Genomic DNA, 261,977 nt, shown 5'->3' with positions numbered 1-261,977 from the left:
TTGCTTTAAATGTGCGTTTTGTGAATAAGTGTGTTTATGTGCAAACTCACTCATTCCCGTTTTCCTTTTCTCCTCCTCTGGTTTTCTCAAGCCGTGACCCCGGCCTCCTCACTTCTAATCGACCATGCCAACTCCTCTGATTCTTGTGTTCTCTTCAGTCCATCAGCTGTAACTTCATCCGCTGTCAGCCATTGGCCCAGTTTACAATCTGCATGTCCCCTCATGCCAATGTTCTTGCACTGCTTTTGCATTTCATCTCCTCCTTTACAGTCTCCCTGCTGTTTTTTTATGGAGGGCGGATTCTGCTCATGTCCCACACTTTGCGCTTGTGCTCAGCTTGGAACTTCATGGTCCCCTCTGAGGGACTGATGAGCGTAGATCTCTGCCCGTCAGCATGCTGTTTGGTTCTGGATGCCAGTGGAGATAGTTTCTGGCTGCAGTCTTGTTGTTGTCGTTTCAGCTTGGTTCTCTGTCTGTTCGATGGAGAAGGAGGAGTTTCCTATTGGGTTAGGTCTTTTGTCTGCTTGGAGGGTCGGGATCGAAGCCTTTCTAACTCAGAGGGGGAGTCCAGGTCTCGGGACGCATTACCTATAAAAAATCTAGCACACTGAGGTTAAATAAATCCAACCCTTTCCACTCTGACTCTTTGTATCATACTATCTTAATTGTTAAATGCCATCTAAACAACCTAATTGATGTCTACAAATGATATTACAAAAACTCACTCTAAAAATTGTTTCATCCATTGCTACATTGTACCCAACATAACTCTTTCAGGAAACCATTTTCTCCTATACATTGAAAAAACATATTTTTCCAGCATCACATATTCCACACCCACGAAAGAACATCTACATATTTTCTCCAATATTTTAAGCTAGTTTCTTATAACAAGATTATCATGTGTGACATAATAATCAGATGTCTGTTTGCTAACCAAGAATATTAAACTTTAAAATGTCTTTTGGCCAGTTGAAGTCCTGCTTACTTCATCCTTAAACTCTACTTTAATTTGAAACCAAAAAAGGTCTTCCTTCTCCACCATGATCCTATCTCTATATCAAAGTCCAGACAAACTGATGATTTATCTTTATAAACCATGAGGAATGACTCATAAAACTATTTTCCCTTACTTCAGTTCTAAATCAAATGAGCCAGACAGGAAACCCCCTTTAACCACTTGCCTTATCCTATTATTTTGATCAAAGTGGTGTTACAAGCAGGTTAGATCTGTAATGAATTAAAATCAATATTTAAAGACGCAATATGTTAATATATTGTGTAAGGTAATTACTGTTTATTGTGAAGGCCTCTCTGGCGAACAGCGGCCTTTGGCTTTTATTTTGAAAGGCCGTTCCGGAAGCCGTGTTCCTAGAAACACGGCAACTTGACAATCGTTCTAATGCATTAACTATAGTCGTGAAAGAGACAAAGAGGGGGAAGCGTGTGGAAGCAAGCAATGAACTGAAAATGCCACCAATCCTGTTTTAACGTGATGGGCACATTGAAACCTAAACGCCTTGTCATAACTGACAAGCGTTCAAAAACCTTTCTGCTTATCCCTTAGGCCACTATTTTTTGTCTATATTCATAACCTAAAAATACAATTGTGATGAATAGCTTGCTTTTGTATCATTACATTTACCAACATAAAACAAGGTCTGTACTAATCAACAATGACAACCCACAGACAGCTCATTTAGTTAATATACGCAATATATGACTTCGCTTTTATTTATCTGACTTAATTAACGTGCTTCCCCCCCTTTCAGCCACTAGATGGCAGCAGCAGAGCACAAATGAGCTTCACTCTTCTGACTCAATGTCTGATATCCATAGACAATGCTCATACAGGTTATTTAGGTAAAAATCACACAGATTTATTCCCCTTACATTTTGTCCGGCTTTGATAACGTGCTTCATATGTCGTCACGCAGGACTCCTGCCTACCTTGCGATCAACGTTATGTTTACATCAGCCTTTCAAATTAATTTTTACAGACAAGGGAAACGGGAGCCGGTCTCGTCACAACGTTAGCGCTCTCTCCCAAGGATTTAACAGATAAAAGTCCGCTGACACTTTCGCTTATTTGGTCTTGGACTCTTATTTTACCCCAGTTATAAACGGCGGACCGATCTTAAATATCGATCATCCAGGTTACGTCGTGTGGGACTCACACCCGCACATCCCACGAACTGCACCGCTCCTACGCCACTTCAGGACTAAACTACCTGAAGATCCACGCTAAACTGCTCTAATTTTGTTACGCAGGACTCTCTATACCTGGCGATCAACGTTCACGTGTTATATATAACTTTCCTAACATGGTAAAAAGATGCATTGTATACTCCATTCAAACTTCAAAAACACTCTGAAACGCCTACAGACAATCATACATGGCCCTGCTATTGTCCGAGGCGTCTAAAAGTGCTTGTTCCCGACCCAGTGTGGTCCTCTGAATCCTTCCACAGCTCATGTTCATTCAGCGTCGAGTCACCATTTATTAGGAGATATAAATGTTAATTAGGCCGCATTCCAAATCTCCTCGCATCCCTACACGAGCCATTATCTTACAGGAAGGAAACCCAGAACCTACAAGTAACCGTTTAACAATAATCCACTTTAATGGTAATATACAATGCAATACAATCAAGTACAATCAATACAGTACAAATTACATACAGTTCTGTGGGATCCCACATTTACCTGATACTCACGTGAGCCAGCCAGCCAGCCCAGTCAGAGAAGAAAGAGACCGAACAGCGGGGTTTCTGTCTATATCCCTCGCTGACCCAAGGAGGAGTTATCTGCGCCTCCCTTCCAGACCAGTGATTGGCTGCCCAAATTATCATCAACACCCCACATCTTAAGTCCCCAATCCAGTGGCTCAGCTTCCTTATCACAGGGATCTGAGATGACTGTATGTCAACTCCACACCTTCCCCCTCTTCCTTTGTCCTCACAAAACCAAATGTTCCCAGGCTCCAAACACAGTTCACAGTTTCTCACCCAAATCATTTTCCCTTTTTAAGCATCTTGATAGTTTACTAACCTGAATACATACAAATATTTCTTTACAGAGCGCCTTGGGATCCCTCAGTCAGAGCTGGTTGATGTCGCCAGGGAAAAGAAAGTTTCTTTTTAAAGATAGCTGCAGATTTTATTGCTCCACCTCTTACTTCTCTTTTTAACCTCTCCCTCAGCACAAAATGCAATTCCAAAGTATGGAAGTCTGCTTAGTCTTGCCTTTACTGAAAGGAGGGGAGGCAACTATTTTAAATAACTATAGGCCAATCTCTAAATTGTCAGTTCTGGCTAAGGTGCTCGAACGCCTAGTGAGTGAACAGGTAATGGAGTTTTTATCTATAAATGATATCCTGTCTAAACATCAGTCAGGATTCAGAAAGAAACACAGCACCATCACTGCCACGATGAAAGTGGTAAATGACATTACTAGTATTTTAGATAATAAGCAGAGTTGTGCAGCTCTGTTTATTGACCTGTCCAAAGCGTTTGACACGTCGATCATCTCATCTTAAAGCAGAGGCTACTCAGTATCAGCATGTCCAGCCATGCAGTGGGTGGTTTGTGAACTACCTCTCTGAAAGGTCCCCATGTTTCACTTTGATGGGCTGTCTTCTGAGTGGTTGAACATCACTAATGGTGTTCCTCAAGGTTCTGTTTAGGACCACTTTATTCTCCATATATATTAACAGCATAGGTGATAATGTGGATGAAGCTACTTTACATTTGTATGCGGATGATACCGTGATGTACTGTGCAGGTCCCTCCATTCAGGAGGCTGGTGTTAAATTACAGGCTGTTTTTAACACTATTCAGACTCAGCTCTCTGAATTAAAGCTTCTTTTAAATGTGGATAAAACCAAGGTAATGCTCTTTCAAAAGCATAAAAGACACCAGAGCCTGCTTTAGATATTGTAACTACGCAAGGAACAAAACTTGAAGTTGTTGCCTGTTACAAATACCTTGGTATCTGGCTTGATGATTGTCTCTCTTTTAAACTTCATGTCATGTCATGTCACCTGCATAAAAAACTGAGGGTTAGGCTAGGGTTCTTTTTCAGAAACAGTCCTGTTTCTCGCTGGAGGCCAGGAAGAGGCTCTGTGACCTTTTTACCTGTGCTGGACTATGAGGATCTGGTCTATATGAATGCACCTGCCCATTGCCTGGTCAAGTTAGATACTGCGTATCACAGCGCACTGAGATTTGTGACAAACTGTAAAGCATTAACCCATCACTGTACCCTGTATGCAAGGGCTGGTTTGCTTTCACTAACTGTACGGAGGCTCAGTCACTGGTACTTTTATATACAAAGCCATGTTAGGGAAACTTCCATCTTATATCTGCTCCCTGATCTCTCGGAGAATTGTAAGTGGCTACTGCCTGAGATCGAATGCTGTGGTTTTATTAAATGTGCCAACTGCTAGGACTGTCATAGGGAACAGCTTCTAGATGCAGCTCCTCTGTCTTGGAATAGTCTGCCAATTAAATGGAAACTCAACAATCTGGTGCTACTAAATGTTTTTAAAGCTCGGTTGGATGCTACTCAATCGGAAGCTATTGGTACCTGCTTATGTGGATAATTATGTAAATGATGCTGTATGATGTCCTTTTGTTGTTCTGTTTATGTTTTTATTAGGGCCGGGACTTTAACGCGTTAATTAAGATTAATTAATTACACAAAAATTAACGCGTTAAAAAAATTAACGCATTTTAATCGCACTTTAATCGCACTTATTTTTGCACAGCGGAACGTTTCTCACTGGATGAGTTTCAGGCGGACCGATTATACTGGAGCACCAACTAACGTTCATGACTTCAGCATGGGACTTCAAACAACAACAAACCACGGTGAACAATAGTCAAACATGAACGAACAAGCTGATGAGACCGCTTTGGTCGGCCCCGTGGATGGGAAATTTTGTTTTAAAAAGCGTCGACAAGAGCACGGTTTGTGCAAATTATGCAAAAAATAATTTGCATATCACCGCAGCACATCAAGCCTAAAGTATCACCTAAATGCAAAGCATGTAGCAGCTAGCGTGGACGTTAGCCCGACTCCGAGTGCAAGGAACCACACCGACCCAACCCACACTCAACCAGATGACTGGTTTCAGGGCCAGGATGAGTCAGTCCACGTCTGAGAGAATAACCAACTCCCTGGATTTCACTCGGCTCGACATTAAGGACTGCCCGGGGCCATCTAGTATTTAGCTCGGGCAATGAAGCCTCACCTGCTGGTTGCCCGATCGGGCAATCTATTATGCCAGTATGATGCAGCTCGCGGATCCAGTAATGAGTGACCCGACAGTAAAACTAAACATATCTATAACTAGTTTAGGTAGTTTGAGAGGTAATTGAAATAGCTACGTGTGATATTCTAACCTGAAGTGTGTGTTTTGTTCCGCTCACCGCTGCATGTGATCATGCAGAGCTGCGTGTCGAGTCTCGACTCGTCAGCAGCAGCTGATCTCTCTCTCCCGTCAGATTAGACTTCACTCGCGTTTATGTCCATATCGATCAGATGCAGCTAGTTCTAGCTAATGATATGACTACCTGCTTATTAAAAGACACCTAAACAATAAGTGTCGCTATGCAACTGGATGAGGCCACAAAGTATAGCGCAGCATTATGCATTTGTTTACATGCCCACCGGAACCCCGAGGCATTACCAACAGATCAACGCACAATCAACCCATACAGGACATCTCTTTCTCCACATTAAGTGTTAGACATTAGAATGGACTATTCTTGTCTGTCACATTCTCTTCTTGTCTGTCACATAAGTGGCGCAACTGAAGCGGTATTGCTAAAGGGAAATTATTTTGACCGAAGATATTTAGATTTGCCGGCTAACGGGAACTCTGACGTGTGCTTGGCGGATGCACTCAGCTCCTCTCGACTGCTGCTCGGTCAGCTTCCGGATGATGGGGCATTCGTTCGACCAACTTACAGTAGTTAACATTACAAACATTTTTAACAGGGGCCATAATAGTGTAAATAATGTTTGTTTTGGCAGTTATAACTGAATGTAATGTTTTCTACTTTTTTCCATCTGGGAAGGCATTTGGCTTCATCAGATGGAAAGTGTCTTGACCAACAACTTAAGTATTTCTTAAAGCTATGCAGGGCATGCAAGCGAGCAAACACAAACAAGACCAAACAAACAAGTGAAATGAAGAATACAATTGAAATTGTACAATATAATATTGTGGTGGTTCATCTTATAATTCAGTCTAGAGAATGCACCAGACAGCATCTAAGACCTGCAAAAATCAAAAATGTCTAGGGGGATGGAGGCCCCCCAAACCCTTCGTGCCATTTCGTCCGAGTGCATTTTTCAGGGCAATCTCTATTGGGCTCAGGGACATCTAAGCAAAATCCTTAATGTCATGCACTTGGACTGTAGACCACTTGGAGTAAAATCCATGTGAAAATTGCTTCTCACTGTTCTCAGGTCAAATATGTATATTTGATTAAAAATGCGATTAATTTCGATTAATTAATTACAAAGCCTCTAATTAATTAAATTAATTTTTTTAATTGAGTCCCGGCTCTAGTTTTTGTTGGAACTACTTGAGCAGGTCTCCCTTGAAAAAGAGATCAATGATCTCAATGGGATTTATCTGTATAAATAAATGTTTGAAATGAAATGAAATGAACATCAGCAGGAGAGGACTCTTTAAAGTAGATACACTACAGACTGATATACACCTGAACATCAGCAGGAGAGGACTCTTTAAAGTAGAGACACTACATACTGATATATACCTGAACATCAGCAGGAGAGGACTCTTTAAAGTAGAGACACTACATACTGATATACACCTGAACATCAGCAGGAGAGGACTCTTTAAAGTAGAGACACTACATACTGATATACACCTGGACATCAGCAGGAGAGGACTCTTTAAAGTAGAGACACTATACTGATATACACCTGAACATCAGCAGGAGAGGACTCTTTAAAGTAGAGACACTACATACTGATATACACCTGAACATCAGCAGGAGAGGACTCTTTAAAGTAGAGACACTACATACTGATATACACCTGCACATCAGCAGGAGAGGACTCTTTAAAGTAGAGACACTACATACTGATATACACCTGAACATCAGCAGGAGAGGACTCTTTAAAGTAGAGACTCTACATACTGATATACACCTGAACATCAGCAGGAGAGGACTCTTTAAAGTAGAGACACTACATACTGATATACACCTGAACATCAGCAGGAGAGGACTCTTTAAAGTAGAGACACTACATACTGATATACACCTGAACATCAGCAGGAGAGGACTCTTTAAAGTAGAGACACTACATACTGATATACACCTGAACATCAGCAGGAGAGGACTCTTTAAAGTAGAGACACTACATACTGATATACACCTGAACATCAGCAGGAGAGGACTCTTTAAAGTAGAGACACTACATACTGATATACACCTGAACATCAGCAGGAGAGGACTCTTTAAAGTAGAGACACTACGTACTGAATTATTGCATCTTTTATTTTTGTTCTCACGTTTGTGTGTGTCTGTCAGGTCATGGATGGTTTGAGATTGTTATCCTCCGTCATTTTTCAAGTGCAAATCTCTTCGCTCTGGAGACGGAGGTCAAGTCATCGGATCAGCAGGAGGTGGAGCAGGAGTGTCAATCTCTCTCTCACCACACACACACACACACACACACACACACACACACACACACACACACACACACACCACACACACACACACACACACACACACACACACACACACACACCACACACACAACCACACACACCACACACACACACACACACACACCACACACACACACACACACACACACCACACACACACACACACACACACACACACACACACACACACACACACACACACACACACACACACATGTTCATTTTACTTATGTTCTTATTCCCCCTGGTTTTAAAACACTGCGCTGTATTTCATCATCGATGAAAGCTGCCATACAAACATGTTTATTTATGTAATTATGAATCAGTGTGTTTGGCGCTCAGATGTGATGATCGTTGATGAACGTTGCTCTGGGTTCAGACTCTCAGCTGGACGCTGTTTGCAGATCTCCGAGGAGACGGCGGGGAATGAGGATCTCTGACACACATTCAATAAGTGGACACACAACACCAGGACAGGGAAGACCTGCTCATCCTTTAATCATGTAGTTTCAGGACAGCAGCAGCTCGTGCTTTCAGTTGCTAGGTAAATATTAGAGATGGGGTTGCTGTGTTCTATAAAGTAAATTACTTTAAACCCTGATCATGAATGAAAGGGTTGAAAGTGCCACAGGCCATCTTTATCTACAAAATGTTACTCAAAGAGACACTCACCCTAAAGAGACACTGTAATGACTATAAGACACAACACACTCTGAACAACACAGAGGCACACGATGATTACAAATAGACAATAAATGACTACAAAGAGACACAAAACCACCAAAAAAGACACAAAACTACCGATAAGGAGACACAAAATGACTTCAAGATGACCAAAGAGACACCAAATGACCAAAGTGGGACTGTTACGGATGCTGTGAGATCAGGTTGGTCCGGTCACTCATTACTGGATCCGCGAGCTGCATGATACTGGCATATGGATTGCCCGATCGGGCAACCAGCAGGTGAGGCTTCATTGCCCGAGCTAAATACTAGATGGCCCCGGGCCATCGGGCAGTCCTTAATGTTGAGCCCTTAAATGACTACAAACACACAAAACTAACAAAATGAGACACAAAATGACCTCAAAGATACAGCAAAGGACTAAAGAGGGACACTAAATGACCCAAAGACACAGAAAACTACCAAAAGGAGACATTAAATGACCAAAAACAGACACAAAAGGACTACAAAGACACACACACATGACCACAGTTGTGTGTTACATCTTGTCTACTACTTGTGTCATGCTACAGTTTATCAGTTGTTCTCTCTGTTAATGTTATGTATTGAATATAATATAAAACCTCAATAGATTGTGTCTCTAAGTCTGTTTCACAACCTGATCCAGTGGTTTGTTGGTGTGTCTAATTCACGGCTCTGTGACGCCATCTAGTGTCAGCATGGTGCAAAGATAGATAGATAGAGAGAGAGAGATATATAGATAGATTACATTACATTACATTACATTGCATTTAACTGACGCTTTTATCCAAAGCGACTTACAATAAGTGCGTTCGACCAGGAAGACACAACCTTGAAGAAAACAGAATCATATAAGAACATCAGGTTTCATAGAGCCAAGTATTTCAAGTGCTACTCAACTGGCTTTAGAGGAGCCAGTCCTTTATTATATAAGTGCTCTGTTAGCAGTTCTTTGTTAGTCATTCTATCGCTCGAAGTGGAGTCGAGAGAGATGAGTCTTCAGTCTGGAAGGTGTGTAAGCTATCTGCTGTCCTGATGTCAATGGGAGCTTATTCCACTATTTTGGAGCCAGGATAGCAAACCCACGTGTTTTTTCTGATGGGAACTTGGGTCCCCCTCGCAGCGAGGGTGCAGCGAGTCGTTTGGCTGATGCAGAGCGTAGAGCACGTGCTGGGGTGTACGGTTTAACCATGTCCTGGATGTAGGAAGGGCCCGATCCATTCGCCGCATGATAGATAGATAGATGGATGGATAGATAGATGGATGATGGATGGATGGATAGATTTATAGATGGATAGAGAGATAGATGGATAGAGAGATAGAGCTAGATAGATAGATAGATGGATGGATGGAAAAAAAGTGGACACGACTAATTAACAATTAAAAATAAAATGAGTCATGACCAAAAGAGCGAGATCGCGGATACAAGCGGCCGAGATGGGTTTTCTCCGCAGGGTGGCTGGTGTCTCCCTTAGGGATAAGGTGAGAAGTTCGGTCATCAGGAGGGACTCGGAGTTGAGCCGCTCTCCTTCGCGTCGAAAGGAGCCAGTTGGGAAGAGACCAAGGGGTAGACATAGGACCAGGTGGAGGGATTATATCTCTTCGCTGGCCTGGGAGCGCCTTGGGATCCCCCAGTCAGAGCTGGTTGATGAGGGGAAAGGAACGTTTGGGGCTCTCTGCTGGAACGAGACCCCCCGAGACCCGACCACGGATAAGCGGGAGAAGATGGATTGATGGAAATAAAATGAAAAAATTAAATATATTATCTCAAATATAAACAGAACATACAAAATATTCTGGATATTTAAAATATTTAAACCCGTAACCCGAGAGACCCCGGTAACCAGGGCCCTCCCCGCAACATCTGCAGGAAACAGTGTCTGAGGGCATGTTCATGTAATAAACTATGAATGTTTTTATATCATGTAACGGGAAGAAACTCATCTAACTGATATTTTAATTAATAAAAACAAAAAACAAAAACAATGCTAACGCTGAGCCTCTGAATTGCAACGAGCGAAAAATGCTAACAATGACTGCACCGAGATTTACTCACAACACCTTATTATGTATCTTTGCTGCGGATTAGGATGATCGGTAGTGAGAGCCGCTGCATTTTCCTCCGGTCGGATGTGATATAAAAACAAAGCGATTATTGTTGTTGTTGTAAACTCACGTGGATTAAATGTAGTGCATTCATTTCAACTCGCGAACATATGATACATTAAATGAATGCGAGGATGACGATCGAACATCGTTTGTTTGACCCTGGATGCATTTCCTGATCTAAAAACATAGCGATGGTTTTGTACTTACGCGGCGTAAATTACGCCAACGTGAATTAAACATTATTTTGTTAAATAAAAACATGGTGATGTTTAGTAAATGATTACATGTCTCTTATTTAGCACAGAATATGATCCTATCCGTGACATATGGATCTTAACAAATATCCGCTATATCAGATACCTCTAGATCAGCTGTTTATTTCACATGAGTTCCAGTGTGGCAGCTTTTCACGGCTCCCCCTGGTGGATTCATGATCCATTGCAGCTGGTTTCATTATAATTAAATGTATTTATCAAGGGGGCGTTTCAAGTCCTGCGGGGGGTTTTCCTTTTCAGCAGGGGCCCACCCCGTGCCGATCACGGACCCGCACGGGTAGGCGTCTGAAACGAAGCGCTACATCTGTAGGTGAGGGTAGGAACAAAAATGGCCCGGTAGACAGAGAGCTTTGCCTTCTGGCTCAGCTCCCTTTTCGTCACAACGGTGCGGTAAAGCGACTGCAGTACCGCTCCCGCTGCTCCGATTCTCCGGCCCATCTCACGCTCCATAGTTCCCTCACTCGAGTCGAGATCAAGACCCCGAGATACTTGAACTCCTTCACTTGGGGTAAGGACTCATTCCCTACTTGGAGTGGACAGTCCATCGGTTTCCTGCTGAGAACGGTAAGTCTGTAATATGAATATCTTTGCATATGTATATGAAATGTTTGTTCAATGTTTAACCAGGAGATGTCATAATTATTAGGATTAGTCCATTTGTTAATGTATTGTAGTTGCCTATGGAGGGGGGCTGCGTCAGTGAAGAGTTGGATATCCTCTGGTTTGGTAATGAAGCCATCATAAAAGAAAGAGATGCCGTTCCACGAGGACAAGAAGTCCTGCCAAAGGTGCATTTCCATTTTGCATGCATCGTCGAGAAGTAGTCGATCGTGGATGAATCGTGATGCCGCTCTGTTCAGCAGGTTGGACAAGAAGGGTTTTGCTTGAGGTATTATGCGGATGGCGTAATTTAGGTGGCCGTGGAGGGCTAACAGCTGCCATTTGTCTGCCTGTAAGTAGTTTGACAAGAGGAGAGTGATGCGCTGTAATTTCTCTGAGGGTAGAGAAGCCTGGAAAGACATTGAGTCCAGGGTGATGCCTAGAAATTCAATGGAGGTTTTAGGCCCTGAGGTTTTCTCTTCAGACAGAGGGATGCCAAGGTCTGAAAATGCTTGTATGAGTGTGCTCAGCCCGTGGCAGGGAGGTGAGGATGGTGGCGATGAGAAAGTCGTCAAGAAGATGGAGCACATAGGGGAGTCTGTGGTTGTTTGTCAAGATCCAGCACAGAGCTTCTGAAAGGCGAATGTGAGGCGTACTGAGAAGTAATAGGCTCCCTTTCATTACACTCCGAAGAAACGCCAGAATTATGAGTGAATAGGCAGGATCTTGAATGCACTGGTGATGTCTGCCTTAGAGAGCCATGCTCCGCGGCCTGCTGAGCGGATGAGAGTGATGGCGTGGTCGATGTTTGCGTATTGCATCGAAAAGTCTGGGCTTGGAATGACGCTGTTAATGCTCGGGATGGCTGAGCCGTGTGGAGAAGACAGGTCTATTATGAGCCTCTTTTTCCCGGAGTATTTCCGAGTAGCTATGCCTATTGGACTGATGCGGAACACTGGAAAGGGGGGGCTATCAAATGGGCCTATCGTGAATCCTTCTTTGACTTCCTTGGCCAGTAAGGTGTCGACGGTGTGAGGTTCTGTTAAAGCGGACTGAAGGTTGTGGCAGATGTGTGATGTGTGTTGTGGCAGTATTGCTATTCCTGGGTGGAAACCTGGGAGAAGGCATTGGTGAGAAAGTAAACAAACTGTCTATCTGGATGATTTACTAAGGCTGTAGCAAACGGGTGTGCTGAGGTTCCTTGCTAGTCAATCTGTTGGTGTATTTGGGTTGTGAGGGCAGGTGCTCCTGGCATGAGCGCCGCAACAGAAAGTGCAGATGTGCATGAGGCGGCAGCTAGAAAGAGAGTAGCCTAGGTCATTGAAATTGTTACACACCATCCTGCCTCCCTGTTAGAGTATTAGCCTTCCGCGTCTGTCGAAGCCCTTTGAAACGGGGGCGTGGGCTGATGAACGTTTGTTTGTGGGCCTGGGGATGATGGGAGGTGGGGGTGCGGCAGGTGATAGGCGGTTGAAGGTTGAGGCGTTGCCTCTTTATGGAAAGGGGAGTGAGCGGGGTAGCTCGGGTGGTGGGGCGCTGATTGAGCATGCTGATGCCGGGTGGGAGGGGGCTCCGCATAATTTGCAAGAGAGGGATGCGCGTGCTGCAAAGATGCGGCAGTAAAGCTCGGAGTCCAGAGCGCCCCAGTATGTTCCCTGGTTGAACTGCTTGATGCGGCCGGCGGCTTGGCTAGCGATGTGGACATGGTAGGTGTAAAAACCTGAGCCTCCGAAGCGTAAGGCCATGTCGAGCTCTATGAGGAGGTACTCGTCTAACTCGGTTCTGCGTGTGGGATAGACTGAGCAGATGACGTCGCGGTAAAGGGAAAAAGCTAGGGCGAACTCTGCGGGGGTTAAGTCCTTAGAACTCAGAGGTGATGGATTTCGCAGCTGGACTAAACCGAAGTTGGGCTGCATCTCCCTGGGCTGGCTAGTGTCGATGATTGATGGCTGTAGTAGCTGAGCTAAGTCTACGTAGTTACCTAGGAGAATCTGCTGGCGCAAGACGGGGACACGGGGGAAGGGTGATGGACTGAGGAGGCTGGCTGGATGGGTGGTGTTGCTGTGGCTAGAGTGTAGCTGGTTGCGCAGGGAGGAAAAACATTTGGGTGTTGGGGAAGGGATGGGGTAGGGATAGGGGGAGGGGGAGGAGGAAAGGATAGACCAGTTGGAAAAGAAGGTACTGGGTAAAAGTCGGCTAATGGGTTAGCATGTAGCATGGCCCCTTGGGTTACTGGGTGAGGCGCTGTTGCTACGGGGTTAGCTGCTAAAGGAGGAAGGTAAGCAGAAGCCGGGTTGCTATGGACTGCTGAAGGTAGAGAAGAAGAAGGGATGGAGGCATGAAGGGATGTATGTGCAAGTGGATTTTGTGAAGCCTGTGAGCACAGGGATGAGAGAAAGGTTGACATGAGCTGCAACATGTCAGACACAGAGAGATTAGGCACAGAGGGCAATACGACCTGGCCCCCACCAGGGGGTGCTGGTGAGTCGGGCCGTGTCCGTGGAGGAGGACGGCGGCCTGTGACGGCACGACCCGTGGTGCCCGCGCGCCGCGCGGTGGTTGGCTCTGGAGCAGGAAGAGCTGTGTGTGTCATTGTTCTTGCCGTTGTGCTGCTGTAGGCTTTGTAGAGGTTGAACAGTCTAGCCTTGTTGTCATTTCGGTGAAAGTGGATGCCATTTTCTTTCAGGAAACGTTGGAGTTGAATGACTGTCCACCTCCGTAGTTCGGGCTCCGTAGTTCGGGCTCCGTAGTTTGGGCTCCGTAGTTTGGGCTCCGTTTCGGAGCGTGGCTCCGTCCGAGAGGCGTGTCGAGTGCGCTGCTGCGAGTGGCCGGGGGCTGCCGGTGGTGGGGCCGGTGGTGGGAGATTGGAGCTGGCTGTGCCTGTTGTGGCCCCGGTTGTTTGCCCTCGCTGGCGGAGTAGACAAAGCCTGGAACCTGTCTGGAGTTGGAGGTATCTCGTAGGGGGAGCTTGAGTTGGAGTGGTGGTGGCTGGTGTGTGAGACACCGATTGCAGAGCACACGCGGCTCCGTTCGGATGCTTGGCTTAGATCTGACTGCTGACCCGAGGATGGCGGGTAGCCGATGTCGAAGAGATCTTCATCTGACTCCGGCGAGTTGATCAGCAGTTCGGGATCCATGGTGAGTTGAATGTTCTCGTGGTAGCGTTTAGCTTGTTTGAACCGTGACGACGCGCGGCGTGAATCACGTTCTGCCTGTCGGTCCTTGAAAGGATGGAGACAAGCAGTGGCCGGAAGTTTTGCCAGGTATAAATAGGGGTGGCTGTGGTTTGAGGCAGAGTTTTAGGCGTGGCCATGCTCCTGAACCTATGTTAACAATGTAACCTCATAAATGGGATTACTGTTTCAATGCCACTTGCTAATGCTTTACTGATAATTTTTGTATCTGTATTGATCATAGATAGGGGGCGATAGCTTGATGGGGAGGTGGGATCTTTATCAGGTTTCAATAATAAAGAGATAGTACCAGTTTTCATGGTATCAGGAAGTTTAGAATTTTGTTTGATTTCTACTGTTAATCTGTTGAAAACTGGGACCAAAATATTCCAGAAGTGTTTATAGAACTCAGCAGGGAAGCCATCAGGACCTGGTGATTTTGTGTTGGGCAGGAGTGCATTATATAATTCGGTGATTGTAAATGGTTGTTCAAGTGTTTTTTTTTGGTCATCCTTAAGGCTGGCGGCACACTGACCCGAAATTGACACCAGATGGACACACGAATATGGAATTGTGAATTTTGCACGAAGATGGCCCCGAACTTGGTCAACAGCCAAGCAACAGCCAAAGCAAGTACGATGCCTACAGAAAGCCACACGATGGCACCCAAACCGCTCTGTCATGTTGTTTCCATAGCAACAACAACAACTTCCTGTCAACAGCGTAAACTCGCCTTCAAAATAAAAGCATCTAAATAAAACAGGAAGTTAACCTAAATTACATTTAAGACATACAACTGCAACGAAAGTAACAAAAACAATGTAATATCCTTTTCAGTTTCACAGAACACAAATTGTACTATAATACGATGGCTACACGACGGCATTGCGAGGGCTTCACGTAGTCGTGTTGCTTTCCTAAGACAATCGGGCAGCTTCTTGTTTCCTTCGTATTGTCTTCGTAAGTCGAAAAAGGCCTGGTTCTCCGAAAACAAACACTCTTCTGCTGTGGGAACCCCGCCTCTAATTGGCTAGTGCTCGTTGGTCAAGGTCTGGTTTTTCTCTGCATTGTATTGTTTGTCTTGATTTTCTATGCTCCTTCTCTGTTTATCTATATGAAAAATAAGGGTATACTTTTTTTTATATACTTTTAAACAACTCTATTTCAGTCAGTAGAAGTTTTGTTCCTAGGCTGTGACCAACGTGTTTCCTTGTACGATGTGAGGGTCTAAGGATAGAGGGTGTCGTTTTTCTCATACTGATATTCTGAGCAATCTGTGCTGTTGTCCATCCATCCATCCATCTTCTCCCGCTTATCCGTGTTCGGGTCGCGGGGGTAGCAGTTCCAGCAGAGAGCCCCAAACTTTCTTTTCCCTGGCGACATCAACCAGCTCTGACTGGGGGATCCCAAGGCGCTCCCAGGCCAGCGAAGAGATATAATCCCTCCACCTGGTCCTAGGTCTACCCCTTGGTCTCTTCCCAGCTGGACGTGCCTGGAACACCTCCCTAGGGAGGCGCCCAGGTGGCATCCTAACTAGGTGCCCGAACCACCTCAACTGGCTCCTTTCGACGCGAAGGAGGAGCGGCTCAACTCCGAGTCCCTCCCTGATGACCGAACTTCTCACCTTATCCCTAAGGGAGACACCAGCCACCCTGCGGAGAAAACCCATCTCGGCCGCTTGTATCCGCGATCTCGTTCTTTCGGTCATGACCCATCCTTCATGACCATAGGTGAGGGTAGGAACGAAAATGGCCCGGTAGACAGAGAGCTTTGCCTTCTGCCTCAGCACCCTTTTCGTCACAACGGTGCGGTAAAGCGACTGCAGTACCGCTCCGATTCTCCGGCCCATCTCACACTCCATTGTTCCCTCACTCGAGAACAAGACCCGAGATACTTGAACTCCTTCACTTGGGGTAAGGACTCATTCCCTACTTGGAGTGGACAGTCCATCGGTTTCCTGCTGAGAACCATGGCCTCAGATTTGGAGGTGCTGATCCTCATCCCAGCCGCTTCACACTCGGTTGCGAACCGATCCAGTGAGTGCTGAAGGTCGCAGACCGATGAAGCCATTAGAATCACATAATCTGCTAAAAGCAGTGGTGCAATCCTTAGTCCACCGAACTGCAGACCCCCTCCCCCACGACTACGCCTCGAAATCCGATCCATGTATATTACAAACAGGATTGGTGACAAAGCGCAGCCCTGGCAGAGGCCAACCCTCACCGGAAATGGGTCCGACTTACTGCAGAGGACCCGGACACAGCTCTCGCTTTGGGAGTACAGAGATTGGATGGCCCTGAGTCAGAGATGTTCACAAGTCTTTTTTTGCAAGTCCAAGTCAAGTCTCAAGTCTTTGGTCACGAGTCCAAGTCAAGTCTCAAGTCTTTGTGGGGTGAGACTTGATCAAGTCTCAAGTCTTTGGTCACGAGTCCAAGTCAAGTCTCAAGTCTCTAAAAAAATAAAAGTCTCATGTCTCTTCTGGTTGTAATAAGCCTTCTATTGTCTGCTGCTATCCAGTCTGTTAAGAATACTGCACAGCTATATCTAAGAAATTCAAAGCATTTACTGTGTTATTATACACTGGGTCTCTAATGACATCTTTTAAGTCTACTATTAATAAACATATTCCTCTATCCTCTCACTCAAAGCCAGTGTCATGGTAACCTGATAAACCTGTAACATTAACGTTACGTGGTCAACAATAAACCTGTAACCTGCCTATAAATCCACAGATGTATACTATTTATGTATGTAACTATGTATTTTCTACGTTTAACGCAGCGGAACGTAATGATTAATGTTACCGACCTTTTTTATGTCATGTCAAGAGTTGGATGTCAACGCCACTCAACTCAAACAAGTGTGACAAGCAAACATTCACTCATATTTTCAAATATTCAGTTACAAAGCTAGTAGCAAGCTAAGTTAACATTACATAGCTGATGCTGAGCTAAACATGTTTGCTAACCGTCCATATGCGTTAATGTGACTGACCTCTCCGGGTGACTTTTCAAGTGCCTGATGAAATCCGACGTTGTTGCGCCAGCATCCTTGATTTTGATATTGCAGACTTTGCAGTGTGCGCTCCTTTTGTTGGTGCCGCCGGCGTTTTGTTCGAAGTTTTTGTAGTTGAACCTAATTACAAGCGGTGCAGGTGTGCCGCCGGTCGCCATGGTGTTACTACGAGGTAGTAACAGAGGCGCGCACGTCTGCGTAATGAGCCCGGCTAAAGTAAATAGATGGCCTACCTGCCTGTCAGCCTTCCATCTGGGCACAAACTTATCTCGTGCCCTCATTGGTCATGTGCGCGTTCGTGTGTGTTGGAGGAGGCGGGCTCTATAAGGAAGTAGCAGCCTCTAGCAGATTATCTCCGGTTGTGTATTTTCAAATTCTAGCGATCTCGAGCCGGTTTCTCTCAAATGTACCTACCCCACCTTTAATACGTCAAAAAAAGAAAACACAATGATTGTTCACGAGTCCCAACACACGAGTCCAAGTCGAGTCTGAAGTCTTTTGGTCACGAGTCCAAGTCAAGTCTCAAGTCTCTGTGTGCGCGACTTAAGTGCGACTCGAGTCCGAGTCGCAGACTCGAGTCCCCATCTCTGCCCTGAGTAGAGACCCCCTCACCCCATACTCCCGCAGCACCTCCCACAGTAACTCCCTGGGAACTCGGGCATACGCCTTCTCCAAGTCTACAAAACACATGTAGACCGGATAAGCGTTCTCCCAGACCCCCTCCAGGATCCTTGCGAGAGTAAACAGCTGATCCGTCGTTCCACGACCAGGACGGAATCCGCATTGTTCCTCCTCAATCTGAGGTTCGACAATCGGCCTGACCCTCCTTTCGAGTACCTTGGAGTAAACTTTCCCGGGGAGGCTGAGTAGTGTGATGCCTCTGTAATTGGCACACACCCTCTGATCCCCCTTTTTAAAAAGGGGAACCACCACCCCGGTCTGCCACTCCTTCGGTACTGTTTACGACTTCCACGCAACGTTGATGAGACGTGTCAACCATGACAGTCCCTCAACACCCAGAGCCTTCAGCATTTCCGGGCGGATCTCATCCACCCCCGGGGCTTTGCCACTGTGGAGTTGTTTGACGACCTCAGTGACCTCCCCCCGGGAGTTTGGTGTTGATCCCCCGTCATACTCCAGCTCTGCCTCTAACATAGAGGGCGGAGTTGTCGGGTTCAGGAGTTCCTCAAAGTGTTCCTTCCAACGCCCCAACACTCCATCAGTTGAGGTCAACAACGTCCCATCCTTACTGTACACAGCTTGGATGGTTCCCTGCTTCCCCCTCCTGAGGTGTCGGACAGTTTTCCAGAACAACTTTGGTGCCGCCCGAAAGTCCTTCTCCATGTCTTCTCCGAACTTCTCCCACACCCGCTGCTTTGCCTCGGCCACGGATGAGGCTGCTGCCCTTCGGTCCTGTCGGTACCTTGCAACTGCCTCGGGAGTCCCCCGGGATAACAAATCCCTGAAGGCCTCCTTCTTCAGTCGGACGGCTTCCCTGACCACCGGTGTCCACCAGGAGGTTCGAGGGTTACCGCCCCTTGAGGCACCTAGGACCTTGAGACCACAGCTCCCCGCCGCGGCTTCGGCAATAGAGGCTTTGAACACCGACCACTCTGGTTCAATGTCCCCAACCTCCACAGGAATGCCCGAAAAGCTCCGCCAGAGGTGCGAGTTGAAGGCCTCCTGAACTTGGGCCTCCTCCAGACGTTCCCAGTTCACCCGAACTACACGTTTGGGCTTACCAGGTCTATCCAGAGGCTTCCCCCGCCACTCGACCCAACTCACCACCAGATGGTGATCAGTTGACAACTCCGCCCCTCTCTTTACCCGAGTGTCCAAAACATACGGCCTCGGGTCCGATGATACGATAACGAAATCGATCATGGACCTTCTGCCTAGGGTGCTCTGGTACCACGTACACTTATGAGCATCCTTATGTTCGAACATGGTGTTTGTTATGGCCAATCCATGACTAGCACAGAAGTCCAGTAACAAACCACCACTCCGGTTCAGATCAGGGGGGCCGTTCCTCCCAATCACGCCCCTCCAAGTGTCTTCATCATTGCCCACATGTGCGTTGAAGTCTCCCAGCAAGATTAAAGAGTCCCCTTCAGGAGCCCCATACAGGACTCTTTCCAGGGTCTCCAAGAAGGCTGTATACTCTGAACTGCTGTTGGGTGCATAAGCACACACAACAGTCAGAGTTTCCCCCCCCATAACCCGCAGGCGTAGGGAGGCGACCCTCTCGTCCACTGGGGTAAACTCCAACAACGAAGCACCCAACCGGGGACTTGTGAGTATCCCCACACCCGCCCGGCGCCTCACACCTTGAGCAACTCCGGAGAAGAATAGAGTCCAACCCCTATCCAGAAGTAAGGTTCCAGAGCCGACGCTGTGCGTAGAGGTGAGCCCAACCAGATCCAACTGGTAACGCTCCACCTCCCGCACAAGCTCCGGCTCCTTCCCCCACAGAGAGGTGACGTTCCCAAAGCCAGCTTCTGTCGCCCGGGTCTGGTCCGTCGAGACCCTCCGCTTTCACTGCCACCCTTCTGGCAGTGCACCCGACCCCATCGTTGTTTCCCGTAGGTGGTGGGCCCGCGGGACGGAGAAGCGGAGGTGTTGCCCACGTTGCCTTTTCGGGCTGGGCCCGGCCGGGCTCCGTGGCAAGCCCGGCCACTGTTGTGTGTGCTGTTGTATTTGTTGTAAAGTGTCTCTACTGTAGGCTATTTTTATTATATGTACAGCACTTTGGCTCATCCAAAAATCTTTATAAATGTGCTATATAAATAAAACTTGATTTGATTTGACCTTGATAAGAATGCAGTTCTTAGCTCCATTAATAATGAAAATAAATCAGCTTTTGGGATGTTTTGCCATGCTCAGCATGCGAGTCAGGCCTCACTGCTACTGTAAAGCTAAAAGCATGCAAACAAAGTCATCACATTCCCAACACAACTCACACAAGAAATGATTCCTGGATCCATTTATTCTGACAGGTAGCTCAAGTCTGCTGCCTATTAACGCTGACATTTAGATACACAGTGAGGAATCTGCTGCTGAATCATGGTATGAGAACAGATAGAGGAAAGTGATTTGAACATGCTTCACTTTTGCTTTCAAATGTTATGAGAATCAGAAACAGGTTTATTACCACATACGAGGAATTTGACTTGATGATGATATTCAGTGCCTTCAAAGTCAAGGTCACATTCATTTTATGTGAATGACTCACAAAGCACCTAATTTAATCCTCACACAAGTTGTAATTATAAAACAAAAGTAATTAGTAATGGACTGGTGAAACACATTGTTGAATCACTTTATACCAGGCTTGTACTCTTGCATTAAGAAGCCCAGGGCTATTTTTTTCTCTCCTGTCTGTCAGTGTGTAACAGCCCCTTTCACTCTGTTGGAACTTGTCGGCTGAAGCTATGAGTCAGACAAAGCTAATACATAAAGTCTCGAGGCACATGCAAAGTCCCTGGCACTGCACGATACACTGTTATGTGGTGAAGAACATACAACTGATAAGTGTTTTTCTGTAGGGGCACATACAGAAAAGAGGAGGGGGGATATTTCCGAACAAATTATCTAAAGGTAAGCGATGCTAACTGTCTCTTTATCCAGGATAGATGTGTTTGGTGAAATCACTACAAATGCAATAGCTATAGCTGTTAACCATGGTACTATTAAGGCAAGGTATGTATATGGCACATTACAACAAAAAGTTAATTCAAAGTGCTTTACAGTAAAAGTAAACTGTAAAAGTATTCAGACAAAAACACATTCTGAAAAATACATTTAAATAAGTCTAAAAACATTCATTAGAAAGTCAGGAAAATCCAATTTCTGACACGATAAAATGCAATAAGGCAGGTATAAAATACAAAACTAATAGTTACAGTGCAGTTTAAAGTAATATAATAAAGTAATATAATAATATTTGATTTAATAAAAGGCAGCAACAACAACATTCTCACTACATTTGTATATGTAGTGAGAGTTGCAGCACACCTGCAGTTGCTAACTATGGTTGTTGCTGAAAAGAATAACATAAATCACGTTGCTTGCATAAATGTAGCATGAATAATGGAAACAAAGATTGTCTGTAGTGTAAAAGAATGTAACTTTGACAAAATGGCTTATGTCTTTTCAGATTTAGAGCAACTTTTATACACACAATATGATGATAAAAAATCATGCAACTGGAGGAATGCAAGTGGGTTATGTGTAAAATGTTTGTAGACCGCAGTGTCAGCTGCATGAAATACTGTTATTGCGTTTGCAGCAAATATTAGATCATCTTTTCACACTACTGTCTCCTCGGTCCAGATGTGTTGATCAAATGTGTTTTAGCTTTATGAACTTTGTGAGTGTTTGGGTCACAACATTTAAATAACTCAATGTATAGTATGGAACATATTCCTTTTAACAGCAGTAAATATTAAAAATAGGAATACACAATTTCTTACCATTTTAATGGCATAAACAATTCTTAAAACTGAAAAATAAATATTAGATCAGATTACAAACATATAGAAAGTAACCGAAAGTAAAAGTAGTCATTGTGAAGAATAATATATATGATATGTTTTATAATAATTGATCATTGAAGTGTTATCAAAGCTGGTAAAGGTGCAGCTAGTTTTAATGACTTTGTATACTGCAGGGTAGCTTGTGAATTTACTTCAGGTGGAACTAAAGTCTGATTTAACACTTGATTAGATTTCACAACATTCATCCAGATCTGTAAAGTAACTAAAGGTATTAAATAAATGTAGTGGAGTAAAAGTACATGATTTACCAATGAATTTTAGTGGAGTAACAGTACAAAGTAGCAACACATATAAATACTCAAGTAAAGTACAAGTAACTCAAAATTGTACTTAATTACAGTACTTGAGTAAATGTACTTACAGTAGTGACTTTACACCACTAGATGTAGTGGTACACTGTGTACAATATACCTACTCTTAATGTTCATTCTGCCATAGTACTGTAAAATTGAACACAGATATTCATTGGAATTGACAATAACTACCAACTAGTTAGTTAGTAAGCTCCAGTTCCTAGTTCTAAACACAACTTTCTGACTGTCATAAATGCACTGCATTGTGCCTGAGTTTTCTGTTGAATAATGTTTTTTTAATCAGAACAAAGTAACGGTAAAGACATTAACCAAGGAACAGTGCCATTTTTTAAACAGCCCCTACTGTGGCCAATGAACCATTATGGGATCCTGCTAAATGCTCACATGTATTGTAAAGTAGCACAAGTGAAGAAAAGGTATACATTCAGTGGAATATTTTCCTAAAATTTCTTTAGCTCACATTAGCCACCATCATTTACGGGTCGACCAGTTAGGCTGCAGTAGCAATATCCCTGGATGTAATCAACTGAAAAACTGTGCCTGTTGTTGCTTATAAAAAGGTACAAGTTTTTCTTTTGTGATTATGTTATATGAAAAGTGTATAAAATGTATAAGCATTTTTGACGTTTCATGACTTCCTTTTCTCGACCATTGTAGTTTTTTAGCAGAAATGTAAAGCCATCATGTGTAAAATGTTGAGATCTTGAGGAAATACGGTGTCCTCTAGTCTAGAAGCTGTATGAGTAATTACACTGTAGCCCACTGCTGTGCACCCTAGCCCCAGCCATACACAAACATGGGGGACACTGAGATACATTCAACCCAAAACACGTTAAAACATTATTATCAAATGTTTCATTTTTTTTTCCTGTTATCAGACTATACTTGTGAACTCTTTTATATACAATTATTTATTTCTGTTGATCAAAGATTTAAGTTCCATTTCCTGCAGCTACAACTGAAACCACATACCATTTTAGCTAAGGTTCTGTAGTAATCTTCCTTTTTACTGTAGGTCCTTTCTGTTCAAAGGAAAGCCACATTCATCAAGTGAGCACCAACCTACGCCCTTTCTATACAGCACCTGGTGAACCCTTTAAATCAATGGCATGTTGGGTTCTAAAGAGCCCTTTCCACAGGGGACATCGATACAAAGGAAAGAAATATGACCGCATTCATGAAATGACATGACTTATGGAAGGACTGTGTGTGCATATACTGCCTCAGGGTATGGTTTAATGTCATATAAAACCACCTTTTCATGCTCATAGTCTTTGATATTAAACACAGCATAACATTCAGTCAAAAAACGTTGTATATAGTGTAAACTATCTTGTTTTTGGTTGTCTTTTTTGCAACAGATAGCGTTGGATGGACAATCGAAAAACATCCACGTCTGTCGGCTCTGGTGGAGGTGGGGTTGGCGGAGGTGTTGGAGGAAGTAGCAAAGGTAAAATCTGAGAGGTGTACATGCCTTCTATGCTGCATAAACTTTCTTTATTTGTATTCTCAACAAATGTATTATAACCTAACACAGGCTTAAATTAGCTGTAGAATGTCTTGCTGTATGTTATTACAAATGGAGGACCAATAATTACATGCAATGAGGTATGTGTCTCAGAATTTTGGGTAGAGAAATATCTTATAACATGTTGTAGTTTCTCAAAAAAGACTAGTTCCAATGAGAACTGTTCTCAGTGAACACTTGAAATGCCAAATCAAAAACATAACTTTTCGTAAGTATTTATAATTAGCCATTATTTTTATTTTTTTACAGTGGTCACAAAATCAGTGACGACTACTAGACTGACATCGCAAAGTAAGCTGTGCCTTTCTTCACATCTATCAAACACATCATGATTTATACACATATTGAACATTTTAGATTATACACTGAATTGATTATTCATTGTAATGAAAGATAGATTGTACAGTTATAGCTACACTCAACACTTTCTTATATTACGAATTGACCAAAATTACTGTTTCTTTGTTATGTGAAAGGGGGGAAACCAAAAGAAAACGATCACTAAGCAGTGCATCCCAATTAGCTTTATTAGGATTTTAAGTGCCTTTAGCCTGAAATATTTATTTGTGGTAAATATAAACTAAATCTGAGCTAAAGGTAGATTACATTTAATACATTTGGTAGCCAAAATCAAAATGTTGAATCTGCAGGATGTGTAAATAACCAATGTATTGCTTCAAGCTATAGGCCTACAGGTTGATCATAATGAAGCTATGTTTACAGATTGTTTTGCTGGCTCCTTCTGGCCAAAACACTATAACATGTATGCAGCTTTAAAGTACCCTGTGGTTTGCCACTAGAGAGAGCTAGAGGCCGCCAAGCCTCTTAGCAAACAGCTTTTTCTTTTTATTAGACATTAAATGTCATTACCTGCGGCAGCAGAAAGGATGTTTTATGTGCGTGTCAATCAATCTTATATAAGAGTGGAAGGATGTCATGGTTGAGAGCAATAGGGCATGTTCAGTCATGTAAAGAGTAAAGAGGCTTACTTTAGGAATGTTCTTTTATGAAACCACCAAAAAAAGTAGAATAGTAGAATTTTCAAATATGGGCTTTGCCTGTGCAGTCTTGTATTTTGAACTGGATTGAGATAAATGATAAATTAACCATCCTTAGCCCCTGCAGACTTCTGAGTGCTTGATGATGCATTTGATAAGATCTAACCTTTTAGAGCTGAGATGAAAACCCAATGCACTATTTATGATGAAGTGGCAAATCATCTCCTCCTATTTTTTGATTTCCTGTCTTCTCCTAGAGGATCTCTCTATGAGCGCAGGAGAGTCAGGTGAGAAAGCTGCATCAGGAAGCTCCGGAGGAATCCTGATCGCATCCAGCAGCTACGACGACGCTGGCTCAGGTGGATACGGCTCTAGTGGAACAAGCCGCTCAGGCCAGATCACATCCAACAGCTCCAATACCACCAGTTCAGGTGGATACAACGCTAGTGGAACAAGCAGCTCAGGCCGGATCACATCCAGCAGCTCCAATGCCACCAGCTCAGGTGGGTACGGCTCGGGCGGAACAAGCAGCTCAGGCTTGACCACCTCTGCCAGCTCCAATGCCACCAGCTCCGGTGGATACGGAACCAGCAAGGCCGCAGGAGGCATCAGTGTCACTACTCTTGGGGCATCCTGTGCTGTATCCTCAGGGGTTGGAAGTTCAGCAACTTCAGGGGGCTCAGGGGCAGCAACAAAGGGAGCTGCTGGAGCGGTGGGGTTCAGGGCCACTGGAAAGGGATCCTCTGGCATGTCTTCTGGTTTTGTGAGTGGGGGCAGAGATGGAAAAAGAGACGGGGATCTGGGAGCAGTCACAGTTTCAACAGTGACGAAGAACAGTTACAGTTCAGGAGGGTCTGGGGAGGCAAAGAGAGGATCGTCATCAGCAGTCACTTATTCACCTGTTCCAAAAGAGAAGAAGGGCACTACCACCATGGCAGCAGCTGTCTCAGATGTCTTCTACGGTTAGTCAAAAGTCAAGGGTCAACAAATGAATGCTGCTTTACTGAACTGTTGGGTTGTTTTCACATTATTTGCTGTTTGAAACAAGGCCCTCACATAACTACTTCTGGAAGAAGGATAATATCGTAAATTCTTTCTCATTATGTTTCAGAAAGTTCAAGCACGAACTCCTCTCCAGAGTACAAAAGGAAGGAGTACGGTAAGGTTCACTTAATTAAGCCCGAGCCTGTATTTCAGGCCTCAGGCTCGAAAATGACATTCCCAGAACGAATGACTATAACTTCACTTCTAAAAGGGGTAAATTAATAATCTTTGTTCTCAAAGCAATGATAAACCTGTGAGTTGGATGTAGAAAAGTCAGAATCAATACAGTATAGAATTTTTTTATTTTAAAGTAAATTCAGATTGAACATAGTAAAAAAAATGTAAATAATAGTGTCCGTCCAAAAAGAAAACATTACTTATAGTTAAAACCACCCTTGAATGATGGGATGGTAGACTAAAAGCTTTAGGAATCCAAACTATAACATATAATAAGTACCCTGTATCAAGATTGATGCAAAACAAGTGACATTTGACCTTTTTAGAGAGGTTTAAAAAAAAAAAACACTTCTGGGGTCATTTGGGTGTATTTCCATAATCTCTGGCCCCCTAGGTCGATTTTGACGATTGACATCTCTTTTTAACTGTTAGAGCCAATAGAATGGAGGGGAAGTTCCTAAAATCCATCTAAACATTACCCATTGGTGAATGAGTGATGCGTAGCCAGAATGCCCAAACCCGGAAGCTATCATACACTCTGGTAGCTATCATAGCAGCTATATATGAAAACTCCGCTATTGACATAAATATGAAGATGGATTATCAGTAATCATTTCAGACACATTGGATTAACCTATACCGATATCTTGTTTGTGCAGATATGATAAGTAATAAGGGTATTTTACCGTGAGTTCTGTGCTAAGTACGTTAGCATTTTTTCGCTCAGGGCTAATTCAGAGCCTTTGTTATTACCCTGGTGTTTCGTTTAGCTAAAACATATTAATATTATCTGATAGCTGAGTTTCTTCCCATTAAGTGGGTATGACACATTCATAGTTTGTTAAATGTTAAGAAGCTCTTAGACGCCGTTTCTTGCAAGATGTTGCGTTTTGGGCCACTGGAAAGTAGCCCATGGGGCTTAACTGGTACCTCAGGAACTTGGGAATGTGAAGATTACATTACATTGCATTTAGCTGACGCTTTTATCCAAAGCGACTTACATTAAGTGAATTCGACCAACAAGAAACAAACTTGAAGAAAACAGAATCATATAAATCAGGTTTCATAGAGCTATAACATTTCAACTGCTACTCAACTGGCTTTAGATAAGCCAGTCCTTTATTAATATATAAGTGCTTTGTTAATAGTTCTATCGCTCGAAGTGCAGTCGAAAGAGATGAGTTTTCAGTCTGCGCCGGAAGATGTGTAAGCTATCTGCTGTCCTGATGTCAATGGGGAGCTCATTCCACCATTTTGGAGCCAGGATAGCAAACCCACGTGTTTTTGCTGATGCGAACTTGGGTCCCCCTCGCAGCGAGGGTGCAGCGAGCCGTTTGGCTGATGCAGAGCGGAGTGCACGTGCTGGGGTGTACGGATGTATTCAAAATGTCAATCACTCTGTTTGTTTTTCTTTCAGGCACTTCAAGTCTAGCTTCTAGCTCTGCCACCAGAGGGAGAACTCAGAGCAGAGGTACGCTGGCTGCTCTGGCACATTAGTTCATAAAACATGCATAAAAATACACAATACAATTTCGTCCTCTAATTTACAAATTATGAAATTACATTAAAGTGCCAATGATTTTAGATCTACAACTGTTCTCTTTGTCTAGAGAGTGAAATCAGAGCAAGACTTCAGAGTGCTTCTCCTCCAGCAAGTTGTGAGTATGACTCTTTACTGTCATGCATATCCAATTTCTGATTCTAGAGAATGTCTTTATGACGGAACAATGTACTCGAGAAATATATATTAAATTGTGTGTATAATGAAACTAGGCACAGGGTGGTTGTCTGTTTGAGGCTCACTGTTAGCTCGGCTGTACAGGGACGGAGTTGGATGACGTGAAGCGCCTGCTGAGAGGAAACCACTCCACCAGCACCAGCCCCACCCGCTCTCCCAACAACACGCTGCCTATCCCCAAGAAGGCCAGCGTTGAAACTAGGACCATGTCTGACAGTGCCGCCACAGGTTCAGCCAATCAGATGCCAGGTTTGTTATCTTTGAAGGGCTATTGAGGGGTCATCTAGTGGTCAGGCTGCACGTTGCAACCAAATGAATACCATATTTCTGAAGAGGACCCACTTACTATGGAGATAGAGAGGCTCCTTCTCAGTTAACAATAATAATGTCAGTTATTTTCAGGTGATTCATTTCTGACAATATATCCCTCTTAATCCGTCACAGTAGACCTTGAACAATTCTAATATAATTTGTGAAAATTTATTTAGCTAGGTTTGAGAATTGCCTAAAGTGCTTCTGCCTTGGACCAGAGATGAGAGCCGTTTATTTCCTTCACAAGTGTTGTTGACTGTCACAAGATGATTTCAAGGCTAGGATATAAACACAATAATAGCAATCAGGGAAAGCAGAACACTAAGGTTCAATCAAAAGAAATGTTGCTTTAACATAGTAAGCATAAACAAAGCCATCAATAACTATAAACCATGTTAACGACTTACTCAAAGAATGCATCAAACTGTCCATGGATGAGGTGAGCACATGTGAGGAGAGCACATGTGACGCAGCATGCTGCTTCAGACATAGGAAGGAGGCTGAACAGGGCTGATGAACGCCTTAAATTAGTTCAGGTGTGGCCCGGTAGGTGGAAGCTAAGCCCCGCCTCCCTCAAGAGTCAAGACCATAGACAGGGGGGTTTTCAACACAATTCATACAAATTATCTTTTTTTATATTCATGTTTAGTACATGTTCTACATTCCTCTTTTTTCTTTTTCCTACCAGAGGACTATGGCAGCATTTGGTCCGGAGGTGGGAGCAGTGGCTACGGTTACAACACTAACCCCAATAACCTGTCGGCTACCTCCACCCTTTACTCATCAGGTCAGTCTAATAACATCAGCCACCTGTTGCTAGATGTACCACTTTTGCATATCACCATTCACTTTAGCAGAGGTAAACTATGTGATTTATTACATAAATAGACTTGACCTGATGTCCATCATTGGTCTATGTAAGATGGTAGTTATAGGTGAATAAGGCATGAATTTATGCTTTAGGTTTTAGCCAACTGTGATATGTGTGTGATGTTTTCTGTCTGTGCAGGAGTTCAGAACAACCTGACCCTCAGCTCCCCATCGATGAATGGTGGATTCTCTGCTGGCAGCACTGGTAATTCTCTTCCTGTCATGTCAAAGCCCACTGTGGTTTCACATCCTGAGTTGGGCACTGACAGTAGATGTTGTTTCTCTCTCTATCTCAGTTCCTATGTATGGTCTTCAGAATAACCTGGGCACTACCAGCCCCATGGCCTTCTCTGCCACTGGAGCCAACACACAAACAGGTAAAGTAGGGATTTCCTTCTAATTGTCATAACCAGATAATATTGTACTGCCATGGATGGATTACTGAGCAGGCCTACCACCCACAGGCCCAGGGGCCTTCATCTACAAAAATAAACCCCAAATAGCCATGTCAATATTGAATCTTTTAATTACATCATGTGAGTTTCATGAAAAAACTGTTGTATAAGCAAACAAAATAATTTCACAAAATACCACTCTCATAAGGAAACATATCAGAGAGTCTCAGAGAAAAACAATGTGTTCTATATGTTTTATTATTAGAACATTTTTGAGCAAACCCGTTTTACTTTCTACCGTGCCTGTTTGTCTCCTCACAGTTTATGGTGTCCAGAAAAATGTGTCTGGTCCTGTAATCGGCACAACCACAGGTGAGGGATAGATATTAGTTTTTAAAAATTGCTTTGTCTTTATGAAACAGAGTTTACCCCCTTTTGTTTGACCAAACACCCCCTTAACATAATTATACTGTACATTACATTCATTAAGAGTATAGTAAATACAATGATTTAGTATTAGGCATAGGAAAGTGACTATAATTGTTTTTTGTTTTTTTTCTAAATCACATGTAATTCAAAAATGTCTGCACTCAATAGGCCATCATATGAGTTTTAATGGTTGTTTCTTTGTTAATCCCAGTGAGACCCAGCAGTCCCATTAATGATGAGAGCCCAGGCAAAGACTTTAAGTTTGTGCTGATAGAGAAGGAGAATGCTCCCGTGAAGAAGGAGACGGAGCGGCTGGTCATGACCAAAGACACAGGGAAGCAGTTCATGTCTACTGCACATGCTACTACTTCTGGTAATACTAAAAACGTAGTACTGATATATAAAAAAATCACCAAGGATGATAATTCTTCCTCTGTATTAAAACTGATAATGTACTGTTGTCTTTTAGCGTTCTTCTCTGGGGACTCCCTACAGAGAGAGAAACAGAAGTTATCATCCAGCACAATGGAGGAAGGAACAGATACTAAATGTAGACAACAAGACTTATTGTCCTCATGATTCATCACATACATTACATCTGTTGCTCGGCATGTAATTGTTTCCAATGTTTTTCATTTGTTTTCTTTTTAAAGCTGCAACCCTAAAAGTGGCAACAAAAGACAAAGCCACCTACGCAGGTACTGTAAAAAGTCACACTTTAACTTTCTTTCTATATGTATTTTTTAAAGATCAAACATGATGTAGGTTGAATGTTTAGATATGGAAATGGTACATTGTAGAAAATACAAGTTGATGAGAAGATACAACTCTGACATCTGTACATTACATTACATTACATTGCATTTAGCTGACGCTTTTACCCAAAGCGACTTACAATAAGTGCGTTCGACCAACAAAATACAAACTTGAAGAAAACAGAATCATATAAGTACATCAGGTTTCATAGAGCAACAACATTTCAAGTGCTACTCAACTGGCTTTAGATAAGCCAGTCCTTTATTAGTATATAAGTGCTTTGTTAATAGTTCTATCGCTCGAAGTGGAGTCGAACGAGATGAGTTTTCAGTCTGCGCCGGAAGGTGTGTAAGCTATCTGCTGTCCTGATGTCAATGGGGAGCTCATTCCACCATTTTGGAGCCAGGATAGCAAACCCACGTGTTTTTGCTGATGGGAACTTGGGTCCCCTTCGCAGCGAGGGTGCAGCGAGCTGTTTGGCTGATGCAGAGCAGAGTGCACGTGCTGGGGTGTACGGTTTAACCATGTCCTGGATGTAGGAAGGGCCAGATCCATTCGCAGCATGGTACGCAAGTACCATTGTCTTGAAGTGGATTCTAGCAGTTACCGGAAGCCAGTGAAGGGAGCGGAGGAGCGGCGTGGTGTGGGAGAATTTAGGAAGGTTGAAGACCAGGCGAGCAGCTGCATTCTGGATGAGCTGCAGAGGTCGGATGGCACATGCAGGTAGACCAGCCAGGAGGGAGTTGCAGTAGTCTAGGCGTGAGGTGACGAAAGCCTGGACCAGAACCTGCGTCGCTTTCTGGGTCAGCTGGGGACGTATCCTCCGGATGTTGTAAAGCGTGTATCTGCAGCAGCGGGTGTAGCAGCTATGTTTGCAGTGAAGGACAGTTTGTTATCTAGGATCACACCCAGATTCCTTGCAGTCTGAGTCGGGGAAACAACAGAGGTGCCGATGTTGATTGTTAGGTCAAGAGTGGGACAATCTTTTCCTGGAAGGAAAAGCAGTTCAGTCTTGTCAAGGTTGAGCTTGAGGTGGTGAGCAGACATCCACTGAGAGATGTCAGCTAGACAAGCAGAGATGCGTGCGACGACCTGGGTCTCTGAGCGGGGAAAGGACAGAATTAATTGGGTGTCGTTAGCGTAGCAGTGGTATGAAAAACCATGTGGGCTAATGACTGATCCGAGCGAGTTTGTGTACAAGGAGAAGAGGAGGGGACCAAGAACAGAGCCCTGAGGGACCCCTGTAGTTAATTGACAAGGGTCGGACTCAGACCCTCTCCAAGTTACCCTGTAGGTGCGGTCTTTGAGGTATGAGGTGAGGAGGGAAAGTGCAGAGCCTGAAACTCCAAGTTTTTGGAGAGTGCGAAGGAGGATCTGATGATTCACCGTGTCGAATGCAGCAGACAGGTCCAACAGGATGATGACAGAGAAGAGGGAGGCTGCTTTGGCAGTGTGCAGTTCCTCAGTGACAGCAATGAGAGCAGTTTCTGTGGAGTGACCTGCCTTGAAACCAGACTGGTGCGGATCCAGAAGGTTGTTCTGATGGAGATAACAGGAGAGTTGTTTAAAGACAGCGCGTTCAAGTGTTTTAGACAGGAACGGGAGGAGAGAGACAGGCCTGTAGTTTATAACATCAGACGGGTTGAGAGTGGGTTTCTTTAGGAGAGGGTTTACTCTTGCCTCCTTGAGACTGTTTGGAAAGTGACCAGAAGTTAGAGAAGTGTTGATGAAATGGGAGAGAAACGGTAGAATATCAGGAGCGATAGTCTGAAGGAGGTTTGAAGGGATAGGGTCCAGAGGACAGGTGGTAGGAGAGGTGCAATCGACAATTACAAAGGGTGAAACACTTTAACAAAGCTTGAGACAAATTTACATTTTCTAAAACAAATTTAAATTTTATAAAAACACAATTACATTTTATAAACAAAAATTACATTAGCGAAACACTTTTACCAAAGAAAAAACAATTTAACAAGATGAGAAACACTTTTACAAAGCTAGAGACAAATTAACATTTTATAAAACAAAATTACATATTATAAAACAAAATTACATTAGCGAAACACTTTTACAAGAACTGAGACAAATGTACAAGTCTCGAAACACTTTAACATTTGCCGAAACAAACTTTTACAAACTAGAGAATCAAACCGGAAAGGGAATGCCTATCATACCAGAAGTGACGTGCAAGTGATTGACACAAACTTCAGTTTGTTTTAGCTGATAGACCGCCGGTACCTATGTACGGCACGAGTGTGTTTATGGTCGTTAAACATGTTTTGTCCATTCTGTGGAAACCACCTGGGCCAAGTGACATGGTTTTGCTCATCACGATGTACTATTTCGTGCGCACGAGATACGTTTCTGTTTACCTTCATTAGACAGCTAAAGAGTGACTGCAGGCTGCTTCGTTATAGCCACACACACTTCTACAAACTCACACGCACACACACTCATATACACACACACACACACACACACACACACACACACACACACACACACACACACATCGCACTGCCCGATTATTACACCTTATTATTCTATTTATGAAGGAGATGTCCGGTCACCAGTGTGTGTGTGTGTGTGTGTGTGTGTGTGTGTGTGTGTGTGTGTGTGTGTGTGTGTGTGTGTGTGTGTGTGTGTGTGTGTGTGTGTGTGTGTGTGTGTGTGTGTGTGTGTGTGTGTGTGTGTGTGTGTGTGTGTGTGTGTGTGTGTGTGTGTGTGTGTGTGACACTGGCATTTGTTTTCAGAATATATTAAGATAGTGTCGTCCGTTCCGGTGTTGTGTCAAATTATGCACCCCCGTCGTGAAATGCACCCCTTGACACGGGAACGCGCATTTGAATGTATAGTCCGCTATTCTATGGTGTCTTTTTGATGGTTGGGTTGTCGAATCCTGGATTTTGCATTCATTCGTCACTTATTTTTCAGTTCATTTTTTATTTAATATATGTTTTTATTTAATTGTGACGTCCTGTCTGTATACTTTTGCTTGTACTTGTGCTTTACAATGTATTTTTTTTACATAAAGTGCATAAAGTGCTTGAGGGTGGGATTAATATAATTGTTTTTATTTTGGGTGGTGCTTTTTATGAACAGCCTGGTTGCCACGATATGCACCCCTTGCTATCTCTGAATGTCATGTCACATACATGAAACTTGCTCCATTTATTGGTACTAGTCCTACAACTATACCCTCCAAAGTGCTTGAGGGTGGGATTAATAGAAGCATCTTTTTTGGGGGGGGGCGCTTTTAACGGCAGGCCAGGGGGTGCATTTCACGACGGGGGTGCATAATTTGACACAACACCTGTTCTGTGATCAACTCAGCCGTCTCTCGCAATTGCTTGGTCAAATCAGCAGCTCTTCATTTTTGAGTGCGCAATGTTTTTTCTGCTTTATTTGCGATATAAATAATTTGCACCATAAGTTCTTAATAAAACTGACACTGTTTGACTCAGTCCTAGTTTGACTGCTACCAACAATAAAATGAAGTACTTTTACTGTGTACTTTTTGGGTAATACTCTCTAAAAGTCCCCTCCTGAGAACAAAATCATGCCACTTCTGCTATATTTGATGAGAGATTAAATGATTTTTAGCCATAAGTTCTTAATAATATTGGTACTGTTGGACTCAGTACTTGTTAGACTACTACCACAAATACAATGAGCTACTTTTACTGTGTACTTTTTGAGTAATACTCTGTCAAACTCCCGTCCTGAGTACAATAATTCATGTATTCTGCTATATTTGATGAGGGATACAATTATTTTTTGCAAAACAATCTACATGAAATTGATGTTGGACTCAGCACTACTTGGACTACTAGCACAAGTACAATCAACTACTTTTACTGTGTTCTTTTTGATTAATACTCGGTCAAACTCCCGTCCTGAGTACAATAATTCCTGTATTGTATATGAACTATGAATTATTGTACTCAGGACAGGAGTTTAACCAGGTATTACCCAAAAAGTACACAGTAAAAGTACTTAATTGTATGTTGGTAGCAGTCAAACTAGTACTGAGTCCAACAGTGTCAGTTTTATTAAGAACTTATGGTAAAACATATTTTTATCGTAAATATAGCATAAAAACATGCATTATTTTACTCTTGTAGCGTCAGTGCCGCTTCTCGGTCGATTAACGTAAAGGCGGGATTAGTCGCGCATTCACAAATGAAGAGCTGCTGATTTGACCAAGCAAACGCGAGAGACGGCTGAGTTGACCGCAGTGTTCCCCTGCACTCCGACAGCACTGAGCACTACATCGAGATTAAGATTAAACACATTTATTTCATTTGGGAACACACTTATACCTATGGAGTTGGTCAGAAGTGTGTAAATTACTGCTCATGGTAATTTGAAAACAAATGCTGGTGTCAGATATACACAAACACACTGAACACACACACACAGAGCGGAGCTGAGCAGAGCACAAACACACACGTCATGCGCCTTGTCGACCGGACATCTCTTTCATAAAACGAGTAATAGGGGGAATAATCGGACAGTTCGATGTGCGTAGAGGTGTGTGTGTGTGTGTGTGTGTGTGTGTGTGTGTGTGTGTGTGTGTGTGTGTGTGTGTGTGTGTGTGTGTGTGTGTGTGTGTGTGTGTGTGTGTGTGTGTGTGTGTGTGTGTGTGTGTGTGTGTGTGTGTGTGTGTGTGTGTGTGTGTGTGTGTGTGTGTGTGTGTGTGTGTGTGTGTGTGTAAAGGTGTGTGGCTATACCGAAGCAGCCTGCAGTCGCTATTTAGCTGTCTAATGAAGGTAAACACAGCAAAAGGCTCAGCTCCACTTCCTACTTGGCGAACATGTAACATGCATGTATATTGTGATGAGCAAAAACCATGTCACTTGGCCCAGGTGGTTTACACAGAACGGACAAAACATGTTTAACGACCATAAACACACTCGTACCGTCCATAGGTACCGGCGGTCTATCCACCAAAACAAACGGAAGTTTGTGTCAATCACTTGCACGTCACTTCTGGTATGATGGGCATTCCCTTTCCGGTTCGATTCTCTAGTTTGTTAAAGTGTTTCGGGAAATGTCAAAGTGTTTCGACACTTGTAAATTTGTCTCAGCTTTTGTAAAAGTGTTTCGCTAATGTAATTTTGTTATTATAAAATGTAATTTTGTTTTATAAAATGTAAATTTGCTTTGTAAAAGTGTTTCACACTTTGTAATTGTCGATTGCACTTCTCAGCCACCGCAGTAGGCTAAGTATGAAGCTACAGCCAGGAGAGATGTAGCTTAGCCTAACTGGAAACAAATGGGGGAACATCTAGTCTGACTCTGTCCAAAGCTAACCAGCACCTCAACAAACTCAATAATTAACATCTTATTTGTATAATATGTGCAGAAACTGAAAGTGTAAATACAACTATGTCTTGGCTAATGTCTAGCTAATCTGTTCCTGGCTTAGTTTTGCATTTAAATTAATATAAGAGTGTTATCGATAATCTCATTTTACTCTCGCAATAAAGCAGAAATTATTTTATGCAAATATAAGATACAATAAGGGACCTACTGTATAAGCTTAGAAAATGTTGATAACTAATCATTACATATTTTACTAAAGGGTCCTGTCTTCCAGAAACAATACAAAGAGGACAGAAAATGTGAACCTATGTGTCTGTTTCTCAGAGATCAGTGAGAGTGACTCGGTCTTCAGCTTCTGCTCCTGCTGCAGCTGGTGGAAGTGGCTGCTGGGCCTCCTGCTCAGCCTGCTCCTCCTCCTCGGCCTCCTCTTTGGACTCATAGCTTTGGGTAAGACGTGCATTCTCTCTTTGCATGACCTCCATGCGTGTCAGTCAAATACATTTACATATCTGTATATGGAAGCCATTTGGAAAGGGCAGGCACTTTCAAAAATACTTTGATTGGATCAATCTGTCTATCACCTTCTATCATGGGCCACTTCTGATTGGTTAACAATGGCTGGTACATGTGGAGCACAGCAATTCTGATTGGTGTGGATGACTGACACACAAGAAGAAGAAAAAGTCGCATCATTTAAAATCGCGATTTCGATTTAAAATCGATTAATCGTTCAGCCCTACAAGCCACTAGACGCCTTAAACAGACATGTTTTACTCGTTTTCTTTCCTTTATATTTGTGTTACTTACAGTTGATGAGTTGCTTGGCCTCCAATGGTGGGATGATATTATACAATGGTATATGTAAATATATATGGTAATGCTCAAAATAAAATAACAAACTTTTACACATTCAACAAAGAAAAGAGGCCTTTACAATAGTCAAAACAAAGAGGCAAAACTCAAATAAAATAAAAAACAACTTCTTTCTTTGTTAATGCTTAATAACTTGATAACTGAAAGGATAATTGAAAAACGGTGTCTCGACAGCGTCTTTCTAACAGGGTGCCAATCACTGTCACTTTAGAGGAGGCGTCGTGGGAATTGTAGTCTTTTATACTAACGTTGACTACAGACGTGACGATTAGGTGGCCTTTCTTATAAAAAGAAAATACTGGCTCTAACAATATCAATAATCATCTCTCTGGCCTCACAGGTGAACAAGTGAAACGCCTGCAGAACCGCGTCGAAGCTCTGGAAGCCATGACTGGCACGGCCTCAGTCAGGTCCAGTCGCCTATCGGCCGCCTCTGGCATCAACATCATCGACCCGCTGGACTCCACGTACATCGAGAGGAGTTCTGCTGGGTCTACCCTGACCCGCTCTGACAATGGCATCAATCTGGGGGCAGCTGGGCCTGCAGTAGGTGCTGGGAGTGGGCCAGGACAGGACAGTGACGCCCTGCAGAGAACCGTGCAGCATCTGGTCAGGACTGAACTCCGCTCTGATGCTCTGAGAGGTACAGAAATATAACACACTAATCAGTTATATTACCAACAAATCAACCCCCGTGTCAGTGAAACAACTTCTTGTTCATATACTGTATATTGATTCACATTAAAAAATATGTTTCTATTTTCAGATTCACTTGCATACTCACTAAAAGGGGAGAGAGGAGACCCAGGACCTAAAGGCATGTTTGCACAAATTATTAAGTCATTTGGAAATGTATATTTTGTTGATATCCATCATAAAGGCTGGCTGTTTCTTCACAGGTGATCCAGGGATGCTTGGACAAAAAGGTAAGCTACTGAGAAAATGTCATGAATTCTTAACTTCAGCAATAGGTGATATTCATTAAGCTGTATACTGGCTTTAACTCCGGCTTTTGCAGGTGACGGTGGCTTTCCTGGCCTGCCAGGTGAGACTGAAAACAAATGTGTTATAGCTATTTCCTTGTGACAAACTCACTGCTTGATCCTGTCTACTCATATATCTTGTTCTATTCATATATCTTGTCTCTATAGGCCCTCCTGGGCAGTTAGGGCACCCCGGACAGGATGGACCGAGGGGATCAAAGGGAAGTGCAGGTAGCGTTCATTTTAGATCGTTGACTTGGTTATTTGAGAACAAAAAACACTGACAATAAGAACACATGGGCTGAGTCTCTACACATTTATGACCAGGTGAACAAGGTTCTGAGGGTCCACCAGGCCAGAGGGGCCGGGATGGACCAATGGGCTCCCGCGGAGAGGCTGGACCACCAGGTTTGGGAGAGAAAGGAGACAGAGGTAGGTCATTTTTAGTTGAATTATCGCAAGTTACTCTTTGGGTTCAATCTTTGATAATAACAAGACCTGGGTTTTGGCAGGAACTCAAGGCGAGGCGGGACGTCCCGGTCTTGCTGGTCCTCCTGGTCCTGTGGGGCCAAAAGGTAAGGTCATAAGTCATAGAGGGATCACATTTAAAGACAATAGCACTGTTATTGCATATGTACAAATCACTTCAACATGAATGTCTTTGTTTGATTTAGGTTCTACAGGAGAGCAGGGTACCCATGGAATTCCAGGTAAAAACTCTAGTTCCACATGGATATTTGATTTTATCAGTTAAATCCTAAGAGTGGCAGTCATGTGTTGAATCTGTAATCATTTGTGTGCAGGTGCCCCTGGTCCAAAGGGTTTCCAGGGTGAAGCAGGAGCCCCAGGAGCGCCTGGTACCTTTTAGAGTTACATACAATGATGAAGTGATGGTGTCTTTGCATGAAACTAATAGATAATGTAACTGCAGTATTAATCAATATTATACTGTATGTAATAATTTAGTTCAGACCGACTTTTTTAGAGCGCCTTTGACACGTATTGTTTTTAATGCAGGTGATCGAGGAACACCGGGTATATCAGGAATCAAAGGTGACCCAGGAGAGAGGGGAGCACGTGGAATATCAGGTGTGTTAATGAATATTCACAATCACGAATAAAGATTCGAACAGCAGCTTTTTAGAGAGCCCTCATAACTTCGTTTTCTGATGTTCTATTTAAACCCAAACACAATTGGTTCAAAAGCAATGGATGTGCTTTTTGCACAGAATATAAATGTTATTTCAAATTTGTTTAGCTTTAAAGTTTATTAGTATGTTCCGATTAAAAAAATGTATCTTGTGTCAACATAATTTGAAACCTATTAATTACTGTATCTTACAAAGGAAATGTTCATTTAAAACGCAATATAATTAAATCTTCCTTAATACCATGCTACGGTCTAAATCTTGTTATCAATGACACCTAATAAATGGTGGCTAATAAACTGTAGACAGCATCCAGTTGCTCACGAAAGCTTGCACTCTGTAGGCCCAATCCAACCCAGTCTCACGGCATTTCGTGTTATAGTCACAAAATGTATCTATTGATTCGTATTAACCAACACGATTTCCCCATTGTTTTCGTGTCACACAGCACGATTTTAAAAGCAATGTAAATAATAACAAATTAGAAGGAAAAAAATATTTTAAAAAATATAGATTTCAGTATTCTGACACAGAACGATTTTAGAAGCAATGTATTTCTATTGGTAGTATGTTTCGAGCCTGCATCAAATAATAACAATTTAGAGGGAAAAAAGAATTAGAAAATACAGATTTCAGTATTCTGAGGCTCTGAGCCCCATTTCTTTTCCTCACGGACGGCAAGAAAAGTCCGACATTATACGATTTAAAATAAAAACAATAATCGTGGCTTGATATTGAGTAAGAACATGTTTTGATGAACCACACAGCTTCTGGTCTTCCAAGACCCGAACGGACAAAAATACGTGGTGCAGACAGAAACACACTACCAATAGAAATACATTGCTTTTAAAATCGTTCTGTGTGACACGAAAAAAAAAGGGGAAAATCGTGTTGGTGAACACGAATCAATAGATTAAATGTCGTGACTATAACACGAAATGCCGTGAGACTGGGTTGTAATAGTTACATAAAGTAGGCCTACATTTAACCAACATTCTGTATTTGATGTTTTTACATTTATTGTTAAAGGTGAACCAGGACAACCTGGACCACAAGGCCCTGGAGGACCAAAGGGATCTAAAGGAAGTGGAGGTGAGAAGAGGGATTTTCAAAAACATTAATGAGATGACAAGATTGGAGGGAAATATATTGTATTATCCTCACCAGCTGAGTTATTCTGTATTCACCAACTACTATGACATTCTATCATAGCTGCCAGAAAAAAGTCCAAGAATATCTAGAGTTGTTCTTGAGGTAGATATTGAGATGTAATCAAGACTCTCCCTATGCAGGTGAAGCAGGCTTAAATGGACTTCCTGGTGCTAGAGGACCACCTGGAATTCCTGGAGATGTTGGTCCCAGAGGTACGAGCACACATTTTTATGCACAATTCAACTGAGATCAGAAGGTAAATTGCTAATTTATGATGCACCGGTTTTTATTGGGGTTCAAATGACACCTGTTTATGAGAGTCAAGATAAACACTTAAACCAGCACACGCGCAGGCACACATTCACAGTCTGTTTTTTAATCACCACAAGCATAAAAAAGAAATGGCTGCAAAATGTCCTTCCCAACACTCCCGGGAACTAAGAACCTCATCAAACATCCAACTATTAACACTGTATCTATAAAAGGAAGTTTCATCATGTGATGGAATATAACACTGTCTTTCAGGTGAACCAGGAGCACCTGGTAAAATCATTGCTTCAGGTAAGAACAGCGGCAAAGCAATACTTACTAATTAGACATTAGATTTAAACCTTAGGAAAACTCAAAGTCTTGTAAATTGTAACTGGTCTCTTGCATTTTGTTTCTAGCTGGCTCTAATGCTGTTGCCATCCCAGGACCACCTGGACCGTCCGGGCCTCCAGGTCCTGCTGGAACCCATGGTCTGTCTGGTCCCATCGGCCCCGCTGGTCTCCCAGGACGACCCGGTAAATCCAAACTCTCTGCCGATGTTAAGAGTCAAAATGTTTTTCGATGGGTCAAAAGCTGACAGATGGATGGCAGATACATAAAACATGTTGACATTTTTTTTGTGACGGTACATTGATATCATAATTTAGGAACTAAGGGAGATCAAGGAGATGAAGGAGATAAAGGACATAAGGGAGATAAGGGAGAGCAAGGGAAACCTGGCGAGCCTGGGACTGTCACACGTTCAGAAACCCCCAGAACCGACAGTGAGTATATACGTCTTTCATTTTTTACCTTGGCACTATTTAGTGGGATTATCAAAAATAACAGTGGGATTGGCAGTAATATGTGCACCTTCACCATCTATGTTTTCGTTTCTAACAGACCCTTCCTCAGCTGCTAGCCTGCCTGGCCCACCAGGTCCTCCTGGGCATGCTGGAGCTACTGGTCCTCCAGGTCCTTCTGGTAAGTGAAAGGCTATTTGTAAGATATGAGGGCCTTTCCAAATGATCAGGATTGGTGCTTAGTTGAAATGAATGATTATTCAAATAATGTAACTCTTGTTTAGGTGAGGGTAAACAGGGTCCCCCTGGACGCAGGGGTCCTGCAGGAGAGCCAGGTAAAAAGTGTCTTTCATTATGCAGACAAGCAAATAGATTACTAGATCTTCAGCATAAAGTACAATTTAAACAGTGTCAACATAAAACGTTTTTTTTTGCTTTCTTCCCAGGAGTTGGTCTTCCTGGAGCTCCAGGACATAAAGGAGAGCCGGGCAGTTTTGTTCCTACCTCAGGTTGGTGGAAGAAATCTAATTTCAGATGCTTTATACATCCTAAGATATGGACATGTGTTATGTTTAGCCCCTACTTTACTAGCTTAGCCTGTTTGATGTGTTCTTTTGTTTGTCTTAGGAACCTTTTTTGCTGGACCACCAGGACCCCCGGGCCCACTGGGTCCATCAGGTATGTTGGGTAAATGAAATGCTTTTGAACACAGAAGTCCCTTACAAACGTGTTGATAGGAAGTCATGTATAATGGATTCACACATATGAAAATGTACAAAACTAATTGGAGAATGAGGCAGGTCTGATATTCTGATTCACAGCAATGTTCTGTTATCGTATCGTTTCTGACTCTAGGTGATCGAGGACCAGAAGAAAAAAAGATTGCATGCATAGTCTCTATAAAGTATAGACTTTTAAAACAAACATATCCTAATGTACTGGTGATTGTTTCAGGAGAACCAGGTCAACCAGGACTTCCAGGGAGTCCAGGAAGTGCAGGGAAACCAGGTCATGGTATGTGAACAACTTTTGGATCATAGGCTTGTTGAAAAGAAGATAACCAAGAAAGGGTTTGCAAAATAGATGGCAAGCTATAATTCATGCAAAAATGTCCACCTACCATGCATTTTCCAGCTTTATCAGATACATGTTGTGGCTTTCAACAACCAGGTGGCGTTCAAACGTTATGAAAATATTCCGTCAGTCAACATTCATTGTCAAAAATAGTGTTTCGGTTTTCCAGGTCAGCCTGGTCCACCAGGCCCCGAGGGGCCAGAGGGGATCGATGGAAATAAAGGTACACTAAGCCAAATATTTTGACTATTTTATACATCACACCTCAAATATATTGATCTATAGCATTACCTTTACATTTTCATACATCATGCAGTCATTTGACCTGGGGTTGCAGTTTTTTTTTTCGATTGCAATTTTTTTCTTGACTTTTTATTGTGGACTGGTGTTGTCATCCCAGGCCCACCTGGACCACCTGGACTATCTGGACCACCTGGACGATCTGGTTCGCCTGGAAGAGATGGAAGCGGACCAACAGATGTGGGTCCGTACCTTGCAGAGTACCTTCAGAGTAAGTTGTCTTCTTGTAAAATAATTGCATTTACTTATCATCTTCATATTGGATGCTTAACTTTTTCACCCCAACTTATCTTGGATGAACTGCATTTTAAAGTTCTTTGAAAGCTACTTTGAATAATTAAACCGTATTAATGTTAATTTTTTTTTTCTTCTTCTTTTTTAGTCTGACATTTTATTTGAGTGATCCTGTTGTCTTTCAGGTAGCTCATTCAGTTCAGGCGCCCCAGGGCCACCCGGACCACCAGGTGCTCCTGGAAGAGATGGAACTGGATCTGGATCACCTGATGTGGGCCAGTACATTGCAGAGTACATTCAGAGTAAGATATGTATTCATGTTACACTAAGATTGTATGAAACAGAGTGCAACGTCCATTGATCTACATGTGAAACCTTGTGTTGACATGCAGGTGATGGGATCAGACAGTACCTGGCAGGACCCCCTGGGCCTCCTGGGCCTCCTGGGCCTCCTGGTGGTCCAGGGTCTACAGGGGACGGGCTGGTGGATGATGTGGCAAACAGAGTGATCGCCTACGTCCAGAGTATGTCCAATTACATTAAAATGTGACCTGTATTGTGTGTTAATCCGCAGTATTTCTAACAGTAGTGAAAACGTATGTAACATGGTTCTCCTTTCTAGGCCAAGGTAGAGGATATGACAGTAGTCCTGGCCCTCCTGGTCCTCCAGGTCCTCCTGGCTCCATCTCTATCAATGATGTCATTGAAGTGTTACAAAGTAAGTCTCATTTGAGGGTGGTTTAAATCCCCAATTGTATTGCAGATGGCAGAAATTATTATTTAAATGGCATTCAAGAGGTGTATTACACTGCTTATGTGAAGTGGACGTAGTCACAGTGACTTGAGCTATTAGTTATAAGCCATAAACAGGGAGAACACTAGAGACTTATCAATAATAAGGTAGTCCTGATCTAGTGCAGAAGCCTTTTATCGTATATTTTAATCTGGGACCATTATTGACAAATAAACATGCTCTACAAAAACATCCGTAAAATGTCACCTATTACGCAAAATGCATAATCCGCTCACGGCCCTATCGTCCCCTATCAGAAACGTTGCTATCAGAAACAATTTGCGACGTGTTTTCAGTAATATGGTCTGTTTTTACATAAGCAAGCATCGTTAACACTCAGAGCTAATGCTGTACTGGAGAGAATATGTGTAAAGAAGCAGGATATAAAAAAGGTACTCACCTTGTGGTAAACCGGCAAGAGAAAAAGCATTTGAGCCCCATACTGTTTCAGAAATAATCCTTGATGTGGTTTGGAACATAATACGGCGTTTAATCACGGCAGCGTTTAGCTGAGTTTCAGCCATGGATGTATAATAAGAACTGGATACAGCGTCAGAGGCAGGGTCTCGTTCTTTCCTATGAGAGCTGCCCAACTTTTGAGAGAACGAAACGTCACAGATTACCCGTCATGCCTGGCTGTCAGAGCAGAAGAACCCGTATGTGCGCTCACAGAGCATGCGCCCCTTAAGCCCCGCCCCCTGAGATCCCACTCTCGGCTCACTAGAATGAATGGAGAGAGAAAATAAATCTAGATTGGGCTTTTATTCCTTTTTCAACTTTAAAGATCCCATGTCATGGCCATTTTTACTGATCATAATTCCATTGTTGAGGTATACTAAAATAGATTTATACTGTGCAATGTTCCAAACTCACATTGGTTTCTCATACAGCATCTCTGTAAAGTATGTGTATTCACCAGTATTCACTCTCTGTCCTAAATGGTTTGTCGCTGCTCAGTGAGCTGGCTTACTGGTGTGGTTTCCGGGTCGGCGATACATGCGTGAAACTCATCCTGAGCACACACAAACACTCACAGCCGAAGTAAAAACAATAAGTGTGGCTTGATATTGAGTAAGAAAAAGGTTGATAAACGCTGTGAGAATGGGTCTGCGGAGAGAATTTCTCCGCGATCCCAACTCGTCTATTACCAACCAGGAAGCTCTATGCAAGTCAATGGACGTGCATGACGTCACGCGGTTCCCGGAAGAAACAAATGGAAAAAGAGAAATGTCCAACGAGGCGTTCTGGGGCAGCATATAGACAGGTCTTTTCTGTGTTAGAGCTTTACTCACTACAGGGTGTACTTTGAGGGTTTTTGACTCTGCAGACCGTTTACATGCATAAAAACCTTCATAACACACAAGGGGATGGGTAATAACCAGAAAAGCATGACATGGGACCTTTAAGGACCTAATGATTCCAATAAGGGCTATACAATAGTTCATACTGGGTAGTTTATTTAGATTAAAATAAATTATCTGCTGATTTACAGACATCACATTTGCAGACTTTCCCCATGTTAGTCAATGGGAAAAAGTCTTTCTGGACCCAGTGACGTCACGGACTGATACGGAAATGTTAGTACCGCCGTTTGGACACAACACATTTTTTCCTGAGAGTCCGGAGCACTTCCTGGGGGCTTGATTTCAGCTGGTAGACAGCCTTCTCTTCACAGAGCTCACTGCTCGCAGGCGCGCTTCAAAGGGGCGTGGCCAGCAGCAGCTCAGTTCCATTTAAAGCTACAGACCCAGAATCAGCACTTTTGTAACAGGTCTGAAATAGAGGGGTATGAGGCATGGCTAGAATGGGTGATCTGTTTGGTATTTTGAGCAACACACTTCATAGACATGTTTTTTATATATCTGAGACCTGAAATATATGCCTAAAAATAGTTTAGTAGGAGACCTTTAAAACTAGAGATTGAGACCTTAAACTTTAGTTAAGTGTTAACTGAAATCATACATAAAGTGAGAAGTAGTGCCGTTTATTCATAGACTTCTATAAAATCCAACTTCTATTTTGAAACCTATGGAGTCCCTCCCTGCTGTATATTAGAGAGAATACAAGTTAAAGGCTACTCTGCCTTACCCATTCTCACTGAGGAACAATCAGCAGCTCTTTAGAGCGTAGCCTGGAAAATATTTGCCAAAATGTTATTTGTGTCCAGGAGAGGACGTGAGGAGATATGTTGCTGGTACCCCCGGTCCACCAGGACCCCCTGGTGCTCCGGGCCACGGCAGCTACGGAATCAACACCCAGGAGGTGGCTGAACGTGTTCTCACCCTACTGAATGGTGAGGGTTTGATGGAACTGCAGGTTTACATTTAAGAGGTGTTATGATGAAAGAACCTGACTTTGATTGAATGTGGATCCTGTCTGTCTCTAGATAGGCAGGTGTTAGGTGTCCCTGGACCCCCTGGAACCCCTGGGCTACCTGGAGACTCATACCCAGGTAAGAAACACAATAAGAACCCATAAGAGGCTTCTCAATACTCAAATTTCCCCTCCTCGACTCCCCTCCTCGACTCCCCTCCTCGACTCCCCTCCTCGAGACTTAGACCCGCCCACAGGAGATGCGAGCGGAGGACCGAGGAGGGGAACCGAGGAGAGAGGAGGGGAAGTAGCAGACGTTTAAAGAAATGAGAACTCCTCTCCTCTGAGCGGTCATATTAAAGCGACGTCCGTTCATTATGACGTGGCAACAGCTGCATCAGCTGTCGAGTGTTTTGTCATATTTTATAATCTCTGTTAGATCAGCTGAACATTGTTCCCCCACATATTTTATTTGAATTCATTGAGAGTGCGGTATAATGAGACAATAACAGGCTACAGATGCGGACACACACACACAAATATATTTATATAAATATATACAATTTAAAGTATGAGAGCACTCTCATAATAACGTAACACAGTCAGAGACTGGATATACCCCCCCTCTCTCTCTGGTCGCTGAAATGGGGAATTGAAATTACGGGCCAAAAGTTGTATTTGCAAGTATTAAAAGTAAGGACATCAAACCAACTGAGACCCGTCTGTCCGCGGCATCTGCGCACTGTACAACACACACCTACACACTGTACAACACACACACCTACACACTGTACAACACACGCACCTACACACTGTACAACACACTGTACAACACACGCACCTACACACTGTACAACACACACCTACACACTGTACAACACACACCTACACACTGTACAACACACACCTACACACTGTACAACACACACCTACATACTGTACCACACACACCTACAGCTGCTAAAGCATAATCAGGCTACAGCCGTTGTGTATTTTATTATGTGAAGCACTAAATGGTTTTAGAAAAATATGGACTCTTTGTAGATATCTACTAAACTAAAGCAAATAAAGAGAGTAGGCCTGTTATACTGAGTGATATATATTTTACACACTGCTCTGCTTTCTGCAGGACCTCACAGCTGTTCTCACTGTAAACATCGCGTTGCGATGAGAGCAGGTTCTCAAATAATATCCAGGGGATGCATGCAGAGCTGTCATTGGCTGAGATAAGTCCGGCCGTGCGTCACGCCTCCACCGTTCCCGGAAATGCATCCGCGGAGGAGCCGTGGAGGAACCATCAGTGTATCCTCGGTTATAGCTCCTCCAGAGAGCCTCCTCGATGCTCGATCCTCGGTCCTCGGTGTGCATTTAGAGAAATGAGACGTCCTTCAAAATGGCGCGCTGAAATTCATTTCCGGGTCACTACCGGAGGACCGAGGAGTCGAGGAGGGGAAATTTGAGTATTGAGAAGCCTCTATAGTCATTCAATTTACTAGTTCTCTGAAGCGAATGGATGTTCATTTTATTTTTCCAACTTCAATCAGTTGTGGGTCCTCAAGGGCCTCCAGGTGTCCCTGGTATCCCTGGTAGAGACGGTCCACCTGGACCACCAGGATTTAGCAACGACATTCGTGACTACCTGCACAGTAAGTCTGAGTAACAACATTAATTCAAACTATTTATTTGGGATGCATCTGAGTAATTCACATTTTTTCTGCCTCCACATATGTACCATTATACCAAAGGTGTGGAGTTTAGAGGTTTACCAGGTCCCCCCGGTCCCCCTGGACCAGAGGCTTCCCCTAGACTAGAGGCTCCCCCTAGTGGTCTCCACGGACTGGTTTCTTTTGCTGAGTATGCAAACAGAGAACCACCCACAGCAGAACAACAACAATACATCAACAGTGAGTTTAAAAGAAGACTCACTCAAAACATACATGGGATTAATTAAGAGTACAATCTTTACATAGACCTCAACATAAATGTTACTTCATTAAGCTGTCTTCATCAAAGTCACATATTGTGACCCAATGTTTGCTGAGTCATTGCTCCTTATGCAATCATGTTATACTGTATTGTCTACAGGTATGAGAGGAACTATGTTCGGACTTCCTGGTGCACCAGGCCCTCCTGGACCCCCAGGACACAAGGGAGAGCCAGGTGAATCTGGCACAAGGGACAGCATCCTGGATACTGGGGACTACTCCAGCATGGCTGTCAAAGTAACAGATTACATCAAATGTAGGTGATTTAGAGGAAGCTTAGTGTAAACCTCATCACTAAATGGTCAATACCTGAACCTTGCTTTTAATATAATACCATTTTAATAGTTACCTGAGCGCTACTGAACTTCACTGTCCCCTTCATGCAGCCCACAGTCTGCTCCGTGGTGTTGCTGGAAACTCTGAACGTTTTGTTCAAGGACCTCCAGGACCTCCTGGACTTCCTGGAATGCCTGGACAAAGCCAATTGGCTAGCTCCCGTGAAAATATCATGGATGTTGTGGAATACATCAAATGTAAGTCGATATGAGCTTTATGTGCTTTTGTTTTAAAAAGCCAGTAGCTTTTAAGAAATAATTGTACTGAGAAGTACCACAAAGGTAGCTGAATCTAGCAAGACAATGGCCAAGTTGGCAACACTGTCTTCCGCTGTCCACACGACTGTCACAGGAACATTTTAGGTCCCAAACACAGAACATAAGGAAAGCCGGTATATATAAAGGTGTGATTAAGAAGATGTAAAGCTGGGAGGCAAAAACACAAGGGCAGAAGGGTGATTACACACCAACCCAGTCTCATGGCATTTCGTGTTATAGTCACGACATTTAATCTATTGATTCGTGTTCACCAACACGATTTCCCCCTTTTTTTCGTGTCACACAGACCGATTTTAAAAGCAATATATTTCTACTGGTAGTATGTTTCGTGCCTGCACCACGTATTTTTGTCTGGTCGGGTCTTGGAATACCAGAAGCTGTGTGGTTCATAAAAACATGTTCTTACACAATATCAAGCCACGATTATTGTTTTTATTTTAAATCGTATAATGTCTGACTTTTTTTGCCGTCCGTAAGGAAAATAAATGGGGCTCAGAGCCTCAGAATACTGAAATCTGTATTTTTTAAATCTTTTTTTCCTTAATTTGTTATTCTTTTCTAAGTAACACACTGTTATTTACTCACCAATAACACACACTTATCCTTGTTTTTATTTATTTGTTTGATTCTATAATCTCTGGGTTTTTTGGCGTCTGTCAGGAACTGAATTTCAAAATAAAATAACCGGAAACATACACACCCACTGAACTGATTACCCAAGATCCACAGCTATGGTTTAAGCTCGGTGATTTGATAGTTTAGCCGCAATGCACGTTGGGATATGGTGTTTATGTGATATGAAATCCGAAAAACATAAAAAAATAATAATAATACTTTATTCTGAGTGTGCTTGCTTTTCTCTTTGAAAGTCATCACATAACGGCATTGTAATACACGGTTCGGCTGCATTAAATATTACACATCTGCCGTAGTTCTTTATTTATAGAGCCCTGATTAGAAGACTTCTGGACAAACTGGAAGAACTGCCGCCGAAACTGTATACGTGACGTGGATCATAAATATATCAGCAATTAAACAACATCTTCAATTTCTCTTCACATAATACGTCTCCTTGCAGTATCAACACTAATTCGGCTGACCTTTATATTTGATCGAATTGGTAGATAGGTTATATTTACACCATAAAGGTGCACAGCTGATAGAAAGGGACTTGTAGTTTTTAAAGATATTACTGATTTTCTTTGAATATAAGAATGTACATACTGAGTTGTGAGAATAGTCAGGGGTTTTGGGTGATGGGAGACACATCTATGGATTCATAATTTCAATAGCTTACCATTAAATGACGGATATACCTTTCTGTCTGTGATGTTTTACAAATCAGATATTAATGTGTAGAAGTAAAACATGTGAAATAATATAGCAATATCCTGTAAAATGATGTGAAAACATGAATAAAACTACATATCTTCAGATGTTATACATACATAAGTGTCCTACACTAATAATAAAAAGTATAATTTGTTGTGTTAACACTTTAAACTTGACAGTTTTTTAACCCGTACCGCCTAGTGGTTAAAGCACGTTATTGCATTTTTTTAATATGTTATATTTGATGAAACAAAAGGATCAAAAATACATACAAAATAGGGGGAAAGTAGAAGGTCAATGATAGAAATATAGAATATAAAAAATCAAGAAGATACTGTAAGTGATCTCTACAATAAGACAGTTTAGTGCCAGATGTACAAAGATATTAATGTGCAAAACAGAAAAACGAATTAACCTTTATTTAAACATTAAAGAATACTTAAGGTCTTCTTTTAAATAAGAAAAAAGGTTTGGCGGTATCTACAGATAAATATTAAGCCTGACAAAGTACTTAACGCCTAATATATTGCTGTCCTGCAATGTTAACTATGTTGAAGCACTTATTTTAACTGATTATGTATGTAGATAGTATAATAAATGTGCAGAATATGACAGTTTAATGGTGGAGGTATACACACATATTGATAGATGTCTTGTTGAGGAACCTGCGATCAAGTATATCATTCATTGCATAACTTCAACGTAGGTGTGTATACAGTATGATATGTCAATAAACCTTTGAAAATCTTGAAATCTTGAAAGGGATGTGCAAAATAGCCATTATATACAGTCTTTAATTAACTATTAGTAGAGAATAACAAGTAATGAATATACTTTATAGAGATCTGCAGATAAACGTTTAGTCTTCTCAAGCACCAACTATCAAATATCTCTCCTGATTGTTGGCACTTGACAATCACCGTCCCTGAATTTTTCTCAGGTGTAACTAAAGTCTGATTTAAGGGGTTGTTTATATTTCACATCATTAATCAGAATCTGCAAAGTATCTCAAATAAGTGTAGTGGAGTAAAAATACCAGGTTAACCTCTGAATTGTAGTGGAGTATAATTACAAAGTAACAATGAGCTGTCATGTGGGTATATATTAATGCTGCCCAATATGGACACAAGCAATTTTCACCCATGTATTAATTATATGTTTTACATTTGATAACATCAATGTGTTTAATACTGGCATCTTCTAATTGTGGGAAAAAATAAAACGTTCCCAGTAGAGACGTCCCATAGAACATTTTGTGAAACACAATAGCCAGCATGTGTATTTCTGTACTCGATTCCCGTTCGAGTCCAGTTTTGAATAGTCTGCCGTGGTTTCGTTCCATTTCAAAGAGCTGTTTGACGCTCGGCGTAACCTTGGCGCACTGCCACTCCAACATCCAATCCCAGAGCTTGAAGATTAATCACGGGGTTTGTCAAGCAACGGGACTGTAGTCCCAAATGATAGCTGAGGATTATGGGTAGTGTTGTGTCTTCGGCCATCCTAAACTCCGAAATGTTTTCCGGATTTCATATCGCATTAACACCATATCCCAACGTGCATTGCGGCTAAAACATCCAATCACCGAGCCTAAACCATAGCTAAGGATCTTGGCTAATCAGTTCAGTGAGTGTGTATCCAAATATTGCTCGAAATGTCCCATATAGGCCTACGTCTGTTTCTGGTTATTTTATTTTGAAATTCAGTTCCTGACGGACGCCAAAAAAGCCAGAGATTATAGAATTAAACAAATACATAAAAACAAGGATAATTGTGTGTTATTGTTGAGTAAATAACAGTGTGTTATTTAGAAAAGAATAACAAATTAGAAGGAAAAAAAGATTTAAAAAATACAGATTTCAGTATTCTGAGGCTCTGAGCCCCATTTATTTTCCTCGCAGACAGCAAAAAAAGACATTATACGATTTAAAATAAAAACAATAATTGTGGCTGGATATTTAGTAAGAACAAGTTTTTATGAACTACACAGCTTCCGGTCTTCCAAGACCCGACCGGACAAAAAGACGTGCTGCAGGCACGAAACACACTACCAATATCGTTCTGTGTGACACGAAAAAAATGGGAAAATCGTGTTGATGAACATGAATCAATAGATTAAATGTTGTGACTATAACACGAAATGCCGTGAGACTGGGTTGTACACACAGGTAGAAAGAAGGCGGAGCAGGCAATCACAAAGGCCGGAAACATGAAGACAAGAAGTATAACCGGACAAGACACAAGGAGAGTGTAATACAAAATAAAACAGGAAACACAAAGGACAATATCATGACAGCGATGTTAAAACGTCATACCGCACCTCTGTTTAACTTTTATTGAATATCCAATGTTACAAATCTACAATAAAACACAAGTAGTAAAATAAGTGGTTGAAATTATTCCTTACTTTGTCTCTTATCTTCCAGCTCAGAGTCTGCTACGTGACATAGATCAAAACCACAATGAACGTGGCATCCAAGGTCCACGAGGACCACCGGGCTCTCCAGGTCTACCTGGACACAGCCAGTTGTTTGGGTCCCAAGAAAATGTCATAGATTTAGTGGAATACATCAAAAGTAAAGAATTATCTACCTAAAAATGGTAACAATTAGAAAAGCTGCTTAAAGACATAGGTATCCTAACTGAGTTTTCCTCCTCAGAAAATGGAGCCATTGTCGGACCGCCTGGGAGACCAGGACAGAAAGGGAACAATGGGTTCCCGGGGCCCAAAGGAGAGAGAGGTAGGTCTGCTATATTTCACACAGGCTTCGCCTCCTGGCTGTCATCCTTTTCTGATCACCCCTCAGCACGACCTCCCCACTTCCGGACGGGAGCGATTATTCGGACCGCTGCGTGGGCCAGATGAATAATCTGGTCCACGATATGGCTACTGCAGCTGGACGTGTGATGTCCCTGGCCACAGTGGCGTCGTGTCACGTGGCCAGGAACATCACACGTCCGGGTCTGACCGCACTGTCCAAAAAGGACCGGGATGATCTCCTTGTGACCCCCGTATCCACGGAAGGGCTCTCCGGGTCGATCACCTCGGTCAAAGGGCGCTTCAGTTGCTTGGAGAGAGGGTACAGCTCAGCCGCATGCTGCCGCTGGCTCGTCCTCAGGCTCTTCCTCGGGGGAGTGCTCAACGGTGGTAAGACAGAGAGAGAGGCGCCGGTATAGAGCCCCCGTGGCACCCGTACTCCCTCTGCCTCCGGGGTTCGTCCCGGAGAACCGGCTCAATATCGGCACTCGCGGGGACAGGCTGACCGACCCCGACAGGCTCCCGCTCCGGCTCCGACTCAGCAAAGGGCTTCTGGGTGGGGTGCACCGTCCTCCAGAAGCTGACTGGCGGTGGGAGGAAGCGTCCCGGCGGAGAGAGTCACTTTCTCCACCCAGGACGCGAGGGCGAATACCGCCTCCTCCCTGTATGATGCATCTGTTGTTACACATTCTAATAAAAATGATTGCATGTATCCAAGTGTAATTTCTCTCCACAAATCCACACTTCCACATAATGTTAACCGTACAGATTCCCCACTCGCTGCCCCAGTTGTAACTCCAGTAAAGGAAGCAGCTAGTGGGCATGCACATGTGAGAGTGATAAACTGCGCTATGTGGGTACAGGGGCATTATGGATGGGTTAGGAGACACACAACGCAGTGTAAAAACTCACCGTCTGGGTGAATGCATCATGGCGGTGCGTTCAAGGGCCTCTTTCGGTGTCGACCCTCCCGCAGAACTTCCCTTCACGGGGAGTTTTGCGGCGGAACGGGTCACCAGGGTGTACCACAGCTTTATAGCTGGGGCCCCGCAGCTGAATGCACATCCCCTAATTTAGTGTTATGGGGAATGGGAGCGCAGCTGTGTATTAACGGAGTGGATGGACAGGACGCTGAGACTGGGTTATTCACTCCAGTTTTGCAGCATCCCTCCTCCGTTCACAGGCAGGCAAGAAGCAAATCTATCATCCCGAGGGGAGATCTTAGCAGCCTGAATCTCCACATTGCACGCAGAAAATTCCATATGTTAACTGTAAAACAGTTGCTGGGATTGGTGCAGCCAGGCGATTGGTTCACAACCATCGACCTGAAGGACGCTTACTTTCATGTCAAAATTGCTCCAAAGCACAGAAAGTATTTGCGTTTTGCCTTCCAGGGGGTAGCCTACGAGTACAACAGACTACCGTTTGGCTACTCCCTATCCCCACGCACGTTCAGCAAATGTGTGGCCACAGCGCTTCAGCCGCTGCACGACCGTGGCATGAGTGTGTTCTTTTATCTAGACGACCTCATAGTCATGGCCAGGTCCAGGGAATGGGCAATGTTTCACACATTCACACAGCCCAATTGATCCTACACCTAACCAAGTTCGGTTTCGCGGTCAATTGGAAGAAGAGCTCCCCCACCTCACCAGCAGGTGCATAATCTGGGGATGTTGCTCGATGCAGGCAGCCTACACGCCACCCTGTCAGAGAGCAGACAGGCATCCTTGCTTTGGACAGTTTGCAGACTGCGACAGGGGGTAACGGTGACAGCGCTGACCATTATGCAGACTCTGGGTCTCATGGCAGCTGCTCACTTCGTGGTACCGCTGGACTTGATGCATATGCGCCACCCGCAGTGGTGGTTTGCCAGCCTTCGTTTAGATCTCAAGAGGCACGAACGACGCCTGGTGACCATCCCCCCTTCAGTGGAGGGCAACCTCCATTACTGGGGGTGCCCAGAGCGCCTCCGGAGGGAAACTCCACTGGGGCGGGTAACCTCCTACGTCACGGTGTTCACAGATGCATCCGTGACAGGTTGCGGGGGACCTGCCTAGGGGGAGCTATAGGGGGTCACTGGTCTCTGACAGAGACACGGCACAGCAACCTTCTAGAACTGCGGGCAGTGGTGTCAGTCCGACAGCATTTCAAACCCTTAATACAGGGCAAACATGTACTGGTGAGCACCACAGTGGCGTACATCAACAGGCAGGGCGGAGTCCGCTCCGCCGCCTTGTTGACCACAGCAGAGAACCTGTGGTTGTGGGCTTCAGAGATTGTGTTGTCTCTGTGGGCCCTCCACACCCCAGGACTGGAGAACAGGGGGGCCGACCTCATGTCAAGAGGCGGGCCCCTGCTGGGCGAGTGGGTGCTTCACCCGGAGATGGTGAAGTAGATCTGGGCCCAGTTCGGGAGAACGGAGGTGGACCTGTTCCCCAGCCGGCACAACAGCCACTGTACCCTGTGCTTTTCCATGGCTCGGCGAGACAATCCGCCCAGACTGCCGCTTGGCGCCGTGGTTCGCAGAGGTGACACAGATGATGGTGGGCCAGCCCTGGGCGATTCCTCAGTTCTGGGGGGCCATGTCTCTGGAGGCAGGTGCAATAGGGGCGTTACCCACTCTGGGCCAACCTCTCCAGGCTTGGCTCCTGAGAGAGACATGCTGAGACAGGGGGGACTGTCTGACAAGGTTATTCAGACTATCCAAGCAGCAAGAGCAGGATCCACCACAGCCTGTTACAGACCAAAGTGGTTGGTATTCCAGCGATGGTGTGAGGAGTGGACTCTAGAACCCCTATCGTGTACGTTGGGCTCTATTCTGTCCTACTTGCAGTTACTGGTGGACAGGGGGCTTGCTCATTCCACAATTAAAGTGTATGCAGCAGCCATCTCGTCCTGCCATGAGGGATTTGGCGGTAGGTCAGCCTTCAGTCAGCGGCTTATGTTGCGGTTTTTGCAGGGGGTCAGGAGGCAGCGCCCAGTAGTGCACGCCTCCGCCCCGCAGTGGGACCTGCCGTTGGTTCTTGGGGCTCTGGTCACAGAACCATTTGAGCCTCTGGAGCTCTCCTCCCTGAAAGCACTGTCATGGAAGACAGCGTTGCTACTTGCCTTAACACCCTGTCGTCCAACAAAATTGAGTCACCACACTGCCCCTGACCGGCTTTTGGTTACCAGCCCCTGCACCGCAACCCCCTCTCCCCCCCTCTTGTGACCGTGGAGAAGTGGGGGCCGCAGTTTACCTGGCTGGTATGGCACACTCAGACACACTTACTTCGTGAATAGTGTGCCTGGAAAACAGTGAGGAGGGCTCACTAGCGTTGCTACTTTCCTTAACTTCGGCCAAGAGAGTGTCGGAGCTGACCCAAGTTGCTTAGTGATCCGGGTTGACCATAGTGGGGCGACACTCAGACCGAACCCCTCCTTCGTTCCCAAGAATCTAAGGAGCTCGTTTAGGTCAAGGGCTATTCAGTTAGGGGGCTTTAATCTTCCATCCCATAGTGGGGCCAGGGAGGCTAAATTGCACCTCCCCTGCCCGGTGAGTGCGCTAGCATGTTATGTGGAGCGCAAGGCTGCCACTAGGCGCACTCAACAACTGTTTGTGTGCTTTGGGGGCGGCGTTGCCGGTAAAGCTCTGTCCAATAAAAGCCTGGCAGGATGGCTCTGCGAGTGCATCTCACATGCCTTCAGACAGACGGGGAGAGCCTTCCCCACGGGGGTCCGTGCACACTCCACACGGAGTATGGCTGTGTCAACAGCCTTATTTAACGGAGTGAGTGTGGAGGACATGTGTGCGGCGTCTTGGTCCACGCCAGGCCCCTTCATAAGGTTTTATCTCTCGGACATGTCTGGCTCCTTCTCATCATCTGTGCTTGCTGAGGCAACACAGGGCTGGTGAGGGGGACATAGTGCACTTATGTTTTTTTTTAGAAGTGTAGGATGACAGCCAGGAGGCGAGGCCGCCTTATATACGGTGGGCTTGCGTGCACATTCAGGTAGGCCCGCTACGGTTATAGATATTTCAGTTGATGAATGCTCGCATAGTATGGTTGAGAGGTAGTACCCATAGAGTCCAGTAGAGGGCTCCGCCTGTGCTTATTTACCTAGGGTTACAATACGTAACCAGTGTTGGTACTGTAATGCAGTAACTAGTACTCTAACGCATTACTTTTTAAATGTAGTAACTCAGTTACCGTTACTACATGGTACATTACTCCGTTACTGCGTTAGTTTTTTTATATAGTCAACAGCCAGGCGAACAGAGATGAGAACTGTACTTAAGTACAGTACTTGAGTAAATGTACTTAAATACTTCCTGTGTCACATGTGGAGACGGGCTGTGGGCCTGTTTGTGTTGTTTAATAACAAGACTATCATGGCGGCGGCGGAGCTCAAGTCTAGTTTCTCCACCTGGAGATATTCTCACTATTTCACTTTTGTCGAGCACAAAGAAAAGAAAGTTTCTGTTAAATGTAAGTTGTGTCCTGGTGGGTCAAAGAGCCTATCTACTGCCCAAACCAGTCATTCAAATCTCTAAAAACATCTGCAAAAACAACATGCTGGGACGAAGCTAGTAACTAAGACCGGCACAGACCCAGACTCATCCAACGCCACTCCACCTCCACCAAAGCAACAGCGGCTGGATTTTAACCAAGGGACTGCTAGCCAGGGAAAAGTCGATAGAGCCATTGCACGGTATGTTGTAGAACACATGCAGGCTATTGCTACAGTGGAGTCACCCGCTTTCAGGGAGCTAGTTAGCACACGGCACACGGCATAGACCTATGGGACGGAAAACTTTTTCCAACTACCTGGAGAAAGAATATACAAAAATGGAAAGCCAGCTAATATCGATGCAATCCAGATTGCATATAATGCATGTCAAGTTGATCAACAGATTGTATTATTCTCCAATGCAATAACAGTACTGAAATGAAGGCTATAAGGGCATTAATGGGAGCCCTTTTTTTAAGTAACTAAAAAGTTACTTTTTACAGTAACGCATTACTTTTTGTAATCAGTAAAGTAACTGAGTTACTTTTGAAATGAAGTAACTAGTAATGGCAACTAGTTACTGGTTTTCAGTAACTAGCACAACACTGTACGTAACCCACCGTTCGTAGCCCATGGTTTAAAGGAGACCTATCATGCTGTATTTGAATAATATATTGTAGGGCCATACCTGTCTAAGGTATATTTATACTTTTTTTTTCAAAATACCAACCAGATCATGCATTTTAGCCATGCCTCATTTTGCTCTACTTTCCTCTCCTCCACCCTGTCTTTGCATGCGCTGCAGCTGACCACGCCCCCCTGCAAAGGAGGGGGCCGACTTACAAGTCATGTTACCATGCTGTTACCATGCCACTGCAACCTCTCATTCCCTTGATAGGTGTAGAGTTGGCCATATAGGCGGAGCTCCTCATCACTGACGTCAGACTATTTTCAAATCTGTATCAGTCTGTATCAGATCCGTTCCAGTCCCGTTTTTAGAGATTTGGGTATGGAGGAAAAGAGAGAGGGTTGTGTTTTCTGACACTTGGTGAGTTCCCTGACACACCGGGGACACATAATCATGTATAAAAAACGTATAAAAGTGCATTTTGCATGATAGGTCCCCTTTAAGTTAATGTGGGCACCGACCTGGCTAGTATTTAAGAAAATACAGAAAAACCGGTCCTTCAAGGTGTGCTGCTGTCTGTAGCCGTCGTGTTCAGCCAAGTAATCATAGCTACAGCTAGCTAACAAGATTTTAGCAAATGATTGAGTGCTTATCTTGTTTTTAATACTTTACATGCTGGCTTCATTTCCAGAAAACAAGTTATTCAAGATTATTTGACCTTCAATATGATAAACCAATAGACAGTGTGTGAAAAACAAAGCTAGCAAGGTTAGCATGAACAGGCTAATGTTAGCTTGCTAACATGCTTTTAGCCTGGATTAGTTTATTTGAAGCTTCAAATACTTTCTACGAATATTTTGGAATGTTTGGTTTGACTTGCTTGGACAGCTGGAAGGAGAATATTTAAAGCACGTCACATCAAGCAACACTTTAATCAAACTTTTGTTTCACAGGAGAATCCACACTGACTGTTAAAAGAAGGAAGAGGAACGTTCGAGTGTAACTGTCGACTTGGTTGGTAAACGTTTTATGTGGAGTCTGGTGTGTATAAAGATGGTGAATACTGACAGTTACAGTTGTTATGATAGTATTTTTGTATTTCTGAATGTCTTGTGTGTTGTGTGTAATCAAAGACTGTATAGCTTTGAATTAGCATGTTTGATACACTGTATTGAGGGGATATCTTATATTTGTGGGATTTCATGAAGTTGTCTTTCATCTGTTCATACTTTCTTATTCGACTTTTTTTGTATCAGTGCTTTCTTTTTTTAAATCTACAATTGTTTATAGAAGATTTTTCTCACTGTCAGATAATTACATACTTAATAGGCGGAAAGACTGGACAACTGTAGTACAGAGGAACATGTTTATTTACAGCAAAATGAAAATCTACATTACACAAGTATTCTAAAAACTATACATTTATTTAAAAAAATGCATAATGGTTTTGATATGGATAACATTGTTTCAGTCAACATTCAGAGTTTATTTTTATTATTTTTTGAAGAATAAAACAGACAACAGACCAACTGGTTATTTTGTAATGATATTGTTGTATTCTGCAAACCTCTTCTGGCTAATAAGCTACAGATGCTGCATTGTGGGGGTTGCCGTTTCACCAGAGAAAGATTCGTAAAAGGTGCACAGCACTTCGATGCAATTTTTTTACATAACAATTCAAATACCTTACCTCTCAATAACCAATCATAAGGAAATTAGATGCTAGAATGACCCAATTACAAGTTAGGATGGCCTAAACCAGTCAGGTCCATTTTTTTTGTTTTCACAACCGCATCGCATATTACATTGCTTTGACATCATTCATAATACATCTGCCTTAATAAAAATAAGAAATGCTAAGCGCACTGTTTGTTTCTTTGAATACAGATGCAATCAGTCCAATGTTTTTGCTTCAGAGCTGCACATTAAACCATAAGCCTTACCAAAATCTTTAAAGGCGATCACATCGGGTATACAGTGTATCTATACAGCTGTTTTAAAGTATTAAGGCTATTAGCTAGCACAACAATGAAAACAGTATTTCAATAAGAACAATCCGATATCAAGGACATGCTAGGCAGCAACACAATTATGATGAGCCATATGAACCAAAGGAAATACACAGGATTCGTCATCATCAGATTATCGTTTAACTGAACAGAAATATGTTGGATTTTGTAAGGCAGGACCTTTAGTTTAGAAACTCTTACAAATGTCTTCAAATTTTCTGAAGCGACATCAATGAAAAGTCCCTGAATTATGCTCCAATTTCTGCTCGACAACAATAAAGTGGTGTTACCTAAAAAACATAAAAACCAGAGCAATAAACAGGTACATACATGCGGCAGTCTTTGTTTCTGCCCCACAGTGGTTTCCTAACAATGACCCTTTGTGTATGGAAACACCATCTCTACTGTATGCAACGCTAACTTTCTGCTGGATGCTAAAATCTCTCACGCTCGAGACAGGAAGGCATTCTGATAAAAAAAAACCCTGTAAAGAAGGAATCATTTCTGCTGGAAAAGATTCCTAAAGCTTATTTGGAAGTCATGCATCATTTAACCTCAAATCAGCCTAGAAGAGATATGTAAGATACAAATATATCACCTTAAGAGAGTTAAATGGGTTTCCTATAGCAGAAGTACATCTATTTTATGATCAATTATAAATGATAAAGTTGCTATTTAGTATTTAGCCATATGAAATGTTAAATAAGTGGTATAAAAAGGCTATCCTTACTGAGAGCAAATGTCTACATGCGAGAAAAAGAGCAGCAAATATTTATTTGAAAATGCTTGGATTTAAAAGCCAAACAGATAACATTCTACAGGCACTGGATTATTTATTATAAAAACAGTTCAATCATGGAAAGAAGGTTGGGCAGAGAGATACGTCACTTTGAGGCGAGGATCGAAACACTGAATCTGAAAATCTCCTTCATATCTCCGGACATCCTCAAACTGTTTTCAGAGGATGAAGGCAAGGCAGCACGGGCTCTTTACTGTCGGTTTGTGTGTGTGTATGCTCATCACGTCCAGGAGTGTGTCTGTGCACGTGTGCCAAGGTTTCATCTAGAAACCCGTGGAGTGGACGGAGGGGATGGGGTAGAACTTGGAGATGCGGCTCTGGGAGGAGGGGTTAAGGCACTCGGACTCCCCGCTCATCTTGAAGAACACTTCCTGTTCCTGCAGCTTCCTGGCAAACTCCTCCTCCAGGGCCTACAGGACGCACACAGGAAAACCAAAACGGTTATTCAGCAGTAGCCCTCAATTATGGGTCATTTAAACACTTTTACGCTACCTGTCTTTTCAGTACTGAAATGTTAGAAAGCTCGAAGCTCGTGAACTGTCAACAGGAGGGTGGGAGGAGCCTTGCTGCAGGGAAGCAGTGTGTGGACCTCCAAGCGCAGTAGATTTAAATAATTGTAAACGGCATTATGATAAGGACGATCGTCCGTTCTGTGATTCTCCAGAACACACATGTTATGGTATTAGGGTCATGCAGAGTGAGATGAGATCGCTGTCCCTTTAAGAGAGAGAGAGAGAGGGGTGTGGCTTGTGCATGTGTGTGTGGATGGTAGAGCGAGCGTGTGCATGTTTCTGGAAGTGAAACGAGTGTGATGTATTTTGTGAAACAGAAGAACTACTAAATAAATGCAACGGCCTCCCAAGAAGAGCTCGCCTCTCTCCAGTCATTTAAGCTAAAGTGGGTTATCTATCTATCAATCAATCAATCAATCAATCAATCAATCAATCAATCAATCAATCAATCAATCAATCAATCAGTTTATTTATATAGCCCAATATCACAAAGGTTACATTTGTCTCAGTGGACTTCACAGTTTGTTCAGAATATCAGTATGAGAAAATGACACCCTCTGTCCTTAGACCCTCACATCGTACAAGGAAACACCTCCAGAGCAAACCCACAATTTAAAGGGGAACATGGGAGAAACCTCGGGGAGAGCAACAGAGGAGGGATCCCTCTCCCAGGACGGACAGACGTGCAATACAAATTGCAGTACCCATAAGGAGCTGTACAAATGCTGTGTCTTTAGTATATATATTCCGTTTGCATCAGTTTGTATTAGTAATGGAGTAACGTTGTGTGCGAGTCCACTGCAGGCTGAGGGAACAGATACTCTACCTTCTTCCTGGGTCTCAGCTTCTCCCTCCACTCCTTCAGCTCCATGCTGTGCTCCTCGTCCAGTTCCTTCAGCTTCTGGGTCTCATGTTCGATGAGCAGGTGGCACTTCTCGTTCTGAAACACACACAGGGAGGAAGTATATAAAACAACTTACTGTTCTCTTGGATTCTAAACTGAAACAGTACTGCATGTTAAATGTTGATACAAACATGAATGAATGATTAATACAAGTGTGAAGTGAGTGCACTCCTTTAAATGTCTACCTGCATCTGCTGCAGCTCCCGGATGTTGGCGTCACACTGCAGCTGCAGGTCTCTCATCTGGTTCTCATGCTTCTGATGCTGGTGGAGCCTCTCGTTCTTCTGCCTCTTCTCTTCCTGGGCTGCAAACTGGGAGACAGAGGCACATTTGGGGTTTTAAAGGCTACTATTCTTTCTGTTGTATACAAGACAAAAGCCTATGAAATGTGCTGCTCACCTGTTTGACCTTCTCCCTCTCCTGCTCGGGGGTGATGGCGGCGCCGGTGATTCGGAGGCTCTTCTTGAACATGGCCATGCGCGTCTTGGCCTCGCTGCGCTGGATCTTGGGCAGCCGGGTTCTCTCCTGCGTCTGCTTGTTCTTCATCTCCTCGATCAGACGCTGGTTGTAGCGCTGCATCTGCTCCATCTCCTGTACAGGGAAACACACAGGCACACACACACCATTGAAAGAGCTTCCAGAGCAACTTTTCAAACTTTCACTTTTGACAGAAACAAAACTGAGGGGTTGTTTTGGAGGTTGTATGAGTTGTGTAAAAGAGCTCCAATCACCCCTTCTCCACTGAGATGAGTTCTGTTCTAGTTCCGTGCTGGGGCTAGTTTGGTTTGCAGTGGAATTCACTTGCAAACCACTTAAGAACCAGTTTGCTTTTCCACGGACCAGAGCCTGAGAGGAACCACGTCAGGACGTCACCGTATACGTTGTGAATATCCCTCACAACGACAACAACAATGGCAGACTATGTTGCAGCTGTGCTCATGTTGTGATTTAAAACACAGCCATATTGAGTTGCAAGAGTGACTTCTCTTTTTCTCCAGAGTGAAATAGCTAATATTATGCCTCGAGGATTCAGCATTTGCCTTCACCAGCATATATCCTACCGTTTCCCTACTGCTCGGAAGAAGCAAGTCAGAGTGACTAACTAACCAGTAGATACCAGTAGTACCACTGATACCAGTAGCATCCACTGACGCACATTTCCACATAAATGGAACTTCTTTTCAGTTGTATTTGACAATGTTTGGCTCCATTGCTCCATAGTTAAAGGATTACATAATGTGAAGTGTCTCTCGTCTCACATGGATGATGGTCGCCCAGCCACGAAAGCCAGTCTGACAAATCAATAACAAGATTAAGAAACAACAATCAAAATATTTGCTTGTTTTTCTTCCATGTTTAATGGCAGAATGCGATCACACATTATATAAAACTCACTTTTGCAGAACATTAAACGCACAGATGTATGGCATATTATTTGTTCGCCATAAATGTTTTGAATTAGGATGTATTCCTTGCCACAACAATGATAGCAAACGGGTTGTAATTCAAAGTCTTGTGAATAATAGATAATATGTCACATGTACGCCTGGTTAATGTTGCGCGATGATTATATATAGGTATGTGGTGTTGTTCTAGACACTTTTCCATCTTCTGCAACAACTTTCTACTGTCGCCATGACGTGCTGTCGCCGGTTAAACCAGCTTTCAGGGCCCTGAAAGCGCCTCGGTGGGGAAAAGGTGAATACGGTACCTTCTCGTGTCTCTTCAGCAGCTGGTGCCTCTGCATGAAGTATTGGTCTTTGAGCTGCTGTTTGAACAGCTGGTGCTTCTCCTGCAGGTGGCGCTCCTCCAGCTCCCACATAGCAGCCTCACGAGCTGTACGCAGACACACAAGGGAACAAAAGACAAAGTGATCATCATTCACAAGCTTATTGGGGGGGATTTCTGTGCAACATGTTCAGAATGACTAGATGGTCTGCTGTGGAGAATAACAGGACGGAGCAGAACACACGACAGTGGGCTGAAGTTACCTCATTAGAACAGCTGAATGCTTAATCAACAAACTTAAATGACATTTCTATTTGTACTTTCTGTGAAACGTCGCTAAAGTAGCAGCCTCACGTTAGATTTCTGAGAAGTGTTGTTTGTGCAGCTCCTGGAATATTGCTAACAGGCTACAGTTGCCTGTGTGTTATGTATTTAATGTTATATTTACATATATTTCAAAATTAAATGAAAATGTTTTTTTCACAGTAAATTAAATGATAATTTGTTTTGTTATTTTGTAGATCATCTTAAAATCATTTTGTGAAGCCGAGAAAATATATATTATTATTATTATTAATCATAATATTTCATAAAAGTGCAACGACTTGTCAACTGATCGCTTGAACTGACGGCTACAGGTCGACTAACAGAGGATCTCTGGGTGAGAGCAGCCCTCGTCTGAACACAGCGACCCCTAGCGACCCCTAAGCGACACTAAATGTTTTACCTCGGAGGAGCTGCTGCTTGTGGTTGAGGCATTCTCTCTCGATGGTGGCCAGCTCGTGTTTGTGCTGCTGGATGATCTTCTTCAGATCGCTGTCCAGATCCTGCTGCTGCTTCTGAAGGAACTCTTGTTCCTGGAAAAAAGGGAGGCGAGATTACAAACACAGGTCCAGGTGATAATCCACCGGGTCTGCAACACACAAGGAACCTGAGGATCAGAAAACTCCTTAACCCCCACCCACAACGACCAATGACCTCAGCCCGATGAGCGATCGGCCTTCAGGCTCTCTGCCAACTTCACCTCGGCTTGAGCTGACAAACAAGACAGTTACAATGTGTCTCATCAATACGACTAATTGGGTTCAGCTTAAACTGCGGAAGCTGACATTTCAGAATCTGATGAACTACTTAATGTCATGCAGTATGTACTTTCATAAACGTTTATGAATGTCTACTTAAAGTAGGGCTGTACCGGATTTTTACATTTCAAGCTTCTATTGAGGCTTCCAAATGAAGCTTCAAATGTCATATCTGCTGTATTGCTCTCTGGACCATTGTTGACACGTGTCATCCCCTCTGTCTCCCCTTTCATCTCTGTCACTTCTATGAAGGCATTGGTGGATCCATAATCTTAACAAAATTAATTCTGTAATATTTTATAATGTTGTATCAAATATTTTGTGTTTGAAAAACTTAAACTAAATCTGAATATGAATTAAAGCTGCAAAATGTGATAAAATGATTTTGACTGATATTGCAATAGCGATATGTTCCACAATGTAGGAGGGATTGATCGTTTATTTTCTCCTTATCATCGAAAGATATGTTTGGAATGATCATGGTGTGAACATCTGTACCAAACAAAGTATTTAATTGTGTCCGTAGAATAGCTTGTAGGCGGGGACATCTCTGCAACACCACAATCTTTTATTCAGAATAATATAAACACAAATATTTCACTTCCTGCAATTTAATATATGGCACAAGTCAATTCTGCGATATTAGTTCAATTGCAAATAATTGTGGAGCCCTATGAATACGATAGTTTTTTTATAAATCAACTTAAATATATCTTCTCATAGCTTGCCTCTTTTTATGTGCAGCAAGTTGGAGAAAACGCCAACAAATATGGTTTGCAGCAAAATAAGTAATTATATAAAACATTGTTAATTTGGATATAATTACATCTATCTTTTTTCAAATAATGGTTCCTTTACAATGCTCTGAAGTTATTGGTAATGTTTGGATAACATAAGTGGGAACAATTTCTACACAGCTACCACTGAAATCTACAAATAGTATAATACTAATAATATGTACCTAGTTCTTACCAGCAGGTGGCAGACATGGCTTTTCACACAGTGGGTGGACAGGCAAAACATTCAAGATCCAAAGCATTTAAATGATGATTTAAAATGTAAATGTCATCGTTATTCCAGCAGGGGGGAGAAATGGTTGTTGTGTGACCAAAATGAAGCTTTGAGAGGGTCGAGCTGCACTTTACGCTTGCTGTTGGCATGCAACTCATATAGAGAGCCGAGCTCATTTCCAATTTCTCAAAGAATTGACTTCTAAATGCTACTATTAAATTGTAAATTGCTAAAGGTATAGATGTCTGACATGCTGCTCTGTTACGAATCGACCAGAACTCTCAGATCATCTGGAACAGGTTTACTCATTGTTCCCCGGGTCAGAACCAAACACACAGAGGTAGATTTTAATTTGTTTAGGCTCTGCAGATCTGGAACAAACTTCCTAACAGGTGATGACGGCTCCATGTTTTATTATTACACTTCTACACTTCTTGCAGCATTATCTGGATTCACAATGTCTATTATTAACTACTTTTTTTTTTGTTTGTGAGTTGCGCGTTAATGCCAATGTAAAGCACTTTACATTGCCTTTGTGTCTGACATAAACGTATCTAGCCGAGGGTAAAAAACGATAGCCTTTTCTAGTCTAAAGAGTGATGAGTCATGCTTCAAGAGACACAACAAAAGCGCCATATCTGAGGAGGTATCCAGTGACGCACCCACACACAAAAGGACTACATCAGAAAAAGGGCTAGTGCCTGAGGATCCCAGTACAAAACCCTGCTAGAGATCACACACACACACACACACACACACACACACACACACACACACACACACACACACACACACACACACACACACACACACACACACACACACACACACACACACACACACACACACACACACACACACACACACACACACACACACACACACACACACACACACACACACACACACACACACACACACACACACACACACACACACACACACACACACACACACACACACACACACACACACACACACACACACACACACACACACACACACACACACACACACACACACACACACGTAGGTGGAAGGTTAAAAAAGGGGGAAAAAGTCCTGACACTGCATCAAAACACTAAGTGAAAAGCTGTTGGATGATACCCTCACAGTCAGAAGGGAACGAGCTGACAGTGTGTGTCAAAGTTCAAAATCCACAGCAATCTGATCCCTCATTACCTCCTCAGGCGGGGTTTGGATAATATCCTCTTTAATACGTTTCATGAGAGCGTTTGTCACATGCCTTTGAGAAAGTCCACATTCCTGTTTGTGTCAGCCATGAGAAGAACATAAAATGAGCTGTGGACAGATAGCACTGCGTCACAAAATGAATGAGAGGTGGCAGCACTGACTGATTTAGCAGCTGGTTATGTAAACACTTATAGGAAAGATCAGAGAGGCGTGGGTGTGTCAAAGTATTAAAACAACTATAAAAAGAACTGTAGAAGCTATGCCACCCTCATAAGAGAGGTGAAGGGGATTCAAAGAGGACGTGGTTCACACACTGACCTCTTTCTTGCGGTTCTTCAGCATGTTCTGGTACTTGGACAGTTCTTTGTCCTGCTCGGCTTTGATGCGTTTGGCCTCGTCCCGGAGCCGGTTGGTGTGCTCCTGCTCCAGCCGCTCGATGGTCTGCTTCTGCTGCCGCTCCAGGTTCTCCACCTCCTGGTCGTACTGACGCTTCTTACTCTGCAGGACACACAGCGTCATGTCAGTGAGAGGAATCAAGAAGAGGATTCTGTTCTATTAGTGTGTCAAATCGGAGAGGCAATACCCTTTGTTATGTACGCTTTCAAAAATAACGCAATTTTATATAATGCCAAGGCCTCCTTCATTTGTTTCCTCAAGCCACTTCAGAATCAGAACACCTTTACTCGTTCCACAGAGGGGAAATGTACGTTTGTTACATTAGAAAATAGCCAAAGACAGCTTAATGTTAACTACGAAGCATACATAAAACAAATATTAAAGATAAACCAAATATTACACAATTTACAAAATGTACAAAAGATACATTTCTAACACTTTAGCTTTACATATATGAGTTCTAGTCATAGTTGTGAGGACTTCTCTGGCCTCTGATGATTGCTTGATGTTATGCAGCTCGTGGTCAATCAAATACAAATGCTGATTCATTGCTGGGTTTTAGGTCCTGCAGAATTCTATAGAAGGCACCAAACAGCTAAAGGCCTATTAAACCCTGCATGAGGAAATAATAAAGTCATCCTTCACACTGCAACATTAGTCATTCACAAACTGTCTGCATTCAGGCTAACTCATAATGGCTCAAAACTCAGTAGGACCACCACCCGCAGATCTCTGTGCAGGTGGAGGAAGTATTGTATTGTTTTCTGTGTGTGTCTGGATCTCGAGTCGTGGCTGTCCCTGTCGCTGTGGTCCTGCCTGACGCTCACCTTACTGCTTCTTTGATGGCACCCAGAGGATTGTTGACATCCACCTGGACCCATCTTTAACGTCTACTTATTTATAGACACATACATTTACAACATAGGTAGTCCAAATGCTTGAAAATGCATTATCTTTTTAATTTACACACAACGTCTATTGCCGTCTGTCCGTCCTGGGAGAGGGATCCCTCCTCTGTGGCTCTCTCCATTAACTGGGGGGTTTCTTTGGACGTTTTTCATTGTCCAATGTGATGGTCTAAGGACAGAGGGTGTCCTATTCATATTCTGTACAAAGTCCCCTGAGACAATTGTAACATTTGTCATATTGGGCTATATAAATAAACTTCGATTGATTGATTCTCTTTTTCGTACATCTGGATGAGTTTATGTTTGTGGAGGATCATGGCAACCTTCCATTTAACCACCACATATTTGTCTTCTGCTTCCTAGTATCCAAATCTTAAAATGACAGTGTCCTGTTGCACATAATGCAACTTCCAGAACACTTGTGTGGATGTCGGTATGAAGGGAAAAGCGCCGAGTCATCTTAAAAGAAAATAAACGTCACTGACACTTTTTTTACCAACTGAAAAGTAAGTAAGCAAATGGGTAAGTATATGCAAGTTAGGAAGTACGCAAGTAATGAATTAAGTAAGGAAGTTAGAAACTAAGTAAGTAAATATGAAAGGATGTAAGTACATAAGTAAGTAAGCAAGTAAGTTACCAATTAATCAAATATTGCACATTTTTTACATACATTGCTTTATTTTTGTTCAGAAGGCGCGTTTTTGAACTGATCCTTCAAACCTTTTTTGGCTATGAATAAAAAGACTAAATCACAGCTACATTCATTGCCAGGGTAAATTGAGGCCAGTCCTGAAGCTGGCAGTTGTTCCTAAAGGGAATGCAGAGTCAAACTAAAGCTACATGCGTCCTTGCACATGAGTTTCCATAAAGAGACAAGGAGCCAGGAAGAGCCGCTGACGGAACAAATGGTACAATTGTCACCACAGTACAAAACACACGATACTTCCTGCTTTTGGTAAATACATAAACTAAATCTATGCAAAAGAAAAGTACTTCCTCCTGAAGGAAAAAATACCAATGGGCTTAGTAAGCAATACATAGCAGAATAATATTTTCACAAGATCCTTTTTTTTTTATAACTGCACAGCTAATTCTGGTTAACTGTACACATTTAATTTTTTATACTTGCTTTTTTGAATATATATATATTTTTTTTTAACTGCATTGTGGGAAGCAGAGCGGAGCTTTCCTGGCGTTTCAGGCTGCAAAAGTTGAGCAATGTTCAACTTTTGAAGTAGGCAGAAGCATCAACCAATCAAATCGCGTGTATGCAAATATGCCAGTACAAGCGCTAGCCAATCAAACCGTGTGTATGCTTGGGAGAGAGACATATTCCAAAAAATGGAGGAGAAATTAATCGTAGCGGTATGGAATCACCCGGTCTTGTACGATCAGTCACTGTTCACTTACCGGGATACAAACCGGAGGATCCAGGCATGGAGGGAAATGGCAGAGACAGTGGGTGGAACTGGTAGGTTTTCGCCTGTTTGGGGAGTTTATATCCAGTTTACTTCGTAAACTGTATGTCGGGGGCGGGAGATTCATGTGATTGGTTGTTGGTCGCGTTGCTCGCATCAACTCCCCCAAGCTTTAGACACGCCCACTTCCAAGCTTTTTCCAAAGCCGCTGTGTGGACGGGCCGTTGGTGTGTTTATGGATACCCGATTGGACACCAAGGAAAATGGCTTGTGTGTGAAACCCTGCTTGGCAGTAAACATGATTCTGATTAAGTTGTAAGGTTACGAGTGTGCTCTTGTACGTCTGTCTTTGTGGGGACTTGTTTTCCTATGAGGTCACTCCTCAGGTCTTTAAGATTTCAGTTAAGGTTAATGTTAATTAAGGGCTGGAGTTACACCATGGACGTATAAGGAGTACTGGATACAGCATTGAAGACGGGGACCTGTTCAATCCTATGAAAGCTGCTCAGTGGCACATGAAGCCAAAAAGGACTGTCTCGAGAGCAAATGTAGTGGTATCAGGGCCCACGGAGGAAGCGTTTTCCCTAAGCCCCGCCTTCTTTCCGCATGATGAGATGAGTTGAATTTCGCTTTCACAACATTTTCAACCTTCAGACTTTAGTCTTTAGTTGAAACATCTAGAAGAAAATATTCGCTGTTTTACACACGTCTCTTTCCCAATGTAAGTCGTTGGGGAAAATATGTTTTGGGCCCAATGAGGTCACGGATTGACACGGAAGTTGTAGTACCAACTTTTGGCCACTATGGAAATTAGCTTGAATGCCCGAGGCACTTTCTGGGGTCTTGGATTACACTTGTAGTGGTGAGGTAATGTGTAGGGGCGAGGTAATGCGTCATGTCAATGAGGGGTTTGACAACAATATGAATGCGTGTTGTGGGCCTCACCGTGGTCTCCTGCTCGAAGCGGCGGAAGATCTGCTCCTTCTGCTGCTGCAGCTTGTTGCTGAGCTGCTGCTGGGCCCTCTGCTCCTCCTTCTGCAGGAAACGCAGCTCCCTCAGCTCCTGGCGCCTGGAGAGGGGGAGGAAGAGAGAGAAAGGGTGTTGACTCTCTGTCTTTCTTCAGCATTTAGCAGGCCACAGTGGTGAGGAAGAGATCAGCTACACACAATCAGGTTGTACACTAGTTTCTGGGCAGAATTGATATTTATTTAAAACTGATGAATACCTGAGGAATCTCATCTCCTCGTTCTTCGTATCATTGTCAGTGATGATCTTGTATGTAGTAACGCTAACTTTTTCTCCGTCCACAATGAATTTGCGAGTCTTTTTCAGCGTCTTCTTATGACGCTTGTTGTCCTTGGAACAAAGACAGAACAAGTTTATATATACATATAAGACTTAATTAGAATCAGTATATTAATCAGTATTAATATAAACATAGGAAGACATTATGCGAATTAAATATGTAATAAGCAATAAAAAGACCAAATGAAATATTTATATACAAATAAAAAAGGTATATATATAAAAAGGAAATATAGAAAAGAAAAATGCTTGAATTAAATATAAGAAGTTAAATAATGAGCAATACAAAGTAATATATACATATTAGTACAATTACAACTATTTCTATAAACATAACAAACAAACAAACAAACAAATTCCTCGTATTTGTGAAACTACCTGGCAATAAACCCGTTTCTGATTCGGAGTTTAATAGTGTCAATAAAAATAATAAAGAAAAAAATATATACAAATATTTATAAAAACATAAAAAGTTTAAGTAAAAATGTGTACATTGTACTACAATGTATACAGTGGTGTCTTGGTAATAATAAGATATCAATGCTAAACAGCAACGTTTAAGTCTCTAAAAGCCTGTAATGCAGCGTGAGTTACCTGTACGGAGACAGATCCAGGCTCTTTAGTTTTGGACAGGAAGCTTGAGATGGACAGATTGAGGTCCCCGCTGCTGTTATCTGCGGCAGATCCAGTCCCAGAGTCTGAATCCCTCTCTTTGTCGTCCTTAGCTCTGTCTGGAACCGTCTTCTCGTCTTCTGCGTTCTCCTTTTCTGAGGGCTTCTCTCCATTCTGTTCTTTTGGGACCACGTTATCTTGCTCTGGTAGTGTCAATGTCACTTTGAGGTTTTTGTACCGCTCCTCGTCGTCCTCCTCCTCCTCTGCTGGTGTGATTGGTTCCTCCATGGTTTCCTCCTGAGGAGCCTCAGTGACCTCTGGACTTTGAGGAACCTCGGCTGTGTCCACTTCCTTCTCGTCCTCAGCGGCGATCTCCAGCTGCTGCATTTCCTTCGCAGGTGCCTCTGGTTCTGGCTCTGGTCCAGGGGAGGCAACATCTTCCTCCACTGCTTTCTCTTCCTCATCGTCAGCTGGAGTTTTTGGAGTCTCCTCCATGGGCTCCTCAGCTGCAGGGGCTGCAGGCTCCTCCACAAAGCTTGTGTCCACCACATGGTTGTCCACAGGGAGCTCAGTGGGCCTGGACAAGGGCACAACTGGCTCCACCTTTTCAGGGACGGATTCCAAGATGGAGAGAGAGAGGGGGATCTTCTCATCCTCCGAGCTGGCCATGCTCACATCAGAGGGGCCGCGTTTGTGGCCCTGAAGGAAGGGCACAAGTTAGATAGTTAATGCTAAAGCTAGAACATAGTGAGGGTGCACTGATGTAATGAGCAGTCCCTAGAGTCATTAGAGCTGAAACAATCGACTAATTAATAAAAATAATTATCAGCAATCTGTCTAAATAATAGATGGTCATCATTCTGAGCCTTTTTAGAGTAACAATGTCAATTTCCTTTTCTTTGTTTTCCATATGCTATATTGAGTATCGTTTGGTTTGGGATTAGCCACGAAAATGATTAGCAGTCTAAATCAATACAAAACTAATAGTTAGCTGAAGCTCCAATTAATATAAATAAAAGACTGAGATGGTAAAACAGCTGGGTCAACAATGCACTAGGGCTGCAGCTAATTCATTGATTAACAATGATGATAAGAACAATCTGACAATTATTTTCTCAGAGTATTATTATAAAAATAATATTATAAAAAAATATTGTTATCATAATTTGTATACATCACTTTTACCAACATTTAATCTCAATCTCAATCTTTATTTATTTATATAGCACATTTAAAACAACCTTTGGTTGACCAAAGTGCTGTACAGGGCAGGCAGTAACTACAATAGTGAATAACCCAATTGGAGTACGATAATAAAAACAATAATTAAAAACATAATAAAAAGCACAATAACTAGAAACATATACAAAAAATAAATAAATAAAAAACACATACAAATGTAAAAATGTAATGCTCAACTAGTATTAAAAGCCAGTGCAAAGAGGTGAGTTTTTAGCTGAGATTTAAAAAGTTCAATAGACTCAACAGTCCGGATATGTGCTGGGAGGCTGTTCCACAGTCTGGGAGCTGCAACACTGAAGGCCCTGTCACCTCTGGTTTTTTTCCTGCTCCGAGGAACCACCAACATATTCTGCTGAGCTGAGCGCAATGCTCTAGCAGGAGCATGGCGGTGCAACAACTCAGACGAGTAATGTGGTGCCAGTCCATGCAATGATTTAAAAACAACAAGTAAGTACTTGAACTGGATCCTGTAACTGACAGGAAGCCAATGAAGGTCTGCCAGAACGGGTGTGATGTGGTCATAACGTCTCTTCCCAGTAAGAAGGCGTGCAGCCGCATTTTGGACCAGCTGCAGGCGACGGATAAACACTTGTCAACACCAATATAGAGGGAGTTACAGTAGTCTAAACGAGACGTGATAAATAAGTGGATTAGCTGTTCAAATTCCTTACTAGGAAGATAGGCTTTTACCTTCCCCAGAAGCCGCAGCTGGAAGAAGCTTGTCTTGACAACTGAGCTTATCTGTTTGTCAAATTTAAAACAGTTGTCAAAGATGACTCCAAGATTTCTGACAGAGGGACGGCTGTAGGAGGCTAAGGGGCCGAGTACACTATTAAAGCCATCCAGGAGTTCAGACTGTCCAAATATTATAATCTCCGTCTTCTTTTCATTAATAGTCAAGAAGTTGATTTCCATCCATGATTTTATGTCTTTCAGACAGCTAAGCAAGGCAATCCTAGATTCCTTATTTGCTGTTATAGGCAGGTATACCTGCAGATCATCTGCCAAGCAATGGTAAGAAATGTTGTGCTTTTTAAAAATTGACCCCAGAGGTAGTAAATACAGACTGAACAAAATGGGGCCCAGGACAGAGCCTTGTGGGACCCCATATGCTAGTGGGGCTGCAGCTGAAGAATACTGGCCAAGATGCACAGAAAAGGTCCTTTCTGACAGATAGGATTTAAACCATTTTAGGACGTTACCTTTAATACCGACACACAGTTCACGGCGTGATAACAAAATGTGGTGGTCAATGGTGTCAAAAGCAGCAGACAAATCTAAAAGCACAAGCATTTACATTATCGTTATTGAAAAAAAAAGATATGAATGTAAATTGTTTATTTCTATCAGGTTAATATTACTGCTAAGTCTTAAAATGTTATTTTGATCTCTTTTAACATTTTATTTTGAAGATGAATTGTTCAAATGTTCAAACTTATTCTTAAATTATTTTAAAATATATTTTAACAGCTGTATAAGTGAGAATGCACTAATTTAAATGTCAGTTTGCTTGAATTGACTCAAATTGTTAATAAGTTAATAGTGGCTTAACTTACCATTTAATCTCCAGAATAAAGTAATAAGACGCACAAAGCCAAATTATAGCAGTTAGCGGGAACAAGTGTAGCCTATTGTGACTGCTAATTTCATTGGAATGTTGACACAGCATTCCAACTATCTGTTGTGCTACGCACAAAATTCTTTATTATTCCGCCGGGTTATTTTGCGCCTTTTCTTCTTCCACATTGAACATCACAGAAACTCCGTTCAAACATCAAAACGTTCAGCTCGGTCGGGAATCAATGGCTATTACTTTTATCATTCATAACTTTCATAATTCCAGAGATACATCCCATAATTCATCACATGTTTAACATGGAAGTCAATGGAGAAACTCTTCAGACTTCAACAATCTTCATGCGACTTCAACTGCTAACTGCTCCTTCTTCAACTGCTAACTGCTCCTTCATACTTTCACTCAGAAACCTCATTCCAACTTTAAAATGTTACACATCTTTCTGACATTATTCGTGTAACACAACTTTGAAATCTGATTCGTACTTTTAGAGATATTAAACATTGTTCAGACCTTGGTAAAGAGGCCTTCTTCAGATTTTAGAGTGCGTGATGTCACAGCTAGAGTGGAGGACAGATTTAATTTTGCCTTCATATTTTCTTTTAAACCTGCCATAATTCCCAAACCCTACATTCCTGAGACATAATCTTTCATGAGAAACGTAGGAAAACATCTCGTAGCTTGAAAAAAAAAAAATAATTAAGCAAAATAATTAAACAAAATGCCTCGAGGGCATGAAGTGACAACAACGTTCAACATGTCTCCATTAAACCCCATTGTAAATTCAGCCTCATCGATCCCCACCACAGCAGCCGCACACCTTTAGTTAATCTGCCAAAAAGGCCACATTATTAACCCGAAAGTACACAAAAAGCACACTTCAGATACTCAAGTTCCTTGACATGCTTCACGCTTTGAAATTTCACCGAGAACTGTTATCGGTTATTTGTTTTCTTCAACAAAACGTTTACATGTAAGAGGTTTATCTCTCATTCAGAACAATGATATATATGATTTATATTTAGCTCAAATATAAACACCTGTGTCATGGAACACGATGATGTCATCACTCCAACTGACATGCTCAGAGCAGCAGACTTCAAATAATGGTTAATAGTCCTGCCCTCAACAGCTCTATGTCAATTATATGCCGTTTCCATGGAAACGCATCCCTCACCATAAATGACGATGTCGCTATACATTAACTCCTATGAAAATGTGGTGTTACTTTGGCAACGCATCCCTCGCCATAAAATAGCAGCAGACTTCAGATAATGGTTAATGGTCCTGCCCTCAACAGCTCCACGTCAATTATGGGGTGTCATCATATGCCGTTTCCATGGAAACGCATCCCTCGCCATAAAACACAATGTCGCTGTAACTCCAATGGACACGGTCCGGTCGTCCCACAATCTTCACCTGTATATCAACTCTCCATGCCTCAACAGCTCTACGTCAAATCTGACATCTCACCATATGCCATTTCCCTCGCCATACAACACGATGTTGTCGTAACGCCTATGAAAAGGGTCAAAACAGCACCAGACTTCATCAGATAATGGTTAACGGTCCAGCCCTCAACAGCTCTATGTCAATTATGGGGTGTTATCATATGCCGTTTCCCTCACTATAACTCCTATGAAAATGTTCAAAAAGTGCTCAAACTTCACATGTGTGCTATCAGTCCAGCCGTGAAGAAATCTACGGGACAGTTTTGAGATTTCTTCAAATGCCGTTGCCATGGCAACACAATGCTCGCCATGAAACACGGTTTTCTCATAACTTCAGTGAAAATGCTCCAAACGGCCCAAAACTTCACAGGTTTGGTAACGATGCAGCCATCAACGCATCCAAGTGTATTATGGGATGTCATCAAATTCCGTTGGCATGGTGACAGATCATTCGCCATCAAGTTAGTTCAAAAGTTTGCAGTTCAAATATTCTGCTGCTTTTCCAAGCCTTTTTACTTTCTTTTCTTCTCTCATCACACACTCAAGCCCCCTGTGTTCATGTATGTTCACTTTCTTTTTACACATTACATTTCAGCATAGCAGTTTAGCGTCAGCTTTTCAGCATAAAGCATTCCCACTAGCAATTTCTTCAGGAATTGCATTCTCTAGTTGATTATGCTCCGCTAAAAACTACAGAAAAAAGTTTAGCACACTGCTATACACCAAACAGCATTTTTCCCTCAACAAAACAAATCTACGGAGCCCTGGAGGGTTCATAGAGAAAAAAATAAATAAAACAAGATCACGTTTTATTAATTAGTGCGCACAGGATGTAATTCGTGGCCTCAATTTAAAGAAAACGAGGCCACTCTTTAATAATTTGTGCGCACGATATACTTTCTCGTTCGCACAAGATACTTTCTTATGGATAGACACATCGAATTGCCAGATTATTACGCCATATTATTAGTTTTATGAAGAAGATGTCCGGTCGCCAGGGCGTGTGTGTGTATGTATTCGTCTGTGTCTGTATGTGTGGGCATTTGTTTTCAGAAGATATTATGATAGTGGCGTTCGTTCCGGTGCACTCCGACAGCATTTAGCACTAGCCTACATCGAGATTAAGATTAAACAAACTTCTTTCACTTGGGAATACACATATGGAGTTAGCCAGATGTGTGTAAATTATTGTTCATGGTCATTTGAAAACAAATGCCGGTGTCGAACACACACACATCATGTAGCATTTCACGTTTCCATAGCAACAACAACTTCCTGTCAACAGCGTAAACTCGCCTTCAAAATAAAAGCATCTAAATAAAACAGAAAGTTAACCTAAATTACATTTAAGACATATACAACTGCAACGGAAATAACAAAAACAATGTCATATCCTTTTCAGTTTCACAGAACACAAATTGGGTTATTCACACATCATGCGCCCTGGTGACCGGACATGTCCTTCATAAAACGAGTAATAGGGGAAATAATCGGGCAGTTCGATGTGTGTAGAGGTGTGCGTGTGGCTAAAACGTAGCAGCCTCGATCTCTATTCAGCTGTTCTGAAGGTAAACACAGTGAAGGCGCTGCGTAAAAGACACAGCTCTCTGCGCGCAGATAGCAGATACTGTGAGAGTCACGGACATGAATTCATAGATCAAGGCAGACTGGTTTACAGACTCTCCTGTTTTGCGAATCCGGTGCTTAAACAAATGGCTCTACACCTCTGGCCGAAATGTCCCTAAAATGAAGTCCGAGTTTGAAATATATCTCAAATATTGTATGCACTGTCATTTACCCACATAAACATAACAGTTTTCTCGTGCGCACGAAAAAGTATATCGTGCGCACTAATTAATAAAGCGTGGCCTCGTTTTATTTAAATTGAGGCCACGAATTACATCTCGTGCGCACAAATTAATAAAACGTAGGCTCGTTTTATTTATTTTTCTCTCTATGAACCCTCCAGGGCTCCGTACAAATCCCTTTTGCAAATATATCTTGCATATGGTCACCCACCAGGTGTGCCTCTGGGTATTCCTCCTCCTCTTCCTCCTTGTGGTCTTCGAACTCCTCTGTGACTTCAGCCTTGGCCTCAGCGATGAGCTCCCTCACAGGCCGGCTGTCCTTCACACTGGACACGAATGGATGCTGTGGAGAAGCAAACAGAAACAGCACAATTAGAAGCTTACAGGAATTCATTTGTGGTAGTAGTCTTTTTGCTCATAGGAGAAGTACCCTACTATATGTGATAAATGTCCCCAGCACATAGAAAACTGCCGGATGCTAATTTGCATATGTTAGGCAATTTGGACAATTAGCATACATTGTGTCAATCAGCAATAATTAGCATTATAGTCTATGTTGACAACAATTAAAACTGACCATTTTGGAGTGGTTTTGGGGGTTATTTAGGATGCCGAGTCAATTTCTGACATGTTCAGGATCCAAAATGGCAGTGATTGTGCTTGGCATGATTTTGAATAACTTTTGGTAGATTTGAAAGTTTAAGAGGACTCTGGATAATTTGGATTGGAGAGATTGCTTATCTATTTGAAAACATATTGTCCAAGTAGAGGTAATAATTTTCAACTTGTACTCTATATACTTCTACTACTCTCACTACTCATTGTAGTCAAATCAGCCTACCTAAAATACAAATATAGCCACTGCTGAACATGTCAGAAATGGTTTCAGCATCCTCATTAACCCCCAAAATTGTCCAAATCAGCCAAGCCATTTTTCTGAACTAGTATCTGCATAGGATGAAATGTATTTTATTAGTTATTGCTGATTTACACAACTTATGCTAATTGCTCAATTATGCAAGTTAGCATCCGGCAGTTTCAAGTGCTGGCAACTAGACTATAGTGCAAAGCATTATGTTGTAGAAAGATGTGACCTGTTGCAGTAAAAGTAAGTAGACACCCCACAAACGACTAGTCCCAGAAATTTTGATGTATAAACTGCTCACAGTATGACCATGTTGACAAAAAAGACACAATATAGTACTTTCCAAAAACTGTGAGATTATTTCAATTTTTTTCCCTGCATCATTCTTTTGTAACTATTCCCACAGTGAAGAAGTTGATCTTTAATACAAACAAAAGCACGAACACACTGCATCTTTTTACAACCTCACCTTCTTCGGGTTAGAAACCTGCTGAGCATATTCTATCGCTGGCCTCAGAATGTAAAGCTTCTTCCATATCAAAATGTTCATCGGTGACAGAGCGCTATTTAGTATTTTTAAGCCCATCGAGTCTTCTTACAAGGGGTTTATTTTATCTGTAAGTCCTGTGTTTGTGTATCAATGAGTCCTCACTGCTTCTCCGTAAACATGTGGCTCTGACTTAGACCTTATGCAAGACGTAAAGCCTGTTCTGCTGACGTCATGAGTGTCAGTCTGGCCAGGTTCACTACCTGTCGCCACAGCGATCAGGTACACAGATGTCTGCTGCTTACACTCTGAATGACAGCTGGCACATGGGACGAGGATTATCGCAGGCTTTAAGTGAGCAGATAGTGAAAGAGAAACGAACCTGCAGCAGCTGTGTCGGAGTCCATCGGTTGTCCACATGCTTGTCCAGACAGCGCTTTAAGAAATCACTGAACTCTGGGGACCTTTAAGGGTAGAAGTGGGACAGAAATACGCTTAGATATTGGACGTTCAGTTAAAAAACGTAATTGATCTTCTATGTCAAAGACGCCTTCAAGGTATTCGGAGAATACCCCGGAACACTCAGATAAAACAAACAAAAAATCGAATTAATTATATAAATAAAATGTATATAAAATGAATAAATGAGAATCGTATCTGTGTTGTTGATCTGTAATATTACAGTGTTACGTTGATTTGTTTGTCTTTCTCGGTCCATGCACTACGCATTTCAGTGGTTTTGTGTTAGAAAAGAAAGCAACCAATCAGATCTTGTTCTGGGTCTCTGGGTAGAATATCCTTCAACCACGGTATTCTACATCCTTGATAGAATGTCCTGGCCGTTGCACTGAATGAGAGCGTACGTCTGGACTGACAGTTTGATCAACCAATCAGATATTGATTTGTAGCCAATGGGCGTATTCTTTCAGAGTTTCCCTTGGTTCCAGGGTATTCTAGAAGGCCCGCTAGTTCACCGGCTCTGACAGAGGAACTAGATAATTGCAACGTAGCAATTGATTTGAAGTTTTATTATTTTTTTACGTCGAAATGGCAACAGGTGAAGATGATGTTGTTGCGGAATTGTTGTTAGTACACTTTTCAAGACGATCATTCAGTGAAAAGATGGATATTATAAAAAAAAGGCCCTCCAACGCAAAGTGACTGCCGCCGTGACGTCCGTCTGACTAGAACAACCGTATTTTAGAATCCGGGGGGGTGCCAATGGTACATTATTACTTTAACTTCTCATGTTTGTATACATATTTTATTCTATTTTGGTTTTTCTTATAATTAAAAGTATATTCATATTTACTTTGACTTATTTTGTTAACATAAATATATATATTATTTTTTTATTGTACATTTTAACTTTAACTTCTTAGATCTATATACATTTCTCAATTTTATTTATACTTTACTTTTTAACTCTAAAACAGAGCAACTGTCAAAAATCCAATTCCACTCTGGGATAAATAAAGTATTCTGAATCTGATGACCCCCGCTGAGCCTCACCAGCGGGACGGCTGCATCAGGGTTGGAGGATCGGCCTTGGCTATTTTCAGCAGCACTCTCATGGGGTTCATCTCGTGATTGGGCGGCTCGATCTGTGCCAGCTCGATCAGGGTGACCCCGAGGGACCAGATGTCCGCCTTGTAGTCGTACGGACGGTCCTTGGACGTCTCGCACATCACCACCTCTGGAGCCATCCTGGGAGGAAAGAAGGGAATTCAAAAAAAGGAAATTGTTATATTATTATATCAACATACAGCAGGGTTTGTGGTTGCCACGTCAATAAACAGTCTATATGAAATAACTACAAGATGAAGCCTATTTTTGCTCACGATAGTTTGACAAAACTAGTTTTCTCATTTAATAAAGAACTTTAGTGCAAAATGAACATTACAGTTTCAAGTGAAACTATATAGAAACTACAAATATTTACCATCCTTTGCTGACTATGTTTGCAAATAAATACCAAGTAATGATATTAAGACAATAGTTGTATTTAACTACACTGGGGTATTCCCACATACAGAATTAGGCAATGATATTCCCTCAATTGAATTGAATTGAAATTGAAAGATGTTATATTTAATTATTGCTCAGCCAAGGGATGGGATGATATAGATGTTTTATCGGCGATTACAACAAAAACAATTACAATAATACGATTACATTTTTTTTTAATAAAAAAACATAAATATTTTAAATTATAAATAGAGCCTTCTTCAAAAATACAGGAATTATCATTATATATTTATTTTTATGGTACTATAGCCATTTCGTACCATTTAAAGAAATGTTGAGCATGTTATGATGATTATTGGGAAGAATCTTGAATCATAATTATTATGGTAAGAACAATCGTCAAAATACATTTTCATATTTACCCATGGCTAAGATGGAGCATTTTTTACTTTCTTTTATTTATTTAATCAAATTAATTGGCAGGCTTTTTTTGTATTGGCCATGTCCATGCTTTGTTTTATACTCCACTCACCAGTAAGGCGTTCCAATGAAAGAGTCTCTCCTCTGGAAAGTTTTGGTGTTTTTGGCCGACACACCAAAGTCAGCTGGAAGACATGGGACAAGCCAGAAATTAACCAAAGGAAAACCACTGTCACCATTTATTTTTAAAACGCAAAAAAGTACAAAATAAAAATAACTGTCCCTATGTGCAGCACAAGCCCAACACTGCCTGAGAGACCATTTGCTGATGGAACATTCTTCCTACATTTGCATGCTGACATCATGCCTTATCTGTGTCATGTGTGGGTAACAACTCATCCGTGAACAGACACCTCTGTGTGTTATGTCACCAGACAAAATGCTTGTTGTGTGTTATTTCACTGAGCAGCAGTGACTCACACCCCTTAAGTAAACTACGTTACTGAAACTGCTGTGTACACGTTTGTTTACACACCGAGCAGCAGGTCCAAACACTTGCCATAGTGCACTAGAGTCATTCATTTACATTTTGATAATGACAGTAAGACTGTGCAGTATACGAAGCGGTGCATTTCCTTTTTACATATATATTTTTTAAAAGGCATTCCACTGATTTGACTCACCAAGTTTAGATTTCTACTCAGCCTGGGAAATAAGTTGTATGTTTGTTTTATCTTATCTTCTTTGGGATGAACTGAGAATGTCCCATTGTTCTTCACAGCAACACATTCTCATCACATCTAGCCGCTCAAATACAGATACAGTATGTGTTATTTACCAGTGGAGACTGGTCATTAGGGGCAGGTACAGCCCCACCTAATGTCAGCAGAAAGTATTAAAAATAATAATTACAAAAAAATACATCTTAAAATATATTTTACGATCATGCGGCCCCCGGGCCGCCATTTGCCTATCCCTGGTTACAGTGTGCCTATTGAGCCGTTTTGAGCGACGTGGGTCAAGCCCCGATCAAGCCCCGATCAAGCCCCTCTCTCTCACTGTCTAAGTGAATGGGTGCTGCAAAAAAATAATCACCATAGGGGCACTGTGCTGTAGGGCTGTGCATCTTCACTGGTCTCACGATTCGATTCGATTACGATTATCCTGTCAACGATTCGATTCAATTCGATATCCCGATGCATCACGATTCATACCAATGCGTTGCATCCTCAATTTTCTATATTACTGCACATGGCTTCTTTTTCATCAATGCATACATGCAGTAAATACATATGAACTCTCTTTTTATTATTTAGAAAGTGCTTCAGAAATCAATAACATAAATGTCTTGACATTAATTTATAAACCAAAATAAATGAATTGTATAGGTCTAGCCTCCGTGTGTGAAGTTGTTCCATCCTCAAAAACAAAAAGCTAATGCTTCTGCAGTCTAGCTGCAGCTTCTAGCAACGGTCTTCTGTTAAAAAAAAGGACACTGAATGTCCTGAATGTGGCATCACACACAGGACTTGAGTCTGAACACAGCAGACAACAGGAGTATTTACAACAGCATATACAAAAAAAAATAGTGCATGTGGGTGCACACTTCCTCTCTGTCTTACTGTTACATAAATCCCATGAATGTATGAGATTAAGTTAGCTTCATTATATCTCAGTGATTAAGTGAATAATAAAGTTTCTATCGGGTCACTATCAGCCTGTCACTCATTATTTTCAGGGAGGGGCGGGGTTTGGAGGAACGAAGAGGAGACGGTGATCGCGGAAGCTTTTTTCCTCCTGCCTTCACAAACTTCACACACGTATATATCGTCTGAAAATTGCTAGAGGGCATTCATACTCTGCAATCCAAGACTTCATTAAATCCACCAAAAACCTGCGAAAAAAAAACGCGATTATTTTTGAAAAACATAAATCTCTGTGTCTCTGAGCGACACGGAGTGATTCAGAGCGGGTCCTTCTGCTGTTGGTTCTGGACTGGTGTTCTTGTGTTGGTGGATAAAGCAGACTGCTCCGTGTTGCTGTGCCGCTGTCACGTCTGTTCCCTGATCTCTGCGTCACCGACCGATTTGATATTAAAGTGACAGAAAAAAAAACGTTATAGTAAAGCCGCGGCCGAAAAATCAGGAAGCAACGTTACTACGCTATAATCGATTATCTTCCGTCACTGCATCGATATCGAATCGTCCGCGTCGCAATGCATCGTAGAAACGATTATTTTCAACAGCCCTACTGTGCTGACATACCCACCAAACGTCAATCTCACATAATTCAGAGCTGATTGGCTGTAAGTACGTGTGCCGCAAAAAGTGTAGTGTGTGAAGAGGAGAGGAGAGAGCTACAGTGACGCGTCCTAAAACCCGGAAGTAAGCTGCGCATGGCTTCCCTCGACAAAAAAGCAATGAGATTTCTCCATAGGATTTTAGAAAATAGCTCGAAATAAGATCTGTGGGAAACGTACGTGTTAGATAAATGCACATTTGGTTCAGCCGGATAATATCCACATATCTACCCTACTTTTTTTCTAATCATAAATCTAGCGATTATAAATCTATCGCTTAGATTTATGATTCCACTTTTGAAACTACAAGAAGATAAGGAGGACTTTTACAAAAAAGTAATAGAGAATGTTGTCCAGAAGGATAGCATGGACTTCATCTTCAAGTCAAGGTAAGACCACAATTGTATTGAAAATGGGATCTTACTAAGAGAGAACAATTCAATATTTAAAGGATACAATTACATTTGTTGGGTATCCTTTTGTTGAACTGTCTGTTTAAAATTAATTGAAGCATCACTGAAGAGTCAGTGCCAGTGCGTCACCAGCTATGAACCTCACTGCAGAAGCTTATATATAGACATCTACGTTGTTTGTGCCCCACCACTTTTGTACATATACAATTCTTTACTAAAGAACCAATGGAGATATAGACATGAAAAAACCTCTTACAGATTACCGAGTTGCATTATGGGAAAAGGGTTGAGGGTCATCGGATCTGCTGTTTCAATTCTGTATACAAACTATTTTAAAACAATTTATTACATGTGTACCTAATTTTCTATAAGAAATTAGACAAACTAACGGCCACATTTACTTGAAATTATTTCCTCTGGTTATTTTGGAAATCTTATGCAATAGAAAACCACATTCATTCTTCTGACTGTTTAAAGAACAACTTGCAGGTTTTTTTTTTTTACTACATTTATGCTTAACCTTGCCTGAAAATTACAATTAAAAAAGTTAATGCAGGATTTCATATGTTTTACGAGACATAAGGGCAGGAATTCAGAGGGAAAAGTAGCCGTTTTGAGTTCTGCTTTTTTTTTAACGTCATATTACGTCACATGGGGGAGCAACTTTCTCGGACTCCTTCTCTGCCCAATTCACGGTAGTAGGTTTGAGCGGTTGTGATTTAGTGAGCTGGTATTTTTTACTTGGTAATTTTACATCGCATTTCACCATTTTTAATCATGGTGAGCTATTGTTTTTAAGCAGGTTGCACAAACTCCAGCCTGTCAGGACATCGAGTCCACAGGAAAAGGAGCTAGCTTTCGTTCCTGGGTGTGTTGTGCGAGGTGCATCCACCCCCCTGCAGCACATACTCTCTCCAGAGGCCATGGGCTTGCATTTCCCACACAAGCACCTTTCAAACAAAACGTTTATCAGGAAACCGTATACGGCTGATACTTGCGCATTAGTTTCTGTTATGGATTACTATCAACAGTCCTGCCTGTAACGTTACTATATTATCAATACTACTTTAGTTATAGCCTGATATATGATAGCTAACTTTACAATGTTGTGATGTGACCGACATTAGCTAACATTAACTGTAGCTAAAGCCGGTCACTCACCAACACAGCTGCCCAGTTCTCCACTGGTTCTCCTCACACCACAGCTCCATTTCTCTCCGATGGCCGTTATTTCTTCTAATCCTTGGCTGCTCCTGGTCTCTTATGGCGCTTTTCCACTGCAGGCCTCGCTCTGCCTCGCTCGGTTTGGTTAGGCCTTATTAGGCCCGGCTCACTTTAATGCTGCGCTTCCATTACAGTTTGGGAACTGGGGTAGTTACTATAGTAACACAGTGTAGGCGGAGCCGTGACGTCATCTTCAATGAGCGCCCCAGAAAAACAACACAGCCGTTAGCTCTTAGCACTCAGAGCTCTTCATATCTGTTCAGAAACTAGACAACAAGTACAAACCACAGACTGCCTGTGTCATGGAGAATACAGTCGCTGGTTTATTTATGTCTGTATAGGCCGTTGTTGTGAGTGTGGACGGTCGGAGCATATATAACGTTAGCTTAGCCAAGCTACATTTAGAAAACACGCATTTAAAAAAAGGGTTTTTCGCCTGCTGTCTGTCTGCAGACTTGTCAAAGCATTAATTCATGGTTTTTACTAACCGGTTTCAGTATATTGTTACTTCGGCATCATTTTGAAATGTGTATTTTAATTAAATCACGGTCAAATATGTTCATCTTGTTGTAGTTGTAGCCCCCTTGTCAGCGATTCTCTCTCTAGTTTAGCATACTCAGCCCGACTCAGCCTGGTTGTTCCTGGCCCTAGAACCACGATTTTATGGGGCCAGAACAACTGTGAATTAGGACCCGCTAGCCGGTACTAGGCCAAGTGGAAACGCAACCAAAAACAGGCCCCGCACGGCTCGGCACGCTTAAAGCGAGCTACCCGCTGCAGTGGAAACGCGCCATTAGCCGCCTAGCAGGCTCATAATTATAAGGTTGTGGTCCGTCATATGCATACAAATATACATTTTCAACCTCTTCTGTGTCAAAACTAGCATTGTGAACCATGTTTATTGATACGTTAGACCCGCCGCTCTCCCTGATGTGACGTCACACGCGGGTGGTCTTTTTTTATGCTGTAAAAAGTAAAAATGAAGTAAAAATGTCTTACAAAAACGACGCCAGATGTCACTGTAGTGTATATTTCTGTATATCTTTTTGAAAATCTAGTTTATACATTATTTTCCTACACATTTATTCACTGGGGTCTTTAACCTGCAAGTTACTCTTTAATATACAGGGTGTACTAACATTAAAAAAGTCATGTGGATGTGTAAGCTTGCATAAAAAGAGACTGAGGCAAATTATAGTTAGCATTGTAGAACTACCGGTTCCCTTATCTTGAATTCGACATTTTCTATAAACATGCTATAGTCTTATTTTTAGCCTGAAATAAGATTTGTGATCAACACAGCAAACCTTAGCCACCTTTAGCTTTGCGGTGGTTATGCGTAAACTGCAGCCATTCCACAGTTATGTTGTTCCTTCATAGCCTTCATAACGTTAGCTATTTACTTAAAGGGGACCTATCATGCAAAATGCACTTTTGTACGTCCCCGGTGTGTCAGGGAACTCACCAAGTGTCAGAAAACACAACCCTCTCTCTTTTCCTCCATACCCACATCTCTAAAAACGGGGCTGCAACGGATCTGAAACAGACTGATACAGATTTGAAAATTCTCCGCCTATATGGCCAACTCTCCACCTATCAGGGGAATGTGGGGTTGGGCCACGGCCGGCCATTGCCGCTCGAAAGTGCTGGAGACGTTGTAGTACATATGCCAGGCCTGTAAGTGGCGCTGTAGTCTGCCACAAAAGCTGCGAAGACTTCCCGCGCATGGTTGCCATTCTGTTTATTCTCCGCTGTGGCTCTTTTTCTCCCTCCCCGAGGCAAGCGTTTGCTCCTGCTGCTGTAATTCAATGCAATCCCTCCCCGTCGAGGCAAGCACTGTAATTCTCTCCGGGTTAGTCCACCAGCAGATGACAAACACCCACCTCTCCGCCTCTTCCAAGGAACGAGGGGACCGTGCGGCAGAGTTTCAGTTAGATTTGTTTTCGCCGGTCAACATGTCCGTTAAAGTTTAAATCTTCTGGACAAAATTAGAAAAGTGCCGGTCAAAGGTCTTCTTTGTTATTTATTGAGCTTTAAAATAAATGGATAATGACTCTATATCAGTGCTTCTCAAAGTGTGGTCCCCGGACCACTGGTGGTCCGTGAGCGCCCCCTAGTGGTCCGTGAGTATATTGGTAACATTTCACATTTTAAATAAATAAATACATTTAAGTTTTCCGCACTCTCGCGGGAATATCTCCGCAATGGAACGAGCTTAAGTTTCACTTTCTATTGCATGATATAGCCCAGGGCAACATCTTCGTCACACATGTCACTTGTTTGTACCATTTCCAGGCGATTTATAATCTGTTCTAGAAAAACGATGTATTTTGGGATATTTGTGGAGTTAGGTGGTCCGCGAGTGTTTTTTTATTGGTTAAGTGGTCCTTGGTATGAAAAAGTTTGAGAAACACTGCTCTATATAATCACATAAGAATAAAACACGGAGGACAGAGATCTCTTTTTCTCCCCCTCTTCTGAGAGCCCAGCAGCTGATCTCAAAGCATGCTCCCCTCTCCTGCAGGGGGGCGTGGTCAGCTACAGCTAATTTGCATTAAAGCTACATCACGGAATCAGCCCCTGCAAAAACAGGGCTGGAAAGAGCAAATAGAGCGAAATGAGGCATGGCTAAAATGCAGGATCTGTTTGGTATTTTGAAAAAAAACTATATTTATATACTTTATATAGGTATGGCCCTACAATATATTGTTCAAATATAGCATGATAGGTCACCTTTAATGTAAAAGTAGGGTAAAACAGTATGTGTATTTTATCCTCCTGAACAAATTGTGTAAATATCCAAAATGTGTGTTTTGCACATATCTTATTTCTTGCTACATTCTGAAATAACACTACACACAAGGGTGCGTTTCTAAATTCCGGGTTGGCTTAAAATAAAATAAATGTCATCACTGCACCACCCTATTCAGCCAAGTTTCCTCTACCCTGTCTGTTTTGCATTAATATGTTGTACTTTCCGGTGTTAGCAGCTGGATTTCACTTTGTCCTTACCCAGCTTGACGTCCCCGTCCAGTGTGAGGAGGATGTTGCCGGCTTTCAGGTCTCTGTGGATGATTTTGTTGTCGTGGAGATAGACGAGAGCCTCCAGAGTCTGCTTACACACTACCCGGATCTGCGGCTCTGTCAGGGGTCTCTCCAGCTCTACAGGGGATCACACAGGCTTAGACATTCTGACCGTGGAGTTCTCTACAACCTGTGTACACCTGGCATAACATGCGATCACAGGTGGACAGCTCTGAATACAAGTGCAAACAACCACCAAAAGGCATTGTCATCTGATCAGTTATATCCCTGGGAAGCATTCGACCACATCAAATCATTGTAGTGTAAACGCTAATTTAGTGGGAATGCTGATACAGCATTCCAACTACTTGTTCTTTGACGCACAAAATTCTTTATTATTCCGTTGGGTTATTTTGCGCCTCTTCTGCTCCAACATTCCACATCGCAGAAACTCCGTTCAAACATCAAAAGGTTCAGATCGGTCGGGAATCGATGGCTATTACTTTTCTCATTCATAACTTTCATAATTCCAGAGATATATCCCATAATTCATCACATTTTTAACATGGAAGTCAATGGAGAAACTCTTCAGACTTGAAAAATCTTCATTCGACTTCAACTGCTAACTGTTCCTTCATACTTTCACTCAGAAACCTCATTCCAACTTTAAAATGTTACACATCTTTCTGACATTATTCGTGTAACACAACTTTTAGTTGGTAAAGAGGCCTTCTTCAGATTTTAGAGTGCGTGATGTCACAGCTAGAGTGGAGGACAGGTTTATTGCCTTCATATTTTCTTTTAAACCTGCCATAATTCCCAAACCCTACATTCCTGAGAGATCATTTTTCATGACAAACGTAGGAAAACATCTCGTAGCTTGAAGAATTAAAAATAATTAAGCGAAATAATTAAACAAAATGCCTCTTGAGGGCATGAAGTGATAAAAACGTTCAACATGTCTCCATTAAACCCCATTGTAAGTTCAGCCTCATCAATCCCCACCACAGCAGCCGCACACCTTTAGTTAGTCTGCCAAAAAGGCCACATTATTAACCCGAAAGTACACAAAAAGTACACTTCAGATACTCAAGTTCCTTGACATGCTTCACGCTTTGAAATGTACGGTTCTTCAACAAAACGTTTACGTGTAAGAGGTTTATCTCTCATTCAGAACAATGAAAATGCTCTGCTCTCACTGATTACTGCACATCACAATGGAAACCTCTGATCTCTGGACACGTCGTTAGCTCAAATATAAACACCTGTGTAGGCCTGTCGCGATAATCGATAAATTGACTTATCGTACGATAAATAAAAATGGACTCGATAACTTTACTGAGCTCGATAAATTGCCGTTTACATAAGGATGTGACCAGCATTTTAGCTAGGAGCGCTGTGGCTGCCAGGAGCGCTGTGGCTACTAGGAGCGCTGTGGCTGCCGGCCACGCGCGCTGTGAGGGGCAGGGCTGACACACAGCCAGGTCAGGACACAAAAAAAAAAGAAGTTATGTTTGAAAGGATGTACTTATTATTATATATGATCATTATGTCAGTGGTCTAAAATGGTCCAACAATATAATCGTTTATCGCAATAATTTCCAGAAAAATGTATCGTCCAACAAAATTAATTATCGTGACAGGCCTACACCTGTGTCATGGAACACGATGATGTCATAACTCCAACTGACATGCTCAGAGCAGCAGACTTCAGATAATGGTTAACACAGCTCTACATCAAATCTGATGTTACGTAATGTGGTGTTACTTGAGGGATGCGTATCCCTCGCCATAAAACAGCAGCAGACTTCAGATAATGGTTAATGGTCCTGCCCTCAACAGCTCCACGTCAATTATGGGGTGTCATCATATGCCGTTTCCATGGAGGTGGCGAGGGATGCGTATCCCTCGCCATAAAACACAATGTCGCTGTAACTCCAATGGACACGGTCCGGTCGTCCCACAATCTTCACCTGTATATCAACTCTCCATGCCTCAACAGCTCTACGTCAAATCTGACATCTCACCATATGCCATTTCCCTCGCCATAAAACACGATGTTGTCGTAACGCCTATGAAAAGGGTCAAAACAGCACCAGACTTCATCAGATAATGGTTAACGGTCCAGCCCTCAACAGCTCTACGTCAATTATGGGGTGTTATCATATGCTGTTTCCCTCACTATAACTCCTATGAAAATGTTCAAAAAGTGCTCAAACTTCACATGTGTGCTAACAGTCCAGCCATGAAGACATCTACGGGACAGTTTTGAGATTTCTTCAATTGCCGTTGCCATGGCAACACAATTCTCACCATGAAACACGGTTTTCTCATAACTTCAGTGAAAATGCTCCAAACGGCCCAGAACTTCACAGGTTTGTAACGATGCAGCCATCAACACATCTAAGCGTATTATGGGATGTCATCAAATGTCGTTGGCATGGCGACAGATCATTCGCCATCAAGTTAGTTAAAAAGTTTGCAGTTCAAATATTCTGCTGCTTTTCCAAGCCTTTTTACTTTATTTTCCTCTCTCATCACACATTCAAGCCCCCAGTGTTCATGTATCATTTCAATCTAAATTCTTCACTTTCTTCTTACACATTACATTTCAGCATAGCAGTTTAGCGTCAGCTTTTCAGCATAAAGCATTCCCACTAGCAATTTCTTCAGGAATTGCATTCTCTAGTGTGTTCTGATATACCCTGACAAGGACACAACATGATAATAAGTCTTCAAATCAGCAGCTCTTGTTTTCTTCCTTCTTTTTCTTATCTCTAGTTGGCTCTAAAGTCTCTTATGTTATGGATGAGTTATTAATACAATCACACTTCCCAGAATCAGAAACGTCCCTTTAAATAGACGTTTTTCCATTCGGCTGTTTAATGCAGCTTTGCAGAGTTTCCTTTTTTAAACCTGTTTACAAATTGGACATGCTGACTCACCTAGCATGACTGCATCCACAGCCCCTCCTCCACAAAACTCAATGAGGATCTGCCAAAGAAGGGAAAAACGCAACAGAGTCAATGTGTTTTTCAACACTTGCAACAAGAATACGTACACGTACAAATCAAAGCATTTATTGACCTTTTTTTTAGATTGACCTATGCAACAAAATGTTTAAACAGAGGCGCATGGAGGCCATTCGGGAGGCCTTAATGCTCTGGCTGCACCCGGTGACCTGGCAGATGTGGAAGGTCTGGAAGGTTCTCAAAGTAAGGGAAAAATGCTCAGTACCATGTCTTTAGACTGCTGGACATGAATTGTATACATATGGGACAACAACTTCTCATTATGTAGCCTTACATCTACCCAGCTTGCGAGGATGAAACGCTCTGAGCCCTTAAAGGCATTTAGGAGCTTTCAGTACGGCTGTTGCTCTAAGAGGATTGGCCCAGTTGGGGCCACATTGTAAAGGAGGATTCACACAGCTGCTAGGTAGCTAGCTATATTGCCGGACCTCATGCTTATACCGTGAATAGGATTAAAGTTTGTATGGACTTCAGGCAGGGGGTGAGTATGATTAAGGTAAAGCATCTGGGGCAGAGGGTCTCCATAAAGCTTGAGGCTGTATATATAGAACGATGCTGACTAGCTCTATTGCACTGGGAAAATGTTGGCCAAAAGTCAAACTTTATGAAGAGGAAGTAAAGCCGCAATTGAGAAAGTGCTTATGGTTGACACGTTGCTTAAGGACCTAGCTTATGTTTCAGGGATCATTTAAATTGATAAATCATTTAAGACTGATTCCTAAAAATACATACTCCTCACTTTACACAGAGGTTCAATGGCATTCCATTATTTGAGTTGAGCTTTTCAAGACTGCTCTACTTACAAACACAAAGCCCTCACAAGACATACAATGGCTGGAGTCTTAGAACACAGTCTAGGCTATTCAACACGCACACCCTTCTAGTGTTCCTCAGTAGGCGTGCTGTTGTTTTAATGGCTCCGCTGTTGTACAATGGCTCTCACAGTGGTCTATCAGAGTGGCAGCAAGCGAAGAGGAACCAGGGGCCAGGGCTGTGGCTTCCTCTCCCACTTGTTTATTTGACACACACAAATACATGGAGAAGTGTGCACCCACATGCTTTCTAATCCATTCATGTGGCAGACAGAGGGAGGATGTGAGAGTGAATATAATCTAACCTGAAGGATTTAAGGCTTTATGGAAAGCGGCAAACTCTGGGGAACAGCCGCGACGCCAATACGGAAGTGCCACACACTGCAGTTCATACATGGGCCGCTAGGGACTGACTGCAGAAAGGAGCAATTTCCATAGACCCCCATGTTAAAATGCCCAACTTTACAGCAGAAAAAAACATGTTTCTACCCATGGATGCAATAAATATTATTATCAATATAGTTAGATTCCACCTTCATGATTATGAATCTGTAAGTGAATTGTTTTCTAACACGACCCTTTTATTTATATAAGGTCTTAACGTTTTTGCATAAATTAGGGCGTGGTCACGTTGATGGACACGTACGTGCCTCACTGTCAGCTAACAGCAACTTGTCCACTCTGCTAGGCTACAACCACAGAGGCTACAACGTTAGTTAGTCATAGTACTGTACTTGACCCTTTAGCTTTAGCCGTGTTCGTGGTGATTGTGCTTTTTAGGGAATATTGTTACAAATACCAGACAATTCAAATGTCGTGCTGTGCGCTTGAATGTACTAACAGAACTTCCAAGAAGTCTAAAATGATAATATTATACATGTTAACCCCGTTCGCAGGTGTTTGTGTGCTTGGTAGCTTAGCTTGTTACTTATTAGCCAGCTAAGGACGTAACCCTTTATACATACATATACATTTTAGTTTATGATTCAGCCTTGGGTAAGACTTTTATAGTCTATGGCTATGACGCCCATAATGCTAAACCGGAGCAAATGTTAATAGGGGACCCAATTATCCCAGTGGTTGCCGCCGGAGCTAACGGAGCCGCAGGGGGCTAGCTCCAGCCGGCGTCCCAGAGCTAGCTCACTGCGGCTCCGTTAGGTCCGGGCGGTGGAGTCCGTCGTTATAACTGGAGATCATGGAATGCACCGAAACGCAGACTTGGTTCGCCTGCTGTAGTATTAGCTACATCAATTATGTTGAATAAGGCTTATTAAGCTGAACATCGCCACAATTGTTCTGCTATGTATCGGTACTTATTTTCTTAACGTGTGAATGACAAGCATTAAGAATAACAAAATATAGCTAATTCTCTTGCAGAATGTCTCATTTGATTATGAATGTAACGTTTATATAGGGGAACTACACTGTTAGCAGTAACTTGGTATGCATGTATTTCATGTTGGCTTAGCTTCTTAGCCTGAGCTAGCTCGGTTTACTTCCAGTTCGGAGGCAGCAAGTCCCGCCTCGGCTCCGCCTCTTTGCCCTTATTTGGAGCAGGCTGGAGCAGGCAGGAGTTGAACTCTGACGTCGCTGTCAAGCCGTTAGTGGCCGACTCCGCCTACTAAGGGCTTCTCTGCAGAATCCTATGGGTGACGTCACGGACACTACATCCATTTATATATACAGTCTATGGTTTATGGGAGAAAATTAAACACCACAACCATATATTGGATATTGTAGCAAAAGGGAAATAAGGGTCAATAGGTGACACAATTTGGTGAAAGTAAGTCACCTCCCATGTTGTGGGATAATGTGGAATAGAGTCTTTCATCTCCAGGATGAAATGTCATGGACACTCTCCTCTTTGCACAAACAGGTGCCACACAGGCCCAGATCAAAATCAACAGACAGTTTCTAACAGGCTGAGGCCATTGTTCAGAGGACAATGGGGAGGAAAGGGGCTGAGCGCTCAATAAAATGCACTGACATTAAATACGTTTGACCTGACTGTCTTTTTATGTGATTATGTATAAAGTGGTTTTAAAAAGACCTTTTCTTTTGTTTTGTTTTTCGGGCCGACCGAGGAGTTAGCATATTTGGAATATTGCAGAAAATATAATAATATGATATTAACAGCAGGATTATCCACATATTAACACCACATATTAACACCACTTTTATATTAGTAGAAACGTAAACGCATGACAGGAGCTTCACATTACATCAACATCGCTAAGCTAAAGGTGGCTAATGTTCCGATTGATCACGTTTAGCATTCTCATTTAGCCACTTGTTAGCAACCGCCGCTATTAAGATAAGTAAAAGCTTTAGACCACCAACAGTGGGGTATTTACTGATATCCTAAACTTGGAAATAACTAATTTCCAAGTTTAGGACTCATACCTGAACCACTCTATTGACTCACACAAGCATTTACATTGTGTTATTTGGTTGCATCCTGTGATCCACATCACTCACTTTGTTCCTCACACACACAGTTCATCTATTCATAAACACTTCCCTTGTATTTAGGTTCTGCGTCATGAATATCTACTGACAAAGGGTGTATTAGTACTGTGTTGCAAGGAATAGACACATTTATTAAGGCCAAATATAGCTCATATAAAAAGTGGATGGGTTATGACCTGGTTTTGCTGTTTTGCTGCTCATGTGCACTTTGGCCTTATGACTATTTGATATGTCCCTCGATTAACGAGGCTGTTGTTAAATTATAGGCTGTTTTTAACATTATTCAGGCTCAGCTCTCTGAGCTTAAGCTTCTTTTAAATGTGGATAAAACCAAGGTAATGCTCTTTTCTAAAGCTAAAGCTAAAAATACACCAGAGACTGCTTTGGATATTGTAACTACGCAAGGAATACAACTTGAAGTGGTTACCTGTTACAAATACCTGGGTATCTGGCTTGATGATTGTCTCACTTTTAAATGTCATGTAAACAACCTGCTTAAAAAGCTGAGGGTTAGGCTAGGGTTCTTCTACAGAAATAAGTCCTGTTTCTCACTTGAGGCCAGGAAAAGGCTAGTCACTGTGACCTTTTTACCTGTGCTGGACTATGGTGATTTGTTATATATGAATGCACCTGCCCATTGCCTGAGCAAGTTAGATGCTGCGTATCACAGTGCACTGAGATTTTTGACAAATTGTAAAGCACTTACCCATCACTGTACCCTGTATGCCAAGGCGGTTTTGCCATCACTTACTGTACGGAGGCTCAGTCACTGGTACTTTTTCATTTACAAAGCCATGTTGGATAAACTACCATCTTATATCTGCTCCCTGATCTCTCTGCGAATTGAAAGTACTTATTGCTTGAGATCGCATGCTGTGGTTTTATTAAATGTGCCAAGTGCTAGGACTGTCTTAGGGAAGAAAGCTTTTAGATGTGCAGCTCCACTAACACGGAACAGTCTGCAAAAATAATGGAAAATTACCAAGCTGGTACCACTACCTGTTTTTAAAGCTCGGTTGGATGCTCCACAATCAGATGCTGTTGGTTCCTGTACATGTGGTTAGATATGTAAATTGTAATCCCTGTACATTTTGCTGTATGATGTCCTTTTGTTGTTCTGTTGTTTATGTGTTTATGTCTTCTTGTGGAACCTACTGCTGCAGGTCTCCTTTGAAAAAGAGATACTTGATCTCAATGGGATTTTACCTGGATAAATAAAGGTTTTGAATTGAATTGAATTGATAAGAATACTACAGTACGGAAGTTGCATTTACTTTAAATCTTACTATAGATACAAGTACAATTACGCAATGTAAAAGGCATTGATATAATTGAGAGGGCCCATTCTACGCACATGCCACGAAATGTACATAAAATCCTTAACAAAACAGTATTTCTTCCGTGATTTTCAGTATTAGAACTACATTTTGTACGAGTTTAGCGCACACTAAGCATCAGGGCTTATGCATTTTTCGGATACTCAATCATACATCAAGATTAGACTCATTTGTATCTCAGAAGGGAGCTTGGCTAAATCAAAATGCAGCATTAGGTCAACACATTCCCCTCCTTCAGTGGTGATTCAGGGGAAACACTGAGGACATTTTCCCTTCCTCTACTTACCCAGAGTTTGCTCTCAAAATAGAAAGCGTCGAGCAGTTGGACGATGTTTTCGTGATCGCAGGAGGCCAGGATGTCGATCTCAACCATGTAGTCCTCCAACTCCTCCTCCGTTTTTGTGTCAATAACTTTGGCTGCGGCGAGAATTCCCGTCTGTTTGTTCTGAGCCTGTTGGATGAGAATGTTATTAGACCGTTGTACGGACGGATGAGTCATGCAGTTATCCGAGTCACTGTCACAAAATGTGTGATTGTTCTCATTTCCTGCACACTCTATGTTAAAGTGTCATTAGGCCAAACTTACTTCATATTATTTGACTGCAAGCCGTCTAGAGCTCATTATTGCAACACACATCTCCCATAACCATTAAGTGGATGTAAAAACAACATTTAAAAAAGGTCCCATTATGTTTTCTCTTCCCTGTAGTCTGTTTTAGGTTTTTGTGCATGTAAATGGTCTGCAAAAGCTAAAATCACTCAGTTCCCTGCAGAGGGAGTTTCTCTCACACACACTCCCCCCGCCTGAAACACTTAGATGGAGTCCTTTGTTTACTTCCTAGCATCGTGACATCACTATGTAACATTCGCGCCGCTATTGGACAGTGCTCCAACCAGCGTTTCCGCTAGGGGGGCGTCTTGCCGTCATTTGACGCCCTTATTCAGCTCGGAACACCCTGAAGGCGAGCCTTGACGGTGGGTGCTAGTGGAGCATGCCCGTGAACTGCGAGCGACGGAGCCTCGCAGCGGCGAAACTGAGGCTCCGTGGTAAACTGTGGTAAAAGGAAGAGCCATTTAAGAGCCGGCTCTTCTTTGTGAGCCTTCCCTGCCCTGAAGAAGAAGTGACCCTTCGTTAGCGTGAACAGTCTGCTTTATGCGCTCCGCAGTAGCCCCGCTGCGAGGCTCAGGCGAATTCACAGTTCATGAGCGTGCTCCACTAGTCTAGCACCCAGCCCCCCCGCTCAACAACTTCAAAATGCTGGCTAAGCCCCGGATCTCATACAATCCTAAATCGCCTCTGGTAGGGGCGGGACATTTCAACACATCTCTAACGGCCCCTACACACAGCGGCGTGCGTTGCCGCTTCAACGCTTCTGCCCATTCACTTTGAATGGGGTGACGTCACGATTCGCCAAACTGCATTGTGGGAGCAAAGCGTAGCTTCTCTCGAGGTGCTCGCTGCAAAAGTAGAGCAATGTTCTACTTTTGCCGCCTCGACGGAGGCGTCAGCCAATCAAATCCCTCGTATGTAAATCTGACAGTACAAGCAGTAGCCAATCAAACCGGGTGTATGTTGGGAGAGCCAGACCGCAGTTATTTCCCATATGTCAACAAAAGGAGGAGAAAATGATCGTGGCGGTAGGGAACATACAGGGATACAAACCGGAGGAGCCAGGCATGGGGGGGGGTGGCAGAGACAGTGGGGGAAACTGGTAGGTTTTCGCCTGTTTGGGGAGTTTATATGCAGTGTACTTCGTTTGAATGGACAGCTAGCAAGCATAGACAGTATATTTATCCAGCATGGATGTAGCATGAATGCTTTGCTTTGTATGTCCGGGGCGGGACATTCATGTGGTTGGTTGTTGGTCGGGCTGCTCGCGTTGACTCCCCAAGCTCAAGACACGCCCACCGCCAAGCGGCAACGCACGCCGCCGTGTGTAGGGGCCGTAACGGCCCGTCCACACAGCGGCGTGCGCTGACGCTTGCTGGCGGGCGTGTCTGAAACTCGACAAACAACCAATCACATGAATCTCCCGCCCCTGACACACAAGCAGCGGTTTGATTGGCTAGAGCTTGTACTGGCATATGATTCGATTGGCTGACGCCTCGCCGAGGCGTCAAAAGTTGAACATTGCTCAACTTTTGCAGCGAGCCACGCCAGCTACGCTCCACGTCGCTTCCCATGATGCATTTCGGCTAAAAGTGACGTCACCCCATTCAAAGTGAATGGGGAAGCGTCAATGCACGCCGCTGTGTGGACGGGCTGTAAGAGGTTGACCAATCAAAACAGAGCTGGCGAGCTAACTAATCAGAGCAGACTGGGCTCTGGTTTCAGACAGAGGGTGAAAAGGGGTGCTGCAGCACAGGCAGTAGGAGAAAATAAGATCATTAAAGCATGTTAACATGTCAGAGTAGAGAGGCACTCAAAACAAATATGAACCTGAAATGTACATAATATATCTTCCTAGAAAACACTTATTTTTAGCTGTAGGTAATAGTTAGATTTGTCTTGTTAAAGTGGAAATGTCTCCAGTTTATTTTGGCTTCTCTGCAGGCAGGATGTGCTCAATGAAGTCGCCGCTGCGATATGGGATGCAGCCACTTCCTGATGACCTGCCTGTGTTCCGCCGTCAGTCAAACACCAGTGTGGACTATCCCAGTGAGGCATCAGTGCAGTGGGTCATTACAACTAGAATGGCCAAAAATCCCATTCATATAAACATAACACTGCAATTTACTATTTGTAGATCTCCATCAGCTTGACTCTGGAATGCCAGTGCCAATTGGGCAAACATGAACCGCTTTCATGGAATAACAATAATAAAGGGCGTTTTGATCCTTTTCCTTTAATAATAAGTCTAGTTTTGAGCCTCGCTATTGGAATGCCCTGTGACCAAATCATTGTGCACGAAGATTAGGCTTAATTTAACTATGATACAAGGTAATACCAGCTTGAAATCTTGGGAAACTATTTCAAGTCCAAAAATAACATTTGGCAACCAAGAACAACACATAACTGCGTTCATTAGCCACAGACTTGCTGGTATTAGACTTGGTACAGCCCTCCTGTGTGATAAGATTTACTGTCACTCATGCAAACCAAGGCCCAGCTATGCATTAGGGTCAAAGCACACAATGGCACTATTAAAAAGATGACAAGGGAGTGGCTTTGGCATTCTGACCATGTAAAGGGGGTTTAGATATTTGGCTGCCTTGTTGGAGCGTCTAAAAACAGCTGATAGGCTAAACAAACATCCACGAGCATCATAATAGTGCTGGTGCCAGCTATTGTTCTGTATCTGTATGGAATACGTATATATAACAAAGATAGTGTAACTTGGTAAATCAGCATTGCTTGCCATTGTGACAGGTTGGTAAAAAAGACAGTTTCCAGCAATGAAAGGATCTGATGAAATGTGGATATCTGTCACATGAACAACCTTCCAGTAAATTGGAGAACAGTGAAGAGCAGCAGTCCAATTTGACACTTTGCCCACAGTGCTGGTTCCTTGTTTAATACAAGGTGGGTGGGTCACGGAAATACACCGAGGTGCCACTGCTGGTACTTGTATTATGCTTTAAAAATAGGATTATTTGGTAAGGCGACTCAAGTGTCGTCTCACTTCATGACAACACAAGTCTGACACACACACTACAGCAAATAGAGGAAAGGCTACTCTCTACATAAAGCATCTCTTATTTCATACCTTGAACACTTTTCCAAAGGCTCCATCTCCCAATTCGCCGATAATGTCCCATATTTCCTCAGGATTTTCATCCCTGCGCACGTGTTCATACTGTTTCTTCTTCTTCTCTGATCCCAATTTAAAGATTTTACGGAAATTAAAAAATGACATATTGAATCCTCGGTCATTCAATTATGAAGATGACAAAGGAACTTTAACACGCCAAACTAGTGTCGGTTTCCTCGGAGAGTTTACTTTAGCATAAGTATTTGGAGTAGTGTCCCATCAGTTATAAATATCCGCTAGGTCAACACTGAGTAGCTTTCATAATAGTTGGGACCGAAAGCTAGCCTAGCCTTTGACACTGTTGTGGCCAGTCCGGAGAATAGCCCTTTCTCGTTGGGTCATTGTTAACCGCTAAATGAATAGCTAACGGGTAACGTTGACGTGTCCTAGCATTTAATATCCCACTGAACAATACTTTATTTTAATGCAAAGTAGTGAGGGAAACTCGTCGTTGTTCCAATTCCTAACGACCCACTGGCCCGACAACCCTGTGGGGCGGCTCAGTCTCAACAAAAAGAAAAAACAAGATGAGTAAGGCGTCCTCCCAAATAGTTGTATTCCACAGAATAGTTTAGTTTCCTTGAGACGAAAAGCGGGTATAATTGGTCCGTACAATAACATAAACTAAAACGGTTGAAACCTTCACCTTTCCCTTGGTGTGAGACGGATTTAGTAATCTAGCGGATTTAGTGTCTGAGCGCGTTCCCGTGTGCGCGCGTCTGCGGTTCTTTCTCTTCGTGCCCCTCGTGTTTGACAGTTGGCGCGGTAATTTCAGTCTTCTGCTGCCCTCGTCTGCATGGGAGACCAAACACAGAAAATGTGCTGGGTCCTCAAACCATCAACGAAGATACTGTAGCAGATTTTCATCCAGACACATAATCAATATGCTGTTTATTACATGTGTGTTGAAGTGTTTCTGTGCCAATCTGCCACCATCGCCTCTAAAAACAGTCGTGTTCCTTTGTGTGCCTGAAACTACATGTCCGGGCACCATTGCGAAACACGAACGCATCATAAAGACTGAAAAATGATTTGCTTCTGCTTTTAAGTGTGTTTTATTAATATTATGTAATTGAAACCTTCCTAACCTATCGTATGTGCATATTGCTGAACCACCGTAAATAAAGAATACTTATTTTTACTAAACTGAGCGTCACGTGACCAATATTTTTGGTTCCTGCCAAGACCAATGCAGGAAGCACGCAGTAGCTAGCTTATTCGCCGGTGTAGGTACCAGGAAGGCTTCTCAATACTCAAATGTCCCTTCCTCGACTCCTATTCTATCTATATGGCGCTGGTCCTGCCCACAGGAGATGCGAGCGGAGGAGTCGAGGAGGGGAACCGAGGAAAGAGGAGGGGAAGCAGCTATGGAAGCAGCAGGCGTTTAGAGAAATGAGAAATCCTCTCTGAGCGGTCTGAGACGTCCGTTAATGATGACAGGAGGCACAGCCTATTTACTTTTAATTCATTGACAGTGCGGCAACAGATGCGGACATATACGACAGTACACACGTTCAGAGGATGAAGCTGTTAACGTGCTGCTACCATAAACTGTCTGTAGCCCACAAACTGAAATAGAATGATCAAGTTATAGTAACAAAGAACAAACTCCAGTGTTATAATACCATATTCATAAATAAAATGACACAAGTTCTTACGTTGAGTCTGGCATTTCAATACATTATAAATCATCAGTAAAGTCTTCGACCATATTTCAGAGGGAAATGCTACATATTAACTTTCTATTTTATGCATTTCAGTTCTTCATACATTAACATTCCTTAATTAACACTTCACTTTCCTGACACAGTTCCACTAACATACATTCACTGTCGACTGTTATTTTTTTAATATTCTTTGCGGAATTTGGCCGTGTAAACGGTCCTCTTGGGTAGCCGTACAGCCAATGCATGACGTCATTGGTAAGCGTAACGGACCCCGAACAGATCTGGTAGGCCGAACACATACCTACACCGGTTCCACATATTAGGTAAGTAATCTGTTTTGTTTTCATAATGAAATGCAAGCCCCTACAATGGATCCAGCAGAAGAGCCCCCATCGATGTTATGGGGTTTGGACCCGATCTTTTCTGCTTTCGCCAGGCTGTATGTCAGAGACATCCTGCAGATGACAGAGTCCACACAGGTGCCAGGTAACAACAGCTAACTGTCTCTAACTTATAGAAACCCACTGTGTCCTGACTCCTTGGTCTATCTATACATTATAACTTTCACACGTAACATTACAGTTCTTAATACTTAACAACTTACAAACTAACGTCAGTTGCTATACATATGATATTAGCAAGTAAGCTAACTAATTATCGTTCTGTAAGTTCATAGCCAACTGTATTTATTATTTGTATCCTGTATGCACCCATGTCCCACAGGTATTTACTTCTACAACTCCCATCCAATTTACAAGGTTGATGTACTTGGGACAGTGGTTTACCAGAGAGAAAGAGAAGACTTCTTCTGTTATGGAGGTAATCTTGTTATTCCCCTCACCAAAATAAAAATAAAATATATATTCACTGATATTATTATATTTTATTAAACACTATACATTATGTGTGTGCTTGTGTATCATTGACATACATAATGTATGAAGTATTTCAGCAACATTCTTAAATATTGTATTTAGGGATGGGAATTTAAAAGCAAATGTATATTCGATTATTCGATTATTATTTATTCTAAAAATGTTGACAAAAAAAAAAAAAATGTTTTGGAAAAATAAATAAATACATGTTCAAATAAGTATAGAAACCAAGTCGAATGTGTTGTATGTATTAAACTGGTGATCACAGTTTGAGCAGTTAACAGCTATAGGCCTGCAGCGTCATGCTTAAAACATAACTTGGTTTTTAAATGAAAGAGGGATCATACACGAACAACATAACGGGTTAGGGTAACGTAACCCTATTACAACAGAGATCAACAACCGATAACCGGGCCTATGCACAGAATGCAGCTATCCAATACTCATTCTTGTTTAAGAATATGAGCATGTTTACTCAGGGGAGAGGTGGGTGCGGAGGCAATTTACAATCAGGCCAGCTGTAGAGAAGACCCTCTCAGCTGGGATTTGGGCATAAGATGAGGTTTGAGTATGCGTGATCTGCATGTAGGGAGGGGCAGCAGCCATATCATGATATGACTAGTTCTAGCTATATCATTAGCTAGAACTAGCTAATGATATAGCTTGTGTGTGTGTGTGTGTGTGTGTGTGTGTGTGTGTGTGTGTGTGTGTGTGTGTGTGTGTGTGTGTGTGTGTGTGTGTGTGTGTGTGTGTGTGTGTGTGTGTGTGTGTGTGTGTGTGTGTGTGTGTGTGTGTGTGTGTGTGTGTGTGTGTGTGTGTGTGTGTGTGTGGTACAGTGTGTGTGGTACAGTGTGTAGGTGTGTGTGTTGTACAGTGCGTAGATACAGCGGACAGACAGGTCTCAGTTGGTTTGGTGTCCTCTGATTACTTTTAATACTTGTAAATAAAACTTTTGGCCCGTAATTTATTTTCCTCATTGTAGCGACCAGAGAGGGGAGAGGGGATATATCCAGTCTCTGATAGTGTTACGTTATTATGAGAGTGCTCTGTTTGATTCTTAAATTGTATATATTTATATACACATATATATGTGTGTGTGTGTCCGCATCTGTAGCCTGTTATTGTCTCATTATACCGCACTGTGAATGAATCAAAGTAAATATATAAGTCATCATGAACACATCTGTCCATCAGACAGAGGGCTGCTGTGCCTCCTGTCATCATTAATGGACGTCTCTTTAAAATGACCGCTCAGAGCAGAGGAGTTCTCATTTCTCTAACCGCCTGCTGCTTCCCCTCCTCTCTCCTCGGTTCCCCTCCTCAGCTCCTCCGCTCGCATCTCCTGTGGGCAGAACTAAGTATCGAGGATAGGAGTCGAGGAGGGGAGTTAGAGAAATGAGAAAGGGCCCAGGACTCGAGTACTCCATCTCTGCCTAATTGTATTCCACTTTTATCAGTATTATAATTCATTGTCGTTATTTATACTTGGGACGATGTGGACTTGTCACAACCATCTTTTGGAAATGGCCATTTTTTCCCCACCCCTCATTGGGATCATTAGTTAAAAAGGTTCTGAAAATAGCGTGCACAAAGAATTGCATAGGGCCTGGCTCATTTTGTGGCATCTGCAGGCAGTGGCAAGTACTTCCAGCATCTGCCACAGATGCCACTACTTGCCGAGGCATCATGCAGCTGCTGAACGGGAGTTGCCACAAGATGCCAGAGTAAGAGAAGGTTTACGGTAGCTGCCACTCACCTTCCGTGGTAAATGCTGCTTTTTAAACCCGTATTTATCGTGTAAAATGTAATAAAATAAATTTCAATTATTTAAATGATAAAATCCATTACTAGCGGATACTCATCATTTTGTATTGGCTATACTCTTACAGTTTGGCTAATCTGCATCAAAAATAGAATTTTTTGGGAGGGGCAGTATAAGAACTGTGTGTGTTTTAAATCTGGGATTTTTCATCAGCCTTTATATTTATTTCAGATTTCAAATCCTAACTGTATGGCACAAACAACAATTTCAATTTATTTCCCTCAGGTTTGTCTCAAAATCATAAGTGTTTGACTATTTGAGAAAGACATTAAGAATGTCCAAATCCAAAAATAGTAGGCTATATGCACGGCAACATTTCTCAATGCTTCAGATGATTCTTATTTGATATTGATATCAGTAAATCTAAACAAACCAAAAAAAAGACCAAATAATTAACATTACGCAATATTAGCAAGCAAGTAGTGGCATCTGTGGCAGATGCCGGAAGTACCTGCCACAGATGCCACGGAGTAGTGGCATCTGCACATACGGGTTTAAACAGCAGCATTTGTCATGGAAGGCGAGTGGCAGCTACCGTAACCCTTCTCTTACCCCGGCATCTAGTGGCAACTCCCGTTCAGCAGCGGCAGATGCCTCGGCAAGTAGTGGCATCTGTGGCAGATGCCGGAAGTGCCTGCAAATGCCAAGGTACATGCCACGGCGAGTAGTGGCAAAACTCACTGTTAACCTTGTGTTCTAGTATGATAAATAAAATAACATTGTACCTTGAATATCAATGCATTCTAATAGCGGGTACATTTGACCCGTTGGCGGTTTTAGGTAGGCTATACAGCGACCCCTGGCGGTTCTAGTGTTAAGTAAAAGTAGAAGTAGCCTACCTAAATGTAGGAATACTCTGTTACAAGTAAAAGTCCTGCATTAAAATGTTACTCAAGTAAAAGCGCAAAAGTATTAGCATAAAAATATACTTAAAGTACATATTACATGTTTTCATTATAATTAGTGATCATTAAAGTGTTATCAAAGCTAGTAAAGGTGTAGCTAGTTTGAATGACTTTGTATACTGTAGGGTAGCTTGTGAATTTACTCCAGGAGTAACTAAAGTCTGATTTAAGACTTGATTATATTTCACATCATTAATCAGCATCTGTAGTAAGTAACTAAAGGTATTAAATAAATGTAGTGGAGTAAAAGTACACCATTTACTTCTGAATTGTAGTGGGGTAGAAGTACTAAGTAACATACAATTTAAATACTCAACTAAAGCACAAGTAGGCTATTTCTAAATCATAAGTACAGTACTTGAGTATATGTACTTATTTAGCCTATTTCCCACCTCTGGTCAATAATGATAGATCTTAATGTCAATAAGTTGTCTTTATTTACATATAATGTATCTTGAGTATTTTCATAAAAATATTTATTTTAACAAACCACATTCTCCAAGTAAAATCTTTTTAATCTTTTTGAAAAATAGAGATCGCACATCAGTCTTCAGTCCTGTGTACAGATCAGTTCGATAAAGTCATGCCTAAACAGTGACATTTTACACGATAAATACGGGTTTAAACAGCAGCATTTGCCACGGAAGGCGAGTGGCAGCTACCGTAAACTTTCTCTTACTCTGGCATCTTGTGGCAACTCCCATTCAGCAGCGGCAGATGCATCGGCAGGTAGTGGCATCAGTGGCAGATGCCGGAAGTACCTGCCACTGCCTGCAGATGCCACAAATGTGCTTGTTCTCTCTCAAGAATTGTACACTTTGAGGTGTGTGTGTGTGTGTGTGTGTGTGTGTGTGTGTGTGTGTGTGTGTGTGTGTGTGTGTGTGTGTGTGTGTGTGTGTGTGTGTGTGTGTGTGTGTGTGTGTGTGTGTGTGTGTGTGTGTGTGTGTGTGTGTGTGTGTGTGTGTGTGTGTGTGTGTGTGTGTGGTGTGTGTGTGTGTGTGTGTGTGTGTGTGTGTGTGTGTGTGTGTGTGTGTGTGGCCCATCTTAGCAATACAATGATGTTGCATATTTTGGATGAAATGTTGAGATCACTATTCTTTATTTACATCTCACAAACTGACACACACTCTCCTGTTGTACAATAGCCTACAGAGGAATTTGGCATCCTTAACGCTCACAAGCTACAACAGGTTTTGAGTGTCTCTTCTTCTGTTCACAGTGGATGATGGTACTGGCGTGATAAACTGCCTATGCTGGAAAAATGACGTGTTCAAAGAAGAGGAAAATTCTTCCAAATGTGAGTTTGATTTATGAATCTCAGTAATGCTTGTTTTGCTTTGTATTAGACTTCTAATTAAGCAGAAGTACACTAAAGTTGCCAAATCACTGTACATTGACTTCCAAAATAAAAGGATTAATGTACTGATTTTCATTTACATAACATCTGTAAATGTTGTCTCTATTTTGACCATGCTGCTTATCTCTCCATGAGAGTTAATTGCAGGTGTACCTAAATGTTGCAAATGACACACACAAAGTATATTGTCTGTAGCCCGTATACCTTTTTCTACTTCGTATTTTTGGTTTTGCCTACAGCTGTAGGGCACATCTTCCATTTAAAAGACAATATAAAAAGCAACACTATGAATATTACTTAACTATTGTCAGTATTAGTAAATGCAGTTTTATAACTGTATACGAGTTGTCTTAAAGGTACTCTTTAGAGCAGTGCTGTCCATTATAGTTCATGGGTCACAGTCATTGACCAAAGGCTGGACCAACAAAATCATAGCTTAAAAACATGTAAATATCCCCGACTCCAACTGTTTCCCTTTCTTTTAGTGTCAAGTACATTTGGAAAATGTACTCATTAAATAAATGTACAAAGCAGATCATTAACAGTTAGAGATTCATTGAAATGACCTATTTTACATTGCTACCTTTACTTTAACTACATTTCAACTATTCCTTTATAAATTACACTTATTTATTAACACAAACCACCGTGTAATATCCTAATATCCTATACTAATTTCCCCTCATCTCCAGCAGGGGTGAAACCCGGTGACGGGGGCTTTAACCCGGTGAGTGAGCTGAAGAAGCTGAGGCAGGCGCAGCAGAGCCGCTGCCGGCTGGAGATCGGAGAGCTGCTCCGGGTCAGAGGACCGGTGAAGACGTCCAGACAACAGAGAGAAATCATGGCCTCCTGCTTCTGTGAGTGCACAGGACTGCCATGTGCTATTTGTTATCAGAAATGTACTCACCAGCGATAATACTCAAACTTATTATGTTTATATAAATATTTGTATTAATTGGTTTTAATATTATTTTGTATTAGATATTTAACTTTAACTTTATATAAATATTTTTATTTTATTTCACATTCTTATTTTAATATATTTTGTTAAATATAAACATCTTCCTTTTTATGAACATATTTTATTCCAGGTTTTTTAAATAAAAACCTGGAATTAAACTTTTATGTTTTTATATATATATACATTTTATTATATTCCACATTCTTGCTTTAACTTGTTATGTTTATATAAGTATCCTATCTTATTTAATTTATTTTAATCAGAATCAGAATACCTTTATTCGGGGACATTTACAATAGTTACAGCAAAGAGCCAAAGACAGCTTAATATCTCTCAACAAGCATGTATAAGAAAGAAATATGAATATTAAAGAAAAAATTACACAATATACAAACATTCACATCCAGTAAAAGTTCAGCGATATAGCAGCCATGTGAAAGTATATACACATTCTGATTCTGATTAGAATAAGACTACTAATGGCCTTAAATACCAACATGTAACTGTTGTATCAGAAACTACACATGCTGAAACATGAACATGCATTCTCACAGTGACCCACACAGACTGAAAGTGCCTCGCAAGGACTTTCTTTATCCTATCACTGTGGTCTTGTTTAATGATGCCTTACATGTGTCTCTCTTTCTTACACAAGCACACACAGTGCACATTCTTTATTTGAGAGTACACACCATCTACTGTATATCCTCTGCCCATTCATCACCTGTGTATCTGTGTGTGTGTGTGTTCCCAGATAAAGTGAACGACCCAGTGATGGCGGTCCAGATAGCGTGGATGATGGAGGTTCCTCAGCTCTACAGGCAGTGTTATGACAAACCACTTGAGCTGCAACCTACAGCAACCGGGTACGAGCATCCATCCCTTATATCGCACCATCACAGCATATTACATCACTGGTGCCAGGATTCCATTCAGTTATTGAACATTTGACCACATTTCTAGAAAAATGTCAAAAGGAATGACTATTACCATGTTTCTATTCACATTAAATGAGAATTAGTTCTCGGTTCAGCAAGAAGGGAAGAAGGGGAGAGTACGATATCTGCTCCTTACACATCTACACACTAAATAAACCAACACATTGACAGAGAATCTGGTTTTAAAAATGAAGGTATTGGTTCTGCCAAAAAAACATTGGCTCTTCCGCTCGAACCAATGGCTGGAACTGCAACAACTGCAGCATAACTTAAATGATGGCAGCACTGATGGAGGTTTTCTGTAACTGTCCAAGTCTCTTCACCTTTTTTTAAACACTGACAGAGTCCACACCATGTTCCTGTAAGTGTTTACTTCCTGCCTCTCTTCTTCTGCTGTTCCTTTTAGTTTGTATTTCTCTGACATCACTCTACTATTGCGTTTAACAGAAAGCTGTTTTAGGTGATTTACTGTAAAAATCACAACACACTTGGGCTGTGCAATTAATTGAATTATATCAACGTTGCAATATGGACTAATGCAGCATTTAAATTGTAGGTATGTGTTAAAATATAATTTTTAAAATGGTGTTGTGTATATATACAGTATCCCAAATCTGTTTGGTTCATATCCTCTTAAAAAAATCCCTTCATACATGTTGTAATGAGAGACATAAGAAGAGACATTCTGTCTTTGTTCATGTCTCGAGAATGTCTCTCATAATGCCAATTATGATAACAAAATTTGCACCGGGGCCAATCACAACCTTGTTACGCCACTGGCTATACTACAATAAAAGTCAGAAGATACAGATGTACATGATGATACATCATTTGCCTGTCAGTGTTATGATGTTGTATATTAATATAATCTTGGATTATAATTACTGATGCATGGAATGTGGTAGCAGCAGTACTTTAAGGTTGCCAGCCACAATGCTTAAATAGTTTCTTTCTGCGCGTTAACTGAATATTTTCAGCAGTCCGTCATTTTGACAGATTAAAACAAACTCGGAACAGCGCCAAAGTTTCCGCGCAGTGAGGCTCCAGTGTTATGGCGTGTTATGCATGCCCGCCAAAAAGGAAATGATACCGTTTCCAAACCTAACTTTGCCGTATAAATCATTGAAATGTCTGTGAGTTTTGGATTTTTTACGCTGTGCGCGCTCCTGCAAGATGCAGTGGGCATGCATAAAGGCCCCTACACACCAAGCTGACACCAAAAGAATACGACTGTTGTGTCGCCTCACGTCTCCTGCATCTTGGCCAAGCGGCAAACTCTGGGCCAGAGCCCGGAGGCCAATAAGGAAGTGCCTCAAACTGCAGTTCATCTATTGGCTGATAGGCGATGACTGCAGAAAGGATGAATTTCCATAGAACCCCATGTTAAAATGCCCAACTTTACAGCAGAAATAAACATGTTTCTACCCCTGGATGCAATACAAAGTATTCGGGATATAGTTAGATTCCACCTTCCACCACGTGCCGTACGGCCCGTCCACACAGCGGCGTGCGTTGACGCTTGCCGGCGGGCGTGTTTGACACTCGACCAACAACCAATCACATGAATCTCCCGCCCCAGACACACAAGCATGCGGTTTGATTGGCTAGAGCTTGTACTGGCATATGATTCGATTGGCTGACGCCTCCGTCGAGGCGTCAAAAGTTGAACATTGCTCAACTTTTGTAGCGAGCAAAGCCAGCAATGCCAGCAACGCCATCAACGCCAGCAACGCCAGCAACGCTCCACGTTAACAGCATTCCAACTATATGTTATGCTACGCACGAAAAGTTTATTATTATTCCGTCGGTATTTTGCCGCGCTTCTCCTCCCACATTCCACATCGCAGAAATTCCGTTCAAACATCAAAACGTTCAGCTCGGTCGGGAATCGATGGCTATTACTTTTCTCATTCATAACTTTCATAATTTCTGAGATACATCCCATAATACATCACATTTTTAACATTGGAGTCAATGGAGAAAATCTTCAGACTTCAACAAATCTTCATGCAACTTCAACTGCTAACTGTTCATTCATACTTTCACTCAGAAACCTCAGTCCAACTTTAAAATGTTACACATCTTTCTGACATTATTCGTGTAAAACAACTTTTAAATATTATTTTTAGAGATATTAAACATTGTTCAGACCTTGTTATAGAGGTTTTCTTCAGATTTTAACATTAACTAGAGTGCGTGATGTCACAGCTAGAGTGGAGGAAATCTTGAAATTTGCCTTCATATATTTTTTTATATATATTTTTTTAAAACTGCCATAATTACCAAACCCTACATTCCTGAGACATAATTTATCATGACAAACGTAGGAAAACATCTCATAGCTTGAAAAATGATAAATAATTAGGCAAAAAATATTAAACAAAATGCCTCTTGAGGGCATGAAGTGACACAAACATTTAACATTCCTCCATTGAAGCCCATTGTAATTTCAGGCTGGTATTTCCTCACGGTAGCAGCCGCACACCTTTAGTTAAACTGCCAAAAAGGCCACATTATTAACCCGAAAGTACACAAAAATTACACATCAGATACTCAACTTCCTTGACATACTTCACGTTTTGAAATTTCACAGATATTTGTTACGGTTCTTCCACAAAACGTTCACATGTAAGAGGTTTATCTCTCAGAACAATGGAAACCTGTGATCTCTGCAGAGCTCGTTAGCTCAAATATAAACACGATGATGTCATCACTCCAACTGACATGCTCAGAGCAGCAGACTTCAGATAGCAGTGTGCTAACAGTCCAGCCGTGAAGACATCTACGGGACAGTTTTGAGATTTCTTCAAATGCCGTTGCCATGGCAACACAATGCTCGCCTTGACACACGGTTTTCTCATAACTTCAGTGAAAATACTCCAAACAGCCCAGAACTTCACAGGTTTGGTAACGATGCAGCCATCAACGCATCTAAGCATATTATGGGGTGTCATAAAAGGCCGTTGCCATGGCGACAGATCATTCGCCATGAAACATGATGTCGCTGTAAGTCCCATCAACACGGTCCAATCGTCCCCCAATCTTCACTTGTATATCACCGGTCCATGCCTCAACAGCTCTACGCCAAATCTGAGATCTCACCATATGCCGTTTCCATGGAAACATATCCCTCACCATAAAACATGATGCCGCTATAACTCCTATGAAAATGTTCAAAAAGTGCTCAAACTTCACATGTGTGCCAACAGTCCAGCCGTGAAGACATCTACAGGACAGTTTTGAGATTTCTTCAAATGCCGTTGCCATGGCAACACAATGCTCGCCATGAAACACGGCTTTCTCATAACTTCAGTGAAACTGCTCCAAACGCCCCAAAACTTCACAGGTTTGGTAACGATGCAGCCATCAACGCACCTAAGCGTATTATGCAGGGTTCGTACGGGTGCTTGAAATCCTTGAAAATGCTTGAAATTTGACGTGCTGTTTTCAAGGTTGGGAAAGTGCTTGAATTTTGGGAATGGTGCTTGAAATTGAGATAAAGTGCTTGAAAATGTAAATGCTTTACTTTTACAAAAAATTGCTGTCTGACTGAATAGTTCGCTTTTTAGATTAAAAGAAAAGAATTGCTTCGCTTCTACATAAAACAGCTCCGCTGCGGCCTTCCCGCGCTATGCGCGTGACCTGCAAGTGTCTGGGTTACGTGTGACCTGGGCATTCTGATGAGAGTGATAGATGTCTGTGTGCCAGGAGGTTGCCGTTTCAACGAGCGTTGGCTAGCAGAAGACAAATACAAGCCATGGCTAAGACGAGGGTCAAGCCCACGAGTAGCCTCCTGCAAAGTTTGCAACAAATAACGATGCGAGAGTCTGCGCTGACGAGCCACATGAAAGGTACGCCGTAGAAGAGCATTTTAGATTAGGCTAACGTTGCATGTTACATTTGTTTAAGCTAACGTTAGCTAGCTGAATAGCGAACTCGATTGAGGGATAATAATAATTGCAATCATTTCAGAGGAGCGTACCTATGTTAATATGTGCGTTACAGACGCCATCCTGTGGTGTTCAGAGGATGAAGCACTCACGGCATTTCGTGTTATAGTCATGAAATATAATCTATTGATTCGACTCAGAGCGATTTTGAAAGCAATGTATTTCTGCTGGTAGTATGTTTCGTGCCTAAACCAAATGTGACTTGCTCTATCGAAATCAGTCACATTGACCCGAAGACACATTTTCGTTTGTATTACTGGTCTGGGGGAAGCTCGCGAGTGTGTTTGTGTATGTTTGCGTTTGTGTACCGGGGAAACACTCACGAGAAACACCGGCTGTTGTTATGCTTGCTGTGACGTTACATTAGTCCGTTATCTGCTTGTAATTATGCCGAAGCTTCAAAGTTGTATTTAGCATCTGAATTTGCCGAAACAAGTTTAATATTTTGAAAGCCAAGACTTTGTTTATTTGAAAACAGATGAAAATAAACTGTCTTTTATATAAAATGTAAGTATTATACAAGTAAAACTACATGTTGCTTTAATCCCATGTAATTGTAGAATGAACACAGTCTTCCTTTGGAGATGTATAAGTCAGGAGTCTTGAGTAGTCAGAATTACCTACAAATCATTGGACACATTTGTAAATATTATTTTCCACTTGTTACCATTGTGAGTCTATTTTTATGCAGCTCTGCGTGATTATGTGGCTACAATTCAGGCTAATACACTACCAGAGGTGGAGAAGTACTCAGATATTGTACTTGAGTAAAAGTACAAGTACTCAGATATTGTACTTGAGTAAAAGTAGAAGTACTCAGATATTGTTTGAGTAAAAGTAGAAGTACTCAGATCTTGTAGTGAAATTATAAGTACTCAGATCTTGTATTTAGTAAAAGTAGAAGTACTCAGATCTTGTACTTGAGTAAAAGTAGAAGTACTCAGATCGTGTACTTGAGTAAAAGTAGAAGTACTCAGGTCTTGTACTTGTGTAAAAGTAGAAGTACTCAGATCTTGTTCTTGAGTAAAAGTAGAAGTACTCAGATCTTGTACTTGAGTAAAAGTAGAAGTACTCAGATCTTGTACTTAGTAAAAGTAGAAGTACCAGAGTGTAGGAATACTCTGTTACAGTAAAAGTCCTGCATTCAAAATGTTCCTCAAGTGAAAATAGAAAAGTATTCTCATCTAAATATAGTGAAAGTAGCGACACTAAAAGTAGTCGTTGTGCAGATTGGTCCATTTCAGAATAATATCTATGATATGTTTTATAATGATTGATCATGAAAGTGTTCTCAAAGCTGGTGAAGGTGCAGCTAGTCTGAAGTACTTTGTAGACTGCAGGGTAGCTGGTGGAGGTGCAGCTAGTCTGAAGTACTTTGTAGACTGCAGGGTAGCTGGTGGAGGTGCAGCTAGTCTGAAGTACTTTGTAGACTGCAGGGTAGCTGGTGGAGGTGCAGCTAGTCTGAAGTACTTTGTAGACTGCAGGGTAGCTGGTGGATTTACTCCAGGTGGAACTAAAGTCTGATTTAACACTTGATTATATTTCACATCATTCATCCACATCTGTGAAGTAACTAAAGGTGTTAAATACATGTAGTGCAGTAGAAGTACACCATATGTACCTCTGAACTGTAGAGGAGGAAAAGTACACCATGTACCTCTGAACTGTAGAGGAGTAGAAGTACACCATGAACCTCTGAACTGTAGAGGAGTAGAAGTACACCATGTACCTCTGAACTGTAGTGGAGTAGAAGTACACCATGTACCTCTGAACTGTAGAGGAGTAGAAGTACACCATGTACCTCTGAACTGTAGAGGAGTAGAAGTACACCATGTGCCTCTGAACTGTAGAGGAGTAGAAGTACACCATGTGCCTCTGAACTGTAGAGGAGTAGAAGTACACCATGTACCTCTGAACTGTAGAGAAGTAGAAGTACACCATGAACCTCTGAACTGCAGTGGAGTAGAAGTACACCATGTACCTCTGACTTGCGTTCACTACCAACCTAAAAGTACCTCAACAATTAATCAATAATGTATTGAAAAGTTATTTGGCTGATTGTTGTATATCGGCTCAGACAGGTTATATGGGAGGCCCAGTCTACGTACAGATCACTAATTTTGAAATATTAAACTTAGTTTTCTTTTCTTTAATTTTTCATCCTCGTGTAGAATGCTATCACGAAACACACATGTGGTTGTTTATAGCATAAAGAACATCTGATTTAATGTGAGGTAGGGAAATAATCATTTGAGTATGTGTATATAAATATGTAATTTACAACAGCTGTAAGATGCTGGAAAATGCACCTTGAAAATGCTTGAAAAGGGCTTGAATTTGACTTTGGAAAAGGTGTAAGAACCCTGATTATGGGATGTCACCAAATGCCGTTGGCATGGCGACAGATAATTCGCCATCAAGTTAGTTCAAAAGTTTGCAGTTCAAATATTCTTCTGCTTTTCCAAGCCTTTTTACTTTCTTTTCTTCTCTCATCGCACATTCAAGCCCCCAGTGTTCATGTATCATTTCAATCTAAATTCTTCACTTTCTTCTTCCACATTACATTTCAGCGTCAGCTTTTCAGCATAAAGCATTCCCACTAGCAATTTCTTCAGGAATTGCATTCTCTAGTTGTAGTTACTGTACTTGACCCTTTAGCCGTGTTCGTGGTGATTGTGCCTTTTAGGGAATTTTGTTACAAATACCAGACAATTAAAATGTCGTGCTGTGCGGTTGAATGTACTAACAGAACTTCAAAGAAGTCTAAAATGATAATATTATACATGTTAACCCCGTTCGCAGGTGTTTGTGTGCTTGTTAGCTTGTTATATAGCTTATTAGCCAGCTAAGGACGTAACCCTTTATACATGTATATATACAGTTTAGTTTATGATTCAGCCTTGGGTAAGACTTTTATAGTCTATGGATATGACGCCCATAATGCTAAACAGGAGCAAATATTAAAAGGGGACCGAATTATCCCAGTGGTGGCCGCCGGAGCTAACGGAGTCGCAGGGGGCTAGCTCCAGCCGGCGTCCCGGAGCTAGCCCCCTGCGGCTCCGTTAGCTCCGGGCGGCGGAGTCCGGGGTTATAACTGGAGATCAAGGAATGCAGCGAAACGCGGACTTGGTTCGCCTGCAGCCCGCTGTAGTATTAGCTAAATAAATTATGTTGAACAAGGCTTATTAAACTGAACATCGCCACAATTGTTCTGCTATGTATCGGTACTTATTTTATTTAATTAATGTGTGAATGACAAGCATTAAGAATTATTGTCTCGTTTGATTAGGAATGTAACGTTTATATAGGGGAACTACACTATTTTAACAAACGAAAGTGCCACGCAGTAACTTGGTATGCATGTATTTCATGTTAGCTTAGCTTTTTAGCTTGAGCTAGCTCTGGAACTTCCAGCCCGGTGGCAGCAGGTCCTGCCTCGGCTCCGCCTCTTTGCCCTTATTTGGATCAGGCTGGAGCAGGCGGGAGTTAGACTCTGACGTCACTGTCGAGACGTTAGTGGCCGATTCCGCCTATATTTATATATACAGTCTATGGTCTTGGCCAACAGTCGCACTGGAACACACCGCAAAGACTTCAGCCGACGGCCAAGTAGCACGTACAAGCGGCGCATGCGTGAGTGGCAATAACTCTCCTTAGGCGGCGGTAGTGTGTATTCGTCATTCAAAAGAGGCAACCGGAAGACAGACTGTGTGATACAAACAACAAATAGCGTGTGCGTTCCATTTTCACTCTCGTCCATCGAAAACATCTTTAGTGCAGTACTGGCTGTATCAGCCCTTGCTTGTGGAAGCAGATAGATGAAAATGAAAAATAATAGCCGTCTGTGTGTGCCTTCTTAATCGTTTGTTTGCATACCTCGCTTCTCATGCACTGATTCGCTAAGCTGAATAGCCAATCAGAGTGATTTATTTTTCCGACAGCTCAGCGGAAGGTGTCAGCACGGCCGAAAAGACACGACGGTGCGGGACACACCAATCTGAGTAGGGTGACAGGACGCTCATCGACAGCCAGACATCTATCGACGGCCGAAATCGGCTTGGTGTTTAGGGGCCTTAACACGGCGCGAACAGTTCACGAGCATGCGCCTCCCATCTTGGCGTTGTGTTCCAGCGTTGTGTTTTTGGCCAAGACGCAGGACACGTGAGGCGACACAACAGTCCATCGGGGCGTGTTCTTTGGTGTCAGTTTGGTTTGTCAGGGCCTTAAGTATGAAGTCTATAAAGGCCATTTTCTCTCTGTGTTGTTCAGTGAATCAGCTGTCAGTTCCATCGGCAAGGCAACCAATATCATCAAGGATTTCTTTAAGCAGAAGTCGGTGAGCAGGTTCAGGCCGTATGATGTCCAGGACCTCCTGCAGCCTCTGATCCTTAGACAGCCTCAAACTGCACCAGCAGACCAGGTACGCCCTATTATAATATTGGATCAGTTTATTTTTGAAGATGTGTGGAGGTGGGATGAAAGGAAAATCAAACGTCAGACTGTATTTGAAGTGTCCTTCAATATAATAAAGTATATCCTTCCAAAACATAGAAGAAAATGCCATTTGAAATGTAATTTCATTTTAGCACTGCTGTATTACCATGCTTCTCTGTTGCTACGAAGGAGCCCGTGGCGGGTCCATCTGCATGCCAGCAGCTCCGGCAGCTCCTCAAGGATGCCCTGAAAATTCTTCAGGATGAGGGTATTGTTTACCGCAAGGTCAAATCCCAGGATGAGCTTTATCATGTAAGAAACATCAGAGAGTCCTTAAATTATTCTTAACACCTCAGCAGGCTGTTAAAGTGAGGATGCCTTATGGACGTGTGTGTTCGATGTTGTTGTCCATCACCAGGTGACTGCACAGGACAAAGATCTACTCATAGCCGTCAAAGATATCATCAGGGAGGACTGCAAGAGAGAGAAGTGTAAGTACTCTTCAAGTATCAAGATTTTGATAATTCCTCTAATTCACCTTTGTGGCAATGTTTTGTGTAAAGCAGTTACTTTAGTTAATAGTTAAATAGGACATATTATGCTAATGTTCAGGTTGATATTAGTCTTTTGTGACTCTACTGGGATATGTCTCCATGCTTTAATGTTCAAAAAGCTCTTTATATTTCTCATACTGCCTGTGCTGCAGCACCTCTTTTCACCCTCTGTCTGAAACCAGAGCCCAGTCTGCTCTGATTGGTTAGCTGGCCGCCTCTGTTGCGGTTGGTCAAGCGCTTAGAGATGTCCCGTCCCTTAGCCTATCACTTACAATGTAATGGAGCGCTAACCAATAGAAGCGCCAGCGTTACATAGTGATGTCACTATGTAACTGAAGTAAACAAAGGTGTCGAATGGAGGTGTTTGAGGCAGTGCAGCAGAGTACCTACTTACTCATCTCTGCTTCAATACAGTGGTGTAAGAATGATTCTTTAACCCATATTGGTTGGCATGTTACCACTTCCGGGTTCACTCGTCTAAATGTGAACATTAGTTTTTGGTTAGATTCCTGAAATAAGGTCCATGGTAAATACAACTGACCAGATGTTCAAACTTTGTTTTATGACATACACCAGTGGTGTGTCAGTAAACACACCACTGGTGAATGTTTAAAAAGCTTTTAAAAACTGGTTGCTAACAAATGACTTAAACAGACTATTAAGCCTCATTATACTGATACAGTACTTGATGTAGTTTATTTATAGCCCAACTTTAGCTTTCTACTTCTGCCAATTGCATTTACGCATCAACTATTGAAAGTAATATGTGGAGATTATCCTTCTGAACATAACATGTAAGTATCATAAATGTGTTTGTTTTCCATAGATCTTGTTTTCTACAATATTCCAAATTCCATTGGAAACATTACGTTGTTTTTGTTGAGGGAGCCCTTGTGATGGGTTGCTGACAAAAATACTTAATTGCTGCACAACTTTATTAATGGCTTCATTTTCACTATAGAAAGGCTACTGTTGTGTGATACTCCTAGTAAAATTACATATTTCTGTAAGATTGTTGTAACATTAAGGCCAACAAAAATGCCTAAATAAAAAGTCTAAAGCCTCCATCTAACCTTGGTTTCCATGGCTACATGCCTGTGTGTTGACAGTGTCTTCCTCCTGTGCCTGCAGATGTAGACAAGGGTTGCCACATCCTGCACATCCTGTCTGCAGTCAGGCAGCGCTACAGCCTGAATGTGAGCAGAGCGGCACTGGAGCTGGTCCTCAAATCACTGGAGTGCAACAGTGACGTCGTCAGCACCAGCGACAGCCATTACACTGTGTTTTAACTTAGGCACAGTTTGGCTGTATATATAGATACTATATGTAGTATGGCCTGTTACTCCAAAATGTGAGCATCCAATTGAAATAAATCATGTCATTTGTATTCCTTTGTTTTTCGTGACTATTGTCAAGAACATCTATTTTGGGATCCATTTAAGTCAAGTTTGTAACCATGCTGATACAATTTTACAATCCACTGTTGTAATTAATAATGATAGTATACATTTTAAAATAAATAGAAAATATATAACTAAGTGGCTGTAAATGGCTGCATTAAAATGCAAGGCACCTCTTGGTCCCCATCCCTCTCAATTGATGTCCTCCCATCAAATATGTATATCGCATCCCTTTACAGTATATCCAGTCTGACTGGCAAGGCACACACAAACTACATAGGATACACCTGTAAGAAAAGCAGTGTTAAATAATAATACCAATTATCGGCAGTTATTACCATCTCTGTTATCATAATTTAAAAAAAGCAGTTGCAAGCACATCATAATGCCAAAATGCAACATGCACAAATATGTTGTATCTGCATGTGGTTATATACTGACATAAATATAATGCACTACTCATCCAACGTGCATTATGCATATCTAGGCTGAGAATCAAACTTCTGAAAGTTGGACTAAAAATATAACTCAATTACATTTGTATTAGACTTCCCCAGTCTGGACAATTCCCAAGTCTTTGAAACGACATGCCCGGTTTGTTTTACAGGCTTTCAGTTAAACACTTGCAGTCTCTGAGTCCATGTAGAAAAACATCAGAATCATGATGAGTAAATATCATGTGAAAATTGGTGGATTGTCAATTAAATAAAAAATGTTTGATTTGCAAGAAAGCCCTTTTAGATGTATACATTACATAACTACAAATTAGTTTTCCCTCTTTGACCCCTTGACAATCTTTGCCTTATTGGTAATCTATCCTTACATCTTCCCATACGTATATTAAATGACTTCACAACAAAGCAGTTCACACACAGTAGGCTTGGAGCTTTTGAATCCCCTGGGGCAGATGCCCAGTTGGAGTTCAAGCCTTAGCCTACTGCTTACAGTAAAGTCATTATAATAACAACAGAACGTCTTAAAATGTGATACTTATCTGATCTTCATGCCATGCAAACCTGTTAAGGGGCTTAATTCATTTTAGGTGTTACATTTATTGAACTAAAAAGGAGTAATAAGTCCAAGCTTTAGCACCATGCCCGTGTTGCCGTGTGCACAGGGGGGCAGTGTTCGGTCGTTAATTGGCTCTTTCATGTAGAGCAGGCTGCTTCTGATTGGTCGCCTGAGAAACATCTGTATCCATATCTCCAGCTGCTCGTGTCTCCGGCCAGAAAGCTGCTCGTGACTAGAGACCGGAGAGTGTGTGAACAAAGTGAGCACAGCTTCATTATCACACCGGTAGGAGTAGGAACATTTCAACGAATAACCTGCAGTTCGTGTCGAATTCAGGCCTGCATGTTGAGACACTACGTTACTTTATTTAATATGCTCTGAAGCGGGAAGGAAAAGTTCTGGGGCCCCGGGGGAAGATTAGTGAAATGATAGGCCGAGTGTCTCCGCTAGTAACAAACACATCATCATTACCCTTTCTCACAGTACGTTTCTTGTCGAAGAAGGCACAGGCACATCTTTTTGTATTGGATGCTTCATTCCAAATCGCCCAGAGGACGTGTGTGAAGCCCATCCCACCCCACTCCGTTCCCTAAATTAACTGCGCCTGCTGGAAGGCAGGAGGAGGTTAGGAGCTGGATCTGCCGGCTCCCTTCGCATTTAGACACACCGGTCGCCTCCAGGTATACAGATGCCCCTCCAGTAGGCACCGCCGCAGACACAAAGGAACTCGCATCACTTTTTTTCTAATTTTAAGGTGACCGCCTTAACCAGCGCGCCGTCCGCCACCGGCCAGACTGTGCTGCTGAAGCAACGTGAACCCCACTCTGTGCTCGGATATTCGGCTGTGTGTCACCGCCACCGGCCAGCAAAAGCTCACATGTACTATTGATAAGTTTCTGATCATATTTATGGTCGTTGCGTCAGTCTGCGCCGCCGAGGAGCTGCTGTCTTCATGGACCGCTGCATTTTTAAGTGACACAGCGATGAATGTGGTGATTTCTCTCCCGTGATACAAGATAGCTTATCCGGAGCCTCAGCAGCTGCCTGTCTGTCGCTTTTAATGCATAGCCTTTGCAGGGTCAAGATGCAGTTTCGGACTGTACTGGACGTGAAAGTCGTGGACGTGCAGAAGAGGCGCAATCCGTCTAAACACTACGTGAGTTGCCTGCCTGCATATCACCTTATTCCCACCTTGTCCCATTCAGAGGTGTCAGCGGTATCTCTGGCCTGTTCCCAGCCACAGCGTGACACCTAAACGCAGCATTTAGTCCATTAATGTAGCTAGCAGCTTCGTGGAGACCATCGCTTAGCTAACTCGTGTTCAGTAAGATACCTGCTTATAAATAATAAAGCAAACCGTTATTACTCAAGCTAATCCCCCTCAATATTTCAACAGACATGGTTCATTATCACAAGTGAGCTGTCATACATCTGGACTGTCAAACAAGCAGCCTGGGCACCTTCAACACTGTAACCTAATGCAGGCTATTACCTTCAATGTGTCAAGATTATCATGACTTCTTCACTACGCATTATTAGTTAGACTAGTCAGAGGTGTTTGGAGTCAAAACTAGTGTACATTCAGTTCTTTTTTAGGGTAAAGTGGTTATATATTTAATTAGTCACACCAAATGATTACATTCAGTAATGCCAGCTACCTGTGTACTTCTGACAAGTTGTAAGGTGGAAGTAGGGTTGGGCAAATCATGATATGTGACTAAATATCTTCTTTGAATCTTCTTAAGTTAATTGTCATGCAATATATATTTTTCTTAAGTGATCTATTATTTGCTTTACCTCTGTACATTTCTATCCACCTTACTGGTGAACAAGTATTGATTGAATTGAGTAAATACTTTGTGAAAGCACCAATAGTCAGAACTACATTATTGTTGCATTATCGAGTTATTTGATCAAAACTATTGTTATATTTTTGTATAACTATTGAATAATTGATTTGCTCCTCATGGTGTTTTAGTAAACATACTATAGTCATAGTCCTATAGTAGCCTACTACAGAAGTTCAGCAGTTCTGTAATATAGCAACATTTTCATTATTCAGACTTAACTCTTAATGTGTATCTGAATATTTCACACGCTCAATTAACCAATATTTTATATTATTCCTATCATTTTACCTGACAATTTGATATACCTTCTCAGTGTTCAGCAGTTCCTGTCTTCAAAACCTGTCAATGAACAGTTTCCAAAGTTATATAAGGATTATATTTCCATAAATGTTATCCCTCAGTTCAAAATTCAAGATAAGCCTGTCCGTATCCTAAAATGGTCTTGTTAAAAAAAAATTGAATTATCTGGTCAACATTTCCCAAAATAATGTCAACACAAGGTTAATGTAGTTCTTGTTCTGGAGTTATTGTTCAAATGACATGCACTTCATCAATAGATGGTATCTGCCTAGTGGAATTGAAGATGTTTAAATAAAAACAATGTTTGCACTCGAGGGGCTTTTAGTCAATGTCATAATGTGTCCTAAAAATTAAGATTGACCTTGAAAACAGCATTTGACAAACTAATATCACCACGTTCTGCAATAAGTAGCATATCTTTGAAAGATGTCAAACTAACTGTTTGAATGGACTTTTTGTTTTTATTTTAAGCTTGTCTGATCAATCCTTATTTTAAAGATGTTGGACACTTAATTCTCCCTATTTCAGTGACTATCATTCCCTTCCTGATCCTTCCCTCCTGTGGCCTTCTTCATCAACACCTCACTTGTTATAAGTGAGAGTCTGTCTTTGGGGCTCGGCTTTCCATGGCCCCAGTTAGATCCTATTTTGAGCTCATAAACAAGACATAATAAATGACTTGCTCATATGCAATTACAGACCTGCAGACCCTTGGGCCTAACGATATGGACACAATTAACACGCTTATTCTCCTTGGAAAGTAGGAATTCACAGGGCTCTCCCCACATGTGTACTTTCTTTAGACATACTGCTACTTCTTTACAAGACTTGGAAAAATGATATGAATGTTCCCACCCAGAACATAACAGCATCTGCGAAATTGACATAGTCGATAACAGCAAACACTGCCCGTATATATTTGTCACCTGGGGTGGCCCCTGTAAACTGATACCTCAACTCTTGACAGTGTAGAAGCATCACTGTACAGAACCAGGGGCCCGCAACAAGCTTTGGGCCCCAACTGACAGCCCCTTCACTCCTTCAACACTGTCGCCTTCAAGTACCCATAAAGTACAGTGCACGCAGCAGACTCCACATGGCAACTTAATTATAGTTTGCCTGGAGCTCTTGAAACCACCAGTACTTCCATACTGGAGAACTACCTGCCCCAGGTTCGCCGTGTGCCAATTAATTTAAGTTAATAATGGTCTTAAAACAAGATGTGGAAATGGATTTAAGATTAGTTAGCGATGTATACAAATATTCTTCTGTTCACATTGTGTTTCAGGCTAAATCACAAGAACACACTTTTTTTGGTTGAAAATGTAGCTTTTTAAAAATAAAAACATGTGTACCTTTTAGTTTTATAGAAAAACAAAAGCATTTTAGGTCATTGCAATTGCACCTCTTGTAAAACTCCTTCCAGGTTAAAGATTAACAAACATTTATTTTTGGTGTCGCCAATTTTGGACTAGATCCCCATATGTGTCTGTTTGTGTGTGGCCAAACTTAACTTAACAGCCTTTTGATTGTATTTTGGTAGGTTTCTTTATGGATATTTTTTATAAACTTTGCTTGTGTGGACAGGATTATTTTGGAAATGAACAAAGAAAATCCATGATTTTAAAAATAGCGGTGTACGCCTGGACAAGGCATGTTCTAAGTGCATATGCACGAACATATCTGTGTTTTCACGTGACAACAAGCTAAACATGTAATATGGTTTAACAACCTCTTATTGACTTTGGTCTTGAGAAAATGTATATTTTTAAACTGTATTTGCTTTTGTTTCAGACGGGCTTACAGGGTTGATTGGTTAGACTTGATGAATTCAGAAAATCTAACGATCAACATTTTATATTATAAGATCCAATTAGTCACTTTGGAAAGAAGCGTGTGCAATATAGGCCTACATATAATTTAAACAAATAATAGGAGGAATCTCTTTACAAAAACAATCTTGGTTGCCCTTGATGATCCTCAAAGTTATCTGTTTCAACTGGAACTCATTTCCATTGCAGAAATAGTCCCTATATAAATAGCTTAAAGTGTGTTACGGAGATAATACAGAGTAACCAGGCCAATGTTTCAGGAATGACACAGGGCTATTGCAGGTTTTAAACTCATGTTGCAATGCTGTGCGCAATAACAAGCAGCAACAATAGTTTGAAAAGGTGGAAAATGACTAGCTTAATATTAGAAATGGAAGCAAGGCAAATAAGCTAGTTCGGTCTAATGTTGAAAAATAGGCCAATAGGCGCTTTCACACCAAGTACTTTGCCGTACTTAGTTCCCAGTACTTAGTTCATCGGAACTCTTTAGTTCACGGAACTAAAGAGCAGATCGCGTTCACACCGGAATAAGTCCCTGAGGGAGGATTAGGCAAATGAAGCCGCTGACGTCACTTCTTCTTCTGCTTTGGGTTTACTGGCAGGCTGCAAACAACTTCACGGCGTATACTGCCACCCGAAGTCTCCGGCCGGAAGTTGGGGACTGGCTTCAGTAGAAGCTGCTGGGAGTCCCAGCAGCTTCTACTGAAGCCTTCCGAGTAAATCGCCAGAACGCCGACACCTCCTCATCTCCACCGCTCCCATGTTTTTTTTTGTGTTGCCATAAGTTAGTCTCTCTCCATTGGTGCGTTGGGCTAATGCTAATAATGCTAATGCCAGCAAATACAATGGCGGCATCACGAAACTTTTCCGAGTTTTACGGGGCGTGGTTTGCAATTCGCCCAGCCAATCAGAAATTGGAACCTTTTTTCTCCCCAGGAAAGTCCCTGCTCTCTAGCAGGGACGGAAAAGAGGTGAAAAGGTTCGCAAAAAAAGTTCTAGTTCCAGATATTTTTGGCGTGAACGCAAAATCCCAGGAACTATCGGAACTATTCCTGGGAAAAGTACTCCGGTGTGAAAGCGCCTAATATCTACTCTAAAGATCAATATTCTGAGACGGTGTGTTTGCAACATAAAAGCGTCCAGTAATAGTTCCACAACTTGTAATTTGGAGAGATTCAGGCTGGCTGTTTCTCCTTGCCTCCAATTTGTATTGCTAGTTAACATAAAAACCTAAGCCAAGCTAAGGCTAATGTATCAGGTAAACAGGAAGCATCCAGTTAGCTTATCTAAGTCACTTCGTCTGGCCAAGAAGTTATCCAGCAGATAGCCTCGTTTAAATCCAAAACTTGTCATTTTTACATTAAGGTTTTTTGGACAAATAGAGTGCCACAGTCCTAAAACCTGGAAGTGAATTAGCATTTTACCACTTCCGGTTCCTTCGCCAAAAAGCAATGCAATTTCTCCATAGGATTTTGGAAAATAGCTGGAAATAAGGTTGGTGGTTGACACAAATTGAAGAGACGGATCACATTTGTTCTACGACATTAAATACATCAGCAGTGACCCCACTGGTGATTTTTGAAGAGTTGACGTGTCTGAAAAACGATGGTTGTTAACATGTGGCTGAATAGGACTACAGAAGTTGTCGAGGCAATTGTACGTCATTACACCAAACACGTAAACACTCCCGCTAAGTTTGTTTGCCCTGTTCTGCTTGAAAGAAAGTACCTGCACTCTTGCAACGCTTCAACTTGTACAATTTTGAATCTGTATTTTTCAATAGGGATCTTAAGTTGGCGTGACGTTGAAGCAGCGACCCTGCTGTAGTTTGTGTATAGCATAACGTTAGCATTTTGCTTCTGGCGACTAGATTTATAATTAGAAAATTGTAAAAGTAGGGTAGACATGTGGATATTATCCGGCTGAACAAAACGTGATCTGTCTCATAAATGTGTGTCAATCATAGACCTTATTTCAAACTATTTTCCAAAATCCTATGGAGAAATTGCATTGCGTTTTTGTCAAGGAACCGGAAGGAGTTTACTTCCGGGTTTCAGGACGCGTCACTGTGGCATTCTATAAACAAACAATATACGAAGTGCATGCTTTCTGTAGCTGTTTCCACCTGTTTCCAAGCTTTATGCTAAGCTAAGCTAGGTGTGTCCTAGCTGTAGCTAAATATTTGTTTCTCCTCGTCTATCTTGGCCAGATGACCAACTATTCTTTTAAAACCCACACATTAAACCCACATTATATTTGCTTGGCAGGTTAATGTGACACTATCAGTGCTTAGAGACAGTGAATTAATGGTCTGCTGTTGATGATACATATAGTAATATATTTTCGATGCAACTTGGGCTTGAGCCTCCCAAATCAATCCAACTGTACGTTGGATAGTGTCTATAGTAGAGTTAAAATGTAACAGAAGCTTCTCAGAGCTGTAGTTTTTTTTTTTTCTGTCTCAGTGGGCCAGCCATGGCCTAGTTTCCATTGCTCCCCTGTCTCAGGAGACATGGAACAGTCACTGTGAGAAGAAAAAAGAGGGAAAGAGGGAAAGAGAGAAACAGAGAGAAAGACACAATCTGTGGCACCCATTGAATCTCATTTATAATGTTTGTGAAACCAGCTGGAAATGCTTATCTTGGGAGAAGAGAGGAGGGTGAGAATCAGGGCTTTGTGGATGGGAAGTGTTCGTTGGACCGTAGGGAAAGCCGGACCGCTAAGATGCGAACACACATCCTCTTCCGTGTTCGTGTTTGCTGGAAGACGTGATAACAGAGAAGGCGAGGTGAGGCACGGCCATGTTTACTTATAGCTTCTGTTTCAGTCTACAAGTCCCAGTCCCATAACATTTCATTTTCTCGAGACTCCTGTGTGCAAAGGCCCAACCTGGAAGACCGTGTTGTTATTTGGAACGATAAAACATGTCTTCAGAGAGCTGTTTCCCACTCAAATATGTATTGGCCTATCAAACACAGACTGATATCTCAGCGAAAAAGGTCCCAGTTCTCAAATGCTCACCCCTAACTGGGATGGTCGGAGAGGTTTACGAGGGCAGTTTTCTTTTTTGGATTGGCATTTGTTTGGGAGACAACTGGCTGGAAGTGCTCAAGGGCTTTTGTGTGAGTGAGAAAAGAGAAGAGGGTGAGTCAGGGGCTTTGCTGACGTCTGCTTGTAAAGTAAAAGATGTTGATGCTCAGTTTGCAGAGTACTGACACTGATACTGACAGGCGGGTGTTTCTGTGGCACGAGCACCGGCAAGAGCGGTTGACAGGAGATGCGGATGTTCTCGTCCTGTTATTACCGGGACCTCACATACACGCTGGGGATTGTTTTCATGTGTTCAGTACCAGATGTTGTTTGTGATTGTGGAACATTTTATTTGTCTCCTGTAGTAGAACTCTTTTAAAGCATGACAGCAAGACGTCACACACTCTTCTGTCTGTTTTCAGGGTAAAAGCACAATGTGTCCTCCAGCTCCCGGTGTTCTACTCAACATCTTGATTTAGGATTACGTCACCCAGAAATGTCTGTGGAGAGACATAGCATGTGTGGGCACCACATGTGCGCCGGTTCTGGTTTTGTGTTTATGGGAAATTGACTTAAAATGATCGTTCTCAACTCGTCGGGCCATTTTACTGTTGTCTAATATGTGTTTTTTGTGAGGAAGAAGACAGAAATGTGAAGAAACCACAAGATGTTGCTCACAGCTCTCTTTACGAGATTATTAGTTAGTCAGGGAAATTGGATAAAAGTTATTAAAATGGGACTGGCCTGATTAGCATGGTATTATTATTTATTTACAAAAGCACTCAAGGATGATTTATTAGAAAATGTAGATCCGGTTAATAATAAACCCACCAGAAAGTACAGCAGAAGTTACAACATCGTCAGAGATTCACACAAATACTTCAAGGGGCTCACTATAGACAGACTATCAAAAATAATGGTTTTAAAAAGAAGTTTACAATCTGTTTCATGTCGCATTTATCCAGAGACATGATAGACTTTCAGTCTGTTTATGAAGAATCATATATTTGTCTTGTTTCCAGGACCTGAGATTTCCATTGACTGACTTGACACTTGAACCAAATTGTCTCAAGTTACTTAAGACTTGACTTGGACTTGTACCAACAGACCTAAAAACAGCTCTGATATATTCTCTGCCGTCTGCCTGTGATATCCCTGTTATTTAGTCTCAATGTGTAACCACAGTAACTCTTCTGCTATGTATCTTTGTTGCACAGGTTATAGAATGGTGTAGTGATGACATCATTTTTGTAGGCCGACCCTGATGTTAGCATTGCAAAAGCTCCCTTCACAAAAAGCAATAGGGTCTTTCCATTGGATTTTGGAATATTGCAGGAAACAAGATCTGTGGCAGTCACACGTTGATGATACTTACACGTTTTGTTCAGCGGGATAATCTTCACATATTAACACCACTTTTATAATTGGTCAAAGCATAAAGGCAAAGGCTAGAAGTAAAAATCTAACATTAGGCTCTTGTTCTCTGTGATGACGTTTATTAGTCTCTTTTAGTCACTTGTTAACAACTTCTGCTTTTTAAACAAATAAACGCTTCACAAGTTGTTTATTTATTGATGTACTCTATGTCTTAGAAACAAATATGAAAATATATTTGTTCCAAAAAGGGTTGACTTTGAGATTTTAACTGGAAGTAGTGGTCAAATGCTAACTTATTTCTGGGTCTTGGGACTAATTTCTACACTAGTCAAAAAATTCAATCTTAATTGGGGACAGCTGGGGTCTTTTTGGAAGGCTTTAGTTGTCTCATGTTGCTTTGAGAATCACATTGTGCTTATAGCCAGACCAGGCCCGGCTCCAGGATGAAATGACTGAGGGGGCTGTTAAAAAATCAGAGGGTGTGATTTTTTTTCCCCCCAACAACAAAAAATACAGGCAATTGGGGCTGCACGATATTGAAAAAAACTGACATTGCGGTGTTTTTGTTCCCCTGCGATATATATTGCGTTTTTTTTAACCTGTTAAGCCCAAAGGTCCCGGTGGGTACTTTACTTTTTTTTTCACGACACTGTGTCTAAGGGGATCTTAATATTTAAGGACCTATTAATGTGTTATACCAGATTAACGGAAATAATCTCAGCTAACTGACAATACAAACCATTTTTACCAAAACATAACACAAGTCTCATAAGAAGCATCTAAATGACCCCTGAGCGAAAAATGCTAACGGACTTTGGCACAGAACTCAATATAAAAGTACCCTTATTACTTATCGTAGCTGCACATACAAGATATCCGATTAAAGCTGAGGTTCCACAGATTATTTAGGTATATAGTATCATCACTAAGTGATCCGAACTCGCGACAGGGGAAGCAAACAGACATCACAACACGTACCTTTACGGAGCTTCTAGGGGAGATCGTCTCACCGTAGCTGTCAATCTGATCAAAAGACGTGTTCAATGGCATTAAAACGAGAAAAAATGCAGCTGAATCGGTTGATCCATAGGTTTTTAACGTCTCTGTAAATTTTTTTTATTTAATTTATAATCCATAATTCCGGTCTTGGCTATGCGGCAGTCACACACATTACCAAATAAGGAGTGAGAGTGACGCGTAGCCAAAACCGGAATCTGCATACACTCTGGTGGCTACCATTAGCAGCTAACTTTTGTGCTCCGATTTTTACATAAAAATTGAATTATGGATTATAAACAATTGCTTCAAAGCCACAGATACATTATTAACCTATTGATCAACCGATTCAGCCGCGTTTTTTCTCATTTTAATGCCATTGAACACGTCTTTTGATCAGATTGACAGCTACGGTGAGACAATCTCCCGTAAAAGCTCCGTAAAAGTGTCCAATATTTCGCGGGCAGGTACATTGAATTAGAGGTAGAAGAAGAAGTAGTTGAAGAAGAAATATGCTAACACTACAAACAGGCACAACACTGTTATATGTTTTTACTGACATGTAACATTTTATTTCACTTTGCTCTATGTTTTTTAACGCACATTCAAAAACGGGAACATTTTCGGGAGTTTCAACCGGGTACCGGCGACCGAAAACAGGGACTTTGCGCGGAAAACGGATGATAACATTAATTAAGACTACAAGCTAACTTGGGATTGAGGCTTTTTTACACATTTCTTGACTGCCTGCCCACACATCTGATCTAAACATAGTAACGTTTATTGGGGAAGATAATTATTTAAAGTTATTATTTAATAATTGTGACATTTATTGTACTTTTTAATGGATGAATGATTCTCAAGGTGAGGGGGCAAATAATACAACTGAGGGCGCAATGCCCCCTTTTGCCCCCTCGTGGCGCCGGGCCCGAGCCAGACCTATACTTTTCTCATCTGGCTTTGTTGTTGTCTGATACAAAGTCACTTTAGTATTGTTCTCTTGGGAACAAATTGTGATGGTATCAAGAAGCCATGAAAGCACCTTCTGACCGGCACTTCCTTCAGCCACCACAACGGGACATGAGGCGTTATTCCATTACAAAATATAAGTGAGCGCATTTAAGGAAAGTGGAGGCGTCAGCCTGGTGTGTGGTTAATAAAGGGCACAGTTTTGGCAGCTTTAGGGTGTTTCCATAGACCCCCTGCCAGAGCTTATGAATGGAATTGTCCTACTATTTATTTCACTCTTGTGACCATGTTGTTGGCTTTGCTGAGAAACAGCTTAAGCATTTGTAGTCTCTTTTAGTAATTTGTTGGTGCTGTATTAGACATGTGAGTATATTTGGTTGTGGTTCCATGTGGAAAAAGTTAAGAGAATTTTTCCAACCTGACTTTTTGTAGTTAAAACGAGAGAACTTTAATGGTCTGAAAGTATGATGTGTGTCTGTTTTATACTTTAAATATAGTAGTTTAGGCGGGGTTCAGTGCATTTAGTGGTGAGGCCCACATTCTCTGCCCACCAAGCACTCACTCTTTGCCTTCTGCTCTTGAGAATTGTTGGACTAGTTCATGGCTTTCCTCCGAAACTGTAAGTAATTTTCTTCATTATACTTTCTACACTACCTCTTACGGCTGTTGAACATCATATTATTAGAGAAATTATTCATCAGCAGAAGGGGAAAACAGTAAGCTCAACATGAATATTCATAGCCACCTCTGATGAAATAATCAGAGGTCCAATTTGTTCTGTCGTAAGAATTCATGTTTTTGTCGCTGCTTCTGAGCTGAAATAAAACTTTTGTTTTCAAGTCTCGCTCCCTTCGTGGGAATATCAGATGAACAACGTATTTTTCTTGCTATCTGGCACATTCAAGCCCCCAGAGCTTTTTTTTCACCCCACTTTTGTGTTTTCCCTGCTTATGAAGCGATTTTTAGACTCCTTTGAAAATAAGTTGACAAGTCAGAAATGGAGTATTGACATGCTGTGTTAGGATAACTTGACTAATCTATGATCAGAAAGACTGGTTTTTAGCAAGTTGTCAAATATCTCTTGATGACAGGAGCTTTTTTAGTAGAATTAAAGCAGTACATGTGGTCGAACATACTCATGCCGTAAACAGTCATCTACATGGAGTTACTGTCCTGCCTCCTCATTGTTTCCTAATCCCTGTGTCGACCCCCTTCCTGTTTCTAAATTGAGGTGTGGTTATTAACAGCTGAGTGTTAAAAATCAAGCGCTTATGAGGATCATGCTTCTCCATGTGAGCTTGCGTGGTGCCTCCGCGCCCCAAATGTCAGCCTTCATTTTGGAATTGCAGCAATGCCTCATTGGTCTAGACATGCCTGCTGTGCAAGAATGTCTTGCAGCAATCACACTATTATGCAGGAATTTTTTATCTAGATATTATCTGGTTTAAATATTTCATTTCAACCTACAAAAGAAAGGAAGATGCATTTGAGACCTGTAGTTATTGTTGATCTCATGCTTGAACGTCTCTCATCTTCCAGTCCACCTTATTCAGCTTTTTTAAGATATCTAATAAATGGTTTACAACACTATAAGATACATGTTTAACACTGTACAGTCAACAACAATAATTCATCCTGTGGGCAAACATATGAAAATGATGATGTTTAAAGAGCTAATAGATAACAATATAGAGAAACACTGTTATAGTGATACAACATGTGCTTTCATGAGAAGCTATGTTTTGACAAATACTGTTTATAACACATAACTTTAAGTGGTGGACAAGTACATTATATTGTTGTATGCACTATTTCTAAAATGTTAATTACTTTTTTGTTTAATGAGGACATATTATGCTAATGTTAAGGTTCATATGTGTATTATGTTCCTCTACTGTGACATGTCTCCATGCTTTAATGTTCAAAAAGCTATTTTATTTTTCTCTTACTGCCTGTACTGCAGCACCTCTTTTCACCCTCTGTCTGAAACCAGAGCCCAGTCTGCTCTGATTGGTTAGCTGGCTGGCTCTGTTGTTTTGACCACTAAGAGATGTTTTGGAAATGTCCTCTCCCTTAGCATACTACGTAAGATGTGTTGAAGTGCTAACCAATAGAAGTATGAGTGTTACATAGTGCTGTCACTATGTTGCAGAAGTTAACAAAAGAGTCCAATGGACGCGTTTCAGGCCGGGGGGAGTGAGTGGGAGAGAAACGCCTCAGAGGGAACTTTGGAATGTTAGCCTTTTGAGTCCATGTACATGTACAAAAACCTATAACACACTACAGGAAAGGGAAAACCCCAACAAGCATAATAGTAACATATAGTGGAATTGCCTTTCCATACCTTATTAAAGCTAGTGTTTGGTTATTAGAGATTGTTCTGTAAGGGTATCTCTAGGCTAATAAGGGACAAGACATTGCCAAAGATATATTTTAAGTAGAGTTAACTACCATGCCAGTGGCTCTGAAAAGTTGTACCAACGCTTTAAAATCATTAATGTACAATATGTATGGCCAATATATCGATGTAGAGATATTTTGATGAATACATGAAAGGGTGCAACAATCAAAATCGAATATCATCGATACAAAATGACAACATCAATATGTATAATAAGCTTTAAGATACATCTTTATTTTGGGAACATAACACCTTTCAGGGCAGTCTTCAGGATGTCAGCAAATAATGTATTGAAGTTGAAACACTATAGATAGTATTTTTGTGTGATGAAATGTTTGATTTACAGCCCTTATGTTGGTGCTTTAAGATTATTCACAGAATAACCAAAGCACTTAGAATCACTCCTCTACAGGTATATGTACCACATTTGATGGCAATAATTGTTATGACACTATACATAAAAAACAAACCTCCTAGGGGCACCAAAGGGGAGCACCAAAGTAATTTGGATCCTCCTCTGGGGACCATGAATAATCATTGTGGCAGCTCAATTTCCAGTTCCGTTTGAGTCTCTGAGAGGCTAAGCTTGGCTATAAACTGTGACGCGTTTTCGAAGAGAAAGGCCATACTGAAGCAAGATCGTTTTACGATATTTAATAAACAAAATCAAAACACAGTAACTATGGACAAAACGGTCAACAGAAGAAATGCTCACCCTCTGTCATCCGCACCCGGCATGAAACAGGTGACTTATACACAAACCACACCCATGTGACAATTACCGGAAGTATTCAACAAACAAATACAAGTGACGTAAACAAATAATAATAATACTAATAATGAACTTGGGCTAAGTAGCATTATGGCACCAATAATCATTATTGCCATTTCTAGAGCTACACCACCACTGTGAAACAAACGGACATTAACTAATATATCGTTCTTAGACTGTAAAGCTCTCAAAAATAAATGTTGCTATTTACTAAATGTTATAACGGAATGTCTTTATTACATGCTCAGTTTCACATATATTGCACACTTGCACACACACACACAAGTTCTGACAAGTGCTTGGCCAATTCCCTCTGAGGCGTATCTCTGAATCATTTAGATAAGTGTTGGAATAGTATGCATAACAGCATAAAGGTATTTTTGCTTTCTCTGCCAGTGAAGTTAGGTCTTTACATAACATTGTAAACGCTAGGATTACCTGAGGACACCTCAGCCATCAGCTACTTCACTTTTCCACCTTTTCAGCTTTTTCTGAAAGGTTCTCCCATTATCTTTGAAATGCTTTGTTAATGAGCACTAAAACGAGCTCTTTGCTTTACTCACAAGTCTTTGTTCTACAACAACAGTCCCAAAGACACTTGAACGCCTCACTGATTGTGGCAGTAAGCCTTGCCTGTTGTGATGTGTGTAACCTGGCAGTACCCCAGGGACCTCATTTTCATTGTAATACATGCCAAAGCTAATCGCTGTAGTGACACACTGCCGTGCTACGCACACGTTTGTCAGTGTAGCGTGACAGTCACAGCTTCTGGATGCCAGTAGCTGTGTTTGCATGGCAGTGGACATACTGGGATGACTCCTTGCCAGCAGCAGCTGAGCCCCTTCCAGCAGCAACAAGGCCTTTTAACCCCCGGCTTTGTTGTGAAACCTCTTTCGTTTCAAGCTGCTGCCCTTCGTTCGTCAACGTCAGGCTCTTTCTCTCGGCCTCATTCATCTCGGCTCTTGAGGCTCTTGGCAGGTACAGAGGTTGGGAGTGTCAGAGTAAGATCAGTCAGAAAGATGAAGCCTGCTGAAATAATCCGCAGGAATGCCTGATCAGTCGAAACACATTCACTTGATATCATCTGAATGCTATACAAGAGGCAAAGTCAATCGTTTCTGTGTTCGCGGCAGCTTGATGCGAAGTGGATTTCTGTTCGCACCGTGTTTGAGCCACTTACTGTAGATGGTTGACAACATCTGGTTTTATTGCAAATCACTTCTCAATGGCTGTGTTAACTGTACCTTCATGCTAACTGTATATACAAAGTACATTTATGGAAACACCACAAATGCATTTTGTACAGGATAATCTGGCAACACAAATTGAACAAAAAGGTAAAACTAAGTCAGTATTGATGTTTTATTCTAAACAAAAGTCATGATTACATTCCCAATACAAACAGTCAACATGATGGTGATTGGGTATTTGATAGAACTGAATGCAAACATGGATATCAATGGATAGTATTTGTATACACTCATACCATAACATCGTAGTTAGTTACAATTTAAAGAGTACATGTGTTTCTCATTTGCAGGTTCATATTTGTATTATGTGCATCTATGTGTACATGCTTTAAACCGTGCTATATGTTGCTCATAATACATTGGAATAGAAGTGCATGTGTTACATATCGATGTCACTTTGTTACAGCAGAAACAGGTTAGGAGTCTAACCAAGGCGTTTAGCCTTTGCAGACCATTTACATGCACACAAACCTATAACACAGCCCCAAAAAGCACAATAGGGCCTCTTTAACTTGAACAATTTGAAACCCAGAGCCCTTTTCTGAACAATATACAATTGTATATCAGCAGATGAATCTGTTACCTTGGTTATCTATGTTTCATTAGATTAGAAATGATGGCGGCATCACTTACCTCCTCTTGACAGATACATGGACTCTGTCTCAATCGTATCAGGCCTGTCAGGGCTACAGTGTGCTGCAGCGAAGGCTAAAGGCCAGCAGGTCAGTGTGCAGACAAAGGAGGGATGATGTCACCATCTATCCTGAAGAAACAACCGGTGACATATTTACGAGTGTGTCATTGAACGCTCATGTTGGGGGAACTTGTATTGGGCCGTGTGGGCAGGATGCTTGTGAGTGTGTTGATGCTACAAGCACACGTATGCCGCTCCAATCAGTCCATTGGAATGTATTGAAAATAGTAAGTAAAAGTCCGAAAACTGTTGCAAATCAACTCACATATATGTGGGCACTGATGGCTGGACAACACTAGACAGGAAAAAGGAAAATAATTGAGTTGTAGCCACATTTGTAACCTTCTTCTGTGTTTCTTCTCCTGGCAGGTTTATCTCATCAATGTCACCTATTCCGACAACACCTCCCACATCGTGTACAGAAGATACAGCAAGTTCTTTGACCTGCAGGTAATCTTCCATCCCTCATGTATTCCTTCGTTCTACGCGTGTTTGTAGAACATTACCACATCCTATTGACGCTGATGTATTTTGATCATGTCAACCCGGTGAACCTGCAGCAATGTTTTGTATAGATTAATGTGTAAGCCTCTCGACTGCTCACTGCCGCCGTGTCTACGCCCGTGTTCTCTACACCTCGTCGCCTCAATGAATCAATGTGTGTGTTAGTAATTGGTCGGGGAGCAGGGGAGACATGGTTTGTATCCCTCAGCCTCGTAGAGATGCAGCAATGCGCAGCATCCTTCTCTATGCTTTCTCTACACCACTACCCCTCCTTCTTTTGACCCTCTTCTTACTCTCATCTAATCTCTGCCTTACCCTCAACACGTCAGGGAGCTGACAGGCCTTTTTTATAGTACAAGCAAGTCATTCACATGGAAGTCAATGTAATGTTCCGTGCTTTAAAGTGTGTTGCTGTTACATTCTCGGTTGCAGGCTGCTCTGATCTTTGGGTTCTTTAAATATAGTCTTATGTAGGGGATTTTTTTTCTCCAGTTTTCCTGACTTTGCTATGATGCTTAACTCTCACATTTAAAGTGTTAGCTTCTCCCTCCAGGTCTCTATTTATTTTGGAACTGAGCAGAATGTGCAGTAAAAACCCTGCCTTGTGTCTCTCAGATTGAGTATTCCATACTGAGCGAATGTTTGCTTGTGTTTATGCCCATTGCACTCCGGGCCCACTGCAAGCTGATACCATGTATATTGGAAAGAGGTCTCCAGGTCACTAGTACATATGAAGAGGCCGCAGTGAGAGAGTTACAGGGGGCACATCTCAATAGCCCTAGTGTGCTAGTCCAGCAGGAAATGATGTTTCAATCAGTGGCGGAAGGTCCTTTCTGAAAGGTCCCATTGATAACCAGTGGGGCAGTGTGAGGAGAAAACGGACTCCCCCTGCAACTGATTACCCCCAATGTGGAATAAAAGACAGATTCGGAATAAGAAAACACAAAAAAGCCAGCAAAGTATCACTCAATGTTCCTCCATTCTGGAAAAGTCAAAGCCAAATATGAGCAGAGTATGTCATCCTCTTGATATTCAGCCTCTCAAATTGCCTGGGAAGAAACTAATGAACCTTAATGGTTCATGGATGGCTTGGCACAAAATGACTCCCAGTCAGCATTGGCAAATTGATTTTGTTAGCTTTGCCAGATGGTGCGGTCAAAGGTCAACCAACTTGGTCTTTATAGAGTTGTGAAATAAAGCGGCTCTCAAAAGGCTAAGGTTTGGCAGAGTTTGGTTCTTTTACCAGATGTCCCTTTTAAGCAAAGGCTCTCGCATTATATCCCCACCAGCACTGCAGTGCTCACATCGTACTTGGTTCCTTGATGTTTCCATTTGCACTGCAACACTCTGCAACTTCCGTGGCAGAACTGACAGACCAACTTTCTAATGCTCAGTATTTCTCCATCTCTGTTGGTATATGGACCCACAAATAAATGTCTGCCCGCCAGCCTTTGAACTTGCTCGATGCCTTTGATGGTCCTGTTTGATCCCATTGTTTTCCCAGCAACCTTGAGCCTCTCCTGTCCAAACACGTATCCGGTGCCGAGACCCTGCTGCTCCCCGCGGCCCTGCTGACGCTAAGGCAGAGAAACATGGATGGCAGCCCTGACATAGTTGGAGAGCGTTTTTAACCAAAGCTTTGGCAAAGATCGCTGGGGATTTCAACACTGTTTCCTAGTAATAACCAGAACAGGCTGTCTTCCTGGAAACACATTGGTGCTGGTTCTGGGCTGGCGTCAAACATGAAAGGGCCACAGATTGACTGACTTTGTTTAGCTTTTGTCCCCAGAAATAACTCTTAATGTTCTGTGTAAAATACATTAGCTTGCTGTTTAGACGCACTTCTTTCATGTAACAGACAACAAGGCATTTCACCTTGTCAGCAGCATTCCAACTTACTTGTTATACCCAGTTTAGTATGAGCGAGGGATGATGACAGGGAAGAGTGGGCAGGGCCAAATGTGGATTAGCAGTGTAGCTGTTATTAGGTTACAAACTACCCTATGGATTTTCTTCGATGTTGTCAGTTGAGTATCTCGACATCGGCCCTTACAGACACAAGATGTTGCTGTATCCCTGTAAATGGACCTTCTTCTTCACCACCGGATGTTTTATTTCTTCACATTTCACATCCGCCGTGATAAGTATGTCATCTACATTGCTTGCAGTGAATCCCTTGGACAATTGTTATCTATTTACACATCGGCCTTCATTGGAAATGACGCAGACTTTGTAGGAAGGAGCTGGCAGAGTTATGTTCGTTGCCCAGTCCAAATGATTTAGAGATGTGCGTTCTCACATACAGCTTCTCTGGGTAGTGAATAGATAACTTCAGAGTTGCAGTGCGTGTGTACAAGAGGCTTCTGTCTGTATCACCTTAAAACAGGTTTGCAAGCTTGCCTTCTGTCAACGAAGAAACCAGTCACATTCTAAAGTGCCTCTGCCAGTGTGGAACAAGAAATGTAGACGATGTGTTATGGTTAAAATACTTTTTTGTGCTATTTAGTTTCTTTCAGTGTACAATTATTGGTTCACAGCTCCTGAATATATTAATGCAAATGTAGCCAGAACTGCGCTGTTGGGAGCTGTTTTGTACACTGATATTCTGTTAAGAGTGTTCACAAACTGTCCATGCCTTTTAGGAGACATTACCATTTCTCTCTCTCCAGTAGTTTTTTTATTTTGACGGTGATTTGGTTGGCTAAAGCTGTCCTGCTGGAAAAGAGGTTTCATTTTTATTTCATTACCAAAGGAAAACAATCCCTGTACCTCAATTGCACTCAGGGGAAGACACAAGTCAGTCAACACAGAAAGATGCTTGTTTCTTTAATGTAAAACTGTAACTATTTCAGTACAGTTTTATTCAATGAAAATGGCTGACATTTTAGTCTGTGTTAGCCGCTAGAGTTTATTGAATATTTTAAACAAATTGAGCCAAAATATCCTTGTTGGTCATTCACCCAAGCCCTGTTGTTTTCAGCTTTAACTAAAGTAAGTAGGTTACTCCTGAGTCTGCTCATTGTGTTCTGCCAATGAAGTCCTGATTCAGAGGAAACAGACATGTTCGATGACAGCAAAAATAATAGAGTTTTTGGTAAATAAATGTTTCCCTCCATTTTAAGTAGTTAACCTGATGACATTGGTCCTATCTTAGTCATGGAAAGAAAATGTTGGTTCTGAACATATTTAGTCAAAATTAACGAAATGAAATCAGTTGTACCCTCATACCTGAAATATCAACACATATCTAGTCACCTGAATACCCTGCAGAATAAGGAAGGCCTTGGCTAGTATCCATCTCCTTATCCGTAGTTTCTGTTTGCCCACTGAAGAACAGCTCACGGCTCTTTCTGGCTGCGCTGCTGTGCACTGATGTGGTGTTCTCTCAGCCAGACCTGACCAGTGAGTCGAACAATGTGTCCTTCTGTCAGAAGTAGGCCGCCAAAGCCACTTGTCTGGAGGGAGGAAACCGGGACAGGGAGAGGAACGGGTCAGCCGGAGGGAGGAGAATCCCTATGAGGAGTTAGAGGAGGCTGATAATGATTGTGGTGATACTGATGCAGAGGAGGACAGTTATGGAAGATATGAAAGCGATGATGGGAAGCAGAATGACAGCAACAATAGTGGCACCGATGACTAAGATTGAGGCTGTTGATTGTGACGACACTGATGATGCAGATGGAAGAATTTAAAGAAATTGTGGATTTTTTTCAGGGAAACGTATTCAAAATAAACCTTTTATAAGTGTGTTTAAGAAAACATCTGAGTAGTGGGCGATGTGCCCTTGGTGTCTTCGAGCCTTGAGCGAAGTGGTTATATTTAAAGCTGCGGCATGGCTTACAATCTGAAAGAAGGACACACTCTGACTCAAGCTTTTGACGAGGGCATTTGGTTTGTATTCTGTCCGCACACGCACTCACAAACCTTCTCTTTTATTTTTCCAAGTGTGCCCTCGTAAGAGCCTTCCCACAGCAACAGAAGATTGGTTACTGGACAATTATAATATAGCACCTCTTAACATCTCCTTTGTCAGTGTTTCGTTTACTTTTAAAGAACGATATTAGTCAGGTTTGCTCAGATAGTCATTCTCAAGGTCGATTTTCCGTCCTTTTGGAAAAAGCTGTACAGATGCTAGCAGCAGGCTGTCGGCACACAGCCTCTTATATTCAGCACAGAAAAGTATACAGTAGCTGTCGTCGTAGTGCTTGAGAAGAAGGTCACTGAATTGGGAATCGCTAACCCTTAAGTGGGTTGTTTGATGGAAACATATGTCTAGAACACAAGGCATCCATCCTCTAAGATAGATTAGGCCACTAGCTCAGCCCCTTGTCCTTGAGGTGTTCTATGGACATACTGTAACTCAACTCAATGAGGAAGCGCATTGTTTCAGGTCGAGGATAAAGGACTTTTTTTACTTAATTTATGGGGATCTGTGCGATAAAGAGAAGAGCCGGAAACACATGTTCGGCCCTTCTGAGAGGCAAAGGAAGGACATCCACCACCAATCACTGGAGCTGTTATGTGAGTTACAATCAGGCACTTGACAGGACGGCCCAGGCCGGGTCCTTGCTGGATTGGGAGCAGAGAGGGGGAAAGTATGCAGTGCTTCCCACAGCGAGAGTGGGCTACATTTAGGATGAATAAGCACAGTTCAGCCGCTTGTGGGACATTTCCACGGGTCAAAGATCATGGCAGTGTGACGGCGAGGTGAGTTGGACACATGCAGGGAATCAGACAGAGACATAGAGACGAATGGAGAGTCGACTGATGATATTATGCATTGATAACATATTTCATAGGAAGGTACAACAAACCTTCAGAGATGAGAGTTTCTTATTAGAACTGTTCTGAAAACCTCAGTTCAATGCAGCATGCGAGTTCATCTGAGAGCAGGATAAAGGTTTTTGTTGAACCAAAGTAGTTGCTAAATTAAACTAGAAAGCGCACAATTCTGGTAATAAGTCAATTTATTTGTACACAATGTGTGATTCAGCAGGCTGTCGAGATCTGGATCTACTCCGTGAAAAAGAGAACGTGTTAACATAATATGTGCAAGAGTATTTAAATAGTGTGTTTACAATGTTTGAAATCAAGTTTCCATTCAGAAGTGATTGAGCTACCTCGCTAACATATCTGCCTACTGTGTGTTGGTGGGGCGGATCTACTCTAAGAACAGTGTTAAAGCACCAATCAATGTGTCTGTATGGATCACATGACTGCTTAATGTGATAGAGGTTCCTTTCTGCTCTAATGAGCCTTTAAAGGTGGGGTAGGTAAGTTTCAGAAACCGGCTCGAGATACACTTTTTGTTATATTCCATGGAATGCTCTTAACATCCCGATAGCAATGAATATCTGAAGTGCTTTGACAAAAAATCCATAGAAGCCGTAATACTGTAAAAGCCGTAATACTGTAAAAAGTACAACCAATCCGTTTAGCCGGCCCGGCTAAACGGATTGGATGGCCTACCTGCCTGTCAGCCTTCCATCGGGGCACAAACTTATCTCGTGCCCTTATTGGTCATGTGCGTGTTCGTGTGTGTTGGAGGAGGGGCTCTATAAGGAAGTGGTAGATTTTCTCCGGTTGTGTATTTTCAAATTCTAGCGATCTCGAGCTGGTTTCTCAAACTTACCGACCCCGCCTTTAAGCCTTGTTTAACGCATTGTTTGAATTTTATATCCATTGTTTTTGTGTCATAGTGGGATATGTACTGTATAGGGCTATCAGCTGTTTTTTCATGCTAATCATTGCACCCATGTCAACCTGGTTTTCCAGCAGCAGGTACAGTAGCTGTCTTTATTGACAAATAAAAGTCTAATGATTCACCTCTGAAATATTTTGGATTTCCAACTGACTATGTTAGGATTCTACATTACTGTGCAGAAAGAAAATGGGAAAATGGATGTGTGTGGCACGAGTGGGGCATTTTTCATGAAATACAACGTTAAGGTAAAAGCCAGAACTCAAACTATTACCAGTAGATTTTGTATAACCAATCTCATCACCACATGTGTCTGTTATATTGTCACTCAGCACATTTCCATCAGAAAGCCTCCTATACATAAGGATTTAATAAAAAAAATGCAGAATGTAATCACCAACATAGCCGTCAAGAATGCAATGCAAAACAGTGAGTTAGAAGCTTAGGCCTTACTCCATTGATACCATATATTAACTTGGAACATTTTGAAAAGAGGGGAAGTGTTGTTACTCTGTTCTTTGTGTCAAGGTGGAGCCCCCCCCCCCCCCCTTTCCAACAGCCTCTGCATGTAGGAGCATGAAGCAGTTCACAAAGAAGTGTCAGTTATTCTTGTTTGAATACCGTTTTCGGACATGTGTTGTACAGCTATGTATCTACGACTAACTCGTCCGCTGGTGATTGACTCGTTTGATTAGTTACAGTATAATGAACAGACAAAGTATATTCCCCGTTTGCTTCCTCTGTTTACACTGCTGCCTGTTATCTGGAGAAGTGTGTGGCAGCTGACAGACGTCCTCTGTTACTCTCTTCTCGTCTCTGTCTTGTTTCCTTTCCCTCTCTTCTCTCTGCCGGCCCTTATGTTTCTGTTCAGCTCGAGGTCTCCCCCACCGAATAGCACGGGGAGGAGAGTCGATGAAAACGTTGAGCCCTTGTGCTCCTGGATGTCTGGCAGCTCTCCTCTGCCTCAAACAGAGAGGCTGTTCAAGGTTTTTGTTCACATTGCTAGCTGCCTTTGTTCACTATTTGATACATCACAAAGTACTCATTCCATACTCCTAATGTGCAGCTTCTTCAGAGGGCCGGGGTTGTGTTTTCTGTGCATCTGGATATTAAGAGCAGAGCAGCTTGAATGCCTCAAGGATAGACGTTATCAGGGACATGTGATGAAAGGAATATGAAACGGTTTGAAGTTATTCACACAGCTTGTTGTTATCATCAGATACGTAGGTAGCAGCAATCTACTATTGTATATGTCCTTCTGACATTATTCCTCTCTTCTTCCATAGTGGAACTTAGTTCATATAATATGTCATATTGACTCCTGTAGGGTAAAATCAGTTCCTGCTGTTTTGCTGGATCCATTAAAACATTCTCATATGTCAGTCATAGCTCTTATTGGCTGACTCCATTCACATCTTCAATCTTACATTGCCTTCCCTTTAACTCCTTCTGTGGGATGATTTGATTCTCACTAGAGACCTTTGTTCTCTCCTCAACCTTACGGGATTTTGAGTAGCAGTGATGCGTAGCCATGGCAATACACTGCTTGTACCGGGGTTTCAAGAGCGAGGCGGAGCGAAAGTAAAATACACATTTTCGTTGGTGATATTGACATGCGGTCTACAGCACACAGCTGACAATGCTTGACAAGGCAGAAGTTATAGTAAGCTGTTAGGCAAGTCAGCCAGGGGAAGTTTTGGACCAAGGCAAGCACTTACATGCATTCAAACATAAGTAGTCATCTGGAAGTGTGTTTCAGATGCTAGTTAACCGTCAAAGACTTACTTTGAATCATATTGGGACCTTACACGTGGAAACAAACGAGAGGTATGTTGCACATTTCCAAAATGAAAGTTGGGGTTGAATGAAATATTTCCTGCCAAAACATTCGCAAAGGCACATTTTAAATATCTATGTTTGTTACCTTCTTATCTTCTTGTAAACTTTATTTGTTGGGGTTTTGCTATGTTACTTTGCGGGTTACTACCAATTTTAAATGTTCATAGTCACTTAAAATGGGCAGGAATGGGTATTGAGATGCCGGCTTTTATGTGCGTCCTCGTAGGAAAGGAACCAAAACAGGATCCCTCTCCTCGGTCCATATCCCTACTATTGGTCAAATCTACACGAGGTACCCAAACTGTTTCAGGTTGGAAACATTTACTTTTGGAAACCAAAAAAGGATGTACCTTCAGTGGACATACATGATAGTCTATTAAAGGTTTGTATCAAGCGCTTCTTTATTGACCTTTTTCTGAACACTTGCCACTAAGTCAAGACACTGATACTGGCCCTATGTGTTGTGAATGAATCTGGTCCTTTCTACATCCAGGACATGTTTGAACCATACACTCCAGCATGTGCACTCCACTCTGCGTCGACCAATCGTATGGCTGCTTACCCTCTACCCAAACATACTTGTTTACTGTCCTGGCTCCAACATGGTGGAACAAGCTCACCATTGATAACAATACATCAGAAGGTCTACACATCTGCTGTCCCTAAATGGAAACCCACCCGTTTCCACTGTACAACAAATAAATAAATACCTTTTACTTTTGAGTGTACAGTAGCAACTTAGAAATGTTAGGCTTATTTGAAGCCAATGCAGTATCTATTACAATGATTTGGCTCATTGATAGCTAATGGTATGCCGTATTCTTGCTTTTTAAAGTTTGTATCTTAATGGTGGAATGACCTATTGTCAGTCACTTTGGAGGAAAGTATCAGCTAAATAAAAGTCAATGGCAATACCCAGCAAAACCATATATAAGTTATTCAAGCATGCGTTCCTATATGTTAACTAGCGCATCTATGTTCACCTGATGCCTGAACCCTCCTCGTCCAGCATTCCAAACAGGTAAAAACAAACGTCCCTCCAGGATTGTTGCTTATAGAGTGGAATCTGTAGACTGCCTCTGCTTATCTGCAGTATCGGCCAGTCCCAGTTCAGCCAATGTCCTGCCTTGCCCCTCTTTCTGCAGGTTAATGAACAGTGAATGGGTAAACAGCAGGCAGGACCAGGCAGGCAGGCTTTCAATGCCACCTAAAACAAACGGAGAAACTGAGATAGCCACGCAGAGATACGAGGTGAGAGTTCCCACTGGAATTCAAAGTGAAACCCAGGTGTCTATCTTTCCTTCTGGAGCCGGTCCCCATCGGTCTCTCACTTATTTGTGTTCGCCTCCCTCCAAACACCCGACTCGTCACGTCTTCCCCAGCATTCATATCTCATTCCTACAATTTCTCATTCTATCTCCCCCCGCTTCTCGCATAGCTCTCTTCTCTCGTCCATCCGTCTCTGTCTCTTCTCAGTAGCTGTTCTCTCACCCCGTCCAACCCCCCTCTCAGTCTATTTTAGGGGGTTTTCCCTGTCTAATCCTCCACGACCGGCACGTTCCAGGGGTCAAGTGCAATCGCTCACTCGAGCTATAGGCTACAGGGGTTTCTGCTTTCAGGCTGTTTAGCATGTTTTATTTGATGGTGTATATGTGCTGTAATACTGGTTTTTCTCCTGATTACCCAGGCAGTCCTTTTAATACATGATGATCCAATTTCCCCCCTAGTGGGGGCTCTTCATCTCAGTCGAATTACATTATAGTCACTAAAGGAGCTTCAAATTAAATAAAAGACCTTTGAATTAATCTCTTCAACATGATACAGTACCATTTAAGTTAGACAGTTTGCCTAAATCCAGGCTGAAGACTTTTCTTGTTGTCGCTGCTTTTAATTGAACTATTCATATCTTAAACTGCACTGTAACTTTTATCCATGTATTTTTTCTTTTAATGTTTATTTTATTAGCTTTTCTTTTGTAATGCTTATTGTCTTTAATTTTTTGTAAAGCACTTTGAATTGCCTTGTGTTGAAAAGTGCTATATAAATAAACTTGCCTTGCCTTGCCTATGGAGGATGACCCGTGTGGAATTAATTAGTTCACTTTCGAATAAAGAAACGTCATAAAATGAGTGACTGCATTGCAAAAAAAGAATAAGAAATATGTCAAAAAAGCTAAAATAATAGATTGTTTTTCTAAATGTATCAGTCTTTAGTGAAGGTAGTTCCAAGCTGTCCAAACTACACTGTGCGCACAATTATTAGGCAAGATGTATTTTTGAGGATTAATTTGATTATCGAGCAACTCCAGTGCTCTGGGTCAATCCACGATCAACTTGTTGTGCAGCAGCAACCACAGCCTCCCAGACGCTGTACAGAGAGGTCTTAGTGTTTAATTAAGAAGGGCCCACAAGTTCTCAATCGGGTGTAGGTCAGGTGAGGAAGGGGGCCATGTCATTATTAAGGGGGCCGCGCAGTGGCGTATTTCGATGCCTGCGGTGGAGCATTGTCCTGCTGAACAATCATGGTCTTCTTGAAAGATGCAGACTTGTTCCTGTACCACTGCTTGAAGAAAATGTCTTCTAAAAACTGAAAGTAGGTTCGGGAGTTGATTTTGAGTCCATCTTTAACATGAACAGGTTCAACTAGCTCATCTTTAATAATCCCAGCTCCCCCTTGCTGTCATCTGAGTCGAAGTGGAGCTCTGGGCCCGTTACTGATCCAACCACAGGCTCGTCCATCTGGTCCGTCAAGAGTCACTCAGCTCATCAGTCCATAAAAGCTTTGACAAATCTGTCTTCAAATATTTCTTGTACCAGTCTTGACGTTTCACTTGTACTTCTGGGCCCTCCAGGTAGGTTGCAGTTTTGGAATACGACAGCGCTAGAAGATAATGGCTTCCTGGCAGCTTCTCGTTTGATTCTCCTCAGATCTTTGGCAGTTCATTTGCGTCTTTTTTCTCAACACGTCTCTTGCAACCCTGTTAACTATTTGCAACAAAATGTTCGATGGTTTTGTGATCACGCCCAAATATCTTAGCAGTTTCAAGAGAGCTGCATCCCTCTAAAATACGTTTGACAATTTTTGACTTTTCAGAGTCAGTTAAATCAATGTTTTGGCCCATTTTGCCTGAGGAAAAGAAGCTGCCTTATAATTATGCACACCTTGATATAGGGTGTTGATCTCCTTAAGCCACACCCTCCGTCATTACACACATACACCTGATATGCTTAAATCCATCGCATTGAAGTGTATACAGCTTGGAGGCTGAAAATATGCAAAAAAATGATGATGTGGTCAAAATACTCACTTGCCTAATAATTGTGCACACAGTGTGAATCACGTTTGTGTTGTACTGCTCATTGGGAACCCATAGGCATTTGTTCGATTATGATGATTTAGCTTTTTATTAGAACCTAAAAACCCATATCTGCAAACAAATGCAGATACGCAAGCTGGTTGTAGACATTGTCTCACAACTCCAAGTCTTAAAGTTTCTTAAAAGATGCTCCAACACACTGTACGTGGTAGGGTAAGGGGCGGAACCATTTCGTCACATCTCTTATACCCCTTTCACACCAACGCGGTTCCAGGGCCGGTTCGGAGCTGGAGCTTGAAAAGCACCGTTTTTTCCTGTTCACACCGCAGCGGAGCCGCCTCCAAGCTCCGGAATCCGGTTAGTTTCAAGCACTAAAAAGTTGTCCTTCTAGAAAGCAAGCACCGCATACATCACGCTTACTGTACGTCGGAGGGGGGCGAGATTAACCTGAGCTAACAGTTAAAGGTGAGTACGGCAAATAAAAGTTGTAACAAGCAGTGCTGAGCAAAGTGACTAGAACGCATCCACACACTTTATAAAGTCAGGCAGCACTAACCAGGCTTCGTGTGATTCTGTTTATTTGTACCTTACTTTGACCATCCGTTCGCTGTTATTGTTCATTGTGGAGAGAGGCAGACGTTTTGTTTTGTCTTATAGCAGCTATCGGATGGAATCAATACATGGGCTGCACAGGTTGTCGTGTCCGACTATCACAAGTAGAATCATAATGAAAAATACGCCGGTAAAATGTGCCTGTAGAAAACGGTTTATGCCACAATAGGATAGCAACAAGTAGTCAAGTTATAGTCAGTTTAGCTTCGGTTGCTATGCTAACATCATTTTATACCAGAGAAACTTTCATAACAGCGTTGTGATGCCAAACAACGTCAATTCATACTGACACACATTCACTTAAGGGGAATTGGGGATATGTATCAGCTGCTTGTGTGACAGTCGGACAGTGAATACTTTACAGCGGCCGCTGCTGTGAGTTAACGGGAGAATAAACTCCGGTGGAAGAGCAGCACAGCAGCGGTCGGTAAATGCCGCTGAAACACATGAATAAACAATGAACCACGGCACTCTGGAGAAAAGTATAAGGTTAGAGAAGTCGTTATTTAATTTAATCTGGCTTCGTGTGATTAAAAGCAACACGATCATCGACCCGACGCAGTCCCCCATTGTTGTTGTAGTTAGCGCCGTTGGGGAGAAAATCAGCGACGTAAAGGGTGACGTCATGACGCAGCAGTGGCAGCACCAGTCGGGCTCGGAGCGGTGTGAACAGAGCGGGAGCTGAACCGAAGAACCGGTTCTGAACCAGAAAAGCTTTAGCACGGAGCTAGAATGGGAAAAGCCTTGGTGTAAAAGGGGTATTAGTGGTTGACCAATAACAACAGAGACTGACAACAATCAGAGCAGAATGGGCTCTGGTTTCAGACAAAGAGTTAATAAAATAAAGACTGTTTGTGTTGTCACAGAAAGAGCACAATATGCAATCACTGTGCAGCCCTACCAATGAAACCAATATGTTTTTATTAATTAATATCATTTAAAAACTTGAAAAGACAAGGAAAACCTAACGCAGATAAGTCGACTTAGTTTCCAGCATGTTGCGTCTTTCTTTCTTTACTTCTCTCATCCCACTCACGGTTATGTTCCAAATTCCAAACATCCAAAACGTTTTCCCTTCCACACCCTTTTATCTGTGGCCCGTGTTAGGGCAATGCCATCTCATTCTCCCCCTCTTGGAGAGTCTGTGGTTCGGCCAGGTTTACAGTATGGAAACTCTTGAGACTGTCAGCACGGATAAATTAGATCCGTTAGCGCTGATCCATGGCACAGGTGAGAGCCCTTCCTCTTTTCCTGCAGTAAATTGTAAATAGGCTGGCCTACTTAACGTAAGCCAAAGTGAAACCGTCCGCGTGTAAGGCGACACTGTTCCTTTCCTCAGATCGAGGTTACGGCTGATCTTGAAAGTGAGGCTGTTGTTCGGTTGCTCCTGCCGGCTGAGGAAGTAAATGACCTGAAAAATACCACTTTTTAGCCAATACTTCTGTTAAACATGAAGGGAGATAAAACACTTTGGAATGAGGTGCAAAGCCAATAGGATTAAATGATTGGTTCTTCTTTTCAAAATGTAATCTTGGTTGGCGCGGTTCCTGTTTCCCATCATTTCATAACTGCAATTTATTATGAGCTAAATATAAATATTCATCTGTGTGCCAATGCCTGTGAATTAAAGTGTGTGAGGCGAAAAGCAAGTGCCTGCTCGCTTTTCATTCTCCTCTTTCCTTGTTTGCCCACTGGACCTCTTCTCGCTTCAAGGTTTACTCACAGCTAATGCTGTTGTATCTCTTTGATGTATGTCTTTTTAATGACTGTGTGTGTGAGTCGTGTTCTGAACGTCAAAACCCCCACCTCTACTGCACCCGGGAGATTGAGAAAGACATGTGAGTTGTTCCAGAGGTTTAGGAACTCTGACTTTCACATTATCCTCAAGCAAGCACCGTGTATTTCCAGTGCAGTGTTAACACAACTGACACAATTACCAAACTTAGTTACGCAGTTACACCAAAATCATTCAACAGCACCTTATTCTGCATTTTTGTTTTAACCTTGAGTTAGAGTTAGAAGTACAATAAAATATGTGTGATAAAGTAAGGATTACATTTTACATCAATGAATGTGTCAACAACAACATAAATTCACCATCATTTTGACAATGATATACTGTCCTAGTCATTTAACAAGCAAACGTTTTTCTACTTCTACTTTCGGACCTTTCAACAAAACAAGCAATGTACACATCACTTCCTTTCTTTGAGCTTCTATTGTGTTAATTTCAGGTTTTTCACATTTCATAGACTAAATAAAGAATCCAATAAGTGAAAAATATAAGCCACAATTAAAATATCTTTATTGCCTTACTTAACATATTAAAAACAACCCATCCTCCACCACTACAATATAGAACTTTTCTTATTGATACAAAACCATTGGTTCATCTCACTCATGCAGTTACAGATGTCACCACATGTTATGATCAACTGGGATTCTCGTTAAGCCCCAGGAGAACATGGGATCCTATTCCATTAAGCTTGTTTCTTTGTTGAAAAGGCCACAGACGAATGAGTGACGGTGGACAGACTGAACAAACCGCATCCCTGCACCTGTTGTCTTCTTGAAACTGAGGGGAGCCTCATGGGGCGTAACACCCCACAGTGGTGACATGTCCAGGAACAGAGTTTATTCAAATCCAACTCCCACACATGCCATCGACTGCATAGAAAACATTCAGGATATCAGGTTCCATCCAAATATAATGACAGTGATGTGTCCAGGTCTAGTGCCAGTTTATATTTAGCGGCACAACTGCGAGTGATTGTGGCTGGAAAGGAACACCCTCCCCCCGTGAGCCCATCTCAGACATGTGCCTCTCTGAAACTGAATACTGCTGGGCGCTAATGCACGTTGAGACTTGATTCATGTACTCCATCAGGTTCTACCCTGCTGTCTATAGGATGTTAGCCTTAGAAAAAGGCATACAATTGGTTCTAGATGCACTCGGTTTTCCTTCCTCGAGGACAAAAGGGCTCAGAGAGGCAAAGGGGAAAGTAAAAGTCAGAGCATGTTTACATCCCGGAGACAGGATATGAGATGGTTTATCATTACCGGGGCTTGCCTCTAGTGGAGCAGCGAGTGCACTGACCCTATCAAGTCATGCTGGGAGACCAGTGAGAAGAAGCTTGCTATGTTTGTGGCCTTGCTTGCTTTCACCACATTGCCATTAAAAAACGCCGCGAAGATCACATGGCAGCCTTGTTGTGCTGGTCATGAGTTGTTCCAGAGCTTGAATGCGTGTGTGTGTTTATTTCCATTCCATTCCTTTCCACAACTGCAAAGCAAGGAGCTCATAGTCACATGATCGCTGACAGGAAGTCAGGCATCAATCTACCGCACAATAACAGTATGGCAGCCTCCCAAGTTTATGCCAACTGACTCTCACAGTTCCTTATATGGAGGCTCTATTCTTAGCACAAGTGCATGATATGAAGAAGGAGCTGCAGTCGGTCCCGACACAGTCCAACCGTGGCTCTGTTGTTCCTCAGGCTGTACAAGTTTGTGTAACTGGAACTAAGAAAAAAAGTATTTATGGACTACTCTGCATATTTCAGTTTGAATGAAACATTGTTCTTGATAACGAATAGGAAACTCTAAAGAATGTATTATGTTCAATGGAAGTTGTTGGCTCGATCTGTTAGGAAGTAGTTTGACCTAGAAAAAGGTTTGGTTGATAGTTAGTAGTTTTTTTCATCAATTGTCGTCTCAGAATTTGACAATATTGTTGTAACCATTCTGTTTGTAGTCCCAGTCGTATTGCATTATCACAATTGAGCTGGCTCTGGTTGTTTTGAGGGAAACAGTCCTTTTGGAGAGCAACATATGTTGAACGCATCGGCTGAAATGCAATGTAGGAACTCCTCGACTATCGGTTTAAGATTATTTGGCTTCTTACTAGCTTATAATAATTTATAAACTGGCTGCTTGTGAACACAGGCTTCCTGAAGGTGTCATCCTTAACCTCCAACTTCATTCTTGCATCTCAAGGTGCAATTTGGACTGTAACCAATGACCAGCACACAGAACAGGAAGTCTTGGCCTGGATTTCTGCTGGCTGCATTGGAATCCCTGAAATATTGTCCGTTGCGCTCCGAGGTTAAATCTTTGTCAGATCGATAGTCGATTGATTCAGAGATTGAATCAGTTGTAAAGCAAACAGTCTCTTGGACGAGCATCTCAATGTTAACCTTGTCTTTATTGTGTCCTCAATCAATGACAGTACATGGAATGCCTTTGGATTTTGGACTGTTCTGACAAAAAAAGCAAACTCTCAGTCTCAGTTTTTCTATCAATGTTATCAATACTAGAACAGCTATAAATATCTCTTTATTAGCCCTGATTATTCTGTCTGAATGGTTACATTCATGCATGTCATCATTGGGTAGGACTTTCATGATCCCGTTTTCGATACTATTCAACATTACTAAAACTATCAAGGAGGACCAGATTATTGAATACTTAATGTCCAAAGACTATCTATGAAACTATTTTTAGTTATGCAAAGAAATCGCAGGTTTTGTCAACTATTATGTATATAGATCCTTAACATTCCTTCCGTGTGTTGTTAAGATAATGCACTTATTCAGAGCAATGTAGTCCAGCATTTGGATCAGCTTCAATTCAAAGTTAAATCAACAACAGAATCTCCTCCCTGATGTAGGAGCTTTGCAGAAAAGCTAAAGCATGAATTGGACAGTCGAGCAAACATTACGTCATTGTAATCTATACTCACTATGACAAGAGATAAAAGAACCTCTTGCCTTTTTTACCTGACTCCCAACATTTACACTAGTGGTCCAGAGCGGCGCAGCTTCATCCAATCACGTCCCTTCACAACTCTTCCTCACACTCTCTGTGCTGGTTACCAAGGAGACAGTGTGAGGGGAAGTCTGGGAAGTGGAGCAACGGTTTGGCATGAGTGTTTTTTTATTATTTTATTTATGTTATTTTGCTTTCAACATCTTGGGAATGGACTAATACTACCTGGACAGTAAACGATCGTGTCATATTACAAGTTAAGGAAGTGAGACAGAAGTGCTGAAAAATTCCTCTACAGGGTGCATACATGTAGAAGAGCACTCGTGTCACCTGACTCCCACTGTCCCACATGTTCTCACCATTTTCTCTCGCTGTGATCCAACAGTTCCTGGCAGGATAGGACTTGGAGTACGTTTCCTCTTGCCAGGAATCTGTCAGCATTGTCAGGAAAAGTGTGAATCTTCGGAGGGCTCGAACCAACTGGAGAGCGTTTAAAATAATGAGTTGACCTTGATCCAAGTGTGTGGGGGAGGGGTGGGCTTGCTGGGACAAAGAATGCTGATCAAATATAGTCAGCTGTCATGTCAAAGAGGTGCTTCAGGGTCCTTCTACCCTGTGCTGTACTTGCACCTGTCAGCAGGATTGGGTGGGTAACTTTAAAAATGCATTCCTTTACAATTAGTTACCTGTTGAACTACAGTTTAAAAAAGCAGAAATAAAATCTGAGCTGACAGAAAATGCTCTGTTTTAGTTTAATCCATACAGTTAGACTCACACACACTATTTTATAAACATATAGTTGCACCTACTGAATTTAAAAAAAGAACAAATGAACCAAAGAAAACCATAAAGCAAACTCAGGCAGCAGGAGTATATATTCACACTTAAAGTATTAACCTACAGAGCTTACAAAGAAGACATAAAATCTGCCCCTTTTACAACAAACACTAAATGCTAAATACTAAAACATTTTGTTACAATGTTATCCTGCAAGCAATCTCCAATATCTTGAAACGTAAAAGTAATCTGATTATGTATTTTTCTGACATAACCGTAAAGGAATATACCTTTTTGTATCTCCTGATTACGTAATCCTGTCATCCCTTACCCCCCAAGCCTGCCTGTACACACACCCCAACATACTTACACACTCCTTGACCTTTTCCTCACCTCCAATCCTCCCCATTATTCACATTTGTCAAGAAGGTGGGGAAATAAATGGTGCATTCACATTTGATATGTTTGCTGAAAATTCAGCACCTGCTTCTCTGCTAAATGTGTGGCTGCTGTTCTGTCATCCGTCGGGCCCTCTGTGTCTTTCAGAGTGGGTTGTAAATTCAGCACGAGTTATTTGTGTTGTCCCGAGCAGCCTGGAGGGGAGTTGAGTTGGGGATTCAAGTATCTGGGTCTGCTGCAAGTTGTGTGCTATCGCAGCACCGGAAGTGATGGTATAGATGCAGGAACCTGGCAGTTTAAGATACATATTCCTAGGAAGACTGGGAGTAGGGGGTTTGGGGAGGCTAGGAGACCAACCATGAATCTGGATCATGACCTACAGTATAGCATCTCTCTTCAAGTGTGTGTGTGACTAGATGTCTCCGTACTACAGTAGATGTCTTGACGCTTCACCAGGCTCTTAGCTCACTTAGTTCCCCAGGGTATTTTTCAGACAGCCCTCTGCCATCAGACACAGAGACAATGCTCCTTCTCATGTACTAAACAGTATGGTGCATTGCCGTACAGTACGTTTGCTAAACCTCTGCTTCTCTCCTCTGCTTTTACTTTCTCTCTAATCCCCCTCTTGAATGATTTATTTAAAGGGTGAAACTAGGTAAACACAATATGGCTGACACACTCATCTGCACCCCCTGACCTCCTCCGCTTCTCTTCCTCTCGCTGTCTTATCTATTACCTTCTCTCCGTTTCTCTCTTCCCTTCCATCCTCCTTCGTTCTCTTTATTTTCTTCGGGCCTGCCCCTCCAGCTCCAGTGTCAGCACTTCTCCTCTCACCATGATCGTGTCGCTGTGCTTTATGAATAAATCAGAACGTGTTTGACTCCAGCAATCCCCAACTACTCACGAGTCCCCGCTGCTCCTCGCGACCAACGACACTTTGACAGGCTTTGATTTTTACAATGTGTGTAATGCGCTCATCTGGGGATTAGGTTCATATTAAAAATGCCACCCCCATAAGGAAGGTACCTGATTTAATAGTTTAATATTGTTTATTTGCTTATAATAGTCTTTGTTACCATATAATGAACCGTCTGATTTCAAAGAATACCGAGCATATTGTTTTCTTTCTGAGTGTAATGTCAAAATGCAGACATCAATATCATGTCTGTGCATTAGCTGTTGTGCTAGCTAGCTTAGCACTAAGACCGTTAACAGGAAAAATGGTGGTTTGTCACAAAGTTGTATAGAATACACATTACACATTTTTTTGCGAGTGATGGCCATATTAGTACATGGCCATTTTAGCTTACATGCTAACGCATCAACCATTAATAGAAAACGGCTATCTTCTTATTAGCTAGCTAGCTAGCTAGCGACTGTTGAGCTTGCAATAAGGAATCACCAAGTGTTTTATAGAATTGGAGGGTGCTAAGCTAGCTGTTGATGGTCAGAGCATACTTACAAACCATGGTTGCTAGTTAAACCCAGTGTTAAACCTGGTTAACTGATCACCACACCACACCACAAACCACCACTGGTTAAACCACGATGTATAATATCATGTCTGCATTCAGGAAGCAGGCTTCAGAGGTCTAATAAAGCCCCCTAGTTACAGTATTTATTGACTCCAGGTCCTATGGCTGTGAGGAAAACATGACATTTGGTTGAACACAACAACGTTGAAAAATGAATATATAATAATTAAATGAATATATATTAAATGAAATAAACAGGGATATGGTCCACTATTATAATTTATAAACATGCAACACATACTGACATATCCAGAAAGACTGGAGAAACAGATATAAAAAAAGGAAAGATGTTCACTACTGAAAAGGGTAAAGGAGTTTATTGCCTGTTTGTAATGTACATTTTTTTCGTGTTTGATGCTGTAAGTATTCTTTTGACAAAGAACAGTTTATATGTCTGCCCAGCATTTCTTTGCTGGTTGCCAGGCAACATCACTCTAACTGACAGTGCTCTCAGCCATTGTTCACCAATATATGGTTACACAATGTAACTCGTTTTAAAACCACTTATTGACGCTTTGCACACCCTTTTGTGTATGGATAAAATAGCATATTAAGTGTTGGTAGGCAAACCTCTGAGCCGTATACAGATGAAACCATCTATAAACGTTGCTCCATCCTCGGTTGGACCTCAGCAGGTCTGTATTCAATCCTGCCGGGACCCCTCTGTGTTGATTAGGTGAAAGTGTGTCATAAATGTAACGTACCCTTGTCACATTGTCTAGACTCTAGAGTATTGTTTCAGGCCAACCTGTAATTGAGCATCCCTAGGGCTCCCTTGACAACAATAAATGGGATTCTTTTGTTGGATTTTGGAATTTTGTAGAAAATAAGATCTGTGGAAAACACAAGTTCATGATACTAACTCGTTTTACGTTGTTAAAATCTTGTAAGGTTGGATTATCCACATATTTTAATGTGGGAATCTTACCAAATGTGGGAATCTTACCAAATCTCATCAAAGAAAAAGTTGACTGGGCATTGTAGCGCAGTAACAGATTTTCAAAATCAGAAATCCTTTATTTGACCCGCAACGAGGACATGTACATTATTACAACAGCGTATATACAAGTTATTATAACACAATAAGTACAACACTTAAAGAAAATAGCAGATATGTACACCATGGTAATAAACGTGAAATTGCAGGAGGGTATATTGCATGAAGTTTAATATTTACAGACAGTGTTATTGCACATCAGGGGTATTCCAGTCAATGTGAGAAGTCGGAAAAGTCGTCTAGACGGATCATCGACATTGAGGAGAAGTGTTAAAAAGCGAACTAACTCCCGTGTATAAGACTCATTCCTGCACCACTCTCTTGCTGCAATGCTTTGAGCTGATAGACCTTTGGCTCCAACTCCAACAATTGAGAATTGAGATTGATATCGATCTCATCATCTCACTCTCAGAAATAGAGCCAACGAAAGACATGTGATTAAAGTTGTTCTCTCCTTTCTTTGTTTCCCTAGATGCAGATACTTGACAAGTTCCCAATTGAGGGAGGGCAGAAAGACCCAAAGAAGAGGATCATCCCATTTCTCCCAGGTAACGGTGTGCTCCAGAGCTCCCAGTTGTCTGAACAGGCTCCCATATTAATAATGTATGGCGGGGGGGTCAATAAGAGCTGGTTTACTGATGCCTACCTGTGCTGCATGTGTGTGTACGCATGTGTTGTTACCCTGTTAATGCTGACTCGCCACTTTCTGGGATTTTCAAATTCTAGCTGTGTTTGCCTGCAGGCATGTTTGCCAGTGAGATTTCTTTTTCCCGATCAATTTGAATGTTGTGTCTTCCTGGATGACATTGTGTGTGTGTGTGTGTGTGTGTGTGTGTGTGTGTGTGTGTGTGTGTGTGTGTGTGTGTGTGTGTGTGTGTGTGTGTGTGTGTGTGTGTGTGTGTGTGTGTGTGTGTGTGTGTGTGTGTGTGTACACACACACGTGTGAGTGTCCCAGCATTGATTGGAGTCCTTCCACACATGCTTGTCTCTGCTGCTGTAAGTCGGCGGCTGACATTCAGGCTCATGGCGACCTACAGAGTGGCAGTGATCGATGGTGGTGTTTGTGGAGGTGCAGCGTCGGGGGCAGAAAGGCTGACAGCGATTCTGCTAATCACAATCATGTCCTGTGTGTGTGTGTGTGTGTGTGTACACTTGTGTGTTTGCCATGCACATTTCTGCAGATTTATTTTGTAGTAATATGTCTGTTTGCTGCGGTGTATTTGAGTTGATGCTCTGTTCAAGCCCTGCAGCTGGTTGCATCTACTGTAAAAGCTCTTCCATCTCCCCTCGAGCCCTCCTCCTCTTTCCCTCTTTTTCTGACACACACATTTGGAAACCACCTACCTTTTTTCTATGAAGACGGATGCAAACATTATTGACTGTCTGTGTTCGGTTGAGGATTGACTCTTCTCCCCTGCATACATGACACTTGGGGGATTCAATAAACTGCAGGACTATCTTTCTATTATGGGGCATCAACTGAAATGAAAATGTTGCCTTACAGAGATATGTTGGTATCTAGGGCTGGGTATTAAACCTCGGCACTATTTTTGCTACTAAACAAAAGGGCCGGGGTGGTTGATGTTCTTAAGGTTAGTGTTGAATGACTTTGGTAAATCAATCAGACAATCAAATTGTATTAATACAGCCCGATATCACAACATATACATATGTCTCAGGGGGCTTTACAGTTTGTACAGTATACGACACCCGCTGCATCATACAAAGAAAACATCTCCCAAAGAAACCTACAATTAAAATATTTCTTTCTGAGAAAAACCTCTTAAAGACAAACTAGGAGAGATCCCTCTTCCAGGACAGACAGATATGCAGTAGGTGTCATGTGTATATATTAAGAAATATCCAAATATTAGAAAAGATAATGTATAATATATAAATATAAGAAATGAAGATGAATCAAGGTGGATCTAAATCTTCTGGGTGCCTCCGAGATTAGTTAGTTAATTTGTAAAAAAACGGAAATGAGTTTGCATTTTACCACTTCCAGTTCCCTCGTCTTAAATTCAACATTTCTTATTTTCAAAGTGTCTTTGGTCAGATGCCTGAAATAAGGTCTGTGCAAGCTAAAGAGATGTTCACAATTTGTTTAAGTCGTAAAATTCGTCAGTAAACACGCCACTGGCAAATGTCTGAAGCTTCTATTTGTCTTAAAAATGGTGGTTGCATAAATACCTTAGTTAATGTTACCCTCCAAAATGTGTAACCAAGAGTACACTCTGATGTTGGTTAAAAAAACATATTGCATAAGTAGAGCTCCGTAAATAGGAGATCCATATACGCTTTTCTACGCTTGCAAAAATGAGTGCAGACTAGGGTAGGGTAGTGGTGGTGTGTCTTCGATGCTCCCCCTGCGTGGGATGAATGCAGCATGACCCATGTGTGTTCAATCCTATTTGTTATTTTGAAAGCCATGTCACAGAGGTCATGGAATCCATAGGAGGACAGCTGGGGCCTTGAGTCAGGGGCTGAGGCTGCTTTTGAACCACCAGCGTAGATTACTGACATCTGCTGCTGGGCTGGGGGATACATTCAGCGACACCTCACACCTGGTGTATTTGTAGGGATGCATGTGTGATTAGTACACCTCTTAGTTGAATACTTGCTTCGGATTGGTCAATCTGGATATTCAGTGGTCTGTTCTCTTTTGATAGCAAACTGCTGCTAAGGACGCTCTTATCTTATGTGCTGTCATATCAATTGGCAGAAATGTTGTATCAGATTCAGCTGTGGCCAAAAACATATCAGTTTCCCTCAGTCATAAAACATAATTGAATACCATTAAGTTTCATATTTGTGACGAGTAGGAAACGTTGGCTGAACAAGTAAAAAGAGAACAAGAAAACAAGTGAGGTTAAAAGACTAAGATCAGCAGAAGACAGACAGAAAGTAAACACTAATAGGAACAGCAGAAGAAGACAGACAGAAAGTAAACACTAATAGGAACAGCAGAAGAAGACAGACAGAAAGTAAACACTAATAGGAACAGCAGAAGAAGACAGACAGAAAGTAAACACTAATAGGAACAGCAGAAGAAGACAGACAGAAAGTAAACACTAATAGGAACAGCAGAAGAAGACAGACAGAAAGTAAACACTAATAGAAACAGCAGAAGAAGACAGACAGAAAGTAAACACTAATAGGAACAGCAGAAGAAGACAGACAGAAAGTAAACACTAATAGGAACAGCAGAAGAAGACAGACAGAAAGTAAACACTAATAGAAACAGCAGAAGAAGACAGACAGAAAGTAAACACTAATAGGAACAGCAAAAGAAGACAGACAGAAAGTAAACACTAATAGGAACAGCAGAAGAAGACAGACAGAAAGTAAACACTAATAGGAACAGCAGAAGAAGACAGACAGACAGAAAGTAAACACTAATAGGAACAGCAGAAGAAGACAGACAGAAAGTAAACACTAATAGGAACAGCAGAAGAAGACAGACAGAAAGTAAACACTAATAGGAACAGCAGAAGAAGACAGACAGAAATTAAACACTAATAGGAACAGCAGAAGAATACAGACAGAAAGTAAACACTAATAGGAACAGCAGAATAAGACAGACAGAAAGTAAACACTAATAGGAACAGCAGAAGAAGACAGACAGCTAGTAAACACTAATAGGAACAGCAGAAGAAAGACAGACAGAAAGTAAACACTAATAGGAACAGCAGAAGAAGACAGACAGCTAGTAAACACTAATAGGAACAGCAGAAGAAGACAGACAGAAAGTAAACACTAATAGGAACAGCAGAAGAAGACAGACAGCTAGTAAACACTAATAGGAACAGCAGTAGAAGACAGACAGAAAGTAAACACTAATAGGAAACAGCAGAAGAAGACAGACAGAAAGTAAACACTAATAGGAACAGCAGAAGAAGACAGACAGAAAGTAAACACTAATAGGAACAGCAGAAGAAGACAGACAGAAAAGTAAACACTAATAGGAAACAGCAGAAGAAGACAGACAGAAAGTAAACACTAATAGGAAACAGCAGAAGAAGACAGACAGAAAGTAAACACTAATATGAACAGCAGAAGAAGACAGACAGAAAGTAAACACTAATAGGAACATCAGAAGAAGACAGACAGAAAGTAAACACTAATATGAAACAGCAGAAGAAGACAGACAGAAAGTAAACACTAATAGGAACAGCAGAAGAAGACAGACAGAAAGTAAAACACTAATAGAAACAGCAGAAGAAGACAGACAGAAAGTAAACACTAATAGGAACAGCAAAAGAAGACAGACAGAAAGTAAACACTAATAGGAACAGCAGAAGAAGACAGACAGAAAGTAAACACTAATAGGAACAGCAGAAGAAGACAGACAGAAAGTAAACACTAATAGGAACAGCAGAAGAAGACAGACAGAAAGTAAACACTAATAGGAACAGCAGAAGACAGACAGAAAGTAAACACTAATAGGAACAGCAGAAGAAGACAGACAGAAAGTAAACACTAATAGGAACAGCAGAAGAAGACAGACAGAAAGTAACACTAATAGGAACAGCAGAGAAGACAGACAGAAAGTAAACACTAATAGGAACAGCAGAAGAAGACAGACAGAAATTAAACACTAATAGGAACAGCAGAAGAAGACAGACAGAAAGTAAACACTAATAGGAACAGCAGAAGAAGACAGACAGAAAGTAAACACTAATAGGAACAGCAGAAGAAGACAGACAGAAAGTAAACACTAATAGGAACAGCAGAAGAAGACAGACAGAAAGTAAACACTAATAGGAACAGCAGAAGAAGACAGACAGAAAGTAAACACTAATAGGAACAGCAGAAGAAGACAGACAGAAAGTAAACACTAATAGGAACAGCAGAAGAAGACAGACAGAAAGTAAACACTAATAGGAACAGCAGAAGAAGACAGACAGAAAGTAAACACTAATAGGAACAGCAGAAGAAGACAGACAGAAGTAAACACTAATAGGAACAGCAGAAGAAGACAGACAGCTAGTAAACACTAATAGGAACAGCAGAAGAAGACAGACAGAAAGTAAACACTAATAGAAACAGCAGAAGAAGACAGACAGAAAGTAAACACTAATAGGAACAGCAGAAGAAGACAGACAGAAAGTAAACACTAATAGGAACAGCAGAAGAAGACAGACAGAAAGTAAACACTAATAGGAACAGCAGAAGAAGACAGACAGAAAGTAAACACTAATAGGAACAGCAGAAGAAGACAGACAGAAAGTAAACACTAATAGGAACAGCAGAAGAAGACAGACAGAAAGTAAACACTAATAGGAACAGCAGAAGAAGACAGACAGAAAGTAAACACTAATAGGAACAGCAGAAGAAGACAGACAGAAAGTAAACACTAATAGGAACAGCAGAAGAAGACAGACAGAAAGTAAACACTAATAGGAACAGCAGAAGAAGACAGACAGCTAGTAAACACTAATAGGAACAGCAGAAGAAGACAGACAGAAAGTAAACACTAATAGGAACAGCAGAAGAAGACAGACAGCTAGTAAACACTAATAGGAACAGCAGAAGAAGACAGACAGAAAGTAAAACACTAATAGGAACAGCAGAAGAAGACAGACAGCTAGTAAACACTAATAGGAACAGCAGAAGAAGACAGACAGATAAGTAAACACTAATAGGAACAGCAGAAGAAGACGAGACAGAAAGTAAACACTAATAGGAACAGCAGAAGAAGACAGACAGCTAGTAAACACTAATAGGAACAGCAGAAGAAGACAGACAGAAAGTAAACACTAATAGGAACAGCAGAAGAAGACAGACAGCTAGTAAACACTAATAGGAACAGCAGAAGAAGACAGACAGAAAGTAAACACTAATAGGAACAGCAGAAGAAGACAGACAGCTAAGTAAACACTAATAGGAACAGCAGAAGAAGACAGACAGAAAGTAAACACTAATAGGAACAGCAGAAGAAGACAGACAGAAAGTAAACACTAATAGGAACAGCAGAATAAGACAGACAGAAAGTAAACACTAATAGGAACAGCAGAAGAAGACAGACAGCTAGTAAACACTAATAGGAACAGCAGAAGAAGACAGACAGAAAGTAAACACTAATAGGAACAGCAGAAGAAGACAGACAGCTAGTAAACACTAATAGGAACAGCAGAAGAAGACAGACAGCTAGTAAACACTAATAGGAACAGCAGAAGAAGACAGACAGAAAGTAAACACTAATAGAAACAGCAGAAGAAGACAGACAGAAAGTAAACACTAATAGGAACAGCAGAAGAAGACAGACAGAAAGTAAACACTAATAGGAACAGCAGAAGAAGACAGACAGAAAGTAAACACTAATAGAAACAGCAGAAGAAGACAGACAGAAAGTAAACACTAATAGGAACAGCAGAAGAAGACAGACAGAAAGTAAACACTAATAGGAACAGCAGAAGAAGACAGACAGAAAGTAAACACTAATAGGAACAGCAGAAGAAGACAGACAGAAAGTAAACACTAATAGGAACAGCAGAAGAAGACAGACAGAAAGTAAACACTAATAGGAACAGCAGAAGAAGACAGACAGCTAGTAAACACTAATAGGAACAGCAGAAGAAGACAGACAGAAAGTAAACACTAATAGGAACAGCAGAAGAAGACAGACAGCTAGTAAACACTAATAGGAACAGCAGAAGAAGACAGACAGAAAGTAAACACTAATAGGAACAGCAGAATAAGAGAGACAGAAAGTAAACACTAATAGGAACAGCAGAAGAAGACAGACAGCTAGTAAACACTAATAGGAACAGCAGAAGAAGACAGACAGAAAGTAAACACTAATAGGAACAGCAGAAGAAGACAGACAGCTAGTAAACACTAATAGGAACAGCAGAAGAAGACAGACAGAAAGTAAACACTAATAGGAACAGCAGAAGAAGACAGACAGCTAGTAAACACTAATAGGAACAGCAGAAGAAGACAGACAGAAAGTAAACACTAATAGGAACAGCAGAAGAAGACAGACAGAAAGTAAACACTAATAGGAACAGCAGAAGAAGACAGACAGAAATTAAACACTAATAGGAACAGCAGAAGAATACAGACAGAAAGTAAACACTAATAGGAACAGCAGAATAAGACAGACAGAAAGTAAACACTAATAGGAACAGCAGAAGAAGACAGACAGCTAGTAAACACTAATAGGAACAGCAGAAGAAGACAGACAGAAAGTAAACACTAATAGGAACAGCAGAAGAAGACAGACAGCTAGTAAACACTAATAGGAACAGCAGAAGAAGACAGACAGAAAGTAAACACTAATAGGAACAGCAGAAGAAGACAGACAGCTAGTAAACACTAATAGGAACAGCAGTAGAAGACAGACAGAAAGTAAACACTAATAGGAACAGCAGAAGAAGACAGACAGAAAGTAAACACTAATAGGAACAGCAGAAGAAGACAGACAGAAAGTAAACACTAATAGGAACAGCAGAAGAAGACAGACAGAAAGTAAACACTAATAGAAACAGCAGAAGAAGACAGACAGAAAGTAAACACTAATAGGAACAGCAGAAGAAGACAGACAGAAAGTAAACACTAATAGGAACAGCAGAAGAAGACAGACAGAAAGTAAACACTAATATGAACAGCAGAAGAAGACAGACAGAAAGTAAACACTAATAGGAACAGCAGAAGAAGACAGACAGAAAGTAAACACTAATAGAAACAGCAGAAGAAGACAGACAGAAAGTAAACACTAATAGGAACAGCAGAAGAAGACAGACAGAAAGTAAACACTAATAGGAACAGCAGAAGAAGACAGACAGAAAGTAAACACTAATAGGAACAGCAGAAGAAGACAGACAGAAAGTAAACACTAATAGGAACAGCAGAAGAAGACAGACAGAAAGTAAACACTAATAGGAACAGCAGAAGAAGACAGACAGAAAGTAAACACTAATAGGAACAGCAGAAGAAGACAGACAGAAATTAAACACTAATAGGAACAGCAGAAGAAGACAGACAGAAAGTAAACACTAATAGGAACAGCAGAAGAAGACAGACAGAAAGTAAACACTAATAGGAACAGCAGAAGAAGACAGACAGAAAGTAAACACTAATAGGAACAGCAGAAGAAGACAGACAGAAAGTAAACACTAATAGGAACAGCAGAAGAAGACAGACAGAAAGTACACACTAATAGGAACAGCAGAAGAAGACAGACAGAAAGTAAACACTAATAGGAACAGCAGAAGAAGACAGACAGAAATTAAACACTAATAGGAACAGCAGAAGAAGACAGACAGAAAGTAAACACTAATAGGAACAGCAGAATAAGACAGACAGAAAGTAAACACTAATAGGAACAGCAGAAGAAGACAGACAGCTAGTAAACACTAATAGGAACAGCAGAAGAAGACAGACAGAAAGTAAACACTAATAGAAACAGCAGAAGAAGACAGACAGAAAGTAAACACTAATAGGAACAGCAGAAGAAGACAGACAGAAAGTAAACACTAATAGGAACAGCAGAAGAAGACAGACAGAAAGTAAACACTAATAGAAACAGCAGAAGAAGACAGACAGAAAGTAAACACTAATAGGAACAGCAGAAGAAGACAGACAGAAAGTAAACACTAATAGGAACAGCAGAAGAAGACAGACAGAAAGTAAACACTAATAGGAACAGCAGAAGAAGACAGACAGAAAGTAAACACTAATAGGAACAGCAGAAGAAGACAGACAGAAAGTAAACACTAATAGGAACAGCAGAAGAAGACAGACAGCTAGTAAACACTAATAGGAACAGCAGAAGAAGACAGACAGAAAGTAAACACTAATAGGAACAGCAGAAGAAGACAGACAGCTAGTAAACACTAATAGGAACAGCAGAAGAAGACAGACAGCTAGTAAACACTAATAGGAACAGCAGAAGAAGACAGACAGAAAGTAAACACTAATAGGAACAGCAGAATAAGAGAGACAGAAAGTAAACACTAATAGGAACAGCAGAAGAAGACAGACAGCTAGTAAACACTAATAGGAACAGCAGAAGAAGACAGACAGAAAGTAAACACTAATAGGAACAGCAGAAGAAGACAGACAGCTAGTAAACACTAATAGGAACAGCAGAAGAAGACAGACAGAAAGTAAACACTAATAGGAACAGCAGAAGAAGACAGACAGCTAGTAAACACTAATAGGAACAGCAGAAGAAGACAGACAGAAAGTAAACACTAATAGGAACAGCAGAAGAAGACAGACAGAAAGTAAACACTAATAGGAACAGCAGAAGAAGACAGACAGAAAGTAAACACAAAAGGGTGTAAAGACTGGTTATTAGAAAATAGCATTTTAACAGACTTGGACATTTATAACAACCTTGATCAGCATTGCCGTCATTTTAAGTTACGACTCAGTTCAACGGATGACTTTTTCTTAGATTGAGCAAAACAGAAATTCTTCTATCAATAAAATCATGTTCAAATCAATATGTTGTGTCAAATTAATGATTTATTGAGTAAGTTGCTGTGTAATAAGACGGATGATTTTCAATCAGCGGAAATAACCCTTTCAGTGGTGACTCAGGTCCTGTTAACCCGATCAGATTCTTCCATCCCTTTTCCATCTCTTCTGTCCTGTTCTGTTATCACCATGTCCTTCACCTCCTCCTGATTCCTTTCTCCTTTTCCTCCCCTTCAGGCAAAATCCTGTTCCGGAGGAGTCATGTGCGAGACGTGGCCATGAAGCGGCTGCGTTTCATCGACGACTACTGCAGGGTAAAGAGACCTTTACTGTAAACATCCTTCAGTTCCTCACCTGACTCTGGGGAATGTCCTTCAGCCTGTGAGGGGTCAAAGATCCTTCCTCAAGCTCGAAACACAGCACATGGACGTTGACACTTTTAACTCGCACTAAAGAGTTTGGTATCTGAGAAATCTTAAGAGTGGTGCCGTGTCTCATATTGCATGCATCTGTACTTGCACTTGCTGATATAAATGCATACATGTGTCACAATGTGAAGTATGACATGACGCACCACGAGTACCCACTGGTGCCCTCGTAACGGTCCACACATTTAGTGAGAAACACACTTTTCACACTCCACGACCGGCATTTTGGCTACATAACGAAATGACGTGATTTGCTAAGGGACGGGACATTTCCAACACATCTCTAAGCAGTTGACCAATCACAACAGAGCCAGCCTGCTAACCAATCAGAGCAGACTGGGCTCTGGTTTCAGACAGAGGGTGAAAAGAGGTGCTGCGGCACAGGCAGGATGAGAAAAATAAAGAGCTTTTTGAACATTAAAGCATGGAGACGTGTCACAGTAGAGGAACAAAATACCAATATGAACCTGAACATTAGCATAACATGTCCTCTTTAAGTAATGTAGCGCTATACTGATGACATTTTTTTTTTTTTTTTATAGTGTACATTTATCTAGCTAGCTTACTGGTCTGGTCAGGGCAAAGCTGCTGTTTAAATTGAGACAACACTACACGGGCAGAGTTCACTGCAAGTGCTCTGAGTGCAGGCCATATCAGATTTGAGACACAGCATCAGTAATGTGCTCGTACACTTCCACTCTCTGAGGGTGCGAGAGCCCCGGCTCGGTGGGGACATGTTATGATCTTTTCCTCCTACAGTCAAAGGGGCTTGTTTGTTGTCATGTGGGCCACAGTCAGAGAAGTGGGGCGACCTCGTTGTGCATCAAACTTATCCGTCACTACATGAGACAGACTTTGAGCCCTTCCATTATTTTCAAAGTCACGCTCACTAACGACCATTCTCCTCCAAATGAACGCCACCTTCCCACAGGACGAAGACACCTTGGAAATGGCAGCAGCCTTTTGTCACTCTTTATTTCAAGGGAGACTCGCCTTGTCACCTGTTCTCCCTTTTGTTCGTTTTTTTATTTGATTTATGCCAGATTCAGATCCATTCATCCCAACATGCCCTCCCCATGGCCTTCCTTCCTTCCTTCCTCCTTTCCTCTGCTAGGACGAGGGTGCATAACATCAAATGTTAGATTGTTTCTATACACACAATTAGGAGGCAGAATTGTTGCCAAGCATTAGGAAAAGGTTAGCCCCAGAATTGGCTCAGTAATTGGAACCAAAACAAGTTTAAAACCAAAATGCAATCACACACATCTGAAATGAACCTGCTCCGTAGCTCAGCACACACAAAGGCCTCTTCATTAGCCAAATAACCTGAAGCACTCTTATTTCTACAGTTGCTATAGCGAGCCTGTGTTTTTGACCCAGTGTGCCGCACTGTTTACTTCCTGCATCCTGTTTATGAGGCAAACACGACTAATTACTCCGTGTTCTCCAAGGACCGGCTCTGTGGAGATTGCAGGATGCTGAGTCCGGTGCACTGTGAGATACGGCCTCTTCAATCACGACCACAACGAGGCCCTTTCTCTCTCTATATATAATAACAAGGATCTGATAAATGAAATATGAAGGCAGCTTGGGTCGTCGTGGTGATTGAAAAGGAAAGTCTGTACATACGTTGTCACATGTCGTTATGGTCCAGCACCTCTGCTCTGTGCATGAGCTGATGCATCATTACATATAGATGGTTAGTCAGACATGTGATCCTCTCTTTGACTGCAGTGGGCCTTTATTAATGAACACACAGCAGTGGGAGGATGCTTTTTACCATGTGTGGAACTATACGTACTCCTGCACATTGAGACACAATTATTTGCCTAAAAAAGCCAAAATATCTTCGGAGGCTCTGAGATGCAAAAGAGAACATTTCTCTGTGTATTTATGACTTCTTAGTAAGCTAACAGTATTGGTGATGTATTATAATTTAAGCCCCTGTTCTTGACTTCTTTAAATCCTTACCTTGACACTGTTTGGAATCATATTTATCATTACGTTTCTAGTTATTTTCACCATAAGATTTGAGGTCTTTGGCCAAAAGGTTTTTGGATAACTCATATAAGCTATTCTTTCTGCCATTCTGCTTCAAATGACTATAGAAAAAGATTTTTGATGGAATAAACTTTTTTGATTTCATGCTATGAATGTATTTCATCTGAAAAGAAAATGTGGGTAAAACTGTTTATTTTTATTTTTTACTTGATGTAATATTAATTGAGTTTCCATAAAGTAAAGTTGGAACTGCAGAATTGGGTGATAATGCTCTGTTGGTTACAACATTTGATATATTGTAAATACAAAAACATTTTCTATAAACATGTTTGACCCCTTGTTCTCTATCTGTCTCTGTCTTTAGGCGCTGGTGCGACTCCCCCCTCAGATCTCTCAGAGTGAGGAGGTCCTGCGCTTCTTTGAGACAAAAGCCGAGGACGTCCACCCCCCTGTGGAGTGAGTGTCATACTCTGCACTGTGCTCACACAAAGACACAGTACACATGTACACATACTCCATGTATAGACTAATCCACCATCGGAGATGTGTAGCTATGCCATCATTATTGCTGTACCTAAACTCACCTGAATACACTACACGGCCAAACACAGAAAACTACGGTGGTCAACAGGACGCGACAACGGCCCAACACACTTACATTTGGAGAAACTTGCTCCACTTGCAACAACTTTGCATATAAAGGAACAAAAATATGCCAACACACAACAAAAAACATTTTCACCAACTTGAGAAAACATGTGCAGCATTTCCTGAAAGCACTGCCTAAACGGAATGCTGCAAGACGCTCAAAACACAAAAGAAACAGGGTCACTAACATAAGATGCACACAGCTGGGATGTTTGAGGATTATAAAGTCTGCTCCCACTTTTCTTCAGCACTGCGTTGCAGAAGCACTGTCAGGCACAAGCTCTTTTCAGAGCTGCAGGCTAAAAAGCAAAGACTTCTCTTCTAAAAAGCTTTTGTTCCAATTATTAAGATGCCAAACAGGATACATTATGAGTTACGACCGCCGCTCACGGTGTGAGTCCTGCCTGGGATTGGAGCATGCACGCGCGGCTCTCACTCCCCAGGTGTCGTGCACTCATTGTGTCCGTCTCCCTCTGGCCCGTAGACAGCGGAGAGCGGAAGCTCTCGCTGCTGCGGCCGAGGATGATTGGCTAGTCCAGGAGTCTTACTCTGTGGACCAAGCCCTTGACTTATTGGATCCGAGTGGCGGGCAGCAGTCAGGCGACTCCTTCCCCTCCATTCATGGATCACCATGTGGTTCCCCCATCCTTCCTCTCCTCCGGACGGAGGAGACAGGGCTAAGCCCGGGTCCCCGGTCCCTATCTGCCGTCGATAGGCGGTATTCTCCAGGAACTCCCGGAGATCATCGGAAAGGCAGCCGCCTAATGAGATCTCCCCGTTCCCCCGGTGCAGGAGAGCTCTCCTCCGGATGACAAAAAAAAAGCTGCATAATGTGCCTCCTACACACACCTCCGCTCATTCCTCGAGCGGGTTTGAGCGTGAACACGCCTCAACGTCCGGTTTACGAGCTTTCTCCTAAACGGCGACATGATGAGAGCCGCTGCGTGTGGAGGTGCATAACCAGCTGTTTTTTAACTTTTCGGTTAACAGACAGCTGGGCTCGCCGTTTGAGCCGGCTGCTTCTAACCTGTCGGTCAGCAGGCAGGCAGCAGGGCTCGCTGCACAAGCCAGCTGTATTCAACCAGTCGGTTACTTAACAGCAGGGCTTGACGTTTAAACCGGCTGCTTCTAACCTGTCGGTTAGCAGGCAGCACGGTTTTTCCTCTGTCCCAGATGTGCCTACTACACACGGTCGTAATGAGCCTAGGGCTGTTATTACGCACTGTGTGAATAGCACTGCACACACCTCCGCTCATTCCTCACAGGTTTGAGCGTGAACGCGCCTCAATGTCCAGTTTACGAGCCTTCTCCTAAACAGAGACAGGATGAGAGCCGGTGTGAGATGCAGCGTGTGGAGGCCCCCTCGCAGCCTTTGCGGTTCGGGTCCCCCTTGGGTTGCTTCACGGGCAACGTCGGTGAGGGCTCTGATGTGGCTCGTCACCATGACAACCACAGCACATCCAGAGCATGTATTACTCAGAGTGGCGGTGCGTGTGTTCGATGGACAGATGGATAATAATAATAAGCAGCACGGCTCACCGGTTAAGCCGGCTGCCCCTAACCTGTCGGTTAGTAGGCAGCATGTCATTTTGTGGGTCTTAGCGTCTTTTGTCAGTGTTTCACACATCGGCCCAGACAGTCAGCATGATTTGAGCGTGGCTAAGCTCATTAACTTTCCTCCTGTTCCCACTTTCCGGTCTATTCCCAAATCCGGTCTTTCTCTTTTCGAGTTTGTTAAAACCTCCAACAAGGCCGGGCAGACTGGGGGGTTGAGAGATGGAGAGGCTTTGATGGATGTGAGTTTTGGTAGGACGAAAGCAGGAGATAGCAGGAGATAGCCCCTTTGGGTAGTTTTTATTTAGAGAACACACTCTCCTCTCCAAACCTCATAGCAGTATCGCACCATTCATTTGTAATGTGTTACTGCATAGAGACAGCTGTACCCGAGGCCCTGGAACTCTGGTTAGACCTAGGCTATAGTCTTTTTTCGGTGTTTTAATTACTTTTCTCAATATTTTCTCCTTTACTCTAAGTCTGCAGTTTTTCCTCTTGGTAGATAGGAGATAGGAAAGGAACAAAGCAGGCAGGATTTAGTGACCTCTGCCTGCCAGTGTTTTTCAGCAAAGTGTATAGGGTATCTCTGCCTATCGCCCTTCCTCCTCTAATTCTTGGTGTCTAACATGGCCTCATAAATTCAAACAAACGCCAATGCGGGTATTTTTTTATCAACATCTTTTGTTTCCTCGCTGTACACAGCTCTATATACAGCTCTGTACACACCTCTGTATACACCTCTGTACACACCTCTGTACACACCTCTGTACACAGCTCTGTACACAGCTCTGTACACAGCTCTGTATACAGCTCTCCATCATGCCGGTGTTCTCATTTCTCTCTTACTGTCTTCCTGTCTCTTTTGACTTATGCCCTTCATCTCTTCCTATCCTTTTATTATTTTTCTCTATATGCATCATTCTCTTTTCCTTCTCCAACTCTCTTGTCACTGACTCTCTCTATGTATTTTGTAGCATAAATGATTACAGTCGTGGCAGATGAGGTTGTATACACATATGATGTGTATACATGCCAGCCCTATGTATCAATTAGGGTTGCCAGAAACTGACCATGATCAAAATCGATTATTCGGCAGCCCTGGCGAATAATAATTGATTATTCTAACACTAACCCTAACCCATTTACAATTATTAATACTATTACTATTATTAGCAAATATATATTTATATATATTTTGGTTGAAACTAAGCCAGAAAAAAAAAAAAAAACATATATAATAAAAAAAAAAATTATAAATAAAATTGATTTTTAAAAATGATATTCGATTATGGAGACTGTAGCGAATATTCGAATAATCGAATAATCGCTGGCATCCCTAGTATCAATCACACAGTAGTGCACAGACAAATTGGGAATATTTCATGTAAGGTGTGTGACTAAAGGAATTTAAGGATTTCATCAAGAAATTCAGAAACACAGTAAATCCAACATATACATGTAACGCTATCCACAGTACCCACACATGAATGTATAACAGTTGTATTTTAAACTTGGCTTGGCTGTGTTGGTTATTCTAAGATGCCATGTATTAACACCCGCTTTATGACGAATATAATACTATGTATTAAAATATGGATACATAGTCGTGACGCACAAGGATACTTTGGTAACAGTAGCGTTGATGATAAAAAACCTAAATCTTTTTAACAAAGTAGATGCTTTTATCCAAAGTGACTTACATGCGTTCAGTACTGTGGACAATCCCCACAGGAGCAACTTGGGGTGAAGTGTCTCAGGGACACAACGACATGCTGACTGCAGTGGGACTCGAACTTGCTACCCCCTGATTCGAAGTCCAGCACTCTACCCACTGAGCCACAGCCGCCCCATTATGTAACTGTAATGTGTATTTTGGGACATTATTTTGTTGTTGAAAAATAACGTATTATCGAGCAATATTACGATGGCCACTGCGAATGTTACAGTTAAACATTGGGAGCCAATATTAAAGAACCATGACCTAAAGAGAGCATTTATAGAAAAAATAAAGGTTCTGAGGATTGACCCTTGAGGAATTCCACGAGTCAGAGCAACATCATGAGTTTCTTTATCAGCATGGCATACAGAGAACTAGTGATTAGAAACATTTGATAAATATATAAATAATAGATTAAAACTGCAACTTTCAACAAGATTGGACTACAACAAGACTCAGTCGTAACTTTGTTAACAGTGACAGTAGATATAACTTGGGTCTTGTCGAGAGAACATCTGGTTGGGCTCTCAATCTGAACATTACTGTATCCGTTGGAGGCTTGTTTATGCTCACCATCCACAAGCTGACTGTTCCCTCGCTCACTGATTTCCCAGGGTGAGCACACTAATCGCCCGTCAAAAAAGGTGTGTGCGTTAACGTGTTGTTTTCGTGTTAAGTTTGATAGCCTCTAGAAAAAGGGGTTTCTTCCATCAGTTGTACTCAACAAGAAAAAACTGTTTCTAACATTACATTTTGATGCATGGTGATGCAAGAGAATACTCTGGCTTGCTGGTGTTGCACCTTGGTGCATCTTACTGTTTACCACAGTATCCTAATAAACATAATAAGCATCTCTGCTGGTTGCTGCTGGTAACCTCTGCCCGAGAAATCTTCAGATTACATTCTTTGTATACCTACAGGCCGTGTCTCTGTCTTACAGAGGGAAGAAATTACTCAGGGCTAACAGCTTGCTCAGTTAATGGTTGGTAAGACGTCATGATCTGACCGGCTACATTCAATGGGTTCCTTCCACTCCCTACCCATAACCCATCTACTAAATGATAATGAATCACGGGGGAGTGTGCTCATTGGCCATCGATTTAAAGCGGGGATTGGAGAGTGTGTGTTAGAAATGTGTGTGTCCTTGAGTGCTGTGGAGAAAGAAAAGTGATTTGAAACCCGGAGAAGGATGCTGCAGAATAATAACAAACATCAAATACTTGACTGTCTTTTAGATCAAACCTGGTTGTTTACCTACATGCTTGGTACGATTAAATGTGCACCTAATTGCAGCTCATTAGCTTCCCATGTGCAACTTGTCTTGTTGGTAGGGATGTCCCGATCACCTTTTTTTGCTCCCGATCCGATTCCGATCATTTGATTTTGACAATTTGCCGATACCGATTTTTCCCGATCCGACCTTTATGCAATGCATTAAGAAAAAAAAAAGGTAACAGATAACGGCTGGTCATCCAATGCGATGAATTCAGCTATCTAGTTATTTGTTTGGCCTTTTCACTGTTCTGGGGCAGTTTCTCTTTCCTTTTAAAAGTCTCTGAAAGTGTCGGTTGTTTCAGTGCCGTTACCCGAGTGGCCGCTGTGTACTCGTCGTGTTGTTGTTGGTGTTTGTTTCTCAGGTAGCGTATTAGATTGGTCGTGTTGAACGTAGCTCTGTTCTTTCCACCACGCGGAACCTCCGCCTTGCAAACATTGCATCTGGCTGTTACACTGCCTTCGCTTTCAATTTTATAATACTTCCAAACTCCTGACATTTTCTCTGTCCCGACTCCCGAGTCACCAGCTGAACGTAGCGTCTCGTTAGCTTACTGCTACTATTAGACACTGCGCCCACTCTGTTGCCAGATTTCAGAGAAATAAGCAACCAGGTCTGAAAACAAGCCCAAAAGAAGCAACACATACATGATGTTGTGTAATTTTAAACCAAAACTAAGTCCTCAGGATGACTTTAAGACGTGAACATGGTAATTTTTGTTTTGTAACATTAAATAAAAAAAAAAAAATCCCGATCCCCGATTTTTTTTCTCCCGATCCCCGATCTTTTGAAAATCACGTGATCGGCTCCGATCCCCGATCACGTGATCGGATCGGGACATCTCTACTTGTTGGTGTTTTCTTTTTTGCGTGAGTGTTGCTTTGACCATTTCTGCCGTCCATCGTTCACGGCCCGTCCACACGGTGGTGTGCGTTGAAGCTTCAACGCTTCCGCCCATTCACTTTGAATGGGGTGACGTCACGCTTTGCCGAACTGCATTGTGGTTCTGTCGCTTCGCGTTGCTCGCTTCAAAAGTTGATCAATGTTCAACTTTTGAAGCTTCGACGGAAGCGTCCGCCAATCAAATCATATGCCAGTACAAGCTCTAGCCAATCAAACAGCGTGCTTGTGTGTCCGGGGGCAGGAGATTCATGTGATTGGTTGTTGGTCGAGTTTCAGACAAGCCCGCCGGCAAGCTTCAACGCACGCTGCCGTGTGGACGCTGCGATACACTGTTGTGATGTGAACTATCCATGCTAACTTGTATCCAAAGAAATGCACACCATATTGCGTTAATGCCCCTCATATGTTGCAATATGGGATCTTCACAATTACATCTAGGTGTTAGTTTGGACCAATACATGGATATTGAAGTGTCGGAGATGATTTTTCATGATTTTGTTTCATCTTATCTGAACTAGCAAAATGATCCTGAAATACTCACCAGCTGCAGGCCTGTGTCAACTGTTGGGTTCAGAATTCCAGAAAATACAGACAACTTCTAAGTTTAACTATTTATTGTAAAGAGAGCAAAAGATATATATTACTTGGCCAAGGACTCGTCACGTCTTGGAAATCACAGGCGGCAAAGCTGTAATCTGTAAAGAGCCTCGAACCTCGTGCGACAATACATTTGATTACACAGGGCGTTGCCCGCACATGTATGATTGGTCAAGACTAGATGAAGAGATACCGTGGTTTAGACTTGGTTCTCTTTGGTTGGTGCACAGACTCAGATGGAGTCTCTTGGCAACACGACCTTCCAATCAGCATTCGGCCGGCCTGTGGAAGTCCCTCCCTACTCTGTCACCATCATTTGTTTTCGCTAACGTTTCTTCAGATATAGTGGAACACCATAATGTTGCTTCCTAGCCTTGCGTGGGAGTGAAGCTCCCATACAACTCAAGGCCGGTGCGATGTGCTGTTCTGACTACCTCTTTGTATTCTCTCAGTCTCTGCATCTGACCTTGCTACTATCAATATTAAGCTAATAAGCTAAACACTTTCTCATGTGACTTTTCCCTTTGTTCCTCCCCATCAAAACTTGGGGGGGGGGGGGTGATTGAGTGTATTTATTCCAAAGTCACAGCCACACTTATAATGTAATAATAACAATCAGTCTTTCTAATGTTATATACAAATAGCCTCCACACAACAGAAAGGTTGCTAATTGGCGTTTGTTGAGTGTTCCTCACTCCAGGCTTCAAACTATAGGACATCTTCATGTTGGAACCATCTCATTTTGGACCTCAGATCTGTGCACACCTTTAAATAAAAAAAAAAAACAGCTCAAGTCCAACCTGTCTTGCCTTTGGTGAAGCATTCTACACGTGAAAGGTGCTAAATAAAGAACTTCCCTCCATCTCCTTCCCTCCCAGTCTCCCACTTCTGTCTTTCTGCTCGCAGCCATCTGTCTGTTCCACTCCGTCTGCTGCGAGCAGAAGACAGGCGACAGACTAGCCAAGCTGTAATGGATAAGCTGCTCCATTCCCCTAGCCATCAGGATCAATAGCACTAACTGGAGACAGCACAGCGCCGCACCGGCCTCTGCGGGGTTAAACACTTTACGTGTGTCAGAGTGGTGAGGAGTGGTCAGCCAAGCGTGTGGCCTTCGGGAGGTTCTGTGTGTGTATGTATGTGTGAGAGCATTATCGACCGCTCGGGACACGGAGCAGTTGTACATTTCACGCAATTATATTTCAAAATGTGTGTGTTCACGGCCAGGCGATTATTCCACGACTAAATTGCTCCTGCTTGTTTTGTGCTGCCTCTTTTGTTGTTCTCAGGCTATTTCAGTGGAGCTCCCATCTGCTTTATGTTCTCTCTCGCCGTCATCTTACATGGATGCTGCACTCATTCACCTAGCCACCCACCCATCTGATGCGGTGCCTGACTCACTTGTGCTCCCTCACTTACTCACAGGGTGTTGTCAAGGTGGGGTCCAGCTTGCTACAGTCATAGCTCGAGGAAGGGCCAGACTGTACATGAGTGTGATGAAGAGAGCGGGGCCAGGACAGCTGTACCAGCAATAGTGATGCAATGTGTCCAATACATCACTTCCTGGAAGATGAGGAAAGAGATTTAGGGGACTGGGTTGGTCCCTTGAGAGATGAGGATAAAAAAGAGTAAGGTTGCACCAAGCATCCCAAGATTACCAACAAAAGACTATCTACAAGGTAGTGACTGCAATATATTGACATTTAGGTAAACATTTGTATGCCAAGCTGTGACGTCATATAATTTGTTTCCGTCTTCATTACATTTGATTACATGAGTCATGCTTTGACAATAGCCAGCACCTCTCCTACTCCACGATGAAACATTGAATTGTCTGACTATGATGTGATTAGAAGAAGCAGTCACAGTTTCATCTCTCTCTCCTACATGCGCCCCCTGTCTGAGGAAACAGGTACTTCAGCTCAGTGGAACATGAGACTCGGATCTCATGTCACTGATGGGCAATCGGCTGCTCTCTTTTGAAGCCCAGCGCCCTTGATGTTTAATGTACTTTCAATGGACCCTGAGATGCATCACTGTTTTTGTTCGGTTTGCTTTTCATTCGTTGAAAGGATCTGCAGAACAAACAAACACAGACACATTTCTCTCCTGATATCAAAGGACAGACGTTATTACAGCTTTCTGACATGTTACGTGTTTTGCACAGATGTAGACATTTTAGGCACTTTCATAAACTTGGGGACTGCCAAGTGTAGCTCTGCTTCAGAGCAGTCTCTTCTTGGTGTTCACCCTCTCGGTCAGTGGTTCCCAATCTATGGGTTTGTGCCACCAGAAGGAGTCTATCTAAGGATCTAAGGGGACACAAAATGTACCAGGGTCAAATGTTTTGCTATTCATTTTTTCAAAGCAACCCTGCCTGAAATGCCTCCTTTGTTTACTTCCATAATATAAGTGGAGTTCTCATTACTGTATATATATCTAACCACTCTATCCAGTATTGGTTTGCTAGGAGTTTGGAAAGCAGAGGGAAGACTCCTAATCCTATTTGGGCTCTAATATGCCATGATCACTGGACAGTCTGGGCGTGACCCGCTTATAGGTGTGCCTTCGGTACCACGTCTCTGTAGACTAATCATTCCAATGAACCTGTGTGTGGTTTTTAGCACTGATATCTGTGAACTATGCTCCCTGCAATGAGTCTTATTTGCATATAAAGGGCCGAATTTGAAATTCAAAATGTTTGCTTATTACCTAATAAAGTTTAGTAAGGTGATTTGAGAATGACTGAAAGTCTTAATTGGGCAGCTTTTGCCACAATAAACCGTGTATTCCTTTTATGAACTATGAGGCTGCAATATAATGCAATGCTATTTTGTTCTTCATCGTGTTGACTGAGACCAAAGATTTCCCACATGGCTGACATTAAGTTAGGTTAAGAGTTTACTTTAAAATATGGATATGCTGTATCTAAGGATAATAAGGACAAGAGGTTGGAAACCAGTGATATGTGCATCACACTGCTGAAATCCCAGCGCTCCATCAAGCTACATTGTGTTTTACTCAACTCTCCAGGAACAACGGATTACATTAGATAATCATAATACAAAAGACGGTATCTGTATTCCCTTACAGTGACATTACAAAAGACGTAATCAGAATACTGTTATATTTCTGAAGAATGGGGATTCTGTAGCTGTGCTGTTCTGTTCTCTAATACTTTAAGTGTGAACATATACGCCTACTGCCTGAATCTGCTGTATGGGTTTCACTTTCTTTGGGTCATGTGTTCTTTTTTTAATTCATTAGGTGAACCTTTATGTTCATAAAATAGTGTGTGTGAGCTTAACTGTATGTATTCAACTAAAACAGATTATAGTATAGATTTTATTTCTGCTTTTTTAAACTAGCATGTGCTCATGTGTTTCATTGTTGGTGTACAGGCTACAGGACACATTGCTGATACTAAATATCTTGGTTTCCTCTTTCTGAAGGTTGTTACAACTAGTAATTGTAACAGATTTCTTTTTTTTATATGAACCCTCCCAACCCTGCTGGTTGCTCTCCACATGGTGGTGTGCTTCACAATACAACAAGCTGCAGATGGAGTTATTGGTGCCCTCAGCTGCTGATTCCAGATCAGCCTATCCTATAGTCTGCTCCAACACCTCCCAAGAGCTTCCCTTCCTCTCTAAATGCATCCAGTGTCTGACCAGATTCTGAAGCATTACTCTTTTCTGTCCCTCTTTTGTATGTATGTCCATTTTGGCCCCTGCTTCTCCTGCATGAGCTCTATTTCCACTGGATAGAATTCCTCCCCAATGCTAGAGGTTTTCTCCCTCCCTTACTTGGCATTTTTTCCCCAGCACGTTGCATTTTTATCAAGTCAATTTGCATGGGGACGTGGGCTGTAATTTGTTTTATCTGTCTGGGCCTGTGGTTTAGCAATCATATAACTATCATCCTAAATGGCATTATCTGTCTTCTACAGACCATAACGGGGACAAATTCCCCAATTAATATGCGCATACGGCATTTCAGCCACAGTGAAAATATTGGACACTGCCCCTATAGGCTACCGTAGTGTGAGACTGGGGAGATGTTATCATCATTCATCATGCCCCCTCACAACCCTCACCATGAATAACAATAGGGATCGACCTTGGCTTGTGCCTGGAGGAGAGAGATGCTGCAAGATTATCAGATTATTGCTGGGATAAAGTCCTGCACTCGTGTGGTTGGTCGGATTTTGGGCTCGTTATGGGATTGCCTAATTAGCAGGGCTGTCCCTGGTGACGGGGTGAAGACATGTTTTTGGGCAAATTAGGAATAAGTGGGTGATAATGTGTTTGTGTAGCTGAGTGAGGGTGAGGTACTGGGAAATTGGAAGGTTGTCCAGCTTTTTCACTGATAATGACATGAAACTTATATTCAAATAGTACATGTTATGCTCATTTTCAGGTTCATGTTTGTATTTTTTACCTCTACTGCACATGTTTCCATGCTTTGATGTTCAAAACGCTTTTTATTTTTCTCATGGGCTTTGGTTTCAGACAGAGGGTGAAAAGAGGTGCTGCTGCAGCACCTCTTTTCACCCTCTGTCTGAAACCAGAGCCCAGTCTCCTCTGATTGGTTAGCTGGTCGGCTCTGTTGTGATTGGTTAGCTGGTCGGCTCTGTTGTGATTGGTTAACCACTACGATATGTCCCGTCCCTTAGCCCATCCGTACAACGTGTTGGAGCGCTAGATAATAAAAGCGCAAGTGTTACATAGTGATGTCATTATGTTACAGAAGTAAACAAAGGAGTCCATTCAAGGCTTTTCAAGCAGGGGGGGGGGGGGGGGGGGTGTCCTTTTTTAGCCTTTGCAGACCATTTACATGCACGGAAATCTATATAACACACTACAGGAAAGGGGAAACTACAAAAAGCAGAAAAGGGCTCCTTTAAATCCTTTAAATTATTTCAAAGGAAGACACAATTGTCTTCCTCTTACAAAGGAAAAGTTGGATTCAACACTAAAACACATGCTTGCTCCGTGAGATACACTCTACTGCAGCCCAAATTGTGACTAGGTGGCTTGATAGGAAACTTTAGTCAGGTACCTCTACTAAGCTGTTATTATGAGGTACCTTTTGTTAAAATTATAGCAAATGTTAAATCTCACATAGGTGTAAAAGTATGTTTTGAATAAAAACAGAAGTAACAAACACTCTATGTGTAACTGTACTGTTATAACCTTGTGACACGAATGGTCGGGGGAATGGATGCCAGATTTTGTGTCAACATTGATTGTTTTACCTTATCATGTCTTTTCTGGACATTATAAGAGAAACATCTTCATTGGTTGCAATGAAGGTTGCAGTTCCATATCTAAATTACACATATGTAGAACCGTACATTTTTATATCGTATTTCAGACTGTATTGGAATGTTCTTCCTCTACCAAACATGGTCACTACCGAAACATAGGACTTACACTGTACTAACAAATTATTAGATTACATTGTTTTACCTTCCCTTCTCTAAATAGTATTTTAACAAATATTTCTTGAGGGTTTTCGCAATTAAATCAATGCAATTACATTTGTAATCAAATTTCAAAGTTCAATTTATACAATTCATAAACATCATAATGTAAACTTTCTTTGTAAGATGCATAATACTGATCATATTGATTCCAGAGTTGATGATTGTTGAAATTGAACATACATTAAACCAACCAGTATCATATCATTGTAGTTGATAACTCAATATACTTTATTTTTAACAAAACATCCAGTGTTTCGGGAGTGACTGCAGTATTTTGTTCTCAAAGTTGTATCATATTCCCTCAACCTTATTGCTTAATCTTAACTCATAACATGCCTTATGTTGAAGTGTGAATGTTTGAAGCTACTGACCCAGAATCAGCACTTTAGTAACAGGCTGAAATAGAGGGGGGTGAGGCTAGAATGGGTAATCTGTTTGGTATTTTGAGCAAAACACTTCACAGACATGTTTTTTTTATATATCTGAGACCTATAATATATGCCTAACAATAGTATAATAAGAGACCTTTAAAGTAACACACTGATTTTCAGACTTTAAATCACATTTATTTCAAAATGGTGGGATGTACCTGCTTACCATTCCATTTTGTCACTACCGAAACGATCATGTCAGTTACCGAAACGTATCCATATGTTTCGGTAGTGACTGTTTCGGTAGTGACTGTTTCGGTAGTGACTGTTTCGGTAGTGACGACTCTAGCTAAAATTCAGCATAATTAAAGAATGCTAGCAAGTACATGGCTAGCATACACGTTTTTGAAGAGGTTTACACACATAAAAACCTAATACTTTGCATAAAACCCCGAAGAAGTTGACTTAATTGAAGATAATATGTGTTCGGTAGTGACAATTCTTAAGGTTACACGCAGGGGTGTGGCTAAAAACCAAGCTCAGCCATTGGACTAAAACCCCTTGTGTTTCGATAGTGACATGAAAACTGGGGACATGAGTATAGTATTTTTTGAGTATAGTTTTTCTATTAAAAAATGATTCCCACAATAAATCTAAATATTGCAACTTCTGTTTGAGTGCAATCATAAAGATCTTCTAAATACACCATTAAAAAAAAAAAAAAAATGTAAGTGTTATTTACAGAACATGAAATGTAGATGTCAGGGTTGGGGACAGCTACTTCCCAATAGAAAGTACCCTATACATGATGTTTTTGTATATATTAAGCTTATCACTATCTAATGTAATGCCTTGTGTTTGAATAGAATAGTTTTTCTTGTTGTGGGACTGCACTTTGTACTAATTCGGTAGAATGCCCCATATACACAAGCTAACATGTTGGCTAGAAAATTCTGATAAGGTTAAAGTGAACCTCTTTAGAGCTTATTGCACTCCTCTCTCTACTGCCCCCTTGTGGGTCAAGTTTAAGAAGGCGAGCCTCCGGAAGCTCCAGGTTGCTTATAATGACTGTTTGCGTATACTGCTTAGAAAACCAAGGTGGTGCAGTGCAAGTGAAATGTTCTGTAATGCACGAGTCAACACGTTCCATGCTCTTTTGAGAGGTCTGATGTACAAATTCATCTGTCGATTGAATGTTTCTCATAACTCTGTCATTATGCTGCTTTCAAATCTGTGTCTCAGTGCTGGACGATACCAGTCACCTCTGTGCAAACATTGGTCTAACTGCCTTTTTTTATTTATATTTGAATGTGGTATGTCTTTAAAAAAAAATTTGACCTAGAGTCTCTTTAAATAAAGCTGATGATGATTGGTCATAATAATTTCCATGAGCAGCACACTTCAAATACTGCACTTCTCTTAACTTTAATAAATGAACCACACAACTGGGACTGTAATATGAGCAAAACAATAAACCAGTGACATAATACAAAATAAATAAAAACAAACAAATAAAATAAATGAGATAATTAAGAACTAGCGTTCTGGTATCGCCTGCATCAATGGTGGCCATCTTTCAATAAACGTGTCTGTTTTTAATCTTGCCGTGATTTTCTCCATGTTATAAAACGTTTGTTTCTCTCCAATGCATTATGTGCACTTTTGTTTCAAATGAATCAGGGCTTTGATGCTTCTCACATGGATAGGACACTCGTATGTAGTTAACAGCTCTTTATCCGCCAATTATTTTGTATATCTGCAACCTGTACGTGTTAACGTGGGTACTGCACATTCGTCTGCACTTTGTGTAATGGATGGTATTGAGGTTAATTGATTCTTTGGACCCCATGGTGTGCTAAAGCCCCCTTTGAGTTTAGCCATGGCCATGAAGGCTAATTACAGTGCATGGCTGAGAGTCATTTGGGGATCTTGAGGGTCTTATAGGCGAGGGTTAGAGCTGGAGTCCGCATATTGCGATGCTAAAGAACTGACTGTGGTGTGGAGTTCAGGGACCAGACACAGAAGCGCGAATGAGAGGCTAAGGCGATAATCTAGAGACATGTTTGTTTACTGGTCTTGCAGGCTAGCCTAGCAGGATGCCATTGAGAGCCATTAACTTGCAGCTGTTATGCTAATACTAACACATTGATTAGCCCTTTATCTACCAACATTCTCATCCATTACCTAATGGATCCGACTCTTCTTTTTTTAAATGTATTCTAAGCTAATATATATAGAAATGTAGTTGGAATTTATAATTGCCCAAAATTAATCGTTATAATACTGCTAGATTTGAAAGTATAATGCAACAGGTTATTATCTTGCCTCCTCTTCAAGCAGATCCAAGTTATTTTAGGATGCAAGAGGCATGGAGTTCCACAAAAACAAATGGCAAGTTCAAGCACTTATTTCTCTGTCTAGCGAGAACTTTATCAAAGCTAGTGATTTTCTTTAAGAGGCTTAACACAGCTAACAACCTAATTTCGTTCCCCCCCAAAAACCAACATAATTCTAATTCAGCGGCACTCCTTACTGCTGAGCCTGGGCTCCTAAATAGTACAGTTCCATACAAATCTACTTTGTCAATACATTTCCATAGAAACGTATTCAAGGGAAAATCTGTTTTCAACGGACAAAAACGTTTCTAATCATAGTCAACTGAAGTGTGCGCAACGAGGCGGTAGTAGTGGATGGATGGTTCAAATATCTCAATTACCTTTTTTAATGCACGTCCATAATCACGTCCTACTTAATGGATTAGTAAAGACACATATTGCTAATTGGAAAATGACATCACTTTACTGAAATGCAGCTTTTAAAAGCAGGGAAAGACACACACAATGCACAATGCATGCAATGAATCTCCCACCCCCGACATACAAAGCAAAAAACCCCGAGGATTTTATGCGAGCAATATATATATATATAAACTCCCCAAACAGGTGAAAACCTACCAGTTTCACCCACTGTCTCTGCCACCTCCCTCCATGCCTGGTTCCTCCGGTTTGTATCCCGTTAATAGTTCTGGTCGTAAAGAACCGGGTGATTTGCTACCGTAATTTCTCGTTTGGAATATGAGGAAATGAACTGCGGTCTGGTTCTCCATGCTTACACGCGGTATGATTGGCTCGCGCTTCTACTGTCAGAATTGCATAAACATGTTTGATTGGCTGGCGCTTCCAGCTCAGCTTCAAAAGTTGAACATTGCTCAACTTTTGAATCCTGGAAATCCTGGACATCCTGGAAATCTTCGCTTCGTTCCCCCACAATGCAGTTCGGCGAAAAGCGAGGCAAAGTGACGTCATCCCCATTCAAAGTCAATGGGCAGAGAAGCGTTGGAAGCGGTGGAAGATTCTTCTGAAGCTGCTGTGTGGACGTACCGTTAGAGTGGCCCTATAATGCTTATTTTCAGTTTAATTCGTGCCTTGAGTGTGACATGCTTTAATGTTCAAAAAGCTCTTCATTCCTCTCATAATGCCTTTCATGCAGCACCTCTTTTCACCCTCTGTCTGAAACCAGAGCTCAGTCTGCGTTGTTAGCGGCTGGCTCTGTTGTGATTGGTCAACCACTTAGAGATGTGTCGGAAATGTCCCGCCCCTTAGCCTATCACGTACAATTGTGTTGAGGCGTGTAAAATAGTGAGGTCACAGAAGTAAACAAAGGAGTCCAATGGAAGCGTGTTAGGCAGGGGAGGAGTTGGAGATGACTCCCTCTGGAGGGAACTTTCAGATTCTAGCCTTTGCAGACCATTTACATGCACTAAAACACACTATAAGAATATTGGGCCCTTTTTTAAGGGAACATAGTTTTGTCGGGTTAGGGTTAAATCTAAATACGTGAGATTACACAATATAAAAAACAAAAAAAGAACTGTCTAAAAAAACCTAGATTCCAATCTTTGCTGTAAACTGTACATGCTCATTCATGAGGTTAAGATCCCTGACTAACTAGTGTGTAGTCAGCTGACCACTGACCTGGCTGACATGTAGACACTTGGTCTGCCTCCCCACACTCCCTCACATCTGTGTTAGCTTGATTGTCAATGTGGAGACCTTGGAGCTCTGGAAATGATACGACTTGCATGAAGTGCTCCTGCTTCACGGAGCCGTGGTCAAATGTCAGTATGTGATGAAAAGTATGTGAGCGTGTGTGTTCCACTGTTTTGCAACTGGCCCATCTGTTCATGTTTGTGTTCAGGATACACATACATTTCTTTACTGTGTCTGACAGATTTACACACACACTAAAAGAGATGCCATTCGGTCACTTAGTGAATACTGAGTGTCACTAAAACATGTCTGCTGTCGATATAACAGCCGCTTTTAATTGCGCACGGAATTGTCAACATCAACATCTGTTTGTGCTAGATGACCTGTCTGCACAGATTCATTCTGACACACAGCAACACAGGTGTATTAGTGTTTGCCGCATCACTGCAGACCCTGGAGCTCGTTAAACACATATTCATATGGATGGCATTGATGGAAGCATGGTCATTCCTCACACTGAAAAACTGCATAGTCTTGGTAATTATTCGCCTACTTCTCTCTTGGCTGCAACAAATGGCCTTAGGAGTCCACCTAGCTGCATACAACACATTTGTCTGCATCACTGCAGTAGGTATTCTTCACATCCCCTTTCACCCCTCGCTTCCTCCTCTCCATACCTTGAGGAGTCGGCGGGAAAAGAGCTGGCAGCTGAAGCTGGTTGCTCAGCCCTCGAGGGAAGAGTTTGATTTCAGCCTCAGGGACTCGGGTCACTGGATAGGGTCTGAACCCAGTGTTTCTGCTCTCCTTCCTCATCCTCCCACTCTTTATGTCTATGTTTCCCCCTCCTCTGCCCCTCCTGTTTGCCCTAATGCCTTGCAGATGCCTCCAAACCATACCTAGAAATAAAGCCAGTAGCACTACCACTGGCATGTCCCATTGTATTGTTAAATGTTAGCAAGTCTTTTACTGTTTGGCAGAAATACTCTTCTTCATTAAACTAGGGTAATCTTGATTCTGATTAGCTTGCTAGCGTGGCTAATGTGTCCGTGTATGTTTGCTTCTTGAGCTGTTCCAGTGGGCTAATGATTGGATGTCATGCAGGCATGTTGTTCGAGAGCCCTTTGTGAATGCTTACTGCCCACAACCACCCACGTGTGACACGACCAAACCTTTGCTCTGACCTGCTCTCTCACACCGACAGTCAAAGCACATGCTATTGATTCGAGCAGCAGTCACTCTACGTGTCAGGATTAACAAAGCACTTCAACATCTGTGTCTTCTGGGACCGCATGTGATCATTTATCAAGAACAATTAACCCCAGAGAATTAAACAGCTCCAGTTTACTTTCAAGTGATTGTGTAGACATCTAGAGTTGGAGCAGAACCTGCTCACACCCCGGCCTTGTTCTTGATTGGGACTTGTTTGGACTGGTTTTTAGAGCTCGGAGGTCGCAGGTGTAGCTTACAGGCTCCCTGGGAGTGTGCCAAGTACTTGTCATGCTGCTGCTGTTCTCCACCAAACACAACTCATTCATTGGCCCCTGTCCTTATCTCCTTGATAAGTTACAGCCAGCCATTTCCAGGTCCCACACTTACACCTATTGTGTTGTCCCCCTGCGTAGATCATTCACCGTCGGCGTGTTCAATTAACCCAGCTGGATTGCAGCATATCAAAACTACCTCTGCAGTTTGGCTGATGGAGGGGCCATCCTTTTACACATTTGGTCACTTCTTATTGGTTACCTGTCATGGATATACTTTGTGTACGCTTGTTTCTTAATTCGAACCAGATGTGAACCATTTCTTTAAATAGAGTGAACATGGACTGTGGCAGGACTTGGGGTTTATTAATCTGCCCAGTGCAGAGCTGGTTTTTAAGGTTCTTAAGGCTATTGCTACTGGCCTCTTGACCCTGCTGACCTGAATTCCTGCTTCCCAGTTAAGTCCTACAAACAGTGCTCCAGTAAGTGTATGCTCGTATTTAATGTTAGCAAATGAATAACCCGGAATAGAGGAAATGAACAGGGGTTTTCCTTTCCGAGCAAGCCTCAATGTTTGAGGAATGTTCCAAAATTAGGCCTCCAATTCCCAAAATAACTATTCATCTTATTACATGAAAGCAATACTTACTTTGGAATGAAATGTAGTACCTAATTTTAGCATACCTAAATCAGGACGATGCGTTTGATTGAGCTAGCAAAAGATCAAGGGTGGGTAAGAGAAGAGTACCGGGCAAATGGAAATGTGAACACAGCTATGAACATTTCCTGGAAATGTACTGTAGAACATTCCCTACGCCGAACAGAGGATAGGAAAAAGGGCAAACATCCTGGCAATACCCAGCCGACTCTGAGACTTCGTCTGTCCATAGAATTCTTTCCATTAAGACACTCTGCAGCATTAAGTTCCCATCAGCAAAAACACGTGGGTTTGCTATCCTGGCTCCAACATGGTGGAATGAGCTCCCCATTGAAATCAGGACCGCAGATAGCTAACACACCTTCCGGCGCAGACTGAAAACTCATCTCTTTCGACTCCACTTCGAGCGATAGAATTACTAACAAAAAAAATGACTAACAAAGCACTTAAATACTAACAAAGGACTGGCTTACCTAAAGCCAGTTGAGTAGCAGTTGAAATGTTATAGCTCTATGAAACCTGATGTACTTATATGATTCTGTTTTCTTCAACTTTGTGTCTTCCTGGTCGAACGCACTTATTGTAAGTCGCTTTGGATAAAAGCGTCAGCTAAATGCAATGCAATGTAAAATTAACCGTCGTGTGTGGCTTGAGATTGCTGGGATGAGGGTAGGAGGGTCAAGTCCCGCTCTCTCTGTGCCCCACTTTGGTGACAATGAAGCACACAGTGATGGTGGTGGAGATGTCGGTATAAAGGCTTTATTCATCTGCTGTGACTGGTCACAAAGAGGCAGATACATCAGATCACAGGATGCTGGATGAAGGGATGGAGGAAGAGCGAGTCAGGACAAGCATAGTGACACTCGAGAATTTCGATCTGGTGTATTTGAAATGAGACATTGCCTTGATACTCATGCATGTGTCATGAGTACCCTTCTATTTGTTCCTTACTCCGAGTTCTTGGAGCCATAGCGAGAGCCAAGAGGAGGTTTTCATTAACCTCCAGCAGAGAGAGGGCACCACCTTGACTTGCTGCCCTCCTGGTGCTGTATTATAATGTGCTCTGCATCATGCCTGACGAGATGAGAACTCTCTTATTAGTGAAATGGGCTGCTTTACAGGTGCTTGCCGGGTCAACTGTTCCAACCAGCGACGCGTTTAGCTGGGTAGTTGATGGTGAACATTGAAGGAACATCCACGATCAATCCCACATTGGCCATGTTATTTTGTTGGACGAGATATTGCCGTGTTATTGCCGTTTGGAGACCATTTAAGTACAATAATGCAATGATAATATAGTAGCACAACAATGCCGGTTCACCCTTTGAAAGAGTATAAGAATGATTCCATTATGTTTAGAAATTGGAATGTGTTTGTTAAAAACAGATTTAAATACCATAAATAAACTGACAGCAAATCAAATTAGGCCACATGTATGAGTCATTGCTTTGTTATCAGCTTTAATTTAACTCTAAATACATTATTGCTTAGATTTTTATTTTTATTTAATTGTATTACTTATTTGTTTTATCTAACATTTTTTATTTAAGTTTTATCTTTTTTCTGGTTTCCTATGTTTTGAATTACCTATGCTAAATGTACAAATATGAGTTTATATTCTGAAAGTGCATCTCTTTAACGAAATTAGCTGATAAATAAAATAAGACCACACAACCATAACCGTTCAAATTAACTCTCAGGTGCTCTTTTTTAGACATTGGTATCATTTGTAGAGAGTCAATCACTCGTTAATGGGAATGTACTGCAAATCCAGATTATTTATGGTTACGAATACTGTTAAGGAAAATATCTTTGTATTTGCTCAAATAATTGACATAATGACATCAACACTTTTAAAGCTTAAACCCAAAAGGTTCCCTTCTTGGTTTTAGGTTACCATTATGCGTACACCTATCCCTGCCACACATCCCTCTGCTATCCTGGATGGACCGGTAGACCCCAGCTGCAGGGCTGGGGCTCCTCTTGAAATGAGAGTCGTGTTCCTATTAGTCATCCACAGAACGCTTCACCGTACAGCTCTTACTGTATGTTCTGTCTGGGTTGACATCACTGCCTATATGGTGGTTATTTATAAACGACTGCAGATAAGTGGCAGTGGGCTTTTCACTGCAGCATCATGCTTTCGTTTTTTGTCTGATTTTCAACCGTACTGCTGCAGAACCATGACGTGGCAAGAGTTGAGGTTCGATGAGGGTATCTGATTAGACCTGGGAAAAGGACACATTATTCCTGAGCAGCACAGGAGAAAAGGACAGGAAGAGTAAGGGAGGAAAGGAAAGGGAGGGATCATAAGGAGTGACGATGGACACATTGTCAGGTTTGCGTTTCTATAAATAGCTCACTGTCTCTACCTGATCTCTCCTTCGCGATCTTTTTTAACTCAATTGTCATGCTGCCAGAGTCCAGAAAGTCCCTTTTGACAAGGGGCTGAGGCAGACTTCAGTAAACCTCACACACAATGCTGCACCCCCCCTCCCATCTATAGCTTAACCTTGTAGCATAATCCCATTAAAATCCATTAAGCAAGGCATCTTAAACTGATCCTCCCTCTTCCAAATGTGGGGAGAAGTCGCCTTCTCTGACAGGGTGAGGGAGGGAGTATCAGAAGAGGATGGTGGTGCCGCTGCCGAGTCACATGACCAATTTGTGTCTGTTGCGGGGAGCACGGGCAGCTGGCCAAAGTCATTCCTCCCTCTCCCTCCATCCTTCACTCTCCGCCTCTCTCCCTCAAACACATGCGTTTGCTAGCGGGCTAAAGCCGATTGCATGAATGTGTTTTTTTCTTCCTCGCGAGTGCAGTTGCCAGCTTTTGCCGTTTCAGGACTGTCAGAATCCACATGCGTTGAACGCATGCTTTTGTGTTGTTGCTTGACCGGCATCTGCTGTCACTAACTATGTCCCTCTTGTGTTGCTTCTCCTTCAGGGACTATGGCTCCAAGCGCAAGTCAGGTAAGTCACCTGTTTTTCCTTCACTCTCCATTCCAAAAGATCATTCTCTCGTTCAACTTGTTGCTCCTCTCCTTGAGATCTGAGAGGGTTGTGATTCTGCATGACGTATGACTCTCTCTGCGTCTCTGTTATCCATGTGATGCCAGTGTGTGGTGTGTTTACGTGTCCCGCTGCAGGACGCTGACTTGCTGTCGGCTGTGTTTTGGGGTGGGTTCAAAGAGCCCCTCCTTCTGGCTGTAGATTTGCAATCCAGGGTGGGGTTTCAGAACTGCCTGGGGATGGCAAAATATAGTTATTTTTGTTAAGAGAGACCATATTTAGGTGGCAGTTTGGACATTTGACAGATTGTTTACCACTTCAGCTGAAGTCCTAATTCTGACCAATGTTTAGTATTCTTACTAATAAGAACACATGATTCATTGAACATGGGATACTTTTGAAGGTATGTGCCTGTAAGGGGCTTTGGACTTATCCTGATATGTGTGGTCTAAGTCCCTGGGTCTTAGGAGGTAAACAAAGCTGAAATACTGCCATTTGGTGCCACAATTGCAATTCAGTAGAATAAAAAGTAAAAACATCCAACCGTGAACATGGTCACCAACATGTTCAAATGGTTCCAACATGTGAATTAGCAGAACTCGCCACTATATTGATTTGCATCAACTCATTAGCCATCTTAGCACATGTATGGCTCTTAGAGGGTTTAGCTACAGAATAGCTGCTTAACAAAAGCAACATGTGAGTCACTAATGCATGCGTCTTGGAACCCTGTGTGCTTATGGCCTGGTAGGAAATATCAGTCATACATATTATGAATTATTGAAGAGAGGAAATAGCTTGTGGTCGAATGGAAAATAGGATCATCTTGCTACCTATGCCCTACAAGATTGTCTTGATATTATAGTAGCTTTAAGGTTGTTTATTGGAATGAAAATATCTTGAAATAGCTTTTGATTAAGTGTAGGGGTACAGCAATGCAACATGTAATAGAGTGGTGCAGTGACGAGTCCTAAAACCCGGAAGTGAGTTAGCATTTTACCACTACCGGTTCCCTCGTCTCAGAGCCAATGGGATTTTGGAAAATATCTGGAAATAAGGTCTGTGTTTGAAACTCATTGAAGAGACGGATCACGTTTTGTTCTACGACATTAAATACATCGGCAGTGACCCCGCTGGTGATTTCTGAAGAGTTGACGTGTCTGAAAAACGATGGTTGTTACCAAGTGGCTGAATAGGACTACAGAAGTTGTCCAGGCCGTTGTACGTCATTACACCGAACACGTAAACACTCCCGCTAAGTTTGTTTGCCCTGTTCTGCTTGAAAGCAAGTCCCTGCCTCCTGCAAACTGTTCAATCAAACGCTTCAACTTGTACCATTTAGAATCTGTATGTTTGAATATGGATCTTAAGTTGGCGTGACGTTGAAGCAGCGACCCTGCTGTAGCTCGTTTATAGCATAACGTTAGCATTTTGCTTCTGGCGATTAGATTTATGATTCGGACATTATAAAAGTAGGATAGACATGTGGATATTATCCGGCTGAACAAAACAGGTTTGTTTTCCACAGACCTTATTTCGAGATATTTCCCAAAACCCTCTGGAGAAATCCCATTGCTTTTTAAAAAAGAGAAAAAGCATTTGAGCTCCATACTGTTTCAGAAATAATCCTTAATGTGGTTTAGAACAGGATTTTATCACAGCAGAATTTAACTGTATCTCTTTTCTTTTGTTTCAAGCTAAGGGCACACAATCCGCGTTTCTCTAACAGGGCTGCAAAAGAGGGGTATGAGCAGTATGAGGCATGCAGTGGCGACTGGTCATTAGGGGCAGCCCCACCTAGTGTCAGCAGGAAGTATTAAAATAATAATTACAAAAAAATGCTAAACAGAGAGAACAATCCAATATTTAAATGATAACATTTAAAAAATGTGGATGTCCTTTTGTTGAACTGTCTGTTTAAAATTAATCGAAGCATCAGACTAAAAAAGCTTTTGAAAATAATATAATATTTTGATTTAGGTCAAAATATAATATTTGTAAACCTGAAGAGTCAGTGCCAGTGCCTCACCGGCCATGAACCTCTCTGCACGTCACTGCAGAAGCATATATGAACATCACCACTTTTGTACATATCAAAACGCCACTGCAGGCATGGCTACCATGGGTGATCTGTTTGGTATTTTAAGCAAAAGACTTCACAGACATGTTTTGTATAGGTATGGCCCTACAATATATGTTTCCAATATAGCATAATAGGTCCACTTTAAGCCAATCGGCGTGGCAACAGGTTGTCTATTTTTAAACCTTTGAACAGTTACATAAAATCTACATTATTTCTATGGGTGGAAACTGTAGGAACATTTATATTGAGAGAAAAATGAAGTGCACCTATCTTGGTTTGATTCTTGTCAAGAGAATAAATTGGTGTTATTATCAACATTATTACAGAACAAATCTACATAAACCGAATGTCATCTTTAGGTGTTATATATGTATAAGTGTGACTGTTACATACAGTAAATCAAACCATATATGTATCCTAAAGGAAAGATAAGTGTATGTGTTTCTTTTGTGCTGTCATCCCTCAGATGCTTTTGAACGCTTCCTGCTGAAAGTGTTTAGTAACCATTACAACCCTTTCAGCTTCCGCTATTCACAGAGAACCCACTAGCTGTGGCAGCATCTGTTCATTTGTTTCTATATAATCATACCCATTAGCATCTTCTGTTTCTTTTCACTTGTCACTGTGGTTCATACTTTGGTTTCAAAAGGTCTATTTTAAGAAATGGTTCAACATATTGCTTATTTGCAGTGGGGAACAGATCACATGGTACTGTTTAAAGTGAAATAAAACATCCACCACCTCTAAAGCTGACACATGTACGTTATCTTGTTCTAAGGGAAAGTGTATTTCAATTATTTATTTATTTTTAAGGGGGAGTTAAGTGTTGTAACTTAACTTGAAAAAGCTTTGACGGTGAGCAGGTTCTTCAGTCTAGTCTTGTTGTCATGGTGAGGATCAGGGACGTGCACAGACATTTGGAGGGGCTATTGCTCTAAACTGGAAAAAGCCCCCCCCCCCCCCCCCTTGTTTTTAATGTAAAAGGTTCATGAAATAAAATGGGCTGGCTGTGGCTCAGTGGGTAGTGTGCTGGACTTCGAATCTGGGGATAGCAAGTTTGAGTCCCACTGCAGTCAGCATGTCGTTGTGTCCCTTCACCCAAAATTGCTCCTGTGGGGATTGTCCACAGTACCATAATAATAATAATAGTAATAATAATAATAGTAAGTCACTATGGATAAAAGTGTCTAACAAATGACATGTAATGTAATAAAAGCACAACACTGTCATTGCAAGCAACACTCAGTTGACTTTCATCTCCAACTGCTAAATGTGTTGTTCAGGCCCATTTTTTGGAGTCCATATCTCATTAAAATATATAATGTTAGTAACTATTAAAGAAAAATGGGGACAATCCTGTTTTAATGTAGTTTGACCATTGTAACTGCTGGGCAGACATAGGCTACTGATAAAATAGGGCTTCTAACTAATTACCTTAAATAAACTCACTAATTAATGAAACCAGTTCAATACGCATTATTCTTATCATTCTTTATGAGCGCAGTAACGGTATTTTATTACTTATTTATTTAGTATTCCATAACTTAATAACAGAGATGGTCAAACTAAAGTGGTGGAGACATGGCAGAAATCCTACAATGAAGCGGGCAGTGAAGTGTTCTCCCGTGAGAGGGCGATCAAGAAAAGAGAGTGAGCTGCCCCGTTGAAGGAGTTTACAGAGCAGAGTAAAATACACAGAAAGACAGAAGCACAATAACAAGTATATTTAGGTGTTTTTGTGTCAAGAGGAAGTAAAGTCCCCTGGTTTGTCCCCTATACTCTAACGCCATTTGGTGTTATCACCATAGCCATATGAGGCTGGACTCGGAGGGCTTGCCTTTGCTTTCAGCTGTCAGATTGTAAACAAAGTCACATGACTGGGGGCAGATGAAAGCGCTGACAAGTTGTGTTTGTATCGCAGTGAGATGCTACAATACTAAATGTGGGCTTATCATGTTGATTCGGTCACAATAGACAACAACAAAAACTCTCGCTCTCTCCAGAGGGGCAGGTCAGACAAAAATGGCAAACAGGCTGTTGCCCGGGCAACATTAGCCCGTACCTGTGCACGTCACTGGTGAGGATGCCATGGTGTCATTGCATAGACGTACTTGGCGGATTGGTTAACCGCTGTGTGTCCCTTAATATAGCACGATGTGTCTATTAACACGTCTGTACAAATGTAACTAATTAGACACATCATCTGAGCTTCAGAGGTGCTGGTAGGCATCATGTTAAGCTTTCGGCCCTGTGTCCACAAGGTGTATTTTTTGTGTGTGTGTTTTCAATTGTTTCCAATGAGGAGTGACAAGTGGCATTTCAAAGCTCTGCACATGTTCGTGTGGCCGCTTTGGCCAAAACAAGGATTTCATCTCCTTTGTACAGTGATGTGATGAAATCCTTGTCTTTCAGATGGAAACTATCATGACAAAGCTCATTTGTTTGAGCAGATTAGTTGCGCAGACATGGGATGATTGTTGTGGAGTGTTGTGGCTTTATTGCCTAACGTGCATCGTCATCCTCGCTCTATGGCTTTCAGACTGAGCAGTGAAGCTCATTCATACCAAGTGTGAGATCAAGCATCTTCCGGTTGGTGTTCATGGTGGAAAAACAATTTCAACTAATATATAGTAGCACAAAGTAAAGGCAAGGAGGATTGAGGGGATGGATGCTAGTCTGTTTTATAAAATCGGTGATACCTTGTCTTTATGCTAAGCTAGGCTAATCACCTCCAGCCTGCAGCTTTATTCTAACTAGATGCACATTTTGTCTATAAAGATCTGTCAGAGAGAAAGTGTACTTTGTTGAACTGTTTAATTAAAAAGTGGTTTTATTATTCTGTCAGTTCGGCCAAGATGACTATTGCTGCTTTCAACATCGGCCCTGCTGTTTTTCTGTTAAATTCAAACACATTTAGTTGTTGCTGCTGGAAAAACGAATGCATCATTTCCACTGCATTTTTCTTAGGAAACAGAGGATGTTTGGAACATGTAAACTGGCTTGTTGACTCAATATTGTGTAATATCAAGATTCACATCAGGCAACTGTTTTTATATTCCAAGACAATGTGACTAGGCTGCACAATTAATCAAAATCAACTATTTGTATAGAAACAAATTGTCCAAATCTCTGAGAACAATAGTAATTAAAGACATATTTGTGAAAATATAGCTCTGAATTAAGTATAGTTGTGCTGCATACTGTAGATATCCCAACCTACACACTTATATACTGTAGACTTAGTCAACTATCCTTGTTTTGGTACAAAATCACACTCATCATTTTTAAAATAATAATATGAATGGTGTTTCTTTCCCTACAATATCGCAAATCATATCGCAATTGCAATACCAGTCACAATAATCAAAAAAACATTTGTTTCCCCAAATTGGGCATCCCTAAATATGATAGTAACACTTTTTTGAAAGGGCAGTTCATCTAATATTTACAAATAATTGTCCCCCCAAGAGTTTGTTTTTTCTTTGCAGCCTCCTAAAATAAAGCTAACACTTATCAGTGGGGTTACATAGATGTCAGACAATCTTTTTTGCCTAACATGGGGTCATGGTAGTATGGGGAGTTTCAGGGTCACGGTTTGGACTCCCCCCTTTGTCCAGATGGAGCGTGTACTCCTCCATATGAGAGCCGCATTGAGGGGGGGCGGATCAGGGGGAGGGGGGGCGCTGTTTGGGCTGCAGAAGCTGCGGGGGTGAGTGACTGACAGACAGGCGCTAGTTTGTTTACGTGGCGCAATGAATACGATTTCAGACTGACGTATGTACATGGAGGTGGGCTGTGTCTTAATGTGTGTGTGTTTTTACAAATGCAGTAAGTGGAAAGTGTCAGTCACCATGGTTAATTATTGTATTTATTTATTTAATAATATACATAAGAGGTGACAAAAACAATGTATTGCCGTTAATCATTATTTCTCATAATTTGTCATACCTAACCAGAGGTTCCGTGTTGTTTTTCCCATCTGTCTTCACAGATATTATTATTACACTGATATTACTATTACAGATATATTGTATTACATTTACAAGATCCTTCCTTTTTAAGTTAATGAAGTTATTATCTTTAAACCAATTTCTTTTGATTTCTTTAATTATTGCTACTATCATTATAAAAAAGGCAATATTCACTTTTTTCTGGTGTTTTAAGTAGTAAACTTGGGTTTTTATTTCGTGAAAAAACACAAATAGTTGACGGTTCTTTTTTAGATATTCCCAGAAGTCGCCAAATATATGACTATGGGTTGCCCTTTGCTCACCGCATTCCCTCTAGCTTTTTGTAGTTACATTTCCTTTGAATTTACCATGAATTTGGGGTGTCTTATTTAATTAGAATCTTGCGTGTGTGTTTTTTTACACATCTGTTAAGCTGTCCTTGCTAATCAGTATCTTTTTTTTAGCATCAGGAGCTCCTCTATCCATAGACACATTTATTTGACACTTACCTGCCTCTATATAACAAGCCATGAGAATAAAACCCTCCTGTGTTGACTTTTACACATTTACCATCCAATTGAGCATTTCATTGTAGTAATACAAATGTCAGCCCATTCTTATCACATCATTATAATGAAGTGTGAGTATTGATTTAGGCTGAAAAAAATTACTATTGTTTTTCCAAGCATTATAGCCGCGAGACAAAGTAATCTCTATATGGCAGAGGAGGGAGACTTCTTCATGGGGGGTGACGGTGTTGCATCTGTGGCCGCTCCATTAAATCTAAAGGGGAGAGGTGAATAGGGTACAATATACAACACCATTAAATCTCCCCAGTCGTTGACTCACATAAAGATAAATACTTTTTGTTTGTGATAGTATGTTTAACTATTTAAATTAGGCATCATTTTACATGTGCTTATTAGCATACATTTCTGCAACATACATAGCAAAATTCGATTAATAATTTGCAATGTGTTTCTGTTTGGTCACATCATAGAATCAAAGGATTTAGGTGAGGGGATTTGGGATATCTTTTTGTGTCACTGTCAACAGCTATAACAAAAAAGAAATGTTTCACCTTGTTTTAAAGAATAACATTTGATATAAATCAGACTATGAGTGATATATGAACAACGCCCTCTCTAAAACCCTTCAATGAAGATAGAAATTAAACTAGAAAGGTTTCTGTAATTTGTAATGCTACCAAAGTGGAGATTTATGTATGATTATGAGAAAAAACATTATCATATAATGTAGGCTAATGTGAACATTCCATACATTTTTACAAGATGCTGGAAGTGAATAGGTTAAAAACTATTGACTAATACTGTATAATTCACCATGACAGTAACCCATTTGAATACTTACAGTAAGAACTTTTTAATTTATGACAAATCTTTTCCAAAATGTAATATTAAAATATGGTGAATTTTGGAGAAACCCAAAGACACAAATGGACAAAATTAGTCAAATAAACACCTATCTCAAAATGTTAAATTAATTGAAATTGCTTTAGGGTCTCATTCAAACAAAAATAAGTGAGTGAAGCATAGAGCAAGACAACAGGGAGAAAAGAGACAGATGTGGCCTGTAAAGTGATTTGACCATGTCACTCCTAGCATGCTACTGGAGCTGTTTGTCACTGCTAACGGCTACATTTAGCATTGTGTCAGGGCTAAAGCAGGGCTCTTCATTGCTCCCCGCCCACTCTGTTTGCACACAAATGTCATTTGTCACCACAAACGTCAGTGTCACAGTCACGTATGAACTTTCTGTTGTTCTCCCGTCCTCTAGCTAAACACTGTATCAATACTAGTTAGCTCCTGCCTGTGGTTTGACATTGTTAGCGTCTGTGTCACTTTCAGTCGCTGCACTTTTTCACAAGAGGCCATCGATACTGGTTAGCTCTAATTTGTTATTGGTCGCCTTTGTCTTGGTGTCAGGTGACAAGAGTTTATCATGTAAACTCCTGACTGTGTTGTGGCAGCGGCTACAGTTAGCTTTGGGTATGCTAACCAGCTAGCGCCATCATGAGGCTGCAGGTTCAGGCTGTTTTCTTAGAATTGACTGTTTTAAGTCCCCTTTAGTTGTTATGTGTTTGTAGAGAAGACTGAGGGGTACAGAGTGAGTACAAAGTGTTGATACTAACTGCCTTACATGTTTATGTGTAATTTAGAGCTTCAGTGACATCATTTGTTCCTCGATCTTCACTTATCCCCACTTTTAGCCTTTCATTCTCTTTATTTCTCACACCTTGTAAAAAGACCCTCATGGCAGCCCAAAGCAAACATGTTTTCTCTCTTGTACTACTTAGATGTTTTCAAAGTTGTGTAGTCCAGTTGTTAGTTAGGGAGTTTATTTAGCCACACTAGCAATGTAGCTTTATCAAAGGCAATATCAGTTTGTCTGTCTGTTTGCAGAAATTCACGGTCCCCAGAGGATGAAACTTCCTGAGATTTTTCACATCTAATCAGGTCAAAATTGTACGTTTACCAATACTTTTATTAAGTTTACGAACAAATGTGTGCATAACGAATGCCATAGGCCTATGGCTTTTCATGCTAATTTGTATGTCATGGCAGTAAGAAAATTATAGCATGCTTACATACTGAACTAAGAGGATGGTCACCAATTAGTTATTATAGCTCAACTGTTACTGAATATTCAGCAGTATAACACATTTGAAAAAAACAAAACGACTACACATCTTGATTAAGATCCTTTGTATTTGTTTGTTTTAAGAATTGTGACCAAGAGGCATCATGAGACTGGATAGTTTACACCCTCTGGTGGACCATAGTGTCACGTTTCTGCAGCTTCTTGGTAATTGATTTGGCCGATTTAGTAGCATGGCTGATACATTTGTCAAACTTTAAACAAAAACCTGCTAAACATTTTCACATTTTCATGTTGTATGTAAGCATTTACATTTCCACACACTGCCTGTAGATTATTGTTTATTGTTGTTCCTCAAAGCATTCCCCTTAAAATACTAATGTGTGCGCACAAAATAGTTATTAATACTTAATTTGTTTGCGCTGGGGATCATTACAGGTGTTGCTTTATATAGAAATGTGTAATTGTGGCTTCTTTGATGTCCCTTAAATTGACTTAGTGAAGGCATATTGCTGCCATGCACAGGAGAGAAGGTTGGGCATAAATTAATTATTTTGAGTACAATTTTGTCATTTTAAGCATTGGAATATTTATACAAGGAAACAGAGTGGTTTACCAGGCTTTAGAGATTATACAAGTTCAAAGTCAGGGAAACATCAACAGTGTGTTTGGAAGCACTTCAACAAAACCAGGGAGTGTATCTTTAATGTTTCAGCTAGTTTGTTTGATCTCCAAAGCTGGACAGACAGATATCTTTAAAATCCTCAGGCTGCTGGTCTTAGCTTGTTGATGGACTGTAGTTGGTGGATGTGTGCGATGATCACAGCAACAGGAATTTTTCTTTAAAAACACAATCTACTAATCCACTCAACCGAAAAAACAAGATGGATGGCTAACAAGGCCCTCCAATCCAAATCTAAAAGAATGAGAGAGTCCATTTTTCACCATCCCTAGGCCCTCAATTGCGGGGTAATGGAGACATTTGGGGTCAGGATTCTAGGAAAATTACCCACAGCAGGAAAAGGACAGAGAAAACACTGCTGATTCTGCTGCTTTATGGCGTCATCACCCAAATCTGAAAGGAATTAAGCATCTGTATGTGTGTCTAGTTGTATGGAGGGGGTTAGCATGGAGGGCCCAGAGCTGAGTTAATATCAATCAGATGTTGAGCGCTTCACAGAGTGGCCTGGTGGGTAATAATCACAGTAGGGCGTTAGTGAGCGGGGTTTGACCCTGGCTGACCTGGGACCAGCCTGTATCGCTCCCTCAGGGGCCAACATCAATCCAGCAAAGCTCCTGAGGCTCTGGTGGATAGCGAGAGGGGATTTGGCTTTTATTATCTCACGTGAGCCAACGGAGAGGCGCTGTCGGCCTCACAACAGGGGCAGCTCTCGCCAGGATCATGGAGTATCAAAACTGGGTCTCTTCAAAAGATGAGTTGATTATTCAGAAACCCACCCTGTTTTCACATTGTTAAATGTTGAGCATTTTCCAGGGGTTTCAATGTTTTTCATGGATCCTTGAGTGATAAAGCTAGGAGTACTTTTTCAATGCTCCTCATTGCAGTTATGATGTGTTTAGCCTGCCTGCCTCCGGAGCATCCAGTTTAAAGTTTGGTTGAAAGAGAACCTCCCATCTTGCTTGTTGTTGGTAGAAAAGTCCATATGCTGTAGATCTAAGAACATGTAAGGTCAGCTTATTTTTCTCCTGTGGTAAAATGCCTGAAGGGTAAAATATATTTTCTGTTCTCTAATTAAAAGCTCTTGAAACACGATTGGTTACATCCAAATAAGTGCTATGCAAAAAGATGATATTAAAAAGGCACTATTCTGCTTTTAGGAATGTCCCTTTCCTGTAGTGTGATATACAGTATATGTGCTTGTAAATGGTCTGCAAAGGCTGAATCTAAAAGTTCCCCCCCTGCCTGAATCGCTTCCATAGTGACATCACTATGTAACACTTGCGCTTCTATTGGCTAGTGCTTTGTAGCACATTGTACGTGAAAGGCTACGGAGCAAGACATATCTTAGTGGGTGACCAATCACAACAGAGCAGGTCAGCTAATCAATCAGAGCAGACTGAAATACTTTGTTTTAACATTAAAGCATTAAAGCATGTCAAAGTCAAGGCACAAAACACAAATATGAACCTGAACATTTGTATAATATGTCCTATTAAAGTCCAGATGAATGATGATATCAGACATTTCTCGTAATGTTGTGGAGGACATTCCTTCTTGTTCTCAGTGCCCTGCCCTGTCCTGTTCCAGTTCTTTCATATTGTTGTGACCTGTTTCTTTGTGTCTGTTGAACTGCTGCAGCTCAAACGCTGGCTCACTTCCACACAATAAAATACTATTTGGATCTCAAATCATTGTTCCAATCGCGGCTTCCTTTAGATACACCAGGGTAGCTTTACCTTCTGCACTCCAGTCTTGTCCCTATCTTCTCTGATGCATGGCGTTTAATTTCCTCGTTGGGGCCTGAGAGGTGTTTTTGGAGAAGGGGGGCTGCGGGGTCGGGAATGACTTAAGAAGTAGCTGACGCCCGTCTCAGACATTCCAGGAAGTCCAGATAGAGGGATGGAAGAGAGAGATATGAAGAGGTGGAGGAAAGGGGACCATGGGAAGGGTGGAGCAAGCGTCTGAAGGAGATAGGGTCTGAGTTGTTACCAAAACATCGGCCAGTCTCTTGCCCTCAGATGCACTTTATTGTCTTCAGCATGAAGCAAACAGGGAGCCAGGACTTTGAAGAATACACTTTGGATCCAAGTTATCCGTATCATTTGTGTTCAGTAGACGTCATGAAGGTCTGCTTCACCATACTGTGGCTTCTGCATGCTGTCAAACTGAATAATCTCTCTCTGCTTCTCTCCTTCCTTCTCTCCGTCTGCAGTATGGATGTACGGCTTTACAGACAGCCCGAGGAAAGAGGCCTCAGGTAGCCTTGTGTGTCTATGTCAACATGTTGAATAAGCATGCACCACTGTGAGAGCGGCAGCTGCATCCCCTTTTGCTTTTTGTTTGTTTATTTCATTTCACACTTCATTTTTTCTCTCGACATCTGCTTTGCATGCGCTGTCCTGAGCCTCTCCGTCCACCCTTCTGCTTGCATCCAGCCTCTCTCTCTGCAGTCTGTCCATCCATCCTGCAGAGCTGCTGGGCACGGTGCCAGAGTGCCGGGACATGCACTTTAGTTCTGCATGTGGCAAAGCGCCTTGGATTGAAATGAGGTGTCAAGTCTGGTGCTTTACATGTGTCTGCATCAGTGCCTGTGACCTCATTCAACTGTGGTTGTACAGTATAGGAATGATGGGTCGAGAGCAAAGAATCGTCCCTGTTGCAAATAGATGTCCTAGGGAATTTTCTCTGTCCTATAAACGACAAAAATACGATCGCCCATCTGGTGAATATTTAACCAATGTTCTTCAAGACGCTTAACTGTGATTGAGGCTAAGCTGTATTTGAGACAGACACACATATTGTTTCCTTATATTACAGGGTGTCCGCGGGGTCTTAACAAGTAAAGTTGATAAATCAATTTAGCGAAAAATGAAGGCTATTAAAAGTATTAAACAGCATTTTCCAAGGTATTACATGTTGTAGCTTGTTTTCAATAAGTATATGAATGGTCCAAAGAGGTTGTGTTCTACAGTGTGCCTGAATGTAGTCATGGCGTAGGAGTGTAGTGTGATTCTGTGTCGTTTATTGATGGCATCCCGTTGGGTTTGACGTCATCTGAACAGGACATCGCACGCTCACTGCTTGATAGCTCGAAGGTCCGTTTACGCCGGTTGTTGAACAACATCGTTATGGGGAAATGCAAGTCTGCGTCCAAATGGTTGGTAGATAAGGAGGAAGGACAATCAATACTGCATATAGTGAATGTGTGTCACCAAGGTAACCGGTTAAAACTCCAAGTGGCGATGAGGTCTAAAATGTATGGAAAGGGTCTTAAAAGGTCTTACATGTGACTTCAGGATTCCTGCGTATACCCTGCATTAGAGCTATCAGCATGTCAATACTATTTAGGAATAACAAAGTGAAATCCCTTTTGAATGGAAATGACCATATTTCAAGAACTTGGAGGAAACAACTCCCCTGACATCAACAAGAAATCGTGTGCCATAAAAGTATTGGAATATGGAAAAGTGGTATGTAACAGGTCTTTAGGATTCATGCTATTTCTCAACAAGCGTGGTTGCCATTATAACAGTGTAAAGTGTTTTAGTCGCTGGATCTGTGCTGCTTTATTACCTCAGGCTGACTTTGATTGCTCCCTCTACATAGGCTGCTTACGTCCTCCACAACATGTTTCTTTTCTTTATTCCGCCTCCGGGGAGGATGCTAAAGAAAGACGGGGATGAATGCCCAGCCTGAGCCAGTGGGGAGCTGGAGTTATGAGCTCTCCCTGCCTGTTTATTTGAGTAACAACACGTAGGGATGCTTAATTGTGTTTTAAGTACTGCGCAAAAGCTTCAGCTATTCTCCCAGGCTGCCTACATACATGCATTGCAACCTGTTTCAGACTCATACCACTATAACATTGCCTCTGTGAACATATAGCACACACTTGATTTTATGTTGACTCTTAGCAAGACATGTTCCTTTAGATGTGTATGGTGGCATCTAACCCGCAGGATGTGCACAGCTTAACACAAACAATTCCTGTTCAAGGTCCAATCCCATTGACACTACGACAAAGAGGCTGACCGCAGAGAATTCTCATCTCAGATGCAGTCGATAGTGGGCATATGGAGAAACTTGCTGACAAAGAATGCTCCATACTTTCATTATCAGTCGCAGTAATTAGCGAGCGTTCCTGTTCTCGCTCATCAAAGACTCCACGTGACTTCGGTGTTGTGTCATTGCTGGTGCTGACGGGCCTTTTTGTCTTCTCTTTTTTAACATTAGGTGAAGAATCTTCTCTTTGCCAACGTGTGTCTTTTTATGTCTGATAGCTATCAAGCAAGCAAGGACTTATTTTCTTTAGGATTATTGTGCTGTGCAGGACTTTTTAACACAGCCCGAAGTTAAAGTAGACCGAGTTAAACATGGTGTTTCTTTCTTTCGGGGGATACATGAGATTTGCTGAAGGAAGGAATGGGTTCATGATAGGAAGCAAAGGGAACAAATCTAGCCTGAGTCTACATACAGTTCGCAACAACTTAATCCGTCTAGCAAACACTTCTACCTATAGTGCAGGGATGACGGTTCCACACCAGGTCTTGTGGTCTGGAGCCTGGGTGTTGTTCTCCAAGTTACGGCACATTCTGTTTCTGATTCAACCTTTGACTTACTGAGCTTTCGAAGCCCTCGAAGGCCTTTTTATGTTGCTCAGATGTTGTTCACTGTTTTCCCTTTAGATGACATGCTAATTCGATATGTTTCACTTACATAGATGAACACATGAGTGATTCCTTTCAAAAAAGTAACTTTAATTCTTTTTTAAATAATACATTTCATTTCAAGACATTTCAGTTGATCTTGCTCCGACTTTTGTCCAATCTTGGTAATTTGGTAATGGTGTTGTGTTGACCCTCAAAAAGTGTTTGAAAGCAATCTATGACATACATTAACGTGGTGGGACACTACACTAGGGGTGGGCGATATGACGATATATATCGTCGTGACGATATTAGGTCTCCACGATATGCTTTTTCAGAGATATCGTATCTATCGTGATTAAAAAAAATATATATATATTGAATTTTTTTGTAATCATTCAGGGATTCATTTCAGAAATAAAACCAGCTTGAAATGCTATTTTGGTCTGTTACTCCTTTTTGTTTTAGTTTCTGTTACCTTGTAGGTGCTTGTTGAGTAACTTGAACAATAACCATAATAACCGACATGAAAAAATATCGTGATATATATCGTCTATCGTGATACTGCTTGAAAAATATCGTGATAATATATTTTTCAATATCGCCCACCCCTACACTACACTTCTGAATCATGAAACACTCTTTTCTAGTACGGAATATGTGTTGCGTAGTGCGAGGTAAATGAGGTGTTGCAGACTGCTTTATTTTCCTCTTCTATTGGTCAACGTCCAATATTCAATAAAGCCATTTCAACTTCTGCATGTGTCCAGTTGTGGAGAGGCCATATTCAAGCTGAAGGGGTTTTGAAGTTGCTTGTTGACTAAGCCTGCCATGTGCTAATGTTTAAAGAATAACTTATTAAATAAACAATCGGCATCCAGAGTTTAGGGCTGCAATAAGTAAATCAATAGATTACAGCATTCTGAATATATTTGATTTGCGGTGTGGATGGAGTCATTTGATGATTTCTTATGATCAGCTGTTGGACACTCTTTGGACCTACTCACGTTAGGCTTAGTTATGGGGAATCATAACATTGATTAACCCACTGAACACATTCTGGGACAGATTCTTATGGCCAAACAAGATGTATTTATTTGTTAGTATGTATACATCTTCTGTCCCTGATCACATCATTGATACCCAGAACACAACAGGATGTGAAGTGTAATCTGCGTGGGTCATCTTTCTGTGGAAACAAGCCAAGGAGAAAGAGTCAGGCTCGGATCAGCACCACGTGACCTGAGTGAATGAAACCACTGCTGGTAATGAAGAGGTTAAACATCAGAGAGAAGGGGAGAGAGAAAACAGAGTGGCCTAACCCCAACTCAAACGCTTTCTTCTTTTGTTTCACATAAACATGGACCCAGCCTCCTTCCCTGTGCCTCTCTCTCCCCTTCTCTCTCGTCCCCTCATATGTTTCTATTTAAGGCCAGCAGTGCCGACTACCATGATTGGTGTGTTCGCCCCCCCTCCCGACCCGCCATCCAACGGCTGCCTCCCAAAGGCAGTAGAGGGGAGGCCTTTCCTCTCAACCGCACTGTTGATTTTCCACAGGGAAACTTCCCTATTCTTCCACTCATTGGCTCCCCAGTCTTCCCCTCCAAACTATAGCAGCTCCTCCACTTCTTCTTTCTCTTCTCACTTGTTTTGGATCTTTTAAGTTTGGTCATGGATCTACTTTAGGTCTGAGATGCAGCCCCCGCAAATATTTTCATCCCGTTCCCTCCTTTTGTTTTGATTCCTTCCGATGCTCCTCTGTCCTTTGCTGTGGGCCGGGGGTCGACTCAGCTATATGGCCAGACGTTTGGGACTATGCAGCCAAGTCGCGAGCTCGCGTTCTGATTGGTCAGAGAGGAACAGCGGCAGGCAGCGGGGGTTGGCCGATGGCGGCGTACCGGGTGCGAGGCGGCAACAGTGTAGTTGGTTGCGGGGGACGATCTCGGGGGGCCACGGCTGGCAGGTGGCTGACAGCTTGTTTCTTCCCCTCAGGGATTGACAGCTCGGAGCCCATGGTGCTGGAGCAGTACGTGGCCGTGGCCAACTACGAGAGGCAGGAGAACTCCGAGATCAGCCTCAAGGCCGGCGAGACGGTGGACGTGATCGAGAAGAGCGAAAGTGGTGAGTGGACTCTTGTTTTGTTTTTGTGCCACGCGTGCTTCATTGAACTCTGACAACCATCAATAGCAGAACATGACAAGTAGGAAAGAAAACGTGGCTCTGTTTAACATGACATGTTGTTAGAACATTTGGTTTGTTTCTTCCTGTTTGTATCTCCCCCTGTCCAAGTACACATTACAAGAATAAACATATGAAGCATGCTCACTCGGCACCTTCTCCTGATTTGACTCCCTCCGCCTGTAACCCCTTTGTCCGCATGATTCCCCTCATGGCAGCCTCCCTCAGTCTCTCCTCTCTTCTCCCCATCTCTCCATCCCCTAGCTGGCGCTTGGCACCAGCTGGGGGTGCTGTTCGGCTGGCAGCAGTCAGTGTGTGAAGACATGGCAGGGTTAGGGTTAGGGTTAGGGTTAGGGTTGCCTCTTGCTGTTTGAAACAACAATGTCAAGTACAGTCAGAAGTCATTTTTAGGACCATTTTCAAGAAGTTCTAATTACAATAAATAAGTGAATTTAGTTGATTTAATTGAGCTTTTTAACGTGCAAAAGCAGGAGGAGAGCTCATCGAGTTTCTTGAAAACAAAGCATTTAGCTTGAACATGCATACACAATTACTAATCAACTAAAGAGGCGTTGGGAGGCGAAACCAAGCGAAGACTGGGACGGCCTTTTATCATTTATTTATTTGGAACTTGGACCAAATGATGTAATGTGTCAATAGTGTGGATAGAGTAACTTCCAGTATGTACACAGTGAACTACAGTGACACTGCAAATCAAGTGAGCTCGGCTAGTATTTGCATCACCAAAAAAGCAGGCCTTCACTATTTACCTTTCCTCCCACTGTCACATCTTTTATTTAGCACTCCCATGTGACTTTCCATACAAGCATCCCCTGACAGCCAGCAGCTTGCACAACTCAAGAAAGCTCAGCCTAAGCTTGGCCCTGTCTTTACCCCCGCTCTTATCTGTACACTGATTACGTGTGTCAATACATTTTCTTTCAGATATCTCATCGTGCACATCTTTAACTGATTACGTGCCTTGATGAGTCTTTCTGTAATTCCGCTGTCTCTTTGTGTGAGTCACATTTCACTTGGTGCTTTTCAAATGTATCGCCTGCCAGGAGAAATTAGATAATTGTTGAATTCAGTTTTGACAAGAGTAAAGAAGTTGCATGGGAAACGGTTTCTTTTGCGATGTGGCTTTTGGTCAGAGGAAGTCGATGTCTTCAAGGACGTGGATGTCTTCATTTCCTGCTCTCTTTTCAGATTTGTTATTTGAGGTTTTCAAATGTTAACTCTTAACTCGAGGGGACATTAATTTTTCTCATGCAACTTTGAATACCCGGACCTCTTTGGAGTGATGCATGCTTTGTTTGATGCATATTCATAATGTTGCCTTCGTCACACAGCCGTTCCTCTCTGTGATCCCGTTTCTGAAAGTCTGGCCTGACAGCATCTGCTCACCAGATTCATCTGAGAGCTCCACTTTGGATGTTAACATTTCATATAATTCAAAGTACTTACAGCAATATGAGCAACTTCTGAACTCAGAGGAACTTTTGCCAAAGTGGTTGATATGTAGAGCTGTCGTCATTTACTGGGCCTAAGAAGTGGAGCAACAGCCATGGTGATGATGATGATGACATCACTCGGAGGCTGTGCCAAAACAAACACATCTGAGACCTAGTATAATATCCCATAACCCCCTTCCCGCCTCCAAGGCTTTACTGCAGCCTCCTGTTCTGCGTGTGCTCACTTCCTTTGACGTTTTCTATGTAGAGACTCTACATGCTGATTTCTTTCCACCACACATTGAGCACAGATGGTATCATCGATTAATATGCTGTATCTCATTCCAGCACAGAGTATTTCAAGTTTTTAAGTGTCTGCAGGCTTGACCCTATATCATTATGTGTTCAACTCCAGAGCCGGATGTTGTTGTTTGGCCCCTGTGAGAAGTTACTGACCTTGGTAGTCTAGACCCAGCTGTTTGATTGTGGCTACTGTGTCAAGAACACGCATTGTCATACTGAAAACTGGGCAAATCACGAGCTATATGTGAGGGGGGGGTTGGTGTATATGTGGAAGAGTTTGCGTGAGTGGCCATGTCCCTCGAGGTTGACTTTTCGGTCAACGTATCTTGCAATTTAGGAACTGCTATCTAGCAGAGTGAGATTTATGAAGCACCAACAGGGTGGGGGTGGACAGGCCATAATGGGCCCTGAGAGGGTAGAGGCCCAGGGCCACTGTCCTGATTGCTCTGCTTCCTCCTTGGACATGGGAACCGTCGATTGTCTAGAGAGACGAATGTCCCAGCAGGACAAAAATAATCAGCATATGTGATCAGTTATATTTTATAAATAAAAAAGCCACATAGATAAAAATAGATAAAAAGCCTGTGTCGGATAGTGATTTCATTTTGAAGTCTCTCTTGGAATACCTGATGTTGCACATGGCGGTCAATTATTTGGAGAATGCACAACTATGCGCAAATAACATGCTGGTTCCAGGTCGCTACAATATTCAACATCTCAGAGTATTGCTAAAAAATACAAATTAGCATTAAAAACAAAGTACAACTATGGCTGATTGGGGTGTCATTATTTGTGCAAGTTTATAAGACATAAAAGTTTATTAGACACAAAATAGTAACTTCACTTCATATGTGGACATTCAACATTCACGGCAAACCAGTCTGAAGTTGTTGAGACATTTCACTGCCAGTGTCTTTAGGAGTCATTGTCTCCCCAATGATAGAACTATCAAATTACACTTCAATCCATCAAGTAGTTGGGTTCTTTTATTCCGGGCCGTAGTCGTAAACCAACGGACAAACGGACATTGTCATCCCTATAATAATGGCCATTTCTTATTCCTGCGTGGTCGGGGGTTTTGTGAGTGTAGAGGTTGAACACTGTTTGGTTCAATGGATCGATTTCGTAGAGGCCACTTCTATGAGTTGTTTATGGTTCCCTTTTTTTCAGATATGCAATTATTTATGTAGGACTTAGGTTTTTTCTTGATCAAGACCTCTACTTTGAGGGTTAGGGTTAAAGTAAACGCAGGTGGTAGTGGGTTGGCCGCTTATGTGTTGGTTTACGTGCCAAAGTACATTACATTTAGGAGCTTTGGCGTGTTGTGTCCGTCCTTCCAATCTGTGGCCACAGTGACAGATGTACGTAAGGACAAAATTGCCTTTTTTTCCATGTTTCATCAGCCGAGACAAATGGCTCTGACAAGAGGACCTTGACACTGAACTACAAACAGGATCCTTTTGGTTGTTGTACCGCCCAAGCCACATCACCAGCCGGAGAAGCCATTTGCCCAAATATCTTGGCCTTCCTTGCTGCCAAGTTTCAGGGGCATTCTGTCACAGTGGATTCAAAAAGATGAGGTTTACCTTTCTCTACACTTAACTGGACATCTTACAAAGAGTATGATCTGCTGGTATACTAATCCTCTATTTTGTAAAAGGATAGAAATGTGGCTTTTTGTGGACTTCAGTCAGAAATAGCTATGGTCTACATGACAACACAAAAGACATATCCCACTGCCTGTGCCCAGGGTAGCACTCAGTCCAACCCATAATTATCTTCTATCGTTTTTTGTTGTGCTCTGCTTGGTCCGCCTCGAGACTGTCCCCTGTGCAGACCAGCTTCATAAGGAGAAAGCTTTAAACTCAAATGTCAGAACCTCACATTGGATTAGGTCATTTGCACTGAAATCTCTAGTTTATGGTTAGCTTTACCCAAAGGCTATGCAATAATTACAGCTTTTGCAGTGACTGGAAACTAAGAAATCCCTCTGAATTAAAGTGTTGATTAATTCAGTTTTTTAAAACCTGGTTGTGATGTTTGAGCTCAAGTTCATTGTTATTGATTACTGCTTCGGAACGACCACAATAGCCCAATTAAGAAAACAACGATACAGGTAATACCTATATAAAGAGATACATTACATATATTTAGTCTATAAAACCATTGTAAAATGAATACTAAACACTTAACTGCATAATAAATTATATTAACTGTAGAAAACATCTACATAATCAAAGTGCAAAAGTGTTGCTATACCCTTTGCCTTAGGCTGTCAAAACGACCTTAAGTGTTTAATCAAGGTGTCCTGAGGGCTAGCTTAAAGGATGTTCTGGATCAGAGAGGGCTGTGTTAACAGAGTTCACATAGAAGGCTTGAGGTGAGCATTAGCAATGCTTTCAGGCTATAAAACAGACAGCCAGCATCCATCAGAGCGGTACATCTTTAGCCAAGAGATAGCATTCTCACACTGCTGCTTACACGTCTTAGCTGAGTTCGCCCGGCAGTAAGAACGTTCTTGGAACAGACCTCAGAATCTGGAGTTAGCAGAGGCTCAGGGGAGCCACTTTTAAGCTGAGCAAGGATCCACCTTTAGGGTTCAAAACATAATGTCAATAATCAAAGACATGTGTGCATACATGGGTTCTGCATGTTGTTGTAATGGGCACGATGCAAGCTTGAGCACAGAGGGGTGTGTGCGTGTATGTGTTAGAAGTCTATGGCTAGCTTAAACACATGTAACATACAGAGGTTCAATGCACAGGTTTAGCTTGACCCTACTGCAGGTGATGTGTAGTCAACACTGGTTATCAAAGGCCTGCCACCGGCTATCCCCTTTCAGGAACACGACCCCAGAGGTTTATGAAGACTTCAACCAGGTAACACGAGCTTCAAACTGGGATGTGATGCTTCCATCTTACAGTGTCAATAAAGACCAGAACCTTGACATCGGCACTGACTTTCTAGGAAGAAACAACAAAGAAGGGGCTGTTTGCCCCCTCATATATCCTATGTTTAACTTAAGACAGGCTTTGAAGTGTCCTTAAGTGGTTTTCCACCCCAAAATCAAATGTTTGGAAACAGAACCCCTCTTTGTTTGAGAGGTAGTTGTACAAAAAGTTTCATGTTGAATGGCAGGTAAAGGTTGTTGACAATACAAACTCCTCAGATAGTAGTGGATGGTGTGGAGAGATACAGTTTATTACCCATTGTAAGTTGACATTTCAAATAGATGGAGGAAAGAAAAATAGGTCTCCTGGATTACTCGAACATACTATAGTTAACAGTCCTCATTTTTAAATATTTATTTATTTGGTTGGGCATTCAACTTGTAAACATTTAGAGCAGCTTACCCCATGAATACCCTTGCCTAAAATAAAATGTCCCTATACACATTGTGGACTAACAATGTATGGATTCCCACTAACTCACTCAATTGTATAGATGTACTCACCTGATGAGATATTTAATGGGGAGCAAAAGAAAGTCCCAAATGAAAACTCGTTGGGTAAAAGGCTGTGAGTGCAGCCGATGTTAAAGACACCACTGTAAGTGATTTCACAGCTGTCTTTGTGCTGCTATGTTAGCTCTGCTCACTCGGCAGAAAGATAAGACGGCAACTCAATACGTTGCCCTGAAAAGCAGATCTGTGTTCCAGCTCCTGCCGCTCTCCGGGGCATGTGCTTCTAATTAGACGCTGAGAGGACGACACAGGTATGACAGTGACCTTGTGGACCCCCATTTCTAACACACGTCATTGTCAAAGCTATCTGACGAACCCTAGGGACGATCCCAGAATGAGTAACCCAAAGGAAAGTGCCGTGTTGTTGTTGGACTGGGAATTGGTGGTGAATACAACATCTTTGATACCCAAGCCAAACATCTGCTGGCTCTCCCTCGTCTTTCTTTCTGACTATACCCATAACACTCTTTGAAATATCCTTCCTCCCCCTTCATTATCTTGCTCTCGTTCTAGCCCTTGTTTTCCCCATCCTGCGTCACTTAATGTATCTCCGTTTCCTCCCATCTTCTCCCACGGGGCCCCGCTGGTGTCGTCAATGATAATCTCGCTCTGCTGAGTTGCTGTTGCTGCGGTGTTCACCCTGACCTCCGCTCTCCCTCCGCGGGAGAAAGCCGCCAATTATTGCCTGCCAAGACACGGTGTAGCGAGAAACCCCAATTAGAGCTCAACGCTGTACGAGAGGCCAATTACAGCCTCGATACTGTCTTACATGTTTATATTTTGTGCTGTGTGTGTGTGTGTGTGTGTGTGTGTGTGTGTGTGTGTGTGTGTGTGTGTGTGTGTGTGTGTGTGTGTGTGTGTGTGTGTGTGTGTGTGTGTGTGTGTGTGTGTGTGTGATTGAAGGGAGCAGGTGTTGCTGCATAACCTTTCTGAATATTAGTCATTACTTGCTGAGCGCCTCATAAATCCTCCAGAACAGTCGGGTCTGTTATGTCAGACAAACAAGAGCGTGTAAATCAACTTAGAAAAAAATACAAACACGATTTAGATTTGCTCTATTTTAGGCTGTGCTTTAGTGAGCCTCTTCATCCGGCACCTGGACCATAAAAAGACCTGACACCTGACAGGAAATGAGCCCTCGATGTTCTCATCCTATAGAATGCCCACAGTGTAGCTCTGGTTCACGTTGAGAGGGCTCACAGGAATTGCTTTGCTCATCGGTGTGACTAACTCTAACTCACACACACACACACACACACACACACACACACACACACACACACACACACACACACACACACACACACACACACACACACACACACACACACACACACACACACACACACACACACACACACACACACACACACACACACACACACACACACACACACACACACACACACACACACACACACACACACACACACACACACACACACACACACACAGTGAATCAGCCACCAATAACAAGGTATTACCTGAACACCTTTTATTTGTCCTGTTCTTCATGTTCACAGCTGCCACCGCTACAGAACCCACCCGCCCCACCTACTAGGCCCGCTAGCGTGACTCTTGTTTTTCCACTGCATGCCATGTAAATGTACATGTGCAGTTATCTGTCATGCCCCGGAGGAAAAGTCTCATATCTAAGGAACTTTGATCACTACTTGAACTTATTCAAGTGTGTACTTTGTGTTTCGCTGAAGCCACACTGAACTCCGTAGTAGGCACACATATCAAAACACATGGATTTTCATCCATGTGTTGAAAGTTCACTTTTTCCAAGACCACTACACATGCTGTACTTGTACTATGTGCACAACGAACAAAAGATTAGCAATTTATTTTCATCAAATAAAGTCTGGAATCAATGTTAATGTAGTCTTGAAGCTGATAACCAGTATCATGCGATATTACAAATATTTGGCAAAGTTCAGGACTGTGTTACTGTCAGATAAAGAGTAGCGATCTATATGCACACCATGAGACTTAGGCCTAACTGTATGTTGGTTCTACAGGAACAGTCCAAATGAAACCAACCGCATTACATCATTGAGTTCAAATAAATCCCACAGAAGGGTTCGGCATGTTGCTTTGGTTTACAGTAAGATGACGAAATACAATCTAAGAAGGCAGATTTGAGTAGTAAATCCAACAGTGTGAAGAGTTATTATAGTTCACACTATGAGGGAAATGTTTGGCAGGGTAACAAGTCGATTTTCCTTTTCACTAATCTGCTAAGAAAGTGATCTTGCATGTAGTCAACGGATGATGTTGAGGCAGGGTCAACATTTTGAGTCTTCCGTTCTTCTAAATCAATGCAGCCATTTCAGTGTGATCAGCCCATTGAATGGCAATTATCACATGTTGTCACGACAATTATAATGCTTCAGGAGGTCAAACCTAAACCTTTGCAAGATATGTTAGTGAAGCAGAAGTATTTATTCAGGTTTAGGCAGCAAAACTACACTGAACAAAAATATAAATGCAACACTTTTGTTTTTGCTCCCATTTTTCATGAGATGAACTCAAAGATCTAAAACATTTTCTATATACACAAAATAACCATTTCTCTCAAATATTGTTCACAAATCTGTGATAGTGTATATCTGTGATAGTGAGCACTTCTCCTTTGCCGAGATAATCCATCCCACCTCACAGGTGTGGCATATCAAGATGCTGATAGACAGCATGATTATTGCACAGGTGTGCCTTAGGCTGGCCACAATAAAAGGCCACTCTGAAATGTGCAGTTTTGCTTTATTGGGGGCGTCTGGGGGGGTCCGAAAACCAGGCAGTATCTGGTGTGAGGGGTAGGGTTAGGGTTAGGGGTAGGGTTAGGGTTAGGGGTAGGGTTAGGGGTAGGGTTAGGGTTAGGGGTAGGGTAATGTTGTGAATCGAGTGGCCTGTGTTCGTCGTCCATAACATACGCCTTTCCATACCATAACCCCACCACCACCATGGGCCACTCGATTCACAGACAATAAAGACCTTTTTGAACATTAAAGAAAGTTACATGTCACAGAAAAAGCACCAACAATACAATTGGGACACCTGAAATAGGCATTATAGGGCCCCTTTAATTTAGAATGTTTCACTTCCACACCTCGAGGACTATTCTAAAGCCACACACTCATATCGGAGTATAAATCTCTTCTTACTGAAAGTAAGAAGTTCCACCACTGTTGACAACTGTCACCCTAATCCTCTATCACCACAGATGTATCTTTCAGTTTTTCCACTGTGTGTCAGGTGGGCTTTGGAGATGAATAATTTGTGCGGAGCTACTCCTCTCCTCCGTACAGGTGGCTCCAATTCCTCTTTAGCTTTTTAATCAGCCTATGAAAGCCCTAATGGGTTTTGCATGGAGAAAGCTATTCTTACTGCTAGGCCGACCTTTCACACTGCAGGAAAACAGCATACATGAGAACCTTAAGGAATCAAAAGACACACTCCCCGCTGAACTAGCCAACAGTTCACAAATGAACAAAGGAAATTCACAGTTCATAATTGATATTGACTGGTCAAGCCAGCTTCTCTGGCTGTACCCCCCAATAATAAAACCCTGAGTCCCTAAGTCCTTACACTGGGGCAATACCCAGTATAACACAGGACTTCTTAACCTGGGCTATGTTGTAAGATTTAATTAGCGCAGTGGTGTCAAATACAATTTTACTTGAAGCCACAACCTCCAACCAGGCCAATCGGGGTCCCTAATTGCTTCTGACGGATCCAAACTGAAGTAAGCTGACCCACCTGTGCAGCAGTCGACAGCACATTCACAGAAAGCTGAGTGTCTGGAAGCTCAAACAGGGGCTCCACTGCATCTACTATGCATCACCCCCATGTGTGTCAGCCCTCAGGTTGAATTCACTCCTGTGTTGACCACTAGACGTGACCCGCTGTGCGAGACTTCAGGGGAGACAGTATTTCAGTTTGGTTTAGTGTGTGTGTTGCATGAAGGTGTTTTCATGCTGCACATAAGCTGTCAGAGTCCGGGTGGCGCAGGCTTCACGGTGCTTATATGTGTATAGGGAGGGAGAAGTGGCATGCAGGGAGGCAAGCAGGTCCTCTGCAGCCGTCTGTTAAGTGTCCACCCGATAATATCTGAATGCATGTTATTATAGGTGTTAATACTTGATTCCATCACTACTTTCCTCGGAGGAACATTCAGATCTCTTTAGTGCTACTCTTTTAGCTCCGACATTATTTGTAATATATTCAGATTTCCTGTAAAATAACTATAGATTACCTTTAAATCTAAATGAAGGGATCAACATAGATGTATCACCAATCATTGCCAGTTTCCCAAATAAGTACATTGTGAAAGCAAAGATGTGTTTCTGTTTATCTGTTTTACTAGATGTTAAGTATATTTCCTCAAAGTTATAGTTATAAATAATATAGAGAAAACCGATAATGGATATAATCAAAGTGATCATTGCCAGCAGCTCTAAATATGTGAAACAGTAGTAATACAGAAGAGGTGCACAGTTATAATAAATTAACACACACAAGCTGAAGTAGACGGAAGTGCATTATTTTCTGATAACCACACTACTCCTTCTGGGTTATACTGATAATATTATGGCCTCTAACAGTGATCACAATGTTGTTAAGGAATTGTTTATTTAGAAATGTAAAAAAAAAAGGGCTTGATGGGTTAATCCGCCCAGGCTTCCCCAGCCACATTAGAGAGTGAGCCATGTGGCTGTAAATGCATTGGAGCAGTGATGACCTAATCTTTGGACTCATTCGGAGAAAGAAAGAATGGTTGCCACTGTTGCTCTACTTTTCTGTCTTGCTCCACCCATTGCTCTTATTCTGTCACTTCTACAGCTCAATTACACATCGATACACAATCTGACCATGAGTGCTTTAGTGGAGCTGCAGCGCCATCCTGAATACATTATCGTGCAATATTGTTGAACAACTTCCTATGATAAAAAGTAAAATCCTGAGCTACACAGGAGTGGGATAATGCTATACAGGATTTATACGGTGTCTGTGTCGAAACATTATTTTATTTTTTGTCAACCTCCGTAGCTTAAGTTTCGTTACAAATGTACTTACTTTTACCGGCCTTTTAACTCACTAAGAAGTGTTGTCGCATTGACTGAACTGTCACCATTTCACAATGTTTTCCACATGGGAAGTGAGGAAGGGCTGATTCATCCCCTACTTTCCTCCCCTGGTCTGATACGGTGTCACGGCTAGTCCAATATCATCGGGAGACGGCCTGGTTTTGTTTTTGAGTTGAATGTCCCCACAATTATTGGATAAACAACCATAGCATTGTTGTGAATATTCATCTTCCCCTTGGGGTAATTGTTTAAACTTGGGTTCGCCCAAATAAGTATTATTATTGTGATTCATGCTGATCGTAGCCTTTCTCTCAATGCCTGAGTACAACCTCAAATTGCTATTTTCATCGCTGTAGACTTGTTTGACCTTGTTTTGTTTGACTTGGAGACACTTAGCTCAGGGATGCAAGGGAGTTCTAGCTAAGACAACTTTCAAATTGAGGAATAGATAAAATGAAGCCCCTTCTTCATGCAACGAGAGCCTTTAACTTCTGTTGATCTACTGTATGATGAGCTTGGAGATCTCCAGCATCTTCTTCTTTCCAGGATTGTCTTTGGTGTCTGGTTTAGTAATGATGAGAGCTTTCCAGCCATCATGAGCTCACATCAGATCTCTCTATCGTGGAACACTCAGATAAAAACAACAAAAATGTATTTAATTATATAAATAAAATGTAAATAGAATGAATAAATGAGAATCGTATCTGTGTTGTTGATCTGTAATATGACAGTGTTACGTTGATTTATGTGTCCTTCTCGGACCATGCACTACGCATTTTAGTGGTTTTGTGTTAGAAAAAAAAGCAACCAATCAGATCTTGTTCTGGGTCTCTGGGTAGAATATTCTTCAACCAAGGTATTCTTCATCCTTGATAGAATGTCCTGGCCGTTGCACTGAATGAGAGCGTATGTTTGGACTGACAGTTTGATCAACCAATCATATATTGATTTGTAGCCAATGGGTGTGTTCTTTCAGAGTTCCCTCGGTTCCAGGGTATTCTAGAAGGCCCGCTAGTTAACTGGAGAGAGACAGAGGATCTAGATCAGGGGTCAGCGTTTTTGCGTGGCTGTGTCTTTAGTTGAAAGCCCAGTGGCGATCTGCTCGTCTCTCATCGAAATAACATGCTACAAAGGGGCGGACTGGCCATCTGTGTGTTGAACCTTCCTGTCGGCTCCCAGACCGTAGTCGAGGAGCGCAGAAGCAACAAGCTTCAGGTTCAATAACCCACGTTAGCTTCAATGACTGGAGAGAGGCTCTTCTTGGGAGGCCGTTGCATTTATTTAGCTGTTCTTCTGTTTCACTAAATACATCACAGACCTCTGTTTTTCTGCTTCCTCGTTTCACTTCCAGAAACAAACACACGTTCTCTCCATAGGTTCTCTCACTGTCGCTCTACCATCCACACACACACGCACAAGCCACACCCCTCTCTCTCTCTTAAAGGGACAGCGATCTCATATCTCACTCTGCATGACCCTAATATCATGACATGTGTGCTCTGGAGAATCACAGAACGGACGGTCGTCCTTATTATTATTATGCCGTCTAAACCAATTATTTAAATGTGTTTGTTAAATTCGGTATCATGTAAGTTGCGCTGACAGGTCCACACACTGCTTCCCCGCAGCGAGGCTCCCCGCCCTCCTGCTGATAGTTCACGAGCGTCAAGCTCCTCAACCCCCCCCCCGTTGATAATACTCGATCGCTGGCACGCTGACAACAATTTTTTTTTTTTAAATGAGTAGTTTCAGAATTGTTGTCAGTACCCTTTTCAAGACGACAATTCAATGAAAAGACGGACATTCTAACGGCGGGGGGTGTGTGTGTTTACAGAAGGTCCCGTTGTGATAGACATGGTTCACCACTGGTATTAGATGTACTGTACATGAATATTAGATGCAGGACCGCCCCTGGCCAACTTGTGGCCCCACGCAAAGTTGTGTGATGAGGCCCTCTGTGCCGCAAGCGTCAACAGGGGGGGGGGGATGGTGCTCGCGGCGGAGCCTCGCAGCGGCAAAACTGTGGCGCGCTTACAGTAATTGCGCCGCATAAAGGTGCGCCGCATTTGCGCTTCGGATGAGGCTCCCTCTGCGAGGTGAGGCCCCATCCGCGAGGTAAGGCCCCACACAGTCTGCGTGATCTGCGTGTAGGGAGGGGCGGGCCTGATTAGATGTACAGTTTCACCACCCATACACACACTGAATTTGCTATATACATGCTGGCTCATCCACACTCAGTACATTGTGCTATACTTGAGAGATGAGTAGCAATGAGTTGTAAACCTCTAGGAACGATGTTCACAGCCATTCTTCATGCCATGATTAAAGACTGGTGTCGTGATGACTAGTTTGTGTGCCAATCCGGAAGTTTGCATTCATGAGGAGTATTTACCAAATTTGATGTTGTAGTACGAAACGTAAAAATCTCTTCAGCTTGTGTTAACCAGAACTCTTATTTCAGGCATTCAAAAAAGACTTTGAAAGACGAGTGGACCCGAAGTGTAACATGCTAACTCATGTCCGGGTTTAAGCACTCATTCCTGCACAATTGTATTGTTAGCAATACTAATGTGTTCATCTCCCTTTGTTCTCTCTCTCCAGGCTGGTGGTTTGTCAGCACAGCAGAGGAGCAGGGCTGGGTGCCAGCCACATACCTGGACTCCCAAAATGTAACCAGAGACGATTTGGATCTGGGCACTTCCAGGACTGGAGAAGGTTAGCGCAAACACACACGCATTGATAGATTCATAACACACAGAGAGACCTGTGTCATTCTTGCCCAAATCATCCGCGTGTAACGGGCAATGCGGTTTCTCAATAACGGTTTTTGGTGCGCTTGTTTTCTATGCTTACACGTCACAGAAGTCAGCCCTCGACACAGACTCAAAACACTTCCAGTCCCACACTAGGACCCTTGGCGACCACAGTCAGCCCCATGGGGAAACAGTGCCAGACTGCAGCCAAAAGGGTTTGCAATATTTTGGCACCACAGAAAAGTCCTGTCGGATCCCCCGGGACGCTGCAGCTCTTGCAGGAGGCTTGTTTTGTTGTGACCCTAGTGTTCAGTCTCACTGCTGGGATGGCACTTTTCATCACCGTGTCGTACAGTAAGCCCCTTCCGGCTTTTAGACCCGGGGGGATCCCATTGTCGTACATTAAGTGCAAATACACAAATGTGCTCACATGCATGCTAAGATATACGGGCAACATTGATTATCCAACACATTTTTCATCCATCGTTAAGACATGCAAGCCTCCATGCTTCATTGATCGGTGCATATTCTGTACGACACACACACACACACACACACACACACACACACACACACACACACACACACACACACACACACACACACACACACACACACACACACACACACACACACACACACACACACACACACACACACACACACACACACACACACACACACACACACACACACACACACACACACACACACACACACACACACACACACACACACACACACACAGCTAGAAGGATGACAGCTCCTGCACAGCTGCCACACTCGCTGTAATTTGCAGTTTTCATTCCTCTCTTGGATCTTTCTCCCCCCTCCCACCCACACCCACACCCACACATGCTTAATGGAAGTCGTCAGGGCCTGTAACAGTGGAATCTCTTACAAACACAGAAAAAAGTTTTACATGTGTATTTTTGATCCTCACATATTAGTTTTCCGTTTAAATCCCCTGAACCTGCAAACACAAGCCGCTTCCTGTGCACGGATCGCTGTGCATTCGTGTGTGGGTTGTTTGAGACTCCCCTGACGGTCACCCGATTCGTACTTGTAATTTGTTCTATCTATGATGTGAAAAATAGGCTACGTCTGACGTAGCCTATTTTTTACACTTCTATAGTCTTGGTTATGTGAAAGAACAACACAAGATAAATGTATTAGAAAGATATTAGATATGTATTAAAAATATTTGCACCATCTCAACACAGAATACCCATAAAACAATCAATCAATTAGCTGCAAGTAACGCTGTACCTAAACAAAATATCAAAGGGAAATCAAGAGAACAGTGATCATTTGAAGTGCATTTCAGAACACACACACACACACACACACACACACACACACACACACACACACACACACACAGAAAGAAGATAACACATCAAGTGTTTCACTCTTAGTTAAAATTTAATTATTTATAAAAGTCTAATCACAAAATAAATGCAGGCTATACACAATTGAACACATGCCTGCATTGCAACATATATCAAGTAAATTGCAAAACAACTGCAACTGCATTGCTCCAATCCCAAAGCACTACTTGTAATGGCAGCCAGCTCTGGACACTATTGGAGTGATGCAAGGCAGTCCATGACGCTGATTGCTTCTCTCTGCATGTGAAGACACACATATCAAACTAAATCAATAAATGCCACATATCTGACATTTCTGTTGCTCACACACACACACACACATTACTCAGTCAATAAATCTGATTGGCAGTTTCATACATAATAATGTCAAGCGAGTTCACAGGGCTGCCAACTCTCGCACAATTGACATTTTTCACACGCTCTCAGCCACAAGTCCATTTTCTCAAGCAGTGAAAAACAAATTCATAACTGATGGTGTCATGGTGCGAAAAGAGGACACTACTGCACATTGGCAGCACCAGGCAGCAGACCATCTGAATAGCGAGACATATACACAACAGGGTTTCCGCTAGGATTCTTTCTCACCGGTCAAATGTCCGGACAGAATTTATTTTACCGGACAAATTTGAAACTTACCGGTCATGTTTCAATAATAATAATAAGAATTGTGTGGCAGAGTAATCACCGGATATTCTGATGTTTAAAACTCAGTTAATGGGAGTCATTTTTATATTGCTTCAGTTTATAATCGTAACAGATCAAAACATTTAGATTAATTTTTCAATAAATTATTCCACAAACAACATAATTATTACATTCAAAGAAACTACTTGTAGTAGATGAAGTACATTATTCAAAAATTAACTTTGATTAATAACACGGGAGAAACGGATCCTCTCTTTTCCTCTCTCCCTCCCTCTCTCTCCTGACAGCCCGTCAGTTTCTCATGCAGCGCGCTAAACAGTGGGCGGGGCTTCAGGTGATTATGCAGCAGCTGATCTGATCTCTCTCTTGCGTCCAGTTACACTTCACTCGCGTTTATGTCCATATCGATCAGATCCATCTCTCCTGATCGGCCTTTATAGAGAGCACCGATCAAACTATTAAGAGTGAATATCGGCCGATAATGACCGGCGGCCAATAGATCGGAGCATCGGTCAGGCAGGTTTTGAATTTACCGGTTTTTATTACATTTTACCAGCTAAAAACCGGTAATTACCGGCTAACGGAAACCCTTATACACAAATGTATTATATTGTAACTTATTCCCATGCATGTTGCTCAAAGTAATCTCAGTCAGTCTCACTTCTGCGTCTCTCCCTCTCCTCTCGCGCCATGCGAACCAGGCAGGAGTGAGAGTGAGTTACCATGGTTACGGGGACGCTCTGTGACTCTGTCGCTCTGAAACTTCTCGCGATTCCCAATAATACGTTTTTAGTAATATAACATAATTTTACAGTTTTGGTTAACATTAGACAGGGTTAATGTTTCTTGATTAAATCCAAAGAGGGCAAGGTGGTGTAGACATGTAGGAAATGTGTTTTAAATTACTATTTTTTCACACAGAGAGAGAGAGACAGAGAGAGAGAGAGAGAGAGAGAGAGAGAGAGGAGAGAGAGAGAGAGAGAGAGAGAGAGAGAGAGAGAGAGAGCTCTTACTTACCATTAATGTGAGATATGGGGGAACATGTCTGTAATGCCATGTTGCACCCGCCTTCTCCAGATCGCTGTGTTGGCACGGAATGCCTTGATTGTGTCGCTTACCTCCAGGATCAATAAGTTGAACACATCTGCGAGGTAGGCGAGCTGTGCGATCCATTCGGGGTCCGAGAAGAGTGCTGCAGTGGTTGGCTTGTCATCCTGGATGAACTCACACGGCTCTGAGCGCAGTTCGTACACCCGCTGTAGCACTTTTCCACGGGAGAGCCAACGCACCTCTGAATGGAACAGCAGGGTGTCCTGTCCTGCGCCCATCTCCCTGCAGAGCTGGCCGAATAAACGGGACTGCAGTGGCTTACACTTGATGTGGTTGACCACAGATACCACCGTGCTGAGAACGGACTGTAGCCCAGAGCCTGCCTGTGCAGCATGCAGTGGGTAGCTATCATCATTGGATCGCGCTCCTTGGCACGAGCAACCACCCCACTCTTGCGTCCGGTCATGGCAGCTGCCCCATCCGTGCAAATCGCAATGCAATTCTCCCACCTCACATTGCCAGTCTCCATGAACATATCTATAACATTGAAAATCTCCTCACCTGTTGCTCGCCCCGTCAACTCACAAAATAAAAAATCTTCCTGAATCCTTCCTTCCCACCGGTAACGAATCAGCGCGATGAGCTGAAACAGACGTAACATTAACCATCCGTTGTTGTTGTTGTTGTTGTTGCTGGCGGTAGTCCTCGCCCTTCCTCTCAAAAAAAGCCCGGTCTTGTTTTACATAATCTGGATGCTTGGTCTCGAGGTGCCTCTTCAATTTGGCAGGCTTCATCGCCTCATTGGCAAGACACCGCAGGCATATCAGACATTTCGGTTTCCCTTCCACTTCAATAAATCCATATTGGAGATACTCCTCATCGTATTTCCTTACTTTTGTTTTTCCTTTACTTCATTTGTAGCCGTAACCGGTCGTTTTAAAAATCTGTCCATCTTCGTAGTATGCTAGCCGTGTTATATCTCTATGATGCTAGCAGCGGCGCTCTCTGACTGACGTACCAGTTATTGTTGTTTCCACGGTAACGGGTGACGCGCTTGATTTTTAAATGTATAGATTTGTTAGATTAGAACGTAATCTATGAACTATTTTAGATTAAAAAAATATATATATTATTTGTTGAACTATGAAGCCTTTTGTAAAAAAAATAAATAAAATGATATCATGATAATTTAAATGAATGAATCTGAAAACTTTTCACAGACCCCCGGGGGGTCGCGGACCCCACTTTGAGAACCACTGAACTACACAATTTATATTTGTGGAAACAGCAGTTGCCCAATTGCATTCTGGGTAATGCAGCGGCCAGGTATTAATTACTTTTTAATCGGTGGACTACTATTTGTATAGCTGGGATCTTAAAACAGAGTGTTAAAGCAATAATTATTACAATAAATTACAATTTTGTATCAACTGCTCCCCTGTGTTTCCTTAAATTACTAAATCTAAAAAATATATTGTTTAATCCCCATGCTGAACAAACAAAAAAAAACAAATAAAGGTTAATGTAAGTCTCATGTACCCATTTGCATGCTCACTACTTCACAAACGTGCACTTTCACTAGAACCTGATCATTTAAAACACTTCTCTGGAAGAGTCGTGCATGAGTATGTCGTAATAAAATCTTAGTAAAACTAAATGTGAATAATAATCCCTTGATGGACAAGAAAACTAAATTGCGCCACATCAAAGCTATGTACTTGGTGTGGGCAATCTGCTTATTAGTGTTAGGGCATATTCTACCATATAACACCCAGGTTATTATAAAGCAGAATCGTCCTTTAAGCCTGTGGATACACACTCTCATTTGTTTTGTTCACTGTCTCTGCTAACCAATGCTCCATTTATTCGGGGAGTGCCTGAGCTCACAACCACACACACCTCCACCCCCCATCCTCCATCAGTGGCCCCCATGTTCCCATTAGGGCCTGCACACATCGTCACTTCTTATTTCTGATCTCCCCTTCCCGCTTCCTGTCGTCCCTTACATCTCATTATCTGTGCGTGGTCCGTAACCTAATTCCACTGACAGCTCGGCTCGCTGGAGAGGAACCGACAGGCGAGCCGGCCCCGCTGGAATTACCTCAAAATAACATTTCCCTTTGTGCCTTCCCTTTAGCTGATATTTCAATTAGGAGGTCAGCGGGAGTAGGGTGGTGCTCAGCGGGATGGGTGGAAGGCAGACAGGAATCAAGAGGAGAGAGGACACTACAAGTAGCATAGGCACACAAAGGAAGACAGGACAGCTGTGGAGCAGGAGGAAAGATGGCGGGACATGAGGGGTAAGAGAGGACAGGAAATGGAGAAGGAATCAGAGTACCAAGACAGATGGAAGACATGTGCTGTAATCCATTTAATGTGTTTGCTCTTCATGTGGCCTCATACAAGAGAGGACAATGACTCAGCATGTTATTACTGAGACTCTGAAGTAATAAGGAGTGAAATAAGTCACAAGTTCATCACACTGCAGCGGGAACTATGTGCAGACCTTAGCAATGTATACCACTACCATCTTTGTCTTCCTAGTGGAATCAATTCAAGTCCGCGATGGCTTTATGAGATGTAGGTTGACAGTGAACACAGACATTGATCCTTTCTTAACATCATGCTTCATCTTACTCAGGTGCTAAAAGGATTTCCCTCGTTATGGATGTGTGGTGTTTTGGAGTCAAGTAACCAGAGCAATCGTGCTGCTTTTCTCTGTTTTGCTGTCGATATCATTATAAATAAAACTTAAAGCAATTATTTGTAGATGCCGAGTTGGACTCTGGGGAATTGTAAACATGATTTTAACCCATTTAAACATTTCATTGTCTGAAAAGAATGATGTTATTGGGGAACAGAAAACAGAAAGTATTTACTTGTGTGTGATTTTTAAGTACGGATGCACCAATCCAATCCGATTTTAGCATTTGCAGACCATTTACATTCATAAAAATAATATTTAACAGGAAAGGCCTGCTTTTCTAAAATTGATATGCAAAACATACTAAACATGCACAGTACACATCCATCTATAAGTAACATTAAAGTATAACTCGCATTGGCTAGCCTGATCCATCTTAAATAACTTAGGAAGAGTAAGCCCTCGAAATGAATCATGCATGTTTGAGTTTTGACTGGTATATCTAGAGCCATCCACCAGCAGCTGACTTTACTTTAACATACCCTTAGCTAAACTCACAACCCCAGCTTACCCTTCCAAGTGCTGATTTGTTGACTCCATTGATGTGCCATTGTCCCTTAGAAACTATTGCTATGCTGCTAACAACTGCTTTTTCTTTTGATAATCTTTGCTTCTCACACTAACTCCACTTTTGTTTCCTTGTTTTCCTTTTGGTTGCACCCTAATCATCGTCAGTTACAAAGAGACGCAAGGCACATCTGAAGAGGCTGGACCGCCGCTGGACCCTGGGGGGGATAGTCAACCGGCAGCAGAGCAGAGGTGAAGGCGGAAACAGACACACACTCACACACACATTAAACCGTGACAGTGGACTCATACACATTCAACAATATGAGAAACCAACAGACATACCCATAAGAGACCCCGAGTCCCTCGTTCATATGAACATACACACATATAGTGTTTGTCTTTAGTGTGTGTATTCAAGCGGCATTACCAAACCAAACTGAAGCTACTGTTAGCTGATTCTCTTTATCACAAAAATGCAGCGTGCAATGTTAAAGGTGGGGTAGGTCATTTTGGAGAGACCGGCTCGAGTGCGCTAGAATTTGAAAATACACAGCCGGAAGAAACCTGCCACTTCCTCATAGAGCCCCTCCTCCAACACACACGAATGCGCACATGACCAATGAGGGCACGAGATAAGTTTGTGCACAGATGGAAGGCTGACAGGCAGGGAGGCCATCCAGTTATTTTAGCCGGGCCGGCTCAGATGATTGGTCGCGCTTTTTACAGCGCCACGGCTTCCACAGATGACATTTTTTTAATGGATTTTTTGTCAAAGCACTTAAAATATTCATTGCTATCGGGATGTTAAGAGCATTCCATGCAATATAACAACAAAGTGTATTTCGAGTATCTCTGAATTCATTTACTAGATGTGTGCACATTGTTAGTAGCACATCAGGTGTGGGATTAATTTTCAGTTTTTAAGCCATGACAAAATAGTGATGGGCGAAATGGCAAAAAACCTTACATCCTTCCCAATTTGGTCATTTCTTTCCTGTGGCAATGTGTAGGTGAGATGAGCAGGACCCAAACAGAGTACAACAAAGGAGGTATACATAATTAAAGGCGAGCTGTATTGAAATTAAACCTGGAAAAACACAAAACTAAGCAAGGAGGTTTATTAATACAACAGCAAAACAAAGAAACTAGGGACAGCCCAGATTGGCACAAGAAAAACGGGGAAGCAAATCCACAAGGAACACTAGGGATAATGCAAGGAATACACGTGCAAAACATCGAGGGGCAGAACCCCACCAGGGGAAACATCTAGGGGAACTACTAACTGACAGAGAACACTGGGACAAACCGGCATACACACGCAGGTGGAGAGGGCAGGCAAAAACACAAGCAGCGTGAGAACACACAGGTGGGTAGATCAGGGCGGGGCAAACAATCAAGGCGGTAACAAAACAGACAGGAAGTGAAACCAGGCTCGACACAACAAGAGAGACATTTTCGAAATAAAAAAGGAAACACAAAAAACAAAGATCATGCCAACATCTTGATATAGCGTGTTTCAAAGATAGTTTATGTGAAGTACAAATAAATCACAACTTCTGTCCATAATAAACATAACAGTTTAAAGTCGAATAAAGAGCACACATTAGAATAGAGCTAGCCGATATTTGAATAGAAATGTAATAAGAAAATATATACGCTGGACGATTTAATATCATTTTTACAGCCCTACAGCAAATATCAAAATGTTGCGTTTTTTTAAGCATCACTGATTGCTGAAAATGCCTTTTGCTACTGAAGCAGTTGTTAATGATCTGCGGTGAAAAACAGCAACCATAGATACATGTACACAACAACCACACACAACCAAACGCATGATCTCCCTTCAGGCTAACCCCTGGCGGTGACTGAAACTCTCTCACCCCTACACATCGTCCCCATAAACAGACATCCAGTACACAGCTGAGCCCCTCCCGTGGCCCCTCTCCTTAGCACTTTCACATATGTTGCGGCCACATGGTAAACAACCTCATGAACATGGTCACTAGCAAGCCAACAGCAACTGAGAAATCTAGCGGGAGCTGCATGTCGGGTGGCCATGAGTCAGCTCTGACACTAAAGTCTCACTCCATCCAACTTGGAGCTGTCCTCAGCTCACACAGAGCAGCACACATAATTGGACTGCTGCACTAAACACATTTGGATTCGTAAAGCTATTGGGCTCCCACAACACAAACGCAACAACCCTGACAGCCACTGAGCCATGTGAACATAAATGATTGGATAACAGAGTTGCTGCTAATTAAAGCAAGCTCCCTTGGGTTTAAAATGCTGTTAATGACTTTTTCTTACACATAAAAGTGTTCTGGCATCCTCTTTTGGAAAGTAATCTGTGCTTTGGGGGAGTCATTATTGCTTTACTGCTGAAAGTGAGTCTATGTCTGAAAAATCACCTCTCCTGGGGGGGGGGGGGGGGGGGGGGGGGCGAGTCGGCGCTTTCTAGTTTAAACTGTTCGCAGTCCCACAGTTAGACACTTGTCTGGCTCCAGGCTTAGTCAGAGCTTCAAACAGACACGGTGTAGGTCTAATGTGTTCATGCGTCCACTCTAGCAACTGAACAGGAGAGAAATGCATTGGTGTCAACACAACTGGTCTCATTGTAAAAACGCACACTGACATACAGCAGTATTCATACGGTCCAAAGCCTCAGTCAGTTGACGCAGGGTAAGTTACACACATGGTCACTAACCTATGTAATCCAAGAGGTGGGAGAAGTACTCTGTTAACAGTAAAAGTCCTGCATCCAAAAATGTTACTCAAGTAAAAGTATACAAGTATTAGCATCAAAATATACTTAAATTACCAAAAGTAAAAGTGCAGATTGGTCCATTTCATTAATCATGAAAGTGTTCTCAAAGCTGGTGAAGGTGCAGCTAGTCTGAAGTACTTTGTAGACTGCAGGGTAGCTGGTGGATTTACTCCAGGTGGAACTAAAGTCTGATTTAACACTTAATTATATTTCACATCATCCATCCACATCTGTGAACTAACTAAAGGTGTTCAAAAATGTAGTTGAGTAAAAGTACAATATGTACCTCTGATTTGTCGTGGAGTAGAAGTACAAAGTATCAAAACATTGAATTACTCTAAAGTACAAGTACCTCAAAATTGTACTTAGGTACAGTACTTGAGTAAATGTGCTTAGTTACTTATCACCACTGTGTAATCCTGATTGGTTTTGTGGAGACTAATAGCAGTACATGCACTACACAGCTGATTCAGGAACCTAAACAGGCAGCATTTACAGTAGATCGTCATGGATACACTGGAATAAAGCATGTGTCTCAGGATAGGGAACAGTGTTAGGCAGGTCTTCAGGAATGTCTCCTAACTAGACATGTCTCCCCACACAGAACATTAAAGTTTGGCCCCAACGAGCCGGTGGAAAGTGTGAAAGTGGGACAGCCGCCCAATCGGCACACTGGTTTTAATCACGCAGACCTCAACCTCTGTAGAGCGAGGATGAGTCACCCGGCTAATTGTCGCCACCAGAGAATGAGGGCATGAAAGTCGTTGGAGACCAAGTTCTGGAATTCCAACACTTAATTTGTCACGTACCATTCATTGTGTGGGGTTCTAGGTAGTAGACACGCCCAATAATTCCAGCTTCAGGCTGAGTGAGCATTTGAATACCTTCATCACTACATTGTATAATCATAATGGCCTGGGCCCCATCTATTGCATGTCAACCGTGCAGGCCCCTCAGGCCTCCACAGGGCACAGCTAACGTGCAATGTGTACTGATCCCTGTTAGCATGGCTTGACATATCCTAGTGATGTATTTACTAGTTCCATCAAATGTCTTAAGTTGAGTTTGTTGGGTTGTTCAGTATTGGCAAACGGTCAAAATAATATACTGCTTGGTTGTTTAGAGAACTGTCCACCACAAGTACCAACGTGCTGGGGTTTAGACCAGTTTGTTAGCTTAACGTAGATAAAGAATTGCAAACACTATTATGTGACTGTTATGATGTATTGGTTAAAATAAATATGTCATGATGATAAAGGCACACATAAGGTTATGGAGGACTTTATAGAACTTGAGGAGTTCAACACTTTTTTTTTTACTTTAGTATTCATTGAGTTCTGTTTGTACATTCAACAAAACACATGTTACAATATGTTTACTTATGGTTTCTCTTAGCTTAGAACAAAGGTAGAGAACTAAAGTACAAGAACGTAAACAAAAGTTATCGAAAATAAAATAAACATCAAACTAAAATTCAACAGCCATGGTTACAAGTTGCTATCAACAGGGGTCGCACACATACATACATATATTGTATAGTCTCTTAAAAAGCATATATTAGTTTGTCTTAGACATTTTCCTCTGTGTCATAAATGATCCATTTTGTTCCATTTACTATCAAATATGTTCTCTCACTCTAAGTTGGTACGTCATGTTTTCTATTATATAGACTTCTCTCATAATGTCCACCCACTGCTCTGTAGAAGGTGGCTCAGCCTTACACCAGTGTGTTGTTGTTGCTTTTTTGCTTGGTAATAACATGGATATCAATCACACACTCTTTTATATTCCCAAAGTATAAAGTGCTGCAATAACCCAGAATGTCTCCATTAGTAGAATGCACATTTTCCCAAAGAGGAACTTGGAGTATGACATTCCCTGACAATGTGTGTGTGCATCTCTATTCCCACATAACCGCAAACATGTTTGTTGTGAACCAGTTTGTTTACTCTTTATTTTAGGAGTTCTGAAGTATCTTTTACATCCAAGCTCATGAGATGCGTTGTGATTGGCCCATGTTGACTCATTCCTCCGTTGTACTTCCAATGCTCTGTTCCATGTTCTCTCGATACAGTCGAGGTATCTCTACAGATTGTCAACGTTTTGAATCAGCACCACTCTTTACGTTCTGACCAGCTTGTGGTTTCACTGTGAGTCCATTAGTCGAGATGAAACTCCTCTATGTGCAGGCAGACCAGTGTTAGGGTCGAATGGCTCGGCACAAGACATGGCCGTTTGCTATTGAGTATAAGACAACAACTAAAAAGACTCAGAGGTATTTTATGCTAAAAAGTTACGGCACCCATTCCAAACTTCAATCTTTGCACTTTCCTCTTGTTCTTATCCATCCCACAATCTTCTCACCCCGTTCCTCCCTCGTGTGCTGTGTGAATGGAGACACGACTGTGCCTGCCTGATAATGCATTGCTGAGCTAGCGATAAGAAACGTGTGAGTGAGGTTTTACAGCTCGGCGCAGACACACTTTGATTTAGGAGCACTGGCAAAGGACACAAAACAAAGAGCCATCGTGCAGGATCGATGTCCCCGCACGATGTCATTGGCTAATGGAGGAGAGCGGTCGTATACTCCGTGGCCTGTTGGCTGACACAGACTTCTTTGCCTTTCCCGTTACACTTCGTAGAGGAGACGGGGGCGTGATCCCGAGATCTCGAAAATAAAATAAGGGCGCGCTCATCTCTCTCTGGCTTCTCTGTAGTCTGACTCAAAGCCAGGTCAGGGGGTCTTGACCTCTCTGGGGGTGCTGATTGGCTACTGACGGCGCAGTCACCTCATTGGTGGGGTTCTGTTCTCCGAGGTTCAGTACCACCGCCTCCCTCCACAGAGTGCTATCACTTACAGCAGGTCCCTGATCTGATTTATAGCATCCCACTGACCGCTCTCTCAACTCTCACACACACACACACACACACACACACACACACACACACACACACACACACACACACACACACACACACACACACACACACACACACACACACACACACACACACACACACACACACACACACACACACACACACACACACACACACACACACACACACCACACACACACACAACACACACACACACACACACACACACACACACACACACACACACACACACACACACAGATACTTAGGCACGCTCATGCATACACATTGATGAGATTAATAGATGCGATTAGTTCAATCTTTCATCTTCCATTCCACTCCTTTAGGGTATTAAAAGTGACTACAAGAGAAAGAACAACACACAGAAGTGCCAAAGAGCTTGTTAATACAAACACATAACAATACACACATTTAGGTAGCGCTCCAGTTTGGCCATCACGACATGCTTTGCGAGCTGAGGTTCGGAGACATACACTCCACTTCGCCCTGACAGGCAGGAGAGGAACTTGAATCCCGCCGTCTGTACGTACCCCTCCTATTGAAGGCATGCATTCAGATGATCACAGATACCTCGGAGATATCATCCCCGCCCCTCACATTTCCTTCATTACCTCCAGCCATCTAAGGTCACTTTCTCTCCTGTCTAACTAATGCATACGTGTAAAGATCCCTTCCTTGTTGGCGCCTGAAGGCAGAATGAATATCATTTGTTGCCTGGTCTGAGTTTCGGTTGGGGTTTGTAAACATGCTACATTGGCCCCTCTTCTAGGCCGGATGACACCAGAAGCGACAGCCCTTGATCGTTGTTGGAGTTAGGATGCTTGTCTGCCTGAGAGCTTACATTAGATTTAGTATCGTGTTGTAACAACCTTTTCTGCTTAGCAATATGCCTTAACATATATGCGTATTTTCAACCGTATGTCCTCCATTTGTTTAGCTTCCTTATGGACGCATCTGGAACCTGTCCCAACTGTGCAAAATAAAAATGGTCTGCATTTATATAGATATTTTCCAGCCATACAAAGTGCCACCTGCTCAGGAGACTAACATTCCTATACTTACACACCGTTGCCCATTGGGAGCAGCTTGGCGTTAAGTATCTTGCCCAAGGATACATTGACTGCAGGGGTTGGGGATTGAACCCCCAACTAAGGCTGCTCGATTATGGCAAAAATCATAATCCCGAAAATGTTTGGTCAATATTGACTTTGAAAACATCCGTTTATTGAACTTTTAAAAAATAAATAATTTGAACAGTATGTTTTAGTTGATTACCCTGAACTTTAAGTATAATTCAACTGAAAAACCAATACAAAAATATCAACAAATATTTTGGAGCGCACTTCCACAACCTACTAAACATATATATAAATATGATAACTAATGTCACTCACAACCTGTCACGTTTAATCTGCTACACACAGTACTCTTATTTTGGTAACCCCTTATCTGGAAACCGGAAGTAGCGAGCTAACAGGCTATACTTGCATGGAGGACCGGAGAATAGAGACACGGCAACTAAAGCTTCCCTTGTAACGTGTTATATGGATTTATTAAACAGACTGCAAGTCAACACAACCTGGCCAAGAGGGCTTTTAGCGAGGGGTGACAGCGCACGCGCGGGCAGGATGTATAACGCAAGACAAATTGAGAGCATCATTGCGAAAGGGAATGCAGCAAAATAATCGTTTTATTTCGATGACAGTGTTTTCGTAATCGGTGCAAGCCAAAATCGTAATTGAGATTAAAATACGATTAATTGCACAGCCCTACCCTCAACCTTCCTATTGGTGGACAATCACTTTTCTTACAGCCATGACAAAGACAACATCCAGTCAAAAGGTTGGGACTTTGCAGGCACCAGTGCACACTTTAGGGTGGGTCCTAACTGAGGATTGAGAAGTGTTTTGTATAAGTCTATACATTGTTTTTAACATTGTTTGTCTTCCTCTTCATACCATATGCATCACCCACTGAAATGCACCATCCTGTTGCCCACTGAACATCAACCACTGCTCAGAAAGCTGGTTCCTTTGCCAGTCTTGGTGTCCCCCTCGGCTCCTATCTGTTGCCGAGGTGTCTATAAATCCCCACTGAACCCATTGTAGAACATCCTTCCCTACAGGGTCCTGTGAAGCCTATCAACGCGTGAGAGAATCTCCCTTTAGAGCAAGATGGACACTAAATCAGGGTCCAACTAGCTTGAGTTGTTGTAAATAACAGGGGGTGGTTCAACCAGCAGAGGGAGCCCCTTGTTAATATTGAGTAAGACAAGCTGGGTTGTGTTTGTGTTGGGAAAAGTCGATTTAAGTCGGTCACACTCACTATCCCCCCCCCATAAGGCTAAATAAACTAAACGGTGGTCCAACCCCTCAATGTTTAATGATAACAGTTCACTCACTCGGCTACTCTTTGTCTTCCTGTCGCCCCTCGTGCCATCCAGAGGAGAAATATTTGACGATCCAGCCACACGCCAGTCAAGGGAAGGATGAAGTCAGCTTTGAGAAAGGGGTCACCGTGGAAGTCATCCAGAAGAACTTGGAGGGCTGGTGGTACATCAGGTGAGTAAACGCTAAATAGTCAAAGCATGGGTGCTTTAAGGGGACTGGATTCTGGATAGGACAGTTGCTCAGTGACACCAGCATGGATGGACTGCTGAGATTCAAATACCTGCGTCTTCTGCATCCATGGCGCCCAGAGAGCAAGTGAATTAGCCCTCTTCTCTGTGGACTCAAATGAACTAACATGTTTACAAAATGATTCAGGGAGCAGATCTATTATTCTGGGCGCTTCAGTAAAAGGGGCTCAGCTCATCAACGCATAGCAGCTAAAGGAGACTAATAAGTGTTTTTATGTTTTTGAAGAGGCCCTAATATTCTTTGTGGGGGTTCCCTTTCCTGTAGTGTTTGTAAGTTCCCTCCAGAGGGAGTTTCTCTCCCACACACTCCCCCCTGACATTGGACTCCTTGGTTTACTTCAGGAAAATAGTGACTTCAATTTGTAACATTGCGCTTCTATTGGCTAGCGCTCCAACACATTGTACTTGATAGGCTAAGGTGCGGGACTTCTCCAACACATCTCTCAGCGGTTGACCAATCACAACAGACTCAGCCCCCACAGGCAGTATGAGAAATAAAGCACTTTTTGAATATTTAAGCATGTACACATGTTACAGTAGAGACACAAATAATACAATTATGAAAGCTGAAGATGAGCATTATTGACTATTTAAATCAAATGTCTAATTAAGCAAGTCCTTTAGAATAGCGGCGTGGCTGATAGTCCTCTTGCTTAATGCTGTTTCCTGCCGCTTGTATTTGCATAAAGACATTGAGATCCACACATGGCGCTCCCCACAGGTCCATTGCATGTCCCTTGTTGGGTTACTAATGTGTATATGTGTGTGTTTCATGTGTGTTGTTTACCCAGCCAGTGTGTGTTTCCTGCCAGTTGTTTGTTTCCTCATACCCCGGGGGCTAAAGAGAGTGGAGCTCCACTGCACAGCTGATTACTATCACATGCCGCCTCGTGACATGTGGCATACACATGTGGTGTGCACACACACACAAACATACACACAGACAGAGCCAATGTTAAATATGCTAATGTGTGCTAGCATGATGTTTGTGGCTAATATGTGAAACAGCATGTTGTGTTTGAATGGAGGGTCGAAGAATACAGGGTGCTGTACAGATTTAAAACACTTCGAATGCTCTTGATATGTAGCTTTATCCATAACATGTACGTTGGCCTTCATTGCAATGCACAACAAGTCGTTCCAGGTCATGTTGTGCAACAGGAGATAATACTATTTGGATGTTTTTGCTTCGAGAAGTGTAAGCATGGGGCTTTCTGTGCTATGGTGGCTCCGTGTGGTCACAGTGAGAGTGGGACCAGGGGAGCTGCATGATCACATCTCTTCTCAACAGAAAGGCCCGCCTAAAGGCACATGGGTCAGAGTTGCATTTGGAAACATTACTTATTGTTTCACAAAGCACTCATAGCTTTGCAGTGATTGCTGCAATGTGGGGAAGCTGATGCTCTTCTGCATATACTATTGAGGCTGTTTACTTCAACAGTGTTCTGCTTTCAATAAACAGGATGTGTTTTGGTTTATTTTATTACACTCTGAAATACCAGTTGATATGGAAATGTAGTTGACTATTCATTCTAGGTATGATTTGCAGTCAAGATATTATTGGTGCTTATTTAAAAGTGGTGATCTAGTCAGTAAGTAAATGTTGCTTTGAACTTTTTAAAAAAAAACAGTGGTCAAAAACAAGAAGCAGAAGCTACTAGATAGTGTGTGACTTGTATTCGTCACGCTGTAAACAATCTGACTCCCTAATCCATGTAAGGCCTTTGTGCAGAGCTTTTAAACTCAATGCCCCAGAACATCATGATGTTTACGATATGTGCATCGTTTCTTCTAAAGAGGCCCGGCTATGGGGGTTCCCTCTCCTGCCGTGTGTTATAAAGGTTTGTGTGCATGTTCATGGTCTGCAAAGGCTAACATCCCTGTGTTCACCCTAGAGGGAGTTTTTCTCCCACACACTCCAACCCCCAACCTGAAACGCCTCCATTGGACTCCTTTGTTTACTTCCGTAATATAATGACATCACTATGTACAGTTCCACTTGCATTTATATTGGCTAGCAACGCATTGTGTGTGATAGGCTAAGGGGAGGGAGATGTCCTACACAAAGTAGTTACAAATCTCTTAAGATTGACCAAGCACAACTGAGCCGACCAGCTAACCAATCAGAGCAGACTGAACTCTGGTTTCAGACAGAGGGTGAAGAAAGAGGTGCTGCAGCACAGGCAGTTGGAAAAAAATAAAGACCTTTTTGAAGAATAAACCAAGTATACATGTAACAGTAGAAACACAAATTACAAATACATGTCCTCTTTAAAAACTCCGTCTTTTTGCATTCTGCCCACAGGTACTTGGGGAAAGAGGGCTGGGCCCCTGCCTCCTACTTGCAAAAGGTGAAAGATGACTTCTCCCCCCGCAAGAAGACCCTGACAGGCCCCGTGGAGATCATCGGCAACATCATGGAGATCAGCAACCTGCTGCAGAAGAAGTCCGTCAGCGAGAAGGACATCCAGACGGAGGGGGAGGGGAGCACCACCCCCGAGCGCCACATCTCCAAGAGCGAGATCAGCCTGCCCATGCCGTACAACTCTGAGATCAACGCGGAGACGGGCCGGAGGCTGAGCGCTGGCCGTGACACCAACAGCCCCTGTCTGGGGATAGCAGCCAGTGCTGCACTCAAAAAGAGTCTAGCCAGGGAAGAGCAAGGGTCCCCAGCTGTTGCTAGGGTGGCCCCGCATAGGGTGGAAATTGGTGAGTATTTGTAGCGTGTCAGAGTACAATTGAGCAATAAATGCATTGCAGCCACGGAGGATTTATAGCTCTGTATGAGACATTAAAACGTGTCATTTTCCTTTTGTGTAGACTTTGACTCGATAGGTAAGCTACGTCACTGATGGTGCATCTAATGGTGATGGTGGTGTCATCTAATAGCATGGTCACACTAATCTGTGAGACAGTGGGTTTGGTGTTACTCACACACTAAGAACTGTGTGGATTTTGTTTTCAAGCGTATGTTACTTATGACGTTACATTAGTGCCTCATTCCTGAGCGTGTGTTTTGCATGTGCATAATCAAAATGGTACGGAAAGTATCGTACTACAAAAACATTGTTGATAAAGCAAACAAAAATATGTTTTGGGCTAAAAAATATAATGTGTTCTTTACACACAGTGATCATGGTTTTTAAATATTACACTCAGACAGTTATATAAAGCAGTTTTATTTGTCAAGCACATGGGTGATTATAAATTAAAGTAGATGTAGCTGGACATCATCAAGGAAAACAACTTGCTTAGTCACATAGCAACCTACCAAGACAGCTTGGCTGCAATAGAACAAATATACAAAAAGGTTCATAAGTTATGAAGGAAATTCATGAAGCTGTGAAACTGCATTGCATTCTTCGATTGCTTTACCTCCTGTTTAGTAACCAAGCTTTCCTCGTGCCCCATCTACATTACTGTGTGTGAGGTGGGCTGGAGGTCAGTCCTCGCGGTAATTAAGAGCGGTGCAGGAATGACTCCTGAAACTCTGAATGAATAAGCATTTAAGCCATCGCAATTCCCCGAGTCTTGGAATGTTGTAATACAAGCTGAAGACATTTATATGTTTTGTTCTTTGACATAAAATATGTTAGGAAATACTCCACTTGTGAATGCTTTGATGTGTCATCAAAATGGTGGTTGCTAACAAGTGGCTTAATGAGACTACTAAACGTCATCACGTCAAACATTAGCTATCTGTAGTATAGCGGTGATGACGTTAAGTCATGTGACCGCGACGTAGTTCTTTTTATAGCCTAACGTTAACCTTTTACTTCAGGCGATTGCATTTACGCTTCAAAATTATAAAACTGGTGTTCAAATGTGGAGGTCAACCTGCTGAACAATAAACTGTCTTAGGAATGAGGCTCAAATATAACTCCTGTAGCTGCTGAATGTTGGTTAAGGGCATTGCACATATGTATTAATGAGATCTTTCTTTGTTTATCAGGGTCTCCAAATCTGAGACAAAAGCCTCCCCCACGAAGAGAACCCAACTTGGTAAGACACTTCGCTCCATAGCAATACCCAAGAGGGCTTTCTTTCACATGATTTGATTCAGCAGAAACATGTATGCATCACATAACTACCCCTGATCACAGGAAATAATGTTCTAGCACATTTACAAACACGAGTTACTTATAAAAAGCAGAATAAATACAGTGAATTAGAATAACAACATAAGAAGAACGATTAGTAATTGGCTCCCTGGTTACTGTGAGACTTGCCATAGCAACCATGAAAGCACAGCAATAACACAACAGTATTATTTCCGCAAGTCCTTGATCATCTCAATCCATCACTGCACACTTAAATACTGAACACACTAATAAATATGTTTAATATTTTCATATGCAGCCATACAGCACATCACTTAATAATTGAACATCCTTTATTATGATCTATTTCTTTCTCATTCTTAAGATATAGTCAGATAATGATAGCTTCTTATGATGTCAGCTGCTCACCTCTCTTCCCATTTTCTGCACAGGGACTCCAGTTACCAAAGCCACCAGCACCCCCTGCTGTGGAAGCAGAGTATTACACCATAGCAGATTTCCAGTCCTCCATCTCTGATGGCATCAGTTTCCGTGGAGGACAAAAGGCTGATGTAAGATCTACACTGCCGTCATTGAGATTAGACAGCCAGGGCTCACTGAATATGTGTGTCTTCTGAATACTCCCAAGATACAGAGAAGCAAAGGAGATGCAACCTTGAGATTTGTTTTTTGAACTTCATGACAAATTTGACGCGGAATTTAGGAGAGAGATGAAGATAACATAGATTCCTATATGGTTTTTTTTCCGATTATGTTATGCTGCAAATTAAAGTGTTAAAGTGGCCCTTTTATGGTAATTGTATTTGTATTTGTCTCCATGCTTTAATGTTCAGAAAACTCTTTATTTTTCTCATAATGCCTGTTCTGCAGCTCCTCTTTTCACCCTCTGTCTGAAACCAGTCAGGACGTCTGTCGCACTCTATTTGTAGCCAATGGAGGCGCGAGTACATAGTGATGTCATTGTGTTACGGAGGAAAAACAAAGTAGTCCAATTGAGCCATTAGAGGCAGGGGGGGCTGGGGGGGGGGAGAATCCCTCTGGAGGAAACTCTGGGATTGTAGTCTTTGCAGAGCATTTACATGCACAAAACATTATAACACACACTAAAGGAAAGGGGTAAGCCCAAAAAGCATAAAGGGGCCTCTTAAAAAACATGAAACACTTCTGACAGATTCCATTACTTTAATTGACATCTTTTATCTTCCATTTCTTGCTGTGTAGGTGATAGAGAAGAACCCCGGGGGCTGGTGGTATGTGCAGATCGGAGAGAAGGAGGGCTGGGCCCCCTGCTCCTACATTGACAAGCGCAAGAAGCCCAACATCAGTCGTCGGACCAGCACCCTGACCCGGCCCAAAGTCCCACCCCCAGCTCCGCCTGTCAAGAAGCAAGAACCGGAGGAGGCCCCCCCTCCTGCTAGCTCTGCTGCAAAAGTCTCAGAGCCGGTGAGCAGGCCCGTGTATGAGGAGCCTGAATATGATATCCCTGCAGTCGGATGTGAAGGTGAATCGGACACCGATTCCCTTAAGGATGAACGTGCCCTGGATGTGAAGATCAGCAGCGTGGTGAGCGACAAGTACCGCAGCTCCCCTCCTTCCTGCAAGGCCTCCCCTCCAGTCTGCAAGGCGTCCCCTGTGTTCACTCGTCGGAGAACTTCCTTCAGGTCTGTGGAGGAGGTCTCCAAAGAAGAGTGTATCTATGAGAATGACTTCAGGCCAAGCAGTGGTGCTGAGAGGACTTCAGTCAAAGGTTCCAGTGAGCCGAGTTCCCCAAGGAGCTATCGTTCCTCCACAGTCCCTCGCAAACTCTCCGGATCCTCGCCTTTAGCAGGTAGACCCATGAAGACCATGACGCCAGAGATGACACGGAGAAGCCAGACCCTGGGCAGACACATAGATATCAGCCTGAGCTCTCAGGACAACAGCCCCCACTCTTCATCAGATGAATTGACCAGAGGTTCCAAGAAAGGTGCTCCCTTTACCCGGGATGTGGAGCAGAGAATAGGTCAGAGCCCCTCCACCCGGCCTAAGCCTTCTGTCAGACCTAAACCTCTCCTGACCAAATCTGAGCCCCAGAGTCCTGAGAGGATGGACATCAGCTCTCTGAGGCGGCAGCTGAGGCCTACCAGTCAGTATCGGCCTCATGGCCTCAAACCTACTCGCGACGAATCTGAAACAGGCTCTGTCATATCATCCGAGGACTCCATGTGTTCGCGCAGCACCTCAGATCTCTCTTCAGTATACTCCAAAGGGAGCCGCGGTGACTCGGACGTGGAAGGCCCCACTCTCTACCGCTCCCTGGATGTCTATAAGAAGGTCCAGGACTCTGAGATCAGCTTTCCAGCCGGGGTGGAGGTTGAGGTTCTGGAGAAGCAGGAGAGCGGTTGGTGGTACATCCGTTGGGTATCCGAAGAGGGTTGGGCTCCCTCATACTACCTGGAGCCTGTCAGACAAGTGGGTGATGTGGGTGGGTTCGAACTAGAAGGACACAGGAGTGGCAGGAGTAAGTCCAACAGCCTGGAGAAGAACGAGCAGCACGTTCTGGCCCTCAACAATATCAACATTCAGGGTCTGAGCCAGCATCAGCAGCATCAAGGCTTGAGAAGGAACACTCCGCCAATCCCCTCCAAGCCTCCCGGCGGCTTCTCGAAGCCTTCAGCCGTAGTTAATGGCGGCGTTCGGATGAGGAACGGAGTACGCCAGGTGGCAGTGAGGCCTCAGTCTGTATTTGTGACCACATCACAGCCATCAAAGGATGGACACTACATGACGGGTTCTCTGAGGCGAAACGACACGCTCCACAGAAGCGACCACTACGGTTCCGGTTCTGCCACTCTTGGCGTCCGGCGAAATGCCTCGTTCAGCACCGTGCGGCCACATGTCGTTGTGGAAAGTCAGACGAGGCCCGCAGAGCGCTCCAGCCTGGGATCCTCGGGTAACGCGTTCAGCACAAGCAACGTAAACCAACGCAACGGCATCCCTGTGTCCACCGTGCGACCCAAACCCATCGAGAAGAGCCAGCTGATCCACAACAACCTGGGCAGGGATGTGTACGTGTCCATCGCCGACTACCGGGGCGATGAGGAGACAATGGGCTTCACGGAGGGCACCTGTCTGGAGGTGCTGGAAAGAAACCCCAATGGATGGTGGTACTGCCAGGTTCAGGACAGCCTGCTTCCACGCAAGGGTTGGGTCCCGTCCAACTATCTAGAGCGGAAAAAATAAACCCCACATCCGTCCCGACCCTTTCCTCTATCTTTCCCCTTTTTGATGACTCCAAGGACGTTGGTGGCTCCCTAAGAATGTTACCCACAATCACCCGTAAGCAATATGTCCTTGAACAATGTGCATTTATGACAGTTTGTAAAAAAGAAAGATGTTTTAATCTGAAAAGGAAAGACACTTTTAGTGCTGGTTTACTAAAATGTATACGAAAAGGAGTGTAAAGATTTAAAATATTTTGGCTAAGAGACAGGATGTCGGTTTGGTCCTCCTCGAGTGAGGAAATCTGAAGAGGTAATGTCTTTGAGATATAAATGGTATGAATGGGAGTGACAACCTCTTAAAGAGGTCTGCATCGTGTAATACAGAAGGTGAGCAGGGTAATGGTTTGCTTATTCCTGCCCATCTGACTGATGGCCGATAAGTGCCTTTTGTTGATCACCGAATGGAGGTCCTAAATGGTGGATTGCGAAAAACAATAAATCAACCAAATCTTTTAAGAGTGCCATAGGCCTACGAACACCACCAAGACAATTTGCATAACCAGTTAAGAGCTCCACTATAGAGTGCAAACAAAGTGCAAGATGTCCATCTCGAGTGCTCTGATTGGTCCAACACAGATTAAAGAAAGTAACCGAGGTTTAGACTCAGTCAGCAGAGAATTGTATTTGTTTTAAGCCACAAGCAAACTGAAACCTTTTAATCTCATTATAAGTATTCTTTAAATCATTGTATGTTATAATGTCTCATGTTGATGCAAGTCTTTCATAGAGAATTATTTCTGCTTTCTTGTGACATCTGTTTACCACCGACAGCCTTGAATTGGAAGTTAAACTCCTGGAACACATGCGGGAGATGCTCAGGTTTCAATAATTGGCAAAGTTTGGTCGTAGATTCCTAAACCCCAGAACAACATGTTAATATGGATGTTTTTAATCCCAGCTGTAACTGGGATAACAGATGTGTAAAACCTGTTCAACTTGAAAATAACAGACGCGTTATAGTTTTCTGGAAAATTGTAATTTGCTCTCCAGAAAAAACCCACCTCATACTGTATCTGGGTAGCAAATAACTTTAAACAATTAGTTTACATAGTTTTGGTTTACTGTAGTGCTTTTGGCTCCAGGAACATTTGATTGTAAATATTTAGTTGTTTCTATACATGTAATAATACCGCTGTTGGGGGATGTATTGAGTACTGGAAATGTGGTGAAATAATTGAATCCCAGGGACATATTTTCAAAGCATTTATCCCAAATGTGATCAAACCAAAGAGATCGCATTGGCTATTTTTGTGATTTTTGACAAAACACCTTAAACAATTTTTTGAAAAATCAATACCTGGAAGCACTTGATACCATTTTTAAACTAGAAGTAAGTTTTGATATTAAACAAAACAACATAGTGTGTAGAGTTGTTTCCAATTGTTGTTTGGTTACTTACCATATATTAAAAGATAATTTAATAGAGATAATTCTCCTCACAAACAGAACTGAAACATTTGAATTTAACCTTCTGAGCTCAAATCCAACTTTAAAAATTCAAATGGCTGATGTTCAAGACTGCTGAAATACATTTTCTATTGAGCGGTGTGAGCTCTCGGTACGAGGCAGCACTAGCTTTTCATTATGTTTCTGCTGGACAGTATCACCGTATTAAACCAAGTGCAGTACCTGCTAGATCGCAGTTATCTATTTTAGCGAAACCATATTTGTTTTTGTTTGTTACCCTGTGATCACACAGTGACAATAATGAGGAACGAAGTGGTTCTGTTTTGTGAATTAGTGCACTTTAAATCTGTTGTTTTATGGTGCATTAATGTGAAGATGCAGTCAATACTCAGCATAATATTTATTGAATACATTTTTTTAATTATGTATCTATTCTTCTTTCATCACCTCAAATGAGACAGTAACCTGCAGAGTTTGAGTATAATTGGATAGATAGAGACCTCTAGTGGGGGGTCAGTGGTAATACACATGATTGTACCCAGCCTTATACCTCAGTGCAATACGAAATGCACTGCTGGACGGTGAGAGTCTGGACACATTGTTTTTACTTAATTTGAAATCTCGGTGCAGCTAAAATAATTTGTAACACATTTTTTCGTATTGGGCAATACTTTTTTTTTTTTTAAATTATAAACAGATGTTTTCTCTATGCTGGCTGCTGCAACTTTAGCAAAAAAAGGGCACTTCCTTCATCTTTATTGTGCTTTACATAATGCCTGATTTAAGCATATTTATTATGAATATTTTTATATCTAATGTTGGTTTGACAATCACCTTATTCCTCCACTCAGAATATTATAGCTAAACAGATCATTCTTTTTAAAGAAATTGGACTTCACTCACATTTATATGCAAAATATCATCATTTAATTGAGTATGTGAAGCAATTGCATTTGTTGAAGTATATTAAAACATGTAAGGATACATAATAGAATTCAGAACTAATCAGTTGATTTGCTGTATGCAGTCCCCTTCCCGACAAGACGATGGCATTATGTAAATGTGTTAAATCACTTTGTACATTTCGCTCCAGCACTATTATTATTGCATATTGCTTGTATTGATTGAGCTGAATTTACTTGGCTAAAATAGCAAGGGAATCGTTTTGTGTCGAGCATACATTTAGCTGTGTCTTTATTCATGCTTTTTTTCCTTGTCTTTTTTACCCGATTTGTCAAATTCTGAAATGTACCCGCGAGGAAGTGTGCAATAGATAAGAAACATCATCATGCTTCAACAAGACGATGAGAATTACAGGTGTAGAAAGAAAACCGTCAACAATGCCATTTCATCTGCTGGGAGTAGATGCTCCCCGTCAAACTGCCAGTCGTGAGCTTTTACCGTCGTTTCAAGTGTATGGTTTCAAGAGGATCTCAAAGAGCAGATGTGTTAGCGTTGGAAAAGTCATCGGACCAAAGCCGTCGTAGTGACATCTCATTATCTCCTGACGGGACGGACTTTTATAATAACGCGCATGAGAATCTCTGGACAGTGACTGTGAACGGCATGGCAGAAACCCACTGACCCGTTCTGTGCTGACTTTACAGCCATCTGGGGTCTTTCCTCACGGATGGAGAGTCAGGGGCCCATCATCAGGGGCCTCAGCGGCCTGTCACGTTCGTGCCTGAATGGAATTTTGATAGTTTCTTGTTTTTGTGTTGTTGTTTTCTCCTTTTTTGTTTGTTCTCTGGAGTGTGTCCTCTCAGCACACGCAGAAGCCTCTCTTGACATTGAGCCCACCATTGAGAGTGGTCAAGTCAGATGTTTTTCCTCACCAATCACCACGACGGAAGGTGACATTTGGAACCGTCTCTGCGGTCAACAAGAGAGCAGGGAGATGAACGCTCCTTCAGGCCATTTCAGTTCAATCCATCAGCTTCCAGGATTGTACCCCAAAAATAGAAAAAGCTTTATTTGTCTCTGTGCTCAGCCCCAGGCAGGCCTTATCCATGCGCTACATACTTACCGCGTGTACAGGCCAATACACATTGTTCCCTCTACTGTTGGGGGGCTTGTGTCCACAGATGCTTTTGTCCGGCTGGTTGTCTCCACCTTACAGGATATACCCTGATTGCTTTCTTGCTGAGAGTTATATGAGAAGAAAAGGCCTACTCTCGTTGTTAAAACATAAGCCCCCCTCAACTCCAACAAATATGTAGCTCTCTGTTAACCCACTTGTGTGTTTGAGCTTCACTTCGCAAAACGATATAAGTGAGTTTTTTACTTTAATTACTAATAGGGGAGTGCTTTTCTAAACTTAGTTAAATTAGGGTTAAAGGTGTGTCAATGCGCCAATCGGCTCCAGCGTGGAATGTTTAGCTCCTCCCATTTTGTATGTGGAAAATTAAAGCCTCCCATTAATATAAACTGAGAATTACATAAGAGTTTAGTGAATAATAAGCATTGTGTTATGCTCCAACTATATATAGGCCTATGCATATATTCTGGAATTTCAATGCACCAGAAAAAGTAGATGCAATTAGAGGACATATTTAACAAGGTAATTAAAGTGTTTTGTTAAATCACATGTATTTTTTAAACGTCTTAAACCAGGTCTGTAGAAAATATTGTATTATGAAGCTAAGACACACGGTTATCTTAGCTTAGCATACTTAGAGTAGCGGGACACAACTAGCCCTGAGAATGAAATAAAACGTAAATACTTAATACCTAAGACTTCAAACACAAATATTTTGATTTTACACTTAGTTGACAAAACAAAATGCCATAAATCACTGCACCTGGCCAAGAGATAATCCCGGCTGCAACCACACATTTTATCTGCCTATCTTTGGTTTCTGTAGCCATCAAATCAATGACATAAATCCAGATAATATAATTATTGAGCTTTAGGGAACGGTAGGTGGTATTTTTCCTCCTTTAGATAGAACTTCGCTAGCTAAGTTTACCCATCCTTCTAATTGTTTTGATAAGCTAATTATCTCTTGCCTTTAGCTTTTTATGTAGCATCAAGATATGAGAGTTGTCTCAATCATCTTATCAAACTCTTCTCAAAAAAGCAAAGTTTATTAACCGAAACGACAAAGTGTTCTTTGAGGTTACAGGCTTCTTTTTCATACCAGCTCAGCCTCGTTCAGCGACACCACTCTCAAACCTCAGTGCACCCCCACGGCACAATGGAAATGGGATTGGCAGTTGTAATATGTCTGCATCCGGCATGCCAACACACTATAGAGGCTTCTCAATACTCAAATGTCCCCTCCTCGACTCCCCTCCTCGATACTTAGACCCGCCCACAGGAAATGCGAGCGGAGGACCGAGGAGAGAGGAGGGGAAGCAGCAGACGTTTAAAGAAATGAGAACTCCTCTCCTCTGAGCGGTCATATTAAAGCGACGTCCGTTCATTATTACGTGATAACAGCTGCATCAGCTGTCGAGTGTTTTGTCATATTTTATAATCTCTGTTAGATCAGCTGAACATTGTTCCCCCACATATTTACTTTGAATTCATTGAGAGTGCGGTATAATGAGACAATAACAGGCTACAGATGCGGACACACACACACAAATATATTTATATAAATATATGCAATTTAAAGTATGAGAGCACTCTCATAATAACGTAACACAATCAGAGACTGGATATATCCCCCCCCCTCTCTCTCTGGTCGCTGAAATGGGGAATTGAAATTACGGGCCAAAAGTTGTATTTGCAAGTATTAAAAGTAAGGACATCAAACCAACTGAGACCCGTCTGTCCGCGGCATCTGCGCACTGTACAACACACACACCTACACACTGTACAACACGCACCTACACACTGTACAACACGCACCTACACACTCTACAACACACACCTACATACTGTACCACACACACTAAAGCATAATCAGGCTACAGCCGTTGTGTATTTTATTATGTGAAGCACTAAATGGTTTTAGAAAAATATGGACTCTTTGTAGATATCTACTAAACTAAAGCAAATAAAGAGAGTAGGCCTGTTATACTGAGTGATATATATTTTACACACTGCTCTGCTTTCTGTACCTCACAGCTGTTCTCACTGTAAACATCGCGTTGCGATGAGAGCAGGTTCTCAAATAATATCCAGGGGATGCATACAGAGCTGTCATTGGCTGAGCTAAGTCCGGCCGTGCGTCACGCCTCCACCGTTCCCGGAAATGCATCCGCGGAGGAGCCGTGGAGGAACCATCAGTGTATCCTCGGTTATAGCTCCTCCAGAGAGCCTCCTCGACGCTCGATCCTCGGTCCTCGGTGTGCATTTAGAGAAATGAGACGTCCTTCAAAATGGCGCGCTGAAATTCATTTCCGGGTCACTACCGGAGGACCGAGGAGTCGAGGAGGGGAAATTTGAGTATTGAGAAGCCTCTTATGATGAGGACAAACCAGTGTATTGATAAATCCCCGGAGGTTCACTGGCACTGCACCGGCACTCTGGTTTTGTTCCTTGCTCTCTTTTTATTTTAACAAATGGACGGCACCTCAGGCGTGAAACACCTTAAACCATGTAACCCCAAACACAAGCTGCGTATTCCTCCTGTGTCTCCCCTTCCTCTTTCTTTCTTCCCTCAACACTTATTTCCATATCCGTCCTTCCTCGACACAGCTGAGCGGTCCCGGTGGAACCATTGAGAAATCCAGAAGGGTTCGAGTGGGGTGTGTGTGTTTCTGCATGATGAGATGGATAGTTTGCAGGTGCACTTAGAAGAAGATAATTTAGAGGTCAAGGAAGAAGTTTGTGAGAGCAGGGCGCAGGGAGAAGGATCGGAAAGTGGATTCTAGGAGACGAGATGAGAGAAGCTCTGCTTTAATTGGAGAAGGCTAATGGGTAATGTTTCCACTCTGAAAACTATGACAAATAGTTCCTTCTGACGGGGAACCCATTTCATCCAACTCCTTATACCCTCCTTCAACAACACGCAGCGTAATGAGCTCTCAGCTTCTTCTTAGCTGTGATCTCATTGCTCCAAACGATGTTGTAATTGCAGCACTTGAAGTTCTCGAAGCTTCTTTTGCCATAAACTGCAAGTCAGCGAGTGACGGGCGAGTTCTCAGCTCTGAAGCTCCTCTCAGTCTCACTCTCAATCCACAGAATAACTTTAAAAAGTGATCCCACGTCTTATCGTAGCTCCTTTTTGCTGTCAGAGTGCTCAGATCTTATGTAGCCCTGAGGGGGTGAGAGTCGAGCGCAGTGTTGGAAGAAAGTTTTTTGGAATACGACGGTAAAAAAAAGGCTTGAAATGGTGGATTCTTACTTGTTTTGCCTTGTGTTTTTGTTGAGAAAAGAATGTAATGTTGCGGAAGTGTATCACAGGATTGGAAGTGTTTGTTCACATCTAATGAAGCTTGAATTAAATATCAAAATAAATCAAGAAAGGGCTTTGAAAGTCACCCAGCTCTGGAATAGAGTGATGGAGTTATAAAGGTTAACAGAAGGAGGGGTAGGTTTGATAAGAAAGTTTTAGCAAGTGTGCTTGAGGTATTTAGGAAGATGATTATGTATGTTTTTTTTACTAATGAGTTGCTTTTGTTTGAGTTAGTGTGAGGGAAGAAAGGAAAAGAATGAGTAAAGCTGCGGGGTTTGGTGTAAAACAATGCAAAATCCCAGGCGCTTACATCAGAGTATGCTGATTATTTATGTCATTCTGAAAACTTCCTCATGGAATGCATTGTTTGAGGATCCGGCGGGCATCAGCGGGAGCCTTCTCCGGGTGGGGGGGGGGGGGGGCTGTGTCGAGGAATGAGGCGCGCAGCTGTGTCTCTGTAACTCTTTTCTTTGTCTCGGTTTGAATCCCTGTTTCTAATTAGCACAACAGTGTGTCTTAATTAACCTTCCCCAGGCAGACGATACTCCAACGCTAACAGCTTCCTCCTAATCGCCAACACCGCTGCGGCGGCTGCCATCCTGCGCGGGGGCCTCAGCCATATTTTAGCGTTGGAGCCGAGCTGTCACCAGTGATTGATGTGGAGTTAAAGCTGAGGTCGATTTATGAGAAAGTGGAGACTGTTTTTAGCCTGGATGTTGAATTTATAGAATATAATCTGTCACCACCCCGCTGTGGAGAGCAGTGTGCCAAACGACAACAACACCTTGGAAGCCCGACGCCATCACTCTCTTGATCTGTACACTGACTAAGACGATCCGTTACCAGCATTTCAAACACAACAAGAACTACGGGCCTCGAGTTGGACGAAAGGAGGTGCTATTCTTTCATTTCTGTTTTCTTTATTTTTGTATTACCATTGTTGTTATGCAAATTGTGTTTAACTCTTGCAAGCTCCTTGTTTTCAAAAGGTATGCCATGAGGAGCTTTATGCCACTGTTACAGTGAATGTATCCTCCAATGAAGAGTCGTCTGTCCTCATGGTGACAAGGCCTCATGGATCTGTTGAAAGCATCGTTACACTAGGACAAAAAACAATGACATCTAAAAGACTGTCCAAATTCCTTTCTGATTGGAGACATTTTGCACATGTGCATTCCTTTTGAAAACAGGACATTTTCTTATCTACCCCTTCATTTTGACAAGTCTTGTTCCTTTTTTTGTATCTTGTAATGTACATGTTTACATTGTATCTCACATTGCCCAAACGAGAAACAATATTAAATGTATTATCTTTGTTGTTTTAGAGCGGGTCCTTTTCATTTATCTCACACTTCCAGTCACATATGCCACTTACTGCAGGTAGAGAGCCGAAAACCCCGTTTCGCTGCTATAGCTATTATGTGACAGTAATGTTACAGATTGAGACATTTATCTTTATTCTCCTTATTGTTCGGGGCAGATTAAATGAGTTTAGATGTGGGAGGAGCAGAACAATGCAGCTGGTTATAAAAAGGTATGAGTTATGAGAGGAAAGTGAGAGCGGGTTCAGTGGACGAATGAAGACGAACGAGCTCTCGGAGACCCAGTTTCCTTCTAAAGAGGAGAGACGAGAATTCTTGCTCCCCTGTTTCCAAACGTGTGTGGAGAGATGTATCCTTTGTGTCGAAAGTTAGAAGAAATTCAGCACACACCTGCATCCCAAAGAATCACCACAGACATTCACCTCTTAAAGCACGAAGCTACAGGTTTTCAGGAGGTTCATTCATAAAGTATAGCATTTAAAGCATTAGCAATGGGTTAACATTGCTATATTACGACTATATAAGATGTTATGGATATAGGCTCACATACAGTACGTAAGTTAGCATACGGTTGACAGTTGTTTGTCTATCACGAGAAATTGAAGTCCAATATTTACTGTACTTACAGTATAGAATTTAGCTTAGTCAGTTACTTAGCACTAGTTTAGTTTTAGTATCCACTAGGGGTGTATCGGTGTTTGTCCCGAACCGTCACGGTTCGGCACATGCAGTCACACGACGAATACGCCTTTTTTCTGAAGGGAAAAAAGTCTATCACTCAGGGCAGTATCCATTACACATAATCCAGGGGGCGGTATTCCGCCTAAAAGCTGTTTGCCTGCCGCCCTTAAACAACAAATGAAGAACAAGAAGAAAACACAACAAAACGAACAAAATACAAGAAGAAGAGAAGTTAATATGGCGATTTCAGATTGTCACCGTCACCTGTCACTACCCGATCTGCAGTGCGCATGTGCGAGATGGTCCGCCATATTGGACAACTCCGTACGGCAGCCCAAGTAGGACACTGGACACAGTGGCTTTTGGCAAAGCTCAAAAAGAAAACTCGAGAGGGATGAGTTATTGTTATTACAACGTGACTTCACTATTAATGGAAATGGATTTAATTTCTGTTAATATTATGTTTGTTATATTTTTCATTCGTTTTACCGAAAAAACTTGATTTAATTGTATTTAAAATAACATTTCCAAAGAAATAGATCCTTCGAATCTGCCTGTTCAGTTTCTGTTTGAATGTGAAGGGTTACATGAAAAAAGCTCGTCTGGCCCTCTATGCGATTCACAGAGGGCCCGCTATAGTAAAACAACGAGAGAGTAATGTCAAGTGACAGTACAATTGACCAATCATATCTTCCCTCTAAATGAGAGGGCTTTATTATCGCAGACTTTATGACAAGTTCCGCCCGCTGCGCTGCCAAGTTTATGCATGTGATATATCAACGGGTCAAGCTAGGCGGAATTAGCATACGTTCATTCACGCTGGCTCACGTTAGTGATAGTGATGACATCGTTGCGAAACTACTAACCGAGTCTTTTTCAAGAATGAGTTACACGGATACATTGGAGTTAATTACCAAAGGGCGACCAACACCACAGCTTAATTTGGTTCAAAAAACCAAACGGTTCGAGAGGCATTTTAATATCAGCAATTACGCCAGATACAACTGGATGACCGGATCAACCAGGGAACAAAAGCTGTACTGCTGGGATTGCTTGCTTTTTGGAGCGGACAGTGGGTCATGGGCCAGAGATGGATATTCTGATTTAGGAAGTTTATCCAATTCAGCACATCGACATCAGAATGCTTCAGGTCACCTCAGAGCTACTATTCGGCTTAAAACATTTGGGGACACCAGGATAGAGCTCCAGCTGGATGAGCAACAACGCCGGGGTGTCATCCTTCATAATGAAAAGGTGAAGAGGAACCGAGGAATTTTGAAACGCCTCATAAATTGTGTGGTGTACTTGGGCAAGAAGGAGTTGCCGTTCCGAGGTCACGATGAGAGTGTAACTTCATCAAACAAGGGGAATTACATAGAGTTGCTGGATTTAGTGGCAGAATATGACAGCGACCTACACACACACCTCGCCACATCAACAGTATTTACCGGCACATCTTCAAGGATTCAGAATGACCTGATCAGCGCTGTCGCTAGTGTAATGACGGACAGCATGAAAGAGGAGCTGAGGAAGGCACCTTTTGTTGCGGTCATGTTGGATGAAACGACAGACATTAGCAACGTGGCGCAGATGTCATATGTGCTTCGATATGTCACTGACGATGGGATAAAAGAGCGTTTCTTCAAGTACGAAGATGTGACAGAGGACAAACGAGCAGAGGCCATAGCTACACGGCTGCTGGAGTTCCTGAGGGAGAGTGGCTGTATTGACAAAGTGGTCGCGCAGTGCTACGATGGAGCAGCTGTTATGGCCTCTGGATTGAATGGGGTGCAAGCGAAAGTTAAGGAAACAATTCCACAGGCCCTTTTCATTCACTGCTATGCTCACATCTTAAATCTCGTCTTGTCAAAGGGAGCTTCCAAGATAAGAGAGTGTAAGGTCTTCTTCTCCCACCTCTCTGGCTTGGCCACCTTTTTCAGCCGCTCAGCAAAGCGCACCAAGCTACTGGATGATATTTGCCAGCATAGGCTTCCACGGGCAGCTCCTACTCGCTGGTGCTTTCATTCTCGCTTGGTGTGCACAGTGGCAGAGAAGACCAGGGAATTGAGAGAGGTAAGATAATAATAACAATGAACGTAATGGAAATATTAACAATAATAAAGAAATGATTTAGTGTTGGAAACTACCCACTCATAAAAACATGAAGGTAAAGAACTATGCTAGTATTACATTAAATGAAAAGCTAATCTTAGTGTTTACTGGAGGTCTATAAGTTGTTTTTTCTAAACTAAGCATTACTCTCGTAGGTGTTCGAGCACATCGTAGACCATCACACAGAGTTTGATGAGGAAACTGTTCATTGCTCTGATGGATACATCACCCTCCTTACCAGCTTCGATTTCAGCTTTTGGTTGAAAACCTTCCACGCTATCTTCTCCTACTCGGATGTTGTTTTTGAAATACTTCAGAACAAAGGTTTTGATATGCAGTTCTGCCTGGCCAGAGTGGATCAGCTACAGTGACAAATTGAACAGGAGAAGGGGAACTTTGACAGCGACTACGATGAAACCCAGGCTTTGGATGGTCCTCCGCGCGGCCGTGGAGCTCAAGGAGATGTTCGTGCACGGTACAGGGAGCTCCACTGCAGCGTAATTGACAGCCTGCTAACCCAGATTTCCAACCACTTCAGTGACCACAAAAAGCTGGAATTCCTGGCCCTTCTGGACCCGCAACAGTTCGTGCATTACTGTAACTATTTCCCAACTGCTGCCTTGAACAGTTTGATGGAGAGCTATGGTGGATATTTCGACCAGCCTCGACTGCACACGGAACTCGCCGTGATGTACGGCATGTCTGACATTTTGGGGAAAAGCCCAGCCGACATTCATCAGCTTCTCCTCAAAAAAGGACTGAGTGAAAGCATGAAACAGGTGTACACCCTTTCATGCATCATCCTGACAATACCTGTGTCCACTGCCTCTGTGGAGAGGTCCTTCTCTGCGCTGAAGCGCATCAAAGCTACTCGAGGTCCACGACTGGGCAAGTCCGACTGTCAGACTTGGCCTTAATTTCGATCGAGAAGGAATTGCTGATTGCTTTAAAAGCAAAGGATCAGCTGCATGACGACGCCATGAAGTTCTTCATCCGAAAGGACAGGAGGATGGACTTTGTGTTTAGGTGATTTGATCATCAAAGGTAAGCCAAAGTGATTTTCAATGTGGGCCGCCGTGCCGACTTAATTCATTTGTAATTGTTACTTGGCTGTGGGTGCCCTGTCGTGATAGGTGTTTATATAAATGGTGTTGTTTTGTGTGGTAGAGGGTCGCTGTCATTGATGCGTTTTGCACCCCGGGCCGCTGTTTTGATATTCCGCTGAAGTATACTATAGGCTGTGACGTAATCACTTTTTCTTTTTCTTTTTTCGAGGGAAGAGGCGGGTGGGGTCAGAGGGCCTAGGTAGAAAAGTCACGGCTCGCCACTGCCATTAAGACCCATCCCATCTCACTCCTCATGCTGAAACCTACCAATCAGAGTAGGGGCGGGTCTTCATAGAATACGTTTGGGGAACAAAATCAAGCTTTTTAAAAGGCGAGTGGATTTTGGCAGGCGGTGAGTGCGGACCAACGATTGAACGATAAAAAGAACGGCTCTCATGAAGTACGACTCGGTTCCCCTCGTTCGTACCAAAGAGCCGTTCAAAAGAATCGGCTCGTTCGCGACCGACACATCACTATCTCCTTGTAACATGTAAAATCACATTACAACGTACCCCAGTCCATCTGTTTAGCCTTTAGCAAGTAGTAGAATAGCTGCCAGAAGTTATCGTTTGGCTCAGGGGTGTGGACGCGGATCAGTGATACTTCCTGCAGACTCGTGCGGACTCAGAGCCGTAACCGTATAGCAGATCCAGAGATCCAGACTCATCATCGAAGGTCCCAGTTCCCGAGCATACCCGCGGGAACTGGGAAGTCATTTTATTTAGGGGGTGCGGACAAAAGTGGGGAGAGATTTCAACAACAGTGACATGACGTTTTTCAAATGTATACCATTCGCAGCCCCGCCTCCAGCACCCCTACTTCCGGCGGCTATTGTGCACGAGTCAACAGCAGACTCAGAGATTCGCAAATCCTGACTCACTGTGCAAAAAATTGCAGACTCGTGCGAACTCTGAGCCGTAACCGTATAGCAGCAGATCCAGAGATCCAGCAGACTCGTCGTCATGCACGAGTCAACAGCAGACTCAGATTCGCCAAATCGCAAAATAACCCTTTTTTTTGTGATCAACATTTTTTATTAAAGCAAAAGACACTGTGTAGCTGAGGTTAATGTAACGTTAGTTTAATATGCTCGTGAAATGCAACAACTTTTGGGTTTCACCGGTAGGATTTCTACGCTGACTCATATGACTCAAAGCACTCGTATGATCCGGATCTCTTCAATAACTGACTCAGCAGACCGAGCATGGGAAGTCATTTTATTTAGGGGGTGCGGACAAAAGTGGGGAGAGATTTCAACAACAGTAACATGACGTTTTTCAAATGTACACCATTCGCAGCCCCGCCTCCAGCACCCCTACTTTTTATGTGTCCGTAAAAGGATCCGAATTTGCCATCTCTAGAGCGCATGTGCAAAATGATCCGCCATATTGGACAACTCCGTACAGCAACCCAAATAAGACACTTGACACAGTGGCGTTTGGCAAAGCAGAAAAAGACCACGCAAAAAACCCGACAATATTAATCTGAACGAGAGAGATGAGTTATTGTTATTACAACGTGACTTCACTATTATTTAACAACTCCTTTTATTTGGTCATTTTATTATATTGGGTTAAGTACATTGTCAGAATAAGTGAGAAATGGATTTTACTTCTGTTAGACAGCTATCATACATACGAAGAAATATTGACTGTGAATGTATGCAATATGTATGGCATTCATAATTTATATCTGATTACATTAACTGTGAATGTCCTTCATTTTATTTCAAATTAAATTAAATAACAAAAGATTTTTGTATAGATATTTGAGACGTTTATGACTCGCGCATGCGCGATGCAAATCGGGCAGCCGTCTAGACATCAAATGTCCTATTAGAGTTGCCGTATGGGGTATTCCAATATGGCGGACCATCTCACATATGCGCACTGCAGATAGGGCAGGGATGCAGATCGGGTAGTGACACATAAAACACACGAGCTAGAAGACCCACCCACTTCTTTTAAATCAGCTGTGTGGGAACATGTTGGGTTCCCTGTGGACTACAATAACGATGGAGTGTGAGTGGTGGATCGGGAGGCCAGTGTATCGGGAGGTCGGTGTGTCAGCGTTGTTCGACAGCAGTGCGGTATGCTAATGGTAACACACGCCAAACATGCTAAATGATATCAGAAGGCATCACCCAGATTTGCCAATCACCGGCGAAAGACAACAGCAGTTCAACAGCTTATCCCCGTTGTTTTTAAGACGCCAATAGACATGAAAGCCGAGAGACCAAAATAAATAACGGAAGCAATTGGCATATATTTCAATGGCTATACGCCATTGAAACACTTTCTTATTATTTATTTTGTAATATTTTCAAGACATTATTTTTAGTTTTACAGCTTGACACCTTTTTGTTTGACATCAGCCATTATAGATAATGTGGCCATCTGAGTGTGTGTGGTACTGTTTGTGGTTTGTTTTTAACTGTGTAATACAGTTAGTTATTCAAAATGTTAGAGTTCCTTCTTTTTATACTGAAACTTGCACTACTGTTCAAAAATAAATAACAACAAACATGGAATTATGCATTTGGGACTTTTTTTTAGCTTTTTCTTGTTGTACCGAACCGTGACCCCCAAACCGAGGTACATACCGAACCGTGAATAATGTGAACCGTTACACCCCTAGTATACACAAATATCAAGATAGTGCTAGCTTTATTTTTGGTCTTCACAGATATCTAAGTCTTTAGCTCAGGGGTGGGGAACCTCCGGCCCCGGGCCATATACGGCTCGCGAGACCATTTGAAACGGCCCTCGAGGTAATTTATAAACACATGCAAAAAAGAAAAACATTTAAGAAATCTAGACCGCAAAATAATTTTAAACAAGCGAGTGCCTGTTTTTCCTAGCCAAGGTTAGGGTCCTTGAACACAACAAGAGCCTAACGTGTCATCACGTGGTATATGTCTCGTCTGACAGGGGTGCAGTTCTGACGGAGAGCACCAGAACGCCGCTCCGCTCCGGCACTTCCAAAATTGCAGTACCCATAAGTCTTTAGTTGAAAGCCCAGTGGTGATCTGTTCATCTGTCATACTGATCATACAGTCAATAACTTTGTTGTTATTAGCATCTGGTTAGCTAGCTATGCTAACGAATATAAGCTTTTTCTACAACCAGTGAGGTAAAGGCACATCTTTATATGATCATCATAGTTATAAAAAAATAAGAGAATAAAGTAAACAGGTATAACATACTATATGATTGTAAAAAAAGTTGTTATTAATAAACAAGAATAGAGTTTGAAAGGCGAGTGATTTTTCAAAAAATATCCATAAAGAAAGATAAATCTGCTTACAGTTCTGTTTCATATGGGTGTTGAGAGATGTATCCATAGATCTCCTCATGTTGCTCTCAAAGTGCACCAGATTGATGCTTTTAACTTCAACATTTAAAAAAAAAAAATCTTCCCGGGGGAGCATGCCCCTGGACCCCCCTAGAGGAGGTTAAGTCCCCCCCCCACTTAAATCATGTCCACATGGATAGGAAACTAAATACATTTGCAAACATCTTGTGTCCATATCTTTCTGTTTTGGTGGTCATGCCACTACCGTGCATGTGCATACGCGAGTCATGATAAGATATCAAGAGGTTTCTTTTTCTTTGCACAGCGTGAAAGAAAGGCGAAATTAATGGGCTGTGATTTTAGTATTTTTAAGCAGAGGTCAATCATTTGTACGGCCCTCGGAGGATGTTGAACAAATGTAAATGGCCCTTGAGAGGAAAAAGGTTCCCCAGCCCTGCTTTAGCTGCTAAATACTCTTCTAGTTGTAAAATGACAATGATGAGAGAGGTGAGAGTAAATCAATACACTAAATCCGATAGGCCTATTATTAGCTAAAAAAATGCTAAAACGTTCCGTGAAAAAAGTCAGGGAAATGGTAGTCAGGTGATCATTTGATCACATGATTTTTGCTCCAGAAAAAGTGAATATTAAGATGTTTTATTAAATATATATAACAAAACAATTCCATTGTCCTACACTGAAGAAACTGAAACGTTTACTTTAATTACATAATATATAATAATATTTCTTTCAATTAACCCTATTCAATTAGTAATTTGTTGACATACACATTGCATTAAAGTCAACGTTTCAATTTTTTTCAGTGTAATGCAACCCTTCATATGTTGCTCACAGGGTGGAGGTGTAGCAGCGTCTCTCCACTGGATGGCGGTCTGGAGCCTCGCTGCAGACAGCATCAGTGCTGATGGGACGGAGACATTTTCATATGAAGAGACCTGCATATTACCAACTCAATAAGTACGTTGTCATTGAGTGTCGTAATGAAATTCTGATATGAATGGTATTTTCTACTAACTACTAACATTGGTTTTGAACATTGAAGGAGGAAGATCTTTGGCAGGGTTATGAATGCTCAGATGAACAATGACAAGTATAGATACACTTGTCTGGATTATTCTTTTCATGAGATTATTACTCATTTCATTTGAATGCCTCAGCCACTTCCTTTGTGTGGAGATGTCAGGAGTCGGTCTATTGCAGACAGATGGATATCAAGTCGTTCTGAAGAGACATCTGGAAGAGGTGCTTCATGAATTTATAGTGCAGTCATTTTAGCACATCTACATTTTATGTCTCACAGCAGTGTGCAGGTATTTCCACTGATCTCCTTATCCCCTGCCTGTCACCGTGAAGTCCCCCAGCAGCTGTGGCTGGGATAGGGGCTACAGCACATTATGTTGGGCTGGGCCCCCACATGACTTAACTTTTTTTTCACCGGGACCTCAAAGGGCACTGCTGGCTAGATCTATTACAGGCCAACTAACATTTCAGATCCTTTAGGTCTCAGTTTCAGAGGCCAGGTGCATACAAACACTATTAAAACTACTTTTAGAACTTCCAGTATTACACCAGTTAGGAAGAAAGTTCATAATGTGGAGTGGGAACAACTGTTGCAGAAAACATGCTACAGTAAACACAATGTCATATGTTTATTTATAACAAACCTCTGACAAAGAAAAAACAACACTTTGCACTGTACTGCAAGACTCACACGATGAATACCAATGGAGTCAAAGGAGTGGTCTTATCTAATCGTGACAGTTGCTTCTTTACCTTGAAATCAATAGTTAAAGACACAAACAAGGTTAATTAACCGGCTTGCGCTAGCTAGAGCTTTTAACTATCAGTCTTTATCTTCATCAAAAGAGGGAGTTTTCTTGGTTTTCATGAGACTGTGGAAGAAATAAAAAATGTCCTGAGACGTTTCCAAGGAGCAACCTCTGGGGATAAAGTGAAGCCTTAACCCAATTGTGTTCTTTCTAATGGCCAGTAAGGGGCAGCACCAACATTGCAACATGTTCAGTTTGTATAGGAGTCTCTGAGAAAAATGTAATGTTTCTACATCATTACAACATGGTGTTATTTTAAATGTTAGTCCCGTTAAGAGTACAATATTGCATTGCATTAAATTACGTAATTTTATCCAAAGTGACTATCATTCCATCCGGTAGAAATGTCTTTTGGTCCAATTTGGGGTTGAGTATTTGCCTAATGACATGTTGACTGCAGGGGGTGGGATCAAACTATTCTTTATTTTTTTAACTTTAATTGTCATTACATAGTACAGGTACTAGTAACAACACGGTTTCTCTGCTGGGTTTGACCCATCCTAGTGTTAGGAGCAGTGGGCTGCCATTATTATGTACGGCGCCCAGGGAGCAGTGTAGGGAACGGTGCCTTGCTCAGGAACACCTCGGTAGCACTTGGTCTTGCCGGGACTTGAACTGGTGACCTTCCAGTTGCCAAGCCAAGTACCTATGGCCTGACTCTCTTATTGGTAGATGCCCATTCACCACCATTGTATAGCTGCCCAAACACAGGAAAAAGTAGGGTATGCTTTAGGGAGTTGCTCATGATTGGCAGGTCCCTACCACAGGGTTGTCCGATTAGGGTTAGGGTCTTAAATCTTTAACAGTCAGTGATTATTACAAAATGTAGCTCTTTGTCGCTTGCACTAATCTCCTCCCTACCATGTCATTTATGCTTCCAAATTAACAAGATGGCGTCGGCCTAATTGCCACGATAGGCTTCAAAACCATAGTCCACAAACCAAGAGTGACATCTAGGTGAGTACGTTCTTTTATATAGTCTTGTTTGTTTATTTATGGGATTAGTTTTGTATCATAAAGATAAAGCAACACTTTCTCAGAATAAAGCAAAACTATGAGTTTAAAAGAAAAAAAAACGAAAATAAAATACATTTCAAAAATAAAACTATAAGTTGCAAACAAATCATTTGTGTAATCATGTAAACTATGAGTATTTTTTCTTTGTTTTAACATAGGTTTTTGTTTGCAGTTCTTGTTTCTTCTTTCTCAATGATCAGACTTTTGCTCTCGCTGCAGCTCTCTCTTTTGCGCTCCCTAATTTTTTGTTTGAGATTTTGACACAAACATCCCAGGTGGGTGGGACTTTCACGGGTGTGTCCCCATTGGCTACTCAGTTTTTGAATGACAGCCCACTACTCCACAGATCATACAGTGCAACTCATGCAGCAAACTCCGGAGTCCACTCGGCCACGTTATATGCGGCTTTCACACCAGCGCTTTTCAGTTTCTAGCTCCGAGCGGGAGCTTTTCTGGTTCAGCTCCGGTTTCCCTTTTCAGCTCCCGCTCTGTGCACACCGCCCACTGGCGCCCCAGAGCTGCCCCTGCTGCGTCATGACGTCACCGTTTACATCGCTGATTTGCTCCCCAACGGCAGCCATTACGGCGCTCACAACAACAACGGGGAACTGCGTCGGGTCGATGATCGTGTTGCTTTTAATCATACGAAGCCAGAATAAATTGAATAACGACTTCTCCAACCTTATACTTTGCTCCAGAGTGCCGTGGTTCATTGTTTATTAATGTGTTTCTGCAGCATTTACCGACCGCTGCAGTGCTGCTCTTCCACGGGAGTTTATTCTCCCGTTAGCTCCCGGTTAGCTCACACTGCAGCGGCCGCTCTAAAGTATTCACTGTCCGACTCACACAAGCAGCTGATGCATATCCCCAGTTCCCCTTAGCCTAAGTGAATGTGTGTCAGTCTGAATTGACACTGTTTGGTATCACAACGCTGTTATGAAAGTTTCTCTGGTATAAAACGGGTGATGTTAGCATAGCAACCGAAGCTAAACTGACTACTTGCATCCGATAGCTGCAATAATACAAAACAACACGTCTGCCTCTCTCCACAATGATCGATAACAGTGAACGGATGGTCAAAGTAAGGCACAAATAAACAGAATCACACGAAGCCTGGTTAGTGTTGCCTGACTTTATAAAGTGTGTTTATAGGCACTACTGCTTGTAGGCAGGCATAACAGTCGACCCATGTTCATGGGAGGTGGGTTTAGTTTCCTGCACGCCTCGACGTAAGAGAGACGTAAGCGACGTCGCCTCTTAGCTCCAAAGCTCTTGCCTCTAGACCGACAATTTTTTGGAGCTGGAAATGAAGCGGATTCCGGAGCTAAGAGCCGGCGCCGCTGCGGTGTGAACAGGAAAACCCGGCGCTTTTCAGGCTCTAGCTCCGAGCCGGAGCTGAAAAGGCGTTGGTGTGAAAGGGGCAATAGTGTCGGTGTCTCCAGGGGGGTTTTCATGAACATATCGGACTTATCTTATGGATTGCTGTGCATTATACTTGTGATGTGTAGTTTATACTTTGTTCCAACTTTAAATATTTTAATACCTGAACACACTGCTGCTGTTAAATAATTTCCCAATTTGGGATTGACAAAGTGTCCGTCTGTCTATTTATATATTTTATAGATTAAAAAAACACATCTATGTATTTTCAAGCTAAAGGTGATGCACAATATAAACTGTATACTATTATTTTTCAAAGACATGTTACATTTCAAAAGCATATATTGCTATGTTTAGGACAAACAATTAAAGACTGCTTTAATTTAACAAATTCTACAATATAAAAGTGGCAGATTTGCTTTATGAAACAGACCAGACCTAGGCTGCATACCAACACAATTAGGAACATGCTCACATCTTACTATGTCTGAAGAGCTGAAGCATTCATACACAATGGATAACAACGGTGTTGTCTCATTCTATATCCTGTGAGAAAATGATATACATTTAGCATTAAAAATTCGACATAGTATTCCTGAGGAAGATATGAATAATCAACAGATTTGAATGGAATCTCTAACATTTTCATGTAGAATAAAGACAAAAGAGTGATTATACAAATTACATTTATTGAAATTTGAACCAGAAGATGAAGTCTCAAAGAATGTTTTAAATAAAAGTATATAAAACAAAAAGGTGGATAATAATAAAATCTATTAAATGTATATGTAAAGATATTTGGTCAAATGAAATGACACTGAGCAAGTGATAACAGTCACGCCAGCGTGGATGAAGCTGGTGCAGTTCTTTCTTCATGCCCCCCCCCCCTCCGTGCTGTGTCCCTCAGAGGAAGTGGGAAAACGGGATAAAACCGAATAAGACCTATGGACAGCACGCTGTCTTAATGATCCACACTGTTAATATGAGAGGAAAATAAATGTTTTAGGAAATGAAAAATATGAAGAATAAAACACAGCTCAGGGGCAGTCATGGACGGTAGGTTTTCCTACAAAGTTAAGTCAGCCTCCATTGATTTTCATATCAAATTAGCGTGTTAATAAAATAAGCTATCATGGCTTATACTTGCATATCTAAACAGAATCATGAAAGCCTGTTGGTAGAGTCAGGCACACGAGTCCGTTTGAGTGTGTGCGCCGGTGTCTGAACGCTAACTCACTGCTCGCTATGTAGCTAACTGTTAGGCTACTTAGCTTGCATTGTTATGGGTCTAAAGGTAGCACAAGCTAACTTTCATAGCACAGCTTTACTTCTCACTTACCACAATAAAGAAACAGACCGTATAGTACAGCACAAACAACACAAATGATCAATACTTGCATATATTTTCACTTGTAGTATTATAATAATTGAAATGCTGGTTCTTCTGGGGGTGTTCTATCCACGCTCAGCTACCGCATCGCAGCTTCCTGCACTGTACAATCGTTGGAGGACTGGGCTGTCACTCAAACACTGAGTAGCCAATGGGGACGCACCCCTGAAAGTCCCGCCCACCTGAGAGGTTTGTGTCAGAATCTCAAACAAAAAATCAGGGAGCGCAAAAGAGAAAGCTGCAGCGAGAGCAAAAGTCTGATCATTGAGAAAGAAGAAACAAGAACGGCAAACAAAAACCTATGTTAAAACAAAGAAAAAAGACTTATAGTTTACATGATTACACAAATGATTTGTTTGCAACTTATAGTTTTATTTTTGAAATTTATTTTATTTTGCTTGACTCAGTTTTTTTCTTCTTTTAAACTCATAGTTTTGCTTTATTCTGAGAAAGTGTTGCTTTATCTTTATGATACAAAACTAATCCCATATTTATTTAGCCTCAATAGGCAAGATTGACAGATCATTATTGACCATGGGAACAGCAGTAAACAAACACAGTTGATTTACACAAACATATGCCATGTAAGCAAACTAAAGGTGAGTGAGTGGTACTCAAAGTGACCCTGGCTTTCTCTTTGCACAACCTAAACATTATTTACAGGTGAATCGATTAGTCATTATTCCAGTTGGACCTTGACCACTTGACTGCTAATCAGTCATGTGGTCACTCTATAGGTGATGTAAAGACTTACAAACTACTCT

General features: G+C 42.1%; 4 protein-coding genes across 9 annotated transcripts; 3 read left to right on the top strand and 1 right to left on the bottom strand.

The window, feature by feature from the left end:
* The first annotated feature begins 23,832 nt into the window (after positions 1-23,832).
* LOC117452187 (collagen alpha-1(XVII) chain-like) lies at positions 23,833-59,016 on the top strand. Its single transcript, XM_034090677.1, has 49 exons — positions 23,833-23,911; positions 24,239-24,287; positions 25,444-25,949; positions 26,099-26,146; positions 27,626-27,679; positions 27,819-27,866; positions 28,031-28,174; positions 28,947-29,045; positions 29,268-29,333; positions 29,425-29,505; positions 29,845-29,895; positions 30,164-30,325; positions 30,422-30,502; positions 30,606-30,650; positions 36,361-36,483; positions 37,250-37,552; positions 37,676-37,726; positions 37,809-37,835; positions 37,928-37,954; positions 38,061-38,123; positions 38,220-38,324; positions 38,414-38,467; positions 38,567-38,602; positions 38,696-38,749; positions 38,910-38,981; positions 40,070-40,132; positions 40,333-40,404; positions 40,718-40,753; positions 40,861-41,000; positions 41,118-41,226; positions 41,357-41,425; positions 41,529-41,579; positions 41,691-41,753; positions 41,872-41,922; positions 42,100-42,137; positions 42,199-42,258; positions 42,719-42,818; positions 43,038-43,154; positions 43,245-43,376; positions 43,481-43,570; positions 45,813-45,938; positions 46,032-46,097; positions 47,467-47,604; positions 47,704-47,860; positions 48,036-48,199; positions 48,330-48,476; positions 52,313-52,462; positions 52,547-52,627; positions 58,717-59,016. The coding sequence occupies exons 1-49, from the start codon at positions 23,833-23,835 to the stop codon at positions 58,764-58,766; spliced, it is 4,698 nt and encodes a 1,565-aa protein (XP_033946568.1). The 3' UTR covers positions 58,767-59,016.
* A 99-nt stretch (positions 59,017-59,115) lies between these two features.
* slkb (STE20-like kinase b) lies at positions 59,116-100,555 on the bottom strand. The gene is made up of 18 exons (XM_034083598.1): positions 99,776-100,555; positions 96,355-96,519; positions 91,364-91,412; positions 88,407-88,556; positions 81,571-81,643; positions 80,583-80,777; positions 79,453-79,534; positions 77,930-78,061; positions 71,624-72,340; positions 70,950-71,080; positions 70,670-70,793; positions 67,321-67,500; positions 64,443-64,572; positions 63,699-63,823; positions 62,387-62,578; positions 62,173-62,298; positions 61,910-62,023; positions 59,116-60,981 (listed from the first exon to the last, which is right to left on the bottom strand). The coding sequence occupies exons 1-18, from the start codon at positions 99,923-99,925 to the stop codon at positions 60,835-60,837; spliced, it is 2,982 nt and encodes a 993-aa protein (XP_033939489.1). The 5' UTR covers positions 99,926-100,555; the 3' UTR covers positions 59,116-60,834.
* A 1,166-nt stretch (positions 100,556-101,721) lies between these two features.
* stn1 (STN1 subunit of CST complex) lies at positions 101,722-118,670 on the top strand. Of its 3 annotated transcripts, XM_034083476.2 has the most exons (10): positions 101,722-101,810; positions 101,924-101,973; positions 102,211-102,306; positions 106,309-106,386; positions 107,139-107,303; positions 108,162-108,273; positions 116,565-116,715; positions 116,919-117,041; positions 117,148-117,220; positions 118,415-118,670. In XM_034083476.2, the coding sequence occupies exons 2-10, from the start codon at positions 101,949-101,951 to the stop codon at positions 118,570-118,572; spliced, it is 981 nt and encodes a 326-aa protein (XP_033939367.1). In that variant the 5' UTR covers positions 101,722-101,810; positions 101,924-101,948; the 3' UTR covers positions 118,573-118,670. The 3 variants fall into 3 exon arrangements, with proteins under 3 accessions (XP_033939367.1, XP_033939284.1, XP_033939200.1); XM_034083393.2 differs by having other exon boundaries at positions 101,723-101,973; positions 107,142-107,303; XM_034083309.2 differs by having other exon boundaries at positions 101,729-101,973.
* Positions 118,671-120,307: 1,637 nt separating this feature from the next.
* Positions 120,308-248,385, top strand: sh3pxd2aa (SH3 and PX domains 2Aa). 4 transcript variants are annotated; one of them, XM_034082935.2, is made up of 15 exons: positions 120,308-120,850; positions 135,535-135,615; positions 156,085-156,160; positions 165,282-165,358; positions 167,838-167,929; positions 189,094-189,119; positions 205,128-205,256; positions 218,225-218,338; positions 224,842-224,925; positions 232,788-232,905; positions 235,288-235,691; positions 235,803-235,817; positions 236,935-236,984; positions 237,475-237,594; positions 238,265-248,385. In XM_034082935.2, exons 1-15 carry the CDS (start codon positions 120,755-120,757, stop codon positions 240,263-240,265), a joined length of 3,483 nt encoding a protein of 1,160 aa, XP_033938826.1. In that variant the 5' UTR covers positions 120,308-120,754; the 3' UTR covers positions 240,266-248,385. The 4 variants fall into 4 exon arrangements, with proteins under 4 accessions (XP_033938826.1, XP_033938989.1, XP_033938904.1 ...); XM_034083098.2 differs by lacking the exon at positions 224,842-224,925; XM_034083013.2 differs by lacking the exon at positions 235,803-235,817.
* The last annotated feature ends 13,592 nt before the right edge of the window (positions 248,386-261,977 follow it).

The sequence above is a fragment of the Pseudochaenichthys georgianus genome, chromosome 1 (assembly GCF_902827115.2).
Source record: "Pseudochaenichthys georgianus chromosome 1, fPseGeo1.2, whole genome shotgun sequence".
In the NCBI taxonomy this organism is placed as follows: Eukaryota; Metazoa; Chordata; class Actinopteri; order Perciformes; family Channichthyidae; genus Pseudochaenichthys; species Pseudochaenichthys georgianus.
Note: the sequence above shows the minus strand (reverse complement) of the source record. Positions and strands in the feature narration are given on the sequence as shown.

Bases quoted from the DNA above. Each gene is read 5' to 3' on its own strand.
- LOC117452187 (XM_034090677.1), top strand. From the start codon at position 23,833: ATGGACAATCGAAAAACATCCACGTCTGTCGGCTCTGGTGGAGGTGGG. The intron at 37,553-37,675 runs GTACAGAAATAT...TTCTATTTTCAG, and splicing joins CCGCTCTGATGCTCTGAGAG to ATTCACTTGCATACTCACTA. The intron at 41,580-41,690 runs GTAAAAAGTGTC...CTTTCTTCCCAG, and splicing joins GGGTCCTGCAGGAGAGCCAG to GAGTTGGTCTTCCTGGAGCT.
- slkb (XM_034083598.1), bottom strand. From the start codon at position 99,925: ATGTCATTTTTTAATTTCCGTAAAATCTTTAAATTGGGATCAGAGAAG. The intron at 67,501-70,669 runs GTGAGGCCCACA...TGTGTCCTGCAG, and splicing joins GCTTCGAGCAGGAGACCACG to AGTAAGAAGCGTCAGTACGA. The intron at 63,824-64,442 runs GTAAAACATTTA...GTCTGCGTACAG, and splicing joins CAAGCAGCAGCTCCTCCGAG to CTCGTGAGGCTGCTATGTGG.
- stn1 (XM_034083309.2), top strand. From the start codon at position 101,841: ATGCAAGCCCCTACAATGGATCCAGCAGAAGAGCCCCCATCGATGTTA. The intron at 116,716-116,918 runs GTACGCCCTATT...GTTGCTACGAAG, and splicing joins AAACTGCACCAGCAGACCAG to GAGCCCGTGGCGGGTCCATC. The intron at 117,221-118,414 runs GTAAGTACTCTT...CTGTGCCTGCAG, and splicing joins GGACTGCAAGAGAGAGAAGT to ATGTAGACAAGGGTTGCCAC.
- sh3pxd2aa (XM_034082935.2), top strand. From the start codon at position 120,755: ATGCATAGCCTTTGCAGGGTCAAGATGCAGTTTCGGACTGTACTGGAC. The intron at 120,851-135,534 runs GTGAGTTGCCTG...TTCTCCTGGCAG, and splicing joins GCAATCCGTCTAAACACTAC to GTTTATCTCATCAATGTCAC. The intron at 167,930-189,093 runs GTGAGTGTCATA...CTTCTCCTTCAG, and splicing joins GACGTCCACCCCCCTGTGGA to GGACTATGGCTCCAAGCGCA.